This window comes from Manis pentadactyla, chromosome 8 (assembly GCF_030020395.1).
Source record: "Manis pentadactyla isolate mManPen7 chromosome 8, mManPen7.hap1, whole genome shotgun sequence".
Classification (NCBI taxonomy): Eukaryota; Metazoa; Chordata; class Mammalia; order Pholidota; family Manidae; genus Manis; species Manis pentadactyla.
In genome coordinates this window covers 83,996,702-84,285,059 of record NC_080026.1, presented here as the reverse complement: position 1 = coordinate 84,285,059, position 288,358 = coordinate 83,996,702, and the positions used below count along the sequence as shown (strand labels likewise).

The following is a 288,358-nucleotide window of genomic DNA, read 5'->3' as shown; positions in this document are numbered from 1 at the left end:
CACTTCAGTTTAGGGTGGCTACAAGATGAGAAAGCAGTGGTCGCATGTAATTACCATGAATTCTGATGTTAGGTTAACCTGAGCTCTTCCTAAAGGAACTAAACCGAGAGCTCCAGAGTCCTTTGATGTCTTACCACAATTTGAAAGTGAGACAATGCCTTCGCCAGAAGCATTTTTTTAATCAGAGCCTGAGGAACTGATGCAATCAAGTGCTTATTAGCTTAGGACTGTGCCTAAGTGCCAGTCAACTTAGAGATGCTGGAATAAAAAATGTGAAGGTTTTATTTATGATAAAAGTGAGGAGTGACAAGTTAAATTATCATAAAACAAAACCGAAGTCATTTGAAGTTGGTTCTGAAATCAGAAATGTGGGTGGCAAATTAATTAGAACAGGGAGGCCAAAGCAATAAGAAAGATTTTAGCAAGGAGTTGGGGATGGTGATGGGGTGGGGGCTCTACGCTGACCATTGACCAATCAGTGGTTTGCCTATTCAGTCTGACAGGCATTTGGCCAGTGAATGGTAAGATTCCTAATGAGCTTCAGGCAGAAGGATGTCTGGCAAAAGCTATACTTTTATTCTCTCTTCAGTAATTAGCAAGGCTTGTTTGTTTTCTTTACTCATCTCTGGTTTGAGATCATTGTTAAATAATTATGAAATACAAACAGAATATTAGCATCTTGGGTGTATTTGGTTGTTGAGAAATCTTTCTCTAGAGAAAATATAACTGCACATTGCTGTACTTATTTTAAGTTCCTTAGGTTAGGAAGGAACCTCAAAGGCAATCTACCTCAACCTCCTTCCAGAGGCAGAAGCCACTCCCTGCAACCCATAATATTGATGGGTGAATCAACCCACTTGACATAATTTTTATTTGGGTGGGTGTTTTTTTTTTTAATTTAGGCTGTTTTTAGAACGTTCAGGCTGACTTCTCATAAGATCTAGTTCTAAGAAAGGCCTTCTTAAATACCGAGAGGGCTTTTCTTTCCTGAAACTTGCAACCTTTTCCACTGACTGCCCTTTGTGATTCTGGTTGGTAGTGACTTTATGGTTGTCTCTTCACCCCGTGGGACTGAAGGTGATTTTTTTCAAAGTAATAGTAATCAATTACATAACGTCCTGATATAGACACTGCCAGTAACCTCCAAATTCCTTGTCACATAGCATCTCAATAATTCATTAGAACAGTTATGCACATTTTCAAATACAATGTGGCATTTCTCTGGCAAAATACAAGCTTCATGAGGGAAAAGACATGAGCTTTCTTCTTTCTTAGGACCTAATAGAGTACCTGCAAATAATAATGGCCTTAGAAGAATACTCAAGAGTCATTTTATGAAGTTTTATAGAGCTGTTGTTGTTTATTATTTTCCATTCAGCATTTACCATAAAAATGTCTGCTATTTAGACAGACACTTCATTGTTCATTAGTATATGACTTTGGTAAGTATATCTCCTGTGAAGAGAAAGAATACAGCAAACTATTATGGCATTCAACACTGGTATTTCAGTTACTTAACTAATCCACCCACTGATTGACTGAACTTTGAATTAAATGCTTTGAAGAATAAAGTCAAGTAAATCTTGATAAAAATCAAAGGCTGAGGAAATCTTATTTGACAGAAGGCATGAACAGAAGTGGTAAAATGAGTACTGTTTGGGGAGAAACACTCAATTCTACAGCAGACTAAGTGAAGAGTAATAGTTCAAGAATATCAAAATGCCTATGTGATCAAAAGACAGAAGTAGCTTCTTTTTACTATGTCTTTTAATATTCCAAGACTCATAATATCCTGCCTACATGAGCACCTGTCTTTGTGGGAACTCAAAGTATTTGAACATCTTATCTCATCCAACCTCAAATTTCCTGTGAGGTAGGTAAGAACTGAGAACTCTTGGTACTGTTTTCAAGATGAGGCAGATGAATTAGAAAAGCTGTTTACACACCAAATTTCACAGAAACCTACAGAGGAAGTGAGGGTAAGAATTAGCAGTTACTTCCCAGTCATAGAAATCAGTATCACAGTTTGAAACAACATTGTCAATACTCTGGTCCCATGTGGGCGGTGACTTGATTCATTTTATCAACCACACAAATTTTATTTAATTTTTTAGTCCTAAAAGTAATATAGGACATGGTAATACATTATACCTATATATAAGTATATATAGGTATAACGTAATACATATTTATGTGTGTATATGTCTGTGTGTGTGTGTGTGTGTGTATATATATATATGAAATACATGGAACAGAAGTATATTAAAACAATAGATATGTCCTACTCCCTCCTCTCACATCCCAGTGCCACCTTCAAAGATTTCCATTACCCAAATGTAACCACTGTTAAGAATTTTCATGTGTATTTCCAAAATTTTTCTGTATTTAAAAGTGTGTGCTTGGATATATGTATACACACATACACATGCAATTATGTGCTCCACTTCTTATTAAATGGCTGCACTTGGAAGTCTAACACAGTCATTCCAAACTTAGCATGAACTGTTCTCTCCCAATCCTGATCTTGGCTTTCTTCATCTGGTAAATACCAGCTCCATCCTTCCAGTTGCTCAAGTGAAAAACTTTAAAATCATTTCTGGCTTCTTTCTTCCCCACTGTATGTCCAATTCATTAGCAAATCTTGGTGGATATATATTCAAAGTATATCCAGAGTCCAAACACTTATCAGCATCTCCCTTGCTTCCACCCTAATTCAAGCCACCATCATCTCTTGCCTGAATTATTGCGATAGTCTTTAACTGATCTCCCTACTTCTGTTTAGCTTCCGACTATCTGTGCTCAGTATAGCGGACAGAGGGATCCTGTGAAAACACAAGTCAGATGGAATCTCTTCCACACTCAAAAACACATTCAAAGGCTCCCCACTTAATTCAGAGTAAAAGCCAAAGTTCTTACAGTGACGTAAGGACTCTACATGATCTGTTGACCCCTTATCTCTCTCACTTTATCTCACACTATTTTTGAGACCCCTCACTCTCTTTGTGTCTGACGTACTAGTCTTTTTGCTGTCTTGAATGTGGAAGACAGGTTCCTGCCTCAGGGCCTTTGCTCTGGCTGTGTTTGGAATGTTCTTGCCCCAGTTATCCTCACTTCAAGTCTTAATTCAAATGTAACTTTCTCAATGAGTTCTTCTCTAGCCACCCTATTTACAATTGCAACTCTATTCCCAAACTCATACTTAAACAAGTTTTAGTTTTCTCCTTAAAATTCATTTTTACTTGTCTTTTTATTTATCTATCTCTCTGAGATAGATTGTTTCTAAAGATAACACATTAGCTTCCATCCCACATGCTTTTTTCTAATGTAACATTGCCACTCCTCTATCAGGAAATGGAGTCTGTTTCCCCTCATTAATTTGGGCTTCTGCCTTCGATGTGTGGAATGTTTCCTCTTGGGAGCCAGTAGCCAACTCTGAGACCACCAGCCTGTAAGAAACCCCAAAATAGCCAAGTGGAAAAAGGCCACATGTGAATGAGTACCAAGGCCCCAGACATGTGAGTAAAGCCTTCTTGAACTTGCTAGCCCATCATAGCCATCAGCTTAATGGAGTCTAGTGAATGACCCAGTTGAAACTATATAGAACAGAGCTGTCTAAATTTGTGACTCAGAATTGTGAGGAAATAAAAAATTGTTATTTGAATATGTTATATTTTGGGGTAGTTTATTAAGCAGCAATAAATATGCAAAACATTCCCCTACTAGAATGTAAGCTCCATGAAAACAGATTTTTATTGGCTTTTTGACTGCTGTATCTTCAATGCCTACAGTAGTGCTTGGAACAAGATAGAAGCTCAGTAAACATCTGTTGAGTGAACAAATAAATGAAAGAGAACACAATAAAGAGCATAACTAGTGGAGCCGTATTTCTAATGTTTGGAAGACTGTGATGTGGACCTTAACTAAAGCAGTGAGAAGGGAAATTAGTGGCCATGACACTGCCTTCAGGGCCGACTTCCCTGGCTGGCCAGCTCACACAACATGTTCAGCCTGCGTCTCCAGAAAATCAGTTTCACAGACATTGTCTTCAAACTTCTTATCTGACATATTAGATCAATATTTTAATAAACTAAAAATCTCTTAAGATGAAGTTTGTTTTCTAAGTATAAAAGTCACAAAGATACATGGTAAAATGTTTAACAGAAAGCGGTATGATAAAAAGTGAGCTGTTTTTATTTCTAACAGTTTTTCTGGTAGTGATCTAGAAAATGTCTAGGTACAAGCAGGGCCATAAGACTCATTCTATTTTGTTCCTTGCATTTTTCGTTCTACATAGTATATTAAAGAGAGTTCCTTAAATATATCTAAAACAGCATGTAACTCCCACTTATTGAACACTTACTATAGACAGCATACAATGGCCCATACAGTCCTTACAACAACCCAGTGAGGTAGATACCATCATTATTTCCACTGTATAGATGAGGAAGTTGAGACTTGATTAAGTGACATAACCTGTCTAAAGCTAAACACTTTGGAAATGATAGATTCAAACTCTGACTCCAGATCTATGCTTGACTTTGCTCTACTGCCTCTGTCATAGAGTTGAACTCATAAAGTGCTGTATTGCTGTATTCCATTGCAATAGTCAGACTAACAATCTGAAACTATCTTCTGTGCATTTTAGGTTTAAGCAATAAGTAAATATATTGAAGATAATGGGAGCCAGGTTTCTAACTGTTGGGAAAGGGAGTTACAAGTATGGAAAGTGGAAGAGTAGAATATACCCTGTATTGTTGGATTGAAATTAGAAGTATCACTATGAATTCATTCTATTTATATATATATGTATATACACATACATACATATACATACACACATATACAGTGGGAAGGCCTAGATATAAAGTCATACTTATAGCAAAGTATACCTAGTGCCAAAATCTTGGTTTCTAAATACTATTCTCCAATAAAAGGAGCCAGAGCTCCTGGTAGAAATGACTGATTCTATTGCTGGGATGGGGACAGCAAGAGCACAAGATGAGCCTGGAACATCATATTGTACCAGAAAGTAAATGCTCTTAATAGCCAAGTCTGGGGCCATTTGAGCAACAAAACAAATTAATTTTGGATCATAGCACAAAGTATAAAATAACAATTTTTGAATACATATTGATACAAAAAAGTGATTGAATAAATATATCTTTATATATATTATACCACAAAGCTATAATCATCAAAGCAGTATGGTATTTGGCCCAGAAACAGACACATAAATCAATGGAATAGAATAGAGAGCCCAAAAAGAACCCCATGCATATATGGTCAGTTAATCTATCACAAAAGAAGGGAGAATTCCAATATATTTATATACACATTACATATTTAGATAGATAGATTACATATATATCTATATCTAATTTATATAAATACTCCTCTCTCAAACATGACTATAAACTAGGGCTGCACATAGTAACTTTCTTCCAAAAAGCACGGAATGGAAAGGAGGTAAAAAGGAGTAACTTGGTGAGACCTGACAGACCTCACCTGACTACCTCAGCCTGGTAAGCTCTTTTCGTTGGCCCCTGTGTTCCTCTGACAGGCCTCCATCACTGCGTTTTTGTTTGAGCACTGCTTTACTTTCTGGTACTATGAAATTCTCCAGGCCCATCTGTGTATTTCCTGCCTGAATCTCAGAATCAACCATTTCTCTCAGCCCTGGTTCTTTTTATTGGGGAATGATGTTAGAAACCAAGATCTGGTAGCAAATTGCTCATGGTTACTGAAATAGCCTTGAATCTAAATTTCTCTGCTGAAAGAAAATGCATGTATGTATGTAAACACATGCATGTCCTTATCTATAAGTATTTCTGTTCTGTAGTCATGTATTTATACTAGGCTAAACATGAGATAAAATTTATGTCTCCAACTCTAAATAGTTACCATATGGTCAATTTAGCCACCTCCTCTGGATTATTTGTAAGCTTCTGCTTGAATGGTGAGAAACCCACCATCCACATGCATTTACTTAATTGTTCAATTCCAGTGTACATATACAGTGGTGGCCAGTCTCTTTAATTTTTTTCATTTTAATAGATAGGTAGTCAATTTAAATTTTTCTAATGATTAAAGGTGTTGAACATGTGCTTATTTGCCATCATTATATCTTCTTTGGTGTTGTGTCTGTTCAAGTATCTTGTTCTTTAAAAAATTGGATTGTTTGTTTTCTAATTATCATGTTTTGAAAGTTCCTTACATATTATGGGTACAAGTTGTCTAGCAGATACATGGTTTGCAAGTATTTTCTCCCAGTCTCTGGCTCATCTGTTTGTTCTCTGAATAGTGATTTTAAAATTGATGCAGTTGAATTTATCAGTTTTATTTTATTGAAGTATAATTGGCATGCAATATCCTCTTAGCTTTGGGTGTACATCATAGTGATTCTATATTTTTATATATTATGAAATGATCCCCACAATAAGTCTAGTTACCATCTGTCACTATGCAATGTTGTTATAATATTATTGACTATCTTCTATATGTTGTACATTATATCCACAAGTTACTTGTTTTATAATTGGAAGTTTGTACCTCTTAATGCCCTTTACCTATTTTATACACCCTGACCTCCCTGCATTCTGGTAACCAACAGTTTGCTTCCTGTATATATGATTCTGTTTCTGTTTTGTTTGTTTTTGTTTTTTAGATTATTCATATAAGTGAAATAATACGGTATTTGTCTCTCTCTATCTGAATTATTTCACTTAACATAACACCCAAGATCCATTCATGTTGTAATACATGGTAAGATTTCATCTTTTTTTTCGCTAAGTAATGTTTCATTGTATATGTGTACACATCTTCTTTATCTGTTCATCTATTGATGGTCACTTAATTTGCTTCCACACCTTGGCTATTGTAAATAGCACTACAGTGAGCATAGGGGTACATATATCTCTTCAAATAGATGTTTTCATTTTATTCAGATAAATACTCAGAAGTAGAATTGCTGGATCATCCGGTATTTCTATTTTTAATTTTTTGATGACCCTCCATACTGTTTTCCATAGTGGGTACACTAATTTACATTCCCCAACTGTGTGCAGTGGTTCCTTTTTCTCCATATCCTCACCAACACTTGTTAAATTTTTGTCTTTTTGATAATTGCCAATCAGACAGGTATGAGGTGATATCTCCTTGTGGTTTTGATTTGCATTTCCTTAATGATTAGTGATGTTGCACATCTTTTCATGTGCCTGTATGATCTCTTTGAAAAAAATGTCTGTTCATATCCTCTAGCCAGTTTCTAATTGGGGTAGTTTTGTTAATATTAAATTGTTTGAGTTCTTTATATATTTTGGATATTAACCATTTATTAGATGTAAGCTTTGCAAATATCTTCTTATATTCAGTAGATTGCCTTCTCTTTTTGTTGATTTTTTTCACTGTGCATGAGTTCTTTAGTTTGCTGTGATCTCATTTCTTTATTTTAGCTTTTGTTGTCCTTTCCTGAGGACACTGGTCCAAAAAAATATTGCTAGGACCAGTGTTAAAGAGCTTACTGCCTATATTGTCTTCTAGGATTTTTATGGTTTCAGGTCTAAAATTCAAGTCTTAAATGAATGTATTTTTGTATATGGTGTAAGATAGTGGTCCAGGCTCATTCTATTGCATGTAGTTGTCCAGTTTCCCAACACCATTTATTGAAAAGACTGTCTTTTCCCATTGTATATTCTTACCTCCTGTCATAGATTAATGTGTGGGGTTCTTTTTGGTCTCTTTGTTCTAGTTCATTGATTTATATGTCTGTTTTTATGCCAGTACCATACTGTCTTTTTGATTACTATAGCTTTGAAATATAGTTTGAGATCAGAGAATAGGATACTTCCAACTTTTTTCCTCTCTCTTAAGATTGCTTTGGCTATTCAAGTTCTTCTGTGGTTTCATACAAATTTTACAGCTATTTCTACTTTTGTGAAAAATGCCATTGGTATTTTGATAAGGATTGCATTAAATCTGTAGATTGCTTTGGGCCTGATGGTCATTTTCATATTAATTCTTCCAATGTATGAGCATGGCATATCTTTCCACTTATTTCTGTTTTCTCCAATTTCTTTTACCAGTGTCTTAGAGTTTTCAGAGCACAGGTCTTTTACTTCCTTGGTTAAATTTATTCTTAGGTATTTTTTTTTTATGAATTATAAATGGGATTGTTTTCTTAATTTCTCTTTCTATAGCTCATTATTGGTGTATAGAAATGCAACTGATTTCTGCCTGTTAATTTTGTGTCCTGTGACTTTACTGAACACATTTATTAGTTTTAATCCTTTTTTGGTGGAGTCTTTAGGGTTTTCTATATATAGTATCACGCCATCTGCAAATAGTGGCAATCTTACATTGTCCATATCAATTTGGATGCCTTTTATTTCTTTTTCTTAACTGATTGCTGTGGCTAGGAGAATTCCAGTACTATGTTGAATAAAAATGGTGAAAGTCAACTTACTTGTTTTGTTTATGATCTTAAGGGAAAGGCTTTTGGTTTTTTACAATTGAGTATGGTGTTAGCTGTGGGCTTGTCATATATGTCCTTTATTATGTTGAGGTAGTTTCTTCTACCTGCATTTTGTTGAGAGTTTTTACCATAAATATTTGGTAATATTGATGTTGAATTTTGTCAAAATGCCTTTTTTGCAGCTATTGAGGTGATCACATGTTTTTTATCCTTCATTTTGTTCATATGATGTATCATATTGATTGATTTACAATCCTGAGATAAATTCTAGTTGATTGTGGTGAATGATCCATTTACCGTATTGTTGAATTTGGTTTGCTGAGATTTTGTTGAGAATTTTTGCATCTATGTTCATTGGGATACTGGTCTGTAATTTTCCTTTCTTGTAGTGTCTTTGTCTGGTTTTGATAGCAGGGTAATCTGGTCTCACAGAATGAATTTGGAAGCATTCCTTCCTGTTCTTTTTTTTTAAATAATTTGAGAAGGAAAGGTACTAACTCTTCTTTAAATGTTTGATAGAATTCACCTGTGAAGGCAAATGATCCTGGACTTTTGTTGGGCAGTTTACTGATTTCCAGCTGTGGAACAGCTGTTGTGGTAGTCTTCAGTCCATTTTCAGAGTGAGTTGCATTATACATATTTGTAGCCTGTGTGTCTGTGAGAGGAAGTGAGCTTAGGATCCTCCTACTCTCTCATCTTCTGTGCAAATTCCCCTGCTTATAATTGTTTTATATGTGGCATTTTCCCATATAATATGGATATACATTTTCTCATTGCCAAGAAAATATTATACAAAAAAAAAAAAAAAGTACTTGCTCAATGAGTTCAGTTAACATGAGTGTATTTTATCAGGTTGGTGTATAACAGTGATTAAAAATAGTCCACAGATCCCTGGCATTGCTGGTGGTAGGGGTATCTCTGAGACCCTTTCAACTATATGAAAAAGCAAAGGTATTTTTATAAGAACACTAAAAAGATAATTTGCCTTCTTCACTATGTTAACATTTGTGCTGATGGCAAAAAATACAATAATGGATAAAACTGCTGGCTTCTTAACAGGAACATGAGGCTGTACTAGTAGTCATTATTTTCTTAACCACCACGTGGAGGAAGAAAAAGTTCAGTGTCATTGATGGATCAGTTAAAAATTATTAATTGTGTTAAATACTGGCCCTTGATTATATGTTTTTAACACTGTCTGATGAAATAGGAAGTATGGATAAAGCACTGTGTACCGGATCGTGATGGCTGTCTCCAGGGAAAGCACTTATGTGGTTGCTTAAGTTGTGAACTCAGCTAGCCTTTTTTTTTTTCTAATAGAACATTTTTACTTAAAAGAATAACTGATAAATTATAGTTGTTTAGACTTGATTATTTGGCACACATTTTCTCAAAAATGAATGAAGTCAGCCTGTCACTACAGTCATACAATTGACAGTACTTGTTGCCAATGTTAAAAGTTAAGCTTTAAAGTAAAAATCAGGATTTTGAAGAACTTGTATCTCTTACTATGAATGTGACTGCTTCCCAATATTTAAAAACTTTTCTGATGACATTACATTGGTAATGATTAGAAAATGTGATTTTTTTTTTGTATGTTGTATAATGAAATGCATCAACATTTGGAAAATCTGCACAACTGTCAACATTTTCCAAATGACCATTGCATGATGTTATAAAATCATGCAGGGTAAAAGCCCAAGATAAACCAATGGATAATTTTGTTAGAGAGTATAAAGTGTTCATTGATATGATTTCAGATTCTAGATTGCAACTATTTCTTGTCAGGTTTTAGAGTATTATCAAAACAATATCAATGATTATATGAAAAGCTACTAAAATACTCCTCCCTTTCCCAAATACATATCTATGTAAGACAAGTTTTCTACATGTGCTTCAGCCAAAATAACATATCATAACAGATTAAATGCAAAAACATCTGAGAATCAGTCTGTTTCTTATTAAACCAGACATTAAAGAGATTTGTGAAAATGTAAAACAGTACTACTTCTCTCACTAATTTCCTTTTATTTTGGAAAATATAGCTACTTTAATAAAAATTTCATCAATATTAACATAAAATATAAAATGTATAATATAAAATATAAACAAATGTAAAATAAACATAAAACATAAAATAAATGCAAAATAAAATACCACAAAATTAAATATGATTAAATTACTCAGTTTCAATTTCTAACATGCTAAATATTAATAACTATGATGCACACAAACACTCTTTAGGGTCCTCAATCATTTTTAGCACTCTTACAAAATTCTGAGACTAAAAAGTTTGAGAACTGTTGGTGTAGATCTTCCAGCTCACAATGAGCCCACCTCTCTGGTAACTGCCCCTTCCTCTGTCCCTAAGGTTTGATTATTTATCTAAGACTGAGCCTTCCTCTCCTCCCCATCAGTGTGTTCGTGGGTAGACAGACTGGGAGGTGGAGAGACTGAGTAGATGCCTGACTCCACAGGCCTCTTATTGTCCTCTTAAAATTGAAGTGGGGTTAGGAGTTTTGGTTTCTCCAATGCCTGATCCTATCATACATGATGTCAGTTATATATAGGACCCAACTTCCCACCTAGTGGAAGAAATAAGGACATATGTTGATTTGTAGACTCAGAAGCAAATGAAGCAGAGAGACAAAAAAGTAGTGATGTGAGGTAGAGAAAACAAATTCCCAGGGTTTCCTACAGACCTCCAGTTCTTGGTTCTAGTTTATTCCTGAGCACAGGCTTAGGTCTATGAGTGAGTCTAGTATCTTTTCTTTTAGCTAGCTTGAGTATGTCTCTTACTTGAAGCTGCATAAATCATTCATAGCTAATAAAGTATAACATATGTGATCATTATCAAACTTTGTAAAATTTATGTTGTGCTATACATTTTAGGGCATGATTAGGCTAGAAATACAAAGCCAAAGTTTCCTGGAAATGCAAAGATACTTTCCATATTAAAGTTAAAAAGAAGAATTACCATAGGGTACACATGGATTAATTACTATCTTCAAAGAATTAGAACTCTATCAAACATTTTTACCACAAAACTATGCTGAACAAAATTTAATCTTTCCATGACTATTCAAAAGAATTTAGAATCTTTTAATGTCCCTGGGGCATTACCATTTTATAAATTGCACAAAAAATTCTCATTAATTCAGCTTTCTGGTAGTTTGGATTCAGAATAAATGGGAATTTACTGTAACACTTTGAATTATTAAGTTCTGGGGAGCTCAGAGTTCTTCAAATATACATGAATTATATCACTTATCTTTTTCAACAGTAGAATGAAATTTACAAATGGAAACAGCAATGGGTAGATTCAGGATACAAACTTGTGTTTCTCAACATTCTAGTGAATAATCCAATTTGGCTGTACAGAGCCTGATAATGGCTTTCTTTTCTACTTCAAAATATGATTTTTTTTCAGCTAAAGATCAAACAGGACACAGGCCAGCAGCAAAGAATTTGGGCTGTAATTTTATTTTACTATTAAAAGCATAGTGATTTGATTATAGGTTTCAGCTCATAAATTTTCAGATGAACCTGGATCCTGCAGTTTACTTTCACAAAAGAGAAAAAAGTCAAGCATAGTGGTAAAAAAAAAATCAAATACATTTACATATAATCCTGGCTTTCATCAGAACTAAAAATATTCTTTAAAATACACAAGAAGGAAAACATTTAATTACATATTTTTTGCTCTAGTATTCAGCCTCGACCTCTGAAAACAATAATTTGACTATTTATGGATTATCTGTGACCAGATATAGCATATACCATATTTAAAATAAAAACAATCTTGCCACCCAAGCTCTCTTCTGAACATTTCTAGCCCTTAAAATGTAATTAGTTTCTTTCTACTACTACAAAATTTAATGCTCTGAAACCAAAGCTTATTTCTGTTTCACCTGCTGTTTTGGAGTCTCTGTACCTTTCCTCCTGCCAGTTAGCATGGATAATCAAAAGTGAACTGTAAGGAGAAATCTTCCATTTAGGAAACATCAATTTGTACTAAGTCTAATCTAAAAGATTAATATGGGGTATGTGGTACATTGAATAGGAAAATGGCATTTAAATATTAATACAAGATAAATACACTCTTGCTGTTATCTTTGATAATTTATAAGTCATACAACTTCTAGAAGGAAGTAAATTACTTTTTTCTTTTATGCTGTATGTTGCTCAGTAACAATACAGCCACATGTCAAACAAGGCACCATTTTCCTAGTCAGATCTGACACAGGGAAGTGAAAAATTGGTGCCCAATTTCAACCTCATTTCCTTATGTTCTAGATTTGTGTCACATGCTTTATCCTAATTGGTGCTTTCCCAAATCAAATGTATATTTCTCAAACCAATATCTTAAGTGGTAATGTTCCAACAGTCCAAATGTCGATTACCAAAACAAACATTTGTTTCTCTAGCAAGTGTTTTCACACAAAAGCATTTGATTCACGTCCTGCAGCAAACAAACATTTGCTTTAGGCAGTTAAGGCAGCCAAAAGTTCTTGCAGAAACATTTCACAGGCTGGCTGGCATCCCTGCCTGGAGCAGGGCTTGCTGATGTCCGAGAATGCTTGTGAAGCCAGTTGCTGACCAAGAGAGTCCTTTGCTAGACAGACATGGAGGCCATGAAGAGATGCAAGCATTTTCAAAACACATCTTTCGAGAAAATGTGCTTCTAATTATGATGTTTCCATTAGAAAATGTCTTCTCGTCTTCACAAAGCTTCATTTGCTAATATAAATTCAGCCTTTGATGTAATCACAAAACCAAATTCTTATGAATGTTCACAAAGACAGTTTTGACATAAAAACCTTCGTAGAGCTCAGAAATCATTATTTATACAACAGCACATAAGAGTTCATTCCTTAAATAGTCCTATTACTACATTAAAGCCTATTTTCTCTCTGAACAAGATGTAGATTATATGTGTAAATATGTTTTTATTAGGTGCATGTCTACTTCACTGTCAAAATGAAGCTTCCACATAATAATACTCTTGTTCTCCATATTATTTAAATGCTTTTGGAATGAATCAATATTTCTGAGGAAGTCATTTACTTAAATATATGTTCTTTAAGGCATGAGGAAATTGATTCTTAACTTCTGCTCCAAAGATAGAGTTTCCTAGCAACTGGGTAAAGATTGATTCTTTGGCTAGTCTAAACTCAGCATAGTTATAAGCCTGCTTAAAAGCAAACTAAGGGGAGTTTTTCTTAGATAAATGAATGAATGGATGAATAAATTAATGGATGAAAACACACACACATAAGCACACACAGAAATAGCTACTGCCAATATCTTCTCCAAAAGGCCTGCCATTTACACTACCACCAATATGCCAACAGTTTATCTGCCTGTATTTTCAAACATTTTAATATTTTCTATTTTTTTCTTTAAAAATGATACCCCATATCTTTTTATTTTGCACATCTTTGGCTTTTCATGTGATTATACATCAATTTATATGTTTACTGGCCATTTGCATTTATTTTTCTGTGAATTTACATTTTTATTTCTTTCTTATCCTAATGGGTAGTTTGGATTTTTTTTCCTTGTTGATTTATATATTATCATTTTCTGTCTCTTTATCATATATTTGCAATATTTTCTCAGAATATTGTTTTTTCCAACTTAGATCATAATGGTCTTTTTCCATAAAGAAGTTTTTACTATATATGCAGCTAAAGGTCCAATGTTTTTTTTTTTTTTTTTAATATAGTTGCTGGGCTTCATGTGCTCTGAAGGAAATGCCAACATTATAAAAATATTCCAATATTTTCTCCTCAAACTTAAAATTTTTTATATGTTTACGTTTCTATACATTGAATCCATCTGCAATATAATTTAGTTTAGGTGTGAAGTGGAAATTTATTTTCATTTTTGGTACTGATTTGAAATGCCTACTTATCATATGTTAATTTTCTATATATGGGTTCTGTTTCTGATATCTATTTCCTTACTCTATGATGAAATGACACCATCTTGATTTAATTACTAACATTTTATTTTAAAAGGTCCTGATACAGTGTAGCACAGTGGCTAAGAGCATAGTCACAGCATAGTAGATGGGCGCGCAGACTCAGGAGCCAGGTGATTCTACCACTCATTAACACGGAGACAAGTTGGTTAATCTCTGTTCCTCAACTTTATCCATCTTTTAAATGAGGATAATAACGGTGATTGTGAAGATTTATAAATTTATATATATAAAGTACTTAAAATAGTGCCTGGCACATAGTAAGCAATTTATAAAGGCGTTGGCTGTTATTATTTGTCATAAATTTTTTCCCAGATTTTCTTGCTTTCCTGTGTATTCTCTGGTTGATTGCTAGAATCAGTACCTAAGAGGGCTTCTGAAGAGATTCTCAAAAGACAATTCCCTTTCTCTGAGGAATTCTAATGTCATCTATTAAGAAATTCATTTTTCCACCTGGCATATATTAAGTGCTCAATAAAAAATTAACATATGCTCCTCAGTTGTCTCAGTCTCCTCATCTAGGAATGGAATCTGCCTAGAGAAGGGACTGAGAGGAGGGGTGGGGGTGTGGAAGGAGTAGCTTCTCTTCAGTTCCTTTGCGGAATCTGTATGTCAGGCTCTCTCTTGCCCCTCAGAGCATCCTCCTGCAACCCTTACCTTTTGTGGGAATTAGAAAAAGCTTCCCCATCTTTATTTCAGCCCCATCCTCCCTGGCAGGTATGTTGGTGCCTCAGAGATCTGGGAAGATGATGCTCCTGGAAACTGCACTTGGGGATTAACACAGGCTTTAGCATAATGGTATTCAGTTGTTTAACTAAAGCAGGAGTCACAGACTGAAATGCCTATAGATGCTAAATACAAATCAGTGGTAGTCATTTTGCTCATAAGCCTCCTAAAATTTTTTAGGGAAACCTGCACCCATTATCATATCAGATTTTTACATTAATGTCTAAAATTTTTAATCATTAGCTTAATAGTTATTTTTAAAAAGCTAATTACTGGTGAACTGAAAATGGTGACATTTTAAAATAAAAAATTTACATCACTCCAGTAGAATTTAAACCCCATAGCAATTTGATAACCACCATCTGCCATAGAAAAAATACACAAATTCTTATTTGGCAAACAAATTTTATTTCCTTTTTCTCCTTGAACTCATATTTTAGATTCCCTGCCCTCACAAAACATTATTCGAATATAATGTTTGATTTAAAGAGTTTTATTCATCACACTTTAATACTTCCCTTCAACATAAATAAAAATACAAGTTGAAAGTTTACTTCCTATGATCATAGGGCCAAACGATGTTAAAATTTTTTTCTTCCCGAAAAATTGATTAAAATATCCTAAATATACTTGTAAATTTTTATGAATAATTATTAAACATAAAATTAAAATTTTATTTAAAGTGCATACCTAAGTGAGATCGATGGGGTTTTGTTTTTTTCCATTAGTTTTTCTATGAATGTGTGATTGATTACTACTTAATTCTAGAATGAGATGGAGGTCAGCACCAAATCTGTTCCTGTGCTTGGTGTTTATAGATATAAAGGCTGACAAACCTTGTTTAAAAAGATTAGCAAATGGAAATAAGGACATTTTTGTTACAGCAACATCAGCATCAGTATTTCAAGTTGTCACCCAGAAAGTGGTACCACCCCAAGGCCATGCATCCTAGTAAGACTGGAGATGTGGGAAAGGTGAGCCCTTCTTTTGCATGGCAGGTTGGGTCTTCTGGAAGCAGATGCTAAAACAGAATGTGGGGAACAAGATGTTTATTAGGGATCAAAGAAGGAAGGGGAAAGCAAGTGTAGACAGAGAAGAAATGGGCAAAGCCTTGGCCAACCCAGACATGGCTCTGAAGTGAATGGCACCCATTAGAGTTGTCTTGGTGACAGGCTGAGGTGGCAGGTCTTTATTCCCGCACTCACACAGTCCCCAGATGCGGGGCTGCCCCAGGCATCGTGCGACCTCAGTTAGGGTGGCCCTCTGCACAGGAGGAAGACCCTGAAGTAGCTCCTCACAGAGGGCTGAGTGTTAGTTTTCCAGGGCTGCCGTAACCAGTTACCATAGACTTGGCTGCTTAAAGTAACAGAAGTGTATTGTCTCATAGTTCTGGAGGCCAGAAGTTCGAAATTAATGTGTTGACAGGGTTGATTGCTTCTGGAAGCTGTGAGGGACAGTCTGTTCTATACCTCTCTCCTGGCTTCCGCTGGCTCCTGGCTCCCAGAGACACCAGTCACATCTCTGCCTGTCTTCACATGGCTTTCCCCTCTGGGTCTTAGGGGCTGTTTCCTATTTCTCAGTCTCTTAGAAGGACACTTGCCATTGGATTAAGGATACTCTGTAATCGGGATGATCTCATCTCAAAATCCTTACCTTAATTATATCCACAGAGCTTTGTTCCATATAAGGTAACATTCTGAGGCTCCAGATGGACACATCTTTTAGGGTCACCATTCAGTCCACTACAGGCAGCAACTTGAAGGGGTAGCTGGGCAGTGTGTTTCCATATCTGCCACATTTTGCAAAGTGGGAGAAGGATGATTATAAAGGGTTGCTGAGAAAAAGAGGCCAAATGTGAGGCTCAGAAGGCTAGGTTCCAAGAAGATCTGCTTTACAAATGAGAACATACAGAAGTGCAGAGTCTGGAAATTGATACTCCTTTTGGAGAGCCTTTGTGTATCCCCAGGGTGACAAGTAACCTAGTTTGAGGATTTAGTTCAAGCTGATTTCCTTGTAGGAATACAGACCACAGGTTGCTAGATCTCCAATTTTTTAGGACAATGAGAAATTCATACTTTAAGTGATATCTCCTAATTTTTAAATGATGTCAACTAATCAAAACAAATAGTGTTGGCCCAAGGAAAAAATACTTCTGGGCTGAACTATAGCCATTGAAATAAGTCATACTCTATATGTTTCTATACCTACTTCTCCCACAGCAGACAGAAGAAACAGTGCATCTTCCTTTGGTGGCCATGAATTTACCACCATACCTGGAGAGCTGTATTAGGGTTCTCCAGAGAAACAAAACCAGTAAGGCGTGTGTGTGTGAGAGAGAGAGGGGTTTTAAGAAATTGGTTCATATGATTGTGGGGGCTAGCAAGACCGAAATCCAGAGGGCGGTCTGGCAAGCTGAGACTCAGGCAGGAGTTAATGCTGCAGTCCTGAAACAGAATTTTTCTCCTTTAGGAAACCTCAGTTTTTGCTTGTAAGAACTTTCAGTGGATTGGGCGAGGCTAGCCCACACTATTGAGGGTAATCTCCTCTACTCAAAGTCAACTGATTGTCGATGTTAACCACATCTGCAGAATAAGCTTCACAGCAACACCTGGATTAGTGTTTAATTAAGTCACTGGGTACTGTAGCTTCAGCAAGCCTACACACAGAAGTAATAACAGGAGCCCTTACTTACCATGTTGGATTGAAGAACCTGAAGAGGGGAAGGGACCAACCAGGTTACCTGGCTCAGTAGCACCTCATGGCATGGAAGGAGAAATGACTTGTCTGCAGACACACAATTGGCTGGGGAAGCGGAAATTCAAATACTCTGGCCTCCCGGCACGGTACGCTTTCCATTAATTTACCTTTGTGTGACTCAATATCATAAGACTAAAAACATGGTGTATAAAAGCATAGAAAGTCCCTCAGAGGTTATATGGGCCAAACCCCTCATTTTATAAATAAATATAGAGACATTAAGCCCTAAGAATTTTGATTCCTAGTGAAGAGCATTTTCTACCACACAGCATAGCCTTTCATACAAGTCAGAGATGATTGTACTCAAAGTAATCTCATTTCTGTTAATTTTTTTCTTTGAAGGCATCGTGTCTAATGGGAGCTGGTTTTCTTATCATTGACTACTCATGAATGAGTATTGGTCAACAAAACAAAACAGACAAAAACTCTACATGTCTGATTAATTAAAATTTGAATTTGTTCAGTGCCAATCAATATTTTTCCTGAAATTTATGTGGATATTCATTGGTTACATTTCTGGAGCAGCAAGACCAAGAATTAGCAGGTCCTTTTTGTGTAAACTTTTGAATCTCCTCCTTTTCTGCTGTATCAGTTTTTCTCCCAGAAAAGCACAGGTGTGGCTCCATTTTATTAGCCCATAACAAAGTGAATTCCAGCTCTAGTCAATTTTATATCAATTATATCCATTGGTCTGGCTCAATCAGATATCATGAGTCACATTTCTGAATCACCTTAGAAGGGGATCAGAATATCCCCTTCCTAAAATATGCTGTTTTGGTATAAGGATGATTTTGAGGTGAAGGGAGAACAGCCCTCATCACTGGAGTCAGAGACCGCACTGAGAGGGGTCTGCATAAACAAACTTTACTAAATAATCCTTGTCTATTATTAGTTTCCCTCATATATTCACTTTCTCATAATTTACCACCCCTAGAAGCCCAAGCCCGTCTTTTCTTTGTCTTGTCACTTCTCCACAATATATTGCCTTTTATTAATATGGTATATATTTCTAAGCCAAATGCTTCTTTGGGTATTCACCTCTTTTCTGTGAAGACTCCTTGCACACAAAATTAAAATTAAATATGTATGAGTTTTCTCCTATTAGTTTAATTTAATTAGTTTAATTCACAGGCCCCAGTTACTTAACCTCAGAGGGTGAAGGAAGTGTTTTTCCTCCCCTACATCTACTGTCACCATATGCTCCAGACTCAGCCAATCCCAGCCATAGACCAGAGAAAATAGACCCTATGATCACATTTTCCAATTTTCTGAATGTGGTTGTAATGCACAGTCACAATCCCAGTATGTTTAGAGACAGTCAAAGGCATATTAGGGCAATGAAGGGAGGCCAATGTGAGGCTTTCTAAAATGCAAAGGCAGAGTTGTTTCCAATTCCTGAGGTCTAGCTGTGAGAGGAAAGTGATACACAAATGTGTCCCTGGGAGACGTGTCCAGATGTATTCTGGTGAGCAGGCCCTTCCTTTCTGTAACAGCTCCTCCAGAAGAACCTCTGACTTTCATTTCTAACAGGGTCTTGATGGTTCTAATATATTTTGTTTATTATTTTAAGAAGGCTTGAAATCAGAGATTTTGTTTGTTTGAGAGAATGACAAAAAAAAAATCTATTTACAGGGTTCAGCTGAAGGAAATGAAAATTCCTAAAACCACATAATCTCCTTTACTGCCTCTTCCCCACCCCTAATTCAAAAAGAGAAAGAAAAGAAAAGAGAGGGAGATGGAAGAATGAATATAATTTTACAGTAGCATGGAGTTCACTGTTCCTCCAGGCAGGGAGGGGGAGAATCAAGTCTCTGGACACCACATGTCCTCTACAATAACAGTGAAGGAAAAACACTTTAGCAAACTCTACTTATTTTTACAACCAGTCACAATTCTTCCCACAGAATCAAGGCCTAGAAACCTGATATCGAAGTTAACAATACCAAATTCTTTATATTCCAGGATAAACAGGTTTGGGAAATGGCCAGTGGAATTTTCCAGTTCAGTTAGCCACAGTGGGGAGTTTACATTGTTACACAATTGCAATGACATTTAGTTACGAGCATCACAATGGAAAATTAATAAAAGCTCAGTGCAGCCCAGCCCATTCAAGTAATTGTCAATTAAGGCTACAATCAATACCGGGGTAATAGCTCATGAACAAGGATAGCTGAGTACTTACTTCATTAACATTGCAAATCGATGTCGACCATTTGGGAGTAAGTGCAGAGAAATGAGCTCATATGTTGGAGGTAATCATAGTTGGGGAATTGCTGGCTAGAAGGATACTCAGGATCAGAGTATGCAAATAGACAAATGTCAGGGAATGGTTCAATCTCGTTAATAGAATGTTATGATTATTAGAAGGGAAACCTTCTTTGTTCCAACCCTTGATGCTGAAATTCTTTGAAAGGACCTTAGTCTCTTTTCCTATGCTTGGAGCACTGATCAGTTTGCATTTATGTCCCCTTCCTATTTTACCTTGAGTCCCCCACAGATATTTGTGATTCTTTTTCTGCTGTTTAAAAAATGGCTATAAATTTATTTATTTCACAGTCGTCTGTAGCACTAAGCAACCCTCCATGAGCCAGGTCTCCGCTTAACACGTGGACCTTCAGGAGTCATTTGCTTAGAGAATAATCTCTTCAGGCTCAGCATTGGTTGGCACTGTGTCTTTGCCTTCTCCACACCCTCCATCACCTCCTCTGCCCTCCCTTGCAATAGCACCTACAACAAATATGTGCATAATATGAAGTCAGACTGTATTCCTAAGCCTGAAATAATTATTAAATTATATGGCTAATGAAAGGAGCTTGACCACATAGAGAGTGCCTCAAACAGTGCGTGGTTGTTGACTTTCTAATATAAGATGAAAACAGTACAAATCGTGCACCATAATCATGCTAATAAATTCCACTACTCCCTCTTGTCATCCAAGGAATTTATTTTCTTGATCTTACTGTCTGAGAAGGTATGGATGTCTTGCTCATATTCCTCCCCAGAATGTGGAGTCTGTCACATTGATATTTCTCCCAGTTCCTTGATATTTCTCCCAGTCTTTCAGTTCAGATGTGAGCATTCACAAAACCCTTGTGGTGTTGGTAATGCTGTATGGAAAAGAGAGAGATGGTGACAGACCTAGGATTCAGAGTCAGTGACAAGCCGGGGTCAGAAGGCTAGGAGGGGATTCTAATGCTAACCTTGTAGTTTTGACGTTTGACAACCTTCTACAACCTTTGTTGATTTCTGAGACAATTGATGAGCACACGTGTTTGGAGCATTTCCACTTGGAACTCTTGGAAAAGCAAAAATATATATGGGCAAAGTGGATGTAGCAGGTAAGACCATGGAAACAGCTGCACTCAGCCCTCAACCTAGGAGTGTCCCTTTAGTAGGAAAGTAAGAAGATAAGATGTGGGAAAATAAGTAATTACTGGTGAGCTCCTGATGTTTGAGGCACAGGGTTAGCAACATCATCTCGTATAAAGAGCTCTCATCAAGGAGTTAGGAAACTGGAGATTTAGGAGCCACTTTGCATGGCTTTGGAGAAGTCACTTAACTTTTGCCAAGCCTCCCTTATCCCATCTACAGTGTCAGGGTTCAATAAGTCAGCGAGCGTGCTTGGAAAAAGATGACACTCCTCTCGAGTGCTTGATGCCATTAGAACATAGCACAGGTTATGTCTGCACACATATATTTGGACAGAAATCCAGTGAATTTAAACCATGCTTGCAATCATTCAAAGATCACAACATTTTAAAAAGAGTTATTGCTTTTTCTCTTTTGAATTCCCCCTGATGTTCTTTTCCAAACCAAGTATTCTCCATGAAGAAGCCATTGGGTGTCTATACTTAATACAATAGCAGCAGAGGCATCTTCCCTTGCTAATTTCAGGAGAGTTAGCTGTAAATTGGGACACATACATGCAGTCAAAAGAAACCATTTCCATACCTGTCACCTCGTACGTTAGCCATCAGTCAGGAGCACCTTTTTAAGGCCCAGGAAATGGAGGACCCTATGGGAGCCACAGGTGGGCCCTGGATGACCCCGTCACTCACTGCACGCATCTTGTGAGCTTGTCTGCCAGGAGATGCTTTCCTCACAGAGTTGAAATATGAGGTGTTTACCATAGCACTTCATGAAGATTCCCCCCACCCTCCACAAATCCCTCCTCTATGGAAACCTCTCTCCCCCTTATTTTGTTCGAGTGGGGCATAAAGTTGCTCCTCACTGAGTGTAAGGGGGAGTATCTCCTGCATTCTGAGTTACTCCTTTCCAAAGGTGTGCAAGATGCAAGTACCTGGCCCCACCAGGCTCCAACACTATGGATGCCAGTCAGCGTGATTCTCCACTGCTCCTCAACCTCCATTTTGGTCCCTCCACTGTTCTGCACTCTAGTCACCAACAAGCTGTGGATCAGGACTGCAGGCTGTGGCTTGGCCACCTTGATGAAATTATGCTCAGATACAACTGGATCATGCTCGCAGTGGGTATTTCAAGAAATTGCCACTTGAAACTCACAGCTGTAATGTTTTAGGGATGTTGTGATAAACTGTCTCACAGAAATCTCTGAAAACCATAAAAAATTTCTTTGATTCAGTATTAGAAAGAGCTAGACTTTTCCTGAGGTGCTGGCTTCTTGTTATTCTCAATTTTGTTTCTGTGAATCTAGCAACAGACATTTGCTCTCTTTTCACTGGCTGTTAGAAAACTTTGTAATTCATCTCTATTCAAAACTACTCATGAAGGATTTTATCTTATTTCCCTGCCTTCACATTCCCTTCTTCTGATTTGCCCATTTATTTTTGTTTTAATAATATATATAGCCGTATACACAATTTCAAACCCTTTGGAATTGGATGGAGTATAAATACCAAAAAAACAGACCATCTATTCCGGTATTTATTGAGCATCTATTCTATGCCAGTTACTGTACTTGGTCCTGGCTCTTTGTGTCTGTTTCCTCTAGAATGCTAAATCTCCAGCAGTTTGTACCCACAAATGCCAGGCAAAAGAAGGATCTCAGGTAATGTTTACTGACCAGATGGGTAGATGGGGTGTAGCTTCCCTGCTCAAACCACCCAGTTTTTAAAGTCACACTTAGCATAAAATCCAGTTTTTTTACATCAGCCTTAATGAGGTACATCATCTGGCATCCATTTACCCTCATCTTCTCCTTGCTCCACTATCAAACTTCCTTCTTTTACTGTTCCTAGTACCTGGGAGGTTTTGCCCCCAGGATATGGTGAGACTAGATCCTTCTCCTCCTTCAGGTCTCAGCTTAACTGTTACCACCTTAGAGAGGCTTTCATCCAGATGAAAGTGCCACCACTTCCAGCCCCACTTCCATCACTATGGACTGACTGGCCTGGCTTCTTTCTCTTCACACCACTCATGTTGAGTGCGCATTCCCACAGACTACTGAAATTGCCTGCTGATTGCACAAAGCCAGATTTATTGCTTAGTAAGGGATAATTCAGTAAGGGATACCATTACTTTGATGGAATCATAGAAGCTCCTTTGAAGGGGGAGGTCAAGGGTAGAATAGTGATAATATTTTGAGGGTTCAGTTTAAGGTGGGTCTTTCAATGTGGAGCCCTGATTGGTATTGTGCAAAGTTTGTGATACAGTGATTTAGGAACCAGTGAACACAATAAGGTGAGGACTTTGCCGGGGGCCTTGAAGAATATACTGACCAGTGAGGCTGTCCTGAGAAGGGGACAGTTACCCTGATGAGGACTAGTAAAGACTCAGTTTGGGTAAAATTTACAGGTAGCTCCTAAAACAAACATTGTTTGCAACTTTATCCTTTTGGGCTAGAATTTTCTGGAATATTGCAATCATGTTAATACTGAGTGTCAAATAGTTTAATTGTGTTGGCATGAACAGTAAGCTGTGTGGCTATAATGGTTTCAGTTCTTGTTCATCACTATATGAAATTATTCTGTTTATTTACTTTTTCTTGTCTGTCTCCCTGCAACTGTCACCCACACAAATATAATTTCACATGAAGGTAATTCCTTTAACCTGTTCCTTTAACCTGTTACAGTGGGGCCTGGCACCAAGTGGATACTATTTGTAAAATTTTTAAAGAAAAATAGAATTTTGCTTGTGTTCAACATCAGAGGCCAGAATGCTGAGTCAGCAAGTCCTCACTGAAGTCTAAAAAGCTGCACTTCTGTTCAGCAGGAACCTACACAGTGGAAACGTGGGTATTGTGTTTGGGTGCTGCCAGAGTCTAAAGGGATCCATTCATTTATCTGTTCACTTAGTATTTCTGGACTCCCTCCTGTGGGTCTGGCATGTGCAAGGGGGCTTGCCACATCCAGAATTGGATAGCTAATTGCTGTCTGCAAAGGTGGAAGGGTCTGAAAAGATCTGTTTCTCTCACTCCCCTACAAGTCTGAGCTGGAAATTCAAGCGAGCTTTTTTCAGCCATTAAAACCTGCTGATTAGGAATATTGGAAGACATAGGAAAATATATAGTAGTAAATATATATAATGATATGTGAGATAAAGCATTATATGTACCATATATATAAAGCATATGCACACACATACATATATGTAATAAGCAAAAAGCATAATATAAAACTGAATATTTGGATGTTTGGTATAATCCAAATTTTATAAATATATGACTGACAATAAATCTCACACACACACATGGACTAGACCAAAATGTTAAGTTGGTTAGCAACTCAATTTTGACTGGTTTTAATTTTATTTCTCATATTTTCTAAATTTTTGACAGTGAATGTATATTTTTTTAGAATGGTATTTGAAAATGTCACTTTCCTGTTTGAGGGTGGAAAGGATGGGAGAGTTGCCAGATAAAATGCATAATGCCCAGTTAGATTTGAATTTCAGATTAACAGCACATGTTTTTAGTACAAGTATGTCCCTAGTATCACATAGGACATACTTATGCTAAAAAGTATTCATGATTTATCTGAAAGTCAAATTTGCGTATCCTGTGTTTTTATTTGCTAAATCTGGCAACCATAGGGGATGGGGACACTCATCAGCATCGTCTGGGGAGCTTTTCCATACTTGTCCTCTGTCTCTCACCCCCACCCAGATTCTGATATGTCTACATACCTCCCTGCCAACACGCAGAATTTGGCATCTCCTCCCAAGGTTATCGCAGAAGCTGGGGGGCAAGGGCAGCATCACAGGGTTGCTGTGCACATGGGGTGCTATGGTTTGATAAGGCCCTGAGGGTGTTTCAATCACATCTCTATTGCTCTCCCTGGTGGGACTTACTGCATTCCACACTGTAACAACTCTTGTGGAAGCAGCCAACCCTCTGACTGTGCTCTGATTGGGCTTTCATTATTTCAGTCCTCAAGGAGGCTCCCAGTGGCCCTTGAGCAGTGGCTCGAGGTGGGGCTACTTTGCAGAAAAGGGCAAGCCTGCGGGCGGGGAAGCTCTCAAGGGAGCTCGAAGCATCTGGCCTTGAAGATGTTCCTGGATCTCTGCATCTCCAACACATCCTGGTTGGGACAAGGGGCAGGCTGCCTCCCCAGAGCACAGCTGCCTGGCAAAGCCACCCAATAAAGGCCAGGAAGCCAACTGAACTGCTCCAGCCTCTGTAAGAGTCTCTCCTCCAGCTTCATCACTGCTTCCGGGGCACCAGGGTGTCCAGAGAGAACAATGCTTTCTTAGGAAGGATGGCACCTCTGGAGAGCTGTGAGGAATCCTTTGGGAGACCATTGCAACAGACCTGAACTAGCCTCATGTAGCAACACCTCACAAGTAATGCAGCAGATGCAAACAGTAATCATTAGCCTGTATTCCTGAACACACACTTCAAAAAGGTGATAATTAATGAGGTGTCTGGCAAAAAGCAAGAGGAGAAATAGTAGGCTTTTGAACACAGCCGCTGAGCCCTCTAGGCCTCAGTTTCATCATCTACAAAATGGATGGGTTGAACAAGATGATAGAAAAGTGCCTTCTCATTTTAATATTCTAGAGTGTTAATTTTGGGAGTTAATCAGAGGTCAGTTTCTGAACCAGGGAAGCAGGATGAGTCAGATAAGCATGATTTACTGAACCTTGCTGTATAGGGGGAGTGGAGGAGTTAATATTCCTCAGGTGTTTGCTTGGTGCCGGCCATTTTACATGTTTGATTTATATGCTTTATAACAGCTCTTGGACATCAGTATCATTATCTCCATTTTACATCCATGGAAATAGAGCCACAGAGAGGTTAAGTGACTTTCTTAAGGTCACACAGCTAGCGAGTGCAAAGCCAGGATTTGAATGACGGCTATCTTCTGCTGAACCCAGTGTCTTGCCTGTCACATTATATAGATTTGCTCTGGCTATTGGTGTTGCTGAGCTGAAGGGAAAGTTACCTGATCCTGAGCTCTTACCAGCCCCAGGTGAGGTGCAGATATGGGGCAGGGGGAGGTCCATCCATTACTCCCCTTTCCACTTGATTAATCTATAAACTATAAATAAGGAATTGCTACAACTGATTTTCACTTACCAGGAACAGATGCCAGTGGGTATTTCCGAAGGCTCTTGTACTCCAAATTTCTTCTCATACCTATGATCCCTGAAATATCTTGAATAACATCCAGAGCTTTTCATTATGAAAAGAAAGAGTATATTTTAAGTACCCTGACTCATCCATCCCCACTCCTTAGAGAAGAAAAGGAACAATTGTGCATTTCAGCCACAGACTGGTTCATTTCTCATGAACAGGTTTTGAGACTGGGAAAATGGTGTATTTTTTCCTGAATAAAGGCACTGGGAGAGAAAAAGAAAGGCTGGAAAAAGAGGGGTCATAATGTCTTAACTGATTTTAGAGTGAATATTCAACAAGCTTCCATGAATACAGTGGTCAATCAAATGAATTATTTGATTATTGTGGACCCTGACTTTTTCAGGACTCTAATGGCTAGGCATAAGAAAAATATATAAAAAGAATGGAAACAACTAAAAGCAAAGAATCTGGTTGAGCAGGAAAAAAAATATATATGAGTAGCTGCCTTTAAATAGCATTGGCCACTTCACTTGGAGGAAGCAGATCACTTTGGAGTAGATGAAGGGAGCCCTTCTGGTTATGAAAATGTAAGACCAGAAGGCATTCACCTCCTTAAACCCTTTGCATAGTGTCAAGTTGAGTTCCGCAGGAGCACACTCAGAGGAGAGCCATGAGGAGGTGGTTGATAGGAAAGTGCTTCCAAAGGAGATAGGTAAGGACCTGGAGGACGCAGGACAAGAAAAAGGAGTAAGTCAAGGGTATGAGGCAGCTTCACCCTGATTCCACAAAGGAAACTTTGAGTTTTAATTGTACATTACATTTGTCTGATCTGAGGCAAGAGAACTAGGTTTTCTCTATCAATAAAGGGCCACTTTTGGTGGGGGTTGGTGAATATAAATTCCCAGGCATTTCTAGCTCTATGGAAATGCAAGCTGCATGGTTCCTGCCTCAGGATAGGCCTCTGAAGATCCACAGGTGTCTTAACTATGCTGCTTCTCTATATACCTCTTGAAATAGAGAGCTAGTCTCTAGATAGCAAGTGGGTAAATCAAATGAATCTAGACTTTTTCCTTTTGAATATGACATGAACTGAGGTGGTCCTGAGTAAGGCCTACTTATAGGAAAGAAAGCTCAAGTGAGAAGGAATTTACCGTGAAGATAGTGGAATATGTGTTTGTGGATGCCACTGTTAAATTGTCTACCCTTTGGGTATTGTGGATTTTCTCACTTTGAGACACTGGATGAAAATTATCTCACTTTGAGACACTGAATGAAAATGTGAGTGGGGCAGCTATATCCTCAGGATTCCAAGGGTGGAACACACAAGGGTGGACACTGAGACAATAGGGTCATTCCCCTTAAAAAATCTACTATAGTCTCAACTGCAAGTAGCATTATGGTAGTAGTAGGCAGAGATGCATTGATCTGGGAGAACCATATCTTTTCAGTGGTGGCATAGTCTAAAATAGTCATTGCAGTGATAGAAACAAGGGATAAAAGTGGAATCTGTTAGTGGACTTGTCATATTCTACAGTTCCTCCCTGTGGGATATTTGAAAGCTCAACTGATTAGACTAAGTGCTGGGATTCTAGGCCAATAAACCAGGGGGTTCCAATATAAAGACACATTACATCCTGCTAATTGGACATAATGTTGGCTCAACATCTTTTTAAGTTTCAAAAACAGACCTGGTGAACTTCTGGTTTCTGGGACAACATGTAAAGACCTTGGAAGTTGTCACTCCTGTCCTCATGACAAGAAAAAAGCGGAACCAGCTGAAAATCAACAACCCTCTAGATCCATCAGAGAACTGGGGTCACAGGGGAAACTGCTGTCCTGGAAACCGGAGAGACAGACAGGTGGACATGTAGAACCACAGCTTATGTGGAGCAGAAACATTTCATGGAAGCCAATAGGATTACTTTAAACTATAATTGACAAATTGCTGGAGGATCAGCATGTTAAGTACAAGAATTAAAAATCTTGAGATGGCCCAGTTTTAGGGAGATCCCCACACATTTATGAGTTGTATCTCTGTGAGTTCTGCCAGGTTCTCACTGTGAAGACTGGAGAAAAATTCCCTCATGCCTTCAGCAGTGGTAGAGGAAAGTAACCTTTTTGAAGTATGCCCAGAACTCTGTTCCCCGTAACAAGGCCTATTCTCAAGGGAATCAAATTTACAAGTGTCTAATCAACAGATTTCACCAAAGCCTAACCACTTGGGGAAAAGAGAAAATGCCCAACTTTCTTTTTTCAGTTTTACTAAAAAACTGAATCTAATTATAGGAGTGTAGAAAATTTCCCCTCCCCCCATACTTTATTTCCACATCAATCCAGCTCCTATATAATAATAGAACATTACATCTAAAAGAATTGCAGGCCTCAGACCCTATTTAAGAAGTTTCTAGGAAAACCCAAAACAACAGAGGAGATAAAACAAGGGCACTAGAAGAAGTTTTAGTCTCTGACACCACAACTACAGCAAACAGTAAACACCACTTCTTAGATAAACATCAAGATTCACACCAGAGGCCTATCTGACTCACTTCCTATTTCGCAATACATCATCTCTGGCTACCAACAAAAACTTACAACACAATCTAATAAAACAAAACAAAAAAATCTCACAGAGATAAAATAAGCATCAGAAATAGATACAGAGATGGCAGAGACTGGAATTAGAATAACTGATTTTAATACACCAAGGGCTTTAGTAAAAAAGTGGACAACATGCAAGAACAGATGGGCAATGTAAGCAGACATATTGAAGCTCTAAGAAGCAAAAAGAAATGGTGGGAATCAAAAACTGTAAAATAAATGAAGAATTCCTTTGATGAGCAGTTTGGACACAGCCAAGGAAAGAATCAGTGAGCTTAAAAATATTCAATAAAGACTTCAAAAACTGAAATGCAAAGAGAAAACAAATTAGAAATATGGAACAGAATCTAAGAACCATGTACATTTTGCAAAGGTATAACAGGCATGTAATGGGGATACTAGAAAAGGAGAGGAAAGGACAAAGAACTATTAGAAGTAATAATGGCTTGGAATTTTCCAAATTAATGACACCAAACCACAAATCCAAAAAGCTCAGGGAACACCAAACAGGACACACAAACAAAAAAATGGCTACACCTCAAAGCCACGATCCAGCAGGACTAAGCCATCCCCACATCCCAGCTCACAGACGGGAGGAATAGAAAGAGTGGGAAGGGAGAAGCCAAGGACAGCTAAGCACCCACCTCTGGAGATCTGTTCTGGGAGCACAAACCCCCATTACATGATGCTCAGGAGATTAGAGGGGTTGGAAAGCAAAGATAGAATACTCAGAGAGGTGGAGATTCCATCCACTTGTGGAGAACAGGTGCCCACGGCCAGCCACTACAGGACAAGGGAAGGGCGATCACTCTGAGAGATGCCCCAGCAGCAAGAGGGGCGCTGAAGGAGCAAGGATTACACAGAACTTGCTGATCAGGAGAAAATAAAAGTGAACAAAGTGTCACGCCACACTCAGACCAGCAGGTTGGGAAATTTCAGAAGCTTCAGGCACTTCATCCTCCTGGCTGGCAACACAATGCAGAGGCCCCCCACTGCAATACACAGCCTGCTGCTCATTCCTCCCAGCCGGCACCCATTTACAAACCTGCTGCCCCTGCCATTGTACCAGGCCAGCAGAAGGGTGGCCCCACCTAGGGCAGCTACACAGGAGTACCACAGAGGCTTCTCCCTACATGCTCAGCCCACTGGCTCTGTCAGTGGATGCAGGCACTGCAGCCAGGAAGCAGGAAGAACTCTTTCTGCCCAGGAGGCGCTGGCACCACCGCCATCACTCTAGGTACTGGGCAGCTCCAGAGAGTACAGCTTCTGAGCACTAGAGGGCATCACCTACACAAAGTTATTATTCTGTAGTAATCATTAGAGATATGAAATGGCAAAAGAATCTTGTGCAAACCGGAATCCCTCAAGTACCAGAAAGAAGGCTAAGTGAAACTGAAATTACCAATCTTCTTGATAAAGATTTCAAAATAAAAATCATAAACATGCTCATGGAGCTACAGAAAAATATTCAAGATCTCAGGGATGACTTCAAGAAAGAGATAAAAACTGAAAAATACAGTATCTGAAATGAAATATACAATGGAGGGATTTAAAAGCAGATTAGATGAGGTAGAGGAGACAGTAAATGAAATAGAAATTAGAGAACAGGAATACAAAAAGCTGAGGCACAGACAGAAAAAAGGCTCTCTAAGAATGAAAGAATAATAAGAAAAACTGTGCAATCAATCCAAACGGTACAATATTCACATTGTAGCAGTACCAGAAGAAGAAGAGAGAGAAAAAGGGGTAAAAAGTCTCTTTGAGGAAATAATTGCTGAAAACTGCTCCAACCTGGGGAACAAAATAGTCTCTCAGGCCATGAAAGTGCAAAGATCTCCGAACACAGGGGGCCCAAAGAAGACAACGTCCAAGACATACAATAATTAAAATGGCAAAGGTCAAGGACAAGGACAGAGTAATAAAAGCAGTCAAAGAGTCCCATCAGGCTATAATCAGATTTCTCACCAGAAACTTTACAGGCCAGAAGGGCGTGGCATGATATATTGAACACAATGAAACAGAAGGACCTCAAACCAAGAATACTCTACCTGGCAAGATTATCATTTAAATTTGAAGCAGGGATTAAACAATTTCCAGATAAACTAAAGTTGATGGAATTTACCTCCCACAAACCATCCCTTCAGTGCATTTTAAAGGGACTGCTATAGATGGGAGTGCTCCTAAGGCTAAATAGCTGTCACCAGAAAAAATAAACCACAGTAAAGGAAGTAGACCAATTAATTACTAACGAAATGCAAAATTTAATCAACTATCCACAAAGACTACAAAATATGACACCTAACATATAAAGAGTGGAGGAAGAAGAAAAAGAGGGGAGAAAAAAAACCCCTTTAGATTGTGTTTGAAATAGACTAATAAGTGAGTTAAGTTAGTTGGTTAGAGAGTAAGAAGCAGCCTTTGAACCTCTGGTAACCACCAATCTAAAGCCTGCAATTGCAATAAGTACATATCTATTGAGAACCACCCTAAATGAAAATGGACTGAATGCGGCAATCCAAAGACATAGAGTTACAGAATGGATAAAAAACAAGACCCATATATATGCTGTGCACAAGAGACTCACTTCAAACCCAAAGACATACATACAGAGACTAAAAGTGAAGGGATGGAAAAAGATATTTCATGCAAATATTAGGGAGAAAAAAGCAGGAGTTGCGGTACTTGAATCAGACAAAATAGACTTCAAAACCAAGAAAGTAAGAGAAAAGTACATTATGTAATGATAAAGGGGTCAGTCCAACAAGAGGACAACCATTGTGAATATCTATGCACCCAACATAGGAGCACCTACATATGTGAAACAAAAACTAACAGAATTAAAGGGGGAAATAGAATGCAATGAAGTCATTTTAGGAGAATTCAACATACCACTCACTCTAAAGGACAGACCAACCAGACAGAAATTAAGTAAGGAGACAGAAGCACTGAACAGCATATTAGAACACATGGACCTAACAGACATCTACAGAACACTCCACCCAAAAGCAGCAAGATACACATTCTTCTCAAGTGCAGATGGAACATGTTCCAGAAAGGATTACATACTAGGCCACAAAAAGAGCCTCAGTAAATTTCAGTATTGAAATTGCACCAACCACCTTCTCAGACCAAAAAGGTATGAAACTAGAAATAAATTATGCAAAGTAAACAAAAAAGCCCACAAACACATGGAGGCTTAATGACATGCTCCTAAATAATCAATGGATCAAAGACCAAATATATGGAGACAAATGACAACAATAACTCAACACCCCAAAATCTGTCAGAAGCAGTGAAGGCCATACTCAAAGGAAAGTATATTGCAATACAGGTTTACCTCAAGAAAGAAGGACAATACCAAATGAACAGTCTAAACTCACAATTAATGAAACTAGAAAAAGAGGAACAAATGAGGCCCAAAGTTAGTAGAAGGAGGGACATAATAAAGATCACAGGAGAAAAAAAACTGAGAGGAATAAAATATTAGAATCGAAGAAACCAGGAGCTATTTCCTTGAAAAAATAAATGAAATAGATAAATCCCTAGCCAGACTTATCAGGAAAAAAAGAGTCTACACACATAAACAGAATCAGAAATGAGAAAAGAAAAATCACTACAAATACCACAGAAATACAAAGAATTATTAGAGAACACTATGACAAATTATATGCTAATAAATTGGATAACCTAGGAGAAATGGACAACTTTCTAGAAAAGTACAACCTTCCAAGACTGACCCAGGAAGAAGCAGAAAATCTAAACAGACCAATTATCAGCAATGAAATTGAATTGGTAATCAAAAAACTAAGAACAAAGCTCCTAGACCAGATGAAGCTTCACCACTGAATTTTAACAAATATTTAGAGAAGACCTAATACCCGTCCTCCTTAAAGTTTTCTAAAAAGTAGAAGAGGAGGGAGTACTTCCAAACTCATTCTATGATACCAACATCACTCAAATACAAAAACCAGGCAAAGGCATCCCCCTCAAAAAAAATTACAGACCAATATCCCTGATGAACAGAGATGTAAAAATACTCAACAAAATATTAGCAAACTGAATTTAAAAATACATTAAAAAGATCATCCATCATGATCAAGTGGGATTCATCCCAGGGATGCAAGGATGGTACAATAATCGAAAATCCATCAACATCATACACCACATCAAGAAAAAGGACAAAAACCACATGATCATCTCCATAGAGGCTGAAAAAACATTTGACAAAATTCAACATCCATTCATGATAAAAACTCTCAACAAAATGAGAGTAGAGGGCAAGTACCTCAACATAATTAAGGCCATATATGAGAAACCCACAGCCAACATCACACTTAACAGTGAAAAGATGAAAGCTTTTCCTCTATGATCATAAAAAAGACAAGAATGCCCACTCTCCCCACTTTTATTCAACATAGTACTGGAGGTCCTAGCCACGGCAATCAGACAACACAAAGAAATAAAAAGCATCCAGATTGGTAAGGAAGAAGTTTTAACTGTCACTGTTTGCAGATGACATGATATTGTACATAAAAAAATCCTGAAGAATCTAACCCAAAACTATTAGAACTAATAACTCAATTCAGGAAAGTTTCAGAATATAAAATTAATAAACAGAAATCTGTTGCATTCTTATATACTAACATACTAACAGTGAACTAGCAGAAAGAGAAATCAAGAAAACTGTTCCATTTACAATTGCATAAAAAAAATACTTAGAAATAAACCTAACCAAGGAAGTGAAAGACCTATAGCCTGAAAACTACAAAACACTCATGAGAGAAGTTAAAGAAGAGGTCAATAAATGGAAATACATCCCATGCTCATGGAAGAGGAAGAATTAATATTGTCCAAATGGCCATCCTGCTGAAAACGATCTACAGATTCAGAGCAATCCCCGTTAAAATACCAATAGCATTCTTCAACAAACTAGAACAAATAGTTTGAAAATTCATATGGAACCACAAAAGACCCAAACAGCCAAAGCAATCCTGAGAAGAAAGAATAAAGTTGGGGTGATTATGCTCCCCGATTTCAAGCTCTACTACAAAGCCAGAGTAATCAAGACAAGTTGGTACTGGCACAAGAACAGACCCATAGATTAGTGGAACACAATAGAGAGACCAGATATAAAGCCACACATATATGGTCTATAAGGTCAATTAATATACAATAAAGGAGCCATGGATATATAATGGTGAAATGACTGACTGCCTCTTCAATAACTGGTGTTGGCAAAACTGGACAGCTACATGTAAGAGAATGAAACTGGATTATTGTCTAATTCTATACACAAAAGTAAACTTGAAATGGATCAAAGACCCGAATGTAAGTCATGAAACCATAAAACTATTAGAAGAAAACATAGGCAAAATCTCTTGAGTATAGACATGAGCAACTTTTTCCTGAACACATATCCTCGGGCAAGGGAAACAAAAGCAAAAATGAGCAAATGGGACCACATCTAACTAAAAAGCTTCTGTACAGCAAAGGACACCACCAGCAGAACAAAAAGGCATCCTACATTATGGGAGAATATATTTGTAAATGACAAATCCGATAAGGGGTTAACATCTAAATATATAAAGGACTCACATTCCTCAACACCCAAAAAAACAAATAACCCACTTAAAAAATGAGCAGAGGATCTACACAGACACTTCTCCAAAGAAGAAATTCAGATGACCAACAGGCACATGAAAAGATGCTCCACATCACTAATTATCAGGGGAATGCACATTAAAACCACAATGAGATATCAGCCCACACCAGTTAGGATGGCCAACTTCCAAAAGACGAGGAACAACAAATGCTGGCGAGGATGTGGAGAAAGGGGCACCCTCGTACACTGTTGGTGGGAATGTAAAGTAGTTCAACCATTGTAGAAAGCAGTATGAAAGTTCCTCAAAAATCTAAAAATAGAAATACTATTTGACCCAGAAATTCCATTTCTAGAAATTTACCCAAAGAAAACAAAATCCCAGATTCAAAAAGACAGATGCACCCCTATGTTTACTGCAGCACTATTTACAATAGCCAAGATATGGAAGCAACCTAAGTGTCCATCAGTAGATGAATGGATAAGGAAGAGGTGGTACATATACACAATGGAATATTATTCAGCCATAAGAAGAAAACAAATCCTACCATTTGCAACAACATGGATGGAGCTAGAGGGTATTATGCTCAATGAAATAAGCCAGGCAGAGAAAGACAAGTACCAAATGATTTCAATCATTTGTGGAGTATAACAACAAAGCAAAACTGAAGGAACAAAACAGCAGCAGAATCACAGACTCCAAGAAGGGACTAGTGGTTACCAAAAGGGAGGGATGGGGGAGGGCAGGTGGGGAGAGAGGGAGATTAAGTGGCATTATGATTAGCACACATAATGTGGCATGGGCAAGGTAGTATAGCACAGAGAAGACAAGTAGTGACTTTATAGCATCTTATGCTGATGAACAGTAACTGCAATGGGGTGGGGGGGGACTTAATAATATAGGTGAATGTAATAACCATAATGTTGCTCATGTGAAACCTCCGTAAGATTGTATATCTTTGATACCTTAATAAAAAAGGCTACACCTAAGCATATAATATTCAAACTACAAAAATCAGAGACAAAGAGAAAATCTTGAAAGAAACTAGAGAAGAATAAAACAGCAGAGGAATAAGGATGAGAATTACATCAGACTTCTCTTCAGAAACCATACAAGTAAGAAGAGAGTGGGGTGAAATATTTAAAATATTGGGAAAGATAAAAGAACCACTAACCTAGGATTCTGTATCCAGTGAAATTGCCCTTTAAAAGTAAAGGGAAAACAGACTTTCTCAGACAAATGTAAATTGAGGAAATCTGTTGCCAGTAGACCTGCCTTGCTAGAAATGTGAAAACAAGTTGTTCAGTGAGAAGAAAAATTATGTCAGAAATTCAGACCTACATAAAAGAAGAGCATTGGAGAAGGAATAAGTGAAGGTAAAATAAAATCTTTACTTTTTGTATTTTCAATTGACCTAACAGATAAAAGTTTGTTCAAAATGGTAACAGCAACAATGTATTGAGTAATTATAGTTTATAGATGAGCAAAATGAATCACAGCAATATTAAAAGAGAAAGGAGGAAGGAATTGGGAATATGATGTTATACTATCTGTGAAGCAGTGTAGTGCTATTTGAAAGTGGTCTTCATGTTGTGGACTCAAGGGCAACCACTAAAAAAATGTTAAAAAGAAGTAGAATTGATTAGCATGTATAGTGCGTGGGGGGTACGGGGAGGGCTGTGCAACACAGAGAAGACAAGTAGTGATTTTATGGCATTTTACTACTCAGATGGACAGTGACTGTGAAGGGGTATGTGGGGGGCACTTGGTGAAGGGGGGAGCCTAGTAAACATAATGTTCTTCATGTAATTGTAGATTAATGATACCAAAATAAAAAAAATTAAAAAATAAAGAAGTAGAATTGATATGCTAAGACAGGAGAAAAAAATGTAACCATATTAAATGCTCGATTAAAACCAGAGAAGGCAGAAAAAGAGTGGGGGGAAGAGGGCAATGAGTAGGAAACAGTTACAGATATGGAGATATTAATCCAGCTATATCAATAATCTATTTAAATGTCAATGGTGTAAATACACCAATTAAAACACAGAGATTCTCAGAAAGGATTTAACAGAAAAACAACACCCAACTATATGTTTTCAACAAGAAACACACAAAGATAGGTTAAAAGTAAAGGAATAAAGAAAGATAGAACATGCTAACATTAGTCAAAAGAAATCTGGAGTAGCTATATTAATTTCAGAAAAAGCCAAAATTGTAAGGCCTAAGGAAAGACTTTGCATAATGATGAAGAGGCCAGTTCTCTGAAAAGACATAACAATCCTTAATGTTCACGTGCCTGCAATGCAGTTCTAATGCTGACTAGCCCGTTAGTGTGGACTTCACAGAGTAAGGGTTCAGTTCTCCACAAAACTCCCCTTCCTTCAGACACCTGCTACAAATTGCAGGGTTTCCAGGTCACCCGCATTTCTGATCAACTGTCTACAAATTCAGGGTACCCACTGTCCTCCTAGGTTTGATAATTTCCTAGAATGACACATGGCACTCAGGTGAGTGCTTTACTTTTTATTACAGTTTTATTATATATTATACAAATCAGGACCGGTCCAATGAAGAAGCACATGGGATGAGGTCTGCAAGGTTCCAAAACATGAAGCTTCTTTGACCTTAACACATCATCCACCCAAAATACGGATGTATGATTGCCAACCAGGGAAGCTCACCCAAGTCTCAGTGTCCAGACTTTTTATCAGGGTTTCATTATGTAGGCATGAATGAACAAATCATTGGTCACATTACTGAACTCAATCTCCAGCTTCCTTCGTTTCCTAGAATATTGCTATAATATTATAGTAATTAAGATACTATGATAGTAGCACAAGCATAGAGAAATGAATTAAAAAACAGAATAGAGAGACCATAAGTAGATCCACTTGCATATATCCTTTTAATTTAGAAAATGTCCTTCTTATGGAAAAGGTCCTCATTCATGGAAAAGGAGAAGAGTTAGCCTTTTCAGTAAGTGGTACTGGGACGCATATCTGTATATAAAAAAAGAACCTTAATCAATATTCACAGCATGTTAAAAATTAATACAAATTAGATACAGACCTAAAGCTGAAATTTTCTAGAGTATAAACATGTGTAATATGTGTCCATGTTAATAATCTTGGGATAGATAAAGATTTTTTAAATAGGACACAAAAAGCACTAATCCATTAAAATTGGAATTGATTAAAATTAAAGTAGTTCTGTTTGTCAAAGGACTCCAGGAAAGCGAAAGGGCAAGAATTTGAATCCAGAATATATAAAGAACGCCTACAAATAAACACAAAAAAGACAAAAAATTCACAAATAAAAATTAGTAAAAGACTTCAATGAGCAATTCACAGAAAAGTATAGCCAAATGACTAATAAGCATATGAAAAGTACTAAACTGAATTATTCATCAGAGAAATGAAAATTAAAACCACAGTAAAGTAGTATTTTTTGTTATACTCATTTGATTGTACAAAATGGAAATACTGTATTTTTGAGAATATGGAGCTACTGGAACTTTTATACATTGTTATGAGACTGTAAATTACCTTACATACTTTATAAAGCAGTTTAGTAGCAACCACTAAAGATAAATATATACCTACTGTAGGACCCAGAAATTCCAGTCCTAAATATATATCCAAAAGAACAAGTAAACATATCCACAAATAATCATATACAAGGGTATTTGTAGCACCTTTACTCATCATAGCACAAATCAGAAACCACCAAATGTCTCTCAGGCCAATGAATAAATTTCATATGGTATATTCACATTATGGAATATTTCAGGAATAAGAAAAGAACAAACTATTGATGCAAGCATGTATAGATACATGCAACAACATGGATAAATATCAAAGAATTATGTGAACAAAAGAAGTAGGAGGCAAAATAGTGCATACACTTTGATTATTTATATAAAATTAGACAGCAGTCAAAATGAATCAACGACAATAAATCACAATAGTGATTACCTTTGGGTGGGGAAAATGGAAAAGGACTTAAAGGGAAATACCAGGTGATAAAAGTGTTCTGTATCTATATTTGGGTTGTTTCAAGTGCATAGACATGTAAAAGTTCATCAATCTGTACACTTAAGATTAATTGTAATGTACTGTATGTAAGTTATACTTCAGTTTTAACAATGAAGAAAATATTAGACCTGAGTATATTTGTACCTCAAGTTCGTGAAACTGTTCATGCTAGGTATAAAGTCAAATGTCAAACAATGAGTAAAGCACTAAGTAAACTACAATACCTTGTTATAGAACATTATATGTTTAAAAAAATCTTTGAAGAATTTTTAATGACGTGGAGAAGCACTCAGGATATTATGTTAAAAGCCAAAAAGATTTGGATACAAAATTATTGTAAAAATTTTCTCCCAATTTTATTTTTATTGAGATATAATTGACAGATAACATTATATTAGTTTCAAGTTTACAACCTAGTAACTTGATATTTGCATATATTGTTAAATGCTCACCACAGTAAGTCTAGTTAACATTGTCACTGCATAGTTAAATAGTTTTTTTTCCTTGTGTTGAGTACTTTTAAGATCAACTCTCATAGCAACCATCAAATATACAATATAGTACCATTAATTAGTCACCATGCTGTACATTATATCCCCATGACTTATTTATTTTATGACTAGAAGTTTATACCTTTTTACCCTTTTCATTCATTTCACCTACCCCCTACCACTGTCTCTGCAACCATTAATCTGTTCTTTGTATCTATGAATTTGTTTCTAGATTCCACATATAAGTGAGATCATACGGTCTTTGTCTTTCTCTGTCTGGCTTATTTAACTTACATCTATTGTGTTTTCAATGGTGGCTGTACCAGCTTATATTCTCCCCCACAGTGCAAGAGGGTTCCCTTTTCCCCATATCCTCACCAACATTTGTTATTTTTTGTCTTTTTGATAATGAACATTCTAACAGGTGTGAGGTGATATTTCATTGTGGTTTTGATTTACATTTTCCTCATGTTGAGCGCCTCTTTAAGTACCTGTTGTTCATCTGTATGTCTTCTTTGGCAAAATGTCTATTCAGAACTTCTGCCCATTTTTTATTGTTTTTTGTTGTTATTGAATTGTACACAAGTTCTTTAGACATTTCCTGTATTAACCTCTTATCAGGTATGATTTGCAAATTTTTTCTCCTATTCAAAGGCTGCCTTTTCCTTTTGTTGATGACTTCCCTTGCTATGCAGAAGCTTTTAGTTTGGTATCATCCTACTTGTTTTTTATTTTGTTGCCTTTGCTTTTGGAATCAGATCCAAAAAATCATTGCCAAGACTGATGTCAAAGAGTTTACCACCAGTGTTTTCTGCTATGAGTCTTATGGTTTCAGGTCTTATATTCAAGTTTTTAATCCATTTTAGTTAATTTTTTTTATGGTGTAAAATAGTGTTCCATTTTCATTCTTTTACATGTGGCTGTCCAATTTTCCATTTATTTCCAGCACCATTTATTGAAGAGACTGTCTTTTTTCTCCATTGTATATTCTTGGCTCCTTTTCCATAAATTAACTGACTGTATATGGGTAGGTTTATTTCTAGGCTCTTTATTCTGTTCCATTGATCTATATGCTTGTTTTTATACCAGTGCCATTTTGGTATAAATGTGTTTACATACACACATACGCACATTTATATAGGCATAAATCTGTGATCACTATAGTTTTATAACGTAGTTTGAAATCTGGGTGCATCGTGCCTCCAACTTTGTTCTTTCTCAAAATTGCTTTGGCTATTTGGGGTCTTTTGTAATTACACACAAATTTTAGGATTGTTTATTCTATTTCTGTGAAAAAATTCCATTGGAATTTTGATAGGGATTGCATTTAATTTGTAGATTGCCTTTAGTGGTATGGACATTTCAACAAAACTAATTTTTCTCTCCCAATTTTATTTCATGTATTTGGAGGTTTTTAAAAACTGGGATCGAATAAACCAAGATATTGGTGGCAGTTATATTTGAATGGTGGAATTTGAGCTCGTGGCATGTTTAAAACATAGCTGCAGATTCTTTGACATTATTCGTATCTAGAGGTGGTAACTGTGCCCCTTCTCCTTGACTCTGGGTGGGCTTGGGACTTCTTTGGCCAAAGAGTATGGTGGAAATAACCCTATGTGACTTCTAATGCTGGTTTGCAAAACAAGTTCCGCCATCTGCCTTGATCTCTGGAACATTCCAAGAGGAGGTCTGAGTTTCCAGGTGAGAAATCCAACTATCTTGAGATTATCCTGTTTTATGAAAGTGCAAGTCACATGGACAGGCTGTGTGCAAACCCTTCAGTAAACAGCTCCAGCTGAGCACAACCAGTCAGTTGATTAAGCTTAGCCTAGGCACCACTAAGCATGGGAATGAAGAAACCTCCACTTGGAGATGATTCCAACTCTCAGCCATTCAGTCTTCCTGCCTGATGTTCCAGATATTGTGGAGCAGAAAAAGGCCTTTCCATAGTGCCCTGTCTGAATTCCAAAGTGTCTGGGAACATAACAAAATGGATGTTTAATGCCATTAATTTGGGGTAGTTTGTTATTCAGCAATAAATAACTGGATCAGAGTTGATGTTTACTGTCTTGTTGAACTAATTAGTAAGGAAATAGTAAAAACATCAACAAAAAATTATAGTCTCAGCTGCTTTCCTCAGTAGATATTTCATTAGATCAGAAAGGGAGAAGAAATTGCTTGTCTCACCCCAGATGGCCTTCCATACAAAATGCAAAATGTGTCTGATACCTTCTACTTGCCATTATCTAAGGGATACCTAAGAATGAAGATACTCAGGTAGAAAAATGTTTGCTGTGGTAGGGACATGATTCCCTGTTCTATCTTTCTGGGTCTGGCCAAGGATATGATGAACTTTCCAGTGGGAGGGCTGCTTTAGAGAGCCTATTGGTGGGAGTTGATTTCACAACACACGGATACACACACACCGATACACACACACCACCCTGTGTAGTTACAGCTCCCTCCAGCACAACCACAGTTAATCAGAAGGTTTGAAAAAGCTTCTGCATAGTGAAGGAAACCAACAAAATGAAGAGGCAACCTACTGAATGAGAGAATATATTCACAATATACCAGTAAAGTGTTGATATTCAAAATATATGAAGAATTCATGAAACTCAACACCAAAAACAAAAGCCAAATAATCTGATTTAAAAATGGACAGAGGATCTGAATAGCCATTTTTCCAAAGAAGACATATAGATGTCCATCAGACACATGAAAAGATGCCCAACATCACTAATCACTAATCATTAGGGAAATGCAAATCAAAACTACAATGAGATATTACATCAGTCAGAATGGCTAGTATCAAAAATGTAAGAAATAACAAGTGTCAAAAAGGAGATGAATAAAAGGGAACCATTGAGCATGGTTGGTGGGAATGTAAATTTTGCAATCGCTATGGATAACAGTGTGGAGATTCCTTAAAAAGTTAAAAATAGGAAAACCATATGATCCAGTAACTCCACTTTTGTTTATTTACCTGAAGAAAGCAATAACACTAGTTCAAAAAGATATATGAAACCCTATGTTTATTGCAGCATTATTTACAATAGCCAAGATATACAAGCATCCTAAATGCCCATCAATAGATGAATGGATAATGAAGACATGTTATAGAGAGACAACAAAATATTACTCACACATAAAAAAGATTGAGATCTCATGATTTGCATGGATAGACCTGGAGGGTATTATGCTAACTGAAATAAGTCAGATGGAGAAAGACAAATGACATATGATTTCATTTATGTGTAGTCTAAAAACCAAAACAAATGAACAGATAAACAAATAAATGAAAATCCAAAAACAGTTTCATAAATACAGAAAATAAACTTGTGGTTGTCAGAGTGGAAGTGAGTAAGGGTTTAGGCAAAATAGGTAAAGGAGATTAAGAGGGACAAACTTCCAGTTATGAAATAAATAAGTCATGGGGATGAAATTATAGTATGGAGAATATAGTCAGTAATCTAATAACTTCATATGGTGGCAGATGGTAACTACACTTATGGTGAACATTTTGTAATATATATATGTGCAGAATATATGTGGTGCATATATTCAATGTTGTACACCTGAAAATATGATATTTTATCAACTATACTTCAATAAATAAGTAAATAAATGAGTTAACATATGTAAGCACTTGAACAATGTCTAAATAATTAGCAAGCATTATTAAGTGTTTGCTATTATCCCAGTAATGTATCATATTCATTATGAAGAATATGACCCCCAAAAATGAAAAGAGATTAAATAAAAAAGTAGATAAAATAGAAGTGCAGTACTTTCTGACTGCCTTACTGGTTGGCTTGCACAGCCCTCCACATCCTTGCACTGGGACACCAGAAGGTATGCCTGCATCCACTTCGATGGTTCTGGTTCCAGTAAGCCATGAAGACCCAAAGTCTGGTCCCATTAGGATGCCATCGTAGACTTGGAACATGCCATTTGGAAACGCATGTGCAGTGAGGGTGAGTCTGGCAACCAGTCAAAGAGTCAGGTTGTGGCTGTCTCTTTATTTCAGCCAAGCCCAAGTTTATACCTCAGAGGGCTTTCCATGACTCACCTCTTTTCAAGTAGCTTCCTCACTCCTTTCAAATAGAGCATTCAATAGAATGCACTATTCCATTCCTACGTATTTTCTTCACAGCTTCTGTCACTTTCTGATATTACACAATTTCTGTATTTGTTTGCACATTTATTTGTCTGTCTCCCTCCTCAGGATATGGGATGCTGTTTATTTCATTCATGGTGGCATTTCCAGTGGTTAAACCAGTGCCTAGTTCAGGGTAAGTGCTCAGTAGATATTTATGGAATAAATAAGTCAAATAGAGTGTTCCCTCCTGTGCCCCGGGGACTGCAAGAAACCAATAAATTGAAAGAGAATGAACTCAAGGACTTATCTAAGCAACTCCTCTCCTATTTTCCACCCCTTGCTCCACATTCCCATTTTACAGATGTGGAAATTGAAGCTCCAAGAGGTTAGAAGATCCAAGAACACAGGCAGGGTAAGACAAAGGGATCCTGATTCTTTATTTTACATACAATGGCTACACCATGGAGCTTTGTTCCCTATGGAAGGGAATAATAAAAATGCAGAAATATTCTTTATAGGTTCAATAGTTTAGAAGGTAGAAAAGCCAGGTTCCTTCATCTTCCTACTTTGTCAGAACAAATTATGTCCGCTCTACATAGTTTTGAAATATTTTAACCTTGAAAGAAAGAGAGGGAGGAAGAATTCTCCTGGACCTCATCAATTCTATTTGGGGGGATTCCAGGTCCATTTCGAGAGGCAAGATGATTTGCCTGCTCTGCCTCCTTATTGACATATCTTCAGGTTTTCCCTTATCTACTTTATCTCCAGGGGAAAATATGTTCCAAGGCAAATAACCTTTGAAGCTGAAATCAGTCAAAGGGAGAAATAAAGTGGGAGAAATCTATTAATTGCTTTCAAGCAGTTGTCTACTTCTGCTCACCTGTGTCCCTCGTGACTCAGCTGCAAAAGGACCCACCAAACCTCTCTGGTCCCAGTGCCCACTCTCTCTCTACCCGCTTTGTAATCACCTATTGATATGGAGATAGACTACTTCTCTCCACCCCTTGGAAAAACCTACTGATATAGAGATGCACTAAGGCCAGGCGAGATTCTGGAAATACTGCAATTTTACCCACATCTACTCCTGGATTACATTGTACCAAATCTTGTTCTATTTCTATTCCAGGAAAGTCTCACTTCCTGCATTTCCCTCCATGTTCCCAAGAGAAATTTTTTTTCAGATATTTATTGAGCTAGGACCTATTTCATATATATAGTTCATATATATAGTTACTTTTGCCTACCCTTTTTATGGAGTCCTCAAACCTCTGTCTAAGTAGTTTTATTAACTCTACATAATACCTATGGAGACAGAAACCATGAAAAGTTAAGGAATAATTTCCTAGCAAATCACAGTAATAGAATTTGAAGCCAAATTCTTCAGTTCAAAGGCCAATGCACTTACCACTGTATCCTTCCTCTTCAGACCAGATGTATCAGTTAATATTGGATTTGGCTGCAAATAACAGAACATCCAATTAGTAGCAACTTAACCAAATGGGAAGCTTATTTTTCCCACATAACAAGAAATCCAGAGGTGGGGAATCAGGGCTGATGTAGTGGCCCAACAATGTCAGCAGGGACACGGTTCTTTCTTCCACTCTGCCCCCCTAACGTGTTGGCTTCACCCTCATGTGTGTTGCCACAGTTGTAAGATGGCTACTTCATCTACCACCTCAGCCACATCCCTAAGAAGAAGGGGGATGGGGCAAAAGGCCAAAGGAACACACTCACTGGGTCTGTCCTTTTTTACAAGCCTTTCCTTTCTTGAAGATTTCTGTTTATATCTCTTTGCCCCTTGTTGTGTAGATGAAGAGGAGGCTAGCTGGAGGTTGGGTCAGTCAGCCAGCCATGTCTGCTCCATCTCAGACTCTTGCTGAAATTCTTTCTTTAGATACCTACTTCCACATGCCTTAATTATTTTCTGTATAGCAGTTATTTGAGTGTGGGGGCTGTGTTTTTCCACCTCTTGCAACCCACATGGCAACACACACAGAACTAGTCTCAGTATGGATTGACTGGACAGACTGCCTTCCGAGAAGGGCATAAGACAGGAAGAGCCTCTAAAACAGATGACAAGGGAGAAGACCCAGCCCAGATCACAAGACATGTTCCTGGGGTCCTGGAATACAGCTGCAGTCTCCTGTGTGTTTAGACCCCTGGGTAAGAAGGTAGGATGGATGTGAGCCATCTTAGTCTGGCCAGCTAGCATAGGGGAAGAAAATGCATGAGGTGTGCCGATATCTATTTTTGTCATCTTGCTCAATTTTACCTATAGAGAGGAAATGCTTGCACAAATCATAACGGCATTCTTTTAAGTCCTGAAACCCTTTTTTTATTTTAACCCTATAGATGCTGAAGCAAGATCCCTGATGTCTATGTCTGAGAAGACCAGTAATATGTGAGGCAAGTGAGGAAATATGTAAAATGTTGTATCTAGAGATACCTCCTCCTGGGGCTCTAGCAGTCGAGTGGACATCATTCAGTTTATTCCTTTGGGTCAAGACTTTACCTGGTATCTTTTTCTTTATTACTCCCCACCCCCAACTTTTTCTTAAAACTAAGGACATTTAAAGAAGAAAAAAGGCCATTATTCCATTGCCCAGGTAATCCATGTTCATATTCTAATAAATGGAGTGGTTAATCTATATATTTAAAAACTTCCAGTAGTAGAGCAAAGTATAAAGTGAAAGGCAAAAGCCTGCATCCCTCAAGCCAGTGCCTCTGTCCAAAGGTAGCCAAAGATAAAACATTTTTGATTGCTTTCAGAAAATTTCTTTATACCAGTGTGCATGTCTGTCTGTCAATCAACGTATCTTCATCTGTCATCTATTCCTATAAAACTGACAAAAGATGATGCTGTACACACAGTCCTGTACCTCTTTTTTTCCTATCTTTGTACACACAAAACTACTTCATTCTTTTCAATAGATGCATAAGAATCCAAAATATAGGAGCCCCATACATTTTGTAACCCCTATTTGTGGGATTCATCTCCTTTATTTGCTATTGCAAACAATGTCACAGTAAACACACCTGCACATATTCCTTTATTTTCTTTCACTTTGTTCTATTTCAGTAAGCATCTGGTGATTTCCCCTTCCTAACAAGAGGTTTTTAAGCAATAAGAAACATACTTCTTGTACCTATATCTTGATCAACATCTGCATGCATATTTATATAGATAAATTCATAGAGTAATTGCCAAGGTAAATGATATGTATCTGTCTCAGTCCATTCAGTCTCTATAACAGAATACATAGACTAGGCAGCTTATCAACAACAGAAACTTATTTCTCACAGTTTTGAAGGCTGGGAAGCCCAAGATCAAGGAGTCAGCAGATTCAGTGTCTGTTGAGAACTCCTTCTTGTTCATAGATGGTCATTATTTATCTGTGTCCTCCATAGCAGAAGGAGTGAGGGAGCTCTCTGTGGTCTTTCTTATGAGGGCACCAATCCCATTCATGAGGACCCTATCCTTGTTATCAAATCACCTCCTAAAGACCCTACCTCTTAATACTATTGCCTTAGAGGTTAGGATTTAACATGAATTTTAGGAGGACACAAATATTCGGTCTAGAGCAGTACCTTTAAAATGAGATGAATTTTGCCAAGTTTCCTTCCAGAAATGAACTAGTTCATCACCCTTTGCCTTGGCTCAGTGTCTAACAGGGCTCGCCTCGGAATAGGGCCTCATCACTTTAGTTTCTCACAATCTGAGTTTTAAAAAGTCTCTTGTTGCTGTTTAATTCGCATGTCTGTCTTTACTTATGAGTAATGTTGAGCATATCTTATTCACTGACTCTATCTCACATTTTGTAATTGACTACTAATATGCATTGGTCATCATTTCTCTATTTTATTTGTGTGAGCTTTTTAAAAATGAGAGTAATTAGCCCTTTTCCTGTTACACAAGATAAATATTTTCCCAATTTGTCATTTGTCTTTTCTCTTAGTTTATGGTATATTTTTACCAAAAAAATTTCCAGTTTGAATACAAACTTACCAATCTTTTCCTTAATGGCTCTTGGGCTTTGAGTCCTACTTAGAAAAGCCTTCCCCATTCCTGGTGTATAAACTCAGTCATTTGTTCTTCCAGAATTTTTATAGTTTCTTTTTTATAGTTGCATCTTTTTGATCCATCTGGAATTGATGTTAGGGTAATAAATGAGTTAGAGATTCAGCTTTATTATTTTTTTCTAATCATCTTGTTATTCCAACACCATTTATTGACTACTCATATTTCTTTGAGGTTTTGAAGTGTTACCATATCATATATTAAATTTCCATATGAATTTGTTTTCACTTTTGGAGTCCTCATTCTTATTCATTTATCTATTTTTCCCTAACAATAAGCCATTTTAATTATTGTAGCTATAAAATAGTTTTATTATCAGACTGGATTAGTTCTTCCTATTGTTTTTTATTTCCAAGAAGTTTTCTGATTAAGCTTAATAATTGGTTTCACAAAAACTTTAATATCCTTTCAAGTTAAAAATTTGCTGTTATAATTGGGATTTCATTAAATTTATAATTTAGGAAGAATGGGTATCTTTCTGTCAAAGACAGTAGTTTGTCTTTCAATGTCTTAAGTCCATCTCTAGGTCTGCCAGTGGATTATTAGAGTTTTTAATAAAGGCCCTGCAAATTACTTGTTATGTTTACCTCTAGGATTCCTTTTGGTTACTATTTTAAGTGCAATATTTTCTTTTATCAAATTTCTAACAAGTATGGCTTCAGAAAAGCTACTGGCTTTATCCATTTTGCAACTCTTCTGAATCCTTTCATTGTTTCAGATTGTTTTCCAGTTGGTTCTCTCAGGTTTTCTGGGCCTGGCATTCTCTTTTAAAATACAGATTATCCCATAAAGGGGACCATTTATCAAATCATTTCTCTAATACTTGACTATTCCTGTTTTATGGGAAGTTATGCTACAGTTGTAATGCACTAATAAGTCAGTGCTTCTCCTACTTTCTTACTCAGGTACTTCCCCTCAAAAGTCCTACTTCCTCACCCTAACCACTTACTCCCCTGCTCTCTGTCAGTTCCTAGAACATGCATGCTCTCTTGTTTGTGAAATTTCATGTGTCTTATTTCCCCTTTCATCATTTCCCAGATCTCTGCTTAAAAGCTGCTTCCTTCCAAACGCCTTCCCTAAATCCTAGTTGAAGTTACCATTCCCCTTACTCTGAGTAGGACCAGCTGTAGGATCAGCTCCTTGGCTTTTGTAATACTCGACACACTTAACCATACTTTCATGTCCATTTTCCTCACTACACTTCACATTGCAGAAGAAATAGCAAGGCACTGCCATCCTCAGTGCTGTGCCCAGGAGCTCTGCATGGCGCTGGCACAGACGGGATGCCCACTGATTTTGTTGGATAGCAGCCTAGGCTGCAAATTTGACATTTTTTTAATGTCTTTGGTTTGTTTTAAACCCAGAAGAATTTTGTCTTCTCTTACATAATATTTATGTGTTATTTTCAATTCAAAAATAGTCATTTTTAGTGATGGAGTAAGTTAGTACAACAGGAGACGGCTATGGTTTTTCCACATCTTTGTGAATTGCAAGAGGTTTCAATTCTCCATCCCTAACTATAAGATTAATGGTGATTTAGCTTCCCCATAGAATTATTTTTTTCAAAAAATATTTGCTCTGGGGGATCAGCATATCTTAGCCTGGGATGGGAGGAGGAACGTCTTCACGTTGTGTTATGGGCTCCTCCATGCCACCCACATATGTCAGGGCACAGGTGTCCAGGTCCTGATGAAATGTTGGGGAAGGCTGGGTGGACTAAGGGCTGGCAGAGGAAGTGGCCCAATGCAAACATGCCACAGGCTGTGTGTGTGGCAAGGGGGCAAGAATACATGAATAAAACATGAACTTCACAAAAATGAATCTCCCCAAGTTTGGGTGATAGATCCAGAGAAGCTGAAAAAGCACAGCCAGGAGAGCACCAAAGGTGGCCATGTGCAGGCCTCACACCCACCCCAGGAGCCTGACAGCAAAGGGCAAACCTCCCATTCACATAGGGATTAGAAGCATAAATTAGAAATCATTCCCATTGTGATCTTGAAATCTGCAGAAATTTGCTCCGAAAGAAAAGCAGATAGGCACTTCTCTCAGTCCATGGACACCACTGTAATTAACAACTGCTTCCAAACTCCATTTGGCTCTGAGACAAAGGGCTAGGCTGTTGAGCCCCTGAGCTTGGAAGTAATGAGCAGCAGGGTGAAGGAGCAGGAAGAGGTGCTCTCTGGAGGATCTGAGACCTTCTAATGGGATTCCAGGCCCTCATCCTTCTCTGCATTAGCAACAAGAAAAAGTCACACCTTCCATGAAGGTAGTTAGGGGGTGGGTAGGAAGAGAGGAGGTAGGTAGGAGTCTTGATAACACAGGCTAGAGCATTGGGAGGTATTTTTGTGTGAACACTGGCACGCCTGAGCTGGACACAGCCAGCTAGAGATCCAAAGCAGAGCTTCTGGAATGAGATGGACCTGAATCAAACCTTGTCTTTTCCATTCACTTCCCCAGGAAACCTGGGTCCCTCATTTAGCCTTCCTATGCCTACATCCACTTGTGAAATGAAGATGATAATAGCACAATACTTATATCACCAGGTTGTTATGAGGATACATGGGCTAAAAGCATTTCAGGTTCTTAGCAAGGGGCTGATGTATGGTAGAGACTTGATACTTCCCGTATGAATGGTGACCCTTAAGAGTTGTATGATGCAGCAATCCCACACATCAGCAATAATAATAAGGTTAGCTGCATGGAACTTCACCGCTTATTAAATATCCTGACAACAACATTGAGAGAGACCAGGAAGGGGATATTTAGTCCCAATTTACAGAGGAGTTAACAGAGGCTTGCTGCAGACCCACATGTCTACTCTATGTGCAGTGTTACATATCAATTAATTTATTTTATGATTTCCCTTTTGCTCAAGATTTCAAAAGAAGGAAATTTTCCAGGCAATCGAAGACATCCTCCTCCCCTTCAGAGTCCTCTACCTCCCTCCTGTAAATAACATGATATTGATGTGTTCCTGTTTATGTCTTCAGATATTCATTAAATAAATCCACAAGCAGTATCACCCTATTAGTTTATGTTTTTAATTCTTATCATACTGTGTGAACTCTTTTGCAACATTTTTTTTTACTCTTAAGTTTTGGATTGCTTCTTTACAGTGATACATAGACATTTAAAATATTCCTTTTAACTACTGCAAATTATTCCATTTACTTATGCATTCTTCATTGTGGACTTTCATGTTGTTTTGTGTCTCTGTGTTTCTCTGTATGTTATGAGAATGAATGCTGCTACAGGCATCCCCCTACGTACTGCTTTTAACACAAGTGTGAGGGTTCTCAGTATTGATCTAGACATTTTCTTGCTGAGTTTATATAAGCACATCTACAACTCTGCTGGATTTTGCCAAATTGCTTTCCAAATTATTTTGTTAGACTTCTTAGGTATCTTTTGGTTTTATTGCTACTGTGAATGGAAACTTTTTAAAAAGTATTATTTCCATTGTTTCTGGTAGAAAAAATTGTTATGGACTTGGATATTTTAATCTTATATCCAGCAAATGTTCTAAGCTCTCTCATTCATTAGAATAATTTATGTGTAAATTCTCTTGGATTTTCTTGATAGTCGTATTGTTTATGAGAAATTTTTATTTTATTTCTTCCTTTCCAAACTTTATGCCTTTAATTTCCTTTCCTTATCATGTTATACTGCAAAGGACTTATAGTACTATGTTAAATAAAAGCAGTGATGTGATGGTAAATACCTTTGTGTTCCCATTTTTTAAGAGTGCTAAAGACAAGTAACAAATCTGATAATAAAAATCCGGATAGTGATTGTCTACGGGTCGGAGTAGGTCAACTGACTAGAAAGTGTCACAAGGAAATATTCTGCCAAGATGGAGATGTACTACATTTTGTTCTTGATCATGGCTACCTGGCTGTACACATTAGTCAAAGTTCATTGAACTGTACACTTTAGATTTGTACACTTCCCTGTTGTTTGCCTACTTTCTTCTTGATTTCTAAGAGCTCTTTATGTGTTAGGAAGATTAACCCTTTGTGGTATGGATTGCAATATTTATTACAAGTAAAATTTGCATTTTGAATGTGCTTAATTTTTGCACATAGAAATTTGATTGCAGGTAGATAAAGAATCAGTCTTTAATAGTTTCTAAATTTTGAATCATAGTTAGAATGGATTTCCATACTCTAAGATTACAAAACAATTCTCTCATGTTTTCTTTCATGAAATTCATCTGTGTATTGTTTGAGGTATGCATCTGACTCAGTTTTTTTCCAGATGACTTTCATATGTTGTTACATTAATAGAATTTCAAATGTTTCACTATCTTTACATTTCTAGGATAAACTCTTCTTGGTCATGATATAATATTGTTTTTAATGAATTTCATATATGTATGTTATTTTATGTACATTATATGTGACACATAAACATGTATGTGAGTATGTATAGATATATATATAAACTTTTATAATTTTCTGATATTTTGCTTAGGATTTCTGCATCTGGTTTATTAGGAGCTTGTTCTATAATTTTTTTTCTTTCTTTGCCTGTCTTCTTTGAGTTTTGGTAATGAAGTGAAAATACACTCATAAAAAATTTTGAATAGCTTTTCTTCTTTTTCAATTCTCTGATAGAATTCTTAAAGCCATGTGGGCTTGGTGCTTTTTTGTGGGGAACTATTTGCTGATCAAAAATTTTAATCATTATTTGACTCATATTTCTTCTTGGGAAAACTTTGTTAATTTCTACTTTTGTAGAAAACAGTTTCTATCGTCTAAGTGTTCCAATTTATAGGCTTAATGCTGTTCTCTAATAATTTAAAAAGTCTACTGCTTCTCTTTTTCTTTCCTAATATTATTTTTTGGTGTCTTCTCTCTCTCATTTTATTTATTTATTTATTTCCTCATTAATTTACTAATAACTGTAGGGTGTTCTGCCAATGTTTTGCTGATCACTTGAACTTCTGGGTCAGGTGGCAGGATAAAGAGGAGGAGGAGATGCACACTGTCTCACTTGAGGGTTTCAGCCCTAGGCAAGTTCACTATGAATCTGGTGAGACTGAAAAATGACAGTGGAATGTTGTGGGTAAAAAGGGGCTCCTACCAAGCTTTATTCTCACAGTGGCAGGTCAAGCGCTAGAATCCCATCTGCCTCTGCATGCAGCAAGCCCGTCTCAGTCTCTGCCTCAGCTCCAGTTCTGCCCCAGGAGCTGCTTCCATTCCAGGTTCTGCCTCTGCTTTCTTGCTCCTCAGTCTCTGTTCTCTTCTCTAAGCTCTGCTCTTAGCACAGGGGGAGCTCTTTTATAATAATATCTGCAGTAATGGCTTATTGCCAATGGGTATGAAAGCATGCAGCTGCACAGTAGGCTAAGTATTCCCTCAGTGCATGTACGCAATGGTTATCAGGTGAGGATCCTGTCCATGGAGCTTCCATTTTTCCTACACACACAGTAAGACATACATAAGGAAAGAATCTTCTGGTATTACAGGGTAGGTACTACTCATTCTGGTTGGTCATTGAAAGCTCAATTAGGCCTTGTTTCTTCAACTATAAAGTAGGAATAAATTTAGTATCTACATCATGGGATGCAATGAGGATCAAACAAATTAATACCAAAAACCATTTAAAGCAGTGTTTGGCACATATGGAGTTGTCAATCTATATCATTACTTGTTATTATGTGTAAAGGAGAAATAAAGTGACATACCCAGGTTTGAAGTCTAAGGACCAGGACACTGAAAATATGTTTCTCATGGATTACTCCACACTTGGTTCCGGGGTCCTCTTCTCCACACCTGGTCATCCCCCTTCATGCTGAATACCTCCTAGTCTGCAGAGATAAATATTGCATTACCATGGAGTGAAACAGTGTGCTTACACATGGCCACATGAACATTGAATAGACTTTCTGGAAGTTGTATTTAAGCCTCCACAGTCAGATTTAACATAAAAGGCAGAACTTAATTACAAAACACCATAATTGTAGACTTCTTTCTTAATGCCCTTTCAAAGATTTATTTGTTCACTTAGTATTTAAATGTCTGTGATATGTAAATTCTGAGTGAAAAATAGTCTTAAATCTATAGTCACAACTAATCAATTAATGAAGTTTTGCCAAGAGGAGACACAGTGTTGTCTGCTTTAGTGTTTATGTTAAAGTTTATGTGCAGATATTGACCTGTCTGTAATTGGATCTATCCATATGCGCACATTGGCCAATTGGACCTTATAAAGCTGTGCTATTCTATATAGTAATCACTAGCCACATGTAGCTAGTGATTTTAAATGAATAAAAATTAAATAGAATTAAAGGGTCAGTTTATCCATCACACTAGGCACATTTCAAGGACTCAGTAAGCACACTGACTGGTAGCTACACTATTGGAAAACTTTGAGTTATAGAACATTTCCACCATCCCAGGAAGTTCCATTGGACAGTTCTGTTCTAGAGGGAATTTCAACAAAATTTAAAGTAGCAGTAGTTCTTGTATCGATGCCTCAGGGAACAGATCACCTTGTCCCTACTAGGTTGGCTGAATGCCTATGGTTATGGCTAACATGATTAAAAATAGTTTGTTCTTTTTAGCAGGTTAAATAAATGCTTTGGAATGTTGTTTATCCCAGGAATTAGTGTGGAGATTTCAAAATTCAGAAATTCTGAATTAGTGAAGCCCACATTAATGTGATTTATTGTACTCCCTAGGTCAATCTTGAAGGCTGTGCTTTTTTTTCACAGTATTCCTGGCCAGAGGTCATCCCCCCACAGCTCCCACCTCCTGCCATTTACATACTTGTTGATGTAAATGATCACCCATTTCCTGGTCACTATCAGCGCCAAAACATTTGTCAACTTTGGCCCCTTTCCTAGAATAAATCACTGGACATTTTCATTGCCTTTGTGCCGTGAGTGACATCTTTAGCAAAAGCACCCTCCTTTCCAACAGTATTTGCCAACCAGGCCTGGTAAAAATAGATAACTTATCATGATGTTTCCTGCTGTGTATGATTCAAGTATCAGATCTATAAATGCTGAATGTGTCATAGATGGAAGAACATTTTTTTGATGTACTCACAGCAATTCACATGATATGGTGAAATACACATGAATCAGAATGAGAACAAGGAGACCACGAAGCTAGGGTCCTTCCTGTGTTTGGTGTGTTTGGATTTTCAAAGGGATCACAGCCAGCAAGGAGAGGGTGAGGCCTCCAACATACTGCTGCAACTCCTGCTGGCTTGAGGGGGTGGACAGTGTCCTTCAGGGAGTCAGTTGTAGTAAGAAAAAGGGTCTGTCTTTTTAAAACATCTATTGCCTCTGCCAGGGCTGTGGGACATGCTTGCTATAGCAGTTTACTCTCCCGTGTGTATTCAAAGTTCATCTTGACGAGGTGGTATGAATTGTAAACCAAGACACTCACCAAAGCCCACCCTCTCCTCTGCCCCAGTCTCTGGGGCCTGTGAAGAAGGGAGCACACAGGGAGCTACTCTGAATGCCTCGTTTCAGCTAATAATCACCTGAGCAAAACCAGGGGGATGCCTGGAGGCAGAGGATTAAGGGATCAAAAGATCAGAAATCTTTGTCCATCATCACCAGTCATGGGAACACAGGTTTTCTAGCTCTTCAACTCTTTCTGAATATCAAATGTCTTATTTAGTCCATCACCAAGTCTGTACATCCTTCCTTCTAAGAGGTACTTCTAAGTACCTCTCAATGTGTCCACTCTTCCATTCCACCACCGCAACTGGAATGACCACCATACTGATGTCAGCTTGCTCTCAATCTGCCTTCACACAGCAGCTGGAGAATGATAAATCAGAACATGTCACCTGCCTGCTTAAACCTCTTCTTGTTTAGGTTGAAGACCAAAATGGCAATCTGGTCTATTAGGACCAACCTGGCTGGCTGCTGCCATACTTGGAGCTCACCTCAGCCTCATTCCCTGGACCTTGTCATTATGCATCTGTCATACAGGCTTTTTTTTTCTCCTGATTCCTATAAGCCAGACTCATTCCTGCCTCAGGGCCTTTGCACACATGGTACCCTGTACTTGAATTATTCCTCCTCCAATTTATTCTCACCTGGATAACTCACTGATCCTTCATTTATCACTTTAGTTATCACATTCCTGTTCTGGAACTAGGTCAGGCTGAGATTTTGTATTCATATGGGTGATTATTTGACTAACTCTCTTTCCCATAAAATTTATAAGCTCCAGAGACAATATTTATCTTTTACTCACCATTGTGTTCCCAGCTCCTAACACTTTGTCTGGCAATTGAAGCATGAGTAAGTCTTTGTGACCAAATAAATAGTGACTTCTGTTTCTGCCAGGAGAGGAGTATGGTATACAAAGGAAATCATAGATTTAAGAGCCCTGTGTTCAAATCCGAACTCTGCCAGTTTGTTACGTGACCTTGGGTAGGTTTATTTATCCTCGCTAAGCTTTAGTTTCCTCACCAGTAAGCCAGGCATGCCCATGTTTACGTGGGGTTTTGAAGATTAAAGATATTGTATGCCAGCTGCGTACCCAGTAGATTCTCAACAAACTGCTGACCATTATCATCATCATCATTACTATTACTACTCTTATCCAGTTTGGAGACGGTGGGATGGAAAGAACTCTGGTGAGGCCCCAGGGCTCCTCAGGAAGAAGTGACAGATGACTCACACCCAAAAGGAAACAGATAGTAACATTTTTTATTAAATATTACAGTGGATCAAAAAGTACAAAATATCTCTTGCCTGCTATGTGATTGGGAAACTATTGGCACGTAATACAGTATCAAAAGCAGTAATAAGTACAATTTGGAAAACATACAAAATTGAGTGTTTATATTTGGCTCAGCATTCTTCTGGTAGTGTTTAAACTAATGCAAAGGTTACTCAATAACCTCTCCATTGGGAAACCATATAATATCACTGGGCCATGTTGCTATATACAAATAATCACCTTACAGAGCATAGAGGTTACATAGCTGTAATCACCAAAAGTATACAATATTTACAACACAGGAAAGTTTAAAAAAGTATAAACAGCCAAGAGATTATGCTGCTATTCTTCAGACATATTTCAACCATGGGGGGACAAGCAGAGTATCAAATACATCAACAGCCAACACTGGAATTTAAGTGCTCAAGATAATCATTGCAACGGTGTGGGTCTCACCAGGGCAAACTTGTTCCCATTTTTCTTTAAAATTGGGACAAGAATAAAACTGGATCAGGTGGGACTTGGCTGACCGCCACCGAATGTGACTTTGTGGGACAAAAAGTGAAGAGAAATAAATGGTTCTCTTTGAAGGCACACTACATAAAATATTTTTGTGGGATCACCTCGAAATTTCCATCAGACACACCAACACAGTGAAATACAGTACTTGAGAATTCATGCACCAGGTCAGAAAGTTGTAAAGTTAACATTGAGTTTTAATAAACCCTTCTGTATATGCCCTGATAAACAAGTGAACTTAAGAGCTTCTAGCTAGTAAATAAATAAGTCAGTCCTGTGGCAATTATTACAAATTCCAATCACTTACTAGAATACTTAATTCTGAAACTCAGTTGGGCTATTTTTTGTTGTAGTTTCATGTTGAGTCGCCAAAAGTTAAACCAGAAGTTGCATGGAAAGGTTTTGAGAAAACATTATTTAGAATATCCAAATCTCCAGTAAATCACGGACTTAGCGCATTTTGAATTGCAACATTTCTTGGAAGCCATGCTCAGTAAATAGATTTATGACTCCACTGCCAATTCGATTCCACAGTTTCCTTTACAGAACTACCAATAACAATGGTTTGATTGCACAAAGAAAGGCTTGTGCAATTCCATTCAATAATAAGGCCCCTTGAACTCAAACAATGCAAACAAAGCCCTATTTAAGACTTTTAAAAATGTAGTTCTCAGCCAGTGAAGAATTCAATGGTCTTTTTTGAAAGATTTCCAAGATCTCTGTTCGAAGTTTTGAAACAAATAACACACTGCTTTTGTTGGGAATGTATACCCCCGTTTCTCTTTATTTGTCCTGATGTTATGCTGAGGGTATGAGCTTCCTCAGACAGAAAAAGTGAGTCTCCTCTCAGAAGAGATGAGAAAAACAAAAGCTGGACTATGTTAACATTGTTTGAAATGGTGTGATCGAATTTCAACATGATGAAACCAGACTGAAATCATTGCAGTGAGGAGAACAAATGCCCCATATTCCAAATGGATAGGTGAGCTCTATCAGAGACAGACGGCCCCTGGTTTTTTTGTTTGTTTTGAGAAACAAACTCGTAGAAACCATGTAGGTTATAGCCCACGTTCACTGCAGAACCACTGGAGTTTCCTTTTTCTTCCATGGCCTCTGATTCTGTGACCATTCAATCTAGTGCAACTTTCTTATATGTGTCCAGGCTAGCATTTTGCCAGCTGGAACTAAGATTTTTCCCCTCAATCTTGTGCAATAGCAGGATAATCTGCACTCACACATTTATAATCTAAATCTACTAGTCTATCTATGGTTCTATTAAATATATATATATGTATATATTATTCCACAGGAAGGTAAATAATTAATTGAAGCAAATGGAACTCTTAACACTAGGTCTCTACATTCTTTTGTTTCCACCTTTGGATATTAAGTATGTTACATTGAATATTTGGCTTCATATCATGGAGACATTTCAATACAAATGCACGGCATGCATGGCTTTGTTTAAGAGCCGCAGTTTCATTGTTTACCAGTTTTGATTATTTTGCAATTCAGTTACCTATTTAGAAGTTGAAAATTGTCATCAATTTTCATAGAATTAAATATCTCAGAGGTAAAAGACTTGGCTAATTATGGTTCTAATGTCTACAGGTAGTGTTGGGGGAGGGAGGGTTGGCTGGGGAGTTCATCAAAGCAGTCTTATCAGCAGGGATGGGACTCGGAAAGAAAACATACTCTCTGTTATCGATCGACTTTTAACACCTTTAGGAAATGCATCCACCTTGATGTTACATCTCAGCAGCAAACGGAATAAAGTGGCAAGAATGACAATATACATTCTCCACGACTTTTGGCTGCTCGAACAGCTTGACCATTTCTTTCTAACAATAAAAGAAATCATAAAGTAACTGTATTGCCAGGTGGTTAAAGATATACACAAACCACTGTTACATGTGTGCATACACACAAAACTCATTCCCCAAAAGCCCAAAGAGGATGAGTTTCTCATGAAATGAGTAATCCAGTATGCCAATTATCCCCAGAGACGTGGCCTGGGAGCTTCTTCTTGGAACAAGAAACTGACTCGATGAAGGCAGTGTGGCTCCCTGTTACTCAAACGCCACGGTCCAGGGAAGGTGTCTGTGCCTGGGCCTCCAGCTGCTTGTTTTTTTGTGGTTGAACTCCATCCTCTTCCCAACCCCCTTTTCCAGACTGTTTAAAGGGATCAGTGCCAACACCAATGTAAATCATTTTGGCTCCTGTTCTAATTTCTGAAATTCCTAAAATATCTGTGCAGCCCACAAATATGTCCTCTAGACTCTGTTGTTATTCAGCAGCTTGCTGCCAGTGAGGTTTTGTTTTTATGATTCCTCTGGTATGTAGGACAGTTTCACAGCCTAGATAAGGTAAGTACAATGCTTGATATTTTCACATAACCCAATACTTCAAAGCAAAGCCTTTGGCTGGGTGAGCAGTGTATAAGCTCTTTCAACTATGCCATTTATGAGGAACAAAATCCTTAAGTTGTGGATCTGCAAAGGAATATTCTTTGCACTATTGTGTGCTCCACTGTTTCTTTTTCATTTGTTCCACTAGAATCAGTTGCTTCAATTTGTAAACAATAACTTTACCACCCAAAGCTGCTCAAAATGGTAAGATGTGGAAAAATTACAAACACACACCAACAACTAGGACAGTCAGTCAGTCTTTAAAACAAAACAAAATAAAAACAAAAGACCTGCAAACAAAAGCGATACTGTTTAATTTTTTTTAAAAAAGGACAAGAAGGAACTGGGAGAAAATGGAGCTACCTGTATATAAATTAGGTGAGCAAACATTGATACGGGTAGTTTTTAAGAAGCAAATATATACAGTTAATTTAACAGTGTTTACTTCTCTGGATTGTTTAATAGTGTCAAAACAAAAGACCTGTTGAAGTTTCACTATACATTGCATTGATTGAACCTTGGAGAGTTTCATGAAAAGATGGGCATCCCTTGGCATATGTTTGCCAGTCTTCCTTGCCCCTTCCTTTGAAATGCCTGCCCCTTTTTTGCCCAGCTTGTTTCCTGACCATCAGAACTCAGATAAGGTCCTCTAAGTTATTCTTGGATACACAGAAATCCCTTCACAAGCCCCCTGTGCAAAGTGAACCATCTGGGTACAAGGGCATCTGTGTTGGAAGGGGCTTAAGACTGACCAGCCAAGGCCAGAGTCATCCCAGAAAAATCAGCTGTGTTCACCTCCCATCTCGGCCCCTTTGGCCAGGACTGATCTTATCCCCAGATAAGAAGAGATGCTGACTTCTAATTCTGTAAGCCATCACCCCTAGTGGAAGGAGGGAAGCTCTGTTAGCCACACCGCTTGGGATGCCGGGCAGAGCTGCGCTTACAGTTTTGTGCTGGGATGTACAGATGACAGCTGAGAAGATGGGAAGGCAGCTTGAGGATTTATAGCAGCTAAAGGGTAAATGCTGTTGTGCAAAAGGTCCCCATACGAACTTCCTACAGGTGTGGCCGCAGCCAAATGTCTGTACAGCTGCTGAGAATTTGTCGGCGATGTAAAAATTCCTCTTTGCATCACAAGCGAGTGGAAAGCCAGGGGTTGCATGAGTGGAGAAAGCACAGTCTGGTTTTTCAAGTACTGCAGAGAATGAGAATACCCAGCTGGGAGCCTGGAGTTGAGGCCCGAGTTACACAGGCTCCCAGAATACAAACCTGGGAATATAGGGGAGGAGAGAGGAAGCTTGTGGCCTTCCGAGGCGCCCCCAGAATGCCCGCCATGTGCCGCCTTGCTGCCTTCGCTCTCCTGCTCGGAGGCCTTCTCCTTTGCAGACACCTCCTTGGATGGGTCCAGAGGAGACACCGCCCGGGCCTTTTTCCCCGCGATCACAAGGTCCAAATCCTCTAGGCTGCGCTTTATTGGACGCGCTGCACCAATGTTCTGAGGGCTCATTCTCCGGTGCAGGATAGGGTGGGCCATGCCTTCCATCTTCCTGAAATTCTCCAGTCTCACGTGGTGAGCTTTTCCTGATCTGGAAAGTGGTTCGGGGTATTTCTTAGGGGCTGACATGGTCATGGGTGATACCCGACAGGCTTTGGGGTGACAGTCCCGACTCTGGCTGTTTAGAACCTGGAACTGGGAGCCAGCTTTGTTCTCCTGGGGCCCCGGGGCCGAGTGCGCCAGGCCCAGGACCTTGCCGGTGGGTTTGTGCGGGTTCTTGGGAAGGCTCAAGTCTGTTGGCTGATCATCTGTGGCGGTTTCTGCTACAGCTAACTTTTTGTCTTGCAGATGGAGAGATGCGAGATAATTTACATGGAGCTTCTCTTGGTGTTTGTGGGGAGGAAAAGAACTGTTTTCTGATTCCCTGTACATGTCCCTGCAAGGGTACTTGGATGTCTGTTCATTATGAAGATGGTGTTCAGTGTGTCTGTAGAGGCTATGGAGATGAGGAGATGAGTAGAAATCGGCCAGGAAGCTGGGCATGTGGGAGTGGGGGAGGGCCCTTTTTTCTAACAGTTTTTCTTTCCCCTCCTGAATTTCTTGCTTCAGGACGTAGGAGTCAGCAAGGGGGCTAAGGTGATGCTTGGAGAAGCTGCAGCGGTGGGGGTCTGATCGACTCAGTTTGTCGTGCTTAAAAATGTCATTGATGCTCTTTCTCTCCTCGGAGGGCTTACTTCTGAAACTCTGGACATGCTGAATCACCGACGGCCGGCTGACTGCCATGTGATCAGCGCTTTGCCCATGGTGGGCCTGGGACAAACCCGAACACAGGTCGTCCCTTGCAATCAGTTTCTTTTTGCTGATCAAAGGCGGTGGCGAGCCGTAGGGGTAGCTGCTGGAGAGGCTGGCCCCACTCACCTGGGACAAAAGCTTTTTCTTGGCCAGTGGGGACATGATGCCTGGGTTGCCCCTTGAGTAGAGCAGTGGGGTGTAATTAAGTCCATGGTTCTCATTCATGGGCCCAGTCAGATCTTTGTCTTTGAACATGTCAAATGACTGGACCACAAGGACCTTTGGGGTCTGCTTTAGTGCATTGTGGATGTCGTCACTGCCCAGCTGGTCCACCTTCACGGTGCAGTTGGCGATGTAATCCGCCACTGCGGGCAGTTTGTCGTCCTCCATCTCACTCTGGTTTGCCAGTGGTGGCTGCGTGGTGGGAAAGCCAGGGAAAGGTGCTTCCTGGAGTTCATCTTCATGCTGTTCCGTAAAACAGCAGGGCTTGGGTTCTTGCTTTGAGTCCAGGAGAGAGCTGGGAGAGGCGAGGGGCTGCGCCCCGGGGACCAAGGCTGGATCCCTTTCAGGGGCCGGAGGGGCACTGGGGAGTGGAGGAGAAGGCCCCTTCTCTCTCACCTCCTCTGCCACCTTCTCACTGTTGGCACCTGGATCTGTTTTGTTGTCCTTTTCTGGGTCTGCTCTAGACACCAGGGGCCTCACTGCACAATCCTGGTACCCTTCCATTTTCTTCTTCATGTCTGCTGCTGGGAGAGTCTCTGTGATGTTTTTCTGGTTTAAAGCCTCTTGTTCCTTCTCTTGCTCTGATGAAACCTGATAAAATATTTCAAAAGACAGTCAGAAGAAAGCCAAATGCATTCATACAGCTTGCTATGACATAAACTATTGCATACAGCAGTTTTTCTTTAAAACAGTTGTGTCAGTCAGCTCGCAGAGTTCCCGTAAAGCTTTATTACTCTCCAATCACAGCTCTAAACAAAGAAATCTAAATTACAGAAACATTAGGGGAAATATGCATATTCATTTTAGTCCCTTATGAGTCATTTATCAAAATAGCAAAGTGTTATGTGCTGATGGTATACAATCAGATCACTCCTTGATTCTAACATATACTTTAATTCTGAGGTTGTCTCTTGTCAAATCAGTCAATTATCCAAATGAGTTTTAAATTACATGCTGTGCTTTATGACACTTTGGAGAAAGGTTTCTTTTTAAGCATATCTCTCTCAAAAATCCAATTGACCTCCATGTCAACAACAAACAACTGAGTTACTATAGCTCCTTGCCTTTTTTTGAGAGAGCAAATCCCACTCTAATGTATTCAACCTGATACATAAAATAAGTGATGCCTAAGTGTTAATAATTTCTACTCAATGCCATATGCCATACAGACAAAATTACAAAATATTGAAAAATTATGCAGATGCAACATGAGCTTGTCTACCTGAAGGCGGAAGGACTATAGTCCTTCTAGACTGCAGCAAACTACATTTTTATTAAAGCTAATAATGAAGTTGTCAAAATTCAGGCAGTGAGCACCACCACAAATATAGATTTTCTGTTCACTGAAATAATTGTAGTCAGTGAGATGGATGCTCTTTATGTGTCCCTATTGACAGAAGTTGTGGGCACAATTTGACCCATTCATTGCATTCTGTAGCTGTGCGAACTCTGACCTTAGAAGGTCATTTTAACTTTCTATCTGTGACCCAGCTGACTGACAAGCCCTTTCAAAACCTCTGTCATTCTGCCCTGACATGTCTTAGAGGAGAACAGTCACAAAACAGTTGTATTGAGCTGGTCTTTTTCTTTTTTTCCTTCCATCTCAACCCTTGAATGTTGTTCTGTGTTAAGAAAAGCGTCACCCACATTAGCATCTTTGGCTAAGATTAAAGATGCTAGTGTAGGGATGCTTAGGAATACAAATTTTAAGAAATCGCATCCATTTCATAGCTATTTCTCCTTAACTACACTTAAAGATACCTGTTCTTTTGGTATGTGTTAAACCTAAGGACTGCTGCTTATTATCTTGCTTTTTCTTTGTACTAATAGCTGCCTTTTCCAGTACAAATATCACTGCTTGTTCTACATTAACAATCATCATTGGTCTCTTGAGCTTATACATTACATGAATATACAGAAAAATGAGTACAGCAAGGGAAAAAGGCAAATTGCATCTGTATGTTAGTTTTTGATGGGGCTGTGGTTTGAAGAGGGGCAATAGGGAATACTCGGTCCCACTGAAGCTTCTATGACCCATGCCTTTAGTTACATGGAGTTCCATGCGTTTGGTTGTAAACCAGATTTAGGAGAACTTTGAAGCTAGACAGAAAAACATAATGGTCCCTTTCCATGCAACTTGCAATCCAATTATCTGAAGATAGTGGTTTGTGACTAGATGGGCTTTATGAGCTCTCTTATCTCTAAGGAGTTCATTGATTCATATTGAAAATTAAAAATAATGCAAACAACTACAGCAATAAAATTCAAACTAAAATTCCAAGCACACAGTCCATGAGAAGAAATACACCTGGCCAGTAACTTGGGTCTGTGTTGGAGTGGGAAGCTACTATAAGGTCGATCTTGGAGAGGGTGTGAGATTCCAGGTAGTCCAGACAACCTGATCGTGATAACCTTGGACACTCAAGACACTGACAGCTCCCTGAAGGGAACTGTTGGGGTCCATACAAACAGCGAGGCTTAAGGTTCAAGGGTTTCTAAGGAATGCAGGTGGTCAGGCTCTGCTCTTGACAACGGTCATCTCCCAAGATGGTAAATTCAGGGCAGGGGCTGAGGACGCCTCCTCCAGCACACAGACCAACCACTTCAAACTTCATCCCCAAAGTGGAGCCATTCAAAGGTCAGCCGGCCTCTTGGCCCTCCATTTGTCCCCTGGTGCTTTGGCAATGCTGTACATATGGTATCTAACAGAACTCACTGATCCAAAACCCTATAATAAATCACCAAGCCAACAGGATAAAGGAGGAATGGAATGTAAGCCTTAACTTGGAATTTCCTTGCTTTCGGCCATTTATGTTGCAAGCTTGCAGATGTTTAGAAATCTCTGAATCATCTCTCCTCTCCTTTTTAATTTCTAGAGCTTACAATAATTATGAAACAAAAATAAAAACAAAAACTTCTCTTTTTGGTATTAATACTATTTTCTTACACAGAAGTCAGTTACAGGGTAAGTTCTAGGAGGTCAGTGTGTGTTTTGTACATGTGGTTTAAGCCAGTGTTTAATTAGGGAGTCTCTTATGTGTTCATTATAAACTTGATTTTTAGGGGGTGTTTAATATCAGCACCAAAATTCCCTCTGGGGTTGAATCCTAGAACATGCTGTCTCCAAATGTGGCTGCTAAGTTGTTTTTATTTTTTTTTATGGGTAGCAGGGTTTTTTTTTATTATTCACGTTGAAACAGCCCAGATCAGTCTCCATGACTAGCTGTACACTGACAGTAATGGCTTCTACCAAAGAGCTGTTGGGGGCTGTGTGTAGCTGAGGCTTATTTTAAAAGGTTCAGAAACTACCTGTTAACATGAGAGATAATAATGGTCTCAAAGGAACCGTTTCAAAATTCCCCTATAAATAATACGTACTTAAGATGTTTCTAAATTGGTTTCAACCAAAGGCTGTTGCACAGGTCATTTATGGGAGGCAAACAACTCTCTTAAGTTTTCAGAGCAGCCCTGCAGAGCCACAGCACATTAATTTCAATGTCCCTCCTTGCTAGACGCCACGAAGTGTGTTTTAAAATTGCACCAACTCCTCAGATAGACCAGCTGTGAAATGACAAAGAAGCCACATCTTTCGCATTGGAGCCCCCTGGCTGCACAGACCTGAAGCTCTGGCTCCTTCTATCTCAGAGCAGCATTTACTACCAGTTTGCTAAAGGATGTTTGTGTATTTCTAGATCCTGTTCAGGGCCTAGCTCATTCAGTAACCACGCACTCCCTTTCAGCTCCCGAACACACTGAAAGGCCCACTATTTGGGGAACTGTGAAGGCGAGCTGATTTCCCAGTCTGGCGTTGGAACTGTGCATACGGCTGCAGTTGCAGAGCTACTGAAAACCCTGCAGCCAGGACCCGCCTCCTCGAGGCACTGCTGTGCAGGAGAGACTCTCACCTCGGATGCATCCTGGGGCTTTGGGCCATTCTCTTTTTCTTTCTTGCTCTTCGGGATTTCATGTTTGATGCGTTTACTTCCTGATACTTTTGTTTTGTTCTCATTTTCCTGTGAACTGTTTTCCTGTTTCCGAGGTTTGATTGGAGGCAGGGGCTTATCTTCTTCCCCTTTAATAAACCTTTCATATGGGAGGATTAATCTAAAAAGGATAGCAGAAGAGAAAATCAGTCAGGGGAGGTGATTCCAGCAGCATTGATGCCAGGCAGGTTTACCTTCTTTTCTCAATATAAGCAATTGATTGAATGACTTCATGTCCAACGACACCTTTGTACTTCCAGAAACTTACTCCACAGTTCAGTGATCTACTTTCTTACTCAAAACCAGTGTCTGATAACTTACATACTCTTTCTCAAGACCTCTTTCTAGAAAGTTTTGTGAATCTATATGCCAAGAATACCAAAGTTACCTCCTATCACTGCCTATGGAACCTGGCTGAGTGCCAACAAGAACATAAGAACAATAATGATGGCTCCTACTCATTTCTCGTTCTGCCACCAGTTAGCGTTGACTATGTGCCAGGAAGTGCATTCTGGGCACTAAGGTGTTCATAGCAGCGAACCAAACATTCCAAACCCCTGACCTCATGAAGTTTCTACTCTAACAAGTACCAGTTTGTACCAGGTAATGTGCTAGGTGCCTGATACAGATTCTTTCAGTAATCTCCACAACGTCCCATGGAGTATTACCATTATTGTTCTTGTTATAATAATTATTTTATTCTTCTTTTAACAGATGAGGCAACGGAGCACCAAAAAGGCTAGATAATTTGCCTTAAGTGTCACACCATTGCTTTAGAAGTGGAATTGGAACCTATTTCTGCCTGTCTCCAGCATTTACATTTTCATTCATGTCGAAATGTCGACCAGACTCTAAGATAAAGAGGTTAACGGGAGGCCAGCACAGCATGACTGAGAGACAGCGGTCTCCTCCACTGGTCTGAGGGGGGTCAGCAGCTCCAGTACAAGGAGCTCTGTTTTGGGTGCTGAGAGGGCCCCGGCAAGGAGGAGGCAGGCAGACCACTCAAGCCACAAAAAGCAGAGGGCTGAAGAATTCAAGCATTTTAATTATATAACTTTTTAAACAAAGTACATAAAATCACTCTAAAAGGAGAAACATCAAACAGCTCTAGTTTTAATCTGTTTTCCCTTTGAGACGTAGCTCTTGATCTGAAAGGGAAAAATAGCTGATGTAATTAAAAGGGATGGATTGCATTACAATCTCAGTTTCAACTTCAGTGATTAAAGTTTTTATAATGCATTTGGTATGACTAATGACTCACTGTGGGATTAATACAAGACTCAGCCTTAAAAATATGAACTTTAATATGGCAAACATAATTTGTTTTAAATAAGACAAGTTGACTCAATGAAGAAAATGTACTTGGCTTATAAACAACATCAATCTGTTCAAATATTAGGATCCTTAATTATTATTAAACTGAGGCTCCCAGGCAAAAACTTCTTTGGTTTGGGTGTTTGTTAGCTATTCTAAAACTGGTTTCTAACTACGCAATTTGGATCTCGACTAGTTAAACCTGCACAACTGTTCAGGTTTGCTAGTACCAATGTGGGGACGTTTATGATATTTCACTCTTTAATAAAATACCAAGTAAATTATGGGAAAATCAACCCTCAATTTATAGCATATTAGAAACAAAATTCATTTACCAAGCATGCTCGGACAAGGTATGTGCAAGGAGGCGTGAATAATAGTTTCGAGCCCTACATCTGGCAATGGGCCAGCCATGGAGATCAACACAGCCCATGGGGAATAGTTATCTTCAGATCCCATTACAAACTGAGTTTAAACATGTTACAGCTGCTAAAACTGGAAACTGTTCTCTCTGTGTAGACTTACTAAAATAATATATGGCTGCCAAATACCTGCTTCCCACTGTAATATTACAGTTAATGTTTATATAATAAAAAGCATAACCAAGCAGAAGAAGAGAGAAAAAAGCAATCTTGTTCATACTTGAATTTATTCCGTCTCATCTGTAAAGTCCCCAGCATTCCCCCCAGTGCCTTTTATCTGCATGGTTCTGCCAGGGACTTTATTCAGCAGGTTGGGGATTTTTGTCTGAAAGCAAAATGCACTGAACATTATAAATTGGAACAAATATGTTAAATTGACTTTAATGAAAACACATTTTTATTGTTGGGACAGATAGGGTTGTTTACTTTTGTTTGGTTGCTATGGGAACCCAAGGAGCACTGAAGTCTGGGTGTTCCAGGGGTTGCCATTTGTTGGTACTTCCCTTCCCCCAACCACACTCTCTCACTGAGATGGTGACACCATGAGGGACCCTCTTTGGTGGGAAGGATGACATTAGCCCTGGGAGAGGAGTGGGGGAAGCAGGGAACTGGCTGGGAGAGACACCCAAGGTGGGCCCAGAGGACCCTCAGTTCAGGTGCTGATAGCTACTGGGCCAACCTAACTCTCTAGATGCTAACGAGACTTTAAGTTCCTTATACAATTTTGCAAGTTCAAAAGGCAGGGCAACATTATCATTTCATTTCTTTCTTTTTTTTCTTTTCTTTCAAATTTTTTCTTCCCTTCACTCAACTCAGCAGCTGGCTGGCCGTCAGCAGTAAAAAAATACATTTCACTTTGCTGGTCAAAGGCCTAAAGCCAGAAGCAGGAAATCTGGAATTAAATGTTTCTTGTCTCTGGAAAGAGGCATGACTAAGGTAAAACTGAATCCAAACACAAACCGTGCTTGTTCAAGGCTTCCAGAGGGAGTGTATGTGAGTGAGTGAGTGTGTGTGTGCGTAAAGGTCAGTTGAGTGTGAGTAGGTTTTTTTCCCTTGTAAATCACTGAAAGATAATTATAGTGGCTCAGGGAAAAAAAGCTCCCAAAATAAAACAAGAAAGGCAGCAGCTAAAAGGAAACAAGTAGAAATATGACCAGCTAAGCCCTGGAGAACAGGGCCTGGCATGGGCTCGCACGGCACAGGAACAATCGCTGTTCATATAGTGATTTCCGTTTGGGGTGATTTTCACTGAATGTTTTTTCAGTTATCCTGTCACGGTAGAACACAATTACCCCACAGGATATGATCTTATCATTTGATTACTAGAAGTTTCTACAGTACAAGAGGACGAAAGCTATTATAGGTTTCTGAACGTTTAAACGTTTAACGTACGTGTAATACCATTAAAAACAGGTTAGTCAATATACGGTCAACATTGCCTAATGTGGGAAGCTGAGTCGGTTTGTATTATATAAAGAATTTAGTATAATGTAACTCGCCTGTGCCTTGCAGATGATTATTCCTCAAATATTTGTAGTACAACAAAGATTTAATCAGTTTCTAAACTGTACAGATAAAAGCAAAAATGTACCCCAGCCCCTGAGAACTCATTACACAGGAGAAATATTTTCAATGGGCTGCAACTCGAAGAATGTGGGTTGGGTTTTAGGTGGGTGGAAGTAATGGGGAAGAGAAGCAATATATTCATTAGAAAATGCAGAGAGATTTTTACCCCATCCACATCTACTCTGGGGATTGAAAGCTGGGCAGATAAATGGGCCTTTTTATTATCCAGATTTCATATTTCAGATTAGCAAAATGCTTATTTACGATACCATTAATGGATCTGAAATAGGTAAGCCACATGTATTAAAAAATAACATCTTTCCATAGGCATAAGATTTGTAGCAGCATGAGATTTTATTTTTCCCTAGGAATAATACAAGAATAACATTTTCCACCCCAAAGCAGAAACAGTAGGGGAGCCTTTTGCTATCACAGAGATTCTTATTAAATTCAGTCACTGTAAAAAGCAAGATTTTTTTTTTCTCCTTCTCATCCTTCTTTTTTTTTCTTTTAAATAAAGATGACTTAAAATCAACCCAGGTTAAAATTAACAAATCAATGGCATTATAACCTGGATTTATTAGCATCGAAGCCACTAAATTATCATTATACAAGAAATTGCTGGTTTGAAAAGATTTTGGCTTTGTTAAATCTCCAGTTAAATAACAGTGCTCAGTATACTGGGTTTTTAGATCTGCCTCATCTGATATTATGAAAAATTCAATACATTTCTCTACAGCAGAAGTCAGAGGTCAGCAAATCTATTACTGTAATGTAAGTAATCTGGCAACCTGCCAACTCTTTCTCCCTTTTATTATTTTTTTAAACACCAAGGCAGATAATTTTATATTTACAAATTCTAAAATCCTCCAGGGTCTTGCCTCACTTTCTGAACAAAAAGCAGCAGCTTCACATTTGAAAAATGTGTATCGCCATGTCCTCATCATTTGCATTTCATACAAAAGAAAAAAAGACCCTTCATCTTTATTAGGCAACATTTCCCTCCCCTCCCCACAGGCAGAGGAAAAATAATGTCAAATCTCATCTGAACGAGTAACCACTAATAATCTTCCATACTGATTAATGCTTGCATAGAACGACAGAACTTTTGGGCCAAAACATTTAACAAACAGTGCTTAAAAGGAAAAATGTGAGTCCATCTATTTATAGAGCTCTGAAAAAAGATATTATAATAATTTCTGGAACTGATTCAATCCAGAGTGTGGGGGAAACAAGTGGAAAATCTTTAGGGTTGTATTTGATCCTCAGACTCACCCATGTTACTTCATAAGGCACCTTTATGGTATCCAACCAGTGAAAAATTCCAGACCCAAAGATCTGCTGGTGTCCTTGGAGCAAAATATTTTAGGGACAGAGGGGAATAAAGTTGGTGTGCATATCAGGGCAAAAATGCTACTACTATTCTTCTTATCCTGTGTTTTTTTCATGGCAGTGGAAAAGAAATGACATATTGGTTTCACTGGGGCTTTGGACCTGATCTGATCCCAAATGAAGTCATTATAACTCCAAGTTGATTCCAGGCTTGATAAATTCTAAGGCTTGGCCAGACATTTCCCTTCTCAGCCAGAAACTGAAAATATAACTTCACTGTCAAGTGTGGGTAGCAATCTCTCAACAAATATGGAGCCAATAGAAGGTGTATTTTTCTTTTTTGAGGATGAAGTACACACACTTGTTTAGGTTCCAAGAAGCATAGAAAGTTTCTAATCTCACATAATGTTCACCTCTCAGGGTTCCAGACCACAGCTATAAAAGTAGTGGAAGAGCATTTAGGCAATAGGCACACAAACAAAACTCAAATACATAAATGTGCAATGCCAACATGCAGAGAAGTGGGGATGTTTCCTCCATGGGCACAGTGCTCGCTGGGTACCATAGCCACTGGGCTGCCTTGTTCCTGTTCTTCTGAAAGCCAAGCTCCATCTGAGAAAGATGTGGCCTCTGGTAAAGATCCTCTGTGTTTTATGGTGTGAGTTTCAGTACAGCAGACAAAATAGCATGCAGAGTGAGCAAGATAATCAGCAACCAAGAGAGCTGAAAAAGAGGTCACCAGTGACCCCTTCCAGCAGATGAAGATGTGCACTGAAAGCTTAGGGCCCCATGGAGGGAGATGCCGTGCTGACATGTAGGCCCCGGAGAGTCACATCCTCTATGAATTCCCGCCTGTAGCATTTAATCGTACTGTGTCTGAGGTTCTTGTGGTCTCCCCAGCTAGACTGAGAGCTCCTCAGGGATCTGAGCTGAGAAAATGGCAGGAGAGCACAACATGGATTCTGTGTGAAACTTTACTTGCCCATGAGCTGCCCAGGGTACACAGTACTGAGCTCTTTAAAAGGAAGTAGGCATAAGTAGCCTCATTTGTACTCTATGCTAAGATACCTAGAAGGTATGTGGCCCATTATTAGCAACAACAAAACATGGCCACTTGTCTTGAGAAAAGCTCTTCTCTGGGAAAATGATCTGCTCACCAGGGGCTTCATTATCTACTCAAGAGGCAGGAAAAGATGGACAAGAAAACCATTTGAAGGCATTAATACTCTCCATCTGCCCGCAGAAATGGAGGAAGAGCTGTTTCTTAGGCCCTTTGATAACTCTAACACCTTCTTCCCTGGTCCTGGAGTGACTGTGACCCTAACTATACAAAGAAAGGAGGAAAGAAGGGTACATATTGCCAGGACCCAGCAAGACGGTGGCTGGATTCCCATAGGGTATGTGAGCGTGAGGCAGCAGTTCAAGCATGACAGGCCACTGACCTGGGGTGCATGGGCTGCAGAGACCTGGGTAGAGAGGTAAGGTGGGAGGGGTGGGGAGAGAAAGTTTTGGCCGGTTTATTTATTGATTAGGCATTACAATATTAACAACAGCTTCCATATATAAAGTTCCTATTAATACCAGGCACTTTAAATGTCCTAACTTTAGCTATTACAAAAAGAAATATACACAGGTATATTATTTTATCCTTATTTTACAGATAAGGAAATAGGTTCAGGGTGAAAAAATGAAATGGCTAGTCAAAGGCATGTAGCTATCATGTTTCAAAATTTGAATTTGATGCAAATCTGCTTGTTCCTCTGAGCTGCCTTCATCTCAGCAAGGTACCTGTGCCTCTTAACCCATAACTTCTCAGACAGGAACTGGGGAGTTCCTGAAGTGATCACCCTGGGTTAAGAGAATTTCCAGCTCCTGAGGCACGGTCAGGGTGAGCGTTTTCCTTTTCTCAGAGCCGCAGACCTACAGAATACACATATGGCCATTCCCCAAAGGGTCAACCCACTCCAACAGAAGCAGCCCAATGGCTTGGGCACTGGACACAATACGCCAAGATAACCATGCCACAATTCCCCATGAGGTGGTAACCCCAGCAGGATCAGGCCCAACTTGATGCGGAATGATAAGAGAAACTCAAGAGTCCCATCCTCCATGAATTCCCGCCTGTAGCACATAATCGTACTATGTCTGAGGTTCTCATGGTCTCCCCAGCTAGACTGAGAGCTCCTCAGTGATCTGCTTCTAGCGATGCCCCTTTGCTACTTCTACGAGGCTCTAGATTGATGTTAGCCCATGACTTTCAACTAAAGAATACACTGAAGAAAGCTGGATTTAAGAAAGGCTGACTTTATACCCCAAGGATGCTCACAACAGAGGGCATGGACCATAAACAACACCCAACCCTCTGCAGTGCCAGCCAGCAGACAACAGGAATTATGCTCCTCCATGAGAAAACAATGACCAAGTCAGAATCAAGTTCAAGGGCAGATGAACATTATTTCAAGAATAACAGACAAATATAACTACAGAGTTTTTTAACATGATAGGGACCACACAAATGAAGGCGGGCCGTGTCCATATGCAAAGGCAGGCAAGCAATGATTGCATGTTAGTCCCATGCATGTGAGGTACCACGGGTTTCCAGAGCTTCTGAAATGTTCAACAACTCCCCCAAACACTTATTATCTTGATCAAACTTTGTGATAGCTTGTACAAAAACATAATGTTCCAAGAGGTTTCCGTGGAAGAGTTAAGGATATATTTTAATGGTAAACAATCACATTCTTTTGTCATCTGATACTTTGCTTTCTTTCTTTTTTGGAAACATGCTTTCTGAATTTTCAATAGTTTCTTTGTGAAGGCATCTGTTACTCACGTAATTGCAAAGATGTTTGTGCAGTGGCATGCTTGAGAGTACAGTTATTTAATCTTAATGATAAAGCCCTGTGGACAGAAAATCATGAGTAGAAACCTCTTGTTATTTATCAAAAAGAAAAGAGGCTAAGACACCTAATCTATTCTCAAATTTAAATTCATGCTTGATGAAAACTATCAATAAAACACGGGACCTGCAAAATTTCTTAAATACTGTAACTATGTCCAAGGGGGCTGGCTGGGGGCAGGTACGGTGAAAACCAAAATGGAACAAGAAAGGAGCCTGACAAAGAAAAACTGCTGTTTGGCAATGTTTTTTTTTTGGGTCAAACAAAGAACTTGCTGTAGTTTACAGCATAACATACACACTTGATTAGCTTGTGCCTGAGGGTGTTTTACACTCGACAGTGTAAACTCCAACTTCTATTAATTACAACTTGCATTTAGAGGCAAATTTAAGAATTTTTAAATAGAGGTTTTTCAAAGGGTGTTGTTTATTTTTTTTTTAAAACAGAAACCAGTTTTTGTACTCCAGGGCCTGGCTAGGGTTTTGTTTTCCTTTTTAAAAGTTTCTTGAAATATCCAGGCATTGGAAAGTTATCAGAGCATTTTAGGCATGCTGAGTGATATGAAAGGAGGCTCTTGCTTATGAAATTATCTGACTATTCTTTAGGGAGAAATTCCTTACAGATGATAAGAAGAAGTTACTCCAGGTACAAGGTGCTTACAGCCCCCTGATTCAGGTCCCTGAGAACAAGTTTGGTGGGGTGTAGACAGAGGAGCCACAGCAAGGCTCAGCCTGCCTTAATCTTGATGCCTTGTGTTAGGCTTTCTGGGCTCTGCTTGTTGTTAAGGGCCAGGCAGCCTTCCGTGGGTTTGAGGGGAGGGGAGACAAGAGAGCCTGGGTGGCAGTGTTCAGAGGTGCCGCCAGCAGTGCCCGCCGGCCAGAGCCTCCATTCCCAAGGCGGTGTTTGGAAAGGAGATGCAAGTCCATAGACTGGCCAACCCCGCCGCGGGTGTGGATAGAGCACGGGCTACCTACGGGACCTCAGGATAAGAGATAAGAGACACTGCAAGGATGAACTACGATACCTGCCTTCGGTGTATCTATCTTGGAAATTAAGCCTTAGAACTCTCCTGACAGCCTCTTCCACATGTCATTCCCTCTTTACACACAAGGCCTAGAGGAAGCCGTCCTTTTTGTTTAGGTTTAATTTAGTTCCTGAGTTCCTGATATGTTCATGATGCTGTACAGGATGCACTGGGGAGACTCGGAAAGCAGTACCACATGGTCTCTGCTCTCAAAAATAGTTTCTTTACCATTCTTGAATCACACAACTGAATTATTAAAGGCAATGCATGATGATCTGTCTTAAATTCTAATCTAACCTCTGTAAGATTCAGTTTAAATTCTAGACCCTCCTGGAAGACTTCCTTATTCCAGTCAGAAATCTTCTCCTTTCTATGATCCCTGTCAAACTCATTATATGTATCAATTACTTATTTACCTTAAGTTTTATAGCTTTAAATATGTAACTCCTTTTCATGTACATATGGACTGTGAGTCAGATCATATAAGTCACGTAAGCCAAGGATCACAGACCCACCCCCCAGCCCCAGGGAGCCGGCAGTACTGGTTGGGGCTGCCTTACTGCGATCAGTGCCGGGGATGAGCGGGGCTCATGGGGAGCAGCACCACATTCTCTTAGCAACCTCCTTCATGGCTGTGAGAGCATCGGCACCTCCTCCTCGTTCACCAGCCCTATTCCAAACTCTTTGGTTCATGTTTTTATTATCCTGGAGAGTGCTTTGCATGGGATAGATATTCAAAACACACCTGTTAGCTTTTGAGGGCAGCAGCAAAAGAAAAAGGCAGTCAAAACAAAATGGCAAATCTAGCCTACTCAAGAAAAAATACTGTCCACTGGCAGAGGGCTTCTTACAAATTTCAAATGTAAGCTCAGTTTATGTTGATAGACTGACACTGCCCCACATCTCGAGAAGTGCTATATGCCACATCTCAAAGAGCTTTGGATGTTCTGAGTGACACAAATTGGAGGTGTCTTCGTGAGAGCAAGCCAAGCAAACAGAAGTCCCTAAGTCATGCTCTTTGCTTGGCTGAACGGAGTATGGAGGTCCACCACCAAGAAAGGGGAGCACATGGAGGGAGTCGGCCCACGAGGCAAGGCAGAGTCAATGGGAAGCCACAGAAGGCCTTGCTTGGCCTGGGAAAGGGTGTTTGGATGAAGAGCACCATCAGCAGTGGCACTTCTATCTAGCCCTCCCCCTACAGGGCATTTAAGCAGAGACTGGATTAGCCCCGTGCCAAAGACAGTTCAGTCCTCATGGAACTTGGCAGCCGGCATTTTGCCCACAAACATATTTAGTTTAGTTTAGGTAAAATATTTTCAGAAATATTGGACCCAATGTTTGTAATTCAGGTAATTCCATATAAAAATAATCTCAAAACAGGGAAGGTCTGGAAGCACTACGGCTGCATCTGCCCCAGGCAGCAGTGCCGGCTGATCCCACAGGGCCTCTCCGGCCCGGCTGTGTGCGCCGCTGCCCACTTTCCCACCTGGCCCCCTACGCTCACCTATGATACCTGCCTGCCCTGTACACATCTAAGTTTGTGATCACTGGTATGAAGCATTGCTTCCCCAGGGGTCTGGGGTGAAAGACTAGTTCTCTAAATTTCCTGTCTGTTGCCAACTGATACTTGGCAAAATACCATAAAAATGAATTAGTAGGAAAATGAAGTTTTTTAAAAAGGAATACAAAATACAATCTCCAGTTTCCTATTTGATTCAACAGACATAAAACCATTCTGACAATTTGCTATGTAAGCATATCAATGGTTATTTGTAGTTGCTCTGTTCAGAGAGCACAGATGGGCCAGCAAACCTCATCTGAGTAGCACTAGTCTAGAAGATTGCTGAGAGACCTCTCAAATTTAAAGCCTTGTGCCCTTGCTTGTAACTTTCTGAGCTGTATATTATTAACTTCAAGGGTGTCAAAATGAGCAAGGATACACCAAGTCATGTCCTGGACATGAACAGAACTGTAACTCACTTTACTTTCCCTCAGCTTTTCCCCACAATATGATTAGCTGAGTTTCTTAGAACCTGATACATTCTTGGCATCTACCTTAGTGCACCTATTTATCTTGCTCAAGACATGACCCTCCCACACCCTGCCTTCCACCCTGAAAGAAAAAGGGCCGAAGCTCCAGCTGACTGCCGCTAGGGTTCCGCCCAAATGCATCTGGCTTGGGTACAGCTCCCCCCAAGTTACTACGAAGGAAGGCACCTCAGCCACATGGCATGACAGACTTGCCCGACCCACGCTTATGGGAAAAGCAAAAGGTTAGATTTGAAATTGGACTCTAAAGTATGCAAGAATGTGAACCCTAATTGCCCCTTTCCCCCACAAACAAATACATTTGTTTATGACTTTGATTGTCTAATACTCAGAAAGCACTTCATAAAGTACGTTGGCCTTAATGCTTCTTTTAAAATCCCTAATAACAACTTTATGTGCTCCACAGAAACAGACCATGTAATTTATTTGGGAAAATTAAAGCCAGTAATCTGGTATTCTGTGTAAAGATTTGTTTTCCCTGCATGTGCTTAAAAATATATATATATATTTTAGAACAAGAAAAATCTGCATGTGAAAACAAAGTCTTTCAAGTGAATTATTATCCAGAAAATCAAGCTAAAAGACTTCAATGAAAGTAACCATTTTCTTTTTTGCTTCCTTTACTGATAAAAGGAGTGATTCAAGGTACCTTAAATAAGGAGTTGAACGAGAAAGAAAATGTTCCACTTGGAAGGGTCCTGTTCAGGAGGAGGCAGGCATTTTTCTTTACATTACAACCGACAGTAACTTTATCTATAAATCCTGAACAAGAACTGTCCAGAATAACCACACTTCAAAAGCTTTACTGAGTTTGAGACATCTACATGGCAACAGTCTCATGATGGGGAAACATTAATGCTTTTTATATTGGTGATCATCTGTAACATGAGCAATTAAGTACAGTACTAATGGACTATGGCCAGGAGCCTGGTACTAATATTAAAAACTGACAGAGATGAATAGGTTTGGAAGCATAACCAGGCTGACAAAGACATTTTTATGAAGTGCTTGGACCTATTTGATTTATCCCAATCAGAGGCAAGTTTGGACGAGTCAGGCCTTCAGCAGCAATGCATTCTCAGGCATTGTACCATTTCTGCTATGCCTTAAATGAAAACACCCATTGATTCTTTTCAAAAACCTACACTTTCATTATACACTCATTAATAAACCAAAAGTGCCCAGCTAATATACAAGTAACATTTATGGAGGACCTAGCCACTTTTTTCTTGTTGGAAAATGAAAATGTTTACTGAAAACATGAACCATACCATATGAGAAATAAATCAGGGGATAGTGCCTAGTAGAACACTTATTTCTTCTTTATCTTCTAGGAAAGCAAGCCTGGTGGTAGGGAAATAGGAAGAAGACCAGGTTTCTACACTAGAATGAAAGGCTGACAGACCCAATGAACCGGCAGCAGAGCGGAGCTCCAATCATTCTGAACTAACTGCGAAGACTTTAACGTGTCTAAGGGCGTCTCCAGACTAGATGCTTGCTTGCAACAGTCTGACCCTTTCCAGCTCCTCGAGACTTCTTGAAAATGGTGGCCCTTCACTACTCTAGTTATCTCTGTTTTAATTGTGTTGGTGTAGGCTGAAACTAGCAAGAGCAAAGGAAATCATCATCACCACTCAGCAGTTTTATCCAAGAGCTTTAGCCTCTTCTTTGACCAGAGCAGAACTGTTCCACGTCCCTGCACAGAGCTAAGTATCCTCCACCCTTCTCTGATAGAACTGTTAAAGAGAAGTACAACATCTAGAACAGCAGCTCCCAGACCTTTCTCCTCATCACACCTCAGAGGACTATAAGTGATTCTTTTGGGATCATGATTGGTTCAAAGGCATTATTTTAAATAGAATCGAATTTTTTTAATCGTCTGTGAATTTTGGTACTTAACTTTTATTAATTGCTAATTATTCAAGGCACCCCTTGTATCTGATCACAGCAATGTTAAGAGAGGCCTACATAGCAAAAGGAAATGCCAAGGAGGGTGAAAGACCTTGCTAGTCATGCTGGACAGCTGCTGGGCTCTAACCTATGTTTCAGGCCCTGTGCACGGGTTTCCATGTTGGAGACCCACTTGGCAGATGACTATTGTCCCTCAACTCCAAATCCACCCTTCAGTGCTCTGCTCGGTTATGCTGGGAATGGGACAATGCAAATTACATGTCTCTTCCTATCAGGGTTCTGCAAATGGGCTCCTAGCAGGCCAGGGCAGGGGATATGGTGCCTCCTTCTTTCTATTTTCCTGCTGCTCATTTCAGTGCCAGCACAATAGTAACTGAGCAGCAGCAGCTGGTTCCAGCCTCTGGCTTCTTTCAGCAATCCCAAAGCAGTGTCGATGCATTTCTTCTGAGGTCAGTGCCAGCCTGGGCGCCCTGCCTCCCCAGGGCTCACCCTAGCTCCCCAGGGCTCCTCCTCTGAGCGCTTCAAGTACCCCTCCCAGGAGGGAGCTGAACCCCAGCAACATAAGGCCTATGCTCCAAACTTGGAGTGGCAGTATCCTAACTTCTCTCCTCTATTCTCTCAGCCCCAGGGAACCTGTGGTTATTTGCCTCTGTACTAACATAGTGCTTCATACCAACACTTGCTGAGCAGTTCTCTACAGTAAATTCTGTTCATCGAATACATAGGTTGGTTTTTATTTTCCTTACTGGAGCCCGACTAATACACACTGACACAACAAATTCTAGATTTGGAAGAGTTAAGTGACACAGCTTTTCAAAAACCTTAATCCAGTGGGAGATAAAACCTTAATGAAATATCCATTCTACATCCAAGAATGAGGAGAGGACAGATATTTTAAAAAATCTTTAACAATGGTTCATAGCGGCTAAAGTTTGTGGTATCTCTACTTGAATTTTCCAATTTGACTGATTGAAGACATTTGCTATTTCAGGATGGGGTAAATCATGAAACAAAATACACAACCTTCAGAAGAATGCATCTTGGCATTTCATTTAAGATTGAGGCTATTTTTAACCACACTACTGCTTGAGTAATTTAAACACACACACACACACACACCCATTAGATCTAATCCTTTTTCCATTCCAAACCCTATCTGTCTTTTGACCATGTGATGCTTCAAAATACCTTTGATTTATTTTTCATTGTTTAACTGAGTGAACTAGCTAACAGCTGAGATATACTCCTTTTTCAAATTTTAATTGTCATCTGGTCCTTTAAGTTTGATGGTTCAGGTGTTGGAGACATTTGCACATAGAAGGAAGGGAGGTTCAGTATCAGAGAAATAGGCACAGTGTTTCTAATGAAAATATATTGATTGAAGCCTTGATTCCTAAGTGGCAAACAAGTTGACTACGATACCTTAGAGCTACTTGGAGACACTCACCTGCGATGTCATGACCATGTTGTACTGAGACTCCAGTGGTCTAACTGTCATGTTCAGTGAGAATGTGAGCTTTTGTATTACATACTGAGGGAAAGGACAATCCTGTTTTTAAAATTGATGTATTATATTGAAAATACAAGTATTATGAGTAATAATTTGAATTCCTACTACCAATTGTTAAAAATCCTCTGGATTAGAACACTGTCAAACCAAGCAATCTCTTGGGGATACCTGTGGGAATTTTTGAAGGGGTACTAAACCTGACTCAGTTTACTGATTATACCTACAAAAACATCCTGAGCTTCTTTGAATGGCTATACTAAAAGAGTCTCTCTGTTAAATGCAATATAGATAAACATAGAATTGAACTCAAAAGAAACATGACTAAGAGTTAATGTGTTAGACTGACATTAACTGAAGATGCATTTGTATGATCCAGAGGTGGGTAAGTGTTAATCATCTGGGTTGAAGTTGGAATGGTAACTGACTATGTGGAGAGCAGCCATCAAATTTAGCAGTAGTGTTTTACCTTTCAAACCAGCAAGCTAACTGGCCTGTTTGTTCAGCTGACTCTGTCTTGACTTCATCTCACCCATGGCTGTTACTGAAACACACCTCACAGACACACACACACAGACACACCTCTACCTGGATCTCACAAGCTCATAATTTGACATTAGGGAGCTGAGTCAGTCAGTCCTTCAGCAGTGGAAGGCCAGTGATAAGGAAACTGGTGCAGCATATATCACTAAGTGTGGGCTTGAAACACAGGTAAGGGTAATGCATGAATTTGCTAACTGGTCTTCCATATTGTGAGTAACATGGTCCTAATGCAACGGGGGCTTTATTTGGCTTTACTTCTTGTTTGCACTAGCGTTACCTTCTGAAAGAAGCTGAAATTGTTAGAAAATGAATCCACTCAGACCTTGGCAAGAAAGGATTTTCTGGGTCAAAAGCATAGCTGTACCAGAAAAGCAATGAGATGGGAAAAAACAATGGATCTTATCTGGATTGAATTTTCTTTTTAAAAACATGTTTCCTTTTCAATATTAATACAATCAGCATGAATAATTTCAATGTTAATACAGTTACATGGCAACCTCACAGTAACACTGCAGACCTGTGTTTTCCAGAAGCTGAAGGTTCTCACAGTAAGTCAACCTACAAAGAACATATTGAGTAATCTATGCTTGTGGGGAAATAAACAAGGTATTGTCAGGCAGGTGGTCAAAGGATAAAACCAAACTAAAAGAACATCTAATTTTAGCCTCTGTAACCAGAGAAAATCATGTCCCCTAAAAATCACAAGGCAGAATGCACAGTAAAATGCCAGAGGGAGATTTTTGGTTTCCTAAGAGGTCTTCTTGTTTTATCCTTGACCAGAAGCTTCTTCCAGTTAACACACTTTTAATTAAGCAAGGACTATCCAAGAAAGGGTTTCTTACCTTTCATAATGCCTGCGGGTGCAAGTGGCGGCACTGGTGCTCCCAGGATTACCACCTAATTCGTCATAAATATGTTTCCATTGGCGGCGGGCTGTTATCTGAAAAAATGGCAATGGGAAATTCAATCTTGTATCATAACAGATTCATAGTGCCAGGATTCAGTACTATGTATCAGTCAGAGAGAACAGTCTGTTCTGGAAATTCAGAAACAGAGAAGTCCAAATAAATTTATGGGGACACTTAGGGTTCATAGAGATAGCCCATGTTCAGGACTTTTCTTTATGATCAAAATGGAAGTCTGCTTTTAGCTCTCTATATTGTCACCCTTGGGGCATGTGCATCCCCCCAGACATTTACGCAGTTATGGGACCTCAAGTTCCCAAATCTATACTCTGTTCCTTTATATCATGTGATAAAATATCATAATAAAATAAGACTTTATCTAAAACATATCTTTGTACATCAGTTTAAATGAATCACAATTAACATCGGTGGCTTGAGGGGTATGGAAACTGGTGGCCAAGTACACAGGTAAAGACAGAGACTTTTTGCCAAACCCGCTTTTGTATCTTCTGATTTTTGAACTCTATGATGTGTTTCATACTTTTGAAAACTAAAATTATCACACAAATTAATTAAACTGATAAAATTTGTTATGGAATTTAGTGATCTCAGGCTATAGTTTTATGCCAGCTCCTCCATCCACCAAAACAAAACCAAAATCTGAAACTGTGTATGTTGCAAGCTGTTTATTTTTATTCACGTAGGTCAGGAAAATGGGATATTGATCAAATACTACAAAAACTAACATATTCTAAATTTAAAATGCAAGCTATGTGTATATTATGAGTTGGGTGAATAAAACCAAACAGCTTGCAATAGACTGAATGGCACACCGTGGTCTTGTTTTATTTATTTATTTTTTATTTTACTTTTGTACATAAATTCAGATTTTACAAAATAACAGATGCTTGATCTGGCAAATGATTAACTTGGAAAAACTGCGTCATTTACTACATCTGAGCAAATCTAGTGTTTCCTTGAAATTAGGAAGACAGAACAAATTCCGAGGTCCTTGTGAACTTTTCTAAACAGAGTTACAGGAAAACTGTTACTGGAACGTGCAGGGGGCAGGGCGTGACAAAGTCAGTAGCATTTAATACAATCAGAGCAGGAGGCTTATTTTGAAAAATACCTGCAGTGCTGCCAGCATAGTTCACTTAGGGGCTAAAGGCAGCAATCCAAGGGAGAAAAAAATCTCAACTTGCCAACAGGGGGCACTGTAATTGTAATCTAAGGAGGAGGGGAAGGGTGGTTACATTTATAAGGTAAAGGGTGCCTTTTCTATGGCAAATAAACCCCTTAATTTCCATAAACCCTTGTCAATAGGCCCAAGTAGGACCTTGGGAGTACACGAGTTTTGCATTTTTCAATTTCCCATGAAGCATTCTTCAACGATTTTGTTTCAATAGTTCTCATTAGACAGAACCACCTCTTATCTGCTAGCAGGCATAACGAAAAATAAAATCTTCCTTTATTTGCAGCTTGGTTCAAATGATAATAAATGGTTTCAAGCCCCTTTTAAAACACTCAAAACATGTATTTTAACAATTATTTTATATTTAATTACAATCTATCCTACAGTAATACAATTTCAGGTTATCTATTGGAGACCTGTGCTTCAAGGAAGATGGAACAGGATCCCCTCCCAAGTGTCTATGTTACTCCTCAAAGCCCTTAGAATACTGAGACCCCCTGAAATACACCGCACATTCCCCTCCATCAGATGAGGTGTGTGGGCCCAGCGGAGGCCAGCAGGGCCAGAAAACAGCCTACGTATTGTCCCCAAACAGCCTATATATTATTCCTGCAATCACTCCAGGAGAAACTATCACTCTTGTCATTCTTGTATCTCTTGTGTGCAATGTACTTTATATTTTATAAAGAGTTTTCACATTCATGATATCATTTAATTCTCCCATCTGTGAGGCACATTACAGGAATCTCATTCACAGATACAGTAAGTGAGACAGAGTGGTTGTACGACTTGCCCAAGGACTGCGAGCAGCAGAATGGCAAAGCCAGGACTCACACCAAAGTCTTATGGTCCCAAGAGCAGAATTTTGCACATCAAAGTGGCCTCCACATCAGAATGACCTGGTGACTAGCTCATGCAGGAGAAGGGTGATAATACAGAATTCTAGGGGCCTTTGGCTTCATTTGAGGAGATGACTGTGGGAATCACAGCTTCTGATACAAGTTTCAGGTCTCTAAACTTTGAGTTTTAGGTGTCTCCCTAGTGGGGAAGTAGCAAAGCTAAGAGGTTAGCAAGAATCTAAAGGGGTGGGTTAGGTTAATAGTGTACTGAGATTTTGCTCTCTTAAAGTATCAGGTAAAACTATGGTTCCTTCTACCTGGACCATCTAGGTCTCTAGTTAGAACACAGGATCTGTTTATGTTCACCACTGATTCCTGGATAAATCCTAATGATATGCTTGAATCCATCCATTCATTCCAAACATTTATTGAACATCTCCCATTTGTTGGGTACTGCACCAGCAGCTTAAATCCAACAATGAAAACCAGACCTGACACCCAACATGACTGTATCTTAGAGAGGGATATCAAAAGCAAACAAGGGACCAAATATACAAACAAAATAATACATATTGTGGAAAATGTAACAAACAGGAGACCACTGCTGACAGGGATATTCACTGTGTACAAACTGACCACGTGCCCCTCTGACTACCTATCACCTAGACTAGGTAGGGACTGCCCTGTTCAACGCTTGCCCACCAGAGAAACTTCTTTAAGCATAAACAATGAATTATCAAAAGGAAAAAAAAAATTCTTCCTCACACTAGGACTGAAAAAATTCTTCCTCACACTATGTGTCAGCAGGAAGCCAGCATCAAGCACTACTCGGTGGTAATAAGCTATGTGCAGCTGGCAATGGGTCTGTATTAGCCCCCTGCTAGCAGGTTCTGGTGTTTAAATACAGTTTTTACCAGTGAGGGTTCATCTGGAGTGGAGACAAGGGCTGGGCTTTCAAGGAAGTGGTCTCTCTGTTTACCGAGCTTCCACTGGCCTGCCTAGATGAATCAGGCCATTTTGAGATATTTTGTTTCCACAGGAAAGTCATAAAATGTGCTGTTTCCAACTGCTAGATGCTTTTAAGTACACAGTTCTCCTGGGTACACATCTCTATTTTTGTGTCCAGATGCACTTTTAATTCAAAAGTTGCCCATGGGCTCTGCAGCAAGCAATGTCTAAATCCTCCCATTGTCTAAACCCACAATGGGTCTCAGAGCCCTCCCTATAAGGAGAGAGGAAAGAATATGAGAACTCCTGGCCCAGCTACAGGGCACTGTGCTCCCACCTTATCTATCTGTCTTCTGTACTAATATGTTTTCGTCATGCCTAAGTAAGCATTTTTATTCTGTTGTCCAACGTCCTCTATGGATGAGTGTTAGCTTTAAAGCTCTATCTGGGGCAAAAAGCAGTGTCTGCCTCATGGTATGTATCCCTCAGCCCCATTCAGCTGGAAAGTTTGATTAATTCTCTCATTATGCCTGAGGCCTCCTGGTCATGTTCATGTTTCAACCTGACCTTCTGTTATTTTGGGTTTTTAACGATACAAAGAACTTCTCGCTGTTTGTTTCCTAAAGAAAATGGCCAAATTCATTCCAGCAGTTATTTCTCCTGGATTTCCTGTCATTCCCTTCAAGGTCCTCATGACAGGGTTTCATGACATCCACCCTTCTTTTACTGCTCACCATTTTAGGGCTCTGTGCCAGGTACAGAGGTATGGAAGTGGAATGGGGAGAACAGAGGGTTGACGATGGGGACAGATCATGAAAAGAAAAAGATTGTTACTGCTTTCAAGGGCTCATAACTTAGCAGGAAGCATAACCCCATAAATCACTAATCATAAGGCAAGATGAAAACGTGAGCAGACCACACCCATGCAAAAGAAACCAAGTGAGCCTCAATCTCACTTTCAAGGCACTTGACAGTTACTTCTTTCCCTAGTGTTTGGAAGACCCAAGAAACTCTGTGGAAAGCGCTCTACATCTTTATGTTCACTTAAGTTTTCACTGCTTACAAATACAGTGGTTTTCAAACTGCCCTTTAGAACCTGGGTGGTATTTAAAAGTGGCCTCAAAGTAACTCTCCACAATGCCCATTCCTGCCAAGAAAGCGGACCTAGAGAGGCAGAAAGGAATCTGTCCCTTCTACAGTTTTATTAACGATGAAAATACCCTGTACTTCAAAAAAATTGGAAGACTATTTTAACCCAACACATGGTCTTGGAGCCTTGATTTCCCTATCTTTGAGGTTGTAGAGATGAAATAATCTTGGAATTTTTGTGTTCTGGTGAGGAAACAGCACTCAGAGATCTTTCAGGACGTGAGTGCTTCCGCGGCCCAAGAATGTGCAGGAAACCTGGAGTCAGAGGAGTCTGTCTGCAGGCAGCGCTGCCTGGCTGCTCTGAGACGCGGCCTTCTTCCCAGGACACCTCCACAGCGGCTGAACTCAAGGAAGATGACTTTTTTTCCTGGTAGTACTCCAGGAACTGGAGCCTTTCAAAATGACATGACATCATCTCTGGCCTCAAGAATTGTGAATTAAGCAAGAAGCTTTGTCCAGAGAACTAGGGTTAGATTCAGAGGATGTCTTGAAATGATGTCAAAGTCGAAATCCGATGTTGAAGCCTAACCTTTCCAACAAGAAGACAAGTGACTTTTTCCACACGAGAAATAATGGCTCTGTCTCCCCTACGGGGAGATGGGCTGCTAGCTGACTTTCTCAGATGGCACCATGGCATGGTCCTCTGCCTCTAGGATAAGATTTACCCAAGACTCATTTCCCTACTGTACCTTCTCTACAAATACCGCCCCTGGCTCACCATCAAATGATCAGTCAAATGGAAATCACTCTAGCAAACCACCCTCAACACACTGCATCCTGGTAATACCCCCAAGCTATGCTGTGAGGTTTCATTGCTTCACCACACGCTGCAGTGATGGCCTTGTTAGCGCATCGGCAAAGCTTTGTCTAGTTCTGCCTTTCAACTGTAGGCGACCCATCCTTTAAAATGTCTGGTAGAAGAAGTTGGATATATGATTGCAAAGGAAGGATCTTCACTGTTAACCAATCAAAATGCCAGGATGTTATTTTTTAGGGAATAAAATCCATTCAATACATGTATGATTTCTAGACCTAATGATGCAGAAACGTAATCTACATTCCCAGCAAAGCTGGAGGAGGCCAAGGGAACTGAATACGGCCATTAGTTGAATGCTTAGGCTTAAAATAAAACTTTTGCTCCTCTCTTTTTTTTTTTAATTCAATTTGAGGGTTGTGAAGGACTGAAATGAAATAATCCATAATCCACAATTCAAACCAGACGGTTTGGAATAGTTTATAACCACAAACAAAAACAAGCCAATTAAGATGGCCTTTTTTTATAACCAGAAGGAATTCCAGAGAGATGTCTTTGCCCAATCACAAGTTAACAGCATAGGAGATATACCTACAAATTTTAAACTTGCAATTGTTTTACTATTGCTATTTACATCAGCCAGGCTTCTTGACCCATCTCCTAAATTTCACACATTTTTCTCAAGAATCAGATGAAATCCCAGACAGTAGTTAGTATATCTGCAGGGTTCATGTTAGGTACAAAGAACTGACTGAAAGATGCTGCTACTGAAGATAGGTAATTAGATCTTTTTTCCAAAACATCACACAAACTATGTAGAAAGAATTCTAAATACACAAGAGACTGCAGGGAATGGAAAGCACAAAGAACAATCATTTATGAATTGCTTTCCCTCCCCTTGCTGTGGAGGTTCAGATAATTGTGTACAAAATTCTCAGCAATTCAGAATTTGAAAAACATCATGATAACCCCATGCAACTCATTTCATCTTACCATACCTCAGTTTCCTCATTTGTAAAATGAGGGTATGGACTGGAGTAGGGCAAGGATCTTCTCCTGCACAAAGGCCATTTCTTAAGAAATAAAAAGGTCAGGATCTATACTTCCCTCATTCAAAATGAAAATAGCTTATTGAGTCCCAATTTCAACTATCATTTTACCAAACGGGAAAACCCTCATCAGATACTTTGTGCTGCTTTTGAGCCAAGGATATGTTAATATTTTGGCATGTTTATTTAGTGACAGTGTGAAGACAACTTTCTGATCATTAATACTTGACCTAGATGGGGACCACATTTTGAAGCTAGGAGCCTGAGGACCAGTGGGCTAAGTGGTCCCAGCCACCTAGTCATGCTAGTTGAAATTATTCATTGTTACCATTAGCTTTGAACTGAGACCACCTGGACAGCTTATAAGAAAGGATTCTCAGGTTCATAGACCCAGGCCTACCAAAGAGTTAATATCTCATTTACACCTATACCGTAGACAAATACTTATACTTTAAAAGTTCCCTGTTGAAATGTAAGCCCTAGTTCTTGAGTAGCCTTTGGGAACAACTGATCTAGTAGAGTCTAAGATCTCTTTTGAGCTCTAAATAACAAGTGTACACTTGCTTCTTATATCAGATAATCTTGCAAATAAGTATCCTGTCCTCTAGTAACATTGTGATGACAGCTTAAGTCCTCAGCCTTTGGATATTATTCATACATCTCCTGGACTAAATTCAAACTAGGTCCTCACTGAACATCTAACAGTTTTATTAGTCAAAACATACCAAGAGAAAAATGTTGTACTTAGGACGTTCAAAAGCTTAAATGTAGTATGGGAATAGCAAACTTAAGTGTCTACAGGGCCAGCAAGCAGTGTGAGGCATTTATAGAAGGAGGGAGTTAGGGAAGAAGACAGGGAGGGAGGGAAGAAGGATGGATTGAAGAAAGGACTGAAAGAAGGAAGGAAAGAAAAAAGAAAGAAGGAAGGAAAAATACCAAATACCAATTGTCTTTGTCTAGTTTATGACCCTACATATAGATTTTACAGTAAGATGGCTATGTAGATTCACTGCCTGAGATGAAAAAATGTGGGGTGTTGTGAAGAATGGAGGAACCCACTGAACCGTGGGGGAACTGATGGGTGAGAGAAGAGAGCAGGAGGAAAAGGGTAATCCCAGAAGTTACCAGTGCCCTTTGTGGCTTGGCTTAAGAAGCAGGAAGCTCATAACCACATGGGAAGCAGACGCCAATCTTGTCCTCCGTATTCCCCCACCCCAGCCTCTCCCTAGCTCACTCCACCTACAAACATGGTGAAGGCAGAGTAGGTGGCAAAGCGTAACATCTATGTGTCCCTCTCACCGCCCAGCCTACTGAATAACCCCAGGACCTAGCATCCAAGGGCCCCTCACCTGGCTCCATCTCTCTCTCTGGACTCCCCTTTGTGGTCACTGGTCCCAGCCACCTAGTCATGCTAGTTGAAATTACTCAAACTCTCTATGCTCAACTTTATTCTACCTCTACATTTTATTTCCATCAGAGCCTTAAGTCTTCCTTCCCTCCTCTCTAAATGAAGAAGTACTTTCCCTGAATAGGACATTGATTTTTTTTTTCTACCTTGTCTTAAAAGTATAATTACTGCCTCTCCTGGATGCTAAGCAACTAGAACCACTGTGCCAGATATTTTGGCATCTCTCAATATCCAAAACAATGCCTTGTTCACATAAGACATTCAGTCAATATATGGTCAGGTGATTTGCTGATTATGTGGTCATTCATTCAGTCATTCAACAAAAGAATAAATATTATTTGTTCAAAGAGGGCCATAAATGCCCTGAAACTTATCAGAAGTTTCTCCTGTACATTCTACACCAACTTGCTATTACATGGAAAAAAAAAAATCCTTGGGATGTTACAGAAGATAAAAAAGCAGGAAAAACTGATTCTGTGAAATTGCTGGCACTTTCCCTATCAGTGAATAACAAAAAGTTCCTGGGATTGAAAAAACATTTTGTAATATTGTGCAATAACATATAACTTATCTGCAGTCACAGTTCATAAAAATGTGTATTCCTATCCTTAACATTAAATATTAGACTTAGAAGTCTAAGTTATGGGATTGATTCCTCTGTATATAAAACTAACCCTGAATAAGTTATCAGCTTTTTTTCTTACATGGACAAAAGCTATAATTAGCTCAAGATTTTGCAAAACTATGAGCCACAGTGACAGAGTCCATCTCTCAGTCCCATCAACATATCCAACCAAGCGAAAAACTACATTATTTATTTTTACATAGGATGCTTTATAAAACAAATTATCTTAAGTAAATTCATGTTTATGTAATGTACAGTTTATATGTAGTTCATATGAGTACTTATTTCCTTATAAACATATATGTATATCCCATTTGTTAAATAAACATTTTTCATGCACATGTACTGACATCAAAGAGTTTTTGGTCAGAATTCAGAGCAGGTATCTCTAGAGTAAATACCGGATTATCTGAATCATATAATGCTTGTCGTTTTTCCCATTCCAAGCCCCTGACATCAAACCATCACATCAGCATGTGGAACAATATCTGGCAAGAAACACTAGTTATTATGTTTGGGCAAAAATGAGTTTCATTTTCTTGACTTTGTGTCTCTTACTGTCATTTTACTACTATACAGAGATATCCCATGTAGCTTTGTAGAGAAAGAAATTTCTTACTCAATTGCAGAAGAAACTGCACAACATAATCTGATCATTGTGTGGAGGAGAAAATATTTCCAATGACGACATCTTCCTATGTCAATTGATTTTATTACAGATATCATCTCTGTGTGCTATATTAATACAGTTCTTTCTTCTTTCAAGATTTTAATCTTAGTTTGTTGCTCTAACATTTTATTGGTTCAAAACACAGGCTGTAAAATCCGTGGCCATCAAATTTTCCTGTGGGCTAAAAATAACCTGTTCCTGTCAGTTAGAATTAGCTGATAAAGAGTATCAGAGCCTGTTGTGAATAAGTTTGATAACTTCCTGTTTACGTGGCACTGACCCTTGTCTAATAAAGCTGCTTTGCCCTAGAATGAGAGGAGACTCTGCAGCATTCTATTCCTTAACGGCCAGTACTGATTACTTTTGAAAGCCTTTAATACATTTCCCATATTAGACGTGAACAGATGTCAGGTATGTTGCCAAGGGAAATTTCTTTTATGCAATCTTGGCTTGTTGTACAATAATAGCCCTTTCTCAACATGGGAAAAAATTACAGACCCAACTAATTTCCCTGACAGGGGAGAGTTACATATGTTTTCCACTTGTAGCTTTTACGACAAGTTTACAATTTTGCCAAACCTGGAACTAATTGGGACTGTTTCCAAAAGCAGCCCAATAAACCCCCAAAAGTGTGGAGCCATTTGAAAAGGCAATCAATGACGGTTTGCTTTTGCATTTTCTCCATTTTGGTCAAAGGTGGGGGCTGGGGGTTAGATTGCAAAATCATTTCATTTAAGTTGCTTAAACACTTACTGTTTCATATCCTCCCAGTTTTTGAGCAGCTTGAAACATAGTCCAAAGGTTAACTGTTAGAGGGACAATAAGTATTTAGATAAGCATTGCATTAACATATTTCCAAGAAATGTCAATTAAAACATTGTTTTGTTTTGTTTTTTCATTGAGAAAGAAAAAAGAAATACTAGTATGCTAGAGAGGGATGTTCTCAGGAAACAATTTGCCAAAAGGCATTCAACAACAGGCTATACTATTGCTACTGAAAATATTTCTTAAGAAACAATCACAAATACAGAAATGGTTCTACTTTTAGGATCAAGGGCAACACAGTTTTAGTCCTGTTGTCATCAGCAGACCAAGGGAAGCTAAATTAAAGCCCCCTTGTGGGGTTTCAAAACTGGGGCTAGTCTTGTTCAACCCTTAAAAAGAATCCATTGATTAAACAGTAATATATAATCCTTCTTTCAGATAAGAACTGTCCATAATCAATAAATAACAGCCACTTTCATACATGATTATCTTTTTAATAGAATGTCTGCTGGCAGCACTATATTAAAAGCTCATACCATATTTCATTTGCACTGAGTAGGCAAACAAATATTTCACCCTTGAGGAAGCAGTGATAAAACACATTGAAGGGAAGGAAGATCCTCGTTCACAGAGGAATTGAGTCATGCATGAGTCCACTTCGTCCACTAACTTGCCCGTGTGATGTTGCAAATAAAATTTTTCAAAACAGATTTCTCTTTGCAGGGCTTGCGAATTTTTATATGCTGTTAAGCAGCTATGCCAAATTGCTAGCAAACACTGTTCATTTATACCAAATATCATGGAATGGGGCTGCTATGGAGCTGGCTCTTTTGTAAGTGGGTAAAACTGAACTTCAAGTAATTTCTTGGTAAGGGAAATGAAGAAAAAAATTAAAATTAAGAAAAGAAAAAGGCTCTTTGACACAACATGTTCAAAAAGCCTCACTAAAGCTTGCACTATTTCAAAGCTATCAAGAGCCCTGCCTCAGCCTTGATTTAATCTGAACCAATGCATAATGCAACAAAGCTGTTCATAGTACATTAATTTTACTTCTATTTCAAGCAACCAGTTTTCAGACAAACATTGTAATCATTCGTAGTTATATAAGTTTATAATGGCTGTGAGTGTTCTCTTGCAATCAGTGCCAATTGCTATTAGGTATGTAAATTGTTACGTAAAACACACAGGTTTGACATTCTTCATCAAAATGACACATGGTTTTAATCTAGGAAGATACGTTTGGAGAAAATACTATTTCAAGCCAGGGGCTTGTTGCTTTGTGTGCCACAAAATCCAGACAGGCAAAATATATATTCAGTTGTGAAATCAGGACAGGATCTGGGTTTCTTCTCTTTTTATTTGGAATTCTGCTCAGCTGTGAGTTTCCTGTTCTACTTAAAAATATATACAATGCTTAAATGTACAAGTCAAACTTAAAATTGGGCCCTTCGTTCAAATCTGTGTCTTTCTCATTTCCTCTGAAGTCAGCCTTTTGTTATCTCTTAACCAATTTGGGGCTTAGGAAGTAAATAGATTTCTTCTTTCAGGTTGTTTTGTCCACCTTTAAATGTCTTCCTTTTAAAAGCTGTCTTTTCACAGTCCACATCTGTGCCTGATAAAGCTACGTCATATTATTATCTCAGAAGAAAGGCGTTACAGACACTCAAGATTGACAAAACAGAAAATGAGAAACTTTCAACATGTCTATTTCCAGTCATAATCAGTGGATTCAAGCCTATAAATATCTCACTGCAACTGCCCCAGAAGGGAACAATGTAGCGGAAAAAGGCAGGGAAAAAATTCCTGGCTTGGATGATTTGTAGATTTAGTATAAACAGAGAACATCATCCCCAGATTAGGATTTCAACATACTCCTGAGTCAAAAATATTTTTCCAATTCAAAGAATCTGAGCAGTTTTAGTATTTCAGAAGTGAAAACAAGTATACTTACTCTGTTTAAAACCTAAATAGGGTATTCGTTCTATTGGCGTCTTCCTTTCTTTCATGTATTTATAAAGTGCCACCAGGAAGGCCTGCTCATCGGCCCTGCACTCTTCACCAATGGCAGCCTTTGGTTTTTCTTCATTTGAGACTTTTTTACAATTATTCTGGTTATTCTTTGGCTTGGTCAAGGCTGACCTGGCCTCACATTTCACCTGGGAAAGAGAAAAAAACAGGCCACATCAAATCAAGTACAGCCCTGAAATGCTTTCACAAGACAGAGTTAGGGACACATTCCACTGTGTGAGAAGGGTGAACCAGTGAATCACCCCTTCCCTGAAGTAGCTTTGCAGAGGTATCACTAAATACAAACTGTCTTAGACCAGGGGATGGTAAATTTCTGTGAAGGGCCAGATAGTAAGTAGTAGGCTTTTGGGCCTTATAGTCTCTGCCACAACTACTCAACTCCAGCACGAAAGCAGTTACAGGCGCTATGTAGATGAATGGGTGTGGCTGTGTCCCAATAAAACTTTATTTATAGAAATGGGCAGCTAGAGGCTCATGGTTTGCCAAACTATGCCAGCCTCTTTTAGGATCCTTATAAGTATGATGATGTGAAACCAGAAAGCACTTGCATCCGGTGGGACCACTCTTCTGCTTCTTTATATACACTAATTTTTTAAGGGGCACCATCTGTTAATTCATTGAACAAACTCTGACTTCTTAATAAATAGTCCCATATTTCACACTTTGTATCAAGATGAAAGGCAAGTTTATTTCTTCACAGTAAATGTGTCTTGATGATCCTTTTCCCAGAAACCTGAAAAAATGCCAAGAGATGTTGGCATCAGGAACACCAGCAAGCTCTCTGCAGTCACCTGAGGGCGACCCCAGATACACTCTCAGAAGAAAAGACAAGACCCCACTGTTTAGTGAGGGCTTCTTGTTTTTCAGTCAGTTCTGAGAATAGGATAGGAGACAGTAACTTGCCACAAGGTTAAGAGTTGAGGTCTGCTAGAAACCCAAGAAGAATAAATAAAAAGTTCCTTAGCTTAAAAATAAATGGGGGTAAATGTGTCAGATATGCTCCCTTCCACACGCTCTGAGAAAATGGAGCTTGGCATGCTGACTGGCTAACCTAATGTTCCCTCCTCACTGCCATGTTCTACAAGAGGTCTTTGATGTTTGTTAAATATAACGTTAAGTTGCTGAGCTATTTTAATTGTAAAATGGGGAAGTACAAAGGGTCAAACTTTGAGTTCAAGTGCGCCCATGGGGAATGTGTTAATTCCAATATTCTTTACATCTTCGTATCTAACATCGGAGCAAAGAGGACAAGTGCTGGGGAAATGTAATGAATAAAAATGTCCCACATATTCAACAATGTTTTCCATTTTAGATTTTTGACCCCTTTTATTCTTTCCCTTCAGATTCTCCTCCCCAAGCATTAAGAATGTAAAAGGCTTTGCTGATTTATTAAAGGGAAGTATATCCTCTGCAAGGGTTTTCTTTAGCTCTTTCTCTCGAGTGAACATGCTAGTTTAATATCTTTAGGCTGGTCCTGGAAAACATAAAACTTCTGCACAACTTATTTAATTGGGCTTCTAGATAAGAATTTAGTTTTTAAGGGGCTGTGGAAATGAAATGAAAACATTTTTCCACATAGAATTTTTACTTACAATATTTTCAAACTTCATACTAAGGTGAACATCTTATGAAACTTTATGTTGTTATCTTTTTTCACTGCCAAATTTTAGATTTCTGAGTATAAAGGTTTGATGAAATCTGTAATTTAATGGCTTTTTGAAACCATAAAATCATTCCAGTTTTAATCTGTATTGCTTCCCTCGACCTTTTTTGAGTGCTTCCTATGTAAGCCAGGCTCTTTTCTAAGCACTTTTTAGGTATTATCTCATTTCATGCTCACAATCTTAATGAGGCAGGTCATTATTCTCATATTGGAGATGAGGAAACTGAGGCACAGAGGCGATGAGTAACATGTACAAGATCACAAGGTCATGCCCAAATTAGTAAGTGACAAGTTTGGGATTTGAACTCAGGGAGTCTCACTCTAGGGCTTGTGGTTTTAAACACTATAATTTACTGAAACTTGTAAAAATATTAAATTGACAGCCAAAGCACACTTCCAGTTAAAAAGCATATCTTATTACTAGGCTGTGAAACCTACAGCTTAGAAATGTGATTTATTAAATGAGAAGTAAAATATAAAACGAAGCAGTTTCCAAAGCATAAAAGGGCTCCATTCCTTCTACTATCTACTGAGCAAAGTGCAAAAAACCCTTATCAATGAGCACCTACAATGAGTTACTTACAGTGCTATGGGCTTCAAACATTCTACCTAATGTTCATGAGAATTGAAGGGCGAGGTATTTAGCCCCATTTCACAGTTGAGGAAACTGAAGCTCAGCAAAGTTATGTAACTTGTCATTTGGCTAGTGTGGGGCAGGACCTGGGTTTCAAACTTTGGTTTGCCTCACTCCAGGACCCATTCTTGTATAAACAGGGATAGATGTAAGGTTTGCATATAAAAAAGGCTGAGTCTTAAATTTGCAGTGATAATGGCCAATTATTTATATTATTAGGTCAGAAACACCTCTGTTAAGGGAGCATAAGGTTTGCCCCTCAGTGTCAGAGAACTGCTTAACCTTCTGCCTCATCTGTGCAGAAACACCTGGAATCAGAAGGAAAACACAGAGGGGGTACACAGATCAGGGGTCTGAATGACTCCTGATTTGTAGCAAGGACTCCAGGTGAAGCCATACTCCCACCCACTGAACTCACTCCTGAACCTCAGTGGGCTGTGTACAGTGGTTTCCTTTCTGGGACCACCTCCATGCATTTCTTCAGTTAACATAAATGAGCCCTTTAGGGAGTTACTCTGTTTTTGGATAGGACCAGGCTAAATTCCTTTCTTTATTTTTTCATGTTTACCTGAAACATTCTCAGCATTTTAATCTACTGAAATATTAAACAAGAACTAGTCTTCACACTGACCTTGAGAAAGCCCAACCTTTTGATGGTGACAGTCAATTACTAGATTTGTGTTTCCCAACCTGAACACCTTACACTTGTTGAGTTCACTAAGAGCTTTGGGGTTTCCAAAGTGATTGAGGAAGTGCTAATTAAAGAATCCACATTTAACGTTTTTCAATTATTTGCTTTTAACCACCACTTATTTGATATTAACCACATCCTTTCACTGGATTGGGTTATAACTAATCCAGACTTCAACTGGTGCAGCAAGATATGCTGAACATCAGGAAAGAAGCTAGAGTCTAACTTCAATTTGGCCACTAACTTGCTAAGAAAGCCTTATTTTCTTCCTCTTTAAGTAGAAAAGACAATCCCTGGGAGTAGAGGAACAATGGGATGAAAAATACTGAAAATAATGCAAGAATTGTATTACTGAAATATCCAAAGTACGTTTGTGATTTAAATGAAGTAATATATTGGCACTGTGACTTCCCTTTTTTATGTTCCTTTTAGAATATAAACCACCTGTTATATACTGCTGGCCTTTGGAAAGTGCTTACAGGATGTAAAAAATCATTCGCCTTCTGTCAATGGAGGCCTTTCATTAGAGAATGAGGCTGAGAAGATTTCTCTTAGATCACCATATGAATGGGTTTCAGCCCCACATCTGCTGCTATAAGATGATCCTAGGGAAATGGCAAGGTTTTGGTTGGACACATTCAAGACATCTTCAGAGAACTGGTAACCTTTTCCCTGTGTGACTTTTGCTATCTTCAGAAAGCCATTAAACTCTTTGTCCCTTGGAAAACAAAGTCTTGCAAAGCTAGTTTTCATGTTCTCGTTCAGAAAGAGCAACTTTTTGTTGGCGACAGGTAAATTACTCAACTTGTTTTTCCAGCCATGCACTCAACAAACCCACTGGGTTCTTACTCTAAGGGTTTTGCTCTGTGTAGCTGCAGGAAGCTGGGATTTATCCAGAGTTAGAAATGGTCTGTTGGAAGCACTTTTGAAAACAAGTCACAGGTCTTGGTCAGAAAGCCAAATTTTCCCCTGAAATGTTGCTCCAGTTCAGCAAATGTTCAGAGAGTCACAAGCTTGTAACATCTACTGTAGTGTTTAATGAGAAAAGGTCACTTTAAGACACAAATGCCTTTTCAGTGGTTGTCTTGAGGTGGCTTGTTCATTCTGTAGGGATATTACCTCTTTCTGTTGGTGCTAACGGACAAGTCTATGATGCTTCATACCTCCTTGCCTCTCTCTTCTAGTTGAAGCAGTCTTGCCAGACCCACTGGAAGCAGCCGTGGCAGGACTGCAATCCAAGACTCCCAGAAGACCTGGATGTGTAGACCAGTCCCTGGTCGCTGATTGCAGCATGACACTCATCCATGCACCACTGAAGCCAAAAATGGAAGGACAGTCCACCTGCAAGATTCTGAATGGTGGCACTGGTGGGAGGTGTGGTGGAAAGGGTCACTTAGAAAACTCAGGCTTGACAATTGTCCCTCCTAAGAAGGGTGAGTCAGAGAACATCAAATACAGAAAAGGCTCCTGTTCTCCTCAGTTTTGTAGGTCCTAGTGTGAGTCCTGATCTGCCTTCCTTAGAGAGAAATATTGGAGGTGTCCTTTCAGATCAATTGAATGAGTTTTTGTAAAACTTCCAGAAGCAAACTTTGGTAGTAACTCCAAATGACATGGGAAAGAGCTTCATGTACTGGGCTCAGATACAGAACATGCTGGAGTAAACACATGATATCACCTTAGAGGTATGGGGCAGCGTGCCAACATTAGGGATTGGCATTGCAAGCACTGCTGAATGTTAAGATCCCGAAGCCTTCTCTCTCCATCCTACAGTATCTTGAAAACCACACCACAGGGAATCACTGACATCCTTCAAGACCACAGAAGACAAAGCCCTAGATAGGTGGTTCTAGGACCAAGATGTTCAAATTAGTAGAAAATATCATTCTTGGTATCCATGTGCACTCACTCAGAGAAGGTTAAACGAGCAGAACAAAAATAACTTTAGGGAAAGACAGATTTGTTTTTAGCCAGGAAACATACATTTCTACTGGTTCATCTCTTTTTAACCCTTTGTAATCCTGGAAGCATGAAGAAATCTCAGAGCTTCCTGATGAAACAAGCATCCTTGAAGATAAGATTTATAGAATGTGAATGTTTAGGATTTGTTTCATTATAGTGGGAAGAGATGTGGAGCACAGGGCAGAAAAATAGTAGACTGTCAACACAAAACTGAATCCATGCTTTTCTGCATCAGAATCTTTCAAATTCACCACCAATCAAAATGATTTCATTTACATAAGTTTAGTCCTTGGATCTGGAAATGTGGTGTCAGTTGAAAGCTGGTCTTCAATTCAGGTCCCCAAGGGGCTATTGCTGTCTTTGGCACAGAACCGGCACCTCAATGCAAACGCCCAGTAAATGGAACCATGGAATCTGACCCAAGCCCACAAAAGTTGAAAAGGTAAGTCTAAAAATATGAAGTGACACTTCACCCTTCATGGTGCTAAATACTCAGGCCTGCACTTTCAAGATTCCAAAGAATGCTTAAGCAAAACGGGCTCAGGCTTGAAAAATAACATAGGATTTGGACTTTCTTTCTGCTTTAACAGAGATCTTTAAAAACACATAAATGTATACATGGGTATATGTACACATGTAAATATTTAGCTATGTGTCTTTATTTTAATCTGATGTAAATTAGAGGTGACTTTGAAAAAAATAAGAGTAAGAAGTGTAATTCTAGCCATTCTAATTTCATCCTCTGTTAATCTCTGAAGCATATTTAGATGAACACATTCAGAAAGGGGATGGTTCAGCTTGGTCTATTTTTGATACAAGCAGAGTAAACTATGTCATTGTGTCACCTTCTATGAAATCTCAGCCTCAATGACGTGGGCGCTTATTCATCTGTCCTTAACCCGACAGGCCAGACTGAGAAGTGGGAAGTCTTTCTGTTGACTAATCAAAATGCTCATGCTTCCCCCTCCCCCACAACACCCAGGAGAGGGGAGGTGGCGGGAGCAGACACAGAGCTGTGAATACCAAAGTCAGATTCTGAATTGAAACCTGCCACCAAGACACAAGAGCAGAGAGATAAAGAGAAAAAGGAAAAATAGAAAGATGCCGCCCAACGAATACCATGGAGCGAATGACAGTACCTTGGCAACGGCTTTGCCATCCGAATTGTTGCTGGAGTCTTTAACACCACTGAATGAATCTCTTCTCTGGGGGCATGGCTTCTTTTTGCGTGGTCTGCCTTTAAGATTTGGCGCTGGAAATAAATGGAGAACACTTGATATACATTTTCATTTGCTTGGGTTTCCTTATTAAAGACCAAGAATCTCACTAGAGTGCTCCCTTCTTCTTGTTCAGAGAACTGTACCCATCTTTGGCATTCAACCTCATTTTCTGTTTCTTTTCCTGAAGGGCTGTACCTTGGTAGACTATATACATATGTACCTGTTTCCCAAAGCTAATCTATCACACTTCAGCATGTCTAATTCACATAAATAAAATGAAGCTCTCAGCTCCCGAGGATGATGATAAAGCAAATGCACTTCCCTTCTGTTAGAGGAGGAACATGCTGGACTGAAAGACAACCCCAAACCAGCCTCTGACATTCTTCTCTTTTTTTTTTTGTATTTTGTTTCCAGAAACCTAAGTGATATGTCAGCCAATTATGGTATCATAGTAATACAACATTTGAAAACATCTCTCTTCAAAAGTGGAGACTTGAGCATTTTCTCAAATATGGTACAAATAAGTAGAGACAAAGCTACAGAGAGAGGCATTCACCATAATCTGAAAAATATTATTACTTGTATTTATGAATAATATTGTGGCCAGCATGTTTCAAATCTCAAGAAACCTGGCAGATATGTTTAAATCAGCAGTCTCTCTTTTCCTTCACAGTATATTTTTTATGAAGATCTTGAAGGTTATTTAAAATGACTTCCACACATCATCCTGGGGTTAGCCTGATTCTGTGATTCTACTTTTTAAAAGCCACAGACAAGGCGCAAGTCAAAGTCATATTTCATCTTTGATATTGAGCTTGAATGCCTTTAAGATCCATACAGAAAGCAGAAAAAAAAAAAGGCAGCTGTTTATTGAGTGCAACGACTGTCCGGCATCAACTTTGACATTTAACCTCACCAGTCACCCAAGTAGAGCAAAATTAAAACAAACCAACTAACTAAGTAGTCCTTGAACAATTCAAACTGATGGATTTCTTTCAGACCTTTCAAGGTACCCACACTTTTTTTTGACTTTAAGGTATGATTCCAACAATACCAAATCTGAATAACTCAAAACCTGTTAATAGTTGTTAATCTTATTGTCATGCAGTTAACCAGTGGTCTCAGGACATTATAGCATTGTACTCACTCATTTTACCAACAAATCAATCCCACTAATTTTATTTTCTAATGTGGAAACAGTTTTGCTGTTGGTAAAGCTCAGTAAAGCAGAGATGCCTTGACAATCAGGGAAAAGTTTCAAAAGTGGCTTTGGCGCTTAGAGTCCCCCTTTCAAAGCCGCTTTCCTCTCATTTCCCCAAAACATCTGAAAGTCTATCTCAGAAAGCCAGCCTGGAATAATCAAAGGCAAACAACTCACAAACAAAAATCAAGCAAAGACAAAGTAGCGATTACCCATTCCAGTCGACAAACATCTGCCTGCTGATGTCTGTGCTCATGAAAGCCACAGCATGTGACTGCTTCCCGGCCACGTCCCTGGAAGGCTTGACTTGGTGTGGATGTCAGCTTCCCTCCGAATGCGAGCTGTGAGGCTCAGGGCTCTGCTTACAACTCCCCTCCCCCGGCAGCTCCATTACTCATGTAAACACACAGCAGTGACTAGCACGGAGTGTGTGGGATGAGCGCTGAGGACTTTGCTGGAGTTGCCAGACTGGCAGGGAGGGCTCTGCTCTCTCCACCTCCCTGCACGGGGTGGGCGATTTCATCCAGCCTGCGTTGTGGATCCTGACCTCCTGCTCCCCTGTGTGAGCCTGGTGCCACCTTCCATGAACTGACAGGTCCTCAGCTCAGAGCCAGGGCGGGGACTATTTTGGTTTCAAGACTTGGTGTAACACAGAAGTGTTTCCACAACTGACCCAAGTGCTAAGACTTTAATGACCGTGAGGGAAGGCTGTGCTTTCATGTCCCTTATCAAAATAACGGCCAGAGCAAAAAGCTGACATAAACAAACAGAACCCGGGGCAGGTCTGAGACATTTTAAAAGAAACAAAACAATATTGCCTCTGTTCTAAGATTTGTTACTATTATCTCTTTTTTTTCTAACATTTTGGCAAAAAGCATTTAAAGCTATAAGGCTTTTTTCTCCAGAAAAGCTTTCAAATCCCAAAGGCCTTTAAAATGGAGAGAACTCCCATTGAACAGGCTGTTTTAAATAAAGGCAAAGGTTCCAGGAATCGACAATAAGTCATCTCCAAATTGGGTCTATTTTCTCCATTCTTTGAGCTGTTTTCAGAACCCAGAGAAGCACATGTCCTTCCCCATCAATTTCTGAGAATTACAAATTTAGAACAGACTAGCACCTAATATTGTGGTCACACCAACTTAAACTCTAAATGGGATCTGACCAAAAGAAAAAGCCTTTTGATCCTGATAAGGCAAGTACACTGAAATTTCAGGTGGTTAGGGAAACCAACCAATCACTTGTATCTCAAACTCAAACCCATCTTTCAGTCTTCCCCCTGGCTTCTTTTGCTGACTTTCTGTGTGGAGGGTGTCACTGTCTTCTCTGTACTTCAGCTGTGTTCCATAGCTTATTACCACAATAAATTGGAGAGTCCTTAAGGACAGGACGTTGTGGCATTCTCTCATCTGCCCAGCACACACCTAGGAGGTGGCATTGCATTATGTTTGTTGAATGAACAAGTGACCACTGGAAATACAGATGCCCACACACTTCTTCTTTATGTCTTAATGAGCTGGGACTGCCAATCTGACCATGCGTCTATCTGTCATGCTGGGCACCTGTAAAACTGCATTCACCTGACCTCTTTACACTTAAGCTCTGGGAACATAAATCAGTGACCCCCTTGAGTTTGCTCTGGGAATTGAGGCAGGAAACCTAAGGCCTTGGTTCCTGATTACTGTTAAGCCTTTGTGTGTGGTGTCTGGCATCTCAGAAGGGATATGATTTTGTCCCACATGTAATGCACAAATGCCCTTAATAGCAGATGTTCAAAGTCCCATGGGGAATGGACCGTGCAGGACTGGGTAGCGGCCCCATGATATAATTGGAGACCTTCTGGATCCAAAAGACCTCAGGTGAAGCTTTGGGACTGAGGGGCTGGCTTTCTGGGAGAGCAAAATTCTGGTCCTCAGGCTACATTTTTTTCCTACAGAGTCAAGAAAACCAACCATTTGCTAGGCAGGTGAGTAAAAGCGAATGCTTTATGGTGTGGTGGTGGTCAGGGGTGTGGGAAGCCAGCAGTATGCATACTCATGGTGTAACTAGCTCTGGTCAATTCTACTTCAAAAAAATAATAGTGTGAAACAGTAAATGTGTAGTGATGTTTACATGTGCATATAATCCACTGCCCAGCTCTGGCCTGGCTCATTCAGAGTTCAGTCAGTGTCCTTTACACAAATGTTTTCAATATTATACATGAATAATAATAATAGCTGATTACTGAGCACTTCCTCTGTACCAATCAGTGCTTTGCATGCAATAACTCGTTTAAAAATCACAGCAAACCAACAGGAAGACGTGATCATTATCCCCAATTTACCCACCAGGAAACTGAGATAGAGATGAAATTACTTGTCTTAGGCCATGCAACAAGTTACTGGCAGCAGGATTCCATCCAGGCAACTGAACTTAATTCATAGCCCCCCTGGATAACTTCTCTCTAACAGACAGACACACACACTCACTGTGTCTCATACTGAGGTATTTATATCATTAGGCTGGCAGTCACCAGGGAGCTTTCTCCAAATGGAAACACTCTCCAATACCACATAGCATAAGGGCATTTCAGCGCACGTCAGGAGGCAAACAGCATCCTGCAGACCGGATAGCAAGCAGGGTCCGGTCCCCGCTCATCCTGACTCAGCAGTCGGTGACAAGGCTTCCATGAAGGCCACAGAATTCCAATAAAACTTTGAGCACCAGGCACATTACCCCCTTGAAGTGGGCCACTGACTCTCCTGCCTAAGAAGTGAAAGGTCTCTGTGGCTTAAAAAAAAAACAACCTTTCCTCTCTGACTGCCCATCTGTTCCTCTTACTCAGGGCCATGAAATTAACAAGTATTCACCTTTGTGAAGTCATTGCCGTTTCTACAGGCGTTAATCCCAGTAGAGTCAGCTACCCACCCGGGCTCCAGGCTACTTGGACAGCTAACCCATGTGCTTTGCTGTTTCCTCTTTTGAAAAATTCCTTCAAATATTAATGAATTGTAGCCTTTTATTTTTTTATTTTAGATAGTAGAGCAAAACAAGTTTCTTTTTTTTTTTTTTTCCCTTAAAGAGTCTAAGCTGGGAGTTGCAGACTTTCATTTATACATTTACTTCATCATGAGTTCTGACAACTTACATGTCAGGGCAGCGCAGGTGTGGGAAACTTTCATCTCAGCCCCAGCTCTTGCAATAATAATAATAAAACAAAGGAAATGTAACCAGTTACTGGCAAAGTAAATTGCTTTTGGCTTGAATGTTCCTGTTTTTTTCTACTGTGTTCTTCCTGTCATGACCATCTCTCTTTTTTTTAATAACATTTACGCTCTTGGAAATACCACGAAGATAAACTGCTATAAAAGCTCGATTGACTCATCAGTTAACAACTCTTTCTTCTCATTTTGCAGAGAGGATATTGTTGCCAACGCTGCTACATATTCTCTCGAGAAATGCTCTGTGAGCCTCCACTCAGAGACGGAAGCTGCCTGGCGGTGGGGACTGGAATCAGGGCAATGGAAAGTCAGTTTCACCCCCAGAGTCAATGTCTAGAGAAGTCGGCACAGCTTTAACTCATTTGATTTGCAAGTTGTGTGTGTGTGTGTGTGTGTGTGTGTGTGTGTGTGTGTGTGTGTGTGTGTGTGTGTGTGTGTGTGTGTGTGTGTATTTTAAATACTAAACACAAGCCAGAAAACTTAACTCTACTGACTGAAGTATTAGGGGCTGGCAAACATTGTTCTATTCACAGTGTGCATTACTGACAATACTTTGCATTTCTGTAATGCCTTTCCTCTGAGAATCTCACTTCTCTGGTACATTTTCTTTATAGACAATACTCTTAAAATACTCTGGCAAGTTTCAGCATGGAGCATTGCTCTTTCTGGAAAAAAAAAAAAAAGAAAAAACCCTACCCTAATTTAGTTATCATTTACTGTGTTCTATTTTCAATGTTTCCCTTTTGACTATTTAGAAACTTCCTCTTTCACTACAACAAAAATAGGATGAGTGTTTTTTAAAGTTATTAATGTACGAGTAAAAGATTTAGAAACCAAGAATGGTAGAAGGCTTGATCAAAGTCACTCCTGAAATTTATGGGTGTAATAAAAGAAAGGCATTTCACAGATAATCTCTTACAGAATTTCAGTTTTCAAATACTTGGAAAAAAAGAAAAGAAAAACAGAAGCTCTCAACTCTCAATTTGGCTTTAACTTAAAGCCAGCAATTTTACTTTCAAAATTCCTAAGTTCCCTGAAATTTTTATTTCAACTCCAGTTATAGTCCAGACACTCAACTATTCCTTCTGCATGTAAGACATGCCAGACAACTGTGGTCACTGGTACTCCATGTCTGTTAACTGGTTGAATATTTTTGTGAGTTTATAAAGCACTAATTACATATAGATTTAAGAATATTCAAGCTTACTTTTATTCTTTTCTCCTACAAACAATCTTTCACACCCAATAGAAATGTTTGAGAAGGAACTGTACTGTATTGTCTGAATATGAATACACAGGGCCATTAACAAGCACAGCTCCATCTTTTGGGAAATTCTAACTTAAATGATGAATTTAAAGCAATAGGCGTAGTAAAAAAAAAAAAAAAGAATGTTGCAAGAGTGTTATTTTCTGAAATTGTTCTGACAGTTTCCTTTTTAAGAGTAATTATTTTTCTCAAATAAACTCATTGTTCAGAGTTGTGAACTGAGACTGGAGCCAGCTTCAAATGCTCTCACTCTCAAATGCCACCAATGCCACACAGACCTGAACAATGACTGGTGGATGTGCCCCAGAGCAATGGTCACACTCGCCATTCTGGATGTCATGACCACCTGGAGTGTCCAAGTTTGCTTTAGTCCAAGCCATCCCCTGCCACTTGAACCACAATGCCTCTCAACTACAATCGAGCATTTCCAATGCACAGAGTCCAGGTTCCCTTCTACCTCCTTGGAAGGGTGAGCAGTTGCGTTGTTAGAAAGACGATGGAAAAACAAATGAAACAGGTTTATATGAAGTGCAGTCACTTTGCCTCTACGTCAGAATGATTGAGATCCCCAAGAATCATTACTGAGAGTGGAATGGATTACTGCTTTTGTCATACGTGGACCGCTTGGGCAGCCTAAGTCCAAAACAGCCGTGGACTTCACTGACTGCTCAACAAACCATGTAAGTAAACACTCTTGTAACACCTTCCAAAACATGCCCAGTCTTACTCACTCCTGGTTTCGTACTTATGAATGCTGGAGCAATTGTTAATGCCATTGATCAAAGTTTTAGTAACTTCATAGGCATGTGATTTACATAGCTGTTTCCTGATCCGCCTTCTTTCTGCCCTGGAGGTCTTCATTTCTCAGGAACACTTAGAAACACAAGTTATTTGACTTCTCCTCTTCCCCCACCCTATAAACGGAACAAGACTTGCTAGCTCATCTGTATTGTTAATTGGTTGGAAAGCTTGTGGTTCCCTGAATTTTTGCCATTAAAACATAAGAAAACCTTCTTTTGAGTCAGGTTTTACCAACAGAGATGGGCAGGTTTCTATCTTTATTTCCCCTCTGTGTCCTGAGGAGGGAAAGCAATTTCAACGACCAAATGTTATCTATATATATTACTCTGAAATGCTGTAGTGAATTCCAAAGGAAAGCAGAAATGTTCTATAAGTTTATAATACACTTGCCTACAAGAGTGCTGGCAAAGAAGAAAGGGATCATAGATGGTTTTACTACCACTTTCAGAATAAGGGGACAATCTGGGGCTAAATCTAGGTGTAGAGTGAGGAGAGAGTCTGGGTTTTCAGAAGACTGACTATAAGGAGATAATTCTGGGATTTGGGAAGGAGCCTGAAATCCATGCCGGACTTTTTAGACTCTCACCTTCTCTTTGGTCCATTCCAGCTGCCCACAGTATCCTCCCGGGGGAGCATTCTCAGTGGATGGCACCCTTAAGGCCCTGTAAGTGGGTGAAGGTGGTGGCTCACAGCTGTTTTGCAAATGCCTACTCATCTTTGGGGGAATGAGGTCTATATTCCACAGCATTAGGACCCTCTGGAAAGGCTCCTCTGCCTGAATATTTCAAATATTCTGTAAAAAGACATCAGGGATGAGTGGATACCTGAGGATTTGGCTTGGTCCTTAAGGGTATAGCTCAACCTACGCAGGTGCTAAGACTGCACACAATAGGTCTGGTTTCCTTCCCCAGCTGCAAGGTCTTGTCATGAAGTCACAAAACCCAGCAAAACCAAAAATGTACTAAAAAAATGCCACAGTGGCTCAAATTTCCACTTTTGCATCTACCTGGCAACTCACTTCTCATACTATTCTTCTTCCCAGGTATCAGGCACCCACAAGCCATTTCCAGAGTCCCTGCTTCTCTCTTAATGAAGAAGATCATGCTGGATGTTGAGAAAAAAACTGCATGAAAGTTATTACAATTAGGATGTGTGTGTTTTTTGAAAGCTCACTGTACTTTTTTTCTTACAGTTTTAAAATAACTCGTTTCCATTTTTTGAAAGCTATTCAATAAATACAGATTTAGTCTTTTATAGCATGACTGTCTATAATAAGAATAGAATAGTAATTTAAGATACTTGGTCTTTTTTTTGGCTATTTAAAGATCCACACTGGAAATGCTTTTTAAGGCCATTTTGATTTCTATAATTTATGAAGTTTATAAAGATAGGACCTCTTAAACACAGAGAATTAATTTTTGTCTCTTTCTCTTTTTCCCTTTTTGTTACAATCAATAAACCTGTTCATTTTAGTCTATGATTGATATGCTCTATGGTGTTACTATTGAAAACAACAGCACAGAAGTGAAATCTACATTTTTGTATCACATAGCCTTGTGAGGATCAGCAGATATCAGAACAGTTTTTAAGCTCATTTATAAACAGAACATTCTTGTTCAGCTCTTTCTCCGGGTTTGGAAATGAGATATTCCATTTTCAACATTGAGCATAATTGATTTGCTACATCTCCAAAGAAAATATTCCCTACTTGGAAATAAGTAAAAGAAACTGTGTGTGTGTGTGGATATGGATTAACATGAAGATATTTGACTTCTTCCAGACTGGGACTAATATGTTACAAGAGACATTTCAGTTTTTTAAACACATACACATAAGAAAAAGTAAAAGGTCATCAAGTAATAAGTTTCCAATTTCTTTTTAAAAAAGATTCTCGAAAGGAATTTGCACTTAAAAGGGCATTTTCACTCTCCTTTATTATGCTTTTCTACCTTCAGAAAGAATAATTTAAGAAATAGGATAGTCTCTTACTTAAAAGTAAAGAGATGGCTATTCTTGTTTGTCTGAGACCCTGAGATATTTTTCTTTGCTTAGGTAAGTCCTTCTTGGCCCTTCTTCCTTTATGAGCTACCAGTGCTGCCCCTGAGCTCCATTTGTTTGTGGGTACCTATGAGCCACAATACTGGAAAATGACTTTAATACTCTACAGTGATACCAAAGGACTCCCAGATGGCAGAGAAGAGTGTGGGTGCTGAAGCAGGGTGGAGTGAGGGTCCAAAATGAGAAGAGAAAGGGTCTGGGCTGTATGTGGAGAAGCTGTGGCAAGGTGTGAAACACATGATGGCACTTTAAATAAGGACAGATCATTATAACCTGGCAGGGAAAGCTAGGGAGCTCAGTAAATAGGAGTGAGCATATGTCACACTGGAAAAACAACGACAGATACCATCAGAAGTCTTATCGTAAATCTTACAATGAACAAAGAGAATACACAGAAGAGATTAGAACTTCTTCCCACTTTTTACAGTATGATAAAACATTTCTATGACTGTTTAGAACTGCTCTGTCCCATATGGTTATCGCCAGCCACATGAGCCTACTGAGCACTTGAAATACATATAGTACAAACTTGGTATCTGCTCTAAGTGTAAAATACACACTGGATTCCCAAGACAGTACAAAAAATATAAAATATCTCATTAATATCATTTTATGTTGATTGCATATGGAGACAATATTTTGCTTATACTGGATTAAATAAAATATATTATTAAAATTAATTCTGCCTGCTTCTTCTTTTTACCTTTCAAAATTTGGTTACTAGAAAACTTTGTTACATGTGGCTTGCATTATCTTTCTCTTGGTGATGCTTGGTTTAATCAAAAACTCAATGTTATGATTAAAGATATGTCCTTGGAAATATGTGTTAAGCAGCAGACAGAACCAGATTAACATTTGAAGCCAGAATAATCAGAAAAGTGTGATTAAGTTTTAATGCAATTTGGGATTTTTTTTTTACTATAATACAGAGGATAGTCATGTATAGGATGTTAGTATCTGAAAATCTTTCCAAATCTGATGTGTCTCCTTTGTAAAATTCAAATCTGTTAATCATCGACTCAAGGCCACTGAACGGCCCCCATGAAGGTGTTATTTCATTAACTCCTTCACCAAGATGTCAAAGCAAATGGTAAGCCTTGACAACAGGCTTGAGGGGACAGGGAAAGAGAGAAAAAGAGAGGCTGTCTATTTATTTATTTCAGCATTTTTTGTCTCCTGCTACCAACATGTAACAGGTATAATGTGATTTGCAAGCTGAGTAGGAGAAAATAGATTGTAAGTGATTTTGACTAATTTGTAGGTAAAAAGCTGCTTAAACACAAATTGTTGAACAAGTTTATGGTCTTTTTTCTTTTTTGGAGGTTTCATTGGTAAGGAGTAGAGAGGTCAGATACAGTGAGGTCTAAAGGCAAGGGCAGGGCCTCCTCGGCTTCGTCAAAGTGCTTTGAGACCAGCAGTTTTATTCAACAGAAAGTGAGATTACGTGTTGAAGACGTGTGCTCCAAAACCAGAAAAGATGACAGAACAAAAAGGTTTGGACTGAAGGAGGCAGGGGAAAAGTTACATTCTTTCCACAATCATTCTTAGCGCCAAAGGGCTATGGGACATCTCTCAGAGAAGCTGACTGTTCAGTGCTCGTCTGGCCCAATGTCCCTTCCTCCCAGATAACTGGTGACAATAGCTGAAATCAAAGCCTATTCCCTCCACCTTTTCACCTTCTGATTCCTGGGGCAGTGGCAACACAGAAACACAACTACAAGTTAAGAGCTCTCCAAATACAACATGCCAGTCAGAGGGCTACATACTCACCCGGATTCTCTTATGGACCTCCCTTAAAAATAAAAGAATAGCAATGGTAGCAGTGGAAATAAGCTTAGGAAATATTTTCTTTTCTTAGAAGGCAAGAATTGCAATAGTATTTAAGGTAGTAACATGCAGAGAGATCAAGACCAAAATCTCCACAGCATTGACAAAATGTGATGCAGTGAACAGTATACATTCTACCGCACAATACTTGTAATACTTTTTATGAAACCATTTGGCCGGTTCCACCTACATCCAGCAAAGCAGTCCGCACACCTCTGGTATGTTTCTGCTATCTAACTATAGCAATATTTGCCTTTGTCCTCCAAACTCTTTTACAGCACATGGTATGCATATTTCAGCATCCAACATTATGAACTCATGACCAACTGTCAGTTGATGGTTATCTAGCACATGGGGTCGCCACAAAAGGGATCCTTATTTGGGCAAAAGCTCTAGTCTGCCTCAGTCTGTCTATATTTTCCCTCAGAAGAACTTTATTTGGGTTATTATTCTCTGTTAGTGGAAACTCAGAGGCTGTATGTGTGGCAATCTGAAGGCGGGGAAATAAATCCTTAGCAAGTTAAAACGGCTGATATTAAAACCATTTCTAGCTTTGTGAGCTGAAAGTAAACTCTTGGTTGCCCTCTCGTGGTGAATCTGTGCGATGTGGTGGGAAGACGATAAAAACCCAGAAACCAACAAGAGTTTAATCAGACACAGGTAAGAACACTCATCTTTGACAGAAACAGCCACAAATCACACCCTTAGGTTGCTTTATATGTTTTATAATTCACATTTAGCAGCCCTCCCATGTGGAGAAGGTGAAGGGGGAAATGGAGGGTGGAGGTTGTAATATGGAAATTAGAACTGTGTCTTCCTGGAACACAATGACTTCACTATATTTACAACGATAATTGTTATATATGTGACAAATTGATTTTTATGAGATTCAGACCCTTAAAAAAAGTCATGCCCACATTTTGAAAGTTCCTTCATAACCAAAAATAGACTGATGTTCCAACGAGTTTGGAATTATAGGAACCACGGAAAGAAGTCTGAATAATTCCCTAATATGGAAGAAAAATCACTTTAAAAAAAAAATAAGAAACAGTTTATTTGTTTCTGACAATAGACAACATATGGAAACTTGGAATTTACAGAGCCAAGTGCAGATACAGAATTATCCATATTCTCTAAAAATAAAATTTTATAAAAATCTAAACCCCTAATTTAATAATTGGTCTCCCAATTTGGTACTTAATTTTTAAAAACATCATTTCAAATTTCTGCTGTATGCCTTTTGACAATTTCCTGCCTAACAGGCCCATCCCCAAAAAGCAAACAAACCTGGTATTTAAAGACTGAGCAGCCTAAGAAAAATCTGGGGGCAAAGTACATGAGAACATAACATTTTTCATCTTATTACCAGTGAATGTACCACTTCTCTCTTCTATGTGTTTTCTCTTTAGAGAAAAGCCGCTCCTCCAACCAGCATTAACAAAAATGCTCTGTACTTTTAATTTGATTCTAGGGGCAGATTAATCTTAACTTGGCTTTTCCACTCACACGTGGAAGTTCAGTTTTGTAAGAGCAGTTGTTTGGTTTTGTCTTTGAATTAGCAAAGTTCTTAAAGTAATTTTACTATAAAATTAAACAGCTGTAAGTTCTTTCAAACATGATGATTCTTGTTCTTCTTTGTACTATTGTGCAAGCTGAAATACCCTTTCTTTCATGTCTTTTTATTCCAAAATGAATTCCCTAGTTAGCCTTGCTTAGCTTTAAAAAAAATAATAAAGTGGGGGGTGGTATTTGCTGACCTCTGAAATTCATCAGCATTTAAGCACAGGGCATTTACACAAAGTACATACTCAAACGGACTTTTGTTTAATGCCTATTATGAAATGGAAAATGATATTCTGCCCCAATATAAAGCCGATCCTTGTGCATAACAAAGCTCTTTGCAAATACTTCTGTGGAGCAAGGCATCTTATGCCTATTTTGCAGATGAGAAAACTGAAACATGGATAAATGGCAGGGAACAAGGGACTAAGACTTTCGGAGACGTTGGAATTAAATTTAGAATTTGACTCCTAGCCCAGGACTCTAACCACGTGAGGGGTTGACTCTTTGGAACCAACAGACGGCAATTTTAAAACATTCTTTTGACATTATTAACCACAGCCTCAGGGTTCAGAGAAGTGGGGGTAGGGGGTGGGGCCTGGAGACAATACAGAGCTGGTAGGTGACAGCCTCTTGTGACATTGCTAATAAATGGATTACTGGATTTAGGACACAGCCATATATTCCAGGAATATTCAGAGGTTTTATGATATCCTTTGTATCTTAAAAAAATTTAAATCTAGATTCCAGTACTAATGTAGACAGCCTCCTAAAGAATAGAGCCAGAGAATGATTATAACACATGAAGTGCAAAGTGGTTCTTGGCTTTTCAAATGACCTTGGAACCAAGGAGCAGAGCTAGGAGTTGATTAATCCACACATATGATAACAGTAGGATTCTTCATTTGTGTAATTTATAAAAGGATGGAATTCCAGAGCTTGAGGAGAACCTTAGATACCTTCTAGTACAAACCCTTATTTTATGTGTCAGAAGAGGGAGATCCAAGGGGCTTGCAATTTGCCCAAAGTCACACAGTTAGCAACAGAGCATAGTACATATTGGTGTTTGCTGGCTGCAAGGGATCAGCAACAGTGCCTCGGCAGCAGATGGTTTTTCAATGGGGCCTGAATACCTCCTCTTGGGTCTCTGCAGGGTGAACTCTGTCATCCTAAGACCATGTTACTAAAACACACTTTCCAAGGAACTGCAATTAATAAAGGCGAATGGGAGCCGACAAGGACATTCCCACCGTGTTCAAATGCCAAAACATACAACCAAGAAAGCTCACTTGGGGCACGTGGACCATGGGTCCTGCTGGCAGGACTTCTGTGTACCACATGGAAAGTTCGCTCAGACCCATGTGTGGGGGGACTATGAGGAAAGCACTTGCGAAGCCAGCAGGGTGATGCTCTGACATTTGGCTTCAGTGCCTGCCACCTGCTTGCTTTTGCTGGGCTATGCTGAAGAAGAAGGGGGCCTCCTAGGATGAAGAAAGGCTTTGGGAAATCAGGACCTCTGGGGGCCAGGAGAAAGGGGCCACAGACCTTGATTTGGAATGACCTGCTATCTTCTGACAGTGACAAATGCCCAGCGACCCAAGCCCCTCATGTGACACATCTATGTGCCTGCCTGTGCTCTGGACTTCCTCTGACAACAGTACCCTTCCTTTTTCATCTTTGTCCCCTCTGCCCCCACTTCTCATTCTCCTGGAGTCACATGGGGCTTCACATCCCCAAAAAGCTTCCTTATTCTCCTCATTTCCAGCTGGGAGAGGAATCCTTGGTTCATAACTTCTATATTGAGTATGCTTCCATCCCAGCTCCTGTCATACTGGACTGAAACACTATGCCTCTGTTCTTCACCAGGCTCTAGAGAGATGATGACTGTCTTGGTCACTATATCGTCATTGTAGTAGGTGCTCAATAAACATTTCCTGAACAAATGACTCTCTCTGTGCCATATTTTGAAAATAGGGTCTAATACTTAATCACAGTCTAGTAACTGTTTATTAAACTGCACTGACTGCTGATTCTACTGGAGAAAATAAATGCCTCTGAAGAGGGTAAGGTGGCTGGGCTGTCTTTGGTGGCTTACCTCCCTGTCTGTAGCACCTTCTCTTGGTCATGACTGCCATTAATAAAGAGAAAACATGTATGTCCACATCTTAATTCCCACTATGCAACTCTGAGCCCCAGCTACTGACAACCATGTAAATGCATAACAGAAATCTGCCCTGTCTGTGAATCTATAGATTTCACCTGTTGTGCCAAGACCCTTCAACCTACAGGGATACGGCTTTCCAAAACTCTGAACAGTGGAAAAGTCAGCAACACCTAGGAGAAGTTAAGTTCTCCAGGGAAGGTGGCAGACCGCCTGGTGAGAATTACATTTTAAGGAACCCCATTCCTGCAAAGCTGCCTAAAAAAAATGTGCCTGCAGACAGAAGTCTAGGCAAATCTATAATGTAGAGATTAAATTTAAATTCCAATAAAGATTTTTAACAAAGATCAATAAAATAGGAGATTGATCTGCAGTTAAAACTTCCCAGTAATGGGATACTCTAGAAATTTCATAAATAATGCTTTTATCTTGATTGCAAAATAATCCCCTGCCACAAAAACAAGGCAAATCAAGGTAGGAAATTGTTCAGTGGGAATTAAAATGTCACACTGTACAAAGAATAAAGCATTGCAATCACCAGGAAAACACACATTGCAAATGTGTTAACACAAAATTACATACATCACTTAATTATATAAGCACACAGCTCCTGAGTAACCCATTAGCTAAACATGTCGGGCTGCAGTTGAATGTATACATGCAATATTTTTAGCACCGAGGGGATGTAACTATGTCAGGCCTGGCACCATAAAGGCTGAGATGGCAATTGCTATTAAACTGAGATGCAATCATGTTGAAAAAGAAACATTAACAAACAGCAGACAATTGAGAAGAAAATACAGTGAGCTTGTGTTCTAGTACGAGTGCTTCCAAAACCTTACATAACTATTCATTGTCTATTTCGTCTGGCTTACCTCTGGGTTTTGTTCTATGCTATACTAATTTTATAATAATAAACTGCTACACCAGTTTTATGAAATCACACACACACAGAGGTTGTAGATGACATTACATCTAATTATCTTTGCCAACTAAGGACACCATTCTGAAATTAAACATAGTCTCTTGCAAAATCATCCACTTTGTTAAAAATGTCCTCTAGAGTTTGGTCTGAAAAAAGATACAGCATCTTTCCTTTCATCTCCAAGATGCTGGTGAAGCTCGTGAAATTGCTGCTGGATACCCCAGTTTCATAGGGAAGTAAAGAGGGGACAGGTTTTGAGAGCAGGTAGCTTTTCATTCACTTCACAGACTGGGCGAGTGCATGACCCTAGGCAAGTCTTCGTCTCTCTCTGGGTTTGAATTTGTCCATTTATCAACACAGGATTATATCTCTATCCTGAAAGATTATGTCAGAGAAAGACTACTAATGAGATAAAATGAGATGACATGCCTTGAATATTATTTGGTACCCAGGAGACACCAATAAATGTTGGGTGCCATTATCATTACTATTATATTCACAGACATAATGAAGCGATACATCACTTCAAACATTTCAAGAGGTCAGTGGTTCTCAGATGGAAGAGTTATTGACACTCTGGAAAGACCTGAACCCTCAGCACAGAGGTAAACACCCTGTAGAACCCAGGAAAGAAGAGTAAGTGCAATGGAAGCTAGAGGATCATTTGACACAAGCATCTGGTATGCCTCCTGGGAAGCTGACAGTGGTCTACCAGCAAAGGCTTCCATTCCTGTAGTTATACCACACAGGCCATAACTAGGTTGTTATGAGGGCAGAACAATGTCTTGGTGGTAACTGTTTCTGTTTTGGGCAACTTTAAATCTCAAAACAAAAAGTGAGTAAAGGTAATTAACACCTTGTAAAGTGTTGCCTAACAAGGCCAAGAAAATTAAATAAAAATATAAAAGAGACTATGCCAAGTTTCTTCATTCTCTGAATGAATTACTGAACATTTCTGAAGCCTCCAGCCTCATCTGAACCCCCTGTATCTTGGAATCACCATAGAGACCTCTGCACACTGTAAGACCTCAACAAATAGACAATAACATGGAATGGAATTGAAAATGGTAGGCCAAGAAAAACAGCAACCTACTGTTTGTAGGAGTTGAACCCCAAAAGGGTCCAAGGATCTTCCTCTGGGGTTTTGCTAGAACATTCCTATTAATCAAATCGTGCTTTAAACAACCCACTATGTGGCAAAAGGGAAGAGCAAATTCTATCTACAGATAAGTTAAGGAAGGTCACTTAGGAGAAAAGAAAAAGAATCGTTTAAGAAAAAGCATTTGAGGTCCTGATTTCTTACTGGCCAAATCGAGTCCCGGTTTTGCTTCTAACATCCAATATTTACTGATTCAATAAATACTTGAGTTGCCATAATATGCCTGATACTGTGCTAGTCCAACTGGGAAAACAACAGAAGACAACACAGCTCCTGACTTGCTAATTTTTAAGGAATACACATGTTCATTGCATCTCAGTAAGTGTCCTCACTCACCATGCCTCAGTTCCCCCATTTAATAACATTCTGGGTTAAATAGACAAGATTGTAACATGGACCAAATCTGTCTGGTGGCACAGTTTATTTAGCTTGCACAATTTTTAAATTATTGTCATCAATTTAAAGTCATGAGATTTTTCACATAAAAATCAGTATATCTGGCTTTGCATAAAGAGTTAAGAGATCTGACAACATTGGGCTCATCTTCCTACAACACAACAAATCACTAAGAGCTGAAAAACAGCTACACCTTTAGACAGAGCATGGGTATCTACCATTTCTCAATTTCTTACAGGCCCACCTGCCTTCCCTCCCTAAGTTCCCTGCTGGCACTTCTGGGCACCCAAGCTTGTGACCCATGATCTGGAAGGTCACTTAGGTTCTTTCCATTTCAAATAAGGGCTGACTATGAAAGCCAACCAATGATATAAAACAACCTGCAGAGAGGAGGTTAATTCCTTGATTAATCCATGCTCTTTACCTAGTGGTCTCAGTCCAAAGGCTGCAAGATCATAAAGTGGGTTACCAGAGGAGGTGTTATAATCCTTCTTCTTAACAGTTTTCCAGAACCCCATTATCTACACATGCATTTGGGATTAGATAGGAGGCAATAATGCCTTAAGGCAAAAGTATGTATTAAGCTCTACTTAGAGGTCTCTCTTATATCTTAAATTTTCCTTCTTTGCATGTGTCCAAGATGAATAGGACATTTCAGTGGGTCTCTAAGGATGCCATACCAGATCTCATTACTCCTGAGGATGCATGGCCTGAATCCTAGGGGATTTACTTTGAAACTGGTATCAGAAACCTAGTCATCTCAGCTGCAATTCAAACTATATTTGCTCTTCATTCATTTTTAGATCCTTCGCGCTCCAAAAATGCTTCTTGATGGTTGCTAGGCAACTATTGTTGAATACATGCAAGAGGCATTAATTGTGTGAGCATTTTCAAAAATGGGACAAAATTGTTAAAAACTGAGGACATTGCCATAACTAAAATAAAACATTTCCTCCTTAGGCAGCTGTCCAGAGTAGGGGCAGTTCAGACTGCTGGCTTCTGTATGTCAGGCAGTAAGATGATTCTCTAAAAACTACCCATCTATACTTCTCTGTCTTTTCTATCACCCCTCTTCAGCTCCCCACTCAAAAGTAAGGAGCCTCACCTTATTGCAAAGTCTCACTCACAGGATGACGGACTTGTCTTACTAAATATTTTCTGCTTTTCCTTATGTGTGGCTCCTCACTGACCATTTTTGCTGACACGTGTATTTCATATTTGCACATCCTCAGGGAAGGACAACTTCTGGCTCCTCAATTATTACATCTAGCTTTAGAAGCCACTAAACTTATCACACAGAGATCATCTCTTTCTCTGACCCAAATGGAAACAACAAGAACTCCTCTCTTTTCCACATCAAAGACTAAGCTTTCCACTGATGCCAAATGTTCTGTACTTCTTACCAGTAAACTCGGATCTCATTTTATAGTGTGTTTTTCCCACACTTTTTTTTGGCATTCCAATGTCATGATGAGCTACAAAGACAAAGACTTCCCTAAATTGAATCAAATGTCTAAACAAGAATAGAACCTGTGGCAAGGTAACCTCCCTCTTTTGTTGGACATTAAGTGAGGAAAAATAATTTTCCATCAGCATGGAGTCCTAAGGGCACACTGGGCTAATGACATATTCTTTCTACTAATGGTTCACATGGGTAGCTAGTTTCATCATCTGTAAAATGCAGAAAATGATTCGGGACTCAGAAGAGTGTTGGCACAAATAAATGACATTACCACCGTCACCATCATTCTGGGTTTTGATCCTACATTTGTCTTCCTGCTATTTCTTGTTCCTATAGTCTCACTTTGGTTAATTCCAATCAAAGATTACATCTTCCCTATGAAATCAATTTGGAAAAATATTTATTGTAATAGACTTACACAGAAAAAAAAACAAAGGTTGTTATCAGAGATAAAAATACATTAAATAAATAACTATGACTTTAAATCTTCACATTGACTTTTGAAAAGCCACAGAGATAGGTAATGGCATGGCAATACCTGGTCACTGGCATGGTCTCTAAGATGTATGCAAGACATAGGGTGCTGGTAGGGGAGGAAGAATAAAAATGGAGGCAAGGACATCATGGCTCTGGAATAGTCTGGACAGATAAATCCTAGGCCTCCCTATGTACCCACTGCCACCTCAAACTGCCCCACAAACAGTTCTGGAGAGCCAAGGGAGGTTAGCAGATTTGTCTTGATTTAGGTGAGTTGTGGCACATACTGTAAATATCTAACAGGTGTTTTACACCAGTTACTATGCGAAGACCTTTATGTGTAGCACTTCACTTAATCCTCATAGAATATCCCCTTGAGGTGGGCAGTACCAATTTCACCAGTGTAAAAATGAGAAAACAAGGCTTAGGGAGGTTGAATAATTGCCCATGAGCACAAAGGTGGTGAGTGACAGTGAGTGGAGCCTGGGACCTAGACTCATGCATCTTTAGAGCTCACTTTCTTGGCTCTGTGCTGCCCGCCTCTATGGAGCAGCCTGCTCAGAAACCCTACTGGGGAGTCGACTTTGTTCCCTGAGATGAGAGGGTCAGGGAGGAGAGGGGCTGTGAAGCAGATCCAGTGGCAAATGGCACACATTTAACATACAACTGCTCACTCAATACTGCAAACTAGTATCTTTGGGCTTATGTAACTCTTTCAAATTAAGAAACAAGCTTAAGCTGGTTCACTCTCCTCCCTGTTCCACACATCATTAAAGGAAACTCTTCTCATTCCTAGCAAAGGTAAATATAATACCAGAACTAAGAATTATTTTCAATAAATATTTCTTGAGCACCAATTAGCCTTATGACTGTCATTGAAGAAACATGAGACATGGTTCTTGCTTTCTAGGAAAGGAGACTTGAGTTTGGTTGCTGGAAGTCAGAACTGACATATTCATTCCTTCAACATTCACTGGTTTCCTGGGATATGCAGGCTATATGCTGGGGACACACTGCCTTCCTTTGGCCTTATTCTCAGAAAGCTGAGGCTGTGGCATGGAGACCAGAGAGACATGGTGAAGTGGACAGGTAGGTGTTAGCAAGAAGCAAAATTCGAAGCTCTGGGAACATCACAGCTGCTGAACACATGGGAACATCAGGGAAGACCTCTCTGAGGAAGTGATGTTTAAGCTTAGATCAGCAGGATGGAGAAAGTTGGCCAGTTTGAGGGGTGGGATGATGATGGGGAAGTTTCTTTTCTAGGAACAACATATGCTGGACTTTATATTTTAGGTAGAGAAAAGCAAATTCAAGAAACTGGAAAAAGTCCCACAGGGTCAGGCTGTATAGAGCACAAGGGAGGGACTGTTAATTGTCTTGCCAGTCAAACACATAACTGGTGAAGACCTATGCTGCAGGGTTTCAGGAGCCACTCAAAGTGATTTGAAGAGATTGGTGCCGGGCTTGGGGCAGGACGGGGCCTGATGGACAGACAGGATCATGAAAGAAGAAAGGAGGAGGAGAAGATTCATTCCCTGTACTTTCTTTCTGTATCACAGACATATGGAGGGACTCACTTGGCTGCCAACCTGCCAAGAGCCTCCTAACCCCAGCACCCTGTCTCTGTGACACATCTCTGCATTTGTAGGTGTCATCTTTGGTGATAAAAGACTCACAATTACTCCTTTCATTTCCCACTAGCCTGCGTTCAACTCCTTCTGCAGGCTGATGATACCTGTTTTAATATGTGATCCTTAATTTATTCATTTTCAGCTAACAAACAATTTTTAATTAGCCTGCTCTTTATTAAGGACATGGAGCAGGTTATTAAGTAGGTGCATCTTTCTGTCTTTAAAAAGAGTGAAAAAGACATAATCAATCTGTGTGTGATGTTTAGGGGTTTAATTGGTATTAGTCAACATCTTTAGAGCAAATCTCACCAAGTTCCATTTTTAAGCCCTGACTCAACTGACAATCCCACAAGGCAGAAGGGAAGAGTGGGATTAATGTATTAGTCACTTATAAAACTTGCCAGTCCCTCAATTACATTAGTTCCAGTAAGATATTCAAGGGAATAATCAAAATTAAAAAAATAATAAGTATCTTCCTCTCTGTCTACTGAATCTGAGAAGGATTCACTTAGCTCTGTCATAGTATTTAAATACTGTTATTAAGTGTCTGTTTAATTAATTCAAGGGTGTCCCTGCTAGCATGTGAGTGTCTCAAAGGTTAGCACCATGTTGTGTTCTTTATTGTGTTAGCCCTCTGTCTTTACATAGGGCTACACAAAATTACATGGTTGGTTATCAGCACACATAGGTTGGACACATGGATACATGAATAAACTGACTGTCACACTGCAAGTACTTGCTAGTACATAATGCAGGAAAGTGGGGGATCAAAAGAACAACATGTGTTCCCAGTAAGAAGGAGGAGAAGGCTGTCAGGTTGTCCTATTTGGCAGTCTTGCCCAGATAGTCATTCTGTAGGTTTCTGTTTCTTGCAATAAATATTGGGTATAACTGCTCAGCATGAGTCTGACTTTGCTTATGGAAAGCAGCTTGGATTTGGACCCAACTTAAGTGGGTAAGAAGGAGGTAAATGAGTGCTATCACCACCTTACTAGAAAGCAAACACATTAGCAGTTAATCAGATATGTCTTATCCATTTTGAGGCACATGACAGAATTTGTAAGACCAGGGTCTTTGGCGTATCTTCACCAAACACCTCTTGAACATCCACTAAATGGAAGGCCTCTTGGAATATATTTATCAAAATTTTTTAGAGATCCTTTCAATTTGCCAAAGTTAAAAGTGCAAATATGCTTTTCGTTTGCTTGAATCCCACTGGCCATGGGTCAGCCTACCAGGAATGACCTGCTTTATTATACATGCAAAACTTGAAGGACTTAAATTGAAACAAGAGCCATAATATGGCCATAAGTCATACTTCTCAACATGCAGTGACTTGATCAAGAATAATTTGTATTTAGTATGTTTTTTAAATTACACCTCTGTTGTAGTATCTTGAAGCTATTGCAGAAGTACACAAATATAGGTCATCTAGCGAATTTCAAGGCAACAGATGCCAACTGTGAATATAGTAGCAAGACGACAAGTTGAGTACAAATGCTCAAGCTTGTTATAGGGAAATTTATAACAAGAAAAGGAAGATGGACAAATTCAGATTACCTTTTCAAAAAGCCATTACAAATGACCTAAACTCTTTCCCCCTCCAAATTCTTTTTAAAGATACCCATGTAAATCTGTTCAAAATAATGCCACTAGTTTTATGGCCAAGATGAGGATGTTTCTTTACTGTCAGATCTGTTGTAGCAAAAAATAAGGCACAAATGAACCACAAAGTTGTAAGATAAGAACTCTGTGGAAAACATTGTGATAGATGACACATCTCATTAAATATAATTTTACATTATCAGTTACTGTATTGCCCTGTTTAATTAACTTATGTACACTTCAGGAAGCTTTTTACTGTTTAGAATGTAATTATATACTTTATAATTGAGTACGTAGTTGATTAATTACAATGTTTATGGTCATTTCAATTAAAAATTGGATATCAAGCCCATGGTCAGAAACCTACCCTCCCTACTTTTAAAGCACTGCTTCCACAAATAGTGTTCTTTGAAAATGAATTAACCTACAAGACTTTTGCTTAAAGCTCTGTTTCCAGTATGGCATTTATATATAGTAACCAAGGAAACATCTTTTCTTGGGATAATTGTCTATTCCTAAGCATCTTTGGTATAGGGTCATTCTCAATATTTTGAAAGTTCTTTCCAAACAATTTCAGAACAAGAAAAAAATATCAAGACAGATGATAATTTCCACCTAGTGGGAACTCAGTCAATACCTACCCATGAAAACTTCTCTGAATTTTCTTCAATTCAATGGTTTGGTAGATTTTGTACTAGAAGAAGAACGAGAACTTAATCTCTCTGCTTAAAAAGAAATCAGAAAACATAATTTTGTCAAATGTCCTTCAAAGGAATTTCTTTTCTAGCTTCTTATCTGTTCAAAACTGCTTAAGATATGGTAGTCAATATCAATCAGGAAACATTTGACCCAAAGAGATAAAGTCCGGAGGTATGATCGTTTGATGAATGGTTTGCCCTTATCAGCTCGTAATTGCTATTATAAACTCAACAGAAAGTTTCCCTTCCAACTCTCCTTTTTGAAATAAGCCTCAAAGAAAAAGGAGTGGTGGTATCACCATTAAACCTCAGGCACTGAACATGTGCAGTAGCCACTGGCTGCCACAGGGACAGGTGTTGGTGTTGGTCAAAATTAAGAGTCTCTGAATGTCTATATTTTATAAACTATGAAGAATTTTCACATACATTATTTCATTTAATCTAGACAGCAGTCTATTTGGGCATGTAGTGCTTATCATGGTAAATGTCTTTGTGTGTGTGTGATTAAATATGTAAATACATATATTCACTTGCCTACTGTTAACCTCCTTAGACTCTAGACTTCATGAGGGCAGGGGATTTATGTCTGTTTAACTTACTAAGGATGACTCAAGGTCTAATGCAATGTTTGGTACATAATACTTTCTCACTAAGCGTATTTGTTGAATTGATGAATGCTGGTCTCAACAGAAAGAATAGATAGATGATGGATGAATAAGGCACTCTGTTAAGAGAATTATCACACTTACTTTAAAGCTAAGGAAACTGAGACTTGAACATGAAACTGCTTATGCAGAGGGGGCAGGCACTTAAATCAATGTCTGCCTTACACTGGTGTACATGTAGCTGGGAATGCTAAGAAGTCTTTCCTCTTTACCCAAGACACGAAAAAGATAGAGCAGGAGAGGGCACACCACAAGCTCAATCTCTGTATGACCTGGATTCTAATTTACTATTTTAAGACTGCTATACCAGGAGCACAGTGCTAAACTTCCCATACACTATTTTGACCAATCCTTAGGACAACCATGAGAAGCAGGTGTTATTATTCCTGTATACAAAATGAGAAAACTCATTAAGGTTAACTAAACAAACTATAACAACAGAACAAACAAGAAGGCAGACCAAGCAATATGAAACCTGGGGTTAAATTTCCTAAATACCTATTATCTATTACCCAAAGGTGAGCAGAAAACAACAGTAGCAAAGTGATGACTTCATTTCAAAGGGCCACAAGAAGCTCTAGTTCAGCATTCATTACTAGAACACAAAGAGTACCAGCAGTGGCTGAAAGAAGTACTGGCGTATTCCAGACTCTTCCACTAATATATTTTATCTCATAGGTCCAATAACACTGTTTCTGTATCTGTGATAATGTGCTCATGTTATTTCCTTTCAGCCACTCAAAGGACTTTTAGAGGGACAAGGAGAATCATGTTTACCAGCTAAATGCTACTGTGACAATTTAGAAAGGAGGTGGGGGCATCGGTGTGAAAAATCACCCATAAAGCCATCATAATCTCCAACCAAAGTTTCACCTCCATGGATTGGTGGCTTTGTGTAGACTATTCACCCACTACTCTGCCAATCCCAGTATGCTGTAAAGATAAGCTGGTCTGAATGCCCTGCCCCACTTAGAAGTGGGACATATATGAGACTTTATGTCCACTCCAATATACATGCTCAAAGCTATTGTCAGCACAAAATATGCCAGATGGTGTAAACTTACCTAAGCCTTTCCTATCCTCCTCCAAGTTAAAGAGCATCCAAGAAGCTGCCTTGACCACCCTGGCCTTTATTTATTATTATCCTTTAATTTTTAACAATTTTTTTCAATTACATATAGTCTTCATGACACAGCTAGCTCTTTATTCTTCTGTGCATGATTTGTTTTATGAATAAGTTCAAATATATTTACTTACTCTTCCAAATAGGCTGCATTCTCCAATATGCCTAGGGTACAGTTCAGGCAGAGTAGCTGCCACTTAATAATTATCTGTGGCTTGACTGGGAGATCAGAAATACTCCTCTTAAATTTGTCCAAAAGTACTATTCTCATTAATTTTGTGAAGTAAGGCTTCTCTTAGCTGATTACTGTTACATTTCAGTCTCTTTCTTTCTATTCAGAGTCATAGCTATCGTATCCTTCTATTTTCCTTTTTTTCTCTTCTGTTCTGATGGCCTGCCCTAAATCTCTAGCCTCTTCCCCCTCAAAAACAACCTTAAACTGACCGATCCCTTCAGCTCTTCAGTATTTTATTCTTCTGGTATAAGAATATGCCTCAAAATGTGGCAATGACCTGCCCACATGTGTATACAACATATGCTATGTCACCAAGATTGAAGAGGACTCTATGACAAATATACTGTAATTCTGACGATAGTAATACTTCTTTCAGGGATGGCCAATTATATACTATGACTGATGGCTAAAGGAGGTACTGTGTAAAGAGCTCTAACTTAAATTCAAGGAGCAAACCCATAGACAGTCTGAACTAATGAATATTCTAATAAGCATGCTGTTACTTTCAAACACTCTACTATTTGCTAACAAAGCAAATCCAAACAGCAGTGTTACTTTAATGAACTGAAAGGAGTCTATAGCAAGGGGCTAAAATCCTCAAAACAGTCTTCTCTGAATCACACACCACCACAAGGTTCTTCCACACCTATTAGGTGCTCGGGAAAGGGTGGGAGACTTGTGCCAGTGTGTTGAAAGTCCAGGCAGGAGAAAGACATAACCACAGAGGCATGTCTCTGGTTTGTTGCAACTATTTTCTTTACATAAAGACCTTATCCAAACTCTTAAGAAAATAGATGTGAAGTTAGTGACACAGGCTCAATGAGTCCTGCTGACTTGGTCAATGAACAAATTTAACCATGTACTCAGATTATAGATCTCTGTGGATTGTTCACACTGAGGATTTGTTTATTTTTGTTTTTTGTTTTTTTTCCAGTTTAAGTTTAAATTTTGGGTCAGTTTCATTGCCAGGAAGTATGCTCTCAGCTCCTTTCTGTCATTTTAAATCTTTACAAGACTCAGGGAATATATGCCCATGGAAAACGCATTGATTTCTAATATTCCTTTGACGATGGCCCCAAATCATATCAAGTCCAGAGGCAAAAACCACATACAAGTGATCACTGTAGCTGTGTGGCACAAGTAAAGTTGTGAGATTTTCAAAGGATCCCATGCCCTTGTGGTTTAAAATAAAGCAAAAAACTGAAACTCATATGCTATCTAGAGAACCTCATGGATAGAGTCGGTTGTAGAAATCTCATGAAAGTGGTGTTTGAAAGGTCTTGGAGTTCATCTAGTCCAGTCCAATATACAAGAGCAATAAACTTAATCATATAAGCTCTGCTCCTATTGCAAAGAATGAAAACTCTGTTTCAGAAAAAGAAGAGAATTAGAGAACCGGGGAGCAGAGGGAATTGTCCTGGGGCTTTAGAGCTACTGAAATGGCTACAAAATGTTAAATTTATAAGAATTGAAAATAGCTGTATGATATTGGATCTACTTATCCTAAAAGGAGAAAGTGACAAATCATGAATAACTTCCCTTCTCTGGCTCTTCTTTGTGTTGCATCACCTCCCAATTACTGTGACTGTACTGATGGCACCAGTTTCTTTAAGGCCCAGCTATAAAATGTCTATGGACTAATGCTGGATCAGAACCATGGAGCTATTAACAGCACAGTGGCACAGGCCTTCTGGTCGTACCCCTATTGTATCTATGACATCGAGTTTATAGAATGCCAGTGCAGGCCTTCCCATGATGAAATAAATTAACTCCTTGATTTAGAGACAAGTATCACATCATATCCCAGAAGGAGCCAGAATGAACATTTCTAGTTCACACATTCAGTCCAGGGCAAAGAGAGACACTTTCCTGGAAATATCACTAACCATAATCTGAATTCCCTAATTTCAGAAACCCATTCCTCCAACAGAGTAATATTTATAGAAAATGAAATTTGGTCTTTCAGTTATTCCAACTTTCTCTTTCATATTCAAATGTTACATATATTCCAGAACATGTTTACAGAATTTTCCCACATTTCTAAATAAATACATAAGAAAAATTTCTGAAATATACACAATTTTAAAGATGACTCTGCACACATCAAGTTATTTCCAGATGTTTCACATTCTGAATTTCCTGATAAATGAATAACATGCTAGGAAAGCAAACATGGGCTGACATTATTTAGTCTAAGTTTTTAAAATGATATAACATATGTAGCTAAAAACAATTTTCAATAACTATATTTCACCATCAGCAGCTATTAAAGAATTCAAAATGAGCATTTGTAGGGTTTGGCACTGAGGACTTATAAGTGTGGTCTTTAGGATGATTTTCAATTGTTCTGGGTTGCTCACAAGCACACAGCAGCAACAGCTCTTGTCTTCTACCTCCTGAGTTTTATATATATATACATTCATGTGACAAGCCCATGATCCCAGTTCACTGCCACAAGTGCTCATTAACAAGCCTCACAGCCCCACCGTCAGTTCTGCAAGCTCTGAACCAGTTCCAGAATGAGGGCTACAGCAAATGGCAGCCTGGCCTTTTCACTTCTTCCATTTTTTATATTTAAAAAAAAAAAGAGAGAGAGAAAACTCTGAATAACTGCTCTTTTCACACCTTTTATCTCCCTTATAAATTTGTAATATTCACTCATTAAATCTCAAACTTTGCTACATTCTTATGTAATGCTTAATTCTCTTCTCTGGGGTTGGCTTGTGAAATGTCTTTAATTAAAAAAGCTAAAAGCACTCTAAATCTGGATGGCAGACTCATTTCCAGGGCATTCAGGCATGTTGTCTAATTTTAAAACTCTGACAGGATACATGTAAATTTATGCAAGTTTCATAAAAGTCACAATTTCCTCCTTGAATTCAAGCTAAAGAAAATGCCCCTGAGCTCTTTTCAAAGCTGTTTGTTTTACTGGAAAGCTCGTTTTGCCCATTGTGTTGGAGGTGATTATTTTAAGGAATATCCAGTGTCAGAGTCCTGTCAATCCACTAAGAATTACGGAGTTAAATTTCCCTACTAAGGATCAAACACTTCTTTGATCACCACTTTATGACTCTTAAACACAGGTGGGGGAGGGGAGGAGGGAATATTATCATGCAAATTATTTTGGTGACAGTAATTAAGAAATTATATGTTAAGAAAATCAGTAATTGTTCATATGAGTCACTAATGTGTTTTCATTCTTTGTAAAACTTTCTGGCACGCCCTTCCTTTCTTGCTTTAAATAAGCAAGGGCTGGAAAATATGCACAGTATTTGGAACCCAGGGGAGTGACATACTAATACAAAGTTTGCTTGGAAGTGTAGCTTTGTGGAAACTCAAACATTCCTATCCTTTATATTTCTACCACTCCTTTACCCAAGACTTCTCTCCAGAAGGTTGGGACAGCCTCTTTGAAGGTGTGAGGCAATCTTCTGTCATCTGGGCCTCTCCTCCCCACTTCAGAGGGGCACAACAAGAAGACCCAGTGCTTAGGAAATCTATAAGGAAAACCACAAAATGGGGGAATCAAAACCAGGTCAGCCATGGGCAATTAACCAGTCCTTGGTAATTCCGTTGCTCCCCAGAAGCAAATCTTCACTGTGCCAAAGTTTGTTTTGGAAAGATCTTAAATCTACAGAAAAGAGACTAACAGTGTATGCTGGAAGGCTGAGTGAGACAGGCTCCCTCCCGAACAGCTGGGACACCTTCAGATGAACTCAGGTTAGCTTACAAATCACCGAACTCTAGAAGAGCACAAACCAAAATTACATTTGTTTTTATTGAAAGACAGCCTCAAGTGCTGACATGTAGCGTATGACATGTGATACATAATAATACTCTCAAACCAGTTCTGACATAATATCTCCGGCGGCCTAATAACCACAAATGATTGCTTTAGTTAAGAACTAGCCAGAAGCAAAATAGATCCATGTAAAAGTAGCCTGTACCATAAATACCTCAACAATATTTTATGTCACTTTGTAAAAGTTAAAGGAGTCCTATAATAATTAACAACAAAAACGCCATGTTCTTTACTATTGTGTGTTGGTTGTGAAAGGTTATTTCATAGTCCCTAGGCTGCCAGTGCCGTAAATTATGCAGGCACCGAGAAGCATTAAGGAGAAATAATAGCAATTTAAACGAAGGCTGACGTAATTCATGATAAACAGTCATTGGAAAATATTACAATGTTGTCTTTTTTGAGTGGGTTTAATCAGAAGAATGTGACCATATTCTAACATAAACCACTTCTCTTTTCCATTGTGCTAGCACTTGGAATGTTGGCACTCACCCTAGTTGCAAGGTTCTTACTCACAGTAATTGCTGAATATCCAGAGCTCAAACACCTCCAGGGAACCTAACAATGTAAATTTGCTATTCTGATTGATGGAAGGAGCTTCCAAGACAAAACTCAAAAGCTCTGGGCGGAATGGTGGTCCAAGAGAGGGACTGAAATTTGAGATGATTATAGCCAGGATGCCTTAAGGAATACATATCAAAAAGATGGCTAAGTAATGCAAACACTGAAGAATTAGTTTATTGTCACATCTAATAGAACCTTGAGATACAGTATAAATCTGGCAGCTGTTCTGATAAAAGCAAACCTTTGTCACAGATTGTTCTGGGTGGACTGTAAATATAGTACCACATTAAAAAGCAAATTAAAAGACCAAACCTGCCGACTTTCAAATGCAAAATATTGCCAGGTTGGATCAGAAGACATGATTGTAAGATATGGTGGCCAAGCGGATGTTTATATGTGAACACACAAAAGTAATTCTTACCTTAGATATGGGAGAAGAGGGAGGGGAACTCTGTGCATAAAAAACTGTCTGAAGGAAGGTTTTTTACCAAAAAAAAAAAGGGTGTGGGGAGGGTTCAGAAACATGCCAGCATGGAGAATGGGCAATATTCACCTCTTGGAATCCACTCAGTCTTTGGGAGCATGAAGTAAATAATGACGTTGCTATTGCAACTGCAAAGCCTCCCATTGGAGGGCTGATTTAAAAGTCTTTAAGTCAACTATTGATTGTCTGGGTCAATGAAGAAAAGCAAGGATAAAAGAAAGCGCAGAAAATCCAACAGTAGCTTTTTTTTCTCCCTGGTTTCTATTTCATTCATGATCCATTCTTTCCAAAGGCCATTAAGAGATGCAGAAATGATTTCATTTTTTCTTTCTCTCCTTTTCTTTGCCAACCTTCAGGTGGAGGTGCTAATGAGCTGGAATAAACTCAAGTACAGGCCAAGGAGGCCTGCCCAGGGAGCCAGGGGCTTGGACCATCTACACAGTGGGACCCCTGTCCTTGGTGATCAAAAATTAATTGCCACCTTCCAAAGTTCATTTAAAACATCCATTATATACTAAAATGACTATTTTTAACTCTGGACCTCTTTTTCCAATTCAATCTATTTAAATAGTCTGAGAGGTCAACTATCTGACCACTCCTTTAAAAATATTCTTTCAAAATATGATAAATGGCTTTCTTTGGCATTTATACTAATAAAAATGTATTTTATCTCCTCTTACCACACAAAGCTTACTTTCTCTAAAATAGCCCGTTGCGAACATTATCAGTGAATTTTGCTCAGTGTACAAATATTTTATGTATTACAATGAGCAGCAGAATGCAAAACTTGCAAATATTTATTTTTAGACATATGGGAAAAAAAGCAATTAGAGCTAAAAATGTGAAGAATGAAGAGCTCACTTAGAAGCAATTACATTGGACATGCAAACAGCTCTACCATCAAACTTTTATTCAGATGCTCTAGAGCATATTAAGAAATATCACAAGCACACAAAAAAGAAAACATTATTTCACAACTGAAAATATTCAATCACTATAAACAAAATCTGAGGGTCATTAATAACTTACTCTGCAGCTGAATTAGCCAAATAATAAGTGGCCTGACTCAGAATTCTTAATTTCTATTTTTGATTTAAAAAAATGAAAAGAAAAACACCCTATAATACCAGGACTTACACTTGCCAATAGAGATGCTCTGTGGGCACTTTGAGTATACAAATATGTGTACACACAACACAATTTGTGTACACATACGAGGCACATATTGTTTTTGCATTAATCACTACTTCCCCTTGAATGGTGTCCTGTTTTTGTTTTGAGAAAGTTTAAAAGTTGTAATATTGAGTTCCCTCTCTTTGCTCAGAGCCTTGTATGTAATTAGCATATTTTTCAGACTGGTAAGAATCTGACCATAAGCAGCATCTGAGAAGATTCCCATTCCAAACTACTACAAAGCCTTTCATATGTAGCCTTATAACACATTTTAAGAACAGCATACTGTTCAAATATTCCAGCCCTAAGATAAAAGAACTAACAATTTTACTGCCACACAAGCCACTGTACTGAAACACCCTAAATATTTATACTAACAGGGGTTGAAAATAGTATCAGAGAACAAAACCAAAATATTTCTTCAACTCATTAATAGCAACAGTCTTTGGGAAGACAGATGCCAAAATGCCAGCACTTTTCTAATTCCCTGGGTCCCATCATATAGTCTGTTATTGTAAGTTTCATGGGGAGTCAACAGACTGGTTGATTTATGGGCAGGGAAAAAAATCCATATTTACATTTGTTTTAATGTCTCTCAAACATCTCTCTGAAAAGCACTGAATTTCTATTCAAAGCACACAATGCTTTCCATATTTCAGTGACTTCAGAATCAGTGGTGTCCCAATTGATGGCATCTTACAATTATGCTTTTTATTCCTTAGAGGTACACATAAAAATAATGTGCATTAAAAATGATGTTGTCTTAGATTTGATGAAATATGGTTTGTTTGGTCTGGGTCAGCAAATTTTTCTGTAAAGGGTCAGAGGGGAAATATTTTCAGCTTGGCAGGGCATACTCAGCTCTCCTATACTAGCATGGACCCAGCTAGACAGACCTAAGGGCACGAGTGCAGCATGGCAGTGTTCCCATAAAACCCATGAAAGGCGATGAGCCAGATGTGGCCCCTGGGCCACAGTGTGCCCCATGTGTACATGGCCAACAATGTCTGACAAGAACAGACCCAGCCGTGCACACGGAGGGAACATCAGGCCCACTGCTGGGCCTGCTGCTGACCCCACTGATGGCACAAACTTTGTCACACTCTACAGTCTTCCCAGGCTAAGAATGTATCCACAGCAGATGCTCAATATACATCACATGAGGCTGAGGGCACTGACCATGTTTAAATTCGCAAGAGTTACTAAAAGGACTTTGTCCAAAGGTGGGGAAGCCAAGACTGCCCGGGTGAACGCAAAGAATGAACCTGGTTATCCACCGTTGGAAATTTTTTTCATGCATTTTGTCAAGAAGTTTGATCACAAGTTGGATTCATGTAACCATTATTTAAGTGCATTAGAGAAGTTAACAGTTTATTAAGAAGAGCAGCACAGCGCACCCTCTAAGATCATGCAAAGTACACAGAGCTGGGTTTGAATCCCAGCTTCGAACCACTTCACTAGCTCTGAGGGATGACTTCCCTAAACAGCTCTGAGCCTCAGTTTCTTCATCTGCCAAACAGGGGTAACAATAACTACCTCACAGTACTGCTGTGAGAATTTAGGGAGATAATTTATGTAGTAAGTCTTTAATAAATGTTAAAGTTGGCTCCAGTAAGCCTTTCACTAGAGTGATTAATCATAGTAAATAAACAAGATTCATTAAATGTATATCATTCAGGGACACAAACTTTTTAGGCACTTAACAGAGTGCCTGATACACAGTATGCTCTCAAAAGGTATGAGCTTTTGTTATTTTTTTTTTTAATTAACCAGAATTCTCAGGAAATGAGCTGTCCTAGATAAACTTTAAAGTTTACAGAGACTCATTACAAATCATTATTTGTTTCACTGGCAGAATATGCAAGTATGTGGGAAAAGAAAATGATCTTAAAGATCATCTGGTCTAGAGGTTCTTAATCTAAGGTTTCACATAGTCCATGAATCCTGAAAAATATACGCAGAATCTTCTATACATGCTTGATATGTTAATTTTTGCAAATAACATTGTTCAAAGCCATAATAATGAGGAGGAAGAGGAGGATGTTTGTGTATGTACTTTTATGAGAAGAAAGTTCACAGCTTTTATCAGATTCTCAAAGGGTATTGAGCTCCAAAACAGCTCAGAAATCCGATCTAATGTTCCAAGTCACACATAAAATATGGAGACATGGAGTTAACTGAGTTGCGGAAGTTCCCTATTTGGTATTAGGGTAAGATTCTGAACCCAGTTCTCTTGAATCCCGGTCAAGTGCTCTTTATGATATACTCTGCTGTTCTTAATTTTAAAATAATTAATAGCACTGAGAGTATCCTTCCAAAATCATGGCTCTGCACTGTTGCCTAAGGCCAGGCCTTTTGAAGGAGCCTGTGACTGCCCGAGGGGCACACCCACTCTCCACCACCACTGCTCCTCACCACTCCCTACACTCATGTCAGCGCCAGCTGCAGCTCAACCGTTCCTCCATCACACCTGGACAGAAGCAATTAAAGGAAGGAGGAGTTGGGAGTAATAATTACTTCATCAACTTCCATTCTCATTACCAGTGCCACCAACTCCAACTTTAGGCATTCCTACAGCACTGAGTTTCAATCCTATGTGTGCATAAAGTGTGATCAACATATTGGTAACAGGACATTACCCATGCAAATTCAGGAAGTCTGAGACTAAAAATCAAATTTTCAGTAAGTTCTTCAAGAGACTGATGGCAGTGTGAAAAACCTTTGCCTGACCTCATTTTTTGCCTAAGCCCCACCATTCACTGAAGACATTTTTCTGTTGTGCTTTAGAGCCAGGCAGAAATTCTAGACCTACATTCTGAATAGTGGTTTTCAGTGTCCTCAACCATAGCTGTAGAAGGTTGATAGGTTAATCAGTAGATAGGGCTGAATGCGCACTAAGCCATAGTAGGCTCTGATTATCTGATACCTCTGCTATTGATTAGAAGGAAAATAATTTTGGTAGTAAGAGATTCCCAGAACTTTAAAATGCTAATGCTTTACATACAAAGATGTTCACTACAGTGTTAATTATACATTATACACTAAAGCAACAAAACAAAACAAAACCCTGGAGAAAATGGTAAGAAATTCTACCAGAAAGAGATGATGTAAATTCTGATAAATTCATTTTATGCAGTTTTATGCAAAATGAAAGTGGTGTTAATAAAATGTTTACAATAGTATGGGGGAATGTTTATTTTATAATAACTAAAATTTTAAGATACAACAATTGCATATGTAAAATGTTTTCAAGTAAATTAAAATGCTTTGGAAAAAGACTGGAAGGAAATAGATAAAAACTGATAAGATCATCCATGATATTTAGGGAGGCAATATCAAAGAGTAGATAAGCATACCAGCTTTGAAGCCAGACAGAACTGACCTGGAATCCAGCCTGACCACTTATTAGCTGTGTAACTTTGGGTTGATGTAACTTTTCTCAGCCTCTGTTTCCTCCCCTGTGAAGTGATGCTTAATATAAGCCTCCTTATTGGGCTTTCTAAGGAATAGTAAGATAATGTATGTAAAGACTTAGCATAAGGTCTGACATATGGTACATGCTCACAGAAGAGTGGCAATTATTATTTTTATTATTATACTTGCACTTCCCATAATGGAAATAATTTCATAATGAGAAAAATATTTTGAAAAACATATGAGCTATTTTTTCCTATTTACTTTTTTTTCACCCCCTCCTTGAAATGTTATACAAAGGGGATGATGGACTGGGAGCATCTGATTAACTGAAGATCCTGGTTAAATAAGGTTTGCTGCATATAATCTTGTAGCAGCGATGTCATGTCCTTCAGCATGGGCCACCTGTGGGGGGATGCATTAAGAGCAAGGGTCAAGAAGCTGATGCCCAAGTCCCACTCTGGTCATACCACTACTGCAGTAATGTTTACCCACTGACTTTCCTGATCAACTGCCCGGTGGGGTCAAAGACACCTGTCCTCCCAGTTATATGGAGTTATTTGGAGACAAGACATCAAAGCCTGGGTGAGGCCATTTGAAAAACATGAGGAGCAATCTTCCATATAGAGGACATTCCTCTCATGAGGTGTGAATGGCAGGGCTGAGGGTGGGATGAAGAGTTACCAAGGCTGGGAGTGGCAAGGCCATGCTCTCTCTGTATCTCTGAGGCCATCTCCTCAGCTCAGGAAGATGGCATTGGCACCAAGGGTCAACAAGACAACTCAGGGTGCTCCAGAGTAGTCTCTATCTACTCCTGTCTTAACACATTTCAACTTCCTTTCTTTCAGGAACTATGGGACAGAATGCATTCTCTCTAGCATGGGCCCTATCATCTGTGTTATAATAAAGACAAACCACAAAAGAACAGTACTAACATCCTCTCTCTCTCTGAAGGCGTGTGTGCTTGGGATGGGGCAGTAGTTAGTGCTCTGACAGAGTACAGTTTCAGGCACCTTGTGTGTATCATTGCTAAAATATTTTATCTCCTATTTTAAAGACCTAATGCTCATGTCTGGGACTGTGAGGAAGAAAGTGTGGCCTACAAAACTCTGTGTGTTGTGAACTTGCCTCATCCAAGGATCCTCTTTAGAACTCTCCTGAGAGAGAGAGGGCTTCATTCTCATCTTAATAACATGGAGCAAGTCAATAACCATCACGTATCCTCACAGTGTAGTGCTTTCTACCAAGTAATCTCCTTAATAATGAACATTATACTGGCTCAGCCTTTTCTTCCCTAAAACTTTCTGATATGATTCCAGCCTGAACTGTGATCTATATTATGTTCTGAATCCACAGAGCCCACACTTAATTACAGCTTGTCAGTGTCCAGTGGCCCTGCCACTGTTCCTTGATTTCCACAATGAAGTCTGACATCTGTGGGTTAGAGGCTGGACTGGTCAATGTAGTGACTTCTGGATGTAGGCTACCATTTACCCTAACTTAAAGATGTTCCTCAATTTCCTCATAAAGAACACCCTTCTAGGGTGTGCAGACTCCAGGGTCTATGAAGCATCAAAACAAATGAACAATCTTCAACCACAACATTGAGCAATTTATGAAAAATGGTCCTCTGGTTTGAAAAGCTAAGTACATGTTAAGAAAAAAACAGTTCCTTTAAGCTAGACACTTTCCTTTGATATCTAAATCGACTGGTAACAGGCTAAAGCTTAAAGATTTAAGTCAAGAAATAATTTACATGGCTAACATTACACTCAATGGCAAAAAGCTGAAAGCTTTTCTTCTAAGATCAGGAAAAGACAAGAATGTCCACTCTCACCACAAAAGAACTAATTTAGTCAATATAATATGGAAGTCCTAGCCACAGCATCAGACAAGAGAAAGAGAGAAAAGGCATCCATTTGGTAAGGAAGAAGTAAAACTGCCACTTGCAGATGATATGATACTATATATAGAAAACCCTAAAGACCCCACCATAAAACTATTAGAACTAATAACTAGACTCAGCAAAATTGCAAGATACAGAATTAATACACAGAAATCAGTTTCATTCCTATATATTAATAAAGAACTAGCAGAAAGAGAAATCAGGAAAACAAACCATTTACAACTGCATCAAAAAGAATAAAATACCTAGAAATAAACCTAGCTGGAGGTGAAAGACCTGTACTCTGAAAACTATAAGACACTGACAAGAGAAATTAAGACACACAAAAAAAGGAAATCTATCCCATGCTCATGGATAGGAACATTATCAAAATGTCCACCCTGCCTAGAGCAATTTACAGATCCAATACAATCCCTATCAAAATACCAACAGCATTTTTCAATGAACTAAAGAAAATAATCTTAAAATTCATGTGGAACCACAGGGTCAGTAAGACAACTCAGGGAGCTCCACAATAGTCTCTATCTATTCTTGTCTTGACACATTTCAACTTCCTTTCTTTCAGGAACTATGAGATAGAATGCATTCCTCTAGCATGGGACCTATCATCTGTATTACAATAAAGACAAAACACAAAAGAACAAGTACCAACATCCTCTCTCTCTCTGAGGAATTACACTCCCTGACTTCAAGGTATACTACAAAGCTACAGTAATCAAACCAGCATGGTACCAGTACAAGAACAGACCCATAGATCAGTGAACAGAACAAAGAGCCCACAAAAGAACTAATTTAGTCAATTAGAACTAATAACTGGACTCAGCAAAATTGCTGAGCATATATGGTCAATTAATATATGATAAAGGAACCATGAATATAAAATGAGGAAAAGATAGTCTCTTCAATAACTGATGTTGGGGAACACTGCACATCTACATGCAAGGTATTGAACTGGATTACTGTTTCATTACATATACAAAAGTAAACTCAAAATGAATTAAAGAACTAAATGTAAGACATGAAACCATAAACTTTTAGAAGATAACATAGGCAAAAATCTTTTAAACATAAGCATGAGCAATTTTTTTCTGAACACATCTCCCTGGGCAAAGGAAACAAAATGAAAAATGAACAAGTGGGACTACATCAAACTAAAAAGCTCTGTAAAGCAAAGGACACCATCAGCAGAATAAAAAATCCTACAATATGGGAGAATATATTTGTAAATAATTTATCCTATAAGGGGTTAACATCCAAAATATATAAAGAACCCATACACCTCAACACTAAGAAAAACCCCCAAAACCAAATAACCTAATTAAAAAAATGGGTGGTGGACATGAAAAGACATTTTTCCAGAGAAGAAATACAGATGGCCAACAGACACATGAAAAGATGCTCCACATCACTTATCGGGGAAATGCAAATCAAAACCACAATGAGATATCACCTCATACCAGTTAGAATGGCCACTACCCAAAAGAAAGAAATAACAAGTGTTGGCAAGGATGTGGAGATATGGGAACCCTCCTACACTGCTGGTGGGAATGTAAACTAGTTCAACCATTGTGGAAAAGCAAAATGGAGTTTCCTCAAAAAGCTAAAAATAGAAATACCATTCAACTCAGTAATTCAACTTCTGGGAATTTACCCAAAGAAAACAAAAACTTTGATTCGAAAAGATATATGTACCCATACGTTTATCGCTGCATTATTTACAATAGCCAAGATATGGAAGCAACCAAAATGTCCCTCAATAGATGAATGAATAAAGATCTGGTACAAATCTACAATGGAATATTATTCAGCCATGAAAAAGAAAGAAGTCCTGCCATTTGAAACACATGGATGGACCTAGAGGGTCTTAAGCTAAGTGAAATAAGCCAGGCAGAGAATGTGATTTCACTTGTTTGTGGAATCTAAATCTAAAAACAAAATGAACAAAATATCAGTAGACTCATAGACACTGAGAAGTGACTGGTGTTTACCACGGGGAGGATTTGGGATGGATGGTTGGAGAGAGAGAGAGGGAGATAAGGGGCACAAAAATTCTCATTTATAGTATAAGCTGGTCATGGGGATAGTAGTATAGCATGGAAAATATAGCCAATGATTCTGTAACATCATTCTATGTTGACAGATAATAACTGCACTAGCGGGGGTGAGGATTTAATAATGTGGGTAACTGGTGAATCACTGTGTTGTATAGTTGAAACTAATATAAGATTATTAATCAATTATACTTCAATTAAAAAATACTTGTTGCTAAAAGGGAGACAAGATGATAATTTGAAGCCCTCTGGAATGATAAAGCAAAGTTTTTATATCACTTCAACAACCATATGTTGATATAGAGATGAGTAAGGCATGATTCCTACCCACTGTAGGATCTTAGAATCTAGTGAAGAGAAACGTAATATAATCCACTGACTTTAATACCAAGCAGAAGGAAAAAACAATTTTGGGAAAGTACTGAGTAACACAGAAAAGACACGGAGCAGTGTGAAAGATAACTAATCTGAAGCTACTCTTTCAGCCTAGAAGTAGCCCTTCAAACAGCCAGGAAACCAAGCAGGCACTTCACTCCTTTACCCACAACTGCAAAGTTGGCACCTCCCTCATTTTCTTTCTTATGGACCCAAGGGAAATTTTCCAGCTGAATAAGAGGCAAGTCGAGTTTTCCTCCAGAGGCTCCCCCTGGGTCCTAATCACAATGGGTCTATGAAAGAAGGACTCAAGAGCACGTGCTCCCTCAGGGGAAGTTATATCTTCTAGGAAACAAAAAAGAGTTTTACTTGTAAAGGCTGTTTTTTGTCAGTGTGGAAGCTAAAAATGGCAGAGGAAACAACCTCTTTCTTTGAGCTTCAAAGTCTGGAGTATTTTTCCACCTTCTCACCTGAAATAACTTCCTCCTTTTTGAATCCCTCAAGGTCCGGTTGAAGATCCACTTCCTCTAAGAGGCCTCCCCTGACAGTTGGACCCTCTTTCACCCATCTTTTGGGCACCTGCCCAGCAGCACCTACAGTTTGACCTCCTCAGTTAGCACTTAGCAGACTGTCCTGCAGCTTCCATTATATTTTCCAGTTACAAAGCTTGGCAGATGTCAACTCCTTTGAACATCAAAATACTCCTGACTCTCAGCTCCACGCTCCTCTCACTTTGTGGTGGAAAGTGTGCGCACTGGGGTCTGCAAAACTGGGCAAGGCAGGAGCGAACTCCCCGTGCAGCAACATGCTAGGTCTATGACCCTGCAGTAACTGTGTTATTATAAGGTCACTGATGGTAAATTTCAGAATAGTTAAGGAGATCACAAATAATATTTGGAGTGGCCCTTGTTATACCTACTTCAGCCAACTTGATTTTTAAATGTCTTGAGAGCAAAGACCAATATCCCAACAATGCCTGGACTTGTGCTGGCAACAGAATTTGTGATCAGTGAGTGAAGGAACAGGCACCAAGAAGCCCTAGAAGGCACCAGTCTTTTTCTGCCCCAGTCCCATCTGTTCCTTAGTCCTTCAACATGGCAACTGGAGAGCCAAAAAGGCATTTCAGAGAAGAGAGTCTTAGGGAGTGAATTTCTAGGCAACTTCCAAAGAGAGCATAAAGCCCAGATGATGGAATCAAGGCCCATGCCAGGCAGCAATGAGAAGATTTCCTGTGCAGGCAGCACAGCTGGGTCTTGTGCCAAGAGCCTGGCTACTCTACCTCCTTTGAAAACCCATTACCAAATCATGGCAAGCGAAATTTAATTTTAAAAACGGAAATGATTTATGTGCTACAGGAATAAAGAAGTGACAGAAGCAGGAAAGCTTGCATACATTTCATTTTTTGAAATTAGGCCTATAATTTTTTCATTAAAGAAGGATGCCAAATTGGGAAAGCCAATGTGTTCCAAGCAGAAAATTGCAGAGGTGTATAATGAGAGTCCTGTCGGCATTGCAACTCCACATCTTAAGAAGAGTCCATGAGAACCCACAGCAGTTTACTATCTGCCCTCTTCAATTTCTAAATAGTTCCAGCTCTTAAAGGACTCTATATTCATATCCGCTTCTCTGATGAGATGGGAAGCCACAGGGAGATCTGAGCAGGGAAGTGATCCCTTTGGCTGGTATGTGGAAAGAGTCCAAGAACAGTGTGAGCTGAATCAGGAAGACTTGTATAAGATAGGCAAGCGAGGACAGTAGCTGGCATCAAGGCTTCTGGATTCCAATTCAATTGTTTTCAGATTTTGAATCTTTATGCTCATTCCTTTCCTCCAACACAGACCCATCGCACATTCATTATCTAGAGACTTGGCGATCAGTTGTGTTACAAGTCAGCCTGATCTCAGAAAGCCCGAAAGATCTTTGTGGGCTGGGTCCCAGCTGAGAGACAGTCAGTCTGATGTAATGGTTAGGAACATGGATGCTGAGCCACCCTGTCTTGGTTCTAATACCGACTTTGCCACCTGACAGCTGTGGAACGTTGCTGTGCTTAAGTGTCCTTACTCTATAAAATGGAGCAATACACTGACACATAGTATGCATGTATCCATTCATTCATTTAACCAATGTTTATTACATACCTACTATGTGCCCAATATTGTTCTGGTTCCTGGGCACACAGATGGAAACAAGCCAGAAAAGTTCCCCACTCTTAAAGAGCTTACATTATAGGATGGGCTAGGGTGGGGGAGACACAGACAAGAAACAAATATGGGAGTTAATTTCAGATAGTGTAAGTTATAGGAAGAGAATTATACAGTGGATGTTGGAATAAGGCTGGATTTGTGGGAAGGGGAAGGTCAGAGAAGGCTTCTCTGAGAAAAAGACATTTGAGCTGAGGCTGGAATGAGAAGGAGCCAGACCAGTGACATCCAGGGAAACACATTCCACGCAGCAGGACATACAAACAAGTATTTCTGGAATGACCTTGATACCTCACTTCCTCAGCAGTCTGTATAGGTATGAAACAGTTTTGTAGGTGTTTTTTGAGGAAACATTAGACCTCAGTATGTGGTTAAGGTTGTGTTGGGTGGTGCAAGAGGTACAAGAAGAGTCGGCTAACAGTGAGTACCTAAGGAGTACTCACTGTGTACCATCTAAGAGCTTTAAGTCATTGACTCATTTAATCTTCACTACAACTCTGTGAGGTGTGGTCTCTACCTATGAGATGTGGTCCATGGCTATCCCACCTTGTGCCAACCTACACCCACATAATCATTACATGTCCTATACAGCATATCTGATACACCTCTGCATTGTGAGCACCTTAAGAGTGGGGAAGTATTCTGTCTTGTTCACGACTGTGTGCCCAGGGACCAGAACAACATTTATCACAAAGCAGGTGTGAAATAGATATTGCTGAAGTGCAAGAATGAATGAATAAGGAGGGAATTCTGTGCAGCAGGCATGTGCTGCACTCTAAGCATCCTACAGTCCTTACCTACAATCCAAGGAAATTTAATCAACACAGTTCCCTGGACAGAAGGAGAAAAAAGGGAGTTTAGAGAGAATCTTCATTTACCAAAATCTAAAAATCTTTTAAATATTTTTAAAAATCAAGAGAATAGGGACTTATTCTGAAACTTTTCCCACCATCCCTACTTTTAGCGAGCACTTTGCCTGTCCTTTTTCAATGACCTGGCTGTTTCCTACAGTGTGTGTGTTTTTGACTGATAAAATAATTTGTTTCACCCTAGAGAAGAATATGTTGATCTTGCTAATGAAATAGGATATAACTTTCTTGCTTTCTAGATGAAATGCTAGGTAAAATATTAGCCAATACAGATATAAATCCTTTCTTCTGAGATGAACAGGAGTTTATTGTACCCATAAGTCCACATAGTTTTTAATAACCCATTGAGTCCACTCAGCTACAAAAGGAGTCCAGAGTTATTTTAAAATATCCTTTCAAGTTCCAAAAGTAGAGAAGAAATTTGCTAATCCTACCCATTCCATACATCATGACTCTGTAAATTAATTTACAGTAGCAACATAAACATTCTTTCCATTAACCCCTAAGAGAGATGGTACCTGAGATTACAGTGCCTCTACCCAGGGAGGTCTGCTCTCTAGCCCTCTTTGCATTTTATTGTCCCGAAAGCCAAGGCCACACATTCATTGCATATACTACAGAGCATATCCAATACACCTATGCCAGCAGATTTATTTGAGCTTGGTTTACTACATTGTATGATGAACTTAACATTCTCTCTGTCTCTACCTTGGCAGCATGTGCCATAATGAGAAGGTGCTGAGATTATTCTTGGTTAGATCATTCTTTAGTGATAAACAGAACCTCCTAGAAAATTTCCAAGTCAAAGCAGTCCTCCAAGAGAGATCTCTGAAGGTTAAGGTCTTCTGCATAAACAGCAATATACAAGCACAACTCCTTTCCCACTAGGCTTCAACCAAAGAGAAACGTCTGCCTTGCTATCATTTGGGAGATCAGTTGGCACTGCAGGCAGGCAGGCAGCAAAGGCCTGAATGTGGCCAGGGGCCAGGAGCAAAGCCATTTGATCAGTGAAATCCACGGTGACCACAAAACCTACTTTGGCAAGGAAAAAACTGTTTACTCACTTGCAAATTCCCATGATCCTTAACAAAACAACTGCCTTTCCTTTCATTTCCAGCAAAACATGTGATGTTTAGAGGGGAAGAGGCAGAATCCAGCTTGTCCTTTATGCTTCAAAATAATTGTGTACATCCTTAGTTTTCTTTCATAGAAAGTCAAGGTTTCGTCCCCTTTCTGTTTCCGTCCCTCCCAAGGCTTTTTCTTCTTTTGTCTATAATGTCATTATTTCATCCAACAGGATAACAGAAAGGGAAACTTTGGTGCAGAATCAGAAAATCTTCTTTAAAACATACTGTAAAGAGTAAAAACCTTTTCTTTTCCACTAGGGCTCTATTTAAAGTCTCAGAGTCTTAGAGAAATGGTTCCTATATTATTAAAGAGCAAGATTGGTTTAGATGACTACAAGCTGTCCAGGCCTAAAACTAATAGAAACAGTAGAGAGTTCTCATTTATTGAGAGGATTTTTAAAATATCAAGTGAATACAGACTTATTTGAGCTGGAGGAGTAGGCTGTTACTACTCAATTTTAAAGATGCGACAAGTGAGAGACCTTGTGTCACCTGCCCAGAAGAATAGGAAATTGAATAGTTGAGCTTTGGTTAGATCTGGGCTTTCTGCCTGGAAGCTTAGCATCTTCTACTGCACTGTGCTAACCCCCATCCCTCAGCAAAGTATATGGCTACTGATGTAGCCAACTTCTCTCTGGGGTCAAGGCTCATGGTTTTCTACACATGGTCCAAATGCCAAGTTGGCAGTCCACCTCCATAGTCAAAAAACACACTCACACACCAATCCAAAAGATTTAGAAGCACAACTTCTTATGTCTCTTTGAAGTACAAAATTCAGACCAAAATAAACCATGTCTTCGATACTTTTTATTCAACCGTATTTGAATCCATTTAGGTCCACCTACCTTTAAAGACTGATTTCATCTCATTTTATGTATGTTGCGTCCACCTTCTATAACTCTGATAAAAGCTAGTACCTTAAAGTTATCCATTTCCACTGTCCTGCATGCACCTCTGTTTGGATTTAGCTGTTAGCTGTCAACATTTCACACTTGTGAAATCAATCTGGTATTAATGTAAACACTGTACATTACAAACTGGTGGACATTTTATTGTTCTAGCAGGAAAAATAGACAAAATTTTTGCATGTGTATGTTTTCTCTACAGTATTGACAAGAACACAATATAAATGACAGTATGCTTTACAAAAGAGGAACCAAATTACACAAAGGTGAAAAAGCAAGTTAGGGGACTGCTGGAAATGCCTTCTGTTAGGAGATTCGAACAGGATCTTGGGGGCAGGAATTATGCATAAAGAATTTTATGAGAAAAAATTGTCATTCATTGGGTCACTTTCCCCACATTATTATTATAATCTCATTTCCTAATTGTATGTGCAATACAACCAGTTTTCATAATGCTTTCATGGGGAGTTAACTGCTTTAGTTTTAAAAATAGTTCTCTTGTGCTAAGAAAAGCGCACATTGCCCTTAAGAGCATTGTACTGACAAGATGGAAGAATTCGGGCAGGATTTGAGCTGAAGCTTTTTAAACACCAACCATTAATACGATTCAATTTGTACTTATGTCATAGGTTTAGACATTGTACAGCACTGTAAGTAAGGAAGGGACTTGAATAAAATATAGTGAAGAAAGCAGATGGTATGCTATCAAAACCCTTCAAGCCTAAAATAACCTTTCCCAAGTAAGAAGGCTAGTTAATTAAAACCAGGATATATTTACTTTATTCTGGATATCTCAAAGTAAATCAAAATCAAAATGCTACTGTAATGTGGGACTAAATGATGAAATTTCATCTATTCTATTTTTCTTTAATAGTTTCTAATCAAACTTTTCATTAAACAGCTTCATAAAATTCCATGGAGAATTTATTTATAGGGACTCATTGTAGATTCAAAAGCCTTACTTTTATTGTGCAATTAAACTTGTTATTCAGTGGACAACACTGAAACAGTGGTGGGGGCAGGGAGGTTGGGGGGTCGCCTGAGCAGTAGGCGAAGTTGTTACACAGAGCAAAATCCATTTTCAGCAATGAACCCTGGCAATATAAGGGGGCTGTATAGTGCATGCAGAAAATGTGGGGGCATCCATGCCAAAGAAATAAAGCCCAGTTCCAGCTCCAAAACCACTGCCTGAGTTCTTCCCAGCCCTGGTTCACTTGTTGACATTCATGTCCCCCTGCAGAGAGGGAATCAGACCATTTAGTGAGAGTAAATTATCTCAGAGAGGCCAACAGTTGACCCAGGGTGAAAGCAGCCATTCCTAACATGGTGAGTCAGGAGATGAAATGTAAAAGATCTAGATAGTTCCAAAAGGTTTCTATTAGCCTCTCTCCCTATCCTTTAAAACCCAGTCCTGCCTCGTCCATGTGGCTTTCCCTGACACCCCTCCCACTATCACCATCTCCAGCCACATCACCTCCCCACAACAGCCCACTGCTAAATTCCTACTGCGCTAGCTTTCTGTAACACTGACCAAATTCTTAATCATTGACTTTCTTGTAACATTAGTTAACCTTTCAGATGCTTTAATCCTGTCTTCCTCAATTAGATTTTAAATCCTCCAAACAAGCAAGGACTATGTTTCATTTATCTTTTGAACACCCCCTCCCAACCCCAACTCACTAATCCCATTTAATAGAAGACAGCAAAAAATATATTAGTTAATAAAATAAACATTATTTAATCATACGAAAGCAGACACTGTCCTTTTGAGAAGGGCCTTGGAGGTATTTTATGGCAATTTATGAATTTCATGTGTCAAAGGTGTAGCTGCTAAATGCTATAAACTCTTTGCCATCAGCTCCACCATTCATCCACCTGGTGATATGGCTAATAAAATTTGATTTTTACAGCCTAGCCATACTGTTCCCTAAATTACATTTGACCAATTACTGAAGTCACCAAACGTGTGGTACAGAATATATACTGTATAGAAAATCATCTGTGGGCCCCCTGGCACTCACAGTAATCTGACAGAAGTGTTTCAGTCATCTGGTAGTGTTTAATATTAGGAACATTTGTTTAATGCTAGTCACTAATTAAATTTATGTTCTTCTACCAACTGTTAGTTAGTTGGAGAAACCCAACCCTGTGTTTTAACAAACCTTTAAACTCATGTTGATTTCAAATATACCAGTTGGAGGTTTAAATGGGTGTTCTCTGGAAATACAGACATGTGACCAAAAGTGGAAGGTGGGGGAAGGAGTTTGGTGAAGGTGTGCAAACCTGGTCAAAATATGCTTTTTATGTTCACGTTCACTTACTAAAATGAAATACTATTTGAAGAACAAACGTAACTTTAAAAAAGAACCTAATATTATAATTATTAAGTAGCTATCTAGAAGCTTTTTAGAGGTACCTTTATTCCAAAAGAAAGCTTCCACTTTAAAAGGCTGGAGAAGAAAAACAGCATTAAAATGAGCTTCATCATAAGAAGGTTCAGGAAAACATTCAAAAGTCAGATGCTCATGTTCGTGGGAACATTTAAAACTAATTTAGTAACTTCTAAAAACCATTGTGAGCTCTGTTAAATGGGAACGTCTTTCTATGATCAATTCTAGATGCAACAGCTTTGAAACTCAATGACTAATAACTCTTAAATTAGCCAAAAAGGTTAAAACATTTTTTCATTATATTACATGGTGAAACTCTGATTTTGAATACTCTTAAATATGGGGAAAGCATTCTTTCAGTTTTATTTTGTGTCAGGAATTTACAGACCTCTTGAGCGGCAAGCAGGCCAGAGGGTTTGAGGGCAGGGGATACAGAAGGAAAACTCAAAACAGAAGTATTGAAAAGGGAAGATCTGAAAATGCTGATTTGAAAAGAGAGAGGATTTAAAAAAATGTATTGAATACATTCATCTACATGAATAAGGCTATATGAATATTAAAAACATGACATTAACTATTCTTGGAAGAAAGAAAAAAATACCGTGTGTGAACGTATACTCTCTTATAGACTGACGGTCATTCGACAAGCCAGAGTTGTGAAAGGCACCTGAGAAAAGCTTGTAAGAAAAAAGTGTCGTGTCCCATGAATTTAGGGCCCCTTCCTCTTTTTCCTCCCTTCCTACGTGGATCATCATACCCCAGCCCCCAGCCCCTACCCCTCTTTCCACACACCTATTTACAATACCCCTCCTGCAGTGGTTACAGGACGAATGATCAGACTGGAGAGGCCTCAGTGGGCCCTAACAGTGCAGAGGCCTGTAATAGGGAAACCTGACTCTGAGTGATCTGCAAACTCGGGACTCTTGGGACAATATTAGCCAACAGAATCAAGAAATGTTCCAGCTCAAAGGGATCCCGTGCCCTCTCTGCTCTTCTCCACCCAGGTCCCCAGGAGGGAGGAATTCAGCATAGCTCAGTCATCAATGGTCATTCTATGGCAGCCCTTCCATGGACAGTGGTGGGTATTCAGGTCTCTGGAAGTATATGAGTTCCCATGGAACATATGTAACTGGCTAAAGCATCTCCAGGGTATTTGGATATCCCTGCCCAGCCTTTTGAGAACCACGGATGTGATCCAATCTCTTCAACAAACAGATGAGAAAGTGCAGATATGAGAGATGTGATCTTGCCTTGCCTCCACTCATTGGCTGCATCCTGCAAGGTCTCCCAGACTGATAGTATGGTAGCTTCTCCTCTTTCCCTTCTATCTATACAGACACAGGACCGATCAGCTAGGCCGAGATGCAGAGAAAGATATGAGCACATATCCATCTTTGGTGGGCACAGTATATGAAGAAATACACACACACACACGTATATATATATATATATGTTTCTACATATATAGGTATATTATCTATACATATTTCTTTATATACAGTATATGTAAAGAATAATAAAAAAAATATATATTAAAAATAATATAAAGAAATATATATATATGTTTCTATATATATGGTATATAGCCCACCAAAGATGGATGTGTATATATATATACCCATACATACATATATGCAAAAATTCAGGAGCATGAGGATTGATCTGTTTACTTATTCACCTTATAGTACTGAAGTGGTTACAATGGTGCATTTTTAAATTTCCTTATAACATTGAAAAAGGAATGATCAGAAAAAAAAAAATTAGTAACTGAATAGCCATAGCTTTTTAAGGAAGAACTAACATGAAATCTTCCCGTCCTAAAGTCCAATTTCAAGGTCGACCAGACAACTTCAGACTCTCCTTTGAACAAAATCCTAAATAACAGTGTTTTACCCCGGTAAACAGGGTCTGCCAAGGTGGCAATGACGCCACGTGCTGCAATAACTTGGGGGATGGGAGAGGCGGGGTGGTACCTTGAGCTTGTGAAAATAAGCCCTCGTTCCTCATCAGTGCTCTTCACCAGAACTGAAAACAACTAGACACACATACAAGTTTCATGTAGGAAAAAAAAAAATACTCACCAAACTCATCGCATATACTCTCATTTTCTATGAGAGTTGGGTGGTCAAAGGTGTCCCGACAGTACAGGATCTGAGGGTTCTTGCTGACCACCGCAATGCCCCCGAGGGCTAACGCAAACTGGTCCGTTAGAATGGAAGACGGCTTATCCTGGATGCGTTTCAGCATCGAGCGGTACCGGCAGTACTGGGGGTAGCTGAGAACTATCACGTTCGTTTCTTCCTCGTCCTCCCCTAGACAAACGAGAAAACACTCTCATTACCCCCTTCCCTCCAACAGAGAACTGTCATATGCCATGGCATAATTTCAATGATCACTTCTGGTTTTGTACTAAATTTGCAGTCTTCAGCAAGACTCCTGCCCCAGACCAATGCCAGCATTCTCCCAGCTCCCCCTTATCAATCTGGCTCTGCACAAAAGCCTTGGGTTACCAGCAGAGCAAAGAAAAAGTGGAGAGAACAACAGTGGGATGACCCTGTTAATAGAGAGATTAAGCAATATTTGATCACCAGCAAGCCACAGAACCAAAAAACAAAACAAAACAAAAAAGACGATTTTAAAAGAATCTGATACATATTTTAAGCATTAAAGTCATCATTGTAGGAAGAATCAGAATTTTGTTGAACTTCTTTATAATTACTTATAATATTGCTCTTTTTTTGGATTACACAATTTTTCAGTGTTTGAATTATCTGAAAAGGTTATCTGGAGATGTCCACAGGTTCAAATAGGATCATCATTTGCTATGGTGGTAGTTGGTGCCACTTAACAAATACTTCTTATTCTCTTTATGGTCCTGTGGAAAGATAGTGCTTCCCGGCCCACTGGAGTCAAGTGGCCGTGTGACTTGTTTTGGCCAAAAAAATATGACAGGAGCAAGTGACTACTTTAAGAGCCAGTGCTTTACTGGCCACATCCGTCCCTTTGTTCTGGGCATATGTGATGTTTCAGATAGCGGCTACTCTGCCAGTCTGGGTCTTGGGATGAGAATGATATGGAGCAGAGATCTTCGCTGATCCTAAATAGGACATGTAACGTAAGCAGAAAAAAACCCACAAAACTTTAACTGTTTTATATGAGATGGATTTGGGGGTCATTTGTTTTTGCAGCATTATCTATCCCAACTTGAATGATACATCCACCTTCCCCATTCTGCCCCCATCCCATACCCCCTATCTTCTAATGTTCCTCACATCCATGTGGTAACTTGGCACACCTCAGAAAATCATGCTGAGAGGGTGTCCCATGCTCCATCAGAAACCAACTTAGTTCAGAACATTTCAGCAACTTTAATGAAGTTCCCGTTCCCAATGATCTTCATGTTTATCAATACCTCACTATACTGAGTGCTTATTTATAAAAACCACATTTTGCATGGATGCATCCTTCCTTCATCTTAAGTTTGAGAAACAGCAAGCATCTGCCTTTGGTAGCCTGCCACCTGTATGACATCGAACTGAATTTAGGCTCCACGACCCAGTTGCCATCACACTCCATAACCATATCATCAGGGCGTTTGTAAGCAATTCCCAGCTATATCACTTGCTTCTCCAAAGGGAAAACACTCACTATTTCAAGCCCTTACCCTGCAGCAGGGAACTGCACAGACAGTTGTTACGGATGCCAACATCACCATGGCCATCTGGTAAGCAGTGGGAGACGAATGAGTAAGGACAGAACATAATGATGGGACATGGCAGTACCAAGGGAAGGTGCACATGGGACCTTTCCAAACAGGAGGCCAACACCCAGATGTATTTTAATTATGTTCATTTAGTTCCTCAGGCTGGAGGCTTCTTCAAGAATGAAGATATTAACTGCTTTTAAGATGACATCTTTCAACAGTTTACATATCTTAGACTCCCGCCTGGTTTGTGGGTAGCCACTTTGTCAGCTGTCATACTAATTAAAAGGAAATATATTTATGTTGAAGGCAGGTCCCCAAATGAAGAGCATTTTTTAGAGGCTAATATATGTCTCAAGGCATTGCAATCTGAGATTCTTACAGCAGAACAAGACACTAGACCAGTTCACACTTTGGGTTCAAATATGTGCTTTCTACAGAGTTAAAACACAAGAAGTTTTAGTAGAATTAGTCACCAAACATCATCAGAATTTCAGAGTATCTACGAGCAATCTGAATAAGCACCCCCAATGTCAACTGCATTACTCTATTTGTTCAAGGCATTGTGGATGAGGGAGAGGGTGTAATCATGAAACCCAAGGCTTATTTTAGCATGCTCAGTACCTGATACCATCCCTGTAAACAGTGAATACTGTGCAAATAAGTACTACGTACAGCTTCCAAAATTCTGTCGTGGTTGTGCTACTGGCTTTCTGTGAAGGAGGACGGTTGCCCTAGTTTCTCCAAGTGTTCTTCTAATGACATGGAGAATGTTGTGCTTTTCAGGTTGAATGAAGGCGAGAGAATGGATACCGTAGAGATAATCTTACAGCAGGAGACATCACCTGGGCTCTTGGGACCACTCCACTTCCTTCCTATCCCTTCATTCTCCTTCTTATGTCTTTCTTTGACCAATTTTCATGATGAGGCCATCTCTAACTTCTTCCTCATTCTCTGTTCTGGGTAGAATCAGCTCCCTGGCCATCTTTGGTGCTTAGAAATGACCTTTGCTTTTTTTTCCTCCCCACTTCATCCTATCTCAAAGCATTTATCCCCATATCTTCATGCAGTTCCTAAAACACAAGCCAAGCCATGAATCTTTCTCTTTGTATTGGAAGAAAAACAACAAGTTCCCTCTGACCCCGCATCATAGAAATGAGTCCTATGATGTCCACTCATTCTGGAGACAGTTATCACCAAGAGTGCTCCTGGGACTGCCCACATCAGAATTGCATAAGGTGCCTGTTAAAAGGCAGACTCTGGGGGCCCATCAGGAACCACTGACTCAGAATCTCTTAAGATTGGGGCCCAGGAATTTACATGTTTAATAAACTCCCAGGTAGCTCATGCATGTTAAACTTTGCAACCAATGCCTCTGAGTCTCAGTTTAGTTTTTTGTATACATTTATAGTAAATGATTTAGTTGGGTTTTTCTCTCTCTCTCCTCTCCATATATAAGAAGTGAGAAAGAGAGAGAGAGAGAGAGAGAGATGGATATAGCTTTAGCCTAGCCTTCCCTAAACATGCTCAGAACTCATACATTAATCTACAGTTGGGCAAAACCATCTAACACAAAGCCTATTTTATAACAAAGTCAAAGCGTTGAGTAACTCATTTAATGCAGTGAATATTGTACTAAAAGTGGAAACCAGAATGGTGGTTGTATGTGTAGAGTGGCTGTAAGTGTATCAGTTCTTTACCTCATGGTCATGTGGCAGATGGAGCTGCTGCCCAGCATCATGACAGAGGATCATATCACTAGGCTGGGAAAAGATCAAAGTTCAAAATTTGATGTACAGTTTCTACTAAATGCGTATCACTCCCATCACTGTAAAGTAAAAAAATCATAAGTAGATCCATCATAAGTCAGGGACTATCTGTATGTATACATACTTATATATTCTTTTATAGAAATACATTTACAATGTATAATATATTGAGTGTCAGTTATATGCATCTATCCAAACCTGCCCTGTAACAAAACCAGAATACAAGGCCAAATTCCCTTCTCCTTGACTCCTTCCCAGGACTGCTGTATCACAGAAGAAAGTAAATGAAAGGAAGACATCTTAACCAAAAACGCAAGGGCCTGAGGCACTGTTTCCTTGTCTAGAAAGCAGAGCAAATACTACCTTGATTTCTGGTACTAATAATAAAACACTAAAATTTACAAAGTTCTTTCACACAAGATATCTCTCAGATACTACTCAGGACAACCCTACTAGTAGCATTATTACTTATTAATATTCCCCAGTTTAGACATGGGAAAACTGTCTGACATTGGTGTTTAGAAATGACTTCTTTTTTTTTTTCAGACACCAAAGTGACTACTCCAGAATCTCAAAGAATAATAGTAATAATAATAATAATAATAATAATAATAACATTCCTTACAGTAATAATTTGGTTTCCTTTTTTATGTGGGTGTGGTTGGAAAAATATCTTTGTTCCTTGACTTATTATTATTATTACTATGGGTTTAACTAATTTGCAATATTAGTCATGAGGATGATATAGCCTTTGATCAAGTAAAATATGAGACCTCTGTTTCATCCAGAACTGTTTTAAGCCAGAATTCTATTCTGGTTAAATTAACTTGTTATTATTTTGGAACGCTGAGATGCCCATCGTGATGGCTGAACGTTACTGACACACCTTTCAGGCACAGTAGTCGCCCCCTACTCTCCATTTTGCTTTCTGTGGTTTCCTTACTGGTCGTCAACAGCGATCCACAAGCGAGGATCCTTCTGAGGTGCGGCCAGAAGGTCTACAGTAGCCAAACGCTACATCACAATGCCTACATCGTACACCTCACTTCATCTCATCAGGTCCACGTTTTATCGTCTCACATCATCTCAAGAAGATAAAGGGTGAGAACAGTACAATAAGATGTTGTGAGAGAGAGCACGCGAGAGAGATCACATCCACATAACTTTTTCTTACAGTATGTTCTTAGAATTGTTCTATTTCATTTTTGGTTATGGTTGTTAATCTCTCACTGGGCCTTTAATTTATAAATGGAACTTTATCATATTAAGTATGTATAGGAAAAAAAAACATACTATATACAGGGTCTGGTACTATCCACAGTGTCAGGCATGCATTTGTGTCTTAGCACATATCCCCTGCAGACAAGGGAAGACTGCTCTATATCCATTTAATACTTTCTACCCCGTTATAGAAAAAAGAGCCAGCTCTGGGTTGCATAAGCCTGGAAAGCCTGCCTCATTAACCTCTTTCCATTCAGAGGCTAAAGGCATAGTTGGAACCTGGTGTAATGTGGCAATGCTTACTGATGCCAAAACAAAAATTATGATAATTTTGTCCATTTCTGATAACAGATTCATCCATTTGGACAAGAATTTTGGCATTGTTTGGAAGGAGGCAAATTTCCTGCCTTAGAAGTAAACATCCCCAGAGGAGTTGCCTGTAATATTTACAAAATCCAGAGAAAGCCCATGAGGCCCACAGGACTGCTGTGAAGGTTGACAAAGCATTCTAGGTGAGAGTAAAGAGATCCAGAGCAAAGGCAAGACCTGGAAAAACCGACCATTCATCTAAGTCAAAGTTTCACTGAGCGAGGACACACTGAGTTTTTTTGGGGGAGCTTGGGCAGACATATTTAGCTAATTGGAGAAACGTATTTTTCCTTAAGGCAAAGTGTGGTCACCTTAATATGAGATATATGATATAAAATTATAAGTTTGGAAGAGATTTCCAGATCTAAATTCTATGATCCCCTAACTTCCTCCTAAGCCTTCGTATTAAATTAACTTTCTCTTCATATAGCTACAAAAATATTAAGTTGTTCAACAACTGTCATGTTTTATTTTGCCCTAGTACACTAATAAACAAAGCCAGATAACCCTTTCAAGTATTTTTATTTAAATTCCTCATCTACTTCTATCCTCCTTATGCATTTCATATACACATAAATAAACACACCTATGTAAAGTCACCCATGAAACAAGGGAAGCCAAAAAACGCTGTGGGACTTCTCTCCCATCCGATTCATAACACGTTTAGCAGATAAATCTAATAATGAATAAGAGTAGATAAATTACACATTTCTTTAGCAAAAGACAGATGAAGTGTTCCTGGAACGAAGATTTTCTTTCAACCACACCCACATTGGAAAAGGAATCAAAGTATTACCCTAAGGAATCTTCCTCTAACATATTCTAATCAGTTGTTGGTTGAATTATATATACAGTACTTGATTTCTGTCAACAGAAAATGATCAGCAATAAATTGTTGGTACCAAAGACTGAAATTTTAAAGCATAATTATGATATTCTATTAAAATGTCATCCCATTCCTTAATTCCCCCCCTACCAAAAAAAAAAGTGAATAAGCCTATTTTAAAATGAAATATTCAAAGGGAACAAGAGACCCCAAATTACTAAACCTCATTTCAACTTCAGTGAAAAGAACTTCACCTATTAAAAGTTAATACCTAAAGTACACTGCTTGTAATGTGCAACCAAAATTACTCTAATCCTGTGCTTATATCATAATTACACGTTTTGTTAACCTCTCTCAATGTCAATTTTTCACTTATTTATACATTTTCAATGTCCAAAACAGAATTCCACAGAGAAACTGTAATTATAACTTGAGACTCCACCCAAGCTTTTCAACAGTAACTGTATACCATTGCTTTAATCCTCAGAGTTGGGCTGGGGGTGGAGGGGGGAGAGGGTAAGAGCAGGCATTCATTCTGAATAGCACGTTGCTCAAGTTGTCTTTACACAAAGAGAGATGCATGAAATAGCAAACACAATGAATTAATGGAGCATTAATGACTTTCAAATATCCAAAATTCTATTTTTTAAAATAGCTAATGGTGGCCAAATGCACAGAAGGCTGAAAACATAAATTCTGGAGAAGAAATTTGCTTTTATCTCTTACACAACAATTCAGAAATGTAACTTTCTTTTTCATTCTGTGGGGAGGAGGGAAGGTTTGTTTCGGAAACATCACACTATTATGCTTACTGAAAACCACTATAATCTACTTCTAACATCAGTAAGTTTAAAAAAACCTTCGAACTAGGATTTTATAGAGCCTGGTGGAAAAAGTATGCATGTTCCTTCCTGCACCTAATTACCTCAACTGAAAAATCTGCCAAGTATTTTGCCCTTTAGTTCTCTTAATCGTATTAGGGTAAATGCATTTGGATGCCAATAGAAACAAACATTTAAAGATTTTCACTTAGCTTCCAAATATGTATGAAGGCTACATTTGAGACACAGTGTCCCTAGTCCTACAAAGACAACATACAGAGTTCTTTTTTATTGTAGTTCCAAGCAAATATGAATTCGCTCATGTTATAAAACCTGATGTGTAGTTTTGAGACAATTTAAGTAAAATAATGTCAATATGAGAGGCTCTTACAATGAGTTATGCTTCTTTCTGTTACTTTATTACATTAGACATTCCTTTCTCAAAGCTTTATACTTTTCAGTGTGCTCCTAGCAACCAACCAGGCAAAAAGCATCAACTTTATATACCTGGCACTATTCCAACTCTTGCTGCTATTGACAATTACATCGAAGTTTCCATTTAATTGCTGCTCTGTTGTGACACTGAATATTTGTCATAATTAGGCATTTCCTATGTTCCATCCATTCAATTTTGATTATTACTGAAAATGAATTTTTTTTATTCCAGAAAACCTAGGCATGAAAATTCTGCAGATAAGAGTAGCTACAGCTGTTACTATCATTACCAACATTGCAACATGCAGAAGAACAAAAAAAAAAAGGAAAGAAAGAAAGAAAAAAAAAGAATATAATTTCTCAGAAGGTAATTTTCCTTTCAGTCTAAGTGCTCTTATTCATCTTACAGTTACTCAATGATTTCCTGTTCTAATTACAGGACATTATACAGAAAGACATTTGTAAAAGGAAAATGAAGCAGTGCATGTGACTAAATACTTTGAATTGGTTGAAAGTGTTTAAAATTCCAAGGTTGTACATCAATTTTATCAATTCCTGATTACAACTCTGTGTAAATGTGTAATGTGTCCCAGAACATTTCTAAATCTCTCTTAAGGCAGAAAACTTAGTACCCAAAGTTAGGATACATCAAAGGGGAAAATACATTTGCAGTTAAACTGATGTTGAGAGGCTGGGGTGGGGAAAGATAAGTTTGGTTTTGTTTTTCTCTCATCAAAGCTGTTAAATTGGAGGCGTGCCAAGACAAGGAGTGGAAATTTTAATAATAAAAATAAATTAAATGCTGATTAAAAGGGAGAGAAACCAAGATTCCATCCGGAATAGAAATGAAAATGCCACAAACTATTTCATAAAAACATACTGTGACGTAAATTAAACATCAGTATTGCACTGTTGTGGTTATTTTGAGAAATGGTTTGTACTGTAAGTCAGCTGGTGCTGCCCCACCCTTAATGATTTTGTAATTCTCTACACAGCAAGCAAGTGGGGCAGTCCTGAGATTGCTAAGACAGAAAACAGACCTAGCCATACAGAACTGGCAATAAAAAAGATAATGTACTTTAACATAACAGAATAAGAAGATTGGCTTTATTAACTAAAAAAACCTACTTTAAAAGGTCCCCAGCTTGCCATTTGTTTTGATAAATGGAAAGACAGATCTTCCCAGGATAGGCACTGGAGAACTTAAAAAAAACGAAAATGTGGGAAAATATATCAGTGCATGGTTGCAAACAGAACAAAGAATATTTCAAATGCAAAACCCAGGGTTTTAACCAGCTGTTTCCAAAAGCAAGCCACTTCAAATAGATGGACACACAAATATAAAAATATGTATAATATGTTAATATCAGCTTTCGTCCCTACTTTTTGCTTCCTCACTCAGAAAAGAAAACAACACAAAACTAAACTAGACTCAAGCACTGCCATCACTCTGAGTAACACATGAGCCCATTTGGACGCAAGCCAGCAGCACCTCCAATTTTCCCCCAGTCACTGAATTCTAAGCCACATTTAGGAGCCACTCTAGATTTCATCTGGAGAATCAGCATCTCATTCTCACATGGCTTATCTCAGCCAAATTTAGATGTCACGCAAGACAGATATTATGCAATAAATAAGAGCCTCTATTGGTGAGATCACATGGCCAGACTGACACATAGGTAAGAGGTGACCACATTTTGGGTGTGATTCTGAGGGCCTGACCTACATTAACTTGCCTCCCCTTCACAAGGTTAACTGTTAAGCTATAGTCAGCCACTCACCTTTAGTATAAATGAGTTTCAGTATCTGAAGAAAAATTATAAAGAACTCATGAGAACACCAGGGAGCCAGGGCTTAGACAAAATTTCTCCTACTCTAAAATTTTGCCAAGTTATCTCAGAGATTAACTCCTGCATTTATTTATTTACCAGTGACCCAGGTAAGGCTATTATATTGAATTTGACCTTTCTTGGTTTAGAAGGAGCTACTACTAAGATCCAACAGCCCTTATGGTTACCATGACAAAGTTGCTATAAAATAAGGAAACTTGACCATCATTAGGACAACTGGCCTTAAAAATCAAAATAATTTCTGCCCATCTCTCTCTTTAGAATATCTACATGGCTTTTTCTTTTTTAAGTTGTATCTTAAGCCTGCCATCATTAAAAGAATCACAATCCCATTATGACAGCAGCTATATAAACCTTTTATATTTGAGAGACCCTCCCGAGACCCCATATTCATGAATAAACCTAAGTAGGGTGTGATACTGGACAGAGCAATAGTTAAATGACGAAGTTCCATTTATCAGTCTCTCAGCATGTAAGAACCAAATGCGTGCCTTAACAAAATCGCTAATCACTATTTGTCATGACTTTCACAGACATGATTATCTCACAAGTAGTCAACACTGATAAGGCTAAATCTCATGATTTCCAACATGGTTTATATCAGGGGAAAAAAATCTATGGGGAGAACTAAACCCCAAAGAATGTAAGATTGACTAATATTGACTGTGGAATGCCTAGCATTTTGAAGACATTTTACACATACATACATACACACATACACGTGTGTGTGTGTGTGTGTGTATGTGTGTGTATGTAATCAGTGATATCAGTGATACATCTACTATCACTTAAACTGGGTGGCTATTAAAAATAACAAATTAAGTAACATTTCAGGTCATGCAAAGATGCTTTTGTTATATTAAGTGAAGAAAAGGACGATAGAAAATGATATGTTCAGCCCCTTGTGTTTTGTTTAATAGCATTACTGAGATACAACTCATATGTCAGACAATTCATCCATTTAAAGTATACAAACTTTTAGTATATCCACAGAGTTGTGCATGATCACTACAATCAAATTGAAAACATTTTCATTTTTCCAAAAAGAAACTCCGAACCCTCCTGTTCCCACATCTTTCCACCCCTCACCAGTCCCAGGCAACCACTAATCTACTTTCTGGTTCTATAGGTTTGCCTATTCTGAACATTTAATATAAATGGAATCATACAATATGTGGTTTTTTTGTTTCTGGCTTCTTTCACTTAGCATGTTTTCAAGGTTCATACATATTGTGGAATGGTGTATCAGTATTTCATTTCTTTTTATTGCTAAATAATATTCCATTATACAGACATACCACATTTTATTTATCCATTTCATCAGGTGATGAGGCATTTGGGTTATTTCTACGTTCTGGCTATTAAGAATAATACTGCTTCAATATTTGTGTAAAAGTTTATGTATGGAGACATGTTTTCATTTCTCTTGTGTATATACCAAGGAATAGAATTGCTGGGTCATATGGTAATTCTATGTTCACCCTTTTGAGGAACTTCCAGGTTGTTTTTCAAAGTGGCTGCACCATTTTACATTCTCTCCAACAGGGTATGAGGGTTATGAGAACTCTATATCCTCTCCAACATTTGTTATTGTTTGTCTTTGAGATAGCCATCCCAGAGGATGTGAAGTGGTATCCCATGTTGTCTTGTTTAATGCTTAAAATTCATTGATGAGGGTCCGAATAGGTTGTGAGATTATCTGCAATTCTTATTGTATCCTTGGTTTGCCTACATTTTAGCTGTACAATTTTTTAAAAGTTGGGAACATCTGGCAAATTTACATGGAAGTTCAAGGGATCTCAACTAGTCAAAACAACCTTGAAAAAGAGCAAAACTGGAGGACTCACACTTCCCTATTTCAAAACTTACTATAAAGATACAGTAAATAAAATAGTGTGGTAGTGGCATAAGGATAACAAGAGATAGAATAGAATACACAGTCCAGAGATAAGCTTTCAAACATGGGGTCAAGTGAATTTTGACAAGGTTGCTAAGACCATTCGATAGAGAAAGGACAGTCTTTTCAACAAGAGGTGTGGGGAAGACAAGATATCGATAGGCAAAAGAATGAAGACCCTTACCTCACACTGTATGCAAAAATTAACTCAAAATGGATCAAAAAATCAAATTCAAAAGCTAAAATTAAAAAACATAGGGGAAAATATTCATGACCTTGGATTTCACAACAGTTTCTTAAGCATGATATCAAAAGCACAAGCAACAGTAAGAACAAAAAATAGGTAACTTTGACTTTGTCAAAATTTAAAACTTTTGTGCATCAAAGGATACTATCAGGACAGTGAAAAGACAACCCACAGAATGGGAGAAAATATTTGCAAATCGTATATCTGATAAGGCATTAATATCCAACATATATAAAGAGCTCCTTTAACAACAAAAAGGCAAACAATCCAATTTAAGAACAGGCAAAGGACTTGCAGAGATATTTCTCTAAGGAAGTTATACAAATTACACATGGAAAATGCTCACTATCATTGATCACTCAGGAAATGCAAATCAAAGAGAGAATGAGATACTACTTCACACCCACTAGGGCGGCTATTATTTAAAAGACAAAAATAAAAAAACCCAAGTGTTGGTGAGGATGTGGAAAAATTGGAATCTTTGTGTACTGCTGGTGAGAATGTAAAATGGTGCGTCTGTGGTGGAAAAAAGTCTGGAAGTTCCTTAAAAAGTTAAAAAATGTAGAATTACCATATGACCCAATAATTCCACTCCTACATATATACCCAAAGGAATTGAAAATAAGGACTCAGATATCTGTACAACAATGTTAATAGCAGCATTATTCACAAGAGCCAAAAGTGGAAACAACCCAAGTGTCCATCAACAAATGAACAAAATGTGGTCTATCCATGCAATGGAATATTATTCAGCCATAAGAAGGAATGAAGTGGATGAAATACAACATGGATAAATCTAGAAAACATTACACTATGTGAAATAAGCCAGACACAAAAGGACAGATATTGCATGATTTTATTTCTATGCAGCACCTAGAATAGGCAAATTCTTACAGAAAGTAGAAGACAGGTTGCCAGGAGCTGGGGGTGGAGGGGAGGAGGGAACAGGAAATGGGGAGTTATTGCCTAATGAACATAGAATTTCTGTTTGGGATGATGAAAAAGTTGTGGAAATAGACAATGGTGATGATTACACAATATTGTGAAGGTACTTAATGCCAAAGAAACACATATTCAAAAATGGTTAAAATGGTCAATTTTATGTTACGTATATATTGTACTCAATAAAAAAAGGGGAATATCTGGCAAGAGTTATATTTTCTCTTAGCTGTTTCTTGGGAGGAACAGCAGTGTCTCGTCAACCAGCAACTAGAAGATAAAAGTGAAGGACACAGAATCAGTGTCCTAATTTCTTGTATCCCTCCTGGACCTTTGAAGGAGTCTTATCAACTGTAATTGCCTAGACAGGATTCCAATAAACATCTGAACCTTCTGTCAAAGGGTAAGAGCACTCGTGTTATTAGTTCGCCCTAGACTCTGGACCAACAGCTCTTCCTGAAAGGCTGAAGGAGTCTGGAGAAAGCTATCCACCAAACAGTGTTGCAGTCATTGGGTGGCAGGCCTTTTTAGATGAAGGGTGAAGAGTTTAGGCAGTCATCTCATTTCTATGACTTTTAAAAAAAGTAATCTCACCACATGAGGAGTTTGTGGACCACCCTCAAAGTGCTAAGTCATCTCCAAACAACTGCACTAACCTCTGGGAGCCCACATCCTAAGGTGACAAGAGTTGTATTGATTGAATTACTTTCTTTCACGTTATCATAGGGCTTCTGCAGTGGCTTAACAAGGAAAAGAGGGCAAAGGCCTCTATCTTCTATCAGTGGCTCATCTTAAATGAATGGTCTTCAAACTGGTGAACCCTTACCCAGAGGGTACAAGAAGACTTTCCTAGGGCAACCTATATAGGAATGGGACAGATCCTCAACATCTGTATTACTCACTCCTCAATTCATCTGCCTGAGAATGAGCCTGTAATCAATACAGCCAATGTCCTTCTTCCCCATCACCCAATATCACAGAATATTGGTTACAGAGAAGTGTGGCAGTGGAAACAGAGCACTTTGACCTGTCTTAGGATGCTCAGAATTCAGGAAAAAACATGCCAATCCCTTTAAATATAGCTGGAATGCTCTGCAAGGCTATCAGATTTTTTTTTAATAAACTGGATAAAACCTAAGGTTAAACATTTTAAATGATTAATTTCAGAAATATCACACTTTAGTAAACACAGATTTTAAAACTTATGATTTTATCAAATCATATTTATTTAGTTTAATTATAGTCAATCACCATCTTATTTCATTCTATATCATGTTTAACATTTTCTACCTCTTAGTAACAAAACACTCATGCAAACTTATAAAACACTGAGATGTTCACTTAAAATTGGGCAAAGGCATATATACAGTGTTCCCAAAATCTTTTAGAGCAGCACCTATTCAACAGAAACATAATGGTTATTTGAGCCAAATATATAATTAAAATTAAAAAGTAGAAAGAAAAAAGGTAAAATTAATTGTAATAATCTATCCTTTTTAGTTCTCATTATCATTGAAAGCAATAATTCAATTAATATTCTTGTCTTTTCATTCCCCAGTTTTATTGAGGTATAACCGACATATAGCTGTGTCTTAGTTTATGGTGTACATACAACATAATGATTTGATATATTATTGCAAAAACATTTTCTTATTTCATGGTACAACTACAAGTATTTCTCTAGGCTATATTCTGTTTTTAAAATCTATTTTACCTAATCCAATATACCCAAAATATTATTTCAACACATAAACAATATAAGGAATTACTAGTGAGGCATTTTACATTATTTTTCATTTAAGTTTTTGGAATCGTGTATGTATTTTACATGTACAGAATCTCTTAATGTAAACAAGCCATATTTCAAAGGTCTTAATAGCCATATGTGGCCAGTGGCTATCATATTGGATGGCATAGTTTTAGAGAGTCCACCAGAAAAGAAATTTGAAGACCATTGTGTTAGACAACCTGGACCTGAAGAAGCAGCTGGAAGGAACGGGGCTGTTCTGGGTACTTGGCACAGTCCCCCAGGTGCCTTTCAGTCCTGGACACAGGGACCTCACAATCTTCAGAAAAGAGGATCAGCAACACAACTGCGAGAAGGGAATGAAACAGGAAAAGCTGCCACCAGAAGGGCTGTTATTTCATTGCTCTGATAACCAAAATCCTAGCAAAGACCAAAAGGTAGCAAGAATCCTGTGTGTCATTATTTTAGTAAAGATCCTTGCTCACCACCTTTGGTTTCTGGTGAATGATAAAAATCAGTTCAAAGTAAATTTTTTCAGCTACAAAGCCTGGTAAAAGCTATCTGCTCTGGGTTCTATCTACTGTCCCACTGTAACTAGCTACGAGTTCACCTGCTGCCATTTCCACAAACAGCTCTGTTTTCTGTCACAACACCAGGAGAACATCAGTTGTTCAGAATGGGTATTTTTTCATCTTTTTTTTTTTTCTGGTGTGCACAATATGAAAATGAGTTTAACATCTGAAAGGAAAAGAGATACTTACAAAACCTATTGGAAACTGAAACCACTCTTCAGTCTCACGGCAATGCAGTCATATAAAAACTCTGTACCTCCTAATGTGCTCTCAGGGCACCACGAATAACATCTTTGAAAGCTGATGATAAGCACGTGCTGTTGTACTGCTTCCTTTTGTACAGTGTTACTAGTGAGTGAGCCGATGTAAGACAGGAGGAGGAAGAATCTGGTTTGTTCACATTTCCCACAGCACCTATCATCCGCTGAAAATCATGTTCATTTCTACTGCAGAAGTCTTCCTTTCCCCAATCTCTAATATCCAAAACTACTTCCCTTTTCTCATAAAAGGCACAATAAACAAATTGCTGGTGACTAATAGATGAAGTCCAGTTATAATTCTGTGGTTTCATACTACAGATTTCCGTTCTGGGCATCCTTTACATGTTGCTGTGAGATAGTTTACATTCAGCAAGGGTGGGAAACTACAGGCGCAATCTGGCCTGAAGCTTGTGTTTATAAGTAAAGTTTTATTGCAACACAGCAATGCCTATTCACTGCCATGTTGTCTGTGGCCGTTTTTGTGCTACAGGGGCAGAGCTGCATGATAGCCAGTTGTGTAATTGTGATAGGGACCTCACAGAACTTAACTCTGTGAACCCACACTTTGTCTCTGCTGACCTCTGCTATGGGGAACAGGTCGGTATTTCCAGAAATCTGTTATTTTGCATCATTGATATCAGCTTAGTTCCTAAACTGGCTATTCTGTGACACTTCACTGAACTTATTTGTTCATATTAGGCTCCCCTTTCTAGACTGTGGGTACTTTGAAGGGCAGGAACCGGCTCTCTGGCATGTCTAAATCCCTAACGTGGTGGGTACAAGTGAAGCACCTGGTAGGCTCTCAGTTAATGCTCAGTTAGTATTTCATGTTACTGTTTTCTGGTTATTCACTAGCTGGTGTCCCCTACTCTTACCCTCCCCCCAGATCCATTACCTAGGCTCTCCAGCTTGCTGTGTGACCCCTGAAGGTTGTATCCCTGGGCTCTCTCACACTTTGGCTTTAGTTTAGTTCAGCAAATGGAAGATACCAGCAGATCAGATGGCAGAAAAGAGAGAAGTTGGGGTATTTCTTCTCTGCTGTATCTCAGCTTTGGCATCTCAGCCCTGGCCAGGGTCATACCCCTCAGGTGCTGCAGCTCCTCCAGGACTCCAGTTTTCACTAGCTGACAATATTTCCTCCCTTGCTTCTTGCTACTACTGGTCCCTGGGTGCCTCAGCCACCTTTCTTGGTTCTCTGCACCCTAACTCCTTTGTTAACATCTCTTCAGTTGAACCCTCGGAGTCGAAATCTGGTTTTGCCTGAACATTGACTGACATTTCTCCAGGGTCCCCATTTGGCAAGTGGTAACTCAGTTGGGTAAATGCAAAATAAGAGAGGACATGTGTCCTGTGGACAAGTCACATTAGCGCCACTGAGGGGCTTATTTAAAGAATCCTGGGCACCCCACTGCCATGCTGAATAAGGATGTCTGAGCAGGGTCTCTGGATTAGTGCTTTGTGACAAGTACCCCAGGCACCACTGTACCTATTGAAAGAGGTTGAAAAATTCAGGTTTGGGGGCAGGAGGAAAATAAGAAACAGAAAATCAGCTTGAAGCAACTGCACAGTGTTTGAAAGATTCTGAAGTCAAATATAAAAATACAGAAGAATTAAGTGAAAAAGGAGGTCAGAGCTATCTATCAGGCCACAGGTGGTGCTGACGGTAAAAACAGGAATTACCCATTTCTCATGGTAACACAGTTAAGCCCTTTAAAGTAGGCTAAACATTTAAAAATCACATATTAATAATACTGGCTTCAGCAGTCTACCTAGTCATCAGTAGGGGTGAGCACAAAGATCACCTGCTTTGAGCGTCTGGAAAGCATAATTTTAGAGTTCAATCATTTGTAGAAGGATTCAACAAAGCAGCATGTGTGAAAGACAGAGCAGCAGAGCATGGCATCTTCCAACTGCTATGTAATCTGGGAAATGATGACCTCAGAGAGCCTCAGATTCCTAATCTGTAAAATAGACATAAATAACAGTGCCTTCCTAGAAGGATATGTGAGTTAAAGATGAAAAGAACTGAGGCTCGTGAAGGTTCCATGGTGTAATCGTGAGTGCCCAGGACTCTGAACAGACCTGAGGCTGGTGCAGGGCATAGTAAACAAAATCAATAGATATTCGCTATTATTACTGCTTTGCAAGTTGTTTCCCAAAGTATTCCAAAGAACACTAGCTCCTGGGGGAAAAGGGGAGCATATTACCAAGTGTTGTGCAGAAATGGGGTAGCACAGTAAGGAAAATGCTGAGTTTAACAAAGTTACACAGACAGGCTCTTTACAGCCTTCCACAGGCTAGTGGGCATTTTAATCTACGGGAGAGAATTTGCTGCCATTCCTGAATTTATTTTACCAGGGAATCATCTTCTACCCTCTTCCTTTCTCCCACCTCTTTCTGATCATTCATGGCTCACCTCAACAGGCTACTGATTCTCTGGTCACATTTCTGGGACTACTCACCTAAAGGATGATTACAGCAAGCTGCCTACTCCCTTCAATGCCCCTTCCCACACACACATCCTGCTTAACATGGTACCATTACAAGTGGGCTATCACGCATAGTCACTCAACGGTAGAACACTTCAGAATTTATAAACCTCTTCACGTGCATAGATTCACTTGATGCTCCTGGAACCCCCACTTCCCCACTTAGTCTATGATGAATACCCCCATTTTATATAAGAGGGCACAGAATACTCAAGGTGAATGTCTTAGCTAAGGTCACCAGCTAATGACAAGGACAAGCCATCTGGAACAAGATAGGCCACTGACCCCATTACACCCCAGCTGCCTTTTGTTTGGCCCCAAACCTGAGAGGGGCTCTGGCAGATTCATGAGCATCTGAAACTCTCTGAGATTCTCCAGCAGGCAGGGGTATAAGAGTCCTTGTGATTTTATTAAGTAATAAGAAGCCAACTTCTCATTTCAGGTTGTACTATTAAAGTATCCCTTCCAGTCTCATCTTTAAAACAATCCCCAAAGTGAGGCTTGATTTTGCCTTATTTGGAAGACTATCTCAGAAGGAGATTGTTATTGTATAAAACATCTTTCATCAGCATACTTTTCTACTTTTAATTCCTTAGAAAGCAAATTTTAGGCTCAGTTAAGCCAACAGTGCTATTTTTCTCTATTACCCACATCCCTCTGAGTCCCAGGACATAGAGTCACAAACCATTCATCCTTGTCACACACAGCCTACACAACTATTCCCTCTGCATCATGAAAAAGATAGCATTTGATGTCAAAATGGCCTTCTATTCATCGACTTGTCAAATACTCTTGTAGGTTAGGAGGAGGAGGCAGGTGGAAGGAGGACAAAGATCAAAGAGCTAGTGTCCCTCCTCTCAAGGATGTACAGAGTGGTAGAGTTGGTGGGCATGTGAACAAATATACAAATAAGTATTCTGACAAAAGTCACAGCAGAGGCAAGTCCTTTGTATACCAGAGAAGTATCAAGAAATGCTTTAGGAAGAGAAAGCTTGAGTTTTGAAAGACACACAGACATTCTCTAGGCAGATAAAAACACCATCACTCACTGAGCCCTTTCTGTGTGTTGGTCGTGAACAGATCTCTCTCCTCCTCTAGAAACCCTCCAGGAAGTTATTGTTACCCCCATTGTCCAGATGAGTAGATGGACACATATGTAAGATTACAAGACTTGCTAGCAGTCCCACTGGAGCAAGGGTTGGAGACTGGATCTGAACTAGTACCCATGTCAACCTACAGCTGCTGCCTCCAAAGGAGACAGGTGCATCCCCAGATCCTCGGACTATAACTGGTGGTGACTAGGGAAGACGCTGGCTTTGAGGTACCGTGGCTGCATACCTTGGTGCTTTGAGAAGTGGCAGAGAACCTTGGGAGCCATGTTATAAGGTTCAGAATAAATCGTGGCAGAGTACCATTCAAGAGGCAATGATAGGCCCAATTTCTATTCAAGCGAGAGTGGATGATCTATTAGTAAAGAACCAGATCTGAACCTTGGTGTTTATCATCCTCCTTTCATTACATGTGACTGAAGCCCCTCAGCTGCCCTCCTCAGCTGAGCAAGCTCCACCGGCCTGGCTCAGGAAAGGCAAGGTTCAATGTCCTGATCAAGTCTCTTCAAGACAGAAAGAGGCTATAGTGGCCAGCATTCAAGGGTAGGGTTCCAGGAAGGGTATCATACATTTGATCAACTAGGTATTCAAGAATAATGTCTTGTGCTTTAGTCATTCATACAAGTCTTTATTTAGTTCCCACTCAGAGCCAAACTCTGTGGTCGGTCCCCAGTGGGCTTTCATTGGTGGCCATGACAGCGCCCACCCTCCAGAAGCTCCCAGTCTTGTGTTTCAGTGAAGGAGATGGGGGGTGAGACTCCAGGCGAAGGAAGGATGGCAGCTCCAAAAGGATCCATCCAGCCTGAGACACAGAGAATCAAAATGTAAAGCACATCACAGAGCTCCACACTTTGGAGGTGTTTATGCCCCTGCTCTGAAAGGGATGTTTTTCATTTTATCTCCGAGTCTGAAATTTCAAAAAGGGTGATCAGTGAAATAATTTGAACAATAGGGGGTTTTAAAAGATGCAATCTGAATTATGACCAGGTTTATGCAGGTAAAAAGGGATCTATCACCTATGACACCTACACTTTAAATGCTTCCTTTTTCATTTTTATTTTTGGTATTTGGCTTACAAATAACCCACATCTTCAGTGGGGCAACAGCTTCACACTACATGCAGGTAAGCAATCAAGATCACTTTTAATAATGAAAGATTTAATAAATATATTTTGCCCAAACAGAAATTCAAACCCAATTTGATTTTTTTCCTCAGGTGGGATGTGGACAGAGAACATCTAGATAATAGGTGTTATCACTCACAAGGCCAAGACAGAACCAATAGTTTATAGCTAAATATAATTAGAGAAGCATAATTTAACAGCTCCTTTTAGTGAGTCTTCACAATCAAGATGATTTCAACAGTCTCTGAACAGAAGCCAAGATGCCACCAAAGTATATTTAAATACCAGCAAACATTACATGGTATAAAAATGCCCTGTTTTCCTCCTTGTCTGACTGAAGACCACCTGTCTCTCTTATCCCACCTGAAGATGAAGCCATTGCAATTCTTCAATTCTTATTGGAGGGAGAAAGGGAAAGGCTTGCATAAGGAGACAGAGGTCTGCTCTTGCCTAAAATAGCATCCATCTTCCACCAATTCCCTTTTTATCGGCTGTTAAGCTTTCAGGTCCTTACTTCAAGCCCAGTGAGACACCTGAAACACCCTTTCCTTGGTCCAGTAACAAATTTCGAAGCTTAAGGGACTTCCAACCCCAGTTATTCTAAGGATTTAGTCAGAGGCACACATGAGCAGTGTCCAAAGGAGCCTCAGTACATGGTCTTGGATGGCCAAGAAAGAAGCCTGGGTTCCAGTAGGATCCCTCTACCTTCCCCCAGCCTTCAAATGAATCAGATTAATTAAAGTCATACCTGTTCTTTGCTGTTTGTACCAGAAAAAGCAACAAACTTTGCCACCTTGAGTGGTATTTCTTATTGTAAATTTTGAAATCTGGAAATACACTCTCATCTTCCCATGCACATTAAGGAGAACCAAAACAAGGGGCTTCCAATGCCACCATTTCCCAGCTGGCTCAATCTCCTCTCACTTTTCTCTAACAGAGCCAGGGCAAATGTGCTCATGCATGGGACAGAGGAAGAGAGTCTTCCAGTGCAACTTCCCACCACATTTTCATGGATTAAAATGCCCTGTGGTAAGTGCTCATCAATGAGTTACTTCTTCATGGGAAACCATGAAGAGACCAGATTTCTTCACCAGAAGAAATGAGGCAATACTTTTATCTTTGCTGGCACATTGTTTAAAATAATTTTTTAGTTTCAAAATGAATGTACAATATATCCTTGTGGTAAATGATTAAGTGAAGACTCTCTTGACTTCACAAACTCTCAAACTTTAATGGAACCTTCTATTTCCACTTCAAGAGAGCCTTCCTGGAAACTGGAGACCCATTGTTCTGAGACAGGAAGCATCCGGAAGACACAAAGAGGTCTGGAAAGAAGGGGAGAGAGCTGGTCCTGCAACTCCGCAAAGTTCTGAAGTTTCCAACTCTTTAAAAAACCACAGCGGAGTAATAGCCCTCTTAATTCTCCCGAATTTAATTCACTTAATACAGACACACACAAAATCCTACCTACATGGTACACTGAGGAGTTGGAGCACACAGCAAGGATTTGTGTCTGTGTGCAAATAACCAGCTCAATCAAACCCCAACTCTTCAGCTGTGACACTGCCTCTTCCAACACATGGAGAAGTGAGAATGATTACATTTTGTTCAAAGTGTCTCATTACATTGATTTAAATAAGATTTCTAAACCTGTAAAAAGAAAAACATTTAAAAATGCTATTTGTTTCAAACAAGATTCTATGAAGACAGTTAGTGAAACCCTTCAGACACTCAGGTTGGTGGGGACTGATGTCATCTCTTCTGCCATGGATGTTGATGAAAGATAATGGAGTTTAGTAACACCCAAGTCAGGTGTTTCTTTTCTGTGTAATGCATCCTTGTATGCTCAACGTGATGTAACAGACAGGTGTTAAGAGGCCTGCATTGAGGAATGTACATCATAGGCTTTGAGGAGGTCTCAAACCTGAGGAACTTGCTTTTTCTTTGACAACATTCAAGCCCAACTGACATGAAACCATATTCTGAGAAGATCTCACACACCTGGACAAGTAAGATACAGTCCAGTTTGCAAACTGCCAAGCACACTTTCTGATGTTTATTCACATTGCAGTCATCACAATGTTTGATGCCAAACTGAAGAAAAATACCAAAAAAACTCTTTGGACTCCCTGTTAGAATGTTCAGTTATCACACAGTGTTCTTCTAGAGTACAGCTACCTTTTAGTGAACATTCACTATTGGCAGGCAAGTGCTAAGCCCTTAATGTATATTTAGTCACTGCAGCAATCCTAAGAGGGATATATTTATTACTTCCATTTTATAGATGAGGAAATTGAGGCTTAGAGAGATCAGGCAGTATGGTCAGGGCACTCTGGAGCTAGGCCTGTCTGGTTCCACAGCCCCTGGGCATAACAACTGCTCAGGTGTTCTGGGAGACTCCTACGCCTGGACAAATCTACGACAGCAAAGCCAAGCAGCACTAAGACAGAGCCGGGAGCTAAGTGCTAGGCAGGGGCGATGCCCAGGGGGAAGCCTGTTAGCCGAGTGATGACATTTGGGGTGCAGGCGTCCTACAAACCAGAGGGCAGGAGTCACTGTCCTGGGAGGCCACGATCCTTCCCTTTCCTGTGCAGGGCCAGCACAGAACCTGCCACCTCGGAGGACGCAGGAGGGAGGGGCCCATTCTGGTTTTGCGATTATAATTCCTTCAACTGCCCGCTAAGTAGAGGCAGGTATTTACTGAGCGAAGGATACTTATTATTATTTTAAGAGAGGCCTTTGGAACCAGGAAGCATGATCAATGTATGAGATCAGCAGCTATTTTTCCAAGACGGTTATAGTACAATTCATTTCATTTGCAGCTGTTTTAACGTGAAATATTGTTTAAGGGAGACAAGTAAACAATTCATATTTGCTAGGCTTTTCTCCTTTCACCCCTCCCAGTTCTTCCACAGGAAATTTTTTATTGATTAAAGTACAATTACATGATGTTTGGAAAAAACCAGCCCTGGAAAAATCGTTTTAAGAAGAAATCTTGATGCCCTATGGAGCACACAGAAGGCGGTGAAGCATCAGGCCCTGGCTTGTAATCCTGGGCCAGCTCCTGCCTTCTCCCGGCTTCCGGCTCCCCCTCTGGAAGTGCCGGGCCTATGGAAGGTGGCCCCAGCGAAGGCAGCGCTGCATGGTGACGTCCCTCGGCCCGAGTTGCCACACTTGCCTCCCTGGGCCCCTTCCTCCATAAGAAAATACTGCAAACTATATTTTAGGACTGCATCAGCATAAAGATGAATATATACATATTATACATTAAAATATATCATTCGATTGCTTCCATATCTTGGCTATTGTAAATAGTGCAGCGATAAACATAGGGGTGCATCTGTCTTTTTCAAGCTGGAGTGCTGCATTCTTGGGGTAAATTCCTAGAAGTGGAATTCCTGGGTCAAATGGTATTTCTATTTTGAGCATTTTGAGGAACCTCCATACTGCTTTCCACAATGGTTGAACTAATTTACATTCCCACCAGCATCAGTAGATGAATGGATAAAGAAGATGTGGTACATATATACAATGGAATATTACTCAGCCATAAGAAAAAAACAAATCCTACCATTCGCAACAACATGGATGGAGCTAGAAGGTATTATGCTCAGTGAAATAAGCCAGGCAGAGAAAGACAAATACCAAAAGATTTCACTCATGTGGATTATAAGAACAAAAGAAAACTGAAGGAACAAAACAGCAGCAGAAGCACAGAACCCAAGAATGGACTAACAGTTACCAAAGGGAAAGGGACTGGGGAGGACGGGTGGGAAGGGAGGGATAAGGGCAGGAAAAAAAGAAAGGGGGCATTACGATTAGCATGTATAGTGTTGGGGGGCACAGTGAGGGCTGTGCAACACAGAGAAGACAAGTAGTGATTTTACAGCATCTGACTATGTTGATGGACAGTGACTGTGAACAGGGATGTGGGGGGGACTTGGTGAAGGGGGGAGCCTAGTAAACATAATGTCCTTCATGTAATTGTAGATTAATGATACCAAAATAAAATTAAAAAAAATATATATATGGTTCAGCTGAAAACGTCATTGTATTTTCCTCTGATTTTAAAAGGAATGGAAAACCACTTGCAGGTCCCCCAAAATTGCTGTGGGTCCTGGGCTCTGTGCCTGCTGCGGTTCCCCCACTAGCTCATCCTGCGTGAAGCGCAAGCCCCTCATCTGCTGAGAGCCTGGAGGTGGGAAAGTAAGTTTGGAGCAGCTGGCCCTGAGTGAGGCTGCTCTGCAAAGGAAGGGCTCTGTGTGGGAGAAGGATGCAGAGGAGACCTCCCAGCTGATGGCCAGCTGATGGGGCAGCAGGGAGAAGCAGCCAGTGGGAATAAGGACGGTGGCGCTGGGTATGGAGTAAACCAACCCTTCTGCCTCGCTCCCACCTACTCTGTGAAATCTGTAGTGAAATCTGCACTGCTCAATCAGGAATGCTGAATGTAAAAAAGAAAAACAAAATAAGGAGATTGGAGGACGTGATGTCTAAAGTCTCTGCCCTCACTCTCATATTAGACTTTTCACCGTAAGTATTTAAATACCCTTCCACAATGCCCAAAGCTGCTTTGTCTCCCAGAGTAAACTCACTAATGGAGGCCCTAAGACAGGACTTTGAGGAGCCCAGATCACTTACAAAGACACATCTCTGCCCAGTGCTGCAGAGGTCTGGGTGCAAGACCTCCCACCAGTAGGCCACGCATGCTCTCCTGGATGGTGGCACTTTACACCCAATGTCTGTTCTGTGGGCATGGATGAATTTTGAAAACTCAGACTGAAAACGTGAAGTGCTACATTTTCTTTGTGGGGCAGGGAGGTCTTTACTCTGTAGTTCAATGTTCCTAACTCTACACTCAGGACTGCTGGACACTGACACCTTCACTCATCAGGGGCAGCCACACGAACATCGTCAGCTGGCGTGGCTGGGGTTTCCTCCCAGCTTCTGGTCCTGTTTCAGCACCACCACCACTTATCTGCTCACCAGAGTTTGGGCCATGTTTGAGTATTTTATTCATTTCCCCCATCAATATGTACCAATTCCCAGTTTCAATGACACATACACTAAAAAGCAATTCATCCATTTTTTCCATTATCCAAACATCAATTTTTTGAGCTATGGCATTGTGTCTCAATAGGAAAACAGAAACATGGGTAATTTAGTCTTCATGAACTTGCAAAACATTTAGGTTTATTTCCCAACTTGGCAATTAAACTAGCAAATCTTTACTCTGGAGCTGGGCTATCCAGTACAATAGATGCTAGCCACATGTGGCTTTTGAAAGTTGCATGGTGACATAATATAAATTAGCCACAAGGATGAAAGTACAGCATAGAGAATATGGTCACTAGTTCAGGATGTTACTGCATCGACAGATTGTAACTACACTAGTTGGGGTGATGATTTAATGACACATGTAGCTGTCAAATGACTATGTTTTATACTTGAAACTTAATACAATATTGCATGTCAATTATACATCAATAAAAGACATACATCAAAAAAAAGTAAGTTGCATGAATTAGATAAGTCAGATAAAATTTGAAAATCTTTAGTTCAGTTTCTCAGTCACACTAGCCACATTTCAGGGGCTCAACAGACACCTGTGGCTGGTGGTCCCTTATTGAAAAGCACAGACACAGAACAGGTCCATCATCACAGAAAGTTCTACTGGAAAATGCTGCTTTAAGCACAGATATTTGCACACTTTTCTTACGTTTCCACCACTTTATCCACACTGCTTAACACAGGCTTTGCCTGACATGTAATAAAGCTCTAATAAATGCTTAAGGAACTGAAATTCTTCATCTCTAAACACGAGAACAAAACATGATCCTCAAGAAATGCTGAGTCAGACAAGGATGAAGTAAAAAACACAGAGAAACATCTATACTGGGAAAACCACTTCCATAAACAAAAACTAGAATACTAGAGTTACCACAAGAAAACTATTCCTAGACCTCTCCCTTATGGAAGTGAAGAGAGAATGAGACTGTTGCTCAGAATTTACATCCATGAGCCATTCACAATATTAACAGATGGGCAGAGTTTTGCCAAACCAATATAATAACATGATAGCAACAACTATAGTAATCATAATAATGATGGTGATAGTCATGCAATATAAGGCATTTACATTTACAAAACCCTTTCACATCTTGCCTCACCTGAGTCTCACAAACCTGTGAGGCTGGAATTCTTATATCCCTTTTACTGGTGTGGAAAAAAGAAGATTGGAGACACAGTGACCTGCCTAGCGTGACCCAGCTGGTGAATCAGGTTTAGAGATACCTGGCCTCAGGCTTTCTGACTCTTCCAGGTCTTTCCATTGTACCACAGTTGCTAGATTTTGCCCAGAAATTAACCACTGGGCTATTCATACTCGCTGTATTTGCTATTAAATGAATTGGGATCCCTTAACAGCAGCAGACCTATACTTCCAGTGCTCTCAGACGGCCAACTAATCAATTGTCCTACTTATAGTAATTTTTGGCTTCTGCAGTATCGAAGGGCTAACCTTTGGTAACCAAAGGCTCCAGAAAACATTACTAATTTATCACCCAAAAAACCATTTGTTCTGTGGATTATCAATCTCAAACAATGGTTCTGAAGCACAAGCATGATATACTGAGCTCCGGGCTGCACAGCTGCTTTGCATTTTGAATTCTTTATTTATAGAACAAGTCAAATTAATAACTCAAAAATGTTGTTTCAGGCAAAGTAATGGACACACAATAAAACTATTCATTTCCTAAAAGGTCACTCCAGGAGATGCATACATTGTTTAAAAGCCTACCAACAATGCTATTATTCCTTCAAAAACTGAAAATGTATAATAAGCAGTTAGAGCACATATCTGCCCCCGAGACCCCAGGCTAATTTAAAGTACAATCACAAGGCAATCAATCATACTCCAAAATTACTTCATTTTCCAAACTGTTTACACTTTTTAAGTTACAAATCCACTTTCTGCTATTTCAACTCACGATTTACAACTACAGATTTAGACCGCTTGGCAAGCAGCCAAACACTAGTCATGAGGGAACTAATGATATGAACAGATCAGTGTTTTATAAAGGAGAAAAGTGCATGTAAATTTCCAGTGTGTCTGCAAGTAATCAAGGCACTGCTGACTATAAATGAGACCGTCTCAAATTTATTTTAGGAGAAATATCTTAAAGCTGCACTTTTTATCCAGGCCAAAAAAAGCCTTTAGGAGGAACTCTGAGATTACTCAAATTATTGTAAATAAATGGTTATGTGAACAACATGGAAAGAAGCGACTTATTTCAATAAGTGACTTATTTCAGCATTCCTATCCCATGTGCCCTTATCATGTTTTCTGGAATGCTAGAGTTAATAGAAAGAGAGGAAAACATCTGCCTCCCTTTCTCTCTTTCTCTCTCTCTCTCTCTCTCTCTCTTCCTCTTCTTTAAAATTGCTGTTGTTAACCATAGCAGCAAATCATGTTTGTTTTAGTAGCCAAAAATGCTCTGAATAAAAAAGAAGACCCTGGGGGATACTCTTTTAAATTAAATATGATCTTTATTGTTTCATTACAACGGCAGAGCCAAATAATCACTTTGTATTATTTGTACAAATAATGTAGGATGCTCATTTTCTTGTGGAAATAATTACTCTAGTCTATCATACCCTGCTTGTCGTCAAAACCTCCCCCTTTGCTGTCACCAAGCATGTGCATTAGATCCTGGGTAGCTAAATTTAGCCAAAGTTTCATGTGTTCTTACATATTAAGGAGTAAAGGTAAGTAAGCATATTCAGATGTGAGGGTGAAACTCTTGACGAGAGAAACTCAAAATTGCCTCCCAGGGTATGCATCGCAAGAGTCCACCGCGATTGATACTTTAGTTAGAGAATCATTACATGACTAAACTCAATTTTATAATTGGATAAGGTCAGATACAATAAACTAGCACTGCACTGTTAAAGCATCCTACATTTTAAAACTATCCATAATCATAAATCAACCTAATTATTTGAAATACTGTCATGAAGTAGAAAAGAAAAGAAATTAAAATGAACTAGCTGCCTGAATATCTCACTTTATTTTTTCAGGACCAGAGTTTTTTATTGGCCTTAACACCCAGCCCCACAATGGCTAAACTCTTCAGATAAAAACCTACACACAGAAAATCAATTCAATGATTAAAAGCTCCCCCCTTCCTCTTTTTTATGCTGGCATCAAGTGTGCGCATGCTTGTGCGTTAACTGTACTCAAAATAATGATCTTCAGGAACCTGCAGCAATACACCATGCCCCTATTTTATTAAAACCTCAATTTATCCTTGTTTTTGTCACACTCAAAGAAGCCACTAAGAGTGGAATGAATGTTTACAGTTCTGAGTAATTCTATAATAAACTCCCAGGAGCCTCTGATATCACAATTGTTACATCATCAAGATGAATGCTCATTGGTTGCAATAGTCTTTCAGGTTTAACCCTTTCATAGATGTCCAGCCAATCATTGGCTAGTTCTCTATAGCGGGTGCATTATATCTACCTTGTGACAGCACAGAGAGAATGGGGAAGAACCCTCCCCCAGATACACACATCCAGAGCATGGAGCTAGAACATTCTAAAAGGCAGGGGATGTATCTATTCCACTAGAAGGCTTGGTGCAAAATCAGACCCCCAAAGGGACACTGTGGGACATTCTGGCAGGGTTAGAGGGGAATGGTCAGCTCTCTCAGAAACGGTTGTCTTTCCTAGTCATAGTGTGAGAGCTGGAGATAGAATTCCAGTATAAAAACATGTTCTGCACACAAAGTACAAGTCTGCCCAAGACTGGCTATGTGTAAATTTGACCAATTTCTCTTGAAACTTGATAACGTATTTTTCATTTCACATTGGCTTCAGCAAATGCCAAGCACTGAGGTATTTTCAACATCCATGATATCCTAATTCTACTGAAAATGTTCCTTGCAATTTAACCAATACCTAGTAAAAGTCTCAGAATTCTGCTATGACCATTGACCTCACAAGTTCCACTTCTAGAAATTCATCCTAAGAAAATAATCAAGGATACAAACAATGATATTACTTCAAGGATGTTCCTGAGAACACTATTTATCATAGTCAAAAGCTAGGGAAAAAAACCCAAAGCCCAACAATAAGAGAATAACCAGATAAATTATGGAACTTCTGCATAATAGAATACAGTGGCATTCATTACTAAAAGTGATAGTGCACACAAATACCTGTTGTATAAAAATAACTACATTAAGTTAAAAAGGTGATATAAAACAGAAGATATGGTATAAATTAAAATCGTATATAGGCAGAGAAAAAAGGAATGATAGACAATATCAACACTAAGTATTTCACCGAAATTTGATATTGAGGTAATAATATAAATATTTTTTTCTATTTCTTTGTATTGTTTTAACATGACAAGCATGCATTACTTTTATTATAAGAAAATAAACACAATTAAGAGACATGAAGGAAAAATGTGGACATAAAGAAAGAAAATGTCCCCAACATAAATTCTCCAATGTTGGATGTTCCAAATATTTGATCAGGCCTCCTTGAAATAATATATCCAGCTTTTATGTTTTGTAATCCCCCTCAATATATTTAGTCAGGGAAGGACAATCCAGGAAATATGTTTAGTTAATAATAGCATAAAACAGCTGCCCAAACTAAGTTGGAAAACTGGATTTTGGTTCACTTGCCTCTAACATATCTTTTCCTTTTTTTTATTTGCTAGGAGTATGTTCAGGAAAACCATTTTTTTTTTAACATCTTGCATTAGTGAGGTATGTTTGTTACAACCAATGATCCAATATCGATACATACATTGTTCATCAAATCTATAGTTCACATTAGTCACTCTCTGTGTTGCACAGTTCTGAGTTTTGCCAAATCCATAATGTCACATATCTGCCATGATAGTATCGGATAAAATACCTTCACTGGCTATCTATTTTTTTAACTGAGATTGAAATTTCCTTTTAATAACACATACTGACTTCTATTAGAGTAGACCCAAATGTATCAACAACCCTCAGCACAGACCAGTGTACAAAGACAGCCACACAGTCTCAGCAAAATTAATCATTTTTTTGGTGCCAGTTCAAAGGGTGGCTGTGAAAAGAGATAAAACTTTGGTATCAGCTAGTCCTTCTCTCTGAAACCTACAGAGGAGGAGGGGGAGTAGATGGGGGAAGGAAGAAAAGGACCCACTTAAATTTCCGTCTCCAGCTCTAAATTCAGAATTACTATTCAATTACAAGACAGATGTCAAGATATAATAAACTGAACTGAAAAAAGGGAAAAGAAAACATGCTCTTTTTTCCTAAGAATGAGGTTCAGAGCTTTTGCCCATTAAAGTAAACCAAATATGTTTCTCTCTCAACTTCCAGCCAAGAGGCAGGATGCCAAACACACTTAACAGATAAATCACTGTTCCAGGGTCTTTCTTTTTACTCTTTTCCCCCTTTCTTCTTTCTTCTCTCTTTGCTAGACACACACACACACACACACACACACACACACACACACACACACACACACACACACACACACATTTTAAAAGCAAACTGAACACCCTTCCCCCCTTCTCAATCTATTTACAGAAAAATAAACCAAAGGAAACAATTACTTTTGTTAAAGAAGGCATTGTTTAGGGTAAAAGTCGCATTAAAATAAGTTCTACCTTCTTAATCAGAGATTAGCAAGCCATTGTCCTGCACACCATGTATAACTTATTGTAGTTAATTTATCACTAAGGTCACTGCAAACTAGGAGGAGTTTGTAAACAAAAATGAATCACAGGTTTCATTTTTGTATCCTTTTCAAGCTGGAAGACCTAACAGTTTCCTGTTCCAACATACAAAATAGTATTGCTTCTATCAACCTCCTCGGCTGCTCTTGCCAGCAGTTTCCATTTAATTAAACTGACAGCAAAACAGGGCCTTTCGCTAATGGGATCCAGACCATTTTTCCTTCAATGTAAATTCTGAGGCATGAAATTACATCTGAAACAGACACAATAATCCTTCTATATCTCCAACATACATTTAATCTATAATAACAATTCCTTTGTCTCTATTACAGTGTGTTTTAGATTTCAGTCATCCTTGCATTAACTGGAATTCTCAAGTGTTACCCAATTTGAATTCATCTTAGCATTCCCCCAATGCCCTGGCTATATCTAGTCATGGATAATGGAGAAAGACTAGATGCCAAAGGCTAATGTCCACAACAGGGAGGTACAATTATAAAATGAATGAATTATTCCATTTGTGTCATTGTCCTCAATTTATTTAAGTAAGAGTTTTTTCATCAGTTATTGACTCTAAGTAAATAAAAGCTATGAGCACTTAAAAGTATGTCTGAATTTCATACTACAAGTCAGTGTTTCAAGTATTTTAATATGGCTAATCAACACATAATATATTGATTAAGTACAGCTTGGAGACCTGATCATATTAACATAATCAGTGGATGGGTTATTTTCCCTCAGTGGATGTTAGTCACTTTCCTGGTAATGGCATGCCCTAACATATGCTTAAAACTCTGCTTTCCAGTTTTTTTAAGTGTAATTATGGAAACATCTCCTTATTAAAGTTATCATAAGTTGAAGAAAGAGAGTCTTATCAGGTAATTAAGCATAGAAATAAAGAACTTAAGGGCAAAAAAAAAGACCTGCAAAAGAATCAAGACTATTTCTAAAAAAATTAAAGCACCTCGTAAATTGAGTGGCAAAAATGTCAATTTATTCTGATTGTGACACAGTAGAACATGACGATTCTTGAGTGAAAATTGGTTGGGTCAAGTGTCATTAAAACACTGAGCCTCTTTCACACTCAGGGCAGGTCTAGAGATCAGAGGTACAGAATGTATGAGAGTCTGAATAATTTGAAATTGCTAAACCCTTGGGTCAAGGAAGGCTGACTGATAAGCTCAACTCAGTACTCATCAACACCTTGATGAACTGGCAGCTCCCTTGGTACTGCTTGCATGGCTATCAAGCAAAGACCTCTCTATTTCAACAATTGAAGGTAATTTTGTTGTAGATACATATTTCCCTGACAGTCGCTACCCTGACAAAAAAATAGATAATGAGTTGCATAAATGCAGTATTTTAGGTTCAATTCTTGCTCCGTATCCAAAGGGTTACTGTGCTATCTGATCATCCCATAAAACTGGCAACTCTGGTAGTTAGTAAATCAAAGAAGAATATCCTATGAGCAACTTCATGAAACAAAGAAACTGCTAGAAAAGACCATTTTAGGACATGCTGAAAATTGTATCTTCCAGTATAAGAAATAATGCCATTGTTCTCTTAGAAAATACAAAGCAAAGCACTTTATTTGGGCGAGAGATGCAGAGTAGTGAAGGAACTGTCTTTAGAATATCCTGACAGTCTCTTTGAAAATGAAACATTTCATTTATACGGCAGAAGACAGTTATGGCAAGATTAGAAATCATTTCAAATCTCCCAGGCAATCAAAATACAGTCCTTCACGAGGATGGAAGGTCTCTTGTTTTAAAGAAAATGCTAAATAAACAATTCTATGGGCAGAAATGTGAAAGCAATTTATTGTTGTTCTATTCACTTTGGCTAAAACTTTAGAAACCACATGAAGCCTATAAATAGAAGCTTTTCTTTGTCTTTGGGATGCTGAAAGCAGTTTCTCTTAGGTCCAAGGCAAGTGGCAGGAAATGATTGCTCTTTCTCCACTGAGGAGTAACACACCAATTCAGACAAGGCTTAAAAGATGGATTCTTTAAAAACACTGTATATGGGAAGAATAGCAAACCTCTCTACATTTTAAAAAATATCCAGGGCATTGTGTCATAAATGGGCTATATTATAGAATCTTCTTTTTATTTTAGGCATGGGCAGCTTAATTACTTAGGACAGTATTTTATATTACATTATCAAAAAGAGCACAGAACTGTACCAGTAATGGTGCCTTAGACATAGGATGTCTACTTTGGAAAAGGAACACAAATTCTGTAAGGACTGTTATTGGGCTGGGAGAACCTAAGTAACACTGGCCAAATTCAAATCCATAAACACTTAGTTAGGTCTGGAAATAGCGTACTTAACCAGAAAGAAGACATCATGCAAAATGATTACTTCTAAGTCAGTGTTTTTTAAACTAAGGTTTGCAGCCCATTAGTAGGATGATAAAACTTACTAGGTGGGTTGCAACCAGCATTTTAAAAAAATGAAATAGAATATAATACAAAAGAAAATGCTAGAGTGCATCATTCATCACAGGGCCAAGCAGAGTTTGGTGAAACTATTGGCTCAAATATATATATATATACACATATATAATATACATATTTGTGTGTGTGTGAACTGACTTACCATGTTAAACATCATCATCATTATCATCATTACTGAACATTAGATTAGGTACCTACAAACTCTTACCTAGGTAATTTTCATGAAATAATTCATTCCTAATATTGGTATACAATAAAAAATTAACATTTTCAAGAATCTTTCTAAAAAGCTGAAGTCTAATGGAGCCTGAGCATAACAGGCTCTTAAGTGTTTACCGAATAAACCAACGAATGACTAAATAAATATAAGAATGTACAAACAGATGGCTATCGACATGAATACAACAAGCATATCCAAACCAAAAGGTCACATGAACCGCTCCATGGGCCTGGCCAGCTTCCCCTTGTCACACTGAGCTTTACTTCCAATACTTTGACAAAACAAAATGCCAGCATCATTCTTCTGTTGTAAATGGCACACATATTAACAGAGACATTAACATTCACAAGCCAGAAAGTTATCTGTGGAGGCTGTGTCTGTATTCTAGCAAAATACCTGCTTGGAAAAGGAAAAACTGAGTTAAATGCTAGGGCAGTTTGTCTATACACTGTAAATAATCCAGCTGAAAAGGGAGCACTTGCCCATCAACCATTTCTGTTTATCATTCTATAAGAAAACACACGATGAAGAAAGAAAATAATTTTTTTTTTTTGCATTAGGATTAGGATACATGACACTGTGTGAACCATCTCCATCTAGATCCACTCTGTGGTTGCATAACACATATTTCCCCTTTGGGTACAAAGAATTGTGGCGGCTGAAGGCAAAGCATGGTAGACATATGAGTCACAAGAAATGGCCAGTGGAGCCATCAAAAATTTATCTGAACTAGGAGTTCTGGGCAATATGAATATTGACCAGTAAGACAAGCTTCCTCATGGAGTCAAGTTAGGAAGATATACCTTTAAAAGAAATTCAAATAGCAGTATGTTCACACCCGAACCATAATAATGTCTGTGTTCACCTGGTGGTTGCTTGTCTTAATCAACTACATGAGTAAAGATAGAGAAGATTTCTTAAATTTGCAGATGACTTGCAAATTGGAAAATATGACCCAAATGTATGAGAGTGACAAGCAAAAAGCTCTTAAAAGACTGAAAATTGGCTGAAAGCAAATAATGCTAAATGTAGTAAGGGAAAATGCAGTCTTATACTTAGTTTTAGAAAAGAAAAAAATTATTGTACAAGAACAGGTTTTCTAACATTTCATATTAAAAAGACCCAGTTTTCTAAGCTGACCATAATTTCTATGTGAGTCAAAAGAAAGTACTAGTAGGGAGAAACAGTAAAACATGGGCAGAATTCATGGAAGTATAGGTCCAGATATAAAGAGTGGAATGGTCTTATCATATGCCACACTGGTTAGACAATAAATATAGTCTGCAGACAGTATTTTTAAATGGTTGTTGATTAACTGAAGCATACCAATGGAATGGGAGTATAAAGAATACACTAAGCTGTAAGCATCTGGGATATTTAACCTAGAAACTGGAAGATGTCAGAGGAACCAGGAAGATTTCAGGAGCTCTTGAAAGGAACATGAGAACAGTCTTTAAAGTATCTAAAGGACTTTTACATGGGAGAAGAATTTATACCTTTCTCTCATGGGGCTTCTTAAGGGAACTGACCCCAATGGGGAAATGTGGCAGAGCCATAGTATTTGCCCAATATGAAAAAACGAAAGAACTTTCTGAAGTTTAGGTCATGTTAAAAAAAAAATTCATGGTTGTGTAAGGTAAGTAAACTCCTATAGCTGGATGAACAATGGAAGGATTACTGTGATGGATGTAAAATGGGATTAGATTAAATTGTTGAGGTTTCTTACAATTCCGATAGTCTTGGACTAGGGCAGGATACACTGAGCTGGGAACCCAGGGAGTAAAATAGCTTCTTGGGGAAGTAGGATCCAGAGCTGGGTCTTTTAAAATTGCTTCTAAAAAGTACTCCCTGGGCCCCTTCACCACTTTTTAATTTTCTGAAATCAGTATGTATCTAAAAATTATGTCTATATTTGGAATGAAATTGTTTCTTGCTCTCCAAAAGCTGTTGTGAAATCAATGATGCATCTTTGCAACCAGTGGCATCTTAGTATCAAGAAAATATACTAAATTGGAATTAAACTGTTCACAGTGGTAGCCTCTGGGTAGTGGGGCTGTGAATGATTTTTATTTTTTCTTTTTGTATATCTTTACTTTCTGCAATAAAAACATATTACATTTGTAATGGGAAAAATACATTTTAAAAGGATGATTTAAAATTAGATTAGATTTTTATCTAGAAAAGTCCCACCAGTGAAAAATGAAAGTGGTGTTTAAATTATGACATTTCAATGTTTCCCAGATAATATACATAGTTTTCATTGAGCCAAAGCATTTACTTTCCTAGACCGTGAAGAATAACCCATGACCTCAATCTAATTTCAACATCAATGACTGAAAAGTTGCCTTTATGTTTCTACTGCTCAAATATACTCACATGTTAACATTTTAGTGGGCAATGTTCTACTGACATTCTTTTATTTACTAAAGTAGTTAATCTAAGTTGTAAAACTAGAGCCCCCAAGGGACTAAAAAATAGCCATTTTTGTTTTAAATAAGGAAAAAAGGCAACCCATTAGCATTTTTATTTTTCTGAACTGGCCTATAAGGCATAAAAGCTATTCTCTTCAGAGAAGGATGTATCTCAACTCTACTGGAGCAATGATGTACTAAATACTAACTCATCCACCTGACAGAACAGAAATACTGCCCTTACCTATGTTTCGGATGGGTGGGGTAGGGGGAGGGTGAAGATTTATTACTATATCCCACTCTGTGGGTTCATGAACTAGATTTTTAAAAATAATTGTCTGTTCCTCTCCTTTAATATAATGTTAAAACCAGAATACATTTAAAATTCTCTTCCTCCTCCAACATACAGATGAACGTGGTGAATTTGCTATGATCTTTAAAGAAGGATGTTCAAAGGAGGTGTAAGTTTGAAACATATAACTTTGAATATACAATGTTCTTTCAGTAAAGGCTAGGCAAGGGTCATAAAACTATAAAAAAAAAAAATCCTGCCCCTTTGGACTATAACAGCTAATCATTAGCCATCCATTCGTAATGTTTACCTTTTAGTGTGTTATTTTCACATTTTTCTTCATGGGGACTAACCATTAGTATCCCCTTCAGACTAACAAAAGTACATTCATTGCCTGCTGGCAAATGATTTCCGGCCCCAAAGCATTTACTGGTAGAAAAAGTTAAAGTATATCCAGGCTTATATTTCTATTATTGTTGGGCATTAGCGGTTGCATAAATTTTTCTTCCCAAGAACTTCATTCTAACTGGTTTCACATATGATGGTAAAGAAAGAACCCTAAATTCACACATACTATTTACATGTTTGTGAATCTAATTTAGGAAAATAAAAAAATTTAAACATAGTAGATGTTTCAAATATCTTTTACTAAATGGACATATTTTAAATGGATTCTCTATTCAGATCTTCTTTTTCTTTCCCCCACCTACAAAAGACTACCCCAAAGCACAGTTAACTCCCAAATTAATATTCTTCTGCATTTTAAAAAGGGAGCTTGTTTGTGTTTAAACATGGCTATGTAAACAAGGTGTTTGACTGGGGGAGATTTTCTTCTCAGAGTAGTCAAGAGCCGGAGTGAAGCTATTTAAAGAATGGAGTATTCAATTCCTTAGGCCAGATGCTAGTATAAATATGAAACTATGTTCACACTGCAAATGAAACTATTTTTAGTTGGTGCATTCTGAAGAGCACTCTTCAATGAAGCATTGTAGGGTGGGCTTCCAGTAAGCTACAAAGAGAATCTGGAGAGATTCTTGCCCCTGTGAGAACACACGGACACCAGGATTGTAGGGAGGGTTGCCCTTCAGCTGGTACACACTACAGCGGCCTCCCCAGGTTAAAACACCAGAAGACTTTCCTGCAGATTTCTTAAATAGCCACTGTCCCAGCGCCTCTCTCCCATGTTTCCTGCATCCCCCCAACACACACACACACACACACACACACACACACACACATCCCTGGATCCTCCCTTGGGAAACCATGGGGATAACTCCTGGCCACACCAGGGGTCCCTAGTGACTATTCCTGCCTTGAGGTGTGTGTCCACTCTGACTGGTGCCTGCATGTGCCTTGCATCTGTTAATGTGCTGATTTTCACCTTGGACTCTATCTGATCACCCAGGAAGTTGGACTCTATGTGATTGTAGACTTCGAAATCAAGAAAGGTACAAATATAAATGGCTTTTGAGGACCACAGAAATGTACAAAAATAAAGTAAGCTGTATCTCTGGAGTAGATCCTGGCAAAGTTTTTCACACTGTTCCTGTGTGTAAGCTCCGTTAACTAACTGTTAATGACGACCAATGCAAGTGTGCTACTGGCATACATTTCCTTCCCAGTGCCTTGCACACTTATATAGTAAGTGCACCTAGAAGAAGCTCAAGAAAGGCCACAGTCAAGGACAGCTAATGTCTCCTGAAACTGGGATACAGGTGCAGTAAGCAAGAGTGCAACTAAGGGGCAGAAGGCAATTCTCAACATCCACCCACACTCGTGCACAGCACTTTCCACAGAACATTCTGTGGGACTAATGGACTTGACATTACAAAGGACGGTCTTGCTCCATACTCTAATATAAAATGCTGTGCCAGGCCCGTCCTGCTGGGCAGTGATGCTGGCCTATACATTGGCTGGCGGGCTTGGTCTTCCACTGACACGCTGCCACGATGTCAGTAGGCTGGTTCTGGACACAGTCTAGCACTTCGTCCTCCCAACCGGCTGCCTTCCTATGGCTATAAGTAAAACCAGGAGGCAGCTGGGGGTCGGTACCTCTGCGGTTAGCAACCAGGTAACAAGGTAGGGAAACAAAGTCCAGTTCTGGAAGGATGAATGCTTTCCTTCTTAGAATCTGAAATGGGAGATAAATCAGCCAAACTGAGGACATGGAGCTGAGAGGTCAGGGAATTTTCCCTTGTCCTTTTTCATTTATCTGAAACTCATTCAAAGGAAAGGGACTGAACATAAGGGAACTAAGAGAGGGACAGGAGGGAATCTTTTATTTTTCTTTAAGTATATCTGTTAAAAGATTCATGAATTATATACACTGAGGGTCTAATCTCTTCTAGACAGTCCATAAACTCCCCTTGGAGCTAAGAGAAAAGTTACATGTATTTTGATAAAACATCAGCTGCAGCCCCTTCCCCCTACTCCCCCCAATAAAGAACCTAACTGAGGACAAGACTCTAAATATTTCTCAACATTCTACGAGTATTAGAAACCACTCATAGTTTATTAGGATATTACCGAGTCCCTGCTATGTATTTGCAGTTTGTTAAGTTCTAATTATCAATCATTTACTCTAAGACCATTCATGTTTTTCAGCCACTTAAATGGGCAACTAATACTTCTGGTTGATGGATAAAGGTATGGTTCATGAATGGTAAAAACTTATTCTAGTCCAAACCTCAGGAGCTCATATTTTATGCTACTATTTTTTAAATAATTCATTTACCTTTAATAATATTTATATTCAGAACTGTGGTGTCTCTAGCCAATGGCGCAATGCTCAGCTGAATTACCTTTTCTTTTACAGCATAACAGAGTAGAGCACAGTCATACTGAGGGTGGTCTTCAGTACACTGCTGGAATCAGACTGTCCAGCAAACATATCCAGATTCATTTTTCAGACCACATGAAATGTTCTGAATATCCATATGCCTGCATAGTCATTAACAAGCTTAAAACGTGCTGCAAATATTTAAGTGATTAGGAGAGTAGTGTGGACGATAAGCCTGTTTCCAATGGTGCTTCAGATTTAATCAGTTACACAACAACACAGATGTGAGCCTTCACCTTTGTTTGTGTGCCACTAAAGTGCACTCTCCTTTTAGAGCAGTATTTATTTCCTTTTGCTTAGCTTGAACCCAACCCTTGGGCAAGGGAGCTGTTCTAATGTAGACAACCTGAAAGATTCAATCTCAGCAAATCACCTTTGGCTTGGCAAATTTCTTAAGAAATGAATTTTACCCAGGACTCAATTTTGCAAGGTTACAGAATCACCACCGTTTTGGGCCAGTGGGTAGGAATAACAATTACCCTTTTCTTCCTCATCCAATTGGGATCTGTGTTCAGAAACTGTCCAGAGGTGAGATTCTTAAATCCACATCCCTAGTTAAGAGCTGAGTATTAAGCCATTTGTAAGAGTCTGGGCATCTCAACGGCAAAAATTCATGTCTTTATGTTATGTTTCTACAGCATCTAATCTATTAGTGCTTAATTAACACTGTAACGGACCCACAGAAAGGGCAGGTGTGTGGTGGATTATTTTCAGACTCACATCTGTGTGGCAGTTACACTTCTAAGCTTATAGATTAATTCAGTGCAACTGGTTCCAACCCTCCCTAGCCTGCTGTTGACATGAGGCTTGCCACAGCCTGAGCAGGTCTCACTGCTATCAATAACCTAGGCTGGGCTGTTGCCCAAGAGAAAAGCCTCAAAGGAAATGACTTAAGTGTGGTATACACTAGAGGTATACCCCAGTCAATTTCAGGTGGTACATGGATAAACATTTTTTTATTTTAAGAATCATGTATTTATCTACACTATTATTTATAGCAAGTGATACAGGTTTTCCATTTATAGAAGTGCTATAAAATGTCCTATTAAACAAAGTTGTTTAGGCTTTAAAAAAAGCAGTTAATTTAATGAAAAATATTAAGTAAATAATAAAGTAGGGAGTTAGTGAAATGACAGAAATTGTAACATTGGTTTACAAATGACTAAAGTCTAGGAGATCCTAATTTCAGGCCTAAGACTTTAATAATGCTACCTTTTATCAAGTGCTTTATTGTGTCAGACGTTCTTAAATGCCTAGAATTCAGTGTTTTACTAAACCTTACAATATCCCTCTAAGGTAGGAATTATTATACAGATTAGTTTTTAAATTGGTGATCCAGGGTTCAAGTCCAGGTCTGCCAACTTCTACCATTACATTATGTTGCCTCCAGGTATAAGATTTAAAACCTAGTCATCCATCCATTCATCTAACATACATATTAAGCACCTACTATGAGCCAGACCATATCTTAGATTAAAAGTTTATGGGGGAAACCCTCATTCCCATCCCTGTAAGTAGTTTAATCTAGTAAATGACCTATGGGATTGTGATCAAAATAAAATATTTGTCATCTTGGGCTTCAACTGATTCTCCCAGAAAACAGACCAAATTAAGACCCATAAACAATATGCAGAGCTCTGTAAGTGAAAGACAGAAAGTCATTATTTTATAAATATTTAGACTATTGAGATGAGATTGACTGACATAATAAACAAAGTGCTGTTAGAAGCGGCCACTGGTCAATTCGACAAAAAGTGATACAAAAGAATCCTTAGGGAAGGCCTAATTTTATGAAAACCTGATATATAAAAATTAAGCCATGAGAAATATATTTACATTACAAAGGGTGTTCTACTTCATGAAAAAGGGTTTTCAGTGGACTTCCCAGTGTTTCAAGTCTTTTTAGAGCACTCTAAAGAGGAAGTAACTAGTAAAGTTACAATGTATACACAGCATATCCAGATTATTCAGAGGGTAGAAAATAAGAATTACCCACTGTCCATCCCTGCCATCAATATTTATAATTTTAAAATATAGAAGCAAAATACATGGGATGAGAGAGACATGCTCTTCCTTCCCTCACATGAAAAAAGAAACAGAAATCTTCAACACTGCCAAGTCCCACCAGCCTTGTGATTGGACAGACATCATCTTCATTCTCCTTCTTCAGAGCATGATTCTGTACTTAATGGGAATCAACCAGCAGTCTAACCAAAAGTTCAAAGATCAGTTTCAGGATGGGGTCCACAAATGTCCTCAAATGTCATTCTGATTTTGTGGATGTAAATGTTTTCTGGGTAGGCAGTGTTCTTCGGATTCTCAGAGTTATCTGTGTCAGCCCTCTCCAAGGTTAAGTTCAGGTTCAGAACAAGCTAATCCAACTGTATTTCCTCCCTGTCACATGTGTGTGGACTACTAGGAAAACACAGTAAATAAAACTTGGCAAAAATGCCTGAGAGATGGCTTTTTGGACACGGGGGTAACTGGTAATCAGACATTTAAAAGTATTTCATAACCTTTTTATCACCATAGAGCTCTTTCAGTATCTGAATGCTATAAATGGTTTCCCGAGAAAACTTGTATTTACATACAGAATTCTGCAAAATGGTTTGTGGGGGGAAGGGGCTAGGCATCCCCACGAAAATTTATCCATCAGTCCCTAATTTAGAACCCATGACTCAAATTCCCCAGAAGAACATTCAGGCAGTTGACTTACAGCCTAAGTTATAGTTTTCTGGTGGGTGGGGGAAAGCTAATGATTATCAGCATACTTTCTGCCAAACTCGGAACCTGCTACCTGTAGTATAGATTCTATACTACCCCTATCTTCACTCCTAGAACAGCTTCTACACAAATTTTATTCAGCCAGAAAGCTCTGCCCAGGATGAATTCTCTGGTTTTGTGAGATCCACCATGAACACTGCCTTTGGGAAAAATTGTTTTATATGAAATGATTTGATTAACCACACTAGCTCCATATGCAACCATGAATAATGTAACCAGTTAGAAAGCTGATGTTTCTTGGAAAAGTTCTATAATTTGCAATCTAAAGTTTCTAACCTTTTTTTCTCAGCTTATAGGTAACACAAGCTAAGAATTTGATATGAAAATATTGCTTTGATGAATCAAGGACACCCAATGAGGGTATAAAGACTTAATACTTTGAGTTTCAACTGCTATCTATCATCAGAGTATGCAATGGAAGGCATGAAACAAGTGAAACTCTATAAATCCAAATAAATCAAGAAAGACCCTTAAGCTTAATTATCTTCCTTTCAACATCTCAGAACACTTTCTGGGAGGAAGTGCTAAAGCTTTGGCAAAATATTAGGAATTTCAACATGGAATATATAATATACAAATTTCTTCTGCTAACCAGACAAGCTTGACACCACTATGTACTTATCCGGAGACTATGAAAGGTCAGCACATCAAGCACAGGAATTCTATGTGGAAAGCCATGCTGAAACTAAGTCTTAGTTCCTAGTGGGATAAGTAGGCCCTTCTAAAAGAAGATCTAAGTCAGAGATGACCATGAGATGCTTCATTTCTAGTAATATCCTGGTAGAACAGAGACATCACATGGGCATCTCCTCATTTATTCAACAACCATGTATGAAGCTACCGCCAAAGAATTAGGAGTCATAATCCCTGCTCTTTAAGCATTTACAAGTCTGCTTATGTGCAAGGCCTGTACCCAGGAACCAGCCTTCTTCCAGTCTCCCTGTGTACTTTGCTTCCACCTTCATCCATTCACTGGCTAGACTCTGTCTTACGACCTAGTTGTGTCTGTCTGCCGTACTACACTATGAGTTCCTGAGGGCAGGCATTGGGTCTCTTTTCTCTTCATCGTCCTTCCAAGCAAGCAGAGTGCCTGGACTTCCTAAGTGCTCAGTGCACAACAGTGATTCTACTTCAAAATAAAAGGTTTGGCTAAACATCACAGCTGTCTGAATCTCTCTAGATCAGCACTGCCCAATATAAACACAATGTAAGCCACATATTTAATTTAAAAATGTTCTAGTAGACACATTAAAAAAATTAAAGGAAAAGGTAGAATTAATTGCAATAATGTATTTTATTTAGCCCAAGGAATCAAAAATATTATTTTGACATATCACCAATATAAAAATTATTCATGAGACATACAGTCTTTTCTTATGCTACGTTTCTGAAATCTGGTGTGTATTTTACACTTACAGGACATCCAATTTGCATGCTAAATATTCAACAGTTAAAGTGATACATAGTCTAACCAAAGAAAAGTTATGTTTAACAAAAATTTATTTAAACCTCCTTTGGTTTTAAATTTTAAGCTGAAATTAATCAACATTAAATAAAATTAAAAACTCAGTCTCAGTGCTGCAGTAGCCACATTTCAAGTGTCAACATCTGTATGTGGTTAGTGGCTACCATACTGGATAGCGTGGCTTGCTTGGGCTGTTCAAGAGTAACTGATAAAAGCAAGTTGCTAAGTAAGGTACATAGGAAGACCTTATTTTTAAAGCAAAACAGTTTACACTCACACACACAGACCACTGAGGGAATAACCACCAATTTTAGCAATGTGTTAATTCTGGGAGAGGGAGTAGAATTGGAAAGGAGGTGAAGAAGGATTTTTACTCCTGAATAGTTTAAAATTTTTACATGTATAAAAAAGTAAAATGAAGGGGAAAAAAACAGGTTGAAATTCTGTCTTTTCTTTAAACAACAACAAATAGAGTTACCCTCTGAGAATGGCAGGGACAACTGAGATTCCTTTCGATAAGGACTGCCAGAAGGTGTGGGAACTACAAAGTATGTGGGATTGAGGCTGTCTGGGTTTGATCTGGAGAATGGAGAAGTGGATTGGGGGGCAGCTATTTTCTATATTTCAAACAATATCGAGGAGAAAAATTTGACTTGTTCTCTGTTGTTGTAAAAATGAACCTAGTAACAAGAAAATGCCATTAATAAAATAGTTTATACTAGAAACTAGGCATTTCAAATGTAATTCATCAAAAATACTTTCTCACACAGAGATGGCTCAAACATAGAATGGAACTGCCTCGTAAAGGAATTAGTTCCCAATCATTGGAAATATTTTAAAAAATCAACTAGTCAAGATTTCTGTAGTGGACAGGTATGAAATAGTACGTGCAGGAACGATTTCATACCTAGACTTTTGTAACTAGATTATTAGCCCTGAGATTTCATTATTCTATGAGATGTATCGTTATCCTAAGGGCATGTGTGAGACATGTTTGTCCCACATTCAATTTTCTTCTCCTTCCAAGAATGCTGCAGAATTATATATCGTGATGATCATGGAATTAATCACTTGGTTGATTAATGAAACATGTGAAGTGGTGCATGTTACTTCATGTTACTACTGAGTGTAAACATTTAATTGCCAGTACTCAGCTCTCCGCCTCTCTCTGTCCCTTCCTATGAGCACAAAAGTAGGTACACGTTGATATGGAAGTCCAATGTGAAGCCATCATAGAGGGGGAGGTTCCGCAGAGTCCAGTACACCACAGTAAACATAAACAGGAAATAAACCTTTGTTGTAGTAAGACACTGACATTTTGGAGGTGTTTTTACTGAAACATAATGCCGTCTGTCCTGATTTGATTGAAAATTCTTGCTCATAACCTCCAAGAGAAAACAACACACAAAACCATGGCCTTACCCGCGTGGTTTCTTTTGGAATAATCAGGCATCTCAAGGACAAATGGGATTTCCAGCTGGGAACAGGCCACAAGCACACAATCATCACAAACCTACCTATACATACACGTTCAGTAAGCCCCAAGAACAGCCGATTCATAGCCAGAGAAGTGTCAGACGAGGCCAGTAATCATATTTCCCTTGTGATATCCCAAAGTACATTTGAATTACTGGCACCAAATTTTCTAACGAACTAGAATCAGCTGTTAATTATGATCTAAGAATGATCAGAGGAAGTAAAAGCAGACAGATTGCAGAACAATACACAGGTAAAGTTAACAGAGAATTCAATTTTAAAACATGACCTTAAAAGCACTTCAAAACAATCCTTTAGCTTTTCTGGGCTCCTAGAAACCTGGGATAGTGGCTTACTTAACCCTGGGTCAATTTCAGTGCCTTATAATAGATACTCAAATGTTTGTGAATTAACCTGAATGAAGTCGTATACTACTATTGTCTGTATCTTGGTATTCTTTTATGTTGCAACCATCCATTTTACTTTCTTGGGGAAGAAAATAGCATCTTATAAGGTTTACTTCTCTAAAGGAAAGAGAAAAGAAAACTAATGTTCTTGACTCCATGCTCCCACTCTGTGCTTGGGGCTCTTCTGTATGTGATCTAATAATCCTCTGCAGTCCCGTGAGACAGGTACTGTTAACTGTATTTCTCAGATAAGCAATCAAAACAACATTATAATCTTTAATGTCATACAGCTTATGGAGTAAGGATTTGAATCTAGGTCTACCTTACTTTAAAGTCCATGTTACAAAGGTGTAGCAGAGTGGTCGTGAAGCCACCCTAAAATGGTAGCTTCCATGTTTGCTCGTTCTTTCAAATCCTGAAGGCTTTAATACAAAACAATGGGAACTAAGTGAACATTCTCAATTAAAAAAAAATAAATGTACATAAAGGCTGCACATGTGAAAAGCCTATATTTACACACAGTCATCACATGATGGATAATTAGCCAGGTAACTATAGGTTTTCCTCTGCTAGGAAAGTATATGTTTCATCATGCTTTGAAATATGCCTTATTATCAGCACTGCTATGAAAACAATGTTTTATTTCTTATTGAGTGAATAGGCTAGCCATGAAGCATTGTTTTTGCAAGGCCTAACAGAATTCTTCCTTTGTGAACCAAAGAAGTAGAATGGGCAGTTGGAAGGTGGAGAATATCCTCCACCATGATTAGCAAGTAACCATTTTAAGGGAGGCAAGGATTAAAACAGTGCAATTGCCTAGAAGAAGAAGCATTAGCTGTCATTCTAAAACCATCCCCTGAATAACCTGTAACCTAAAAAAAGAGATTACAAACAAGTCAATGATAAAAAAGATAAGGCAGAGCAAGCCCAGTCTGGATTTATTTCCCTGCACATTTTTGTCACTATTATAGTCCTAAGACATGAAAAAGATTCCCTTGAGGAAGAGAAGAATTAGTAAATGCCAGTATTAATATGTAAAATGTCCACACACAACAAACCCCTACACCACCACCAGAAATCCTCAGGCTAACAGGCTAGCTTCAAGCATGTTCAAAGGCTCTTTCAGTAAGTTTCCCAGAATGAGTCTATAGATGGTGGACTAAAAATTAAGCCAACAATAATTATAAACTAAATACTGTAAGAATGTTGCTTTTCCTACCATGTACCAATGAGACAGCCACTCCACTAGAGGGTGTCCTAGGAAGTGCTGGAAAAGAAGTCAAGTCAACTGCTGAATGCACACCGGTGTCCCAGCTATGCTCAGAACAGAGAACTCCAGAGATTTCAGAGGAGGCTGATCAAAGAAGTGCATGTTTACTTAACCTACCAGGTAAAGCTTTGAAGTTAGATTGCCTATACAGTGGATTTAAAACTGTTCCTGGGAAGATAAGGCAAACACGTAAAAAAAAAAAAAAAAGGTTCTGTATTATACTGCTAGTTACAGAGTAAGGTGCTTAAGGTAAAGATGGTAGTGATACTATGTGTGACCAGCACTCCATAAGCAGAGAAAACCGTGTGAGCCAAACGGCTAACAAGGGCTTCAGGTGCTTAAACTGTGTCTTAGAGAAAAGAGAATTTCTGCAGGGCAGAGTCCTGGAGGGGGCATTCCAAGAATGAATAAAGGCATGAGCCACTCAAAATGTACTAGAGAGTTTGGGGGCCAGGGGAGTGGGTGTATGTGGTTAAAGAGAAAGAAGACCAAGCAGTTAGACTAGTCAGGCTAAAGCAGAAGGTTTACATAAGGGATGGGAGATAAGGTAGAGAGATAGGCTGCCTTAACATTCTGTGTGCACTTTGCACTGGCAATTCCACCTCTGTGAATATCTAAGGAAATAGTCACAGATATGTGCAGAACTACAAGAATTTCATAGAGTTTGTGGGAAAACAGAAGCAACTGAAATATCCAACAATAGAGAGCATCTATAATGAAACATTACACAGGCAGAAAGAAACAGAGAAGTATTTTACAAGAGGAAGGCACCTTCACAACACATCTGTACTAATTTAAATGGGGGATAGCACACATACAATTTCATTTTTATGTGGAAAAAAGTATATGCATATGAATTCTTGCCTATACACATATTCACATAGATTGGCATATAGATTATGTAAAAATGCTAATAGCACTTCTGGGTAGTGGGGAAAATAAGCAACTTAAATTTCTCTGCTTTTTGTCTGCATTGTCTACGTTTTCCAAAATGAACGTGGGTCACACTGGTAATAACAAAAACAGTGACAATGAAAGTTATTTAATAAAAAAGAAAGGAAATGGAGGCTGGGATTAGCAGTTCACTGAATGCTTTCCTACAACCTTTCTATTGTATCCAGTAGGCATGAGGCTACTGAAGAAAGGGGGGCTACAGGCTGAAAGCCAATAATTTAAAAGGGTCCGAAGTATAAAGGATGTTAGAAATGATTAAAAATTTAAAAAGCAAGAGGAGAGGTCCAAAGGAAGAGAGTTCAAGATAAGGTGCGGCTCTGGGATTTTAGGAAAGAAAGTAACAAGGCCACTTTAGCCTGCACGCTGACTGAAAACACACAGGAGGAGGCCACAAGGAAAACCCCCAATCGGCAGCACTGTTTCATCAGCCCTGACTGGGAGTGAAGCACTTCATAAAGCCTTTCAAAACCCACCATTATTCCAGTCTGCCCTAAGTAAATATATTTATTAAAATGGGGTAGAAGTCCAAACCTCAGCTTTCCTCTGCAGTGACCTGTACAAATTACAGATTTAAACACAATGTTACAGGAAAAAGGGGAAGTGAATCTTTGACATTTAGGAAAATGAATGTTTTGCAATAAAACCTCACATTTAAAGTACTCTAAAAGAGTAACGAGCTGTTTGGAAGAATCAGCATCAATACTAAAGAGAATTAAGCCTTAAATGCCCAAATCAAATATCGGCTCACAAGGCCCTCTGGAAAAGCCACATCAGTTCGAAGGTAGGATGTATGTGCTTTGTGCTCCACGGTGAGGCGATCGTGGTAACAGTTGTAATAATGGCCTACAGTCAGTAATCATGCAGTGGCTAAAGAGATAAGAGGTGGAAAGCAAACAAAAACATTTTAAAGTCACAATAAAAAAGAGAAAAGCACTCTATACCTCCAGCTGGAAAGGGAACTGTTGACCCAAACCTCATTTTTAAGCACTTTTGAGGCACTGAGTCAATGTTGCCCTTTTCAAGGATATTTAATAGACCATTGTGCACCAATTGGGCTTGTTCTTCACAGTAGAGCCCTGTCACCCAATGCAAATAGAATTATTGCTCCACATTTTCCAGTCTATCTATGAATGTATGGTGCCAGAGATTTATGAGCTTGCAAGAGGCTAAGGCCACCTAAAAGACTTTTTCCAGTAGACCCCAGGTATGCACCCAGAAGCCAAAGGCGGTACCTCAGACCACAGCTGAATTTTATCTTTGGTTGTCTTCTCATCAGAGATGGTGACCACCACACAGAGTTAATTGTGAAATTAACATTTCTCATTAATAAAAGCTAAAAAAAAAAAGTATGGGTTGGCTGCCTTCTCCAGAATGGTCTTACTGGAGATTTTGCCATAGAGTACCTGATCAAAGACAAAGCAAAAGAAAAAAAAAAAAGGACAAGAATAGCTGGAGTCCAAAAGGATGATAGTGAATTAAACTAACACATGAAAAATTAGGGAAGATTTATTGATCTTATTTGAGTAGAGCAGCTTAAACAAGCTGGCATTCAACTGCAGACCTTTACCAAGGTAAAAACCAATTTGCCATGTCCTACCCTAAATGCTACAGTTTGCAACTACAAGAACTACAGAAGCTCCACAGGTGCAGCACTGATATTGAGCCACCATACCTCTAGCTATGTTAGTTGACAGTGATGTTCGCCAGATGATAGTCTACATTTAATATTAATGTTTAAGAACAGAAACAAAAAAAGCAGGTAAGTAAACATTGGGAGGTGTAGTAGCTGAATAACATCTTCACCCCCCTCCCCTTTGGCTCTCAGGAGTAGAAAGGACAAGGCCATACTGCTCCAGGGAATTGAGTCTAATACTTTTGCCTGTGTCATGTCCTACCTGAAAGATGCCAAGCCTGATGGATATGCTACAGCCTGTCTTCCACTGGAAGCCAATCCAAGTCTGGCTCTAGAAGGTTTTTAGAAAAGAACTTGTACAATGTAAACGGGCAGGCAGGTGTAAAAGAACACCCAAAGGGTGTCCTGAGAAGAGTAACCAGGATGATGAGGGATTTTGAAACCACAGCCTGGTGAAAAACTGAAAAAAAACTGGGATTGTTCAGCCAAATTAAGAGAAGATTGAGGGCTATTTCCAGGAAAGGAGGGAGGAAACCTCAACTATATCAATGTCCAACCTGTCAATTCTATGAAGAGCTGCAAAAAAATAGGAGTTTCTTACTTTGGTTATACACTGTATCCAAGAAGTGAATACTAGGAATCTGATTACTAAAAATAGCACTGAAATTTACAATATCACTTTTTCTTTCTACCTCTGCTCTCCCGCCTCCCTGACATCTCCAATTCTGAAAGTAAAAATAAACTCTTAAGTTCACAAACTTCTCTTCAATTGACTATTCACCTTCAGTCCACTATCAAAAGAAGGTGTGAATCTGGAGTTATAAAAGCATTTATCACTCTAGAAAACCCTAGAAGATCTGCAAGTCAACAGAAATTCCAAATGAAAGGGTTTTACATTGGAAGGAGCCTTCATGAGGATGACTATCTAGACAGCAATATCAAGGACTGGCTCACTCACGGTTAAATTTGCAGGCTTCCATGCACTTCTCAGCAGGAATAGCTGAGTTGGCTGTGTGCAGACAACACACATGATTATTATTTATTCAAGATACTTTTATGCATTCATTCTACCATTATTCCAGGACAGTGTTCACCTGTTTGACTGCATGACCCAGCTGAATTTTAACTTTGAAATGAAATGGAATAATCTCTCTTATGTGTTCCCAGGTCCTTTGAAAATTTCTTGTCACAAAGTTGTTCTAAAGCTTTGAATGTCTTGGGTACACTCTTGGAAGTGTGAACTTGCTCCTGTCAAAGGTCCTTTGGGCTGTCACTTTATAATGGCATGAAGCTACCTCTAGAAGAAAGAGCCACGTTGGCACTTGGGCACCATGCTTCTCTGATGTTAACTGTGCCATGATTAGATTCAGTAAAGAATGCATGGTTCGTACAATATTGTCAGAGCACCCCGTCACAAAATCCTGTGGAAACTATCTTTACAAATGTTTGATAAGCCTCCTATATAATTGACTTCTACTTTAAATTCAAGGATACTATAAAGGCTAGATTTGTTTCTGGGAAGAGGCCCTTCTGCAGGGATTCCTCACCATATTCATGAAAAGAATTCAATAATGTACCATCTAAGAAACCCATGTATAATTAGCCCAGCAATGGAATTTACAATGTAAGCAACAAATACCCCTACCAGACTGTTTAATATACATACAAAATTTACATGAAGGAAGGAAGGAAGGAGGGAAGGAAAGGATTGTCCTTGTGAGAAGCATGTCTTCAATAATAAGTTCACTTGATGTCTCGGGTGAAAAATCCCTATTATGACAAACTGTCAGCCCCTTAGCAGACTTCTTAGAGACATTAATATTGTTTTTTTCAACACAGAACAGAAATCCTTTCCATAGCCACATCCCAGGAGACACCTTGGTATATCAAACTCAAAAGTGATCTGAACAACTATTTGAAGCAGAAGACCTCCAGAATTTCCAAGCAAAGACTCCAGTCAATTTCTAACTAAGAATACTTGAGAAGTCCTTTATACTGTTTTCTTATGGCCCAGCTTATTTTGACAGACTTTTCAAGAGTAGAAAAGTTATACAATAAAAAACATAAAGAAACATATACCTTACATAAATAGAAGCAAAGACCTGAAGGATTCTCATAGTCTTCTATGAGGCAGATAGCAATGGTGGTAAAACTGCGCTAAATTGTGACAAAGGAAGTCCAAAAGGGACACATAAGCTAATATTGTACCGCCTAGCACACGATAAACACCTCCGTCTGATAACACGAAAAGATGATAATAACATCTTAGGCTTCAGTATCACAAATGCTTCCATAGACAGTAATTTTTCTCTGTTGATCTTCTCAAAAATCTAGGAGTTAGAGCAAGGTAGACACTGTTACCGATTTTACACACGAGGACCTAAAGTGGTAAACATACAGTGACTTCTCCAACAAGTGACAAATCTATGCGACAGGCAGAGCCAAGATTCTCTTGACCTCCCACCCACTGCTCTGTCTATACCAGGCTGTCTTTTCCCCAAAGTATAGTAAAAGTTCCAACAACAGAAGGGACAGAGGAAGCCACTCTTTCTCAATTTGATGGGACTTTAGAAACAAAAATTAAACTGAGGGAACCCCCATCACTAAATTCAGTCACACCCACACCCACATCTTTTGGTCCCTTTTCTCAATTTCAGCTCAGACACCTCTATCTTTTCTTTCTTTTTCTGTAGACCCATTTGGAGATGAAACCTTTCATAACTGCCCATCCACACACAGTTTGTGGCAGCATAATTGACAATGAGCCTGCTGCAAAAAAATGAAAATGCTGTTTTAATAACCTTGGCCTAAAATACATTCTCTTGTATGCCTCAAAGGGTTTCAATAAAAAGTCAACCTGTAGAGACATATTTTCTTGGCTTAAACAACAATCCAAAGCATATAAATGTAGTCCAACTATAATGACATATTTATAGGCCAATAAAGCTTACACTGCAGCTTTCATACTTCACTTAAAGGAACTCTGTAAGAAGCAGTGTTATATAAAATAATTTGATTTTTTTTTCAAACTATTGCCCAAGGAATAAAGCATGCAAGTTTACTATGTTTAACTGATAGTGTTTATATTCCTTAATTGCTAAAAATTTTGTAAAATGAAATAGTTCTTCATTTGACTATTTCCAACTGTCATACCAAATATGGGTATCAAGTCCACTTTATTATAAAAGCTAAGTACTGTAATTCTAAAGACAAAAATAAATAACTAGAGGCTTGTGTAGTGAATGATTTAATCAACCCGATTCTTCTGGAAAAACAGGTTCCTGTGTTCGTTATGCTTATGAATAATACATTCCTTAACCCTTCTGTTTTAACATAGTTATTTTTTCTTTGTCTTTCTCTAAATGTCAGTACAAAACAGTCTGAAAGAAGGTAAAACGTCTCACTGAGTAAAGTCACAATTTGAATTGGTTTCATATGAAGTTTCTTTCTTTGAAAAGGACAAAGAGGAAGGAAGGGGATTGAGGTACTCACACACCTCTAAGAAGTGCTTTTTAAGATTATTAGTTTTCCCACTATCTAGATCTGTAGTTTAGTCACTAGTCATTTAGAACCTTAAATGAAAACTCCAGAGATTTTTGAAAAGCCAACATGACATCCTCAAATATTGTCCTTGAAGGGGAAGGGGAAAAAAAATAAAAGAGTTGTGATTTGAATCAGAGCAGTTATTGGAAGCTGCCGTTTGGGGCAGAGTTTCTCTTTGTGGAGTATTAATTCGTTGGCAGACACACATTAGTGAGAACATTCTTGTTTTTTTACTACTCACAGAGAGGCAGGAAGTGACACAAACTAGGATTAAAGGGAATTTATTCTACTTAAACACTGAGCAAGAAGAGTTCCTTAATTAGCTTTTATATAGTAAAATCCCATCTGTTAAGAGTCGATATAATTATTTTGTTATTATTCATGTTTGCCAAGATGAAAAGAATTCAGTTAAAAAAGTAACATATTGGCATTTTACTTTATCCCCAGAAAGGTGAGATCTTTCCATTCTTTGCTTGCTTCCACCAGGAAAAAAAAGAAGGGGGTCCTAAGTAATCTCAAAGTTCATCTTCTTTCTTTGGTAAGAACAATGAGGAGTTGGAAGGGCTCTACTGAAGGAAAAACCTAATAAGTGTGTGAACTTCCATTAACAATGTGGTATTGGAAGTGGTTTCACTGCGGCCAAGAGAAAGGGAGATAAGAAAACCACTGCGTAGAAAGAAAAGTACAGACAACAAATATTTTGATGCTGCAGACAGAGAAAGTTGCTGGGACACGAATGCATACAGCAAATGACACCACCTATCTCCCCAGTATAAATCCTAACATTGTAGACTTGTAAACCTTAGATTAAGCAGATAATGGAAACTCATTACATTAAGGAAAGTTTTTGTTTCTCTTTCCACATTATTACAACACAGTGTGCATTCCAATTACAAAAGCTATTTGTCTCAAATTCCCCACAGTTCATACCAACTGAGTCGATTTTTAAGGCTCCAAATTCTATCCTTAAAGGGGTATTTTACATTAAAAAAAAGAAAGAAAGAAAGAAAAAGTACACAGTGTTTCTTGTTCACTAAAAAAGAGCCTCCCAATCAGATCTCCTGGTATTTTCCCTCCCTCAGTGCCAATCATAGAGCCGTCTCCCAGATGAGGCCCAAAAAAAAAAAAAATCAGAATCACCTCGAAAGCCTTTTATCAGTACACATTCCTCGGCTGTGCTTTAGTCCTACTGGATGAAGAATCTGGGGAAGCTGGACTCAGCTATCAGTATTATTTTTAAAAATTCCCCTAGTGAGTCTAATAAAGAACTAGATTTAAAGACTATTGAGTACTCAGGTTATTCACGATAACCATTTTATTCTTAATTACTAAGAAGGTAGATTATGGACATTTTTTAGAATTCAGGAAGATCAAAACCTCTAAACGTTTTAATGGAACTAAGAGACTGGATTTCTTTTCATATGCATTAATAAACTATCAATTTCAAACAGAACAACTCTGCTATAAATACTCTTGTTTATATGTGTGACATCAAGCTTAACCATCTACACATCCTTTTGTCCCCCATGGGCTTCCTGTTTGGTTTTTATTAGTAACAGTATATTCCATAACTCAAAAAAAAAATTAAACAAAAGCAAGGTTTTAATGTTAAGGAAAACATAAAACAATAGCAATACAACTTAGATCATGCATTAGGAAAGTAACACAACAGATGTATTATTCAGTATTATCACCTATCAGAAGACTAGTCATCATGCGTTCACAAAAACTGAGGGGTTAGGGGTTAACATGTATAGGAAAATTAGTAATATATATATATATATATATATATATATATATATATTTGGCTTTAAAAAAAACACTAGATTAATAATTTTCTCTAAATGTATGTGTGACAATCAGGCTTCCATGTCCAAAATATGACCACATGACATCTACTAAACTATGCCAGGAAACTGTTGATTGTTAAACTCAAACTGTAAGAAAATATTACTGCTACTCCAAAAACACAGCACAGTTCATCAGAAACCAGAATCACATGAAAGACAGTCAGTTGCTGGTGTTATTCAGTCTCTTTATGCCAATTAAAATAATAGTCTAGGCTTGTTGTAATAGTTAAATTCTAGGTTAAAAAAAAACAGGAAGTTGTCACATTAAGGCATAAAATAGGGCTATGAAAATCAGCATTATGCCAGAATGAAAGGAAAAGATGCCTTAATATGTTAAAAGTGAAGTTCCTCTTTGCTTAAGAGGAAATAACTAGTCTAAATCAGAGGTCAACAACTCTGGTCTTGAGCAATGCTAGGAGAGTAAGTCAGTACCATGGCAAGATAATAAACACAAGGAGAAAAGCAAAGGAAGACCACACAATGTCACAGGAGGAGAAAGAATTAAAAAAAGGTAATAGAATTAATTATGAAGTCCCTCATATACACCAATCATTGTGTTAGACCCTTATATTTGACATCTCACAGTGATCCTGTGAAGTTCCCATATTTATTTCAGATGGGGAAACTGAGGCTTGGGGGTTAACCTGCTTTCCCAAGACCACACACCTAAGTGAGCAGCAGAGTCAGGATTTAAACACTCATCAGAATAACTACTCCAAATCCCAAGCTTTCCTTTAAACTATTTATAGTGGAAGAGGGGAAGGAAGAAAGAAAAAAATACTACATTGAAGGTGGTCATGAGTTGTTTACAAGCTCAGGGAAACCTACGCCGTGAGTTGCCAACCAATGGCTCCCCCTGCTTTGACATTGCTTTCTGCTCCACCACAAGTCACTCATCTCTTCCTCACTTGGCTTTCCACCCAACGTCAAACATGAAATTTTGACATGCATTAATAGATGTCACTAAATCTATCTACAACAAATATTCAAATTATTCATTAATCAATTTTAGGTGCCCTCATGAAGTCTTATGCCTGAAACCAACTGGAGGCTGCCTAAGACCCCATGTTCTGTCAGTCAGTTTCCAGCACAGGGCTTCACAGATAAGAGGTCCTGTGATCCAATAGGTAACATCCATCCCTTACATACCCAATCATCTGTCCATCCATATTCCCAGGCCCTATTGAGGTTAAAGAGATTTTATATGTACATAAAATTATATACACATGACAGGGTTTCCAGAAAAATCTACAACAAAAAAAGTAGGTTACTGTATACACCCACACATTAGATTTAGAAATACAAATTATATTTACCAAGGTCAGCCTTTTCCTTGAGAACGTCTTTGAAGTTGAGTCCACTATTTAGGGTTGATTGCCTGTACTTGAGCAGAGCCTCCTTCTGGCCATTCCTTCCCAAGGCCTCTGTGCTCACTGGCCCAGCCTGCAGGCCACATCTCCACTTGGAGAAATCAGAATGCACCCACTTGACCAGGTCTTCGAGCTTCACGATCACCTTTTCGGAAACAGCAATGACTTCATCCTACAGAGGTGGTTGGGGAAGAAAAAAAACATTATTTGTGGTTCTGAGGTAAAATGATAAGTTTTCAACAAAGCCCATGTGAAATGCTATTTGAATGGTTTCATCTTATGCAAGCAGAGTATGTGTTTTTCAGTGACAGAGAATCTTCTGTAACTCTCTTTATTTCAATGGTTTTTTACTGTCAGTTGTCTAGTTGAGGAGTAATTTGTAGGATATATTTGTTATATGATTAGAATGTGTCCAAAAATTGGGCAGTAATTCCAATAGCCATTTTTAATGCTAATTGCCAAAGCCCCCATTCTGCCTATCTGACCACTTGGGCAAAACTAATTTTTAGGTGCAATTAATTGCAAAAGTAAAAAGTGAGAACTAGATGACTAATGGTTAGCCTGTCTCTATGTAAATGGTCTAAGTAAATGTGGGATTCTTGGAACTCTGACTCACCCCCAAATTCCTATGTTTATGGTACATTTTCCCTTGGCTTATACGCAAATATTGAATTTAACTTTTGTCCTAAAAATTAAATAAAACTGTGATGTAATCCCAAAAGAAATACTTCATAAATGTTATGAGCTTCCCACTGAAAGAAACTTACACATTCTCATGTTTCTTTAAAACTTTGTAAGTTCAGAAATGAACTGATTTTTTTCTTTTAATACATATGGGGTAAGAGTCAAGAGGGCGAGTGAGGAGAATGCCTTTGAATCTAAGTAAACTAGATGAAACTTTAAGTTTCTCCTATGGATCATAAATTTGAATTTTAAACATCTCTAATTGCTTCCAGGAAAGAACCAACTTTTCTAACTTAGAATTAACCGAGCAGGATACTTAATAGATATCCATACATGGAACAAAGGAAGGCCTCTCCTACCCGAAGATTCTCTGGACAAGGCTTCAGAAGATCATCTCACTAGGTTTTAAGTTAAATTATTTGAAACATTTGACATTTCAACTTGAACTGACTTCTTTCATTTCTTTTATTCCACATTTCTGAAGAAAGCTTAGCTGTGAAAACCCCTAAGCTTACAAAATCTTAGAAATATTTTTCACAAAACAACAACAGGAAGATGTCTCTAGGCTATTAAACAAAAGGAATTCACAAGTGATTTTGGCTAATTTTGCTGTTAAACATGACTCTTTCCTCCTTCTCCCCCACCTACACACACACACACACACACACACACACACAGTACTCCAAAGCAAACCAAAAAGGGTTTATTAAGATAAACTAACACATAAGAAGCCCTGGATTTAGTTTTTAAAAATGTTTTAGGGTAGGATCTAAAATTTCACTTTTCCTCATCCAGTTCCAAACTGCTTATGAGAAGAAAGCTTGTTAGGTAGCAGCAAAATAAATACTCTAACAGAAAAGAAAAGTAAGACTTTTGTAATGGAATCCTTTCTCTTATCATGATTAAATACGAACTTCCACTAAATGGGAGACAAAGTGGAAACTTTTTATTCTCTGCTTAAGAAAAAAAAATTTCAATGCTTTATAAACAATGGGGCATATTACAAAGTGTCATTCAGATTCACTACACCATCCTCTTGAAATAAAAGATCTGTAGTTGTCACGCATTTTATAGCTATTACATGGTGATTATTAAATGGCAGAATAAAAATTTAGGCTGGGTATTGTTTCAAAGCATATGGGAACAGCTTCTGGACAGGGCACACCAAAAATCAAGTTTAGAATATACTGGAAAATAATTATCATAGTATATGATTCTCAAAATTAGCAAAGACGGAATTTGGCAATAATTTTACCAAATATGATTTTCTAGAAGAGACAAGTTTGGAGATGAGTGTTACTTTCAAATAGCTTAAAGATTAAATGATTACCATTTCAATTACCGGTTACTTCAGATCTTTTCCAAGAAATGGCATGACTAGCTCTTACAACGCCCGCCAAACAGTTTATTAACCAAGAGAAAATACAACCCTTATGATGTCACTGATGAATAAGTCTATCTTTCAAAATTCAATCTATAGATTTTGTCCTCCCTCCCTTTCTCTCTCTCTGAAACAGACCTTCTGAATATATGCACATACAAAAAAAACAAATGGAAGAGTTCACATAAACATGGATAAGCCATAAACCCAAGTTTGGATTAATTGTGAAACCACCAGTATGTTTTACTGCGGATTCACAGAGAAACTGGCCCTGCAACATTGTCAAATGCCAAGACTTAGAAGGAAATCTGATAAGTGAAGGAGGGGGAAACAACAAACCAAACCAAAAAAACAAAATAGCCAACATATATATAGAAAATGTCTCAGGAAACATTACTTTGTACACACAATGGCATAAATCACATGCTTGTATTTACTATTCTGAGCAAGTGCTGACTAAAGTTCCTAATACTCACCATTCTTGGGTAAGTCTCTAAGTCTAAGAAAAGAATTTCAATAAGCTCATCTCATGATTACATTAGCTCTCTGCAAACTGAGAATTAGCACTGGATAAATATTGCTGATTTACTCTAACACAAAGGGAACACTAAGAAATACACTTTGTTATTTTATTAATGTACCTTGGCTTTTCAATTAACCCAGCTCCTAATCAATATTTATGTAAGCTGTGTTGAGACTTTATCTAAGTCCATATCTCCTTTCATCATTTTTTTTAACTGCCTATATCTGTACTTTGGATTTCGTGTGTACCGCTGTACAAAAACAGCTTATTCAATCATGGAATCCTCCCAGTCAGAGGAGATCATCTAACAAAGAAGTCATAAATCAGAGCTCATCCTGGACTCTGGAGCCAGACTGCCCAGGTTCAAATCCCAGCTCTACGATTTATTTGAAGCAGAACACTGGGAAACTTCTTTAACCTCTGTGGGCTTCAGTTGTTTTTCTGCATATGCTTGGAAAAAGGATAATAATATCTGTGGTGGTCACTTCAAGGATTCAGTGGGTGACCATAACTGAAGTGATATGTCATAGTTAGTTACTGCTTCTTCGTCATTACTCCCCTGCCTTGGTGTTCTGCAAAGTGTACCAGGAAGAGATGAGTTTAGACAGTTCACGTGTAAATATTTTGTTAATAAGTTACTCATTGCTTATTTATTTTTGTGGTTACTTTCCATTTATGGGAGAGTGATACTGGTTTTCCATTTACAGGAGATAATAGAAAGTTTCCTCTTTAAATTAATTTAAGTTTTAAAAAAAGGGTCCAATTCGAACAAAACCATTAAGTAGACAGAGCACATGTGGGTATGGAAAAAAAGAGTCAGGATACTATGAAAATGACTGAAATTTGGGACAGTGTATTGTATCAATGTTTCTCAAAGTATGGACCAGGGACCCTGGGGAATCCCCAAGACTTTCAGGCGGCTCATAGAGTAAAAACAATGATCATAATAATACCAAGACATTATTTGCTTTTTTCACTCTTCTTCTCTTTCAAGTGTGTAGTGGGGTTTTCCAGAGACTGTATGACATATGGTGTGGCAACAAAATGAATGCAGAAGCAAATAAAAGAATCCAGCAGTCTCTATTAAGCCAGACAGTAAAGAGATTTATAAAAATGTAAAACAATGCCACTGTTTTTACTAAATTTTTGTGTTTGAAAATACAGTTAGTGTTCATAAAAATGTGTTAAATTTTCATAATGGGTTCATAATGCTATTTTCATTTCTTTTTTTAAATTAACTTGCAGTACAATCTCCTTGTGTACAGTTCTGAGTTTCAACACATGGCTTCCACTGATCTTTTCTTGGTATATAGTTTCTCTTTTTCAAATGTCCTATAAGCTGAATCACATAGTATGAAATCTTTTGAGACTTCTTTCACCCAGCATAATGCCTCTAAGATCCATCCATGTTGCTACATGTATCAATAGCTTGTTTCTTTTTATTGCTGAGTAGTATCCCATGGTATAGATGTGTCACAAATTTTTTATCCATTCATCTGTTGAGGGACACTGGGTTTTCTCTAACGTTGGTGACTGCAAATAGGGCTGCTATTAACACTCACAAAGAAGCTTTTGTGTGAACATACACTTTCAATTCTCTAGAGTAAATACCCAGGAGAGTGACTGCTGAGTCATATGGTAAGTATATATTAATTTTAAAGAAACTGCCCAATTGTTTTCCAGAGTAGCTTCACCAGTCTGCATTCCCACCAGCGACCTATGAGACTTCCAGCTGTTTTCATCCTTACCAGCATTTGATAATGTCATTGTTAATTAATTTATTATTACCATCCTAATAAGTATGTAGTGGTTTCTCATCGTGCTTTAAATTTTCATTTCCCTAATGACTAATGATGTTGAACATCTTTTCAGGTGCTAATTTGCCACCCATATATCCTTTTTAGTGAAGTGTGTGTATTTAAGTCTGCTCATTTTAAAAACTGTGTTGTTTATTGTCTTAACTGCTGAGTTTTAAGAGTTCTTATACCTTCTGGATGGATACAAGTCCTTTGTCAAGTGTGTGGTTTGGAAATATTTTCTCCCAGTCTGTGGCTTGCTTGTCTTTTCATTTTTCTTAGTCTTCCATAGAGCAATGTTTTAAAGTTTGATCAAGTCCGATTGGTCAATTATTTTTTTCATTTACAAATTATGGTTTTACTGTTATATCTGTTAACTATTTCCCTAGTCCCAGGTCACAAATAATTTATCCTATGTTTTCTTCCAAAAGATCTATAATTTTACATTTCGAAGTATGATACATTTGGACTTAATTTTGTTTAAGGTGTAAAAGTCAGTTTGATATTGTTTTTTTTGCATATGGATGTCATATTTTTATTTTTAAATAAATTACTAAGTATTTTTAATTATCTCTCAATTTTAATTTCTAACAGTAAGTATCAATAGATACAACTCACATAATCAAAAGCTCTTTGGGGTCCTCAATAATTTTGAGTATAAGTGTTCTTGAATCCAAATCTTTGAGAACCAGTGTATTATGTTACTAAACCACCGCTTTTTCTTATTCTTCATTTTCCTTGACTTATTGGTAGCATTTAATAATAAACAACCCCACCTTTGACTACAAATGCTCCCTCTTCTTAAGAACTATGAAAAGTCTGAGTTTTTACTCTTCTTTCAAACCAAGTTACCTTGCCAGTTTCATGGATGCTGGCAGAGGACACAAGACTCCAGGTCAGAGACAAAGGATAGCTTATTGCTCACAGCAATAGCTACAGTGAAAGTACCTGCAATTGTGTTGGTTCTTTTACCTAATTCCCAAAGTGCAATGCAAAGATGGCTGGATGATACCTATATATGTAGGGTGCATATAGGAGAAGGACCCTGAGCACAGGAAACCCACATTTTTAATAATGATCAGTAAGCATGCCTGTGTTTCGTTTTGGAGAAAAACACTAGCTCTCTCTTCCAAAGCCATTCACTATATAAACATCCTTGAAAAGGCAGTCCAGAACAAAGGCAGTCAGTGGCTCAGCTCACAAGATGTGCAGATACTTAATGGACCCATGAAGAACACCTACCACCTCCACAATTCATTGCTTTGTTCAATTTCTCTTCTTCCTTATTTCATCTCTCTACTGGGAAAATGTAGGAAACATGTATCCTTAGATGCAGTCTGGATCCAGGTCTCCTTCCTCTATATATTACTCTTGGAAGAAATCATTCCCCAACAGGATTCCAATATTCACCTCTAAATCCATGACTACAATCTACAGCTGGTTCCAAAAATTCATCTAGACTCTAATTCCCTGTTGCCAATTTGACGTCACACCGTCAATTCCCACTCAGTGGAACTGCACAGCCCATTTGGCGTATGTCTAAAAATAAATCTTAGTTGACATAAGGGGAATTTATAACACTTAAATTGTGCCTAGCTTTTGCCCAATATCTATTCTTCATTTCTTCTTTAATAATAAACTAATTATTTGATGGGCATAGAACAAAGGCACCATTTTTTTTCTGTTTCCTTTACAGGCAGGTGCAGCCATTTGACCAAGTTCTGACCCATAGTATGTGAGTATTAGTGATGTGTGCAACTTCCACCTCATGGCCTCAAAAGGAATGGATATTCCTTTGGGCTATAAAATGAGAGCAAATCTCTCAGGAGAAATAGATGAAAGGCTGGGGCCTTAGATGACCTCATGGAGCACACCCACCATACTAGCCCTGTACCACCTACCTCTAGGCTATGGCACTAGAGAGATTTTGAACTCCTAACTTATTTAAGCAGCTTTAACTGGGTCTCTATTAAACACAGCTGAACCTGTATCTTTACTATATATTATTCCTCAGGAGAGAAAACATGAATGGAACTTTCTGCATAACACCATGTGGTAATAACCAATAACAGATCATTGCTGAGGAGAGCTATAATTCAGCAATTTTAATAGAAGATAATAAACACATTAAGTGCAGTATCAGAGAGGATGGAATGAGATTGGGATAGTAGTATGTTCACCTCAATCTTTCCTGAACATTCTGTATTTTTTAAATGTTCTTTATAACAATTGAAATGTGATAAATGTAGGAAACACAAAAACATATCAATAGCTAATGTTAGCTAAGTAAATTGTGAAATCAAAATAATAATCCAACTGGTTCCATAAGAGTGGGAACTTTCATCAAGATAGAAACTAAAAATGAAAAAAGCTGTTAAGTATCAACTTTTATAACAACCAGTAGCAACCACATCACTCTGATGGGCATGTGTGCCTATCAGATGTACCAATGGACTTAGGCAAGGGGCAGATAGGGCCTAGCTGGGTTGCCACTCCCCTTTCAAGCCTCCCGCAGACACCTGCAATTCAAGGCACCTACCCATTTGCCCAATCACTCTCCCTGCTACACATTGTTGGGTTCTGCTAACAGAACATAGGCAGCATGAGTAAAACCGTTTCACTCTATAAGCATGTGGTGGCCAATCAGAGGTCCAACAAAGCCAGGCAGGGCTGAATGGTGATGTGGGTCAGCAAGATGAAGCTTTCACTGGCCAGCCATGAAATGAAAAAAATTAAGACAATGCAGTGAGCATTTCATAAAGCTAAATTAGCTAGACTGCAGGGACTTTGTATCAGGATCCCTACAGGAAATAGGTGGAATACTTGAGTAATGATAATCCAAGAAGGATTTTACAAAGGGACTAATGACAAAGCTGTCGGGGGGATGTAGAGGAACAGTAAGAGAGAGATAGTACAGGAACCTAGCTCACAGCAGGACAGCTATAGACACTCCTAGGCCAAAGGAACAATGTGGGGAGGGAGTGGTTACCAGGATCAGAACAAAGCCTTCTACCAGTGGCAGTGACCCCTTTTAGACTGACACCAACAGCCTTGAGGAAACTCACAGGAAAGAACAGGAAATAAATATCTGCCCTCACTCCCTCCAGGCATGGCAGGGCACCTCTGTGGCCGAACCCCATGGGAGGCCACAGGGCCCAGGAGCTGGGTGAATGGAGCCCACACCTGGGAGCCTCCCCAGGGTGAAGAGCAGAGAGAAGGGAGCAGAGCTGATCTGTGGGGGGCCCCCTGCACACTCTTTCCATTTAAGAATTTTTCCTTCTTTTGTCTGGTGGTGTAATACCATTTTTCCTCTGAAGTGAGGATATCAGTAGATGGTAGTAGCTGTGTTTTAATGTCCTTACTAGGTAAAATAAAATGATTTCAATGCTAAGTTGTCCCTGAACTGGGAATTACTGTTATTACCTGTGACATAATGTTAAATCTTTATTAGGCATCAATATTTGAGGCTGAACTGCATATTTCTGAGTTTTACAGTAATCACCTGAATTGCAGAAACTTTTTAGCAGCAGGTACTGTTTGCTTAACATCTACTTCTTTTGAACTTCTCAAGGAACCAAGTACTATGCCAGGTTTAAAGCATACAACAAATATTAATTTTAATGGTACACTATCTCTGGATGTTCCATGTTGCTTCAAAGTCTGATGGGTGAAACATAGCTCTACTGTGTGTTTAATGTCTTTGTTCATCTTAGGTCTTTGTAATCTTAGGATGTGACATCATCTTGCCAATGTCTAAAAAAGGGGGGAAAACAGGATAAAAGAAACCACTCATAGTGTGGTTAGGATGTCGAAGTATATATAGTACAATGGTCAACACAGAGTAGGCAACCAGAAGTGGTGGCTATTACTATTACTACACAATATCATTTTAACTGAAAATGAAGGAATGAGGGTGAGTGGTATTCAGGTATCACCAGTGAGTAACTGTGAATTCCTAACTCTTTTTCATTCTTGGTCTGTGGACAGTAATACCCTTGGAGCTCCTGCTGGGTACCTCCAAAGGGAGGTTGGGCCAGAAAGCAATTCAGAATGTCTGGGCTTCTGAGTCATTTTCCTCAGCCCTCGATGATAGAGCAGTGGAAAATTGAGATGCCCTGCTTTACCCCCACACAAAACGATGGATTGAACATTCTCTTATCTAATCCCTATAGGGACTCTCTGAGGCAGGTGTTCTCAGACCCATTTTAGAGATGAGTAAAGTGAAGTGGAACCAGAAACCAGCATTGGCAACACCACCATCTCTCTGGGAACCTGGTCTCTAAAGCCCTTGCAGTAGTAACACTCCACCCTTTTCACACCTTGGGACAGCAGAACCCTCCCCAGCCAATTTCCAGGGGTCAGGCGCATTTAAAGTCATTTTGCAACAACAAGGATTTTAATTTTTAATTTGTATTGTGTTTTAGTCCCCAAAGTAAGAGTACAGAAATTGCCATTCACACACTCGTTAAAAATGTGAAGAATTTTTTGTTGTCTGAGTGATAAAGATATCCTCTCAAGTATGCACTGAGGTTTAATTTGACTCCCGTAACATGATGAAATGGATTTGCCATGGAGGCTCATTACTGTATTGAGTTCCAGTTTCCCAAGCCAGCCCCTTCTCTTCCAACCTTTTCCCTCCCCCTTCACCAGACATTTGGGTAAAGCCTGTGGCTCAATGAATTTTGGAAATCCATCCTGGCGCAATTAGAGGGAGTGGGCAAACAGAAGCCTGTTTTGAGGCACAATTTGTCAAATGTAATGCAACCATCCTTCATGGTATAGCCAAAGGCATTTGCGTATCAAACAAGTAATTCAAAAATCCTAAATATTTTATGTTCCTAAATACATTTTTAATACACACTCATCTAAAACCTGTTAGGCTGCAGCCTGCTCCTCTGACCAGAAGGCCATCTCTAAAAAAAAGCCCCAGAAATACCCTCTCATTAATTCCCAGCTCCACTTCTTTTCTTTCGGATTTACCATGCATGTGCTTTCTGACCTCCCTAAAATTAAAAACAATTTACATGGAGCAGGAATATGCATTCCAGTGTCCTAGATATGTACTCTCTAAACAGGCAAACATTTAATATGTACAGAAGATGCCTTAGGTCTATGGTTGAGCCTGCCCACACTTCCTTTGGCCAAATTAATAGGGTGTTAACTCCACAATCTGTTTTTTAACTACCTTCAGGCTGCCATAACAAAAGCCAGGTTGACACCCATATACTTACCTGTGGTCATTGAAACATAAGTAAACGAAGATAAATAAGCCCAATTCCAGTGTTAAAACTCAGCTGAGTTGCCTATAAGAACATTCTATACAAGCAAAAACAATAACAATAAAAGCCAAACTCAACCACCACCCAGCACAGATGTTCTCATATGTTGGATGACTCCACACCATTACTTTTACATCTCAGTCTTTTTCACCTAATCTTGTAGGCACATGACCCCCTGCCCAGGTATGCAGTTCAGCAGGTCCTACGATCCATAAAGACCCTAAAAGGAAGAAGAAAACTCTTTGCCCCTTTTGGTATATGAAAATCATGGTGGAAGCCATCTGAATTATTCAAAGTTATTGGTGATATGGCAAAGAGTCTTGATATACTGCTGTCATTAATGAGAAGAGCAGTCTTCAGAGAACCACTGAAAGCCTTATGCCTATTTAGAATGCTTTAATGTAGAAACCAAGTAAATCTTCCTGTTTCGTGTAGCCTCTACTTAAACATAAACACATGATTTAGACGTGCTCCCTCTTGTTAAACATTTTTTTTTTTTGCTCTGTTCACTTAGCACAGTTCACATTATTATCCTCACATGTACAATGGCAGCAGTAATTTGAAACCCACAGCTTTATTTAATAATGTAATTATCCTATATTGGATTACTTAAAGGAGCTTTGTATTTTTAAGTTCTAGTTTTTCCTATACTGGTGATAGGCTCTGCCACAGTAAATGATTCAGGCTTCAATCAAAAGCCCTAAACTCACTTTGGAAAAATATTGAGTGTTTTTGAATAAGCCAGGATTAATGCAAGAGCCAATTTGCAACCACAGTTGGTTAGCTTTCTACTCCTATCAAAGACTGTGATGTAGAGGCCAACACAGAGGACCTGAACAACTACAACTGCCTCATACCAACTCTTCTTCCCCTCAGGGAGGTTGTATAAGCCAGAGAATAAAGCCCGAGTTTCCCTCAGGTAAGCTTTCTGAAGGCAGGACTGAAACGTGCATAGCCTTCCATGCCCTCCAATATCCTGTACACTCCCATGTGGAGCTTAAAGAATGAGTGAACAAGTGAGTGCTACTGGGCGTTCTGACAAAACAGTTACTGAAGGGGACACAGAAGGAGCCATTCTTTCCACCTTTAAGGGAGATTCATGCAGTGTTATTGTCAGGAGGAATTTGTTCCAGATTTTCCTCAACTCAACTTGATCTGATCCAATTAACATGTGTTGACTATGCTCTGTGCCAGGCACTGGGCTAAATCCCAGCCATGGAGAAATGAGGATGAATAAGACACCAGTGTTGCCCTTCAGAGACTGCACAGTGCCCAGGGCCTCCTGCTCCTTACCTAGGAGATGGACATTACTCTCTTTCTAGTCCTTTGCCAGAGAATTCATTCACTCTTTCATCCTCAGTGTTCTGAGCATCTACACTGAGCTGCACTAGGTGACAGCAGCAGCTAGGAAAGAAGCCCCCAGCTCATGGGTGCCAGTCTGGGGAGTTGTGAGCAGGACAACAGACAGTAAACAATAGCCCTCAGCTACATGTGGTTTTATATTGAGAACCTGTCATAAGTGATTTCATTCATTCAACAAATATATACAGAGCACTAAATATATGCAAGTGAGAAGAGGGGGAGAGAAGGGGGGGAGAGAAGAGGGGAGCAGAAAAGCCAGGTAATAAACAAAATCTGAAGCAAAATAACTAGAAGAAGCAATAATGGGAGACAAAGAGTAGAAATGGGGACGATTTCAAATGAGTTAGGGAAGGTCTCTGGGCTGAGAACCTGATGAAGAGAAGGAGCTAGCCAAGTGAAGAGGAGAGGGGAGCTAGGTGAAGAGCACAGGAAATTGCACACAGGAGGAACAGAGGATACAAAGGCACTGGGAGGAAAACACTGTATTGTCAAATTCAAAGTTATACACACACACACATAATGCTCCATGCAGATGCCTTAAAGCTAACACAGGCTTCTAATTTTGAATCCAGACTTTTTCTCTAAGTCTCCAGTAGGTTTAGCATGGATCAATTTCCCATAAGTCAATTTCCATTACTAAAAGTTGGCCAGGATCTGCTTAATGCCACCTTTTTCTCAAACCTTTAATGTCCACATACGTATGTTTTGAGTACTTTGTTGAAAACCAAGGTGAAGCCTCCATGGAAGAGAAATAGATGAGTTTTCCCACGACACAGCTTATTTCTACAGAATTTAGGAGATAAAGTCCAGCTGCAACCTGACATATGCACAAGGTTGAAGGGTGGCTGGGAGATGATCCTCTCCTATAGATACACTTGTTAGAAACAAAAACTGGGACAACAATCCTGTTTGTCCGGATGTTTAGGTCTTCTCTGCATGGACATATGCCATGTATTTAATGCCTCTTCTCAACCACTGTGCATGGATCATACCTATTTCCTAATGCATTAAGGAGTCTATTTAATTACACAGGCTACAGGGTCCTCTTTCCTCTTCTCTCGGTAGACTCATCATCATACCAGGCATAATGCCCTTTCCAGTGAAATTCTCCAAATTCATGGTTGAAGACATTAGGTTTAAGAAAGACCCGATATGGCTTGGTGACATGTTCTAAGAATAACAAATCTTTAGAAGATTAAAACAATCTTCTGTCTACTATGTACATCATCTACAATTAAATGCCCAGAAGAATGGGGAGGTGTTTGGAAGGAACCAACTAAGGAGAATGCCTAGTAATAACAAAAGGAGAGGGAAAAAAAGAGCAAGAAAGAGTTGGAAGATTATCATTCAACCCTCATCAGACTAGCTTTATACTGAAGTGACAGGTTCTATTGCCGATTGAGGTGGGCAGCCTCTAATTTGGCCCCCTAGGAGGCTCACCCCCTTGTATTCAAGCTGTTGTGTAATTCCCTCCCGTTAAGTCGGGGTGGGACATAGTATCTCACTTCTAATAAACAGAATTAGGCAAAAGTGATAGGTAACACTTCTGAGATAAGGTTACAAAAGGACTGCGGCCCTGTCTCACTCATATACTGTGAGGGAAGTCAGCTGCCACGCTGGGAGCTGGTCCATGAACTCCAAGTGGCGGGGCAAAGGAGTGAGGGAGGTGGACAACTGCCGGTGGGGCACGAGGCCTTTGCTCCAACAGCCAGAAAGGATTGCAGGCTGCTGGCAGGCGAAAGAGTGAGCTTGGAAGTAGATTCTACCCCAACTGAACTTTGAGATGACAGCAACCAGGGTAGGTACCTCACTTACACAGACTCTTGGACAGAAGCACCCGGCTAAGCCTTCCCCGGACTACTGACCCACAGAAATTGTGAATAATAAAAGTTTTAAGACATGAAATTTGGGGTAACTTATTTGTTATACAACAATAGATAACTAATACACTCTCTTTAACATGGGATATATGCACACGTTTTTGTGTGACAATGAAATAAAATCTGTGAAACAAGGTGCTAAATACGAGTTTCAGTTATGCATGGATACTGGACTGATTTCTGCTAAAAAGCTGAAAGCCAGTGGAAAAATGCTTTCTGTAATTGCTTAAATCCTGAAACAACTACCTATACAAGAGACCTTTTCTTTTTTGGGTATCCATAGGAATTTCCAAGAACTAATTAGCAATATAAGAATGCCTTTTAGGATGGAAGGGAAAAGGTTAAATGTAATCTTACCAAGTAAGGTTAACTTTGTTTCATCTCCTCTAAGCAACTAGAGGGGCTGATCTTATTACTCTCTTTATCATCCTTATCAGAACCCTGTACATACTAATAAATACTGGCTGAACTTAATTGAATAAAAATTTGCAATCAAAAGGCCTATGCTTAAAAACAGAAGTGTTTTTCAAGAACATATTACATTGCGTCTTCAGCTACCAGAAAGAATACCAAGCCTCATCTCTGTTTTCCTCTTCCCACCTTTTCAAGATTCATCTTTTAAAGCCCTTGGCATAGTTGACCAGTTAGAATTGTGTTGCCCATAACACAGTCTGCAGGCCCTGGAGAAACACAATTCTCCAGTCCTCAAAGTCAAGATCAAGGCAAGGCTTCTCTTTGCTTAAAAAGAGTGGGGAAAGAAAAGCAGAATATAGCTTTTAAAAATTAAAGCCAAAAAAAAAATTAAGGAAACTGAGATATCTGAATATTCTGACATATACTAAAAATGTCTTCACTCCACTGCTTTGAGGGATCATTTAAGGAATTCTGGGGGTCAGGAGTGATTTGAAGACCTACTTGGCTGTCTATTGAATTACTGATCTATTTCATCAAAAAATGTGAAGAGAGAAACACAACCTATAACTGTAAAAAATAAAATAAAATAAAGAACCTGTTGGTGATTTTAAAAGACACTACCATTTATGTGATTCATATAATTTGCATTAGGAAAAATATCTTCAGCCTTTTTACTAGAATCTTCCTTTTGCCTTCCCAGATAGTTGGGGATGCATATTTTACAACCCAATGCATTGTTGCTGAACGCACATTCAGCCCCCAGGAGCACAAACGCAATTAGACAATTATGGAGAATATTCACAAGAAACAGAATGGAATAGATTATCTCACTTAAGACATACAGAATTCAATTATTCTCTGTATTTATAACCTATGTACACTAGATTTTGGAATAATGTGGTGAGAAGACTGAATACTACAGCAGTGTTTTCATCTGAACTCTACTAATCTGATACACACTGTGGGATTAACCCGAAGCAAAAGGATTTTAATGGCCCAGCAGGCAGTCTCTATTTTGAAGATCCTTCTAAGATCCCCCAGCCATTATGGCTGGGACCCTTTCCCTTTCCATCTTTTTGCTGATGTCTTTTCCTTTTTAAAAGAACCTGACATCACAGAACTTAAAGATGTGGCTGAGAAAACATTTTCTACCACCACCATCAAAAGAAGAGGAGGAGGAGATGACAAGGTGAAACAAAATTTGTCATCAGGTGTGTTTCGAAGAATTAGGCATGGTAGAGTCTTTTTAAAGATGGAGGTAAAGTGAGTGTGTTTAAAATAAATTCAGTGCTGTGCATATTCAGCAGCCTGGCCATCACTTTCCTGGAGGATGGGTCATCAAAGAGGAGGAACCTACAGGCACCAGGTTTGGGCTTTCTTCGGTGTACCCACATCAAACATCTGGGGTAGTGGTTTTGTCTCTTGACTCCATCATTCTCCCATCTCACTTTATTTTGTTGTGGCTGATGGAAGAGATGGCCCTTATAGTCCCTTTCAAACCTAAATGGAACAGAACAGAATGGTTTTGAGGTCATCCCCTTCACAGTGACTGGAAACCTCAAACGTGGATCAAAAACTCTGAACCTAAACATAAGAAAGCCTCTGGGGACAGATGGAAAAACCAGGAAGCTTAACTTTATTGAAATTGATAGTTTTCTTAGTTACTGTTTTTCAAACAATAGTTAGTAGTCCAATGATTCAACCAATAAATTATTTATTAATGGGATATTAACAGTCTAGCCGCATAACAGACTTCACAGAGACAATAAAATGAGGATTTGTTCCCTGATCAGGAAGGGCAGAGTCGATAACTAGCATCTGCTAAATGCCTGGGATAAGCATGGCCATGGTTTGGGGCTCTATGCCCATATCAGTCTCATTCTGATATTCACAACCCAGTAAGATTTACCCATTTCACAAATAAAGAAACTGAGACTCCGAGACATTAAGTGGACCATGATGACACCCAGCTACTAACACCCAGAGTAAATATTCACATTTGGTTCTACCAAGCTTCAAAACTGAGAGTTTATATTCTAACTAGAAAGAGAAAACACATACATGAAATTATTAATCAACATTGCCTTTGGATTCAAGTCCAGCCTGACCTGGTAGACTCCACAGGGTCTGGCCTCAGCCTATTTTATTTTCCACTAGACCCCTGCATCCTTCCTCCTATTTGCCTATGGTTTCTTCTGTGTAGGATTTCCCCCTCTCTCACCATCAGTCCTCAAAAATCTCCACTCATGAAAGCCCTAGTTATTTTCAAGGGCCTGCTCACAAGCTGCCCCTTCCCAAGACACCTTCAGCATGGCTACAGGCCACCTTCCCACTCACAAACTTCTTTCTTTCCACAGCCAATCCCTGTGCCATTCTAGAAGCTTCACTGGCCCCAGGATGGAGGCAGCTCTCCATGAATGTCCATTTCTTCTGTCCCTCTAGACTCTGGGGCTCTAGCCAGAAGGAATGGTGAGGGCCTGCCTGCCCTGCTGCCCCAACTCCTTTCCCCACTTCCCCATTAGGACTAATAGGTCCCTTTTGCTTTATCCAGAGAAAATGGCCCAAATAGTCCAGATAGCTTTGTGACAGTCCAAAGGTTTGCTCTAGGGAGTGCAAGGTAGCCTGTGGGACACAACTAGACTGAAGACATATATGGTTTGGCCCACTGTGTTCTTTTTTATAAAATTGGACTCAACTGCCAACTAAGACCACACAAAAATCTGGATTTCTGGAACTTCTCTTGAAAAATGGAAAGACCTGGCAATATCGGACAACATTCCTGCCTGGCAATGATTAGCAGGACCCGAAGAGCAACACTGGGATGAGTCATGTGCTCTGCAGGCCCCCCAAGCATCAGACTGTCTCCCAGACCCGGCTCACTCCATGTCCTCTCATCACCTGCCTGGCCCAGGCTGCTTACACATGTGGTCTGCTCCAGGTTCCTTTCTCCCCTACTCAGTGGAAGACATCACAGAGGAGATGTCTTCTGAACCAGACCTTGAAGGACAGATACAGCTCTTTTAAAGTGGTTTTACTTCACAAAGGAAGCCCTCAGTGAGCTTTATGCCCCTTTTCTGATACTGCCCATTCCGTCTGCCTGTCAGCAGGACAGCACGATGTTCCTGCCATCTGTGCTTTGGAATCAAGACAGCTTGAGTTCCCATTCAGTCTCTTTCATTTACCTAAGAAGTTAATTTAGAAAACTTGACAAATTACTTAACCTCTCAGATTGCCTCCTGCACAATAGAGAAGGAATTAGAACCTATCTCACAGTGTCACTGTTGTGAGGAGTAAATAAAAGGTCACATATGAATCTGTTAGCATCTAGATTGACTGTTACCTTTATTAATATCATTTCAGACCAGAGGTCAAGCAAACACTTTCTTTCTGTAAAAAGCCAGAGAGTAAATATGTTAGGCTCTGTGCATCACATAGTCTCTGTCACAAATACTCAACTCTGCCATTGTGGTGTGGAAGCTTCCAGAGACAATTTGTAAATAACTGGGGATGGCAGTGTGCCAATAAAACTTTATTTACAAAGTAAGCAGCAGGCCAGATTTGGCCTATAGGCCTTAGTTTGCCAACCCCTATTTTCCGACATCTCCACAGTCAGCCAGACAATGCAAATCAACTTTGAAGACACTAGCTAGAATAATAGGTATCTTCAGTGGGCATCAGTGGGCATTTCTTACCTGTTCACAGGATTTGCCAAGATGAGGCTCAGCCCAGAAATCATCCTGTTCCCACCTCCACGTCTATGTCTTGCCAAGAAACCTTATCCTATTCCTCACTGGGATCTCTTTAGACCTGACTCCAAATGTTATTTCTTCCAAAATGACTTCACATAATTTCCTGACAAGATCAGGTCCCCATCATAGGTCCTTGTTTTTTCCCTTCACCACACTGACTGCACCTCAAAATCACCCATTTATTTGCAGTACTTTGATTAATTATGCATGCCTTCTCCACCCAATGGGAAGCTCCCTGAAGGCAGCATCTGTCTGGCTTCCCACATCTGTCTCTCCAGGTCCCAAGGCTGGCCTGCACACAGAAGGCATTCCAGAGGGACCAAGGCTGTCTCCTCCCCTGTGAAATGTGCTCAAGGTGCTATGTTCCTGGGGCACCTGCAGTAGGGGTGGGGGTGGGGTGGGATTTAAGAGCCCTTTAAACACTGTATTCTACAAGTGCACAGTATTATACTGAGTTATCTGTGTATCAGTCAACGGCCAGTGTGGCTGCAAGTTCCTAGAAAGCAGGATAGCATCTTTCCAAACCATATGCTGAATAAACAAATGAAGGACTTAAAGAAACAATATTCATAAAAGCTCTATTAGAGAATAGTCAATATATACTGAAAGTACCAATGTTGGTTCTTAATGTATTCTCAAGTTATAGGGGGACATGAAGGTCCCCAGTCCTGGCAGAATCAAGGAGAACCTGGGTTTCAATCCTGGCTCTGAGTCTTACCTATATTGCGACCTTAGGCAAGTTACTTAACCTCTTTTGGTTTCAGTTGCCTCATTATAAAGTATGAAACTGTCACAATATTAACGATCTTAGAGAATTTCTTTGAGAATTAAATGAGTGCTTAATTTATATGTTAATGTACACATAATTCTTGACACATAACAGCTACTCAATAAACAGGAAAAGTAACTTCATTGAAACACTATGGGCGAAACTTTTACAGATGGCTTTGGAAAAGAAAAAGTTGGGGCATTTTTCTCTGGGTTATACACTGATAGAGAAGAGAAGGGAAAACACTGTGGAAGAAGGAAGTGTGATGTAGTTCTAAGGCTACAATGCATGGAGATGGTTTTCCTCCATTTTGGTTAAAGCAGTCAAGTTGCATATTCCTTTTGACTATGGGAAAGTAAGTAAGCTCTAAGAGAACGGAAATCTCTGTTTGTGTATTAGTCACTGTGTTTGCACTTATATTCCCAGTGCAAAGAACTGACACATAATAGGCATCCAACAACATGTCTGAATAAAAGAAACCATCCGTGAATATCAGATGGTGGCTGAAATGCCAGTTCCGCTCATCACCAAGAGTGCCATCTTAGCACTAAACTTACTTAAGCCAATAGAAATATCCCCCTCAGAGGGCTCTCCTGGCTTCAGGAACAAATATGGAAATGAAAGAAATGAAGATGAGGTCCTGAGGTGCCCTGAATATCAAGCCTGGTTTCTGTGTAATCACTGACCTTTTTATAGGTATCTTGTCATTAAAATAGAGTCCAGAGTCTTCATTAGTGATTTTATAATAGTGGTGTCCTGCAGAGGCACCATGTACTAGTGTAATGAAGGGCACTGGAATGAGCCTCCCTGAGCACACCCATGGGAAACACGAGCCTAACTCTCCCCAGGATGTAACCTCAAGAGAGCAGCTCTTCCCCAGGGCATCAGAACACTGTGCCCGAGGGCGTCAGATTCTAGTTTTACTGTCATTCACTACCTCTGAGCACATGGCACCTTGGCCTGTTACTTCTTGAATGCGAAGCTTCCCTTGTAGGGGTAAAAAGCAAAACAAAACAAAACTACCCATACACATAACTGGAAAGACATACACATGCACCTTAATATTATCTGTATATACACATAATTTTAAAATATATTCCTCCCTTAAGAAAAACACAGAATGAGTGAGTTCAATTTACACTTAGGTCTTTGTCTCCAGTTATACTGTGTTCTGTTGTGCTAGTAAAATAACATGCACTTTAATTAGCAAATATCTGTAAATAATTTACTTGCTTCTCAAATACAACAGAACAATGGGTTCAATTTTCACATACACTTACCCAGCATGCATCCTGAGTCTTAAGCAAGATTTTCTCATTGTTCTGTAACTACATTACGCTGTCCAACTCTTGCTGCCCTCTTTGGTGGAGGGTAGGGATGGGGTGCTAGAAACCCCAGCTACAGTAACCATGTCTCATTGTGTAAGACCCAGAAGGCCAAGTGAAAATGAACCCTTATGATCTCCAGCCCTGGAGCCTTCTGTGAGGAACATGGAAGTGTGCCAAGGGGTAAGGGCATTGGAGTATTGGCCAGGGGATGTGGGTGCTCTACTGCCTTCCTGCCTCTTGACCTCTGCCAGTGAAAGCCCCAAAATATAAGGGGCAGTGTACAAGGCCTATGAATCACAGAAGCTCATCTAGCCTCTGCAGGGTTAAAACTGGGCACTGTGCAGGCAATGCAAAGAAAGATGTTAAATCAAATGAGAATGACTGCTCCAGGACTGGAGGCACTATTATTTTGAATAAGATTGAAAAGGCCAGAAAAAGCAATTCAAAAACATTTCAATTATGTATTTCCCAGAACTACATCTTTGAGCAACTAATGCAAATGTTACCAGCACAATAAAACTTCTTCCCACATAAAACCATATAAAACAGGTTGAACAGCATATACTTTATATATCATATGCATATTTTTGACTATTAATAAAAAATTCAAAATCTATGTATGCTTTACTCTCCTAAGCGATACAGTAATTATGATTAAGGGACAGGCAGCACAAAAGGAGCCAATTTATCTTCCTCGTGCTCAGGAATACTATTGTGTAACTAAGCAACTAAAGACAAAATATGGTCTAATTAATTCACTCCTATGCTTATTTAAAAGACACAATTAGAACATTTTTATTTTCCAGCCTGCACAGTAGCTCAACATGCTTGAGGGTGTAGAAAGCAAAGCCTATTATTCTCAAAGACAAGAGTTTAATGTTTAGTGCCACTGATCAGGCTTGGAACTCAACTGTAGGGAGGAGGGGTGTGTTTCACAGCCTGGGTGTGCTTGGAGTCCTGAGAAAGGAAAGGTAGGGGAGGAAGATGTTTAGGAGGCCACTAGATTGACTAGCTACACATGGCCTCTACCCCCTGTTTTTCTCACTGCAGTACAAGGATGGAGATGGGACTGTGAACTTGATGGTCACACGTGCAAGGACACATGCTGCTGTGTGTCTATTTAATAGCCACAAAGATTCTACAGAAAATTCCTGTAATTAAACCACACGTCCTAGATTGTGTGATAAATGTCAAATATCCATCTTTGACACTGCTAACAGTGCATCTGATTTTAAAAGCAGAATTAATTTACGCACATGTATGCGGGACACTGATGCCATTAGCATGATTGTAAAGCACTCTTTCAGTAATAATCATCATCTGCATGTTTGAAACGTGTTGTCAATACAGACGCTCATAGTCCAGGATGTTTGGACCGTGCTCTCTGGAGGCTAAGGCCCAGGTTCTAATCTTCAGCAAGCTGATAAAGATCATGATGTGACTGGAAAAAGCCATCCTTGTGCAAGGGCACAGGAGCAGGTTTTTTCAAGAAATGCAGGAATCTATGACCACATTTCTGAGAGGCAAATGAATCTTTAAGTCAACAATCAATAAATTTGTTTTTAAATTTCTTAAAAAGCCCAGCCAATGAGTAATCACTAGCTACAATATTATTCTGAGTAGAAGATGGCAAATATCCAGCTACCCTGGCTATAAAAAATGACAAGCAAATGCATTTGATTCAAGCAATTATATTCTGGATATTGGTTAAAACTAGACTTTGATAAATGAGCTTAAGTCATGTAACACTAGATGCCACTTTGAACAATGGTATGCCTTATTAATAATTAATAATGAAGTATTTACATGTATGGATTCGTGTACTTCATAAAAATAACATTTCCGTAGTATGTGCCTGATACTGTAAATGTCAAGAGAAGTTTTAATTGCTTACAATTTTGACTCGCTATCAAACATGTGGCCTGGTTAAGACCCTCACTCTGAACACATGCTGGCTCAGAGGAACTGCCACCCAGCGCTCAGCTGAGGAGTGACTCTTGCCCCCTAAAGTCGAGTCTTTTCACAGATTGGCACCCCCAACCCCTGACTTTTTATGGACTGATGGCTGAAGTCCGGAAAAGTCCTCAAAGAGATGAAGACGCTGGCTCTAGCCTGATCACGGAGCCCCAGATTTTCACTAATTTCCTTGATGAGTTATCCTAAAACACCTCCTCACACTTCTTCACATCCCCATGGTGCAGAGTGACTACAGATTTCAGGAGAGAGAGAAAAAGTATAAGATGGGGGGTTGGGTCTAGCCCACCATGTGGATGACCAGCAGAAACTGAGCCAAACTTGAAGACAGCAGACTGTGGGGAAGATGGCGTTTTAATCATGTCACTCAGTCATTCAATAAATACTTAGTGAATAGTGCTGAATACTGTGGGGGGATCCAGAGGTGAAGAAGGCACAACCCTGTGCTTCTGAGAACAGTGCATCAGGGGAGGGGACAGTCGGGGTAACAGGCAAAGGGCAGAAACATGCATAACCATCACAGAAGGCACACTGTAAAATGTACCTGGGAGACTGAAACCAATCCCTGGACTGTAAGCAACCTGGGGGCAGGGATTCTTGTCGTCTTCTTCACTGCTGTAAATCCAGAGCCTAAAACAGGCTCTGGCACAAAGTAGGTATTCTGTAACTATGTACCAACTAAATGAGGCTTCAAAAATGAAGACAGTAGTTCCTACTGTCCAGAAAGCTCATGAATGGCTACAAATAAATAGTGACCTTAGGTAATCTCTACTTTAACCAAGAACACAGAGAGAGTCGGGCAACTTTTCTGTGACCAATGTCTGTCCATGGTGTTAAACAGGGAGTATTTTGTGGGCTGGGGCCATTCCCTCTACACATGTCCAGCACATACAGTAGGTCTTCAATTAACATCTAAAGAACTGAATAAATTCCTCTTCTAACAACATGTAGATAGTGAGCCTTCCATTGAACATGTTGTGCTTATCATTTGCACAATTTATTGAGATGTTATACAGTGTCTTACATTGTTTTTACATTTTAAATAAAACGTGCTGATTTCATCTATCAAGATTGACAAACTTCTTCAGGAAAAGGACCACATCATGAACTGTTTCGTATCCATCTCACTACTTAGCAGAGCACTGAGCACATGGTTAGCATTCAACAAGTACTATTTGATTTACAGTTGCCAGAGCTAGGATATTAACTATACAAAATACAACTTAGTATATATTGTACTGGTTATCAAATTTTAATAACCTCAACTCAATGTTGAAAACAGGGTTTTGTATGTGTAAATATTTTTGACATACTAATGTTAAATTATTTACTGTATACTGGATCTTGCCCCAAACCCAAGTAAGAAACATAAAAAGGTACACAATCATGTTCCTTATTCCTGATCAGCTCCACAGGGAAGAGGTCAGCAAACTTTCTCATAAGGGGCCCAAATAGTCAATATTTTCCACTGTGCAGGCCACATGGTCATTGTCACAACTACTTGGCTCTGTTGCTATAGCTTGAGAGCAGCTATAAGCAATACATACAAATGAGTCCAACTATGTTCCAATAAAACTTTATTTACAAAAACAGACAGCAGGCCAGATTTGGCCCTCAGGCTTTAGTTTACTGATGCTTGTCAGAGTCTAATAAATTCTGTTCTTATAATTCATTAGTTCTAAAGGGTCTGCCAGGGAGAGGGTAAAGGTAGTCCTTCTTTTTGCTTAAGAGCATTACTAAAAATAAATAACTATTATAATGTCATCTATCATTTGCTAAGCTTTCATCTATGGGTACTATGCTAGTTGCCAGCTCCTTTTCATTATAACTCATTTCTAATTCTTTTGGCTAAGTAGAGATCGTTAAATCCATTTTATAGATGAAGAAACTGGAGGCTCAGAAAAGTTAAAGAAATTGTCCAAGGCCAGGGAGGTCACTGAAGAGGTCTCAGGAATTTCTAAAAAATCAGCTCATGTATATAGATCAGAGACTGAGTAGCTATCCACAGACTGAGTGAGGTCAGTCCAGCACCTCCTAGACTTCAGAATGTGTCTGCCTAACCCCAGATGTGATATGATCAGGCAATCTTTATAAAAAGATCCTGCCAATCCAGCTGACAACATGCTTGAAAATTAAAATGAAAATCCTTAAGGGGTCTTCTTTTGGTGACACACCTAAACTAAATTTGGAAGATGTGAATTGGCAATATGTTTAAGCAAACTAACCTAGAAGCTGTCCTCTCAGAGAGAAAACCCTTCATTAGGAAGGTCCATGGTAGTAGTCACAAACTCAGTAACAACAGTAATACTAATATTAATCATCATCATCATAAGTCAACCATTATTAAAGAATCTATTGTTTGCCAACCTCAGGTGCAAATACTTCACAGGTATTAATTCATTTAGTCATTAAAATAATCCTGGGTAGCAGGAAGTAGATACCCTATTTCCATTTCATAGATGAGTAAACTGAGGCACAGGGAGTTTAAAACTTGCCCAAGATCACACAGCTATAGCAAGACTGTTTAAAATGCAGAATCCTGGACCCCAATTCCAGAGATTCCAATTGAGTTCATTTCAATGGAGTTTCCAGAATAAGCATTTTTAACAACTTTGAACTGGATGGTGAGGCTTGGAATAGTCAAATCGCTTTTAGAAATCCTGGCTGCATGCTACAGTCTGTAATGCCCAGATGTGCTTGATCTTGAGACTCCCTGACAGCATTAGCTTACTCATACACACTCAACAGTCACAGGTGACCAGCAAACGTTCTTGAAGAATCCAGCCCATGGCCCATCAGACTGAAATCCAAGCTTGCACATCCACATATTTTAAGAGGTTATACTGCCAATAGATTAAGCTCTTGGCAATTTGAAAATGAATGTAATCAGAAGTTACCCAGTAACAGAACCAATTACCAGCCTACTTTGCCATTTTCCTTCTCTGAAGAGCTTCTGGCTGAATGTGGCAATTGTGGGTAATTACTGAAGATACTTAACTCCTTGCATATGGTCCTGCTATTCACATTCATGGTAATTTAAGACAGTATCATGATTAGGCCCAGGAACCTCCATGCAGACATGAAAGTTATTATGTTACTGTTTATAAATTAAGAATATCTAAAATAAAGACTTCCATAATCATAACTTTTCTATTTATGTAAGGACTTTACAGTTTGTAAAGTACTTTGCCTATACAATGCCTCTTGATATTCACAACAACCCAGAGTCAGCCTTAAAATTATTTCCATTTTGCTGCTGAAGAAACTGAGGCTCAGAGTGTTTGTTTATGACTGTTTAAGGTCAAACAAAGAGTAAGTTGCAGAATCAAGATGTGACTCTTTCTGGTCTGCTTGATCTCAGCACCAGTTGCTAGTACTGGAAGGCTGTGCAGGCAGCAATTTATGTAAGTATGCAAGTCAATATCATAATTATTAAAACTAATAATAGTTTGTTTATAATTATTAATTATGGTATTAAAATATAACTGTTACTGTTATATACCACTGGCTAAAATTGGCTGAACTTTATAGAATAAGAATGGCTCTGCTACCTAAATATCTGATGAACTTTGACAAAGCTGACTGACTAGTTACAGTTCTAAAATGAATAAGGAACTGCCCACTTTAGCACATACTTCTAGAATATAATATGATGCATTCAGGCTCTGGTGTCAAGGGTAGCTTTCAGTGGAAAAACAAACTAACCCTAAAGCCTAAGAAAGCTTAGGTTCTAGCCTGGTGACCTTTGACAAACCACACTACCTCTACAAACCTCTAACTCCAATTGCAAAATGGCATACAATGTCATGCCTCATCCAGCCCCATACAGTTATTACAAAGATCAATAAAGAAAACATGCTCCCCAAAAGCCCTCTGCAGATCATAGCAAACCACACAGGGACGCTGTTTCTAATCTCCCACAATGATAATTTTCCTGCTTTTAGAACTGACATCTTTACATTTCAAGAGATCATAAAAAGACAGAATGGTTCTCTTAAACCAAAAAAGCATACTGAGTCCTGGCTGTCCTCTCAAAATGGATGCTGATGTCAGCTCAATCAAGAAATTATTAACCTCCATTTAGTTACTTAAAATAAACTGTACTGGCTGATTAAATGTGCTGAACATTTTCTCCAAGTAACAGAGCACATCACCAAGAAACCCTTCTCTTTCAGTTACACATTGCAAATGGCATATGCATCATTCAGAACTATTTAAAATCTATAATAAAAATCATTTCACTGTATATAAACAAGTTAATGGAGTAAGTGAAAACAAAGCAAATTTCTTAATGAGGGCCCTGTTGCCCCCTCTAGGTGCCAGCAGTAAATGCTGGTTTCTGTACTTGCTGCTGCTATTCTGCTAATGAATGACTAACTTAGGCCAGGGGGGAAATGACATCACCAGGGTGGAAAAACGATCTGCATTGGGAAACTTTCTACCTGCTTTACATTTGTCATAATTATTTTGCACAATGCAGCTTGCATTTGCATAATTTTGAGGTGTGTCATTATCTCAATTGAAAATTGTTTTAATATGGCTGAATAATTCACAATGACATCAGCCAAAGTCCTAATGAAATATACAAGTATAATCATACAGCTAATTGCCAGCCGTGTTAGCATTAAAAAAACAAATCATGCATAATATTAGACGATGTATATGCAGCTGAGGATTATAAATAGAGCCATCTCCCTCCCCAAACCCCCTAGAGTTTACTTTTAAATGGCAAGATTAATTTTCTTAGGTATGGCTCATATAGCAATGACAAAATACACAGATCATTACAATGGTTGGCTTTCATTTCCCCATAATGAACAATTTTTTTAAATCGTGTATTTAACAATGTATCTATTCACTATCAGCCGTTCTAACAAATGCAACACTCGGCTAGTATTCCTTTTATTCTTAAATCAGAATTCACTATTTAATTACACCAACACAAATTAAAACTGGACCAAGTGGGGTCAACTCGGGGTCTTTAAAAAATATTCCGATTTCAATTTTTTAAAAGTGACCACAAAATATCCCATAAAACACTGAATAATTTCCTTCTGGGTTTAGTCAGAAGTCTATCAGGCACCAGCTCTTTTCTGGATATTTAATCCTTCCCTTTTCCAGATCACAGGCCATGTTGAAGTAATAAATTTGAAAAGCAAATAATAAGAAATCAGGAGGGGGAGGGGGAGGAAGACAGCTGCGCAGGAAAGTTGGATGGGGGAGGAGGACCCGACCTAGACCTTAGGGGGAAAGAGCTCAACCTGTTGGTAGGTTGCAGGATTTCTTCACAGTATTTCCAAACAACACCTTTGTAAAATTGCAGGCAGACGTCGGGAAATATGAACGTTTAAAACCCAACGCTGGCTGGGAGGGCGGGGAGGGGGGAGGCGGGAAGGAGGGCGGAGGGCGGGGCTTATTTCCGAAGAGGCAGATCAGGAGCGAACGTTTTGACTAACTCCAGTAATTAACCGGCAGAGACCAGTGATGGGTAATTCGATCCCGGGGAGAGGGAGTGAACTGGCGCTGCCAAAAGTACAATCAACTCCATCAGACCAAGGAATTCTGGAAGGACAGGCAGGCAGCTCCAAGCTGCGGGATGAGTTAAACAGGGAACCATTCATTTAACAAAAAGATCTTTACACCTACCTCGAAAGCTCGAGAGCCTGGCACAGAGCTAACTGCCCTCAAAAGTCTCAGTTTGATTAGCCTGCTCCCGCTTGGGCAACACAAAACCTTGCCAGGCGGCCGTGCGCCCGCCCTCCCCGCCGCACCCAGGGCACAGCTTCCCCCAATAGTTCCCTCGGTAGGTACCGCGGCGCTGAGGTCGGTCAGCTGACGAGGGGGGGTGCGCAGGACTGCGGTCACACATGAAATGACAGAGCCGAAGGGAGGCTGCCGCCCCGGCGCCCGGTGACAGCGAGCTCACCTCGGGCGTCCTCCCGGAGCGCGGCTGGCGCCCCCGCGGCCGCCCAGAAACGTGCCGGGGAAGCTCGGTGCCTCCCCAGGAGCGCCGTCTGGGCACCGAGGACTGGACCCAAGGGGCCAGTGGGCGAGCACACTCTCCTCTGCCCTTCCCTCTCCCGTCCCGGTCGCACACATCCCCAAAGACCGCGCTGGAAGACGTCCACTTTGCGTGGAGTAATTGAAAACTAGAACATCAAATGGCTTGTCTGAAGGGGAGGGGGTGGGGGCGAAAGATAGTTGTTAATGCTTAACGTGTTTGTGCCGGTTACACGACCGCTTTGAAATCCGCCCGGGCAGATCTGCAAGTTATTTGAATGTATTATTCCAGTACCTGTCATTTATCACTTTATTCAACACGTCTTTGCCAACTCAATAGCTTTTGATCTCACTCTGCCTCCATTTCGTAATTTCCGCCCTCTTAAACATATCAAATACTTACTTTAAAAAAAGTGTACAATATCGAAACCCACTGAAAGAAATCCACCCAACCCCAAACGAGCCAGACGCGAGGGTAAATTTTCAAAAGGTAAAAAATATAAAAAGCCTGTGATGTTCAAGGGGCAGTAGTAGGAGAGCGAACGATCCACACACACACACACACACACACACACACACACACACACATCCTTGAACTAAACCTTTCTCGAACAAGTTATTTGATCTTGACAAAAATCAGCAGTTGGATCCTCTTTGTAAAGCTGACAGCCAAACTCTGACAATGGCAAAATACTCGAGCCCCAGCTAGTGGCGCTACCCCTTTAAAAAAGGAATCGATCCTGCTCGCCTGCAGAAGTGAATACAGTATTTTCAAGCTTGCCCTGTAATAAGCATTACTAGAGGAAAAAATAATAAAGAAAGAAGAGAGGGAGATATAAGTTTACCACCTCGCCATGGTCGCTATTTCTGCCCTGGGGAGTGTCTTCTGGGAGGAAATAAAGTTTAGAGCTGGATAAAAGTTGCCGGCTGGTCCTCTCTTCCCACAACAGCTGGAGCTCCGCTATGCAAATCGGATCCTTTGGCGTACATCTTACAAAGAAAAAGTCGCCAAGGGACAAAATTCTTGGTTTGCCTTCAAGGTGGAATTGAAAAGCCTTGTAGAAAATATAAGGTCCGTGCAAGCCACACGGTGAGCCGACCCACTGCAGGGGGAAAAAAAAAAGCACCAAATAAATAATGTAGCCATCAGAGCACAAACATCTATTCCCAGACACATTTACACACAAACATCCACACTCTTAATATAGAAGAACCAACAGATATAAAGCTGGATGGAAAAATAATAAAGCCCACAAATTTTCTGCCTCCCTAAAAAAAAAAAATCGTCCCCCCTTCCCCCCGCCACCTCTCCCTACCTCTCCATCTGAGGCGGTAAAATTACATTATGTATGTATGATCTGATCAGTGCTGGGATTTTTTTAAACAATAAAAATGATTTGGGGAGATGCAGAGGGTAAAAGTTTGGTGAAAAGTTTGTGGGGGGTGTGGGTGGGTATAGAGGTGTGGGTGAGCTTGGGGGCTGGGGAGCGCTGGGGGGTGCCGGGAGCGGAGGAGCGGAGCAGAGCGAAATACCTGGAGTGAGTTGGGCTCCATCTCGACGTTCTGAATTGATTGAACTCAACATTCTCTCCAAACTTGTTGGCTTGAATGGATTGCATCAGGTCCTGGCAGGGGAAAACATTTTCTGCCTTCAGTCGGCGTAATGTCTCAATATAAAACTGAGCTCTTGCCTCCCCTTCGCCACCAAAATGATTGAAAATATGTCCTAATATTTCTCTGATGACTCAACTTTTAGCTCCTATCAAAACTGTGTAGGTTTCCTTCCAAATGTAGGTTGATCAAATTCGTAATCGGGAGAAAGGCTCCGTGCGATCTCGGCGGGAAGAGGATGGATCAAGGCAAAAAACATATACCAAGGTTTGTAAAAATAAAATCCACCCTAAAACTGTATGAAGATGAGACCTCCCTCTTCCCAGTCTCCCTTGTCTAGGGTTATCGTCTGATGAAATTTTTGGGGAAGACAAGACACGGCGAGCTCCGCTGTGCATCTGACAGGACCTGCTTGTATATGTCTAATATAAAGAACATTTCCTGCAGAGATTCCGGGGCGCTGCTCCTCTTTCTAATGCTCCTTAGCAGATTTGCTGGTATTAGACATGTAGATTTGTTTGATAGTTAAATTACGCTTCCTCACTGCCATGTTTTCGAGAATTAATCTGTTAAATTATCTTTTGATGCTATTTACATGGAAGGGAAAAGTGGGTTATCGATTATATAAACATATAAATATTAATGCATTTGTTCGCTTCGCAGAAAAAAATACTCAGCAAAAAAAAGAGAAGAACAGAATGACAAGTGAGCAGTGCACACACATCTCAGGATTTTGCAAACAATATTGAACGGACAGCGACTGCATTTAGTGACTGGAACAATAAACGGTGCATGATAAATCAATAAATGCGAGCAGCGAGTCTGCTCAGAATATGAATTCAGACTCCTGGTTCTGCGTGTGCATTCTTTAATTTTGAAGTATATACACTAGTACGTGTTTACAATGCTGATGGACGCCAAGGGCGCTCTCAAATGATAATGTGTTTATATAACCCAGCGCTACAGGAATAATATACCGACTCCTACCCCACCCCCACCCCCTCCTCCGCCAAAAAAGGGAGGGAGCTTCCTCAATAATAGTTTGAAACTGAAAAAAAATCTATTCGCAAACTAGTTAAATACAACCAGAAATTAAGCTGTTGAAAACCGGGAGCATGAACTGTAAGACAATAAGGCTTTAAATGTGTATATTTATTGTTCTGGAGCCCTGGAGCATTGCGAGGTTTGCATGCACGGCTATTATGCAAACACAGAGAAACTTAAGAGAGACAGAAAAAAGAACAGGCAGAGACTGCAAAGCCCTCGCTCGCTCAGACCCAGCTGCCTGTCCTCCGCCAGGCTACATTGCATTTTCGCAGTGTTGATGTAAAATGGTGTACTCGCTTCCCCCACCCCCCTTACCCGCTCTCCTCCCACTCCTTCCAGCACATCACCACCCCCACCCCGATTTTATTATATTGACACCAATCTTTCCAAAGTGGGTCTGGCATTACTAAAAAAGTAAACATGTACTATATGGGGAATAAGGTCTGTATAGTATGACAGTTGAAACTTGATCTGTGATAAAATTACAGGATGTTGAAATTACTAGTAAGCTATTTTTAACGCTTTCGCAACGTTTCACCTCTAGTCACAGCATCTAGTTGAAACAGGATTACTTTAATGAAAATTATATTCACATGGCTGAAGTTAATACACCCGGCAGAGCACAAATGCCTCATATTTAGTGATTTGAGGTGGAAAGACCCTCTGTGTGTATTTTTATGCCTTTTCATAACGTCTGCGTCTGCTGCAGTAAGAATTAGGGCACTTAACATTATCTAAACCACATTTTTGATTCAGAACATGGGGAAGTAATAAAAGGCAAGATCTATCTCGTTTCTATACACACAGAGATAAACGAAAGAAAATGGCAGATCCTCCAATTACAATAAGTAATAAAAACCCATGCCAAAGAGCCGGTATTCTGGAAGATGTCGAAAACTATTTCAGTAATTTAAAGTAATATCACAAACTCTGTAGTATGAAGGAGGACAATGTAACAATTCAGTCCCCGTATTTTGCATTAGCCAAATTTTGACTTGCTCATCACTCTTTAATTATCTTCCCTGAAATTTCATCTGATCTATTTTATAAATATGGGTTACAAAGAGAAATTACAGCTCTCTCCCTCTTTCTGTCTTTTTAACTTTATGATGCATACAGCAGACATTTGATTAGAATAACCCATTTTGTTCATTTTTTTACGTATGAATGGGCTTGACTGAAGGACATTTTACATAATATTTTTAAATACTTGAGTCATGCCTAAGGCTTCAGTTAGTCTCTGTCCTGTTATCATAAATATATACATCCAGTTCAAGAAATCCTATATGAAAAAACTTGAGTTGCAGTATTTTGACAAGATCATATTTGAGATCGACTGTGAGTCAGAGTTTCCTGTATGACCAATGCAGCAGCATTTATGCAAGAAACCTCAACAGATTGCCTGAGGGTATCCCTAGATTGTATATTAAATCTTTTTCTTAAAAAACACTCAGCTCTTTAAGCATCTAAGCAACTTCTGCTGGTTTTAGTATTAAGAGTCTTTAAATGTCTGAAAGGGGCTTCATCTAATTAGAAACCGTGTTTCTATATCTCTTCAAGGTAGGTGCTGACCAGGCTGCATGCTGTGTAATCTCTCTTCTAGTAAACTCCGGATAAGGTTTTTGAGATGTTAACAATTGCAGGGATCTAGGGTTGAATATTTTTGAATATCTGCAGTCTTGTAATCAGATGAATGCGAAATTTCAAAACTGAATCACAGGAGTATGTTCCCTTGCTTTTTATAGCACCACCACCTCCATGAACATAATAAAATCTAATAAATCAACCTCCAGTCCAATCCTGTGAATGGCTTTTAAAATTACAGATCACAATGGTGGGTGTTTACAAAAACAAAAACAAAAACAAAAAGACTCTCTCTTTTACTTCTTTAATATGATGCTTGATAGGCACCTGTAAATTATCTGTGTAGCAAATATCCATACAAAGAAAGTTTCAATTAAGATAAGGAGACTGTATTGAAACAGTTCTTTGAAGTAATGTAGTTAATAGCCTGTTTGATTTCTGCTTGTGAGAGAGTAATAACGTGGATTCAAGGCTCCATCAATCACAGAGCAGATGTAAGACTTGAGACACTGACACCCAGGGGAATAGAGGCAAACTCCTGCAGTGCAGGGTCCTTGGGCTAATGTAAAGTAAATACTCATAAACAGATTGAATGTTGTAAGAAGACAATCCATTCAGGACAGTTATAATCATGAAAGCAACTGCTTTATTTATCTATAAAAAAGCTTGTAGCTGGGACTCCGCATGTGTAAAAGAGGAATGGGGTGAAAAAGCAGTATATGTTTATATGACCCACCATTTCTAGTTGTTTCTTACACTAAAACACAGGAACCTATACCCACACATCTATCGTCCTACTGCTTTGCTAGCTGAAAATCCAACTCTCTGTTTTCAGTTATTTGGTTTATTTAAAAGGTAAAAACATTTTAAAGCCATTCTCACCCCTTAAGGGAATGGGGGAGCATTAGACACATTTTACAGTGTCTGTGAATCGTTTCATAAAGGATCAGGAGGATTAAGTTAGTTGCAGAAACCAGCAGTGACATAATTAGGCAGCTTGGGCTATAATAAACAGGATCATTAAAACAACAAAAAAAGTATAGTTTGGAGAAAGAAGGAGACCATTTCGAAAATTCAAACCTCTCTGCGCACCTCTAGGCCACCTCCTCCCCCAAACTACAAAAGACAACTGAAGCATTTTTGACCTTGGCTACAATAATACTTCATGTTTTAGCACTTTAGTCAGCATTTTATCTACTAATTGCTACACACTACCGCATGTGGCTCAGATCTGCCACTGCAGCTTTCTTTCATTGGTGAGCGAATTGCTTGATAAAGACTGGGAATTCAACCTGGCTGTTTCCTTTCTTGCTCCCCTTCCACAAATCCCACCTCCCCCCACCCCCCGCTTTTTTTTTCTTTCCTCTTTCAGCTAGAAGCCAATAATTTTCCAGAAAATACCGCATGGATCAGAATTGGGACGATGATGGTTCCCTAACCTCCCTCCACTGGTTAAACTCGGGCCGCTTTGGCGATCGGGAGGCAAAGGAAGGAGGTGACGGGGAGCGGGGAGGAATGAGTGGGGAGACGCAGGGGGAGGCTGGATCCTGGCCTATTGGTAGACCTAATGCTAGGTGATTCTGCATATTGGTCCCTTGGCTAGTCCATCGCTGGATGGAGGTCCGTGAGACTCTGCGTTTCCCACCTGGGGACCTCCCTCCCGCCTTGCTTGGTCAAGATGTGGGGCTCTAGGGGGTAACCCCGGAGTCTGCAGACTGATACGTGGATTAAAAATCCAGCGGGTCAGCCACTGCCTAGTCCGCTCCCCCTCCCAAGCCTGGCGCCACCGTGAGCTATGGGGGTGGGTGGAGTTATTAATGAGGCGGCCTCCAGTAGAGCAGGCTCGCCAGGTCTTAGTGCAACAAGTATATTGGTTTGAAGGAGGATAAACCGGGTTATAAGGGTCATTGCTTTCCAGGAGACCTCTAGTGGTCAAAGGTTGAGCTACACCTTAAATTTGGGGCTCCTGTTTGTCGTCTGTCTCCTGGACTGGGGTGGGGGTGGGTTTCCCACGCAGGTCCAGGCAATAAAGGCCAATTCTTGGTACAGATTTCTCATGGACTTTAGGCAAGAGCCAAGGCAGAAGCAGGGAACTCGGAGAAAGGAATCCCCTGGGGAGAAGTCATGTGAGGCCTTTCGTGGGCACTGGAGGCCCTAAGTTCCTTTGCCCCTAGTACAGATGGATACTTCCTATCTTATCTTGATTTTCCTCCGGAGTCTAAGATTAATCAGCTGTTCTCAGGGAAGTTGGATTAAATTTGTCTAAACCATTTCTGGTTACAATAGCAATGCTGAGTCTATTTATTTTTTATTTGTTTGTAAATTACAGCCAAGTCCCACTCTCTCACTCCAATCACAAACACCCCTTAATTTTAACGATTCGTTGCCTTCAAGAGCTCTTGACATTTATGGGCTACTTAGTTTTGAAAATAACTAAGCTTCTTTTTAAAATCGCATGTACTGCAGTGATGTACATGACATTTGACTAAGCTGTGATCTTGTCTCTCTAGCCAGAATGCCACACCATTCTATCTCAGTTGGCAAGGTGCTGGGGGAAAGGGTGGTGGTGACTTACAGGTTCCTTATTCTTCAGACTCATTTGTGATCCACATATTAATAAACAGTTTGATCATACTGACTCCCATCATGGTATTAAAGGGATTGCTGGGAACAGCTATCTTAGATCATACTAAAAACAGAGGTCCCAGCCATCTGAGGTTGTTAAAACATCTTGCCATACCTGATTCTTAAAAAAGAGGGTAAGAAAATGTAGACATGGAGTTGTGTCTCTACTGGGGAACTGTATACTGCCTACTAAAATTTCTCTGTGCAGTCTCAAATGGACATTAATGATGTTTTGTATTTGGTGATTTATAACTTAAAATTACTTGACAAGCATTAAGTAACTCATTAGTTAGAAGCAGAGTGGGTATGGTAGGTAAATCACTGGACTGAAAGGCAAGTGGACCATTCTTCACTGATTTCCTATGTCCCCTGACCATGGCTATACTAATCTACAGAACTCAAACCCTAATTCTGGCTTTGTCAGAATTTCTCAGATAATTATTGCAGATTTATCCACACTGGTCATCTGTGTTGTGGTAACCGCCTGTACTAGGTTAAACCTGCCATCAGCTAAACCCATGGACGTGCCAGTAAGTCCCTTGGCTGCCTCCACCTACGTTTTGCCATGCCACAGACTAATAATTTTATGACTTGTTATAGCAGGTTGAAATATGTAAATGTAGTAATTCACTCAGGGTATAAAGAGATCTGAGTACTTCAGAGGAAACATAGTACCACAAAGAATAGTGAGATTGTTTCTGTTCTCATCTTCAATAAGCTTTGGCCAAAATGAAAGGGGGCCAGCTTTTCACAAAGGAGTTAGGGGACCAGATGAACATCACTCAGGACTCACACAATGTCATTTTCTGGTGTACTGGAATGGGCTCTTCTGGACTCAACTGTAGCTGATTGTTACATTTTCAGAAATTTTGCAAATAGTCTATTAAACACATCTATTTTTAAACATTAAATTGTATAAACTCAAATTAAATAAACTGTATCAAAAACTAAGGGAGTACCTACTCAAAACTTACCACTTTCTAATTATTTTATTACATTTTACTGTTATTTATACTCTTGAAGTTACATTTATCTTTGTATTTTTATGGATGCAATACTATATAATGGAGTATTACTGTCCACCTCTTCCCAATCTATGTGCATTTGTAGCTTTAATTTGGTTGTGACATGTAAATTTAGACTGCAATTTAGCAAACATCATTAGTCAGGGCTTGATTTATTGTGGTGTTGATTGCTTAGGTTTAAGAAAGTAATGGAGAAAATAATTGTAGATTGTGAAGGTTAATTTTATGTGTCAACTTGACTGGGCCACAGGATGCCCAAATATTTGGTCAGATATTATTCTAGATGTGCCTGTGGGGATGTTTTTGGATGAGATTAACATTTGAATTAGTAGGCTGAGTAAAGCAGATTTCCCTACCCCTCATCCAATCAGTTGAAGGCATGAATAGAAGAACAAAAAGCCTGAGTAAGAGGGAATTCCTGCCTGACTACTTGAGCCCCGCCATGGGTCTTTTCCAGCTTTTGGACTCAGACTGAAACATTGACTGGAATTTACACCATCACCTCTCCTAGTTCTCAGGCCTTTGGACTCAGACTGGAACTAAAGATCAGCGATCCTGGGTCTCCAGCATAACTGCAGATCTTGGGATTTCTCAGCCTCCATAAACCATGTTGCCTACCATATACACATACATGCACACACACATATCCTATTGTTTCTGTATCTTTGGAGAACCCCAACTAATACACTGATTAAACTTAAACGTGTGTCAAGTGTGTACCAATCTATTTTGAATAGTACAAACAATTGAGGTGTTATTTGAAGGTATTATCTCATTCAGCAAAGAAGGCACTCATGTTATTAATGAAAGGGATACATCTTTGTTTTTCACTTTTATCTTACTCTTTTATATAAATGAAAATGTTAACCAACATTAACATAGCCAAATTGTAACTACATTTGTTAATGTAATCATAGGTTAGCTATGGAATACGAGAGTTTAGCAAATAGTCATAAGTACATCCCATGAGAATAGCTTGCCTATATGGAATTTACAGTGAGAAATGTTGTGTATTTTATTATTATTTGTACATTTGTGCTACATTTCCTGTATATCTGCAAAATGTATAACAAAATTATACTGCTACACATATTATGGGTGTCTAAATCTAGATATACATACATGTATGTATCTAGATCCAGGTCTAGATCTAGATCTAGATGTACACAAACAAACACATATATACTTTTTTGGAGTGGTGACCTACTTAAATATTTAGAAGCACACCTCAGCCTGAAGGTAGCTTTGAGAATGACAAGTAACCCACACTTCTAGAGCACTATAGCTTACCACCTGTTTTGTATAGCCCATGAGCTCAGACAGTGGTCTACACTTTTACATGGTTGAAAAAAATCACCAGACAAGTAGTATTATGTGATCTATAAAAATTATATGAAATTCAAATTTCAGTGACCATTAATAAATTTTATTGAAACTCAGCCACGCTTCATTTGTATATTGTCTATAGCTTCTATTATGCTAAAACACAGCAGAGTTGAGTAGCTGCGACTGAGGCTGTATGACCTTCAAAGACTGAAATATTTATTATCTTGCCTTTTGTAGCACAGTTGCCTGTTCTAGAATATGTAGGTACGTTCCTTGGCTGGGAGTAGTAGGTACCACCAAGTGACCTTTTGAAGTCTTTTCTTACCTTGGTCCTAGAAATACTTCCTCAGTAAATAAATGGAAAAAATGGAATTCTCAGAGTCGTGAGGGATTCAATTCATTGACTCAAGGTCAAGAAGAGAGCTATTGTCATCATAAAATTAAGGATGGAGTGTGAGATGTCCCACCCTTGGTTTGTGCTCCAATCCCTGGATGACAGTGCCTTTCTGCCTTACTGCTTGTCCTAAAGCACTGTATAATTTTGTTGGGCACTGTTAAATATTTATTGAGTTTTTTCGTCCAATGTGCTTTGGTTACTGTATGTCTATATGTGTGATGGGACCCTTCAGGATTAAAGGTGCTATATAAATAGAGGATTATTTTATGACTTGTTATTGCAGGTTGAAATATGTAAATGTGGTAATTCGGTAATGCTATATCAATGCATATATCTGGGAAATAAGAATGCATTATCCTTCCATTTGAGTCAAACATCATTTACATCCTTAAAAAAAATACCCAATCAATTTTTTTTTTTTAAATGAGGGAACACAGCGGAGGAAAAAAAATTCCTTTAATGTAATACTTCAGCTGAAAGTTTAATGACACAAAAGGCAGGCAATTCAAAGTTACAGTTCCCACAGCAACTGTAACTCTGCTATATAGCACATTTAGGCATAGATTTCACAGCATGTACTGCAATACAAAATACTCCACACTGGGCATGCAAGGGGGCAGAGTTATGGTTGCTATGGGTACCATGACTTTGAATTTCCAGATTTTTTGAGAGTTTAAATTCTCAGCCAGAACATCACATTAATAGTTCATTTTTTTTTTTGCGTTGAAAATAATAAAGGTTGTATCACTGTTTCCACTGTCAAACCTATCTCCAGTTCAGTCCATTGCTTAGTATAAATACCTTCCCAAACATACTCACCCTACTTGCTAAAATTAAATACATGACCTCAGCCCAGGGAGTATTTTAGTTTGCAAATTTATATGTGATGACTTTCACTGGATTAACTAAAACTGCCCCCTCATCCTTTCCAAAAACCACCAGTAAACTCAAGTTAACCCTTTCAGCATTCTGGTGTATTTTATCTGTTATTCATGGGCTGAGAGGATATGATAATCATATTCATTGTGTATGAATGTGTGATGTATATATTTATAATTTATACTCTGTCTATTTCCAAAAGAACTGGAGGCAGCTAACCACATGTATTGATTTATTCATTTATTCCTTGAACACATCATGCAATTTTATGCTTTTATGCTAGTGGTCTCAGGACGCTTTCCACTTTTAAAAATTGTTGAGGACCTCAAAAAGCTTCTGTTTATGGAGGTTTTATATATACAAATGTATCCACATATATATATCTTGATATTTACTATATTGGAAATTATAATTGAGCTACTGAAAATATTTAAAAATATTCATTAACTCATTTAAAAATAACAATAACCCCATTACATGTTGCCATAACTTTAAAAAATAACTACATTTTCCAAAACAAAGAAATTTAGTGAAAAGAAAGGCTTTGTTTTATATTTCTATAAATCTCTTTAATGGGAGACAGCTAAATTCTCATAGCTGCTTCTACATTCAATCTGTTGAATATCACAAGCTTCTGGAAATTGCCACTATACTTTTGTGAGATAATATGATTGAAAAATGCAAATAAATATCTTAGTATTATTATGTTCATTATTTTAGCCCTGTGGACCACCTGAAATGGTCTCAGGGATTCCCGTGGATCCCAACTATGCTTTGAGAACCAGTGCTCTTTGCATTTGCTTATGGTATTCTTCCAAGCATATGCCTTTTACCTGACTACAGGTAAACTCCCATTCATGCTTCAAGGCACTAGAAAAAATTAGTTGCTCCCTTAGCTATATGCTCATAGCACTTTACATATATGCCAGTCTGAGCATCTATTATGTGTCCTTATGATTGAATGCTTCAATGTCTGTGTTTTTTGTTGTTGTTAGACTATGAATTCCTTAAAGAGAAACCATGTCTTATACATTTTTAGCTTATTTTCTAGCATGGTACCTGGCATTTCATATGTTAGGGTGTAGGAATCCAACAAACAAATAATAAAATAACTCCCATTCATTGAGTCCCTCACATATGTTAGGAACTATGTATGAACTGTCTCAAATTTAACCTCAAAATAATACTGTAAGTTGGATACTATTATTATTATTACTGTTTTTTAAGTGAAAAAACTGGGGCTTGACCAAGGTTGAACAGCCATGGGTTGCACACTATCCAAGAACTATGGGAGACAGTAAAAAGTGGGAGACAAGAGTCTTCCCTAAAGGCATTTGCAATCGAATTTGGAAGGCAAGACATACACAAACGAAAGACAAATAATAACATGAAAGTTAACTAACTTAAGGGGAACACAAAGACTATAATTAAAGAAATGCCTACTTAGTAGAAATGGCTATTTACCCAATAAATCATTTAGATTCAACATTTTGGAGGATATATGTCTACCAGAAAAGCCTTGTTTTAGAACATACGACAAAATAAATGTGTATTTGTTTATAAATTATATATTTACTGGTACAATAATCTGTTACAAATGTACTAATACATATTAATATACTCAGATATAAATTATAAAGACATTTAAAAGAATGAGATAAAAAATACAAGAGGACATTCTAAAGTTTTTTTTCAGCATGCTGGTGAATTATGCACCCTACTTTGGAGCCAATTCATCCAGACTAGTCTGGTTGCACACCAGTCTCATCTGGTGAGTTTTTAGGTTATGACACTGGGATCCCACCTGCAGGTCAATTAAATCGGCATCTTTGAGGTCAGGTGCACAGGTCCCTCTCCCCTGGAGTGGAGAATTCTAATATGCAACCAGAGGGGAGAATCCCTGGTCCAAGCCACCAGTGGCTGTCATACCATGGAGAGAGACTGCAGCTGCTCAGGAAGACATCACAGAGAAGGCGATGTTATAAGCAGCTTTGAAACTTTTACTCGGGAGTATTGAATGGTTCTGTTGTAAAGTTGGATAAGCTGATCTTTTAAATACCTTCTTGCCTAAGTTAGTACAATATTTTTATTTTCTGAAGCAGTAGCCATTTTGAGTGTACCTGACTTGTCATGGCCTGGGAATGAGGAGCCCTGAGTTACATCCTATGCCTGGCTGAGAATTGATGCTGAAATTGGGCTATTTTTCAATAATCATAATTACGAGGATGGTGATTTCCTGTTACATAAAGTACTTTGTCTCAGTAAAGTACATTCCTTGAGTCAATGTGGAGTCATGAACTGTTTGTTATGGATGGCATCTTTTCAAACAGTAGCCCTGTTTTACTTATCAGGAAGACAGAGACTCTGAGATGCTACATGGGTTTTGGGTAACTCTATAAGGCAAAGCTCTGAGAAGAAAGTTTTGGTACATTGGTGGGGGGATGAAGAAGAGGCTGATCATTATTAGACAATGGTTCTTAACTATGTGCTATGGAATTTCACCTTCATAAAGTACTTCAAGCCATTCTGTGACACAATGTATGGGCAGAGAAGGGTAGAGTAATGCAGCTCCTCCATTTGTAGTTGATCTCATCATGGGGTTAAACATTTTTTAGACAAGCTACATAGAAGACACCAAAATCCAAAAGTCAGAAAGTCCCCTGAGTTCTCTGCACCCCCATTCTTGGATCTGCTGTGACTACAGTGATCCAGAATGCCCTTCGTGAATGAAAAGGTTGAACTAGATGAGCTCTGAGGTTCCTTTTGATCCTCCTTAAAATTTCTCGGACTGTGTACATTTCTAGATAGTGCTACTCAAACTTTAGGATAACAGTAAAACACAAAATTGGGTTCTAAAAGATCCCCTTTGTGCCGAATAACAGGAAGAGGAGAGGTATCCTTGTATAATTAGCATTTTGAGATCCAGAGGCAGGGGCCCATAGAATGGACAACTGGAGCCATACTTTAACAAGCCTGCTCATAAATATGAGTTCTTACAAGTGAAAGTCAGCAAAACCAGGGAGCTGCTAGACCCAGACAGACAATGTTATACAGTAGACCAACAAAACTTCATGTTAATATCTTGTTAAGGCTTTTATTCATTTAGTTTAAACAGCATTTCATGAAGTAGAACCATGCATGAAACCATTCTTGTTCTTCCTTCTGTAAAACACATGAAAATATTGGAAAGGCTCAAATGTAGGAGCTTGCATGACACTTCATATTTCTTTGTGCTTTTGTTTATGCCATTACTTCTTCTGAGTATCCCTCACCTTGCCTTTGTTACCATATCCGCCTAAAGAAATCCAATACACCAATTGAAAAATGAGCAAACGGTAAGAGTAGCCTATTGTCCTAAATGTCTTCATGTACTTAACTTTATGTGGTAAGCACTAGTATTATCCACATTTTAGCTGAAGACACTGAAGCACAGAGAGAATAAGTAACTTCCTAAGTTCACACACCTAGAAAGAGATAGACCATGGATTCATAGTAGGTAATTAGTCCAGAGTCTGTGCTCCTTTTTTTTTTATTGAAGTATGGTTGACATATAATATTATATTAGTTTTAGGTATACAACATAGTAATTTGACATTTATATACATTATGAAATACTCACCTCAATAAATGTAGTTAACATCTGTCACCATATAGTTATTAAAATATTATTGACTCTATTCCTCATGATTTACTTTTCATTACCATTTATTTTCTACAACTGAAAGTTTGTAACTTTTATTTCCCTTCACTTCTGAAATCCTCCCACCTCTTTCTTCCCTCTAGAAACTACCAGTTTGTTCCTTGTATCAATGAGTCTGTTTCTGTTTTGTTTTGTTTGTTTACTTGTTTTGTTTTTTAGATTCTACATATAAGTGAAATCATACAGTATTTGTCTTTCACTGTCTGACTTATTCCACTTAGCATAATGTCTTCAAGGTCCATCCATGTTGTTGCAAATGGCAATATTTCATTCTTTTTTATGGCTGGGTAATACTCTGTTGTGTGTGTGTGTACCTTCTTTATACAGTCATCTATTGATGGACATGAAGGTTGTTTCAGTATCTTGGCTATTGCAAATAATGCTGCAAAGATTAGAGGGGTACATACATCTTTTCAACTTAGTTTCTTTCATTTTATTCAGGTAAGTACACAGAACTGAAATTGCTGGACTGTATGGTAGTTCCATTTTTACTTTTTGAGGTACCTCCATACTGCTTCCCATTGTGGCTTTACCAATTACATTCCCACCAACAATGCCCTAGGGTTCCCTTTGTGAGGAATATTACCACATTCCTCATAACATTTGTTATTTCTTCTCTTTTTGGTACTAGCCATTCTGACAGGTGTGAGCTAATATTTCATATGGTTTTGATTTGCATTTCCCAGATGATTAGTGATGCTGAACATCTGTTCATTTGTCTGTTGGCCATCTGTATGTCTTCTCTGCAAAATATCTGTTCAGGTCCTCTGCTCATTTTAAAATCATATTGGTTGTCTTTTTGATGACATTGGATGTCTTTTGTTTGAGTTCTTTATATACTTTGGATATTAACTCTTTATCATATATATAATTTGAAAATATATTACTTCATTCAGTAGGTTGCCTTTTCACTTTGTTAATGGTTTCCTTCACTGTGCAAAAGCTTTTAGTTTGATGTAGTCCCAATTGTTTATTTTTGCTTTCATCATCCTTACCTGAGGGAGGTCCAAAAAAATTGTTAAAACCAATGTCTAATAGTTTACTGCCTATGTTTTCCTTTAGGTGTTTTAGGGTTTCAGCTCTTACATTTAGGTCTTTAATCCATTTTGAATATATTTTTGTATGTGGTATAAGCAAGTGGTCAAGTTTCATTCTTTTGCATGTAGCTATCCAGTTTGTTCAACAACATTTATAGAATAGTATTTTTCTCATCATGTATTCTTGATTCCTGTGTCATAGATTGATTGGCCCTATAAGCATGGGTTGTTTCTGGGCTCTCTATTCTGTTCTATTGATCTATGAGTACCAGTACCATACCGTTTTGATTACTATCACTTTGTAGTATCGTTTGAAATCTCAGGGTGTGACATCTCCAGCTTTGTCTTTCTTTATCAAGATGACTTTGGCTGTTCAGAGTTTTGGGGTTCCACACAAATTTTAGGATTATTCTAGTTCTTTGAAAAATGCTATTGGTATTTTGATAAGGATTGCACTGAGTCCGTAGGTTGTTTTAGGTACTATGGGCATTTTAACAAGATTAATTTTCCAATCCATGAACATGGTATATCTTGCCATTTATTTTTATCTTTTTCAATTTATTTAATCAATGTCTTATAGTTTTCTGAGTATAAGAGGTCTTTCACCTCCTTGGTTAAATTTATTCCTAGGTTTTTTTATTCTTTATGATGCAAATGTAAATGGAATACTTTTCTTTATTTATCTCTGCTAGTTCATTATTAGTGTATAGAAATGCAACAGATTTCTGTATATTGAATTGGTATCCTGCAAATTTAATGAAATTATTTATTAGTTCTAATAGTTATGGTAGAGTCTTTGGAGTTTTCTATATATATGGTGTCATGTCATCTGCAAATAGTGATAATTTTACTTCTTCTTACCAGTTTGGAATGCTTTTTCTTTCTTTTTCTTATCTGTCTCCTGTGCTTAGGACTTCCAGCACTATGTCAAATGAAAGTGGCAAGAGTGGGCAACCTTTTCTTAGATCTTTTCCTGATTTAGAGTATGATGACAATTGAGTATAATGTTAGCTGTGGGTTTGGCATATATGGCTTTTATGATGCTGAGGCCTGTTCCCTCTATACCCACTTTATTGAAAGTTTTTATATTGGATGACTGTTGAATTTTGTTATATATTTTTTTATTCATCTGTTGAGATGATTATATGATTTCTATCCTTCATTTTGTTAATGTGATTAGCATGTTGATTGACTTGTAGATATTGAATCATCCTCCCTACAGTAGAATAAATCCCACTTGATCATGGTGAATGATCCTTTTAATGTATCATTGAATTTGGTTTGCTAATATTTTGTTAAGGATTTTTTTTCATCTAAATTCATCAGGGATGTTGACCTGTAATTTCCTTTTCTTTTTATAGTGTCTTTGTCTGGTTTAGGTATCAAGATAATGCTATCCTCATAGAAAGAGTTTGGAAGCATTTCTTCCTCTCCCTTTGTTTGGAGTAGTTTGAGAAGAATAGGTATCAACTCTTTTTTAAATGCTTGGTAGAATTTACCTGTGAAGCCATCTGATCCTGAATTTTTGTTTGTTGGGAGATTTCTTTATTACCAACTCAATTTCATTACTAGTAATTGGTCTGTTCATATTTTCTATTTCTTCCTGATTTAGTCTTGGAAGATCCTATGTTTCTAGGTATTTATACATTATTTCTATGTTGTCTAATTTTTTGGCATATAAATTTTTGTATTAGTCCCTTACAAGCCTTTGTATTTCTATACTATTAGTTTAACTTTTCCTCTTTCAGTTCTGATTTTATTTATTTGAGTCCTCCCTCTTTTTTTCTTGATGCAGCTGGCTAAAAATTTATCAATTTGTTTTATCTTTTCAAAGAACCAGCTCTTAGTTTCACTGATCTTTTGTATTATTTTTTAGTCTCTATTTCTACTCTGATCTGATTATTTTCTTCCTTCTACTAACTTTAGGCTTTGTTCTTGTTTTACTTCCTTTATGTGTAAGGTTAGATTGTTTATTTGAGATTTTTCTTGTTTCTTGAGATAGGCCTGTATTGCTATAAACTTTCCTCTTGGGAGTCCTTTTGCTATATCCCAAAAGATTTTGGAATGTTCTATATAGATTTTCATTTGTCTCAAGGTATTTTTTTATTTCCTCTTTGATTTCTTCATTGACCCATTGGTTGTAGTGCTTTAGAACAAGTTCAAACTTAAGGTAGCATCAACTCAAAATGGAATTCTAAATACAGGGTGTTATATATGAACCTCATGGTAACTACCAGGACAGAGTGAGTGGTACTAGTAAGGTAGAAGGAGAATGCCAGAACAGGCACTCACCAGCATCAGGACAGCAAGGCCAAAGGAGAAATGGTGCCTACCAGTGCTTCTATTTCTAGAGAAAGTTCCTACCAATCCTTGCTCCTCTGGTTATGCCCCCAAATTAGTCAATAAATGTCCTTCACTTATTACCCAGGGTAATTTTTCAAAATGCTTCTGGGTCTCCGAGTAAGACTGTGCACAGATTCTTTAAGGGCGGAATTTCCTATAGATCTCCAGCTCTGCTGGACTTAAGCCTCACTGATTTTCAAAGTTAGACATTACAGGGGCTTGTCTTCCCAGTGCAGACCCCCAGGACAGGGGGTGCCCAATGTGGGGCTTGAATCCCTTGTTCCTCAGGGAGAACCTCCACACCTCTGATACCTCTTCCATTTGTGAGTCACTGCCCTGGGGGGTTGGATCCCAACCAGATTACATTTCTGTTACTTGTACCCTTTTCAGTGTGCCTTTTTCTTTATATCTATATATGTGGGAGAACTGTTTAACTAGTCATCAGGTTTGTCTGAGAGAGTGGCTCTGTATGTAGTTGCAGTTTTTGGTGTCTCATTGGAAGCAAGTGAGCTCCACTCTACCATCTTCCAAAAGTCTCCATAGTCAAATGTTGGTGAATGTATTATGCAGTTTTCATCATTATTTTTGGTAAAAAAAATTTAAATTAAAAAATGAAATCAGATTTATGACCTTTACCTAACTTGGCAGAGAGTTTAAATAGTAGTCAATATTGGGTTGGAAGTGAGAGGATGAAATAAAATCTCCCTTGACTGGATACTAGCTGTCTTTATCTGCCTATGACCTCTTCTGGGGAAAAACTGTGGGGAATGACAGTTTGTATAGTCCTTCTGAAACACAATTTGGCAGAATATAATAAATTATGGCATACCCTCAAACCCATAAATTTCACTTCTATGAATTTGTGCTAAAGAACATGTTGGAGATGCTCACAAAAAAGAATATAAAATTTATACCAGAACATTGTTTAAAAGGACAAGTGTTGACCCAGTAATTCCACTCCTAGGAATTTACCTGAAGAAATCAAGATCGCTGATTCAAAAAGACATATATATCCCTATGTTTATCACTGCAGTATTTACAATAGCCAAGATATGGAAACCACCTACGTGTCCATCAATAGATGAATGGTAAAGATGTGGTACATATACACAATGGAACACTATTCAGTCATAAAAAGAAAAGAAATCCTGTCATTTGCAACAACATGGATGAATCTAGATGGTATCATGCTCAGTGAAATAAGTTAGATGGAGAGAGACAAATACCAAATGATTTCTCTCATTAATGGAATATAAAAGCAAAGCAAAACAGAAGGAACAGAATGGCAGTAGACTCATAGACACTGAGAAGAGACTAGTGGTTACCAAGGGGGAAGGTCTGGGGAGGGTGGGTGAAAAAAATAAAAATAAATAAATAAATAAATAAATGAAAGAACAAATGTAAACAACATAAGGAATTGAAATAGTGGATTGGCTAAATAAATCATAGTATAACCCTAATAAGGAAAAACATGTGTATATTAGGAATGTAATAGAAACATGTTCATTTACATAAAAAAATATTAAAAATACTGTTTTTTTGTATTTACCATTTGTGAAAAATCTTAAAAATACTGTTGTTCTAAAAGGAAATATTTTTAACTTAAGACATACAAATTTATGTCAAAGGTAGAATTAAGGTAATTATGTTTCTTTGTATTTTTTGGTAGTTTCAAAATTTTCTACAGTGTATTACTTTGGATATATCCATATATATAAAGAAAGAAAAAGTTCTAGTACTTCCTTGTTTCAGCCACTGGAAAACTTTCTGCAGATGTGCAAAACAGGCAGTGACTGTAACCAGAGGAGGGTCAAAGTAAAATTAATAGATCAACATTTAAGGAGTACTCATTATGTGTTAGGAACTCTACTAAATACTTTGAATTATTTCTTTTAATCCTCACAACTCTTCTGATATAAGCACTCTCAGTAGTTCCTTTTAGCAGTTGAAGCATGGAGAGATTCAGTAATTTAGCCATATTCACTGATGAGGAAACTTCTAAGGAGATGGGAATAATTTGTAGGATTCAGAAATAATGGAATAAAGTTAACTCACGGATGTGAAGGCACAATCTCCTGGAGAAAGGAACATTAGCTAGTTGGCCCAACAAAGAGGAAATGTTTATTTGGTTAAAAACAAAACCATCCATTATTAGGGATTAAGCCCTGAGGAAACACAGGATAGGTGGTAAACAACTATATCCTGTGACTTTTGATCGGGCAATTAACTTTTCTGCCAGATAGAAAGTGCTTTACTGGTGGGTTTTTAAAAACTGGGGGCAATGCAAAGGGCATCTGATCTGAGGAGGAGCCTGAGAGTAAGTCAAGTCAATTCATTCTGGCGACAGGGGACTTCTACTTGCTGGCACCCATCCTTGCGCTTCCCTGTACCTTTCTCTAAGAACACTGATTTCAACTCAGCATCCTTCATGGTCTCCTCCCTTGGTATCTTGCTATTGCTCATCATTAAGTAGTTGGGAAATACAAGTATAGAAGCCCTGGATGCTGTAGTAACTCTAGGACTGGCAGTACAGTTGGAGGGAGGTGGCTGGGGATTCTTCAGGTTCTGTTTGCATAGCACTTAGCCTAAGAATGAGAAAACATCAATTGTATAAATAAAAAAAAATCAGCCACTGATAAGTGATGCAGTCCCAAAGACAAGTAATAAATCACTGACCAGGTTTCAAAGAAAATGTGCTCAATGCCGTAATACTTGGGTCTCTGTCTTACCTCAGTGTGCCTTCAGACACAAAAGACTTGCTTTCACTGTTGCCTTTGACGATCTGTAATATTCTATCTCAAATAATGGGAACCAGGATCTTAAAATGACAGAAAAACCTTCATGACTGTCATGCTTTTGTTCAGGACATTTATGTTCATGGAATGCCTCTACACATCTTTCCCTACTTCATCATTCATTGAAACCCAGCTCAAGGTATCCTTTTCTAAAGAGAATTCTCCTGTGCTACCAACTGAGGATTATCTCAATGTACCTAGAACTCCATAGGTAGCGTGTATTGCTTTCTTGGTGCAAGCTTATGTATTTCAACAGAGAGAAACCTAGTGGTTTAAAGTCAGACATCATCTACCAGACTAAGCCTTCAAAACACAAGTCTTCAAGTGACTTGAAAAGCCCAGTCTGTGGTGAACCTGTTTGGTACTAGGGTTTAATTAGCTTCTAGCTCAAGACTGAAAGGTGGGAAATAGAGGTGACAGGCTTGGTTCGGTCATCATGAAGACCTATTGTGAGTTACTTCTTGGAGCCTCAGTTCCCTCATCTGTCAATGGAACAAATGACAGAGTCACTCATACCTAACAGAACTATGGTGAGAACAAAATAAAATAACAGATGTGAAAAAGCCTTTATTCAAGGCATTAGTGGGCATTACCGTGAAACACAAACCAAATCTTATGTCATAAAGGATACTGATCATAAAGATGGGTGGTCAATACCTAGAATTCACATATGATCAATGACACCAACTATCTGGAAATAACGTTCACTAAGGAAAGGAGGTCTGCTAACAACAGCCACTAAGGAGTAACTGAAGATGTCATCAGCAGATGAGGACAGCTAGTATCCAGTCAGGGGCGATTTTAGTATGTCCAAATATAAATACTTGGGCAAGTTTTCCCAAAGTGCTGCCTGAAGTTTAATCTGTGAAACAGGTTTTTCAGAAAGAAAAATGGGTCAAATAAGTTTGAGTTAGGCAAAGTCAAATAAAATTTTACTCAGAACTTTTAGAATGCTAACATGTCTCTTCAAGAGGGAGACAGGAAGGCAGCTTTAATTTTCTCAAGGGCTGCAACTTGGCCAAGACTGAAACTCAACCCACTCATTGTATTAGGATCTGGCAAAAGAATGTGCTCATGATCTGCTTGGAGTTTCTGTAATAAGAACAAAAAGAGGAAGATTTGAATGATGTTTACCTGGCACTATAAAGGAGAAGACTTTGATTTTGGCAGTGATGGGAAGAACATCACTCCTTGGAAAACTGGATTCTATTATAAGGGAAAGGGTTAATCAGGCACCCCTGAGTCTGAGAGTGCTCCCCCTCAGACAGCTGCTATTTTGGCCACAATTCTTTTCACTCACCAGACTTCTGATAACCCATTCAACTTCCAGGCCCTGTGATGATGGGGAGCAACCTAAATCATGGGCAGCAGCATCCTGTGCCCAGAAAAAAATACTGTGAACTAAAAACTATTAAATCAGTGTTCAATTTTATTAATTATTAATTATAAATTAATGCATCTTCAGTTAAAGTTTCAAACACAAGAAATACAGAATAATAAATGGATGTTCCTTTCTCACCTATTCCCATGCCACTCACTGACACATGCATGGTACACTGCATTAAGGAACAAAATGACTGTTGTATAATATCCCATAATTATTTAATAATTTCTCTACTTCTGGGCATTAAGGTAGTTTCTAATATTCCATTATTAAAATAGGTGTTGCAATAAACTTGGACATATATTTTTGCCCATTTTCTGTGAGACAGATACAGAGAAGTAGAATTACCATGACAAGGTGTAAATTTGCAATACAGCTATATGCTGCGAAATTGGTGTATAAAAAGATGATACCAATTTATATTTCCACCAGAAGCATATGAGTTGCTTATGAGTTGCTTATGAGTTTGCTTGGGACAGATTGTCTGCAGCAATGACAATTGATTGTTTGGACTGCAAAGTCTCTGGAAAGTGGAGATAAAGCAGCTGCTCCTGTGGAGGGTCTTGTCTAGGGTCAGCATACCCCCCTGAACAGCACAGACTTTTGGTCTTTCTTTAACTTAAACTGCAACACCTTATGGCTTCTGGAGTATATTAGATTGCACATTAATTTCCTATGAAAAGCAGTATCAGTTGTTATTTTGGGGGATTTGAGGTACCCACTAAATAATACTCTTCTTTTTGGCCCAAGGTCTGAATCAGAACTGGGCAAAAGAGTAAGACAGAGTCAGAACATCACGTTTGTTGTTGAAGTTGATATTGGAGAACATGAACTATTTCTGCTGTACAAGTGGGTTTCCCCATTCTCACCTCTGGCATTAAAGAGACAACACCCATCTTAGGTGGCACTGGGTCATTGCAAACCTCACCTATAGGCCAAGGCTTTCACTGACACATTGGTTAACTGGTAGAGAAGTCTCAGGAGTACATGCTGTCTGCGTGAGTGTGCTTGGCAACTCGTGACTAATGTTCTTTCAAAGCTCACCAATCAGATTGTCTCTTCCTTTCTTGAGGAAGAATAAGTGAGGAGATAGAGTGAAACCAGAAGTTTCACTAATGGCACTCCCTTCACAAGAAACAGCAGGAGTTGGGGAGCTTCTTGCTTTTTTTTTACCCTCCTTCCCCAGCCCCATTCTGCCAGGGAGGAGGTCCGTGATTGATTAGTGATGTCTGCCATGGTGTGGGCTGGAGTAGTTATGTCACATTTGTCAGACATTTTCAATCCTGCAATAATTATGCAATGAGTTAATATGTGGTTAGTATAAAAATTGGATGAAATTGTGTCTTCTAATTGATAAAAAAGTTTCACTACAGATCAACTACCCCTACAGACTTTCTATCTCTATTCTGTGGGTGTTCTGAGTTTCTATATAGTAGAGTGGAGAGATAGTCTGTTCCTAATAATTTCTAACAGTCTAGGTCTTGATACCTCTTGGTATTATTCCTAGATACCCCCAAAAATGAGCTGATATTTTTATCATAAATAATTCAGGATTCACATATCCAAATCTCCAGCTTCTGCGTGGGGGTAACAGAGGAAGAAAAAATAGAAAAGAAAAGAGAAGAGAAGAAAAAGAAAGAGTGAAAAAAGAGGAAAAGGAAGACAGAAGAAAGAAAGGAAGGAAGGAAGAAAAAGGAAGGAAGGAAGGAAGGAGAGAAGGAGGGAAGGAAAGAAAGGAAAGAAAAAGAAAGGCCAGGGTTTGCCAAGTGTCTAAGGATAAAATTGGTGGTGGAAAAATTAGATTTTTAAAGCTATTAAGAATTTATAACAGACAATAGAGCATTTAAATGAAATAAAGCTGATGTTGTCTTTCTAAACACTTGGCATTTTCTACTTTGTACATTTGTTCATTTTTTTTCTTACAGATGGAATTTTTATTTACGTATTTTATTATTGGTGTGCAGACATTTTCCATTTGCAGTATTGAGGAGAGAAGAAAATTTTTACTTGCGTTGAATGAATTCAGTCTCAAGACAGGAGCCAGATATGTCAGCGACCAATTAAGCAGGATTTAAAAATGCATGAACTTCCTACTAGAACGTAATTGGCCCTGGGGGGAGGGGAGTTGGGGGACAGGACAGAGGTGTACTGAGGAGGAAATGAGGAGCGCTGGTAGACAAAAAAATCTTCTTTGATTAGCATCTTTCTTTTTTGACACTTTATTGTATCTGGCCCTTTTCCATATTCAACCAATAAGATGGCTGCACCCTGGGGAGGGGCTGTAACTGGCTTGTAGAGAGAGTGAGCCCCTCCCAAGGGCCCTGCCCACACCCTCCTCCCTCAGACTAGTGCTTCCCCAACTGCAGACATTAGCAAGCTTTCTTTCTGATTTTTGCTTTATCAGTTTGCCACCTTACTGTTTCCCCCAGATATTATTTATTTATTTATTTATATTGACTCTCTCCTTTAACATGTCTTATGACTAAAAGAAAAATCAGTCACTTGCAGTGAATAGAAGGTAATCATAAAAATAAGCACAATAAACAAAAAACTGAATGTTTAAAAATTAAAAGACAACAATAAAAAATAACTGTCGATAAACCTGAGACATATACAAATTTCTAAATCTAAAGTTAAGTATCAGTGAAAAGAATGTATCCATTTATTAACAGTCAGTAATGGAGGGATAGTCAACTCATTAGTGCTTACTTCCACCTAAAATCATGTAATTGTCTACATTTGGGAAACAGAATTTTCTAGGAGGCCATGAAGTATGGGTAGGATAAGCTTGGGATTTCTAATCAGACCACATAGAGTTCCAGCTCTGACTGGTCTCTCACAGTAAAAGTAGGATGATAGTATCTACCTCACAGGGCTCCTGTGAGGCCAAAATGTAATCATATTGAGAAGCATTTAGAGCATATTTAGGAAATTTCAGTTTTATGCTTTTCTACCAATATGATATTTGCAGAATATCTCCAGTTTTAGAGTGTTTTGTTCTGGGTGGAGAAAGGCATAACAAATCACAGAATCATGGAATTTGGGAAATGGAAGGGATTACTCAGAAAAAAATAAACAAAATTTATGGGCTGTATTTATTTTCCATCCAAAATAAAAATAGCTTTATTGAGTCCCACGGGAAAAATGTACTGTCTCACAACTTACACTATCTACTTCATTGACTATAAGAAAGTCAGTGAGAAAACTGTTACAGTTTATAGTCATTCAATGTTAATATCTGGGCATACATGAGACTCCGCAGCACATGTATCTTTCTAATCCATTAGCTTCACATCCAAAGTGAGGCCAGTGGGTTACGTGGACCTCTGGGACTCATAGACCCTGTGAAGCAGCCCATTCCCCTCATTACTGAAAAGGAAACTGAGGCTCAGAGCATCAAGTGTCCCCACTATCTTGAGAAATAAGTCATATACAGTGGCAACACAAGAGTTTTACCCTATATAGTTCCTCATTAAATGCTTATTAGTCACCCAATACCAAGTGACAGTATTTCATACTATTCTAGAATAAGAGAATGCTCAATATGGAAGGAATTTCAGAGCTTACCTAGTTCAGGAATTAGCATTAAGGAGTGATGTGAGTCTGGAGGCACTGGGAGAACCGGAGAGATCAAGCCGTCTAGAAAAGCGACAGCCCCTGACTGTTCCTATGTGAGACTTTGGGCCCAGTGTTGCCACATATGACTACTAAAGAGAAGATAGAATTTTAGATTCCTGGATTTTTATGTGAAAATTTCTAAACAACCAAGCAATTAAACTCTCCCAACATACCCTCGACCCTTCACCATACATATACGTACAAACAACACAAAAAGTCTTCTATGCAGGCCAAATCAGAAGTGTCTATGGTTTCCATCCACTCACAGTTTTGCCATATTGGTGCCTCTGATTTGGTCCAACTATCTCCTATCAGAGATGAGGAAATGGAGGCTCAGAAAGGAGAAGTGACTTAACAAGGTCATATCACAAATCTCTCTTCTAAAACCTCGTATGAAAAGCTGACAGATTATTCATTTTAAAACGTATCATGGAATAAAACAAATCTGATCATCTAGAGAACAATGATTTTGAGCAGAGCTCTTTGTTTAATTGTCTGTAACCTATATTATCCAAGCTGGTGAATGCATGAAATTAAGAAAGTGGGCCCTGCAATAAAGAGTTGGGAGGGGAGAGCTTAAAAATTAAGTGGAAGTTTTTGTTAGTGCAAGATATTCCCAGAGATTAGCTCCTATTCCACAATCATGGATGAGCAACTAAGGTAATAAGGAAATAGGTTTACCCATTGTCTCAGAGACAAAGTTGAATGAGAGAATAAGTATCATTTGCAATTCCATGGAAGGGAAACCCATGCACATTTTGCCTTAACCTTTGAGGATGGATAAATGGATGGATTATTCATTTATTAATGTGATAAATAATGATTAACCTCTAACTATGAACTAGTCGTGGCTCAGGCACTGGGGATACAGCAAGAATGAGAAAAAAAAAATCCCTGCCCTAATGTGACTTATATCTTAATGCGCTGAATGAGCTGCTTAGGCAATTCTCAGATGGTTAAATAATGGATCAGCTCTTTCATCCTTTTCAGTCATGCCGACAAGAACAAGAAAGTTGATGGTGGCACTGGGAACAAAAAGTTGGCTCTTTTGCTCTTAAGCCAATATTCTATTGCCAAGGCAATGATAAGCTTGCTGGTCTGGATTATGGCATGGACTTTTATATTTTGAATGAAAGTTCTAAAAATACCAGGAGGCAAAAGATGCTATTTAACGAGACAAAGGCAGGGCGACTAATATCAGTTTACTTCTTTGTTGCCCATGCCTTACTTAGAAAAATATCTGAAACCCAGCACAAACAGGGCATGCATCTAAATTAAGCCCATGATCAGCCTCACTGGGGAGAGGACGCATTGCTGTGAGCGATTCGTCTTTGGCCCTGTTGGCTCTGGCAGATTCATAGGGGTTATATTTTCACACACAAATTGTCCTTGAACAATTTCTTCACTACCTGGAGCACTGCTCCCTCCTCCCTGCCCCCTGTCAGATGTGCCCATCTGCTTTACCCCTCCCAGAGTTTTTCTTTAATAACAAAGTAATTGTTGACATTCTAAGAAAAGTCCGATTCTTGGTTGAAGTTTACGTTCCACAGCACTCTCTTTGGAGAGAAAATCAGCAGTGGATAGAGTTGCACATTCCTGATGTCAGGGCCAGCTCCCTCTAAAGCCTGCATTAGCATGGAACAACTGCACTGCCATTTCCAGCTGCTTCTCTTTTCTTTCTTGGTAGGGATCAAGGAAGACTAATGCTTCTTGTCCTTTCCCCTCCCTCTAACTGCTAGCGCTGCTGCATGGAGCAATGTCAGCACAGGGTCAAGGAGAAAATGGTAGATGAGCCTAATAGCCCCTAAATTAGCCTTCTGTGTCCACTTCCCATTTGCTGGGTGATTTTGGTGACCTTCCATCAGTCATTTTTTAAACTTACTAGTTCCCTGATAGGGAGAGGAACTTGGAAGTTATCATGAGTATCAAAGCCTCTGTGGCATCCAAAGATGTTGACACCCAGCCAGTCTGAATAGACTTAATAATGACTTGGCCAAGGGTGCCTACTGCCCTCTAGGAACATGCCAGCTGATGATGTGGGAACTGACCCTTTTAGCATATTTCATTGCAGCAAAGCCCCTACTAAATTGGCTTAACTAGATTAAAGGTAGTCTTAATTGAGAGACAGAATAGAAAATATTAGGTGAAAGGGTTTTAAAATCAGATAATTCTTGCTTTGTACCCTTGCTCTTTCACTTGCTAGCTTCAGGACACTAGCTGAGTTACTTAAACTATCTGAGCCTGTCTCTCCTGTTGGTAAGGAGTAAATAATTGCCTCTATGACACATCATGTAGTTGCCATGTTGTCAGAAGGGTTAAATGAGAAGATGTGTGTGAAAACACTTAAAACAGTGCCTGACACCAATGAGCACTCCATGAAAGGTAATTTTTATTCTTGTTATAAAGTCTAAATTATAGAATATTTTCAGCAAATACACTTTTAATTATGAGAACTCAGTTAACAAATCTTTGTGAGTAGGCCTTTATGGGACTTGCCATAACAAAGAGGTAAAAATATCTCAGAATTTCTGTGTTACTTATTTATAGGAAGAAATTGCTTTGAAACATTTTTTGAAGTTCTGAGCAAAGTGCTATGAAGATTAACTCAAGAGTAGGGTTAACATTCCCCTTGAAGCCTTGAATACACTTAGCCTTTTTTTCATAATTGGTCCAGAGGTACATTTTAGTTTAGCTCTCTCCACATGATGATGTATTCTGAATTTGCAGTGTCTGGGTTCCTGAGACTATCCTACTATCCAAGACCTTAATTTTGCAGAGTCCTGCATATTTTAAATTCAAAATAATGAAGTCTTACATCCAGTAGTGTTGGTCTGGAATGTGCCCTATTCATGACATGATTTTGAAGCACAGGTCTTGGTGCTGGTCTTCAGTAAGATAGCGATAAAGAAAATAATGATAATACCTCCTATGTTTGTGGGAAGAATTTTATTTGTGCGTCACAACAACCCTGTGTGGCAGAAAAAAACACATGTTATTTTCCATGTTTTACAGTTGAGGAGATTGAGAATTGGAGAGTATGGCACTGCCTCATGACACTTAGAAGTGGTTTACAAACCTTTGTGTAGCTAGTAAGTTGCAGAACTCTTTCAAAAACTGAATTGTTTTTTTGAAGAGAAAACAATGAACCTGAGAACAATGTCTGCCAGCTTCACCCTTCTGTCCTGTCCTAACATTCAATGATCCCAAATCTGAGGTAGAATGTCAGCTTTCTTTGACAGTAAACATTGTAGCACTGGCAGGTGATCAAGAGAGAGTAAAGCTCTTTGGTTCCAGATTTCTACGTGGCCCTGAAATCTAGTGAGCATTGGAGATGAGATCTGCCTAGCTAATGCTGAGGGAGCTAACTTGGTAACTGAGACACTGACCCCGCAGGGGAACTGGCATGCTGCTGCAGATGGGCTCGGTTCCCTGCCCACCATTGGTCAAAATGTTGTTTCTTGCTTATTTGATATGCCTGGGGAATGGTAGAGTCTATAAAAGAGGAAAAGACCTATTGTTGATTGTGCTGGCGTACTCAGAGCGGGCAGGGAATGGAATCCATGTTTGTAAATGAGGAAATAGCAAAGTGGCTAGTGGGACATGGGAGCTAATTTTAGAAAGTAGTTTTTTGCAGTCTCCAAGAAAGGTTAGAATCCTTTGGATATAATGATATTACATATTTCATATCTCTCTTACTGCTTTGAGCACAGACACACATTAGCAGGAACCTAGCTAGTTAGAGAGAGAAACATAATCATCAACCATTGTTGAGCGCTTTATGGTTTACAAAGCACTTCCAGATATGCATGTTCATTTCATGTGGTATTACAACCTCTTTGGTACTTCATCAGTGTTGATTGAATGAATAAATAAACATCATCTGCAAAGTAGGTATTTCTATCCTCATCTTACACATGAAGAAACTATGAGATTAAGTGATGTGCCTGAACTGAGTTCATGTAACTGGAATAAGGTTATCTGACTCTGAATCTGGTTCTCATTGACACCTTCTCATCACACCAATGCACACTATCATTGACACCTTTGTTACTGCATCACAGAGCAGTAGGTGGTTCTTATACAGAAAGATCTGTATTGGTTTGGGTTGTATAAACTGCTGCAGAAAATTGTCAAATATTAGAGGTCTAAACCATAAAATTTTCTCACTCATGTAGGTGACAGACAATAAAGTTTAGCAAAAAGAAAGTTAACTCTGGGATAATAAAACTTATTTTAGTGTATAAGAAATCATCTATAGAGGAAAGATTGGAGAAGCAAGGAGCGGGTAACTGAGAATTGGTGGAAAGGTAGAAGGGGCAGTGTGGGTAAAATTGCAATATTTCCAGAATCTCTCGCCTGGCCTTAGTGCATCTCCATATCAGTAGGTGTTTCCAAGGGGTGGAGAGAAGCAGTTCATCTCCATATCAATAGGTGATTACAAGGGTGGGGGGAGTGAGGGTACATGTGGATGGGAGAGGTTTGGTGGGGCCCCTTTCTGCAGCCAGGTTGTGAGAGACACGGGCAAGCAGAAGTGGATGACTGCTTATAAGCAATAAATAGGTTTCTCCCACTTTATTCTTCCCTTTGACTGACTTCAGTTTCAAAGGTGATTTGTGCTGGGCTGGGAACATATTCTACCCCCATCTGCCACCCCCCCAACACACACACCCTAGAGTTACAGGCAGTCATACTGGAGTTGAATAAGGAGGAGATGGCATTTGTAGATACTCTTCAAGAAACTTAAAAAATGGGAGTAGAAAGGCAGGTAATAATATGATGAGGCTGTTGAGGTATTGGGTAACTGAGGTTCATGTTTCTTTGTTTTAAAGATGGGAGATAATAAAACATATTTTAGTGCCCAAGGAATCATTTACAGAGGAGAGACGGGAGAAGCAGGAGGGAGTAACTGAGGAAGCTTTGCCACTTCACACCATGTCCTTGGTCAAGTCATTTTGATTCTTGGTAAAACACATTCAGGGGTTTTTCAATTACTTAATTTGAATTTTATTTTAAAATATATTTCTACTCAATTTTAAGAATTGTAATAACAAAAATCATAGTCCCCCAAATTCTACATCTACAGTTCATTGATCCTTTTTTTTAATGCGACCAGGTTATTTGTGTTTGTGAAGACCTTGGGATAGAGTATCTTTTGACTTTTGAAATTTTAACATAAAGTTTGCTGATTATACTTCTAAAAATATAAAACTACTATTATTGTATACTACTTATACATGAGAAGTGATGTCCTCAATGGCAATAAACTACGTACTGAGGCAGATATAAGACCATTAACTGTCATTCATAACCTCAAATATTAATATTTTGGATTTATCTAATCAGTCATATCATTTTATTTGTTGACTTTACAAAAGCTAAATGTTAAAAGCAGGGTTTTTTCTTGCTTGCTTTTTAAAGCAATTTATACTAGTGAGATATTGTTAAAACCTAGTTCATATGTTGGGGTTTTACATATGATTGCATTAACAAAATAACTGAAGTTTAGATGCTGTGGGATAGGATAATCTCTAAAATTCCTTTAAGTGCCAACAAATCTACAGTTCTGTTGACCTAACAAGGTAACCTGGATTTACAGGATAATTGCCAACTTCCTATGCACTCTGTAGTTGGAGCAAGCTTTTGAGCAAGAAGATGGAAAAAATGGCTGAGTGTGGAGGAGGGAAAACTCAACTTACTGAAGCTGTCTCAGCTCTTCCAGAAAATACACTAAAGAACCAACTGGCCAGCTTTAAATTACTGTTTCCCATAGAGAAGTAGGAAATGGACTCCCCTTAGTGGGCCATATCTGTCTCCTGGAAATGACTCTAATTCACTTGGTCACATGGAAATAAAATGGCATCCAGGGGCTGGTTTGAACTGTACCAAACAGAATTCTACTGTTATCTAATTCAACCCCTAATTTTCAGTCTGACATTGTATAAGTACAGGCTTTTTGCTTTCTCTGAATTTGCATAAGCTCCAGTAATCTATTTTCTTTTTTTGGGTTGATAATAGTGTTTGTGCTAAAATCACACCTTCTTTTGATTTCTTGCATGCATATAGGCTTTTCTCCTGTTTGTGGACATAAGTGCTTTTATCTCACTCTGCAATCAGTCACAACCCAGGGTGGAGGCAGGGAATGTTTGGTACAATATTTCCTATATAAACAGTTTCACTGTAAAAGGAACAATATGTCTCTAATTTTGATGTATGATCAGTTTAGAAATATGCAAACACATTTGAATATACATCCTGTACATGTCAACAGCAATGTGAAATTGGATACACAAAAGGATTTTTTTGTGCTACAGTGATTTCCCCAGCCCTCCCCCAACTAGATAATATCAGCTTTATTTCCAAGCTTTTAAGTGAAAATGCCTGCTTTGATAGCTTTCCCAAATTGATAAAAATATACGTAGTCAAATAGAATTTTTTTAATGGTCAAGTTGTCCCCTGGCACACACACTCTATTTTAGTCTGAATACAAATAAAAGCAGCCTAAATTGAAGAAATTTTTCCAGTGTCGCTGTGAAGTAAAATTGGAAGTGACAGTGGTAGTGATATTTTAGATGCATTTGTTCTGTGTGAGAAAAAAGTACTTGGATCATGAGGTCCTATTCGGCTATGCCCAGTGGGAAGCAAACCTTTGTCCCTCTGATTTGGCCACTGGCTGCCCAGGTGTGGTTTAGCATTTACATCTGTCGCTGAGCTAATGGTGGTGATGGCTTTGCTTCTCTGTCCCTTTCCCACAGTACAACTTGGGAGCTGAACAACAGAAACTCAGTCAATGTAGTTGCAACTTGGCTATTCACAATTTCTATTAGCAAGCAAAGATCCATTCTTAATAAGTACAAATATCACCCATAATCCTACCACCTTAATATCGATACTATTTATTGTGAATTTACTACATAACAGAATTTACTAATACCAGCTAAACCAATCTATGAGGTTGATACATTATCAATAATCCCTGTTTTTCTGAGAAGGAAACTGAGGTTTAGAGAGACAATGTAATTTAGCTAAGATAACACATTTAGGAAGCGCCTGAACTGGGATTAAGCTCAGTTAATGGACTCAAGAGCTAATATTCTTAGCTTCTTTGGCAAAGTGCCTCTCAACCTTAACACAAGACAAGTTTATTTTTCCAGGTTTTTATCTTTGTCCATTATATGTGTATTTTTCCTTATATGAAGTTAGAGTGAATCCACATACTTGGAAATATTAAAATTGGAATATTGGAATATTCAGAATATTGAAAAATGATCTTAAGGATTTTTGATGTTGCTTTTATAGTCTTAGTTTGATTTTGCCATTTCTAGTGGCTGCATAGTTCATATTAAAAATATATTTACTGTGTGATTTCAAATTATGTGTCAGGTATTGTATTTTTACATATATTGGTATTTTGTCCTCACTCCCAACAGATGGTATTATTATCTATATTTTAATAGATGTAGAAGTTGAGAGTCACAGGATTTATGCAACTCAACCAAAGTTGCACATCTGGTCAGTGTCTGGACAGAAATGCCAAGACAGACTTAACACTACACCCTGGCTCGCTCTGCTACCCCACAGCTGTCTTCAGAAAATTAGCAAACCGAAATGTCCAATATTGGGTATGGATGGGTATTGTATCCTTTGTGGGCAATAAGTGTACTATATTGATGGTAGCTGAATGTAACAATGAATGTGATTTTCTTGCCAATGAAAGCTTACTTGTATGGGCCTCAGTGATATGATGCATGCTGGGATGACTGTTCCCGGGATCGTGATGGGTTTGGGCAGACTTATTCAGGCCTAGCAACCTGCTGAACAGTATGAGTTTGCAGGGTTTGGACCTTGGGTCTCCTGGGGGCCTGCCTGGGGACAGAAAGACATCAGATTGCGGTGATGGCATCTTGAGCATCCAACCTGAGCACTCCATTTGGTGTGTGTAGGTACTGATGGGAAGACTCCCCGCTCCATCACCTCCCCTGCCCCTTGACACAGTTTGGAAACTATTACCCTGCAAGTGCTAAGTCCTAGCCATCTTTTTCTCATCTTTTCTCCTCCCTCATTTCTTCTATATCTTAAGGCAGGTGTCTTTGTCAGTTTGAATTGTTGTGACAAAAATGTCATAGATTGGGTGGTTATCTTTTTTTCTGGCAGTTCTACAGTCTGACAATTTCAAGATCAAGGCACCAGAAAATTCAATATCTAATGAGGGCCTGGCTGTCCTTAGGTGGGGAACAGAGAGCTGGAGCCAGTTCTCATGTCTCTTCTTATAAGGACACTAATCCCACTCATAGGGAGTCCACCCTTGATACCTAGTTATCTCCCAAAGATGCTACCTCCTAATACCATCACATGGGGGGTTCAGATTTCAACCTATAATTTGGGAGGAGTGCAAACATTCAGTCTGTAACAGCAGGGTTTCCCAAAGTGTGTTGTGGGGATGACTGGTGTCGTACCTGAGATAATTTTAAGGATATCCAGGTGAACATTTCTTTATTTTAAAAGTTACGTACTTTTAAAAATGTTTATTATAACAATACAGATAGCAGTTCATTCAACAGTGACTTTCGCCTACATTATTGCTTGGGATGAGGCTACATTAAAGTATATAAGAGTGAATCATCTAAAGAAAAATATGAAGTAAATAATAATACAGGTGGTATTAACATGTGCAAAAATCCTGAAGATGGTTTGTGTGTGAGGGAAGTTTGTTAGACCAACACTGCTCAGAAGATGTTCTCGCTTTCCCTTTCCTTTCATTCATTCCACATTACCCCCCCAATCTGTTACACCCCCACCATGCTTTCATAATCTTTCTGGCTGGAACTTGAGCTCTCTTACTTTTTGAACCTACCACTTGCCCTGGTGCTGGGCACAGTGCCCAGCACAGAGTAGGGAGTCCAGCAGCGCTCCTCAGTTTCTGTGCTCATGAAACGGCAAACAGGCCAACCTGTGGCTTGCCTCCCCTGGGCTCTGCCTCCCAGCAGCAAGTTCTGGGATGCAGGGCTCCCAAAGTCTGATCTAAGAGGAGGAAACAAGGGACAGAAATAGAACAAGAAATCTTGAACACAGATAAAAGGCTTTTTGATATTTGCATGAAATATGCTTCTTAAGGAGAGGAACTATTTTTATAGTATTATCTATAAGAGATTATAAGCAAAAATTAATTTTCTAAGTCTTTATAGTTAAAACAGTCTGTGCACAGAAGGAATTTAAATTCCTCTTTTAATAAAAAACCATGCATTGTCCTGCAGGCAAAGGGCTAGGTTTTTTTTTTTTTTTAATGTGATTACTTTGTGATTTCTGAGGCCAAGAGAAATTTGTAAAATGCTATAAAGACTGCTGTACTTACCTCACTGCATTCCAGACTATGTCTGTGCTTTATGCTTTCTCATAAAGGATTATTTGTGTGTGGGGGCGATGGTGGGGGTGCAGAAATATTACAATATAGCAATTCAATAAAGTATTGTAAAACCATAAAATACAGCAAGGATAGGGACTAAAGCTTTCTAGGTGAAAGAATTAAGAGACAGGCAAGGCAGGACTAACTCCTAAGATGAGTGAGTAAGAGGCCAATTGTTTAGCTTAGAACTGTGGGTTGAACTGAAGGCATTCAAAGCGTTAATTTATTAAATAACCCTTTGCTTTCATGGCTTACAGTAAAAAATATCTGTGGTCAGGAAAGTTAGGAGACAGGAAACTGAAGTCTTCTAAACCCATTTCTGCGCTTGGAATGAAACCAAACCTTTATCCAATCATAAACCTTATGTGTTTATCTGCAAGGGAGTGAAGAGGGAGAAAGAGGGTAGCAGTATTTGATTTCTATTTAAAGAACATTTTTTTGCCCTGGGTTTTGGTCCTAACAGGGTGTCTTCATGTGGCTTAGAGGACACTGCTGTCTCCCCTGCCTTGATCCACAACACCCACCCTCTGAGCTGATGTGCATGTATTGGCTTAATTTCCCTGCTTTGGTGAAAATTCACAGAGAAGTAGGGAATGGTTTAATGATCAAAGCTGAACTTGATCTGTGTCAAAAGGATGCTTTCCATCGTGGAAATCTGAGCTACTTGAAAATAGTTTAGATCCAAGAGAGAGACTTCCCAACTGTCCACACAGGCCAGCTTGAAAGGAGGCTGGGGTAGGTCACCCAGCTTGACCTGTCTTTATGCAATTGCCTGAGAACAGTGAGAGCAAGCCACTGCCCTGGAGCTCCTTTTCAAAAGGGCTGCATTCTGGTCTGGTCTCAGTGAAGAATTGGATGGGGAACATCCCCACGGGCCAGGACAAAAATACAGATTTCTCCTACGGCTGGATATTTCTGACACCTTTATTTGATGGATGCAGAAACAGAAACTCTGGGACGTGCAAGAACCCACGGAGGAGGAGTAAGACTCTCTGAGTCCTTGTTGATCTTGAGAAACTGACTTAACTTCTCTAAACCTCAGTTTCCATATCTTTAAAAGAGTTAATGATAGTCTGCGTACATGGGTTGTTTATAAATGTCCACGTTCTCGATTCCCAGTCCAGAGCTGAATGTGATATAGTTTTGCCTTTTTATCATGGTGCTACCTCTTTTTTCAAAGTTTGGAAAAGGAATGCATATAGATTTGGTATGATCCCTTCACTCTTTACCCAGTGGCATTCTGAGACAAGGCTGGCCAGAGATGATAGAGGAATAAAAAGGGGAGGTAAGGAACTGAAATTTACAAAATGCCTACTATGTATTAGACTTTATACATTTCTCATCATATTTAATTCCTACAAAAACAAAAGATAATTAGGAGCTAGTGATTGCTATTCTAATTCTCCACTGGGGATATTGAGCCTCCAAAAGCTTACATGATATGAGGAAGGTGGCATGGCCAGGGCCAGACCAGGTTCCAAATCAGGTTGCTCTTGTCTCGAAAGTCTAGGGTTTTCCACCTATAGTACATTCATTTCCTTCAGTGGCAGGATGGTGGTGCTGGAGGTGGAGGGAGATAGGAATGATTCCCCCAGGACATCAGGCACCACCCATGGGCATGAGATTCTCCTGATCAGCTACCAAGGAAGGTATACTGTGAATCAGATCTCCTGACTTACAAGGAATATTCAGATTCCATGTTCAGGTCCGAGGCGAGCCTGTGGAGACTGCAGGGACTGTACACACATATGGCAGCAATTTACTGAGCATCATGTGTATGCCTGGTTTAAAGGCATTATGGCCACAACTGTCAGTATAACAAATGGAGGCCCAGAAACATGAAGTGGCTTGCAGTGACAAGATCCATGGTAGTGTTTTCAGTTATTTCATTCTATTACCTTCAAACAGTGTGAAGAAAGAGCCAGTGGTGGGAACTAGATAGCACAGTGCTCAGGAGGCCCACGTCACAAGTTTGATCTTTTCAGGCCAGTTGGATTTGCCTAGAGGGAAACTCCTTTTAATGGTTATTGTGTTCCTCCCTTTTGCTGGAGCACAGCCCATCAGCCGTGGTTTCGGGGCACATCTGAGAGACTGGAGAACAGGACTTAGTGACGATTGCCACCACTATGTAGTGAATGAGCTTCGGAATCCAGTCTCTGTTGGCTTGAGTCCTGGCTCTGCCTCTATCTAGCTGCATCCAGGGAGTGATTTACTGAGTGGTTCTAGGCCAGTTTCTTTTATGGTAAGTGTCAACCATAGTACTTACTTATGGGGCTGTATTGAAGATTAAAGAACAACATGTTTGTAAAGAAGCAGCAAATTGGAGGCAGGATCCAACCCGTGGGTGACCTACAAAGTGTTTTACAGTGTTTTAAGTAGCTGCCAACCTTTAAAAATTATGAAATATCACTGAAATATCTATCAATCATCTACCTATCACCTATCACCTATGTATCTTCATATTTTCCTTCCTCAAGTATGAAATACATGATACAAAGATTTTCTCTGAAAATTCAGAAGATCTGGCAAAGGACCCTTGTTCCCATGATGTAATCATCAAATCAGCACACACAGCAGCTACTACTTTACAAAGGCTGTGCTGTGTGTTCCAGTTTGCCTCAGTCTCCTATACTCCCTACTGTCTGCTCTGTTCATCTGGCCTGGGTAGACTTTACAGAGGGGATCTGGCTGAGAGCAGCAGGGCTGGGCTCGTCATGGAGGAACAGGCCGAAAGTAGCAGAGCCGTGGTTTGACCTGTGCCAATCCAACTCCAGAGCCAGTAGGTTAATCACTATTTTCTGGCCTCACTACTCAAAGTGTGGTCCACAGGCCAGCAGTCCCAGCACCACCTGGAGCCTGTTCGATGGGCAGAATCTTGGGCCCCACCCTGGACTTACTGAATCAGAACCTGCATTTTAACAAGCTCTCCATGTGATTCATATGCACATTAAATTTGAGAAACATTGCTCTATAGTTCTTCTTATTAACTGAATGTTTGGACCCTCAGCTTTATATACAGCCAGTATTAGTAAATGGAAGACTGGCCTAGGAATTGAGAGCGGAATTCAAGGGTATTTGCTTTGTGATTCTGATCAAGTCTGCTCAGGGCTTCATCATCTTTCTCTGTGAAATGAGAGGATCAAGCGATATTTATGCTTTGTGTCTCACAGAAATATTTACCAGTGTGGTGGCATCTGCGCAAGTGCCTCCAACACAATGCTGGGTGCTGAGGCTACAAAGTCTGGTGAGGCGGAGGCAACTCATGCATGTCCTCTGAGGAATGTCAGTTCATCAAACCAAGTTGTACCCCCTGTGCCCAGGTTGTACCCCCTGCTAATATTCTGTGATCCCCCAATAGCATCCAAGATATACTAAATTGTCCCAGGATCCTGACCCAGGGTTTGAAGAGCCCCACCATGTGTCTGAGCACCTCCTAAGCACAAACCCAGGGAAGAAATGGACCTGGACCTACCATGTTTAAGCCCCACGGCTGCGTGCAGCCCCAGGGGAAAATGTATGTTGGACTGACACACTGTAAAGAATATAAATCTCACAGACTTTTATTTATTACCATTTATCCTGAGGGGAGAATGCTTTTTAATTTCATTTAAAAAATAAAATAAGGCCTCTAAGCTAGCACTGAATTATAGATAGTACTAATTTGGTTCAATTATTTTGCTCATTACAGGCAGGAACACAAGTGACATTACAGACTCAGGACTGAGAAATCAAGTCCCAGATTACTTGTGTGAAAATACAAGTGGGATTTAAAAATGTATCGAATAACTAGCTGTCACACCTGATTAATGCCACCCGATCTAAGAGAAGTGGCCATTCTATCTTCTAAAATGTCATTAAAATATCAAAAATAAAGAGTTCACGTAATTAAAGAAACATTATTTTGTTCACACAGCCTGAAAAAATGTGATTAGGCAGCAGTTCTGAAATGGTGATATTCAATCAGGTAGGCGTTTGTATACCAGCTCTGAGCAGACACTGCTGGTTATGTAAAATGTTGCCTCGTTATGTGCTGCGTTACAAGAGACGCCAGGGAAACAGAGATGGCGGTGGGGGCACATGGTTCATTCGCTCTGAAGTTGCAAGACTGGAGTTTTTTGTTTCAAAGCCAAAATAGCCCTGTTTTATCAAATAAGCTATCTGGGTTACATTTCCTGTCAGCAAAGCGACAGGATCCACATTGACGCGTGGGTTCCAAATAAGACTGATTTAGTTATTCTGTCACTGAGCACAAGCTAAATTTCCATTCAACAAAAACAAGAATAATTGGTTTGGTTTGAGAAAGACAAGCAATCATTTTTCATTAACGCATGTGGGAATGAAGGATGCTGTTGGTTGCTAATGTGTGCTCACAACGATGCCAGGGGATGGGCATGCAAACTCCACTTAGTAATCATCTTCTGTGAAATAATTTTCTTAAAGTGGAGATTCTGTATATAACTGAGTCTCATAAGTCACATATCTATGTTTGTTCAAGTCATTTGGCAAAAATAAATTTTTATTTGTTGTGTTTTGCTGCTCAAGGCAGGCACTCACTAAACATTGGTTGAATTAATTTGCAGGGATATGAGTAGAAATAGGAGTAAGGAAACACCATTTTCTTGTAATTCCCGGGCTGCACAGTTTAGCCTTGGAAATAGAGGATGGCAAGACTACTATGCTTCATACTGAAAGGCCTGGTTGGCGTGTGCAGCCAGCCTTGTCCAGGTAACGTGTTTCTGGAGAGAATGCACCGGAGATTTTTCTTAATCATTGAGTTTTCCAGCATAAGTCAATAAGCCGGCTATTCTTGGTGTGTAAAAGAGAGATTTTGTGTGGAATATTTATTTAAGCAGTGTGCCTACCCAACACCAAAGCAAATGAGTGGAAAGTGAAAACTCAATCAGTCAAACAACTGATTTGACTGTGGGTCCCCTGATTTCAAGAGCGCTTTTAGGTATCTGTGAATCCCAGAAACAATCAGTGATGGTGGCCAGGCATTGATTGGTGGCTTCCTGGATGGAAATAAGAAATACTCAGGCCAGCCCCAGACCCAGAGTGCAGGTCAGTCCTTGACTGTGCCTAGATGCAGCTGTAACTCAAGGCAGGGTAATGCTTGGTCATTGGAAGCCCAGCCCACTAGATCAGAGTTCTCCAAAGGGGTGTGGAAAGGAAATACAACTTTTTATATTGAATTTTGGTCTCATCCTTTTTGCTTTCTGGTTTCTTTTTTTTTTTTTTTCCTGGTGTGTATATTTTATACCGTTCATAGAAAGCAGAGCAAGTATAACATTGATAAACAATTAAATATACATTTATTAGGAATGCATGCTCAAGAGTTTTTCTAATAATAGAGTGAAACAAAAAACTTTAGAGATATTATACTTGGTCAAGCTCTATGAGGGCAGGGATGATATCAGTTTTATTTACCTCTGGATAGCCAATTTTTAGCATATCACATAGAAGGCACTTTTTATACTGTAAGTTCTAAGAGAACAGGCTCTCTTGTTTTTCCTTAATAGTGTGTCTCCAGTACTCAGCACAATCCTTGGAATTTGCTGCTCAAAAATTTTTTTTAGTGAATACCTACTTGATAGTCAATTGTTCCAACAGAAGGTGTTATTCAAGTTTTCTTTACACAGTTGAGGATTTCTACCCTGTGAGATCTTTGTAAGCATTTTGGACATTTTGAATGATCTATTTGTCCAAACATTTGAAACAGAGGGTAGGAAGTACTCTGTCTTTTCCATATGACCTGCATGTTGTCAGGATTCCCTTTCGCTTTAAATTGTAAACCAGACTCATTATAAGCAATCCAGATTGAACAATGCACAGATTTAAATTATAGCACTAATTTGTTTTTCAGCATTAAGATTCTTCACTTTGCAGAAGTCACCATTAAGTCCATTAAAATAAAGAATATTTCTGTACAATAAAATTTGACTAATAATAAGTAATGGGTACTAACATTTTTAGGAATACTCCTCTGTATTGTGTGAGGCAGACCTTCAGAGTTATCTAGCGTAATAGTATACTTGATTACAGAGAGGATCAGAATGACTCACAGAGGTCATTAAAAATCTCATATTAAGGTATAAAGGTGTGTGTGTGTGTGTGTGTGTGTGTGTGAGTGTGTGTGTGGTGTGTGTTTTCACTTCTCCATATTGTGCCAGGTTTTTAACCTATTGGCTGAGAACAGCAAAATATAGAGTTAGGAAATCCCAAATTCAAATCTTAACTATGCTGTTTATTAGCTGTAACTTGCCTAAACTGATGTTCTAGAGTCTTAATTTACAATAATGATTTTCAATAATACTTCCTTTATAGGAATATGGATTAAGATTCTTTTGGCTTGTAAATGTTAGAAAACCTAATTCCAATTGACTTAAGTAGATAAAAGGAGTTGATTTGCTCATGTAAGTGACAAGTCACAGGAGTAGCTTCAAGCCCAGCTTAGTCTAGGGCTTATCCAGCATCATCACAACTCACATCTCCCCTCTCTTGGCTCTGCCTTCCTCTTCACTGGCATCCTTCAGAGACTCAGTTGGACAAGTTCAGGAGCAAGACAGCTGCAACAGTTCTGGCACTACATTTCCCAGGGAAGAGAATATACATCTATCTTAGCAGCCCAGCTACACTTTTCTTTGCTTTTATTGGCTTATTTGGTCATGTGCTCATTCCCAAAGCCAGGGGGCAAAACTCAGTGTAGTCAGGCTTTAGTCTTGGTAAAACGCACATTCACTGCCATGTGCCATTAGCTTCCCTCCCTCCATCCAAGTCACCTGGTCTGAGACTAGCAGATGGTTGGTCCTCAGAGAAAAACTGAAGTAAGTTTATGAGATGACAGAAGAATGAATGCTAGAAGGAGGCAACAATATCAGGGGTCTATGATGGCTGGTGTTGGCCATATATGTGGAAATTCATAGCATGTTGGCAATTGATAAATGATCACTAAAATCAAATTGTCAACCTCAAGAAACGAGACGCAGAAGCAATGTAGGACAAGTTTGAGATTAAGCACACAGGAACCTTGCTTACTTGGAACAAATTAGTTGAATTCATTAAACATCTCTTTAGCATCTGTGATGTGCCAGGTGTTGTGTATAGGCCTATGGGTACTGAGATTTAAAAAAGAATTGGTCTGTGCATTGGATTATTTTGTAATTTAGCAAAGGATTCAGGTGTGTATGTCATTTCAACACAATGTGCCAAGTGTGTGATGGATGTGTGCTCAGAGGCCTAAGGGAGTCTTACAAGGAGTAGGGCTTCTAACACAGCGCTGGGGGTAAGGGGAACTTATTTTCTGAGGAAAAATTCCTGACCAGTGTTTTGAACAATTAATAAGAATTGTCTAGGTGAAGAGATGAGGTGGGGAAAGCACTCTTTCTGGGCAGCAGAGTGACATGGGTAGAGGTGGCAGAGCTAGAACAGAGGGACCCCCACCATCAAGGGCCCCATATTCCATGTGGTGGAGGCTGGCATTAAGTTTGAGTTATGGGTGGCCACTGAATGTCGTAAAAGCAGGGGAGTGACACAGTCCAACTGGAGTGTTTGAAGGATGATGCAGGCTGGCATTGGTGAATGTATGGGATGGGTCCCGAGGAACCTGGAGAAGATGCTGTTGCCTCAGTCCAGGATGGGGGGGTGGGAGGGCCCGGGATGGAGCACTGGTGGCAGGAGTGGAGGGAAAAGGCAGAGGGTGAGAAGGGAGGAGCTGAGGCAGCAGGACTCGGCGATTTAGTCAGATGTATGGAACTAGTGATGGGGGGAGTCAGTGCGTGACAAATGTTGTGTGTAGATGAACCTGTTCCTTTATGATAAAAGGTAAAAAGAAAAGCATATAACTAAGATTAGACAGGAAATATCAAAAAGGAAATAGTTGAATCCATTATGGTGCTTCCATATGGTACACTAAACTTATTCCACTGAAGTCAAAAATAATATTTTTTAAAATGTTTAATTGTCAACAATATGCTCATGATATATAAAGTGAACAAAACAGGCTATAAAATGGAATAGCATCATGATCCCAGTGTATGTAGATTTAGTTATAGACACATCCGTTTATATAATTCCAGATGACTTATGGCACAGTGTTAACTACTTTTATTTCTGAAATGAGGGAGCATTACTGTAGTTTCCATTTTTTAAGAATAACAAATTGTAATACTTTTGAAAATTAGAAGAAAATAAATGGCATATTATAAAAGAAAACCAAAACACCCCTTTCTGATAGATGTTGACCTCCTAGAAAGAGGGTCCCAGTGAAGACGGGCAGCTGGGCTTGGGGCCTAGGTCCACAGCAGGGGGAGGGTGTCCACTTACAGCCTAATGCATGGAGGGGTGAGCACGGTTGCTCACACTGTGGCTTTTGAAGAGTGGTACTGGGAAACACTAATGCCCGAACTATCTACCCCACTGAAGCCTGAAGTCCACCAACAGCTGCTGGTTAGGCAAGAGGCTCCCCCATAAACAAAGGCCCCTAAGTCAAAAAATGTGGATGAGAAGCTTCACTCTAGTTTATAAGCAGTGGGATCATGGGCATTTAAATCATTTATCTTCTCCAAATCTGAGTTTTCTTCTTTCTCAAATAGGGTGAATACTATCTGCCTTGCCTAACTCTCAAGGTTGCTGCACAATGCAGGAGGTGACGTGAAAGGGCTCCCTTAAAGGTGAAATGCTGCCCACCTCTGAGCTATTATTACTGGTGTCTTGTGATATTCTACATCCTGATATCACTTCCTCTCCCCAGGATGGCCTCCCACACGCTGGTGGGAAACTTGTAGGCTCTTTAGGGTCAGTACATTTACAACTAAATCTATGAATATACTCACCTCCATCATTCCCTCACTCTCCATGCCAACAGCAAGAGTGTATCACATATTCCTACTCAGAAGCATGGAAGAGTGTGTTTGCTTTTTCTTCTTTCCCCTAGTGATAACCTGCTGGCTTACACCTCACGGTTGGCTTAATGCATCAGAGATTGGAAAATTCAAAAGGCCATGTGACATCAAACAAAAAGCAAGGGACATTTTTAGATGAACTCTGGGTGAACAGTATTTTAAAGTTTATGAATACATGGGTAGCGGTATTTCATTTTTAAAAAGCTTGCCCCTAAAAGTGTGACTACAGGCAGGTGATTGAGGGAGAGCAATCTGTAGGAGGAAGAGATACTCAAGGCTTCTCTGGTTGCCTAGAAAATAGCCACCATCTCCACTGAGGTGAGTTGCTTTTGGCTTCATTTTCAGGGTTTTCCTGGGGAAATGAGATGTCTTCGGGAAGGAAGAGTGCAGATCTGAGTATGAATGGTGCTCCCTGGGGCTGTACCTGCAAAACCAACCACAGTAGCCTTGGAAAGAAAGGCCCCACCTTAGGAAGAAAAGTGGCTGTTCTTGGTTTCTGTGAAATGATTATTTAGATTCTCGACTAAGCTGATTTGCTCTAACAGTTTTGGCTTCTTTACATAGATGTGTGAACATGTTTGTAATGATTTAGACCCCATGTCTCACTCTCAGGGGTTCACTGGGCATTTTGGAGTCTTGAAAATCACAGCTCTGATAATAAATGGCCTTGGTGGTGTAGTTTTGGTGATAGGTTGGAAACAGCGTCTTCAAAGTATTTAGAAGAGTCAATTTATTTGTTGCAGGAGCTACACATTTTTTTTAAAAAGTCATTTTTAGTGGCCTAGGCATCTCTTGAGTTTGAGATTAAGATCCTCTGGAATGGTTTTAAATCTCTTAATGCAATTCAGGCATCAAGATTTTGTTTCACTGTATTATTTTTTCTCTTCTAAGCTCAGATTTGTTTCTTCTCAAGTTCTCCCCATCACCATACATGTCACCATCACCCGCTTGGTGACTCAGAACCTCAGAGTCATCCTTGTCTCCCCTGTGGTCCTGGTCCTTCAAACTCCACACCCAACCCAGCACCACTGGCTCTCCATCCCTAATCAGACCACTTCTTCTCATCTCCCCTGGTTCTGCCCAAGTTCAAATCATTACCATCTCTTTCCTAGAACACTGAGTTAGCCTCTGCAGAGTTTTCTTGATTGCATTCTTAACCCCCATAGTCTGCTGTTCACACAGCAGCCAGTGTGACGTTTAGAAAAACATCCTGAGATGTCTGTCATTTCCCTCTCAGATCTCTCCAGTGACTATATCTCAGGGTAACCAAGAATGGATGAGAAAAAGCTTCTCCTCATAAAATTATTTCTGCAAATAAAGAAGCAATGACAGAATTAGAAAACCATCATTTAAATACTCTAGTAAAAAAAGCATGTCTGGGTAACAATCATCAATGCTGCTAAAATCAGACAAAAAAGCAACAATCTGACATAATGTGTGGATGTACATATTACCACCTATGAAGTTTTCTTGCCAGACTATTAAACCTGAATCTGATCTTGCTTCTAGGTCTAACTGCCAATATATAAGTGTAAGAGATAGAGGTACATAATAAATGACACAATGAGTATGCACTTAGCAAAATCCAGACTGTGCAAAATACTATGGGACAAATAACTTGGCTACTTCAACAAATAAATGGCAAGGGATAGAGGAGAGGGGGGAGCTACCTGTACTTGTTTGCCCAGGACTTTCCTGGTTTTGCTACAAAAAGCCCCATCTCCTGGACACCCCTCAATTCCAGGCAAAGTGGGATGGTTGGTCATCCTTAGCAGTGGAAGAGGGGTGGTGGGGTGGGGTGGGGGTGGAGTAGGGAGGATGACCCTATAGATTAAAAGTCGGCCTAAGAGGCAGACCTGCGGACTTTATTTGGATCTTACTTAAAATTGTGGGGGGAGAAAATATGACTGAATATTTGAGGATATTAAGGAATTATTTTTATTTGTTTATTTTTTAGATACGATTGTGATATCATGGTCATGCTTCTTAAAAAGAGTTCTCTTTTAGAGATATATGCTGAAATGTTTATATATAAAATAACATGATGTCTAGGATTACTTTGGAAATAATACCAGGGTTTGGGACATGGCTTTCGATCCATCCATTAGGCCATTTGAATCTACAGTTGTTGCAGCAGGGTGATGAGAATGTGGGGATTTGTTATACTATTTTTCTTTAGTTTTGTAAATGTTTGAAATTTTCTATAATAAGTCAACATGCAAATAAACAAGTCAAAGATTCCCTCCTGTGGCTTCCCTTTACACTCAGAAGACAGCGTAATCTCTCCAACTCTGCTTCCGGAGTTCTGAGCGCCCGACCCCTGGCCGGCTCCCTGCACATCCCGCTCCCCCTGCACCGACCTGTCTGCTGCTCCTCAAGCCCCAGGTCTGGGCTGCCCGGGGGCTTCGGTGCTTGCTCTTCTCTCGGAGGCTCCTCCCCTACTCCAGCTCCTGGCCGCCTCAGCTCAGTTCCTCCTTCCCTGAACAGTCTACAGGATATTTTCTTTCCTTAAACCCCTTTGTACTAATCAGGTTATCTATTTTCTGTATTTTAAGATGCTTTGGCATCTGGAGGCCTGCAGACCTGGGGAAGGACTGCCCTTTCCAGGGTTGGCTGATTCCCGGTTAGGCAAAAACTTGCCTCCGGGGCAGGAGCCTGCCTTTGATATGCACGCCGACCAATCCTGAGTTAAATCCCCACCTGCCTACTTTGATCAAACTCCTATGGCCCCAACACTATCCCCCTGCCCTACATCCGTACTGGAGACCATTCCTACAGCCCAGAGCCCAGGGATATTTTTCAAACCATCCAATCTTGAGACTTGCTCAGCTGCTTACCTTGCCTCACCCGTTCCTTTTCACGACAACCATAACGAGGGCTTTTGCCCACGCTTTTCCCTTAGTGCTTCTGTCTCCTGCCAGACTCTGGTGCTTCCCTGTGTGGCCTTGCGGGGTGTGGCGGTCTGCCTCTTCCTCTTGGGGACTGTGAGTAACAAACTATCTTTTTAAAGGCAACTGTCTCCTGATCCATTGGCCTCACCATACCTGCATAAAAAAAATTCCAGGTACATTTCAAAATACTAACCCCTGTCCTCTAATTCCTTACTCTGCTTTACTTTTCTCTAGAGCACTTGGGACTACCCCAAAGCTTATAAATATAAGTGTATTTATTATTCATCTCTGTGGGTTCTTCGAAGTAGGAACCTAGCCTGCCCTGCTAATCCCTTGGTTCCCAGGACCTAGAATGGTCCCTGCTCACATACTATTCAGTCAATCAGTATTTGTGAATAAGCGAAAGAATAAACTCTCCTTGCTGCTTGGGTAGACGGAGGTTTAGGAAGGGGAAGAGCACATTGCAGAGGTTTAATTTCTCCCTTAATGGTGATTGTGGAAGTTTTTCCTGTTTCTGAGTGTCAGAGCAGAGAATTTATGATCTCTGAATAATGGCACCTGATGCAGACAGTAAGATCTTGACCTTGGGCAATAGCAAACTTAGACTTCAGGTTCTGAATCCCAGTCTCAGGACTTACTAGCAATGTAATGCTGGAGCAAGTCGTAACTTCTAAGAACCTCAGTTTCCTCATATTTAAAGTGAAAAATACTTGACAATGAATGAGTTAATGCAATGGAAGTTCTTAATATGGAGCATGGTAGGTGCTTAAGAGATGGTAGTTTTTATTTCTAGGATGCTCCCTGCTATCTTGCCTTTTCTGTTCTTGAAACAATGAAAAAAAAAAGAAGGAAAACTAATGAAGGAGAAGGTAGGCCTAGCATCCTCTTTACTGGCCAAAACACAATTGAAATATGGTTTTTTAGGCCAGAGTATAGAAGCGCATATCTATTGAACTCTTTTACCAGAGAAATATGAGGAGTTCCTCCTAGATAAACTTCATTAACAATATTCTCTTAAGTATTATCTAAAATCTACAAACACACAGAAACCTCTAAAATTGTCTATTGATATTTCATATTCATGTATGTCATATAAGTAATTTTATTATCAAGGAACAAATGTAAATATAAGGCTGTCAGAATTGCAAAGGATTTAAATGGTCATTTGTTTTAACTCCATATGATACTTGATTCCTTCTACAGTATCCCTGCCAAGTGGGTATTCAGGGCTTGAACATCCTCAGTGATGGGATGTACTCCCTGGGAAAGAGGTATAGCAGAGCGTTTGAGACTGTGGACTTTGGGGTAGGCCAGACCCTCAGTTCAAATCTCCGTGCCCCATCTTACTAGCTCTGTGCCTTTTGGCACAGAGAACTCCCATGTCCTTAGTGTGCTCATCTGTGAAGTGGGAAAATAATGTTGCCTTTGTCACAGTGTGATTGCGAACTTTAAATGAGGTAGAAATTGTTGTGACATTGCTTGTCACATGACAAACACCCAGTAAATAGTGTTTTTTTGAGGCAGAGCTACTTACTAGATTAATTAGAAAAATTTCCCTTTTATAGTTGAAGTTTTTCTTCTTGAAACAGACCTCACTCTGGAAGATCAAATAGGTGTACCATCCAATGTCATCTCTGACTGACAGTGGCTTTCTGGACACCAGTGCTCAGAAAAACTGGATAAATATAAAAAATATTCTTCCTTCTCCAGTAGGAAAGAGAGAATGACCTATGATGTGTGCCATGGTGTGAGAATTGGGAAGTGGTGGGGAGATAGGCATTCAGTCAATGGAAACATTTGTTTCCTACCTCCCCCCATGAAATCATACAGAATGTTCTCTTTCTCTCATGTCCCCCTAATTCTTCTCATCTCATGAACCCTGTATCCAATACTTGTATTTTTCCTGTTCTGTTGCTGACTGGCTATTCTCAAATCAATAATGCCCCTCTTATTTGAAGAGCAGGAATAAGCACTGAGTAGCTGTCAAAAAGCCCTTGCTTTTTAACCAATTCATCAAATTCAACAATGACTTAGTGGAAGCACAGTATGAATAAGAGGAGGTAGATCTTACATTTTGATGCTAACAGAGTGACAGTTAAACTTTGAATAAGGAAACACAAGGCTCCAAAATAAACTCAGCACTAAAAATGCAGAAACCTTGGGTTCTCTGGTGTGGGGGCCAACAGCTCCCCCTGCCTTAATAGCCCCTGAGAACTTCATTACATGATATCAGAATACAATGATTGGTGTGCATAAGGTTGCCTAACTCATCAGGAAAACAATAGATTATAACTGTACTCTGTTAAAGAAAGCAGGGAAGTCTGTTGTGCTCTTTATGAAAGTAATCGACAATTAAATAAGCAAATATTACTGCAGAAAAGAAGGCTGAAAATTTTATTATGTGAAATGCCCCATTCTTTGATGATATTGCATAATTATAAATGCTTGTACCCCCAACAAATTTAGGTGGCATGTAGTATTTAAAGTAGAAACTGTTCAGTACTATAGAGAGATTATAATATAAATAGGTAAGAAACACATATTGGGGGAAATGAAGAGTTCACTAGCTGAGATGGTAGATAACAATTTAATTTTGTTTCTATAAGCATTTACAGAGTACTTGTCATATGCCAGATACTGTACTAGGCACCAGGGGTACTAAAGAAATGAGAAGTGGTTACTTGCCCAGGGAGTTTATAGTCTTGTAGGAGAGACCGATAAGTTAAAAATAACTATAGCACACATCAAGGAAAATAATTCTGCCTGGCAAAGGATAAATAGTGTGGCAGGGAAAGCTAAGGGAGATGTAATAGTTGGGCAGGGTATTAAAGGATAAGTAGGATTTTGCTGTTTTCCAGATATCCAAAAGAAAAGGCATCCCAAGAAGTCACAACTTTTTTGGTTGTTTAGAAGCACCCTCAGCTGGATCATCATAAAAGGAGAGGTGAGTCCAAAAAGAGTTTCTCTGGGAAAAAATTGAATTTTTAGAATGCTTGTAGGAAGGATGGAGTAAACATAAAAGACATCTAAATAAAAGGAAGTCAAGAGAGAGAATTCAATTTACATGGTGGAGTAAAGTGCCTTGACCATGTCAGGAGAACTACATTTTAGTGGGTTTCTAGCACTGACCATTATGATAAGATCTTTATGATACATTGTAAGTCATGGCCACTTAACTACTTCTTCAGGTACTTAAGGGACTAAAGCAGTTTGTAATCAAGTTTCCTTCTAGATCCAAAATGCCCCAGTGACCTAAACTAAGGAGCTTGGACAGAGACAGCACTGGAACATGATAGGAGGCACTCCATAAATTCAAAGGAATGAATTCATGGACTTTCCTTTAAAAACTGGAAGCAACTTGTGGAGTCTTCTGAAAGGAATTGGAAAAACATCAGACATGTACCTGGTATTTTGTAAATGGACTGGGGTTCTGTACTCAAAGAGAGGTGACTGGGAATTAGAGAATGACACTCATGACAAGGCCAAAAGGAAATATCTGAGGATTTATTGACTTGGAAATTGCAAAAAATAAGAGATCAAATATTGGTAGGAGTGGCAACCTTTGGTAATACTGTTGTGGGACTCAAGGAAGTGACTTCACCTGCAAACAGTGTTTAGATTTCTATACTGAGATTGTGACCCTGATCCATGTCCTTGGGGTGCTGGATTAGATTAACCTCATACGTGACATCAAGGGCTCTGTAAACATTCAAGAAGGATGATGAGCCACATATCCACCTTGTCCTACAGAAAATTTATGGGACTTAGAAGGGAAGCCAGGACAGGCTATTTTCTACTGATATTTCATATTCATGGAGAGCATTAAACTTAATGCCAACCACTAGCCCTTCTAATGCTTCTGATTACATTTCTATTCTTAACAATTTCCGCAATACCTTGGTAAAAACCTCATTTGACTGGTCTGTGGTGGTCAGTGACAGTGTGTCATGGGGGGAGTCTCAGGAAACCAGGAACGGTTTACAGAGTCACAGTTTAGCAACAGCACTCAGAATCCTACACTCTGAAGCTTCCAGAGCTTTCAGAGATAACAGTTCTGTCGGAAACAGGTTCCTAGATACCTGCGCAGAAGAAGCAATAGCACAGAAAGACACCTCAGTACAAGGAGAAGGTGCCTTGAGGAACATTTCATTCTATGATCACAGAGGCTTTGAGGGCACAGAAGTTATGTAATGGTGCAAATACCAAGGTTGACGTGTGTAGCAATATCCCTTGAGCACAGTGCTGTATCTGTATCTGTAATGTATCTGTATCTGTAATGGGTTTATGAAGGAGGAATCTGACTGATGCATGTGAAGCTCTTTGATAAATAATATTGTATCAACTGGTGTTAATTGTGGGGTTATTTTGTGTGTGTGTGGGATTATACCAAAAACCACACATATATACATACACACACACACACATACATATATATAATATATATATAAATATATCCATGATCATTCCACGTATATTAGTCTAAAACTATGGATATATTGTGAATATGTTTACATATGTGTAGACACAAATTTATAATATTTAAAAAAGTAGCTACATTACATTCTACAATGTGTATCACAATTTCAATCAGTGCCTTACCTAGTGAACATTTAAGTGTTTAATTTTTTTCTCTCTAATTTTATTGTGAACAATGCTGCAAGAAAATACATAAATATGATATGTGAGCTTTCATTTTTGTAGGCTGGATTCCTAGAAATAGAATTACAAGGTCTTGGGCCATACATATTAAAATTTTCACTTTCCAAAAGAAGTCGGGTCAATTAACTTTCCCAACATAGGTGCATGAGAGCCCTATTTCTCTGGTACCTCTGGTACCACTTGAAGTGTAACTCTCAAATTTTTACATTTTTGCTGATCTGAGTCAGCTCCCTTTGGACAAAGATGTAAAAATGTGAGAATCAAGGACATTAACTTCAATGAATTAAAATACATCAAATTATTTGAATCCATGGGTTTTTAATAACACTTAAAAAAAAAGAAAAGAAACCATTTGATTGATGCTGAAGAACCAATTATTGATAAAGAAATTAATCATTTATCCTGCCTTTTCTATATCTCAGGGTAACCAGAAAGCTGATGGGAAGTTTTCCTTATAGAAATATTCAGCTTATCAAGTTATTAAATTCAGCTTATAAGGTTATTAAAATTAGGATATCACCAATTGAATATTACAATGATTCTGATGAATTTTCTTAGTGATTCACAAATCATTTCATGAACCCCTAATAAAATAAGGGATCTAGGCAATGACCATACCTGGCTGCTAACCTCACAAAGAGCTCAACATCAATCAGATATTAAAAGCCTTTTGATAGATTTTTGAAGTACTCTTACGAATAAATCAAAACCAACTCTAAGCAGATCTCTGACTGTAACTATCACATTACAGGAAGTATACAGGACAGAGGAGGAACATGTTAAATGACACAATGGGGATACAATCACCAAAATCCAGGATAAACGACATGGTTACTCCAGCAAATTTCAAGACCAAAACTATTTGATGTGTGTGTGAGTGTGTGTGGACATGAGAGAGAGGAGGAGGATTTTTTTTTAATGTATGGACCTTATTTTGATCCTCATTTGAATGCATGCACTTAAAAAATATCAGACAATTGGGAGGAATGCTAACACTGTAAACGTAATCATTTTGCAAAATGAATGGTAATTTTTTAGGTAGGATAAGGATATGTCATTTTTTTTAAAGTTATGTCTTAGAGATACATGCTGACAATATTTACAGATGAAATGATATGTTGTCTGAAGTTTGCTTCACAATAATCTGGGTGATGAGGGTGACAGTGGGTGTGGGAGACTGGCCAGGAGCTGACAGCTGTTGAAACCAGTGAGAGCCACGTGGGGGCTCCTCATACTGCTCTCCTTACTTTTACATACACTTGAAAGTTTCTGTCAGAAGAGCTCGGCTGTCTTGTTGAAGTGGAGTTAGAGGTGTAAAAGGCTCCCCTGGCTCAGTACCCACTTTCTAATGCCCTGAGATACCTTAAAAAATCTCTGAGGCACCCCTAGAATGAAGCAGGGATTTCTGTTCCTTCTCATCTCTGTAGAATCCCCAGTGCCGGGCACATATTAGGTCCGCAGCATTTTGTGGGACAAATGAATGCTCCTCAACATGACTGGTGTTAGGCTAGTTTCATTAGAATCACTGGGGGAACGTGTTACTCCCAGAGGTCTGGACATAAACCCCTGAAATTTTGTGTACCACAGACCTCTTCACAGTCTAGAGATGATTGGTACAAACAAATAAGCTCACAGCTTCTAACAAAACTGGACTGTCAGAGGTCTGTTTCACACTGCAGCTGAGGACCTCAGGCCGCTCGCGGCAAAGTTGACCCAGCGCACTGGGTGCGTGGAGGCCTTTAAACCAGTCTCCCTACTGGCTGTGCTGCAGGAGCACCTAAGGGTAGGGAGCGGTGTGTGTGTGTGAAAAATACACGTTCCTGGGCCCCGCCTCCAGAGAGTCAGAGTCCTATTTGCAGGCATGGGCCCAGGCAAGCTACTGTAAAACAGAACTCCACATGTGATTCTGAGGGCTATACACAGTTGATCAAATCATTTCCTCATTGCTGTCCTGGCGGTGGCCCGCAGAGCCGTGGTCTAATAACAGCATTCCTATAGGGTCCCCCTCTCGGCAGGAGGCTGAATCACCTTCTCCCAGCCCCTGAGGAAGTTCACTGTGGACACATTCACGGCATGCAGACCCCTCTTGAGCCTCTTCCTTGCCCCTTAGCTTAGCTGCCAGTATTTGTTTTCTGAAGTAGAAACATTTTGCTTTTATGGGGCCCTCACTCCATATTCTCAGTAGGCGGCCCTCCAGCCTTCCAGCTGAATTGTCCCGCTACTTTGTTTTTAACTAGCGTTTTTAACTAGTTTCTGAAGGTGGGGCTTCCTGCTGCTGCAGTTACTCTAGGGGCCAGTGCTTCCAAATAATACTCTCCCTGTAAGTTACCTCCAAGATAAGACTCCTTCATGGCTTCGAAGTCTGGCTGATTCTTCCCTGGGCCTTGACCGACTTTTGCTTTCCCATTGTGTAACCTTATTGATTAATCAAAACTATTGCTCACAGCTGCTGGTTAATGGATGATGGCTCTGGAGTTTTCCTGAATACAATTATTTATTATGTTATTGATGTGCTACTTATTACTCTGTTAAGTACCATAGGGTGTTTAATTATGTGAAAGGGAAGTGCGAAGGCAGCTGCTGAAAGCTGGAGTTAAAGAAGCCCAGTACCTGAGTTCCTGACAATGTGTCATAAAACAGCTTTAAAACACATGCACACACAAAGGACAAACCCCATTCCAAAGCTTAACAAGCTTGGAGGCAGAAAGGGCTTGGGGAACTGCCTTGCCACTTTGCAGCCTGATATTAACCACAGCACAAGCAACAAAATAAGTGAGAAGGAGACTTTTTGGAGGGCGGACTTTCATGCATTTTCTATTTATTGCTAATGATTGAAGTGGAGCCCTTGATAAAGGTCCCAGCCAGAGGTGTAACTGTTGGGACTGAAAAATGGCTTCTGTTAGATGGGATGGTGTGAGGATGTCCACAGTGGCCCACAGGCTTCACGGAACTGGGCTCCTTTCTGGTAGGTACTCAACTCTGACAGGAAATAATCTTGTCACAGAGATATGTATGGATGCCAGCACAAACAATTTGTATGATGAGTCATGCTGTAGTGCAAAGACAATAGATGTAAAAAGTTCAGCCCTATACCTGGTACATGGGGAATGAACAAATATTAATGTCCACTTTTATCCCGATAATATGTGTAACACTTGTTCTTTTAGATAAGAAAAAGAGATGTTTTGACTTTTAATGTATTCCTTTCTAGATTTTTTTCTATGCTGAGTATTACAGAGATTGTATACTCATAAAGTCAAGTAAACATGTCAAGATTATAAACTTGCATGTAAAATATAATGTTTTTTGAATGTATATTATTATAAACATATTTACTAAAAGTTTAAAAATATTTATGAAATTGGGATCACATATTGTATGCAATTGTATATCCTACTTTTTTATACAATTTTCATGAGCAGGTTAATTTTGGAAAACTGTTTTGTTTTGGAACTTAAACTCTGTTCTCAAGAATTCCTAGGAACTAAGTTTGCCCAAGTCCATTAAAAAAAAATATTGTTTATAATACTGAAAAGCCCATATTTGTCCCATGTAATAGGGAATGTCTAAATAAAATTGGTACTTGTCCATCACTAGGATTCGCAACTCTAGAGATAACATAGCACCATGGATGGGTGGATTGGTCCTGGAACCAGGCAGTCAGGATTTAAAGCTCAGTTTTCCCATTTACTAGGCTAACTTGTTCTTGGAAAAGTCCTTTCACCTCTCTGAGCTTCAGTTTCACATCTGTAAAAGCAGAAACCAGTAGCACTTAACCCAGAAGGATGTTGTGAGGAATGCAGGAGATAACCTTACTTATCACAGTGCCTGACACAGAGTAAGCTCTCAGTAAATGAATAGTAAGTTAGCAATTATTATTTGGCCTTTAGATTCCCTTAAATTAGAGAGTTTATTGAAATTTAGTGAAGGGAACTGATCACAAACAAGACAAATAACATAAGTTTATTCTTGTTGACTTGGCTGAAATCTTGTGGAAGGCTTAGCAATACCATGAGTAAGAGCATCTGGAGAGCAGTGACCATGACTTTGTCTTCTCTTATTGAGTAGTGACTCTGTAAGACTCTGTATGACTGTTGATGCTTTGTTATAAAATAGTTTCCCTTCAGAATGCTGAAAGTTAAAAAATATATATTATCAGCTAGATTTTCTGTATTTTTAAAATGTGTTATAGTTATATTTTAAATGGTATCAAAATATTATGATGCTGTAGAAAGTCAGTGTTAGGCAGTGGTTTAAAACCCTCTCTTTGGCATCAGGCAGACCTGGGCTACAGTTTTTTGCAGTCAAAGCAAATAACATATCTTTTCTAAGCCTCAGTTTTATCAATAGTGAAATAGGGGGGAAAAAGGGGCATTTATCTTTGTATCCTCTGCCATGCCTGGCACATAATTAGTGCTCAGACATTCTGATGGAATCATCTGCAGGCTAAGTTTTAGGCTTCTATCTTCTGGTTTGGGGTTTCTGAGGCCCACTTTGCCTGCCAATTTCAGACAGGCCCACTCAGCTCTCAGACTATGTGACTTTATTGGTTCACTGGCTCCTGGTGTAAATTCTACTTTTGGTTCATTTGGAATCCTTATAAATGCTTCATCCTGAACATGAGCCTACAAGATCCACTTGGGTATGTCCCTGCTGGACACTGACTGTCATGTCTATCTACGCTGTCTGCCCGGCCAGGCACTGGTAAGTCAAACCCAATTTCCTCTGGGTACCTATGGCAGCTCCTAGTGGTCTCTGGATCATCTCACAGGCTACAACTTAATCCACACACAAATCAGACTTGGGAGCATTTGGAGAAATGGAGAAGCACCCCCTTATACTGGAAGAATGATTTATATATACCCAAATCTTTTCTTGCTCGGAAATAAGATGACATGTATAAAAGGACTGTGTAAACTATAAAGTGTTCAATAAGTATGACTTACCCTCTCATGAAATCTGCTTAGGACCTAACTTTCTTGGAATGAGGACCAAGCAATTTTTGGCTCTACTTCTGAGATGGGAAAGTCTTGTACCAGAGAGGCTAAATGACCTGCTTGAAGATATTTGGATAGTTGGTGGGAAATGTAGTCAGAAAATTGACTCTTGAGTCATTAGAGTAGCATTAAGGACTTAGGACATATGTCAGTTACTATACCATGCCTTTTATCACATACTTTTCCAATTGTTTATCATTTAATACTAAAAAAATGAAGGCATTTTATAAATGGAGCAAATGAGATTCAGAGAAGTGAAGTAATTTGCTCAAGTTCTCATAGCTAGAAAGTGATGGAAGTGGGGTTTAAACGGTGGTCTGTCTGATTCCAAGCCTGAGCTTGTATTTTATAGCTTTTGAGAAATGTTTAAACTATTCAATATAAATCAGAGCAAAAACTATATATGTAAAGCATTAAAAACAAATTCATTAACTCATGTCTTATTCTGTCCTTCCTTCCTTCATTCAATAAATGCTGATTTAGCCACTACAGTGTATTAGCTACTACACTAGAATAGCAAAGAACTGCAGTTATCAGAAGTTCCTACTGTTTAGATACTCCGCTGAGTGGGCCTGTTAGGGCTGTGCCCACTGTCTGCACCCTGATGGCTTTAGAGCTTGCCAGCCTACTTGACAACTGCCATCTCCTGCAGTTTTTGTTTGAGAGTTTCCTTTGGCCACTAGAACCAGCTTTGCCTGTCTCTATGGCCAGCACAAGTGCCCTGAATTATTGCCTCTTGTGAACACCTTCATCCAAAGACTGATGGAAGCTGGTGTATAAATACCCCAGTTTCCATCTCTCTGGTAGGATAATTCTGAGGTGCGTATTCTACACTGGGTCCCAGAGTTTTCTCCATTGAGATTAAGTTGCCCACAGAGGTAGCTGGCTTGTTCATTCACCTCTTACTGGCTGCCTTTTCTGTCCTGTCTTGTTTTCCTGCTTCCCATCTGGTGTTTCTTTTGCCTCCCAAATCAGTTTCTTGCACTCAAATCCTTGTCTCAGGGTCTACTTTTCAATCCAAAGTAAGACAGGGTTCCTAAGGGTATTTTGAATTTTATAAAAACAGGCAGCCATATTTAAATTGTCTTAGGAATTAATTCCTGGTCCAGTAGTGGTTTAACTTATTTCAGTCTTCCCATGACTTACTGTTACTGAGAGCAGTCACCTACTATGTCTTACAATTTTAGTAGATATCAAAGAAATAGTATACCAGAATTTCTCCTGAGACAAAAATGTTTTTATCTTGCAGGGATTTACTCTGTGAGACGTGCTGGGGCAAAGGACACTTAGGGAACAAGGTACTTGAATATGGTATTATTTCCCTTTTTCCTGATTCTTACTATTTCAAAGGAAGCTCTTACTGTCTTGTGGAGAAAGGAGTACATTCCTTACTCATGCAGGTTTCTGTCGGATTTTATGCAACAAGTCCATGGGTGAATTGGGAAGCCATCCATATCTCTGTAAGGAGCATTTTCATTTTGCTGTTCAATAAAAATTTATTGAAACTTTACAGGGCTTGAACTCCATGCTAAGCAACATGGAAAACATACAAACACACAAAACAGATAAAAAGCACAGTTTCATGCAAGAGCTCATGGGTCTGGGAACAGCAATTGAATATCATTCCCTCTTAGGGTTCCTTTGGGTGGTAATACACTGCATCCTGAGGAGCAATCAGAAAATTAAATTGACTTTCGTAAATTTGCTTGATTTTCAAAATATAGTATCATGGTGTGGGGGTGGGAATGACCTGTCTAAAGAAAGAGATGTTTACTGATCTCAAAATAGTTTTTACTTTATTTTTACTCAGCCAACAAATATTCTCTCTTGGAGTTTTAACCTAATTTCCCAGAGTTGCCTGATTTATCTTTCTCCTCTAATTTTAATGTTCTACTCAAGTCTTTAAGGTCTCAGTTGGTTAATGTTTAATGCTCTCCATGACCAGTATTTGATGTTTACACTTTTATTGGGCTAACCAAATTTGTAGAGCAAATTAAAAGTGTGCAGGTCTTTGGCAAGCCACGTTTAGATATGTGTTGCTCAGAAACCATCTCTTGTCCAATACTGCATGATCCAAATAGTTTCAATTAACTGTTTTCCTTCCCCATCAATATCTGCAGCTCTCTGTATTGCTTTCAGGGACTTATGACTTCCTAGATGTACAAATATCATAGCCCCATACCCTTCTGCTTCCAGAAAGCTTGTCACAGCAGAGAGCTCCATTTCTATGTAAGTGAGAACATCAGCAACAGGTAACCTATTAAACCAGATTGGCCAAAGACCACAACAAAGCTGTCTGGAGAGGGAGCAGGCAAAACCGGGAGGGGAGGATTTGCGCAGGCGAATGATGGAGCAAGAATTGAAGGGTTGGTATTTTTTGTTTAAAACAAATAATATAGTCTAAGAACAGGTATAATAACACACATTAGTTAAAAGCATCATTAATATAATTTCCTGAAGAAATATACTATGGGTTAGTATATTAAACCATGGGTTTAATCTCTGTCTCTTTTTTGCACAAACTTGAAAGGGTGGTGTGGTACCATACAATAGACAGGCTTAGGGAAAACAAACCCTGGGGTTCATGCCCAGCTAGGGCAGGCCTCCTAGTGTGACATGGGCCATGGCCTGTCCTTAAACTTACCAGGCATCAGCCGCAAAAGGAGAGAATTGGCTGCATCTCTGGAGTGTCTTTCGGTTCAGGCATTTTGGGGACTCGATCCTATGGTTAGTGCCGATCATAAAATTACTGGGAAGTGGAAGGTGGGGCTTCTAATAGCAGTTTTCCCAAAGGACACAGGTTTCATAAATAATTGCCCCATAGACTACAACTTACCTTTAATTTTCCTGAGAGTGCCTTGCTTGTGCCTGGCTATTAGCAATTCTTTTCTTCTCTCTCTTTCTAAAATATTCTCTTTCAGCTTTGCTGAGAGACACCGGTTTTAACACAATGTGAGAAGATAATAAGGAACTTCTGGGATTTAAACAGGAGATGAAAATGAGGTACCCCCAAACTTCAGGGTCACTGATAGACTTGGGGGCTCAGGTTCCTGGGGTTCATAGCTCCTCTGCCTGCTGAAGCCGGCAGAGTCAGGCCAGGTCTGGAGTGATAGCTGCTTTGCTGGCACGTCTGCCGGGGCTGAACACTAATGTGTTTAACAGTCGGAATTATTTTTAATCTACTGTATTAGGAACACAAATTTAATCAAGAACAAAATGTTACCAATGTTGTTTTTTTGTTCCTGCATATGCATATATCCTTAACACTGTTTTGCATTCCCTTGTGCTAAAAAGCTCTCCATCTGACATCTGACTTAGTTCATAACATCAGTTTTTTTTTTTTAAGTGCAAATATATGTGGAGAAAAAAGAGAAACAAGGAGCTGAGTTTTTACTCAGTGCAGCACCCGGGCTTAAAGAAATAACTGCAGTACACATTTTAACAATTAACATTCCTGTAGGGGATGTTGTTAGGGATGGAGCTAATAAATGTTTTCAAACACTCCTCGTCTCAAATACATGTTCAGCTTATTTTCTGTCATTTGATGGTATGGGTGGGTTGAGACATTCCACTAAGCTTTTTTTTTTCCTTCTAGTCAAAGAAAGAGATCTTATCTCCCTACCCACCCTAACTCACCCCCTTCCTGGGCCCGCCGGGCTCCATGCCTACTTCACTG

The 288,358-nt window shown here is 39.0% G+C and overlaps 1 protein-coding gene across 3 annotated transcripts; it reads right to left on the bottom strand.

The window, feature by feature from the left end:
- Positions 1 to 56,001: 56,001 nt before the first annotated feature.
- ARID5B (AT-rich interaction domain 5B) lies at positions 56,002 to 230,113 on the bottom strand. 3 transcript variants are annotated; one of them, XM_036895094.2, is made up of 10 exons: positions 229,998 to 230,113; positions 229,313 to 229,567; positions 201,272 to 201,497; positions 146,309 to 146,539; positions 98,441 to 98,553; positions 92,278 to 92,482; positions 90,315 to 90,367; positions 80,862 to 80,959; positions 65,374 to 65,572; positions 56,002 to 62,059 (listed from the first exon to the last, which is right to left on the bottom strand). In XM_036895094.2, exons 1-10 carry the CDS (start codon positions 230,016 to 230,018, stop codon positions 59,900 to 59,902), a joined length of 3,561 nt encoding a protein of 1,186 aa, XP_036750989.2. In that variant the 5' UTR covers positions 230,019 to 230,113; the 3' UTR covers positions 56,002 to 59,899. The 3 variants fall into 3 exon arrangements, with proteins under 3 accessions (XP_036750989.2, XP_057361881.1, XP_036750990.2); XM_057505898.1 differs by lacking the exon at positions 229,313 to 229,567 and having other exon boundaries at positions 229,998 to 230,033; XM_036895095.2 differs by lacking the exons at positions 146,309 to 146,539; positions 201,272 to 201,497; positions 229,313 to 229,567; positions 229,998 to 230,113 and adding an exon at positions 99,935 to 100,206.
- Between the last annotated feature and the right edge of the window lie 58,245 nt (positions 230,114 to 288,358).

What these genes read in the sequence shown, in the direction of transcription:
- ARID5B (XM_036895094.2), bottom strand. Translation starts at nt 230,018, where the DNA reads ATGGAGCCCAACTCACTCCAG. An exon ending in GAAATAGCGACCATGGCGAG is followed by an intron (nt 201,498 to 229,312) that starts GTGGTAAACTTA and finishes CCACCTCTGTAG; the next exon opens with GATGAAGTCATTGCTGTTTC. An exon ending in ACCCGCAGGCATTATGAAAG is followed by an intron (nt 65,573 to 80,861) that starts GTAAGAAACCCT and finishes TATCCTTTTTAG; the next exon opens with ATTAATCCTCCCATATGAAA.